Source organism: Marmota monax, unplaced genomic scaffold (genome assembly GCF_021218885.2).
Source record: "Marmota monax isolate L192 unplaced genomic scaffold, Marmota_monax_Labrador192_F-V1.1 WCK01_AAM20220418_F8-fsc00043, whole genome shotgun sequence".
NCBI lineage: Eukaryota > Metazoa > Chordata > Mammalia > Rodentia > Sciuridae > Marmota > Marmota monax.
In genome coordinates, this window is record NW_026691982.1 from 74,516 (window position 1) to 362,873 (window position 288,358).

The following is a 288,358-nucleotide window of genomic DNA, read 5'->3' on the forward strand; positions in this document are numbered from 1 at the left end:
CCTTTCCCCCCGATCCTTGCCAGCACTTGTTGTTTGACTTCATAATGGCTGCCAATCTTACTGGAGTGAAATGGTATCGTAGGGTGGTTTTGATTTGCATTTCTCTGACTGCTAGAGATGGTGAGCATTTTTTCATATACTTGTTGATTGATTGTATGTCCTCCTCTGAGAAGTGTCTGTTCAGGTCCTTGGCCCATTTGTTGATTGGGTTATTTGTTATCTTATTCTTTAATTTTTTGAGTTCTTTGTATACTCTGGATATTAGGGCTCTATCTGAAGTGTGAGGAGTAAAAATGTGTTCCCATGATGTAGGCTCCCTATTTACCTCTCTATTGTTTCTCTTCCTGAGAAAAAACTTTATAGTTTAAGTAAGTCTGATTTGTTAATTCTTGTTATTAACTCTTGTGCTATGGGTGTCCTATTAAGGAATTTGGAGCCCGACCCCACAATATGTAGGTCGGAGTCAACTTTTTCTTCCATCAGACGCAGAGTCTCTGATTTGATATCAAGCTCCTTGATCCATTTTGAGTTAACTTTTGTGCATGGCTAGAGGAGGGGATTCAGTTTCATTTTGTTGCATATGGATTTCCAGTTTTCCCAGCACCATTTGTTGAAGATGCTATCCTTCCTCCATTGCATGCTTTTAGCCCGTTTATCAAATATAAGATAGTTGTAACTTTGTGGATTGGTCTCTGTGTCCTCTATTCTGTACCATTGGTTCGTTCACCCGCCTGTTTTGGTACCAGTACCATGCTGTTTTTGTTACTATTGCTCTGTAGTATAGTTTGAAGTCTGGTATCGCTATGCCGCCTGATTCACACTTCCTGCTTAGAGTTGCTTTTGCTATTCTGGGTCTTTTATTTTTCCATATGAATTTCATGATTGCTTTATCTATTTCTACAAGAAATGCCATTGGGATTTTGATTGGCATTGCATTAAACCTATAGAGAACTTTTGGTAATATCGCCATTTTGATGATGTTAGTTCTGCCTATCCATGAACAGGGTATATTTTTCCATCTTCTAAGATCTTCTTCTATTTCTCTTTTTAGGGTTCTGTAGTTTTCATTGTATAAATCTTTCACCTCTTTTATTAGGTTGATTCCCAAGTATTTTATTTTTTTTGAGGATATTGTGAATGGGGTGTTTTTCCTCATTTCCGTTTCAGAGGATTTGTCGCTGATATACAGAAATGCCTTTGATTTATGCATGTTGATTTTATATCCTGCCACTTTGCTGAATCCATTTATTAGTTCTAGTAGTTTCTTTGTAGACCCTTTTGGGTCTTCTAGGTATAGAATCATGTCTTCCGCAAATAGTGATAATTTAAGTTCTTCTTTTCCTATTTTTATGCCTTTAATTTCTTTCGTCTGTCTAATTGCTCTGGCCAGTGTTTCAAGAACTATATTGAATAGAAGTGGTGACAGAGGGCATCCCTGTCTTGTTCCAGATTTTAGAGGGAATGACTTCAATTTTTCTCCATTCAGAATGATGCTAGCCTGAGGCTTAGCATAGATAGCTTTTTCAATGTTGAGGTAAGTTCCTGTTATCCCTAGTTTTTCTAATGTTTTGAACATAAAGGGATGCTGTACTTTGCCGAATGCTTTTTCTCCATCTATCGAGATGATCATATGGTTCTTATCTTTAAGTCTATTGATGTGGTGAATAACATTTATTGATTTCCGTATATTGAAACATCCTTGCATCCCAGGGATGAATCCTACTTGATCATGGTGCACAATTTTTTTGATGTGTTTTTGTATCCGATTCGCCAGAATTTTATTGAGGATTTTTGCATCTAGGTTCATTAGAGATATTGGTTTGTAGTTTTCTTTCTTTGACGTGTCTTTGTGTGGTTTCGGAATCAGGGTGATGTTGGCCTCATAGAATGAATTTGGAAGAGCTCCCTCTTTTTCTATTTCCTGAAATAACTTGAAAAGTATTGGTATTAATTCTTCTTTAAAGGTTTTGTAAAACTCTGCTGTATATCCATCTGGTCCTGGTCTTTTCTTGGTTGGTAGTCTTTTGAATGCTTCTTCTATTTCATCCATTGATATGAGTCTGTTCTAATTGTGTGTATCCTCCTGACTCAGTCTGGGCAAATCATATGACTTAAGAAATTTATTGATGTCTTCACTATCTTCAATTTTACTGGAATTTAGGTTTTCAAAATAGTTTCTAATTGTCTTCTGTATTTCTGTAGCATCTGTTGTGATATTGCCTTTTTCATCCCATATGTTAGTAATTTGAGTTCTCTCTCTTCTTCTCTTCATTAGCATGGCTAAGGGTCTGTCGATCTTATTTATTTTTTCGAAGAACCAACTTTTAGTTTTGTTAATTTTTTCAATAGTTTCTTTTGTTTCAATTTTGTTGATTTCCGCTCTGATTTTAATTATTTCTTGCCTTCTGCTGCATTTGCTGTTGTTTTGCTCTTCCTTTTCTAGGGCTTTGAGATGAAGTGTGAGCTCATTTATTTGTTGGTTTTTCCTTTTTTTGAGGAATGACCTCCAGGTGATGAATTTCCCTCTTAAAACTGCTTTCATTGTGTCCCATAGATTCCGATATGTTGTGTCTGTATTTTCATTTATCTCTAAGAATTTTTTGATTTCCTCCTTTATGTCTTGTGTAACCCATTGATCATTCAGTAACATATTGTTCATTTTCCATGTGATGTAGGATTTTTCCTTCCTTCTTTTATCATTGATTTCCAGTTTCATTCCATTATGATCAGATAAAATGCATGGTATTATCTCCATCCCTTTATATTTACTGAGGGTTGCCCTATGGCATAATATGTGGTCTATTTTTGAGAAAAAAGTATATCCACTTGATGATGGTTGATATATTCTAAATATGTCAGTTAAGTCAAGGTTATTGATTGTGATATTGAGTTCTATAGTTTCTTTATTCAACTTTTGTTTGGAGGATCTGTCCAATGGTGAGAGAGGTGTGTTGAAGTCACCCATGATTATTGTGTTGTGGTCTATTTGATTCTTGAACTTGAGGAGAATTTGTTTTATGAACGTCACAGCACCATTATTTGGTGCATAAATATTGATAATTGTTATGTCTTGTTGGTGAATGGTTCCTTTTAACAGTATATAATGTCCTTCCTTATCCCTTTTGATTAACTTAATCTTGAAGTCGATTTTATTCGATATTTGGATGGCCTCCCCTGCTTTCTTACGAGGACCGTGTGCGTGGTATATTTTTTCCCAACCTTTCACCTTCAGCCTGTGTATGTCTTTTCCAATCAGATGTGTCTCCTGGAGGCAGCATATTGTTGGATTTGTTTTTTTAATCCATGTTACCAGCCTATGTCGCTTCATTGGAGAGTTTAAGCCATTAACGTTTAGAGTTACTATTGATATATGGTTTGTACTTCCAGCCATGTTTGATTATTTATCGTTTTTTTTTTAATTTAGTTTTTTCTCCATGACTAGCTTTCCCCCTGCCCTCTGTCTTTACTGAGGTACTTTCCACTGTTGGTTTTGGTTATTGTTTTTCATTTCTTCCTCTTGTAGTGTTTTCCTCAAGATGCTTTGCAGTACTGGTTTTCTGGCTGCAAATTCTTTTAACTTTTGTTGATCATGAAAGATTTTTATTTCGTTGTCGTACCTGAAGCTTTATTTTGCTGGATACAAAATTCTTGGTTGGCATCCATTGTCTTTCAGTGGTTGAAATACGTTGTTCCAGGATCTTCTCGCTTTCAGCGTCTGTGATGAAAAATCCGTTGTTAACCTTATTGGTTTACCCCTGAATGTAATCTGCCTCCTTTCTCTTGTAGCTTTTAATATTTTCTCTTTGTTCTGTATATTGGATATCTTCATAACAATGTGTCTTGGCGTTGGTCTACTGTGATTTTGTGTGCTCGGTGTCCTGTATGCATCTACAATTTGTATATCCGTTTCCTTTTTTATTTCTGGAAAGTTTTCTGTAATTATTTCATTCAGCAGGTTACTCATTCCCTTGATTTGAATCTCTGTACCTTCCTCTATCCCGATGACTTGTAAGTTTGGTTTTTTTATATTATCCCATATCTCTTGGATGTTTTTCTCGTGATTTTTTTTACCAGCCTTTCTGTGTTGGCTAGACTCTTTTCAAGATGATATATTTTGTCTTCATTATCTGACGTTCTGGCTTCTACTTGCTCCACTCTATTAGTGATACTCTCATTTGAGTTTTTAATTTGGTTTTTAGTTTCCTTCATTTCTAGAATTATTGTTTGATTTTTTTTAATAATCTCTATCTCCTTATAAAGATGCTTATTTGCTTCTTTTATCTGTTTATGTAATTCATTTTCAATGTGTTCTTTCACTGTTTGAATTTGCTGTCTCATATCCTCTTTAAGATTCCATTCCATCTGTCTAAGGTATTCCTTGACTTCTTTATTTGGCCATTTTTCTGATGCCTCTAGGTCCTCCTGAATATTTAGGCTGTCCTGCATTGTTTGTACTCCTTTTCTTCCTTGCTTTTTCATGCTGCTCATGTTACTTCTTGTTCTGTTTGACTGCTGAGTTACTGTTTACTCCTACAAATTTATTTGATGCTTGGGAGGAAAGATATTAGAAGGGAAGGGAAGAAGTCACTAAAGAGAATGAGAGTAGGCAGGTAGAATTCAAGGAAGGGGGAATAAGGAAATTGAAAATAAATGAAAAGACAAAAGAAAAAAATAGAAAAGAAAAAAAGAAAAAAAATTTAAAAAAATAAAAATTAAAATTAAAAAAATAATTAAAAAATATTAAAAAAAAAAAATGAAAAAAGAAACCCAAATTAAAAAAAAAATTAATAAATGCAGTCTTAGAGTTTGATTAACTTCTCTTCCAGTAGGTGGAGCTGTGCCCACTGGGCCAAGCTTCTCCTCTCATTCCGCGAGAACCAATCACTGTGCAGCAGCTCCTCCTCCCAGACTGGGCGGGTCTCCAATCCTGAGTGCCTAGGGCCTTCTCTTGTGTCTAGTCACTTCCCCACTTTTCCTGAAGCCAGGCCCCGCTCACCAGTGACGCTCACCACAATGTTGGCTACACGCCAGGTCTGCTGCTCCCAGGAGCCCTGTTTTCATGAACACCTGGGCACACTCTCCCCGTTTGCCATTCCCTCAGACCCTAAGTTTGTGGAGCTTGGGGCTGAGAACCCTCAGCAAATTTTGCTTGCCCTCCGATAGCCATGCCCCCGGTAGCTGGTGCAAGAGACCTCAGTTGTCAGCACTGGTGGGAGCGGTAGCCAGGGGTTCCGCGCTGCGGGTCCCGCGCCACTCCTGATTCCCTCGGTCTGACTATCGCGCTGACAGGAGAGATGGGAGGGGCCCTTGAGGTTTCCCCGCTGTGTGGAGAGGAAGGGCTAGGGGGTTACACACCTGTCGCCGCCGGTTTCAATGAAGTTATCTCCTCCGCCGCATTCTGGTGACGTCAGATCTCTGCCATGGTGGTATCCCATGCAAATGGCGACAGTTCGTTCCCTTTGCCGGGTGACCAATGCAACGGGTGGGTCCTGACTGGCTCTCCCAAGCCCCGTCTCAATCCTGTGGCCACTGCCTATGAAGGCTCGGTTGGTATTAACCTCCGCAGGTTCAGAAGGGCCGACCAGTTGTTTCAGTGGGATCGTTTAATGCTGAGTCACAGCAGTTTGTCTGTGAGACGCAGGCGAACGGGAGCTTGAATTCAGCCGATCCGGGCTTGGTGTGTGTTCTGAGGGGCCCAGACTGTTCGCCCCAGATCCACGGCAGCTCAGCATTGCCTAGTGATCCTGAGCAAACAGCATTTAGATGGTTTATGACTCCCTATGCCCGCGCAGCTGAAGAGGTCAGAGACTTGATCTCTCCACACCCGCCGCCATGTTCACCAGCAAATTTCATAATCTCCAAAATTAACTTGGATTTTATAATCAAATTACACTGAGAAGTTGGTTCTTAAGGTCTTTTCATAGTGAAACAGTGCTTGTTACTTGTGTGGAATGTACATTATACTTATCTGTACTATGCAGGTGACTGCCTATCTATTCACCCAATTTCATCAAACTTCATAAACAGTTACTGAGTGACTGGTACTGAGCCAGTATCAGGGAACTCAGAAACAAATACAGATATTTCATGTCCCCAAATTGTATAATTTATGATACTGATATCAAAACAAATAAAGTGTGATATAATAATGGAATAGAACGTCAAATACCACAATGGGAGGTATTCAGAGACTTATAATTGCCTACTCAGTATTAATTCTTCCTCCCTTCCTTATAATAGGAATTTATACCAGGCAAGAAATACCCAGCTCAAGACGCCATATTACTTTTCTGCTAGATGTAACCATGGAACTAAGTTCTGGCTTGTGAAATGCAAGCAGAAGTTTTAGGTTGGATTTGAGGGACATCCCCTTGGTAGAGGGACAAAATGATTGGCACTTGCTGGCTAAGATGTGGAAGTGATGGCTGAGGCTCTGGCAGTGATCCTGGAACAATAGAATCCTGTAACTCTATGACCTTGAGAACAGAAGCCAGGTGCAAAAGATGGAAGAGCACAAAGATAGAAGGATCCAGGACACACTAATGATCCAGTGGAACCCTGGGCTGACTCTCCCTTGGTTTGGGGGTAGAAATGTGTTTCTGTCTTGCATTACTGCTATTTTTATTCTGTTACTTGAGTCTAAGGCAATTTCAGATGACCTGAAAATATAGTTCTTTTTAAGAAGAAAATATCGGGCAAAATATCAGAGAAAGTGATGCCTTGACAGATTATTTTAAAGAATATATTGGGGGGGAAACTGTCCAGGTTATAGAAGATGAAGGATCCATTGAAAGATATTTGTTGTTGCCACATATTTCATTAAGTAATGTTATTTGTTTGTTTGTTTGTTTTTATTTTAAAGAGAGAGAGAGAATTTTTTTAATATTTATTTTTTGGTTTTCGGTGGACACAACATTTTTATTTTACTTTTATGTGGTGCTGAGGATCGAATCCAGCGCCCCGCGCCTGCCAGGCAAGTGCGCTACCACTTGAGCCACATCCCCAGCCCTAGGTAATGTTTTTTAATTTGAACTTTTTGTTTGGCAATAATTTTATACATACACAAAAACTGCAAGAATAAAAATAATGCTAAGAATACTCTTCTGCCTTTTCTTCAGATTCAGATATCATTAATTTGTCCCATTAGGTTTTGTAATTAACTATCTTGACTATGTATTTGTAATTGTGGTGCCATTGTTCAGTTATGTATGTCATAACCCTTTCTTTACCCCTAAATATTTCACTGTGTATTTCCTAAAAACAGAAATATTCTCTTGCACCTTCACAGTTTAGTCATCAATGCCGCAGTCTGGCTGGGCACAAATAACTGAGCCGCCATGAAGCACTTGTAGGTTCAAACAGCAACTCTTTATTCCCGAACTCCACCAGCACACTCCACACACACTCCCCGGGAACACTCTCACCCTCCACCGGCTCAGCGGCGCGCACTATCTTGGAATCCCGTGAGAACTCAAGGGGAACTCCAAAGTAGCGGGCGCCTGAGGCAGCAAGAGCCGCCCTATTGCCGGACAGCAAAGGTTTATATACAACTCAATACACAGCTTAACTTAACCATCATCATCTCAATGGCTGGCTGGCCTCACCTCTCAACCACTCCCTTCTGGCAAAATGCCGTGCATCATTCTGACTGGGCTGTGGCCCTCAACACGTCAACTCTAGTAAATTTAACATTTATTCACTAATTTTATCCATGCTGTTTTCCTTATTCAATTGCCCTGACAAGGACTTGTGTAGTGTCTCCTCCAATTTAAAACACAACCAATGATCATTTATTACATTTATTTATCATGTTTTTTAACCTCCTTTCCTCTGGAGCATTTCCATAGCTTAATTTTTGTATCAATAATATTTGTGAAGGTTATAACCTTTCCCCACCCTTTTATTGGTTTTCTGTTTTCTCATGATTAGGGAGTACATTGTCAACTAGATACTCCAGATGACATGATGACCAAGGTATCCCATCTGGTGGCATACAATGGCCACCTACTCCTGGTCAGTGATGTTAGTTTTAATAACCTGGTAAAAGTGTTGCCTAGGGCTGGGGATATAGCTCAGTTGGTAGAGTGCTTGCCTCACATGCACAAGGGCCTGGATTCAATCCCTAGTATCACACACACACACACACACACACACACACACATGTTGCCTAACTTTCCTCCTATATAACATTTATTATTATTTTTAACTTGAAACTAATTAACAACTGTGGTAAGACACTTTAAGTCCATGCCAAGTTTCTAGTCTTCAACAAAATTACCCCCTTGATTTAGTATCCATTGATGCTCATTTGTCTGATCCAATCTTTACTGTGTGTTGTAAAATGATGGTTTTCCTACCCCAGTACCCCTCCACATTAAGCAAGATATCTTCCTTCTCGCCTATGTATGTACATATGTATGTATCTATCTATCTATGATCTTCTTCATCATCATCATCATTGTTGGTACCACTCCTTAGTTCATATCTTTCAGTAGCTTATAATTCATGACTGTACTTAACATTTTGGTGCTCAAATTATCCCTGATTTTGCCATGGGGTATTCTTTAAGTTGATCCTTGTCCTTGTTACAAGCCCCCCACACTTTTTAAAACTACTTCTTTACTTTCAGAAGTACATTTAAGACTCATCTCTCTCTAGAATAAAATTCATTGGATCCACATTATGTCTTTGAATCTTCACTAATTGATATTGTAAATCTTTGCACAAATATAATTTTAAAATATTTTGGTTATGTTAGCAGTTTAGCATGTCTCTGTAGAGAGGAGCCCTTGTTCTTCTTAGTGAGGAATGTTATTAGAGGACAAACTGGGCTTTAGGTCTGCTTATGGCTACTGAGATGTCATTGCTTCTTGGTCCTTTCAGTGGATAGAACTAGAAAATTTGTGTGTAACACATATACACAGGCACACACACAGAGAGAGATATACACAGACTTATAGTACATATGTATACATATATGCACACATATATATACAAATGCAAATATATATGCTTACACAGGTGCACATACATATCCATGTACACATGCCAAAATATTTTAGAAATTGAGAATCCACATCAATATCTCTAGTTCCAATCCATTCCCTTGGGGCTTTTTCTTTCCATCCTTAATTGTATATGTGTGACCCTTCTTGCATAGTGAGAACTCTGACTCTCAACAATATAAGCACATTAATTTACTGTCAATTCTACAATACAGGATTGAGTGAAGTAATTCAATTACAACTGCAAGAAGAAAACCTGTTAAAAAGACTTTAGCATTTGCTTGCCATTCTACATCACCATCCCCCTTCATACTCCATAGATACTTGTTTAATGGTAAGACAAGTTTGAAAGTCACCAGTGTGGCTTTCAAACTATATCTACTATTGGTCCAGGACTATACCTAGTTTTTACTCTAAACTTCAATGTTTTCTATATTTGGCACATTCACATTGTTGAGTGTAAATCCAAAGGCATGAACATGTGCACGCATGTGTGTGTGAGAGATAGTTTCTGGTGAAACACCAAGAACATGTTATCTACACTTTCCCCCTTTTCATAGCTCAACAAAAAATAGCAAATTGCACCCTAAATGCATATTACTAAGTGAAAGAAGCCAGTCTGAAAGTTTTAAACACTTTGATTGTAACTACATTTCAGAAGAGGCAAAACTATAGAGATAGTTTTAAAAAAATCAGTAGTTGCCAGGGGTTAGGGAGGGAGTGGAGAAGAATGAATAGGTGGAGTAACAGTGGGTGTCTGATGTTATGCGTCTCTCAAAATTCAGTGTTACACAACATGGAGAGTGAATGCCAACATAAACTAAGAACTTCCATTAATAATAATGCATCAATATTGGCTTTCAATTGTAACAAATGCATCCCACCTCAGCAAGATGTTAATAATAAGAAAAACTGAGGGCTAGAGAAAAGTTGGTATTCAAAAACCTCTATGCTTTCTAATTTTTCTATAAACCTAATACTGCTTTAAAAATTAAAGACCATTAATGAAAACAAAATAGGAAGTTGCAATTCCAGAAAAACTCAACAGGAGAAACAGCCTGCATCATACTAGGGATATTTAAATCTAACCCAGTGCATCTAATATACCATCTATGAGCTGATTTGAAGGTTGGGAAAGTTTTTTTTGTGTGTCTCTCTCTATGTGTGATTGTTGTTTAGTTGATAGGTTGATTTTTAGAAGTTATGAAAATTTGGAGATTTTTAAGGACCACAGACAAATATAATTTATTCACCTCTCAATGAACCTTCTTTAAAAACTCTTCTTACCATCCACTTCCATAGGGTAGCTAAGCAGACCCTACTGGAATTACTTCCTGTTTCTGCATCATGCATGCCCTGATAGTTCAGTGCTGATATGATTTTCTGGGCTGTGCTCAGTGGCCCAGCCCAGGGAAGCTGAGTTCAGGGCATACATTCTTAAGTTATGCTTGCACTGAAGTGGCTGCTTTTCCTTGAACCTCCTGGTTCCCCTGCTGCGGAGTAGCAGCTATGCTCCCAGGGCTGATTTTGGCAAGAGTCCTATTAGCTTGCATGACAACAAAACACACCAATCCAGGAACAAACTCATGCATCTGTGACAATTGGGTCATGTTTTCTGACAGGCCCCTTATTAGTAAGGGCAAAGGATTTCTTTCTTTGCATCTTCAGATGGTCCTGAGTTAGGATGATCCAACTTCTAAGATTTTTCTAGTTGATGATGGTAAAAAAGCACTTTGCATTCAATAGAAATCATACTTGGAATTTTGATCATTTCCTGGGTCAGCACTATGCCTTAAGAATATTCTCTTGTAGTGCTGGGCAGCCGCAACAAAGCACAACTCCCAATCAGCCATGCTATGGCAGAGAGAAAAACCTGGTACTCAGTGTACTGTGTTGCTCAGCTATGGTGTTCAGTAGGCTGGGTGTATTAAGTGCATTCTCAACATAATATTTTCAGCTTCCAGTTGGTTTATCAGGATGTAACCCTGTCACGAGTCAAGGAGCAGTTGTACAGTGATTTTCATTCAAGTGAAGTCTGTCGCGACCCCTTGCCCGCAAGGAAGACGCAACTCGGGAATCTTCTTTCAACAGTTTATTCAGGCCCTGGATATTTCTTCTTCTTCCTCTCGGATGCCCCTCCCAGCCTTAATAAAGCATCCCAAGCCCCAATGCAAAGCTGCCGCGTGGAGCTTTCTCACAGGGTGGTGAAAAATCATGTGCCAACTTTCCCAGATAAGGAGTTGTTTGTCACAGACCACAGCGGAGCCAGCGTCATCTTGTAATGGCGACCATAATCTGCAGAAACGGCAGAAGCGGCTCACCACAGTTCCCCCTTTTCTGTTTTCTTAAAACAATACAGGCGAGAGTAGAGGTCCTATCCCACTGTGCAGAAGTGGCTGCATAGTATGACTCAGTCCTAAGGAGGCGCCTTCCCCAGACCTGAGGCCATATCAGCCGACGCCTTTTTTCGTGGGGCGGGGCGTGGACGCGTCTAACCCGCATGCAAAAGGACATGCTCTCCTTGAGGTCCACGTCAAGGATCACTCAAGTGCAGTGCCTTGCCTCGCATCCTGTATCGTGACGATGGTGGACGAAGGGGGATAGCTGAGGCTGAACTGTGGCTGTTTATAACGACAAACAAGTTGACAGCACCCTGAAAGAAAGGCACGAACTTCAAGGCGATAGAAAAGTACTAGTGTGGAAACCCATCTGCGTGCAATGGCAGTAAGACCGGCAGAGTGCAAGGGCTTTCCAACACTAAGAGAATAACAAGGAAAGTCATGTCGATCCCAGTGCAATGTTATAATAACTTGGGGTGTAACGACCATGACAAAGGTTTACTGCTTAAGATGCGCAAGCCAGACTTGAGTTGAGTTGCCATTTTCTAAAGCTGCAAGAGCTTGTATGATCATAGCCTTATCGTGAGCACTGCAGGCCTTAAGGCGACAGAGAAGCCACAAACAGAGTACAACACTGAAGCAACACATTGCACCAAAAATGCCTACTCCCACCCACTCTTTGAAGAAGGAAAAAGCAGAAGATATCCAATCGGTGAATTGACCCAAAGTCACTGGTTCAACACGGGTACTATTCAAAACGGCAATCTGAGTCAGTTGAGACTGGATCAAGTTTTCTGCTTCCATGGACCAGGTTCCGGATAAATATTCCCCGATGATGCGGGAGGCATTTCTGGAATCATAAAATCTGACAGAGGTTATACATAAATGTGCACGTTGATCAATACAACCCAAATGTACTAGGTCAGACAATTCCTCAACTTGAGCTTGAAGCAGATCTATCCTTTGATTAGCAGCCAGAATCCCAGATAAAATATGTTGATTAATTCTACTTTGAGATTCAAGTATGGTGGATGTTTGTTGAATAACCTGATTAATAGTGGCAGCAGTTTGTACCTGGCTGGCCATGGCTACTCCAGCTGTAACTGCTGCAGCAGCAGACACCGCCACAGCTGTCACTATAGCTGCCGTAATTCCAAAATCTCTACGGGCTCTAATCAGTTCAACAATAGGAAAAGATTCTGGATCTGCAGTAACCAGGATCGGGACAAAGGTTGGAAATTTCATAACCATTGCCATAGGCCAGGATCCATTCCAACACTCAGACAAATAACAGGTAATATTAGAGCAATTAAGCATCCCCTGTAATGTAACATTAGCCAAAAGAAACAGGAACGGAGATTGGAGACGGACTGCTGCGGAGGGTAATGTAGCATTAGATAATTGTGAATTATTTGCAGAAATTTTAAGCCTCCTACCTCGCTCCGAGTCTTGGGTACTGCCAGAAACATTAAACAGCCAACTTTGGACTCCTAATATTTCCCTGGGGAAACACAAGCGCGGACTAGACTAGCCCAATCTGAGGGAGTCATGCAAAATCTAGTAAGTCCCTCCACCTGAGTGAGAGTGAAAACGGCATCTATGCCATAAGTGCGGACAGATTCTGCCAAGGTTTTAATTATCTTAAAGTCTAAAGGCTCATGATATCTTCCCCTGTTATTGTCCTGAAATACAGGGTATGCAAGTCCCATATCTGTATTAACTGTCCTCCAAACTTGTGCATGAAAAGATCTCCCGGAACCTTGGCTCCCCCCCACATACGGAGGTGGGGCAATCGGCACCATATCTTCTTCTAGATATTCTACCTCCTCCTCCTCAGAGTTTTGTTGACCAATGTTAACTCCCTTCCCCTTCTTACAGTAGGCCTGGGTGCCCTGTGTCTCCTTTTTCTTCTTTTTCATTTTTATCTTATGTAGTTGTTGTAACAATATATCAAGGTCCTCAGAACTCTCTGAGTCGCTTGTGTTCTCAGGCGTTTTTAATTCGGTCAAGTCTGGGTAGAGCCTTCTCCTATTTTTATCTTCAGGCTCTTTTGCCTTCTCACTACTGTTACTTTTAATACTCTCTGCCACTTCACTACATGATCCTTCAGATTTTTCCTCATGCAGTTGCTCTAAAACCTCCTGTCCTTTAGTAAGTGCTTCCTGACATCTGTCATCTGTAAGGCAACCACGGACCATTTTCCAAAGGGGTATCACCCCACCCTCTAATATGCCCTGCTCAGAAGCAAAGTCAAGATCTTTGCCTAATTTATCCCAACTAGGCACAGTAAGGCTGCCCGAAAATGCAAACCACGGTGCAGCGATATCTATCTTCTGTAAAAATCTCTGTAAAGTACTATGTTTCACTTCCAGTCCCTTGGAACGTAACAGGCCATCTAGGGCCAGGAGAAGCGGACTTGAAGATGCGGCACCCATGACACAACAACAAAGGAAGCACAAAAAAAAGCGAAAGTAGAAGCGAAAGTACACAGTGCAGCTGCAATAAAATGTAAGGCTCTCTCTTTCATTACAGAGGAGCTGTCCCGCTTTGGTCGCGGATCCCACTTACTAGGGATTAATCCCGCTTTGATCGCGGATCCCACTTACCTGGGACTAACCGGTGCACCACCCCTGACTGCTGAAAGTTCTGGTTCCCGGGTTTCGGCACCACTTGTCGCGACCCCTTGCCCGCAAGGAAGACGCAACTCGGGAATCTTCTTTCAACAGTTTATTCAGGCCCTGGATATTTCTTCTTCTTCCTCTCGGATGCCCCTCCCAGCCTTAATAAAGCATCCCAAGCCCCAATGCAAAGCTGCCGCGTGGAGCTTTCTCACAGGGTGGTGAAAAATCATGTGCCAACTTTCCCAGATAAGGAGTTGTTTGTCACAGACCACAGCGGAGCCAGCGTCATCTTGTAATGGCGACCATAATCTGCAGAAACGGCAGAAGCGGCTCACCACAGAAGTCCATTGCTTTCCCATTCCTCAGCAAAATTCTTGCGCCTGAATTGCTACTTGGGGGTTTGCTGTCCTCATCTGCAGTGCAGCTGTGTTCTGTCTGGGTGTCCTTGTTGCTTAGCTGCTTCTATTATCTGCTCTGTTAATTTCCCTTGGCTTCAAGTAGAGGAGAGAATAGCAGGCTGGAGGCTGTTTTTTCCAATCTATTTAATGGGAAGCATGGAGCTCAGGGTGATTTCCCCACCTCATATAGTTGTGTGATTTATGTTCTTCCTTAGTAACCATTTCTGGTAACTGCAGTGTGACCTTATAATACCAGTTATTTTATGGATTTTATAAATGCAAAGAAATATTATTTAGCTTTTATGTGGACTATCCTCAATGTAAAAATGCTAACATGCAATCACCAGAAAGGAGCAAAATTCAGGATTAATATATACATCTTATGCATTTATGAGAAAATTTAATTTTATAATCGTGAGATCAGAAGAGAACTTGGTGAGATAATTTAGAATCTAACGTTTGCCCATTTCCTTTTCCTCTGTAATGATGACAAGGAACTACACAGAAATTCTGTAGAAGGCTTGGTGTGTTTCAACCTCTGCTATATCTTCACATAAACCTGGAAATATGGAGAAGGTGTGTTTTTTTTTCTTTTAGTGGTTTTAAACAACACAGCTTTATTGTCTTATAGTTCTGGAGGTCAAAAGTCAAAAATACATTTCACTAACCTAATATCAAAGTGTCAAGCCTCCTGGAACCTCTAGAGAAGAATCAGTCTCCTTTCCTTTGGCAGCTCTGAGACCCTGCTGGCATTCCTTGGGTTGTGACTTCTTTCCAATGATCACATCATTCTGATTGACCTCTGCCTCTCTCATCACATCCCTTTCTCTGAGTCTGACCCTCCTCTCTCCCTCCTGTAAGTACTCTTCTGATTATATTTGGCAAACTGGATAATCCAGACAACTCTCTCCAAAACACACTCATAGGTTTTGAGAGATCTGGAATCTTTTAGGAGGCCTTTATTCTGCCTGTCTCATGGTCTCTTACTTATTATTCCATATCTGTGTAAACTAAACATTATCATGCTTCAAGAGCTCTATCTTCAGGTTATTTTCTTTTGTTTTTGCATTTATTTCTTGTGTTAATTGATACAGTGACTTACACAACTAAGGGTTGACTTTCCCTTTATCCAAAATCCCTGGGATCAGAAGTATATCAAGTTTCTGACTTTTTGGATTTTGGAATATGTATGTATATATAGCAAGACATCTTGGGATGAGACCCAATTCTAAATATGAAACTCATTTATGTTTCATAATACCTTATTTACATTATCTAAAAGAAATTTTATTTATTTATTATTTTTAGTGTGCCTGCATTTTAACTACAGTTCATCACGTGAGATCAGGTGTGGAATTTTCCACTTGTGGCACTCAAATATTTTGGTGTTCAGGGCATTCTAAAACATTTCAGATTTATGAATTAACGATGTTGATCCTGTATATGATATCATGGTTTATAAATATATGCTGATGATGTTCACATGAATGCATCCAACTTGGACTGCAATGAATTCTAACTGCATTATATGCCAGTCTCACTAGGTACACAGTAGATGTTTATTTTAAGTTCAGTATACAGTGAATTGAACTTTTTATGTATTTTATATCCAAAAACATTCTAAGAAATATTTCTTAATCTCATTAATTTAAAATTCCATATTTATATACTCAGAATGAAACCCATAAACTCTCCTGGACATCTTTTTTTTTCTACAATCTATGTCCACTTTACCATAAAATCTCTTGTATCTTCAAAATATATTCAGAAACAAATCACATTCCTTCATCCTCACCAGCTGGCTAGTACAAGTGACCATGATCTCTTTCTTAGATTGTTGCAATATCCTTTTAATCCATCTCCTTCTTTGCATTTTTTATTCCTATGGTTTATTCTTAGTTTAGCCACTTGAGTGAAAGGATAAGTAAACATTTCACCTCTAGTGAAGTCCTTTCACTCTCAGAGAAAGGAAGCTAAGAACATTTACAGAGGCCTGCAAGGTCCTATATCATCTGCCCCTCCTCCCCGCTTTCTCTCTTTAGGTTCTGTAACTCATCTTTTATTATATTCTCCTTGGCTCCCTCTGTTTCTGCCTACCAACCCCCTTTTCACTCCTTGAACACAATAGTCATGGTTTCCCTATAGCAATTCTATACGTTCTATTTTCTTTTCCTGGCATGTTATTCCCCAGCTATGATCCCTTCCCTCCTCTGAGTCTTTGTTTATATTTGATCTTCTCAGTGAGGCTTCTCTGAAGATGCTGTGATCCCCACCTTCACCCTGGTGCTTTTTATCTTTCTTCACCATTTTATTTATCTCCACAGCACTCTCTTCCATATAATATACTCAGAAGCCCTTGGGCCTGCCCAGGCTTGTAACTATTTTATATTCTTTTATAAAAAATTTAATCTGCTATATATGACAACAGGATGCATTACAATTCATATTACACATATAGAATACAATTTTTCATATCTCTGGTTGTACCCAAAGTAGAGTCACATCCTTCATGTCTTCATACATGTACTTAGGGTAATGATGACCATTGCATTCCACCGTCTTTCTTACCCCTATAACCCCTCTCTTCCACTCCCTCCACTTCTTCCCTCTGCCTTATCCAGAGTTCATTTAATCTTCCCATCCCCCCACCCCCAGCATATTATGGACCAGCATCCTTAAATCAGAGAAATCATTCAGGGTTTTTTTTTTGGGGGGGGGATTAGCTAATTTCACTTAGCATTATATTCTCCAGCTCCATCCATTTACCTGCAAATTCCATGATTTTATTCTCTTTTAATGTTGAATAATATTCCATTGTGTATATATACCACATTTTCTTTATCCATTCATCTACTGAAGGGCATCTATGTTGGTTCCACAGTTTAGCTATTGTGAATTATGCTGCTATAAACATTGATGTGGCTGTGTCCCTGTAGTATGCTGGGGTTTTTTAATATTTATTTTTTAGTTTTGTTGGACACAATATCTTTATTTTATTTTTATGTGGTGCTGAGAATCGAACCCAGTACCTCGCACATGCCAGGCAAGAGAGCTACCACTTGAATCACATCCCCAGCCCCTAGTATGCTGTTTTTAAGTCCTTTGGGTATAGACTGAGGAGTGGGATAGCTGGGTCAAATGGTGGTTCCATTCCCAGTTTTCCAAGAATTCTCCATACTGCCTTCCATATTGGCTGCTACAATTTGCAGTCCCACCAGCAATGTATGAGTGTGCCTTTTTCTCTACATCCTCGACAACACTTACTATTGTTTGTCTTCATAATAGCTGCCATTCTGACTGGAGTGAGATGATATCTTAGAGTAGTTTTGATTTGCATTTCTCTAATTGCTAGAGATGTTAAACATTTTTCATATATTTGTTGACTGATTGTATATCTTCTTCTGAGAAGTGTCTTTTCAGTTCCTTGGCCCATTTATTGACTGGGTTATTTGTATTTTTTTGGTGTTAAGATTGTTGAGTTCTTTATATATGCTACAGATTAGTGCTCTATCTGATGTGTATGTGGTCAAAATTTGTTCTCAATTAGTAAGCTCTCTATTCACCTCAATGATTGTTTCTTTTGCTGAGAAGAAACTTTTTAGTTTGACTCCATCCCATTTATTGATTCTTGATATTAGTTTTTATGCTATAGGAGTCTTATTAAGGAAGTTAATAAGACTAATCCAACATGATAGAGATTTGGGCCAACTTTTTCTTCTAATAGACACAGTGTCTCTGGTTTAATTCCTAGGTCCTTGATCCACTTTGAGTTGAGTTTTGTGCACGGTGAGAGATAGGGGTTTAATTTCGTTTTGTTGCATATGGATTTCCAATTTTCCCAGCACCATTTGTTGAAGAAGCTATCTTTTCTCCAAAGTATGTTTTTGGCGCCTTTGTCAAATATAAGATAACTGTAATTATGTGGGTTAGTCTCTGTGTCCTCTATTCTTTAGTAATAATCTATCTATTTTGGTGCCAATACCATGCTGTTTTTGTTACTGTTCTGTAGTATAGTTTAAGATCTGGTATAGTGATGCCACCTGCTTCACTCTTCTTGCTAAGGATTGCTTTAGCTATTCTGGATTTCTTATTTTTCCAGATGAATTTCATGACTGCTTTTTCTATTTCTATGAGGAATGTCATTGTGATTTTGATTGGAATTGCACTAAATCTGTATAATGTTTTTGGTAGTATGATAATTTTGACAATATTAATTCTGCCTATCCAAGAACAAGGTAGATCTTTCCATCTTCTAAAGTCTTCTTTTTTTTTTCTTTATTGTTCTGTATTTTTCATTGTAGAGGTCTTTCACCTCTTTTATTAAGTTGATTCCCAAGCATTTTTTTAATGCTATTGTAAATGGGATAGTTTTCCTCATTCCCTTTTCAGAGGGTTTGCCACTGATATACAGAAATTTATGGGTGTTAATTTTGTATCCTGCTACTTTGCTGAATTCATTTACTAGAAGTTTTTTGGTGGAATTTTTTTGGTCTTCCAGGTATAGAAGCATATCGTCAGCAAATAGTGCTAATTTGAGTTCTTCTTTACCTTTTTGTATCCCTTTAATTTCTTTTGTCTAATTGTTCTGGTTAGTATTTCAAGAACTATGATGAATAGAAGTGGTGAAAGAGGGCATCCCTGTCTTGTTCCAGTTCTACGAGAAAATGCCTTCAATTTTTCTCCATTTAGAATGATGTTGGCCTGGGGCTTAGCATAGATGGTTTTTACAATGTTGATATATATATATATATATATATATATATATATATATATATATATATATATCTGTTATCCCTAATTTTTCTAGGGTTTTGAACATAAAGGGATTCTATATTTTGTTGAAAGCTTTTTCTGCATCTATTGAGATGATCATATGGTTCTTATCTTTAAGTCTATTGATGTGATGAATTACATTTATTGATTTCTGTATGTTGAACCAACCATGCATCCCTGGAATGAACCCCACTTGATAGTGGTGTACTATCTTTTTGATATGTTTTTGTATTCGATTTGCTAGAATTTTATTGAGAATTTTTGCATCCATGTGCATTGGAGATATTGGTGTGAAGTTTTCTTTTTTTCCTGTGTCTTTGCCTGGTTTTGGAATCGAGGTGATATTGGCCTCATAGAATGAGTTTGGAAGTGCTCCCTCTTTTTCTATTTCCTAAAATAAATTGAAGAGTATTGGTATTAGTTCTTCTTTAAATGTCTTGTAGAACTTGCCTGTGTATCCATCTGGTCCTGGGCTTTTCTTGGATGGTAGGCTTCTGATGGTGTCTTCTATTTTTGTTGCTTGAAATTGATCTGTTTAAATTCTGCATATCATCCTGATTCAATTTGGGCAAATCATATGACTCTAGAAATTTATCGATGCCTTTGATATTTTCTATTTGATTGGAGTACAAGTTTTCAAAATAATTTCTAATTATCTTCTGTATTTCTGTAGTGTTGTTGTGATATTTCCTTTTTCATCATTTATGTTAGTGATTTGTTTTTTTTTCTCCTTCTCTTCATCAGCATGGCTAAGGGTCTGTCAATATTATTTATTTTTTCAAAGAACCAACTTTTTGTTTTGTCAATTTCTTCAATTGTTTCTTTTGTTTCAGTTTCATTGATTTCAACTCGATTTTAATTATTTCCTGTCTCATACTGATTTTGGTGTAGATTTGTTCTTCTTTTTCCAGGGCTTTGAGTTGTAATATTAAGTCATTTATTCTTTAGTAATGTTGTTGACTTTTTCTTCTTTTAAGGAATGAACTCCATGCAATGAGCTTTCCTCTTACAACTGCCTTCATAGTGTCCCAGAGATTCTGATATGTTGTATTTGTGTTCTCATTCACCTCTAAAATTTTTTTAATCTCCTCCTTATGTCTTCTGCAACCCATTGTTCATTCAGTAGCATATTATTTAGTCTCCAGGTGTTGGAGTGGATTTTATTTCTTATTTTACCATTGGTTTCTAATTTCATTCCATTAGGATCTGATAGAATGCAGGGTAGTATCTCTACTTTTTTATATTTGCTAGGAGTTGTTTGTGGCATAATATATGGTCTATTTTAGAGAAGGATCCATGTTCTGCTGAGAAGAAAGTGTATTCACTCATTGAAGGATGAAATAGTCTATACATGTCAGTTAAGTCTAAGTTATTGATTGTATTATTGAGTTCTATAGTTTCTTTGTTCAGCTTTTGTTTGGAAGATCTATCCAGTGGTGAAAGAGGTGTGTTAAAGTCACCCAAAATTATTGTGTTGTGGTGAAAGAGGTGTGTTAAAGTCACCCAAAATTATTGTGTTGTGGTCTATTTGACTCTTGAACTTGAAAAGAGTTTGTTTGATGAACATAGATGCTCCATTGTTTGGGGCATATATATTTATGGTTGTTAAGTCTTGTTGGTGTATGGTTCCCTTGAGCACTATGTAATGTCCTTCTTTATCTTTTTGATTGACTTTAATTTGAAGTCTACTTTATTTGATATGAGGATGGAAACCCCTGCTTGGTTCCACAGTTCATGTGAGTGGTATGATTTTTCCCAACCTTTCACCTTCAGTCTGTGGATGTCTTTTCTTATAAGATGAGTCTCTTGGAGGCAGCATATTGTTGGGTCTTTTTTTTTTATCCAATCTGCCAGTCTATGTCTTTTGATTGGTGAGTTTAGGCCATTAACATTCAGGGTTATTATTGAGACATGATTTTTTTTAAGGATTTAACAAAATGTAGATATTTATTATGTATATACATACATTGAGGTCTATGCTGTGAATCTCATTAATAGATGAAGCGAGGTTCAATTAAGACTTCCAGTATGAAAAAGAATCTAAAATTCCACAGTAGAAGAGATCCTTTTAGAATGCCATTATTGAGAATTAAAGATGGAATAGACAGGGTCCATTTGTTCACTCTGCAACTGTTTATTATACTCTGGGAAAATGAAGATGTGCAAAGTAATGCAGATACCAAAATATACTTTTAAAGTGTTTTTTGCTGAACTTGTCTCTGGAATCTTCAGACCCTAACATATACGCATATATTGGGAAAGTTATGGGTAAAAATAAAATGTATATTAATCATTAACATCTACACAAAACTGAATAGAAAAAAGAAATAACAGAAAGTATGAAAACACAGATCATGAAATGTTTCTTGAATGTGAGGTTTGAAAGACTCTCAGAGGCCCGAAATTCATTTTTAAGGAAAACTTTAGAAAGAGCATAAAGCACTCCTCTATTTGGAACAGAAAAACTACAGTCTGATTATGAAGCAAGGGGACTTTACTGAATGATACATTGAGGTTTCTTCTATGGCACTTTAGATGATAGTAATAAAAAAATATATTAATGAAGAAAACCATTTAATACTGTAAAAGGATAACAAATAGACCCAAACAGAGATTCAACATTAAATATATATAGATGTTAGGCTAAATATTTTAAAATACAATATATTTCTACTAAACTGACAGAACATGATTAGCTCATTCACTTGATAGTCATCTGTAATAAAGGCATTGTTAGATAACTTTAAAATACATTTATGGGCTTAATAATTATTAAGCTTGTTTTCCATGTACAGCAGTTAAAAGTTTTATCAGATATAGAGTGCCATTTCATGGGAAATTAAATGAACATGTTTTAAACAAGATATTTTGCTTGAAGATACACAAAAAACATATAAAATGCCACATAGTACAGCGAAACAAGGTTCATGATCTTCACATTTACAGGAATTTATAAAATCTTTTCTGAAGGAAATGTATTACAATTCAGTCAAACTTCTCATCTTGAAAGTAATCCACAAAATTGAGATATTCTTCAAGTTGACCATATTTCTCTTTAATCCAGCCATTTTCTGTTGACTGACTGAAAATTCTTTCCACACTTTCTTTAACCTGTTCATCCTCAACTTCTTCTGTCTTTGCAAGAGAGCAACATTCCTGGTAGAGTTTGAACTTAAAATGTTTCAGTTTATGATAAATTCTGGTACGATCAGCACATATTCTGCCAACAGTAAACACCCGTTTATCATGTGACATAAAATCATCTGTTTCCATAGTCCTGGTATTATACAACTTTCCTGATAAATGCACTGAATATCTGCAGTGGCGATGCAATCCACAAGCCTGACAGGAACAGTTTTCAGGATTCTTCCAATGGATACTCACATTAGAATAATTTTCTACCTGCTCCTTATATTGATCTTTCCAACGACTTCTAGAAGCTAAACTCTCTAGACTGGGCTGAACAAAGCGATTATCCAAATAATGAAGAGATGTCAACATATCTTGGGCATACAATTTTTGCCTGGTGCCATCATACAATGATCCCAGAAAAGATTCATCTAAAGCATTGATCAGAAGGGCCTTCACAACTCTTTCAAAGTGAGTATAGTGGTCACTAAAAGAATAAAGAGAATTCTGTTTTACTAATTTCAATTGAGAGGTAGTCAATTTTTTTTCTTGTTGATTTTTATTCTCTTCATCACCCTCCTCATCTTGTACTACAAAGTCATCAATAATATAATTATCTCCATCTTCATCATATTCAGAATCCTCCTCCTCCTCTTCATCACTGCTTGGGCAGGATTCCTTTTCAGAGTCCTTTCAGAGCGCCTCCGCCTTTGCTTCCGCCTCCGCCCTGGGCACTCGCTCCAGCAGAGGCGCCCAAGACATGATTTGTATTCCCAGCCATTTTTGTTTATTTTTGGTATTTAACTTGACTTGGTTTCTCCTCTGAATAGATTTTCCTTTAGTGTAATACCTCCACCTGCTGATTTTCATCATTGTTTTTCATTTCTGTAGAGCAGGCTTTCTAGTTTTAAATTCTTTTAACTTTTGTTTATCATGGAAGGCTTTTATTTCATCATCAAATCTAAAGTTTAATTTTGCTGGCTATAAGATTGATTGGCATCTATTTTCTTTCAGAGCTTGGTATATGTTATTCCGTAATCTCCTGTCTTTGAGGGTCTGGGTTGAAAAATCTGCTGAGATACGAATTGGTCTCCCCCTATATGTGATCTGATTCCTCTCTCTTGTGGATTTTAAGATTCTATCCTTATTCTGTATGCTAGGCATTTTCATTATAATGTGCCTTGGTGTACATCTGTTATAATTTTGTACATTTGGTGTCCTCTTGAATTTGGTTTTCCAATTCATTCTTCATGTTTGGGAAATTTTCATTGATATTATCTCATTGAAGAGATTGTATATTCATTCCTTTGGTTTGAAACTCTGTGCCTTAAAAATGGAAGTTCATAACCCACTTGAATCTAATGTATGAAATATGATATGTCAAGAGTTTTGTAATGTTTTGAACAACCAATAAAAAAAAAGAAACTCTGTGCCTTCTTCTATCCCAATAACTGTTAGATTTGGTCTTTTGATGCTCTCCCATAATTCTTGGATGTTCTGTTCATGGTTTCTTACTATCTTCACTATGTAGTCAACTTTATTACCCAGATTGTATACTTTGTCTTCATTATCTGATATTCTTTCTTCCAAGTGATCTAGTCTGTTGGTTATGCATTCTATTGAGTTTTTTATTTGGCTTACTGTTTCCTTCATTTCGAGGATTTCTGACTTTTTTTTTCAGAGTCTCTATCTCTCTCTCTTGAAGTAATTTTTTGCTACCTGTATTTGCTCTCTTATCTCATTGTTAGAGTGATCAATTTTTGCCTGTATTTGCTCATTTAGGTCATTCTTTAATTCACAGATCATTTTAATCATGAACCTTCTGAACTCCTCCTCTGACATTTCATCAACTTTGCTGTCCATGGGATTTGTTATTATAGTGTTCTGGTTTGTTTGGGGCACTTTCCTCCCTTGTTTTTTCACTTTGTCTGTGTGTCTTCCTTTCTTGCAGTGTGGATCTGAGATATTACAGTTTCTACCCTATATAGTACCAGGGCAGATTGTCTGTACCTCACCTTGATTTGGGGCTTCCAGACCCTGCTGGTGTCCTTCAATCTATGCTATTGCAAGTAAAGGTGGAGGTGGCAATAACCGAGGTAACTTGAGATAATATTGGAGGTGCCCCAAGATGGATGCAATGTCTTACTGAGATGGGGCTGAAAGGGTGGGCCTTACACTGTCTTTGGGCTGGCTCCTCTGAAATGCGGCTGCTTCTAGGCCCTGTCTATTGTCAACAAGGCAGGGGCTACTTCGAGGAGAAGGCTATGGTGGTGACTGCAGTGTCCCAAGATGGAAGTGGGTTAGGCTTGTGCTCCCAGGTGTGGGAGGGGGGTGAACTTGGACCTACCCTGGGCCTGGGACCCACATACGTCAGTGTGAGCAGATCTCTGCTGGGCCTGAGCTCCCGTGGTGGTCTTCTGGTTGGAAGAGGAGGTCCTGTACCAGAGCCTGGGCTCTAGCTGGTGGTGGGATGGATCCAGGCCTACTGTGAGCCTGGGTCCCACACAGGTTAGTGCGGGTGGATGTGAAGGTGTGGCTTCTTAGAACTTCTAGCTTGGGACACGCAGATTTATTTACCAAACAAGTGTGTAAAGCAGTCAAAGTTTCTCACCCCAGTCCAGACTCATACTTGCTGGGCTCACTACTTCTTTCAGCTTGTTTATATCAACTTAGAACACCTGGACTCTTTCTTAATAGTTCTGTCTCTCTTATCTCTCTTATCCAACTTTATCACCACCCAATCCACCAGTTCCTGTGGATTTTACCTCCTTTAATATCTTTTCCAGTACTTTCACAGACTATCTCCTCAGCCATCACTCTCCTTCAGGCTAATGCTGTCTCTTGCTTAAAACTCTGCACCACCCTGTTCTTGCCAAACTCAGCCTTCTGCAATCAGGTTACTTGTTTTTTGTAAAAATAAATTGCTTTAATTGAGGTAAAATACAATAAACACAAGAAAATGTTCAGATTTTAATTGTACAGCTCAAATTTTATATGCATATACACTATAATCACCATTTGGATCACATACATCACAGGAGAAAGCCTCCAATAAACCAGAAATTTCCTTTGTGGTCCTGTTGCAGTTCCTTGGCTCCAGTCAATGGAAAGCAGAAAGAGGCTGATAGACTAAGGTGGCATTGTCTCAGTTTACCTCCCATGGGATGAAAGCTAATTACATGGGCACACCCAGCTAAAAGGGCCTGGTAAATGTAGTTCTAGCTGGGCAGTCATGTGCCCAATCACAACTTTATAACAGAAGAAAAGGAAAATAGATCATGGTGGACTCTGGTAGTCTCCACCACAAAATTATATTACAGTATTGATTTTTCTCAATCCATACAACATTTTATGTTATGCCATAGATTTAGTGCTTTTTAAACTTATGAAATAATTTTCTTGACAGTTCTTGAATGTCTTGATGTTTATAGTTTTGATGCATTGCAAGCAATATTTTTATTTCATTTTCTGTTTTGGCTTATATGGAAAGATGCAATTAATTTTTTGGATGTTGCTCTGTGTGTGTGTGTGTGTATGCACTTAAAAACCTTGGTGTCCTTGTTTGATAATGTGCAACCTTGGATGTTTCTGTGGCCCATATGGTGTGCCAGGTGTTGACAGTAGAGAGTCAGCAGCAGAATCCTCACTTTTCACTAACTTTCAGCTTTTAACCCTCCAACTTCTGCTTCCAATATCATTTTCTGTTCTCTCACTATGATCCTTTTCCCTTCCTCTCATAAGAACCACTGGATAACCTCCCCATCTCAAGATCCTTAATTACATTTACAGAATTCATTTTTTTAAAAAATAGGGGGTAATACATTCACAAATTTGGGGAATTTTCTTACATATCACAGTTCAGTAAGCATAGCAAATATTAAGAAAAAATTATTCATAATAAGGAATACTTTATAATAAGGAATACTTTATTCAAGCAGGGACTACCACAATGGAATTTTGTAGTAGGAGAGAGAAAGAGAGATCAGGTTCAACACCAAATAAAAGAAGGAAAAGTGGGAATTTATAGCTAAATAACAAGATGGAGGAGGTCATAGAGGAAAAATTACTAAGATGAAATATCCAGGGTGCAGAGAATTCAGACTTGCCAAAGGTGAGCCATGATCAGATCTGTCTCAGAGGATGGTAAAGAGTAAGTCTTTATCAGATAGGGAGAATTATCAGACATTAAGGGCATTAAAGGTGGATGATTCTGGTAAACTGTCTTAGCAGGATTCTTGTTATAATTGGAAGAAGCAGAAATGAGCACAGAAGCACAAAAGTCTAGCTGAGAAGAAAATTCAGAGCAGCTGTACTAGATTTTGGTCAAGGAACCTGACTAAAGCTTGACTAGAGTTTGATCAAGGAGTGTGTTAGTCAATTTTTTATCACTATTACAAAATGCTTGATGTAATTAAGTAAAAGGAGGAAAGGTTCATTTTGTCTCACAGTTTGAGAGGTTTCAGTCAATAGTCATGTGGCCCTGTTGCTTTGGGCCCTTGGTGGCACAGTACATCATGGCAGGAGCAGGTAGAAGAGACCTATTTACCTCATGGCAGCTGAGAAGCAAAAATAGAGAAGGGCTTGAGTTCCAGTTTACCCTTCGAGGGTTTGCCCCCAGTGACTAACTTTCTGTTGGTGAGTTTACAATAATCTAGTCCCAAAGTTAATGTCCTACAGATGTTTTGTATGACTTCTTTCTTCCATATGACTTGCCCCCATTGACCTAATATCTTAGATACTGCCTAACGTTAATAGACCCCACCTACTGAATGTCCCACCACCTCCCAATAATGCCTAAAGTTGGAGACAGAGCCTTTAACTCAGGGGCTTTGGGGGACACTCCAGATCCAAATTATAACAATAAAAGAATCTTTGTCACTAATGAGGTACATCTTCAGTTGTAATCCATAGTTTTGTGAGATGTCATTTTTAAAGATTTTATAGCTATTAAAATTATTGAAATAAAGTCATTTTAGAACTAGATGCTCAGATTATATGCTGATTAATTTAAAAGAATTAATTGGAAACTAATATTTGGGATAGAAAGTTTTTATACTATTTACAAAGTTAAAAATATTAAAATAATGTCTATATTGTTCTTTTACAATTTCTTTTATGTACGTTATGCTTTATACACAATAGGTGTCATTAAGACCTGTGCCAAGGAAACAGAGAGGCTGGGAGAATACAGGTCATGCAGAGTGGCTGATGACTTTTAGGAAATGAAGAATTTCAGGAATTACAGGAAGTGGATGAAAATGATTCAGCTGCCTGCTCACAACTGAAATGTAATAATTCATAGGAGGACACTGGGAAGCTTCTGGAAACATCTTAGATGCACCATCTGCCAAAATATGTGATTTGCCTGCTGGTGGCTCAGGAGCAATATTAAGGTTTCTGCTTCTCTCCAACCCTCCAACGCTTGGGTGAGTATCTCTCCCAAGCAGATTCTAATCCAAACCCAGATTGGCAGGCATTCTGGGAAATGCATGCAGTTCCTAATCTTTTAGCTCTTTCAAATCAAATTGCTTTGGAAGGTGGATGGTGCTGAGAAAACCTGCACGACACAAATGGGCTCTTAAGACACATCAATTTCCCTATCCCCGATCTTGGACAAGTCCTGTGGTGGGCAGTTGATCTTTGGCTCTGAGCACTTTCCTGAAAATCAACCTGGGGACTAGAGTGATATTGAGAGAGAAAGGTGCGAATGCTGGCTTGTGTTTGAGTGGCCCAGGAAAGAAGGCTGCAACCACTATTCATTCATAATTTTTGTACCCAAACAGGAATGACTACAGATAGTGCAGATTTCTGTTGGTGAGGTTACAATAATCTAGCCCCAAAGAGTTAATGACCTACAGATATTTTATAGGACTTCCTTCTCCTGCACCCTTTTTGTTTTTCAGCTGGTTTTTCTGGCTTCCAGGAAATGGTCTATTATTTCATTTGCCCCTCCCCAGAGGCAAGTCAGAGAGTCTTCCTTATTAAAAACACAAAATAACAACAACCAAAAAAAAAAAAAATATATATATATATATCCTTCAATGCTCCACCTATTTAATTCTGGCTTTCGGGAGGGTCATACCAGGTTCATAAGTGATTCATAGGACCATGACAGTTGACTCCCATTGAGAGTCAACTAGACTCAGCCCTTACTTAACCCAGGGTGGCAGTGCAGCTCACTTCTGGAGTCTCTTGTGATTCACTCACTCAGCATGAGATTCCTCCTCTCCTCTAGTGAAATTAACACAGCAGTAGCACTTTTATCACCTAATACCAGAGGCTACACAAAATAGGCAGACCACATGTCAAAGATAGGAGGGCAGTAACCTCAGATTGGGTATAGTAGGAACTGTATTGTTAAGAATGTGGGGGCTGGAACCAAATTGCTTTCTAGCCTTTGACTCTTTCCAGTATTGACATGACCAGTGGAAGTAAGGTTATGATTACAATGACAATGGTGTGTCTCTGCACACAGTGCCCTGTAGTTCTGAAAAAGGAGGGGCTGTTCAGGTCCAACGCCTGTCATCACTCCAGGTATGTAAGAGATACTTGAGTTGTCCTTCTTGGGGCCCCAGGTGCACTGAGTGTCAGAAGGTGTTTCATTAGTGCTCCATGGAAAGGAGCAAGAAAGAAAAGAGGGAAATAGATAAGATTGTAAGGAAAATAATAAGGAGACAGAGACAAGGTGCAGAGGCAGGAAAGTGACCCCTTGTCCAAGCGGCCACATTTATTTATACCAATAGGTTAAATTAGGTCATTAGTACCATAACTACATTATTGTTTAGAGTATCAGGAAGGTGGCTTATTCTGTAATTACATTCCATAGTTACAATATGCAATGTCAGGAGCTTTATGGAACTCTCAAGAAAGTCCATTGTCTGAAGTTACTGTTAGGCAGGCAGATCCAGGAGCACAGCGCCTTGATGAAACATTGTAGTTATGTAGCAAGAAGTTCCTTTACTCTCAGAAGCAATCAAGGTCAAGGCTGAATGAGGCTCTAGCACAGAGGCTTCTCAAGCAGGGCATTGCCGTATCAGCTAGACATTGCACATATATATTTAGTTATTTTACTAGATCCTAGGAGAGATTGTAGGGCATTCTAAGGTTGGGAAACAGAGTGCCTGTTACCCCCCGGGAGTTTGCTCCCCAGGGGAATGATTACCTGTACATTTCCATGGTCAGAATCCCTACACAAGTTATGTATGCCAAGTCTCCTGTGTTAATTCCATTGTAGGTTCAGTATGGGAAACATTTGCCTGGATAAGTTTGTGTCTATGTTTGTTATTTAATATTAAAGATATTAGTAATAGAGCAAGTCTATGGACATTTTAATGCAAATATGGATTTCTGGATAAATACAATTTAATAGTGATCTCAAGAGACTGCAAATAATCCCATGCCCCTGGCTGAGGCATTTGTTTTTTACGCCACACCTCATGAGGAAGACACTGCTGCCAAATTCCTTTGCACAAATCCCCAAAGAATGTCTTTGAGACATTTGAGAGTGTGTTTGCCAGACCTTGTCAGGTCAGCCCACAGGGCAGGCTGCATACCTTTCTGGGGAGACCCAGGAAGCTGCCAGGTAAAGCAAAGGGCAGTGGGAACTTCAGGTGGAACATTAGAATGCTTACTGTGGTCAGGAATTTGCCCGGAGGTATCTGAAGCTCTTCATGAGCTTCTTCAGATGGTCATTTTTGATTATTTTAAAATGTTTGTTTATCTTCAGGAAATTACTTCTCTGACATGATGTTTTCCATATCCAACTGCCAGTCATGTATCTTTATTGATATTCTAACTGTACTATCTAATCATTATACGTTTTTACAGAGTACAGGGTGGCATTTCAGTACAATGGGTAATGACCAGATCAGGGAAATTGGCATATCTACCATCTCAAATGTTTTTTTCATTTTGTTGTGTTTGGAACATTCAAAATGTTCTCTACTAGCTATTTTGAAATATACAGTTAAATACCATCAATCACAGATACCCTACTGCACTACAGAACATTAGAAATGACCTCCTAACCAAGTACCCTGTGATGTGGGTGAGTCATCCTCTCTCCATCCCCCTCCCTGACCCCAACTCTCCCCAGTCCCTCAGGACCACTATTCTTTTCTACTTTAGTGAGATTAACATTTAGCTTCCATATGTAAGTGAGAACATGTGGTATTTACCTTTCTTTGTCTAACTTATTTAACATAATCAACACAATTTTTAACATTTCTTGATTTGCCTTTGCATCTTGGCAAATCACAGTTATGTGAAGCATGTTGGCACTCTTTCCTTGTAATCTCTGCAGTCCATTCAGGCAGCACCTGAAAGAACCCCCATTCTCTCTCCAGGGCCCTGCTGTGTGATTCAAGGGAAAGGCCATAGGCAAAGCCACTGTTTTGATCACAGGATCTGTTGCTCACTCTCCAGTCTCCTCTGACTTTACTGTGGTCTGTATCATCCAATTTGATTCAAGATTTTTTTTTAAATAAAGATTTGGAAGGGAGAGGAAAGAACAATAAGGACAATAGACCTTATAAAGTGATTTATTAGAACCTGCTATGAATTACTTTTGCTGTAAGAGAGAAATTTCCCCTCAATTTTTTCACTTAATCTATTTTAACAGATGCACAATGGAACTTGGTGGAAAGGAAAAGGCAGAGAGGAGATATGTGGCTGCAGGGATTAGTAATCTGAGGATAACACATTTTATATATGCCCTTTCCTAGAGCCTGAGATGAAAACAAGAGTGTATAGCTTACACATATCCCTTTAAATAAATGAAGTAATGGTGGCTTATGTTCACGTATGGGACACATGAAGAATAATATTTGATTCTGTAACATGAACACATACATTAACTTTCTCAAAGCTTTTCTTTCTTTTTTCTATTTTAAGTGCATAGCTTGCCATTTAGCCTTTTTTTTCTCTTTGCCAGGCTGGGGATCGAACCTCATGCCTTTGCCTGTGTGAGGTAAGTGCTCCACCTCTGAGCTGCACCCCCAGCCACGTTTTTCTGCTTTTAATAGTAGAGGTTTTAGTTGTGGCACTTGTCTAAAGCTCATAAGGAAGTACATTTGTCGAGAACAAAAAATGTGCACTGAATGTCTCTTTATTCCTTCCTACATTTCTATACCTACTTGTTTGGCAGGGTTTGTGGGAAAACAAAATGAAGAGAGGCAGAGGCTAATGTAGTTCAATTCTGGGGGGCCATGAAGGTCCAATTTTCTACAAGAATTGCACATTTTGGTTGTGAGTGAAAGGGAATTCCATTCACTTTGGGGGGACCCTCCCTGGACCCTTAGTAACTGTGGACATTGGAATGAGCCCAAAGCTGCTGCAAGAATCTAACAGAGCAGGCGGGAGCAGGAAGTCAACTGAATCGCCTCATGCCCTGTGGTTGTGGGTCTCTTCAGATTCACGTTGTTGCATAAGCAAAGCTCAAACACTTAGGTTTCCCAGCCTTTGTACGTGGGGCTGGCCCTGGGTGTGTAAAGTCAAGATCCACTCCCTGTTTCTGTGTTGCAGAATTACAGTTAGACTGGCTAGACAGGTCAGGTTATGTGGTGCTCCTGAGGGGGAAAATCCTACGTCTGACAGCTTAGGTCAGATGCAGCAGTGGGAATTCCAGGGTTGACTCCAACCCCAGAGCATGTGTGCACTGCACTGAAAAGTCTTCTCATGAGCATCATGGAATAGCAGTCATTGGAACATGGAATAGCAGCAGCAATAGCAGTATAATCGTCAAGAAACTGGGATAAAAGCATTGGCTCATCCCTGTATCATTTGCTTGTTGTGAAATTCTGGAATATTGCTTAATTTCTCTAAATCTCAGTTTCTTCCTCTGTGAAATAAAGATAATAAGAGTGCTTTAGAAAGTTGTGAGGATGAAATCAAATAAAGTATAATTGTTGAGAAGCTTACCTGATAAAGTAAGTGGTCAAGAAATGTTCCCTAATTTTGAATGGACTATGATCTCACTTCCACACAAACCAAGTAAATCTTTTCCAAGCTCTCTGGACCACTCAGAACCTCATATTCTTGTTTGGAAAAATGAAGCTTTGACCAAATGTTTATGCTTCTTTTCTCATTTAGTGTTACCCTGCACAAAGAGGGAGAGAAAAGGTAAAAGCACTTTTTTTTTTTTTTTTTGGTACCAGGGATGTTTTTTGGTATCCTGGATTGAACCCAAGGGTGCTCAAATACTGAGCCACATCCCCTGCCCTTTGTAAAAATATTTTTTTAGAGACAGGGTCTTGCTGAGTTCCTTAGGGCCTTACTAAGTTGCTGAAGTTGGCTTTGAACTCTCAATCCTCCTGCCTCAGCCTCCTGAACTGCTGGGACTATAGGCAATGTACCCCCACACCCAGTCAAAAGCACATTTTTCTGATAGTGCTGCTTTGCATAGACCAGGGATTGGCCAAGTGCTGCCAGCTTTGGCTGCTGCAGGTCCTTCTGTTCTTACCCACTTCTTTACCACTCACTGTGGCAGAAGTGAGTTGTTTGCATATAGCCAACAAAAGCTAAAATAAAAGATTTACTGTCTGGTTCTTAAGAAAAAAATTGTTGACCTCTGCCACAGACAAAAAATAAAAAGGGTGGATTCTGAGTTGCATCAGTTGTATTTATACTGAAGTGCTCATGATATCTTTATGGTTTAATACTTTCATTTCAATCTTTGCTTCTATCTGCTCAAAGCCAAGGTGTGTCAGATTTTATTTACTAATGTTGGATCTAAATGTCTCTTGGACATTTCTTGAGAATTTCCTGTCTGGAAGAAAATGTTCTATAAGAAGTGTATTTTGGGGTAACTTTCATGTATAAACAGACAATGATGTTGGCGGTCATATTTGTACCTTTAATATTTATAGATTCATTGAATTAGGTCTTTACACATTTTTAAAACTAACTTGGTAATTTGGTTGGTTTATTGGCTTAAATTTTCCTGACCTTCTCTTCAACAGGATACTATTAGTATTAGGATTGTTGAAAGTCAAAGTTTGTTTCTGTAGATGACATCTAAATGTGTAAACACCTATCATTTTTCTTCCTGACTAAAACACATATTAAGTAATGAAGCTGGAAAATAAAAGGTAAACCAACCATAAAAATTAAAAACATAAAAATATTAAAAAAGCATGAGATACATAAAATTAAAAAAAGTATTCTCAGTGATTGCAAGAACTTCTCTTGAGCCTACAGAATGCTAGAAAATTTTTGCCACCTACACCTTGGGTAAAATATTGATCTCCAGGACATATAAAGAACTCAAAATACTTAATGTCAAAAACCCAAATAACCCAATTAATAAATGGGCAAAGAAACTGAACATACACTTCATAGACGAAGTACAATTTTTCCAACAAATATATGAAAAAACATTCAACATCTCTAGCAATTAGAGAAATGCAAATTAAAACTACACTGAGATTTCATCTCAGTCCAATCAGAAAGGCAATTATCAAGAATTAAGTAACAATAAGTGTTAGTGAGGACGTGGGGAAAAAACACTCATACATTTTTGTTGGGATTGCAAATTGATACAACCACTCTAGAAAGCAGTATGGAGAGTCCTCAGAAAACTTGGAATGGAACCACCATTTGACAAAGTTATCCCACTTCTCTATATATACCCAAAGGACTTAAAAACAGCTTATAACAGTGACATAGACACATCAATGTTTATACATCTCAATTCATTATAGCTAAGCTATGAAACCAACATAAGCTATGCTTTACAGCAGATTAATGGATAAAGAATATGTGATATGTATACACAATGGATTATTACTCAGCCATAAAAAAGAATGAGTTGATGATATTTGTCAGAAAAGGGATGGATCTGGAGACTATTAAGTGAAATAAACCAATCCCCCCAAAACCAAAGGTCTAATGTTCTCTTTGATGTATGGATGCTAACACACAAGAAGTTCAGGGAGGGGAAGAATGGAAGTTCAGTAGATTAGACAAAGGAAAATGAAGGAAATGGAGTGGAGGAAAGGAATAGGAAAGACAGTGGAATATTCTGACATAACTTTCCTATGTACATATATGAATATACCACAGTGAATCTCCACATCATGTACAACCACAAGATGAGGATCCTAATTAGAATAAGATGTACTCCATATTTGTACAAGTAAGTCAAATTATACGCTACTATCATATATATCTAAAAAGAACAAAAATAAAAAATAAATTTTTTCTGTTTCTCCTTCTCAAACATACAAATTATTGAAGTCAACTATTTTTAATAACTTGCAGTTAAATTGACATGGTTAAAAGATGAATGGGGGAAGTTGCTGTAAAACTAAAACAATAAGATGTATCAATCCTAAATTATTTAAAAATCACTGTTTTCAGGGACACCATGAAAATCATCACCAATTTAGTTACAGTAAAAGATAATCGATTCATTTACAATAAAATTTGGAAATAAAAACTTTTCTAGAATATTCTGCTTTCTTCTGGTGGATTTATCTTTTAATTGTACAAAGTCAAGGCCTTTGGACACAATTTGAAATGAATTGTGTGGAGGAGCATGAAGGTCATTTTTTCCATGCGTCACATGGTGACACAAAGGAGTTCAATTTCTTAGAACTGGCTAGGTCAGGCCCACTAAGGATTCAAGGATAAATAAGCTTGGAGTTTTGTCTTCTAGTTGCTTATGTCCTGATAGGGGAGATAGACACAGGTAGAGCTCTGTGTGTATGCAAATTTTATATATATATATATATATATATATATTTGTATATGATACATATGATATTAATATAACAAATATACAATATATAGTTATATATGCATAAGTATCTATTATATTTGTGCAACTACAAGTATATATATATGAGTATATATATATATATATATATATATATATGAGTATATATACATGGAGATATGTATGTATGTGAATATATATATAGGTAATATATATGATTTAAATAGTATGTTTCTCCAAGATTCAGCTGCAAACAGATTTTACATGATAATTGAAACCAATACTCAATCCAGTGATCATTAGAAAGCATTCCTATTGGGGCTGGGGTTGTGGCTCAGCGGTAGAGTGCTTGCCTTGTATGCACGAGACCCTGGGTTTGATCCTCAGCATCACATAAAAATAAATAAGTGAAATAAAGGTATTGTGTCCAGCTACAACTAGAAAATAAATATTAAAAAAGAAAAAAATCCTGTTGAATTAATAATACTATTTATATCAATCATGAGGGAAAGTAAAGAATGACTATAAAAACTGCATGTATTTCTAGCATTTGTTTATTTTTATTTTACTTTTGCCATACTAGGGATTGGACCCAGGACTTTGTACATGACAGGCAAATGCTATAATACTGAGCTACACGTCCAGCCCCTTACATGGTTTTAAATCTAAAATTTTAGATGCAGTCCTAAATATGTTGCCTATTTTTAACTTAATGAAGGTGGTAAGACTCTAGAATTATTTGTATTTCTTTAGTAAATCAACATGTTGTATGCATTTGAACTTCAATGAAATACCTAGCTTTTTAAATTGTAAAAATAGATAAAGTGATAAAGAACTAGGAAATATTGTGAAAATATGATACGTGTGGTAGACTAGATAATGCACTTCTCCTACCCACCCCACAAAATATGCCCACAATCCTGATCCCCATAACCTGTGAATATGTTATCTTTCTTGCCAAAGGGATATGCAGATGTGATTAAATTTAGAATATTGAGATGAGGAGATTATTCTGGATTTTCCGTTGGGCCCAATTTAACAATAAGTGTCATCACAGGAGGGAGTCAGCAGGATCAGTCAGCAGAGGGTGGAATGATGCAGGAAGGAGCCATGAACCAAGGGATTCATGTGGCCTCCAGAAGGTGGAAAAGACAAGGAGACACATTCTTACCTCAATGTCTCCAGAGGAATCTTATCCTGCCGAGACCTTGACTTTAACCCACTGCAACTAATTTTAGACTTTTGATCTCTAGAGTTCTAAGATAATAAATTGTGTTTCTGTAAACCCCTAAATTTGTGGTAATTTGTTACAGAAATAATAAGAAACTAATGCAATAGCGAATTATGAGAAGAGATAAAATAGATTTCAAGAAAAAAGTGAACTGCCATTATGGGTGTAGGAACAATGAAGAAAGAGGAGACACACTGGTTCTAAGAAGAAAGAAATAAAAAGCCAATCAAATAGAAGGGCATGTGAATAACAGCAAGTTATCCTCTAAGAGAAATGAATGATGTGATACTACAGTGAACGTTCCACTCCACACCAGCACCTCTCATTATAGGGTTTAAAATCCCTGCTCAGTGGAAAGATCATGATTAGCCTTTTGCAAAACCATCTATAGTCCCAGGGGCTGACTCTGGAGACGCTCTTCATACATCTTTTAAGATCTGCATTTAGACAACTAATGTTGTGCATGAATGATGTTGTAAGAGACTGTTGAACACAGTAAATGTATGTGAAGAATGGGATTAATAATTGTGCTTTATGTTCTTTATCTCAGGTGCACTTTATCTGTGAATAAATAAGATGCATTATAGTTTGCTAAAGACTTTCAGGTGGCTTCTTATAAAGTTGCCAGCTCTATTCTAAGTGCTTTCTCTGTATTAACATTTGACCCTACAATAGTCTTTGTTGGAGACACCTGAGTCTGTTCTTAAGCACTGGATATAACTGCCACTATCATTAAGGTCTTTTACAATTTCTTATGCTGAGTACAACTAGTTTATCATATAATACACTTAACTACTATAGTGGAAGAATATCCTGAGCTCCCTTGGAGCAAAGAGTAAGGGTTAACTACCTGTGTTTGGGAATAGTAGGAGAATCTCTGTGAAGCAGATTATGTGTTTGCTGGCCTGTAAGGGAGAATGAAGATTATCACTTACACAATAATCAAGGGTACATTAGATAATAGGAATGGCATAAGGATAGACATTAAAGGCTTGAAGTATTATAACACATTTGGGCAACAACTAGGACTTGTGGCTACAATGTGGCTACAACTTAAGGTACATTGGGGAATGTGGTGGGAGATGAGCCTGGAACAGTAGGAAGTGACTTTGAAAATGCAAAGACCATATTTCTGCATTTCCTGTCTTCCCTATTCAATATGATGTTTGCCATGTGACTAGTGAAGCTGAGGAGCTGAATTTTAAATTTACTTAATTTTAATCAATTAAAAATTAAAGAGCAACATGTGGTCAGTGGCTGCTTCATTGGAAAATACAGTCATATATGAAATGAAAGTACTGGAAATTTTATGGGGCATGGAGAACTTACAACAGGTTTGATGTTGGGGACTGGCGTGATTTGCATCTTAGGGAATGGTGTTTCTTTACCAGAGGGAAACTTGCAATTGAATCAGCCCACTTCTCACAATTCCAGAGCTCAGGGAAACCATGCATACAAAAACTACGACAAATTTATAGTATGGTATAAGTAAGCAGCTGGTAAAGGATCCCAGTTATGAATTGAGTCATGAGCATGGGAAATTCATTGAGTTGCTCTTGGGTCCCTAGAGTTGTGCTGAATAACTAGTACTATTTTTGCAAAGAAACCATCAGGACTTGTTAATTTACATCCAAGAAAGCCTGGTGACACTATATTCTTTCTCATAGTCTCACAAATGTTTATACTGAACCCTGCATGCTGAGAAGACCTGGAATTAGCCTGAGTCATTCTACTAAAATAAGGAATAAGCCTGCATAGCACTGACCTGAAACATACAGATTGATAGCTTTGTCTCAAAACTGTGTGCCCTAAGAGTTTCAGGGTGTTTTATACAAGCAAATAAACATTGTTTGTTGATAACTGAGCCTGTTTATTTGTATCTGGTGAGAACCCAGAAGGGCTGATTGTATAGCAGCGTATGCTATCGGCCCAGCGTGGTACAAGAAACATTAGCTGAGACCCCAATTGGGTGTTCCTTTCACATTCAATGCTTTCCCACCTGAGAGAAAGTAGATCCTGAGAAGAACTTGGTGAAGATAAGACAGTTGGTGCCTACAGGTAGCCTCTCAGACCCTTTACTGTAAGATGGCTGTTAGTTGCAATACCTAGCTTTACTTTAATGAGATTGTACATTGTATCCTTTCCTGTAATAAACTGTAGGCTTCTAAGTATCATTTTGGGTTCTGTGGGTCTTCCCTCCTAACTGTTGTTAGTATGTTCCCATCTACTGAGGTTTCTAGAGTTCTCTCTCAATCTTACAACCCAAAGGAGCCTAATGGACTCTGCAGGTGATGCATTTGAACTGGAGATCTATTAACAGGTGACTGAAGTAATAGTTCCCTCAACATGATGATTAAAAAAAAAAAAAGAAAGTTCCCTCTCAAGGTAGAAGGGCCTGAATCAGGCAGGTATTGGGAGTCAAGTGGAAGGGGAAGTTGGACTGAGTAAGGAGGTAGAATTAACAATGATGGTTCAGTGACCAACTAATTGGATGTGGTTTGAGCAGAGGGAGTTTGAGGGAGGAGGCAATGACGACGAAGGTGACGAAGGTTTCAACCAAGGGCAATAAATCCAGCTGTGATAATTGTTATTTGAGCAATCTCTATAAAATACAGAGAAATCTCCCCTTGTTCTAAAAGAGCTGTGAGTGTTACAGGTGAGTTGAAGAGCTAATGTTACAGTGTTCCATCCAGGGATATAAAACTTGATAAGGAAATCAGATTTTATAAAAAAGACTTCTGGTGAACACTGAATACCCCTTGTGTATCTCATTTGTTTATGATCGTTATTCTGACATCGAACCAACAAACACCAAGTACTATTTGGATCAAGAACTGCATCATGTAATTAGCACAAAGGCAAATATGAAGATCTCTGATCTCAAGGGGCTCATTAGGTAATGCCACTAAATATTTGACAATGAAGAGACGGGTGTAAAGTGGAAGAGTTTATATTGGGGAAATTCAGAAGTCATGAAATTGTGAAATAAAAATTTGAGTTTTAAAATGAAATTTTAATTATAAAAACGATTTACCATTCTAAGTCTTTCAGTTGAAGAAAAAGCATTTTTTTTCCTTCCAGTCCCCATGGAATTATTTATTTCAGCCTGAAGTTAGGAAAATTCCACTATTTTGCAGTATAGCTCTGACTGTCCTCAGAATCCCATAAGAATAGGAAAATCTATCCACAACACTCTAAGGAACAGGATTTGAGAGTCTGCCAAATTGCTGTTTTTGGTGGACACAGGAATGGAGGGAAGAATGTAGCAAAACTTTCTTTTTTTTTATTAGTTGCTTATGACAATACAATGATCTTGACATATCATACATTTGAATCAAAGGGATTCTCCACTTGAGAGAGTATGGCTGCTGGTCTCCATTACCCACTTGTATCTCTGCTCTTCTTTCTCTCACTAACTGGACCAGTTATGCCTCAGCTGAAACCAGATCTATATTCACTAGGAAGCAGAACTCTGTTAATTGTTTGGAGCTTGAAGAAGAGTCAGAAAGCATCAGGAACTCAGGACTGCATTCTCCTGATTCTTCCTGGTGTTAAAAGACTGACATTGTCATTGTGATCTGTCCAATTGGTGGATGGTTATCATTAATCTCACTGCACTAAAAAGGACATGGGCATATAGCTTAAGTGACTTGCTCACCACGAGTAGTGAGTCTGTAGGGGCCACTGAACCCAGGCTCCCATGGGATAGGTGCTGTGCTTTTCATTGTTCTGTGTTACTCTGGTGCCCTCAAAGTCTACTAGCCAATGCCAGCTTTTGTAGCACAGCAGTGATAGATGAATTCTGGCATCTCTCTACTCCCAAAGAGAAATTGGCTCTGTAATTTACACCCTAATGACATCTCCTTTGTTGTAAAAAGCATATAACCTTTATTTCCTCCATCTGGAAGGAAAATGAGGAACCCTCTACTTTTTAACTCCCCAAAGCCTGGGAATCATAGACTAGAGAGTTTTGAGATTCTGATTTCTTTTGTATGATTTGTACTTTCAATATCAGTTTTAGAATCTTTCTGGGGTAAAGAGGTAACAATCATTTCATAACTATTAAATTATGAAAATTTCCTAGAATAATGCTTGGCACATTAAAAGTGCTATGTCAAAGCTTGTTCTTGACATTACTATTTAGTAATAAGTGCTCATTTTGATTGGTTATTTCAATGGATAAAACACATAAACCAAGCAATGCAGTATTATAATGTCTTAATTTTATAAGAAAGAGTCAGAAAACACTCCCTTAGCTAAGACCTGTAGTGGACAATACTAATTAACCCCGGCACACCGTGGAGTCCAAACAGGCCTTGCAAACTTCACTATATCCCCCTAGGTAGCTACCCACAAATCAACTAGCATTTGTACCTGAGATAAGACCATTTGTCATCGCCCCCCTTGAGCTGGTATTCTAAGGACCCTCCAGAGCTCTGATAGTCACACTGAAAGAGGTGTAGCTGAGTTATTCTAAGCATGCTCAAGCCTTCCCAGCTTAAGGCCACAGTGAAACCAAGGCCAAGCCTATTTGGCCATGTCCACACCCAAACACATTCTTGATTTGACCACTTCATTCTTTGAGATTCTTGACTTTAGACAGCAGTCTTTGGCTGAATATCTATTCAACATGAAGATATCTGAATTTTACTCAAGTGTTTAGAATAAACCCTTTCTGAATCAAAGACTTGGTTCTAAATGAAAAGGCTGGTTTGGCTTGGTGGTATAGGTGTCCTTGAATATAAAGTTAGTAAGAGAAACCCTTAGTTACATGCAAAAATAATTTCTTGGAAACTCAAAAGTCTTAAGTGTACTTTGGACAACTGTACTTTACTTCATTATTAGGTAAAAGAAAAACCCTATATTTCTGGTTCTGTATTTTATGAAGGACAAAAACATGTATTTAAACATTGTATAATATAAGTGACAGCTTGTCCTTACAAGATAGCTCTTAAACTGTTTAGTCCTACAATTCAAACTAAGTTCTAATGCTGAATTTAACTTTTAGTTTATTTTTTAAGTTGAACCAGTGACATCTTTATTTTTCAACTTATTCACTTCAAAATTAATATCCAACCCCAACCCAATAGAAATTTAAAACGTGTCATAGAAATTTAAAAATATATTTTAAAAATATTGCCTATATATAAAATTTCATTAAAGGGCCATAGAGCTATGTATGTATGTATGTATGTATGTATGTGTGTGTTTGTGTGTGTGTGTGTGTTGTGTGTGTGTGTGTGTATATATATATATGTTTTTCCTGGAAAAAACACTTTCCTTTAGATTTTGAAATTCCTCAGCCCAAAATAAGGGAACATGAGGCAACTTCCCAGTTTCTGTTCCTACTGCTGCTGCCTTGCCTTCCCATCTAGATAGACATTTCTACATCTTGTTATGGTTAGTGCTGCAGGCATAGCTCAGATGAGCTGAAGTTGGGAGCAATCTTACAGAGAGGATTTGGTTAATTGTTGGTTTGGCTGATGAATAAGGATGACCCAGGAAACTCTAATGACCAAGCATCTCTGGCAATGTTCCAGATGTACTAAGTTTCTTTAAGGCCTCCTTGGCTATTGTGAAAGGTATATTTCAGAGCCTATTAAAGAAGCCCCCACCCAGGATGGCTTTTCTGTATTATTCCTCCCTCATGCTGCCCCCAGCTGTGAAAGAAGTTTCAACCATCTTTTTGACATTTTCCTTTAACATATGTAAAATAAGGACCAGAATTTTTACATTTCAGTATGTATTTTTCCTCTGATGGTTCTACAGAATGTTCCATGTACAGAATTTGTGCAACTGATTCATTCCATATCTCTGATCCCAGAGTTGCTGGATTTCCGAGGACTTTCCTTTCCTAATCAAGTAGCAAACTCCCTGTGTGGGTCTGTCCCACACTCCAGGCACTAGGGGCAAATAGGGATTCCTTCTACAGAGTCTTTGTTTTGCTTTTTAACATGGAATTGAGAATAGCTGCATGCTTTGCCGCCTTGTTAGTGAAATTGTTGTATTTTTGACATCAGTTAAAAAGGTGATAACAGGAGCATTTTGAGCATAACATGGCCACAAATTATATGAAGAATTCACCACACAAAGACAGTAGTCTGGGAGTGAGACTGTTTTAATTGAACTGGTATTTGTACAAGGCGACACCCTCTTTCATACCACCCACCTCCTCCCTGAGTGACTCAGCGCCAGGAGAGAAGTTTCAGACTGTTCATTAATACAGTCAGGTAGAGGTAGGAACTGCACTGAGAAACTCCAGGTTCTTGTTTGTTTCAGCCAGATCTGCTGGGGAATCACTGCAGGCTGGTTAGATAGAGTCCTGATTTTCTGCTCAAGAGGTAAGTTGAATTATATTTGCAACACAAATACACCTGCTTTACTTTATGCACATAACTTTCTCTGTTTTCTTTCCAAATGATTAAAATTAGCACTGTCTGTATTATCTTTGTATTTTTTTTTCAGTTAAATTTTGATAGCTTCTAATGGGTATTGTGCTTGTCAATAGCTCTGTTCTTCTTGGTTGTGCTTCCAGATCACATAGTTTTGAACTTGGCGATTATATGTATTATGGGCATCATAGAAATGAGAGCTTTTCAAGTTTCCCATGTGTTATCTGTCAGCTGGTGAATCCTCTCACACTCAAGCATCATGAATGCTTAAGTCAAGGGACCAGCACTCTTTGGTCTATTTTCTCAAGTGACTGTAAAAGCATTTTTTTTTTAATCTTCCTGTTTTCATAAATGATTTTTTTTTCATGAAATAGCAAACTATTTCATTAGTTTTCATATTGTTTTGCAGCTCATAAGGCATATTTGTTTTTTTCTTGACTGCTAAAAGCACTGCACATTGCTGAGCTGTGAGAGATGCCAAAACCACATTCCCTCCACCCTATCTTCCCAAGGACTGAAGGCAGGGTGGGTGATTGATGCCAAAACCACAGTCCCTCCACCCTATCTTCCCAAGGACTGAAGGCAAGGTGGGTGTGTGGGGGTGTGATTCTCCATAGGGATTTGTGTGCATTTGGCCAACTTCTCTAAGTTATATTCTGAATTCTAAACTAAAAGCTGATTAAGATATACTTAAGATATACAGGGGCAATTTTTCAACCTCTATTCATATCCTAGTCCTGAAAAACCAGTTTGGAAAGCCTTTTGATAAGAATATAAAAGTTATTTTAACCAAGTTTTCTTTTATAAGTAATAGCTAAGCTGACTTGTTTTACTCGTAGTTTTTTTTTTTTTTTCTCACTATTTCCATTTATAATACAGAGCTGTAGGGATCAGACAGTTTGTGACTAGCAGCCTCATGCCCTGCAGTGAGGCATTCCCCATCGTAAGAACTAGAGTTTTCATTGCTTCCTACTGTTGCCCAAACCACCTGAAGTCTCAAGGGGTTTAGATATATCAGTGCTAAATTCCAATGGTTTACTGGAGAATTTTATTACTTGGTTTTCCAACAGTTATAGTAATTAGAAAGCTAAAGTATAGCATTTGGGGAGTCTAATTTCATTTTTCATAAAATATAATTACATTAAAACTGGCTTTTGTTTCCATAGTTTATAACATAGATATGGCCTTTCTGATATTTCTCTTACTCAGGTGTCTAAAATATTGAAAAAATCAATTTGAGGAAACTAAGGTATGACAGTACTTAAAATTTTACCAAAACTTTTGGATGAGTCTAAATATCAATGCATATAGGTAATACAGAGAAACATATCAGAAATCTTTTTGTTGTTGTTGTTTGTTTTTTGGTACTGGGGATTTAACCTGGGGTGCTTTACTACTGAGCCATATTCCCAGCCCTTTTTATGTTTGATTTTGAGAAAGGGTCTAGCTATGTTGCATAAGGCCTCCCTAAGTTGCTGAGTCTGGCTTTGAACTTGCAATCCTCCTGCCTCAGCTTCCCAAGTGGCTGGGATTGCAGGTGTACCTCACTGCACCTGGCTCAGATCATTATTCCTATTGAAATTTCAGTTGCATATTAATCTTAAGATTTAATGGACATAATCTTTTAAATTGGAACTGGGCAGAGATTCATCCAGTCTAACTCCTAAATTTTCTAGATGAGGGAAGCAAAGCATAAACTTGCCAGTCTCAGAGTATCAGAATCAGAATGTGAAGCTAGATCATCTGTCTTTTGTCTTAATGGGATTTTCTCAATAATTTTTCAAATATCTTCCATATAAAATATGTAGTAGCAATAAATGAGCTATACTCCATCTTTTATAAAAGGACTACAAATGATTTGGAAAAAAGAATTTCCTTACCCAGCACTATGTGAAAATGTTATTACCGTATGTATGGTATGGTCATAGGATACATTTCTCACTTAGCTTGTGGAGTTAGTCTTTTTATTTAGTATGTCCAATAGCCTCTGGGTCAGAAGACAGTCTGGAAGTTGTGTGTAACTTGGGAACATCTTCACCTTAGCTACCATTGTTTACCTGGCTGCCCTCTCTAACTTTCAGGATGTTGACTGAAATACCTGAGGATTCATATTACTGGGGACTTTGTAAACAAAATGAAGAGGGTACGTTTTAAATGACTGAAGTCATACCATGGAATGAACTGCTATAATTCACCAAGCAGTCAACCTGAGAAAACATTAATTACTTCACTGCTAGCATCTGTTATGATTGAGGCATTACCTCTGAGCATTCTTAGGTGTGAGGTGATAGAATCCTTGGTCCAGCAGTCAAAGAGAAATCTCTTTTGGTTCCACAAGCTTCTCTTTTGACATTATCCTGCTTCTAGGCCATTTATTGATCTTTTTTAAAAAATATTTTTATGAGTGGTTGATGAATTTTATTTATTTATTTATTTGTATGTGGTGCTGAGAATCGAACCTAGGGCATCACACATGCTAGGCAAGTGCTCTACCACTGAGCCACAACTCCAGCCCCAGTTATTGATCTTTCTCCATTTCTTCTTCCTGAGAAGTTTGAAATAAAGTTTTCATGAGTTAATTACTGTGCCTCTATACAGGTATTCAGTGTTTCTAGTTTACTGATGCACAAATCCATGTGATTTTAGGATTTGGAAAATGATATTCCTTAGATGCAGGCTTTGCCAAATGAAAGCTTCATTTATTAGACTTGCATTTTATGTAAGTTGCTAAACTTTTTAAGGATTTGAATCATCCTTTCATTATGATCATTAATTGGAAGAGTGAATTTTACAGCTATCTGTTAAACACCAACTGTCTTACTTCTAGACACAAAAACCAATAATACTAAATGTTCATTGTAATTGTACACTTGAGACCTCTAAGAATCTAAATGATTTATTCTTTGTCTCTAGATCCAAATTTCCTCAACTCTAAAATGTTAGTAAGTCTCCTTTATGTGGAACCTCTTGGGGAAGACAGTGAACTCTAGATAGTACTTTTCAACCAGGGGTGCGCATGTTATAGGAGGTTATGGCAGTGATCTAGAAAGTGCACAAAACTCACAGTAAGCAAGGTACTTCTCTGAATGGAGAGCTAATTTTCATCAAAAGGTTCTAGAGAAAACGATCCCTATGGCCCTGCCTTTTCCCTTTTGTCATCAGGGAGCTAATTGTGTATGAGTTTAGAAGGCATCTAGGTATAGAAAGCACAGGGGACTGGACTCCAGATAGACTTGATTTTAAATCTCCTGAAACGGGAAATAGCCCATGATGGAACTCAAGTGATAGGTAATTTATATTGGATTGCATTTTTATTCATGAATAATAGACAGTGTCTTTTGTAAAATTAAATTGATAATTGTCCCAGAGAGTAGGATACTATTCTAACAGAACATTGGGGTTATTCTGTAGAACAGCTAAGGGCCATATATTAAAACCAAGAATCAACGGAGAGAAAAATTTGTGGTGGAAGGGGGTTATAAAGACTCAAGAAAATTTGGAGCATACAGACATTGGGTAGCAAAAAGATTTCATTTGTGCTGTATTCTGTATTATTTCACTATAAACTAAGTAAGATTCCCAAACATAGGCTGTGAGGCTACGTGAGGAAAGAAATAATCCATTTCTAACCATAGCAGCAGGATAAACAAATCTTTGCCTGCCTGGTAGATTTTTGGATTTCCTTCTATTGCTTTGTACTCAGTCTAAACATAATCGTTTGGGTCTGGTGGGCCCATTTAAAATTTAACTTAAGGGGACTTATTAACATTTATATTTTATGAAACACATTTATACTTTATGAAACCTGGTTTGTTTTCACCTTACATAATATTTCATGTCCTTTAGGGGATAACTAGTTGTTGGATGATTTGTTTTGTCTTCTAAATGATAGTGCTTCTGTTTATTGGTCTATAATTATCAGGTCCTCCTTATTCTTCTATTGAAAATGGTTTTGTAGCATATGTCCTTTTCCACTTCCAAGGCATTTCCCCTGTTTCAGTGATTTCTGGGAAATAAGAGCTCAGGATCTTTTCATACATGAAGATGAATTCCACTAGGCCCATTTACCCCTTGTAAAATGAGGGTAATGGACATGTTTGCTCTATTTCTTTCCTCATTCTACTTTGCATTACTGTGGACATTTGCCCTAAGCAACTACTCACATTTCTTTCCATAAAGATAACAATTGCCATAAATGTCTTAAAATCTTGATAAATTGATGGGAAGATTTTGGAGAAGGGAAAGATACAATTGTCAGAAAATTTGGAGCACACAGACATTGGGTATGCTCATTCTATGCTGATCTCATGATGCTTTCATAAGACCATCAAAGAAAATCCTCTCTGGGTCTAGCTTCATCACAGTGCTGTCCTGCAAAGGGGCTGTTCTTCTTTTCACCATTTATTTTAGCCCAGTAACTTTCCACCTGTTGGTGCCCTTTTGTTTCCCAGGCTTCTGAGACAGGTACTTTGGTGTCAGTCTGATTTCAATTTGAATCTCAACTGTGCAATTCAGTAGTTATGTAGCCTCAGGCAAACTACTCAGCCTGAGATTCCTATCTAGAAAAATATTTTAAAAAACTAGTTTTTCCCACTGCCCACTTGACTAACTCCAGTCCTAACTTCCTATAAAATGTCCCTAACTTCGTTGCAATAATTTGTCTTAAGGTTTTATTTAGGTTTGCAACAAGGATAATAATAACAATAACCTGAAAATGTTATATGAAGCTTAAATGAAATTATATATAAATAATAATACACATAAGTGTTTTCTATATATGTATAATGTATATATATATATATATATATATATGCATATATATATCTCCGAATTACCCCAAGACACAAGATATCAGCAGTCGGAGTTGAGTTTCTTTTATCATTTTTTCTCACCTTCCCTTATCCTCTGTTCATCTATTCGTGCTCCAGGTTTTCTCTATTCCTCTTTGCTTTTTCTGTGTTCTCTTCTTTATGGGCCCCTCTCCACCCATTCCAGTTTCTTTGCTCTCAGCAATCTATTTAAAGAGAAAGTTTGCAGGAAGAAGTAAAGATATTTTTAGGTAAGCCAAGTGGCATTTTGTCCTTGGGTATGAAGGGAAGAGTGAGAGCTAAAAAAAAAAAAAAAAAAAAAAAAAAATCTTTCTTTTGAGAGGACCCAAACAATGAAGAGAATGGTAGCTAAGCTGGGACCCTTAGAATTCTTGGTGTTGGAACAGGAGAGGGGCTGGAACTGGTCTTGGGGAGGAATGAGTTACCTGAAGTAACTCACTGGGAAGTGCCTTGATTAAAAATAGAAAACACTAGGCGGCCTGGACCCATGCCTGTAATCCCAGTGGCTCAGGAGGCTGAGGAAGGAGGATTGTGAGTTCAAAGCCAGCCTCAGCAAAAGCAAGGCGCTAAGCAACTCAGTGAGATCCTGTCTCTAAATAAATTACAAAATAGGGCTTGGGATGTGGCTTTGTGGTAGAGTGCCCCTGAGTTCAATCCCAGGTAACAAAAAAAAAAAAAGGAAGAAAATACTGGGCTGGGGGTGGGAGGTGTTGCTCCTCCCTGGTCAAGCATTTCCCAAGCATGTGTGAGGGCTAAGTTTGATCCCCAGCACTGCAAAGAAAAGGAAAGGGAAAAAAGGAAAGAGAGGAAAAACACTAAAGGAAACTGAGAAATGCCATAAAGGAGGTGAGAAAATGAAAAGAAGGCAAATTTTTAAAGTAGTGGACAAATAGCATATAATTATATTTTATTTCTCATTTAGTTTATGTCAAGGAATGGCACAGGTCTGGGAATGAACAGGAAACATTATCTAGCTATTCAGTGGGAGATAGATCCCTCCAGGAAGGAGTGTGGTCACAGTGTCAGACCACCCCTAGCTTTAGAGTGGCAGCAGGGGGTTCAGGCTGAGCCATCAGGGGAAGTAGGAGTCGTCATTACTGCTGCTCCTCCATTATGCCCCATCTTTTAGTACATCAAGACATTTCTTTATGCCTGGTATTAGCCTACCACATGACACTTTAAGTTACATGTAAGATCACTTACTGAACAGAGCCCTGGCATTATAGTCATATAGACTTAATTACAGTTCCTGGGTTTGCCACTTACTGTGTGATTTGTGCAGGTTATTTAAGTTTTGGGCTCCTGTAATTAGAGATAATAGTACTCATTTGGAAGAATTAAATAAGATCATGTGCATGAAGCATGTGGCACTGTGAAGGGTACATGGTAGGGACTCAGTAAGTGATTCTTCTTGTTAGGAACATCTATCTTGTAGGCATTTAGTAATAGATAAGGCTTTACTAATACAAGAAACACAAATATCTTTTGTAGACCTCATCAGCATTTACCTCTTCTCTTTGCTCCACCATGGCTTAGTATCATGTAGGAAAACTTTTAGGTTTGAGTAATAAAAAATGGAAAAGCCATCTATTGAAAACATTAGGAGGTTTACCTTTCTCTTGGAAGGAGAAGTCCAAAGATAGATTATGCAAGGCAAATGTGGCAGTTTTATGAGATTGTCAAGGAACTGGGCTCCTTTTGACTCTCGGCTCTGTCCTTCTTAGTGTGTGACCGTGTATGGTCTTCCGTGATTCATGCGGTCCAAGATAGCCACTTCCGCCTTCAGCTCCACATCTTAGTTCAGACAAGAGGAGTCATGATGTACAAAAGGCCAGGTTCTTCCCAGGGACATGTTCTTCAGCCTTAAGAGCCAGAGCTGTAACACTGTTTACAGCTTCAAGTGAGGCTGAGAAATGCCGTTTCATCTGTGGGTAAAGAAGGGGAGACTGGATATCAGGCGCCTGAAAACTTGCTTGAAAACTTCTCCTTCACCTGTGCCTGGGCCTGTCCTTGCTGTCTACTATTTGAACACGGATCCTCTAATAGTCTCCGAAATTTCAAGGCAATTTTTTTTAAGGTAACATTTGTAATTTAGAAGAAGGAAGCATACATTCTGGAGACGTTCTAAACATAACAATCATGACTTTAAAATCCAGAGTGATGATTATTAACCTTGTTGAGTGGAAAATTTCTTTTAAAAATAAAATAAATTATGAGGTCCCACATATGAGACTAAATATAAGTAACTTACTAGTTGACAAAAAGGTATCCTTGATTTAGTAATTTTCATTCCACTAATAATAATGCTTGTATACCCAGAAGGATTTTCAAGCAGACTTTTTGCACTAACTCAGTGTTTCTGCCCTCCATCCATGCCTCCATCCCCTGCCCATCTAGATGTTTGCAGCCATGATTAGGGTACCATGCTTGGATGGGTAAGACCCTGATGGACTCCCCGATTGTCAGCACTTTTAACAGAGAGATGAATGGAGAACAGCAAGAATTGCCTCTTCATTTTATATTCAGGGCTGGCTTCAGTCAGATCCAACATCCTGCTAGAAGTTCTGATATTCTCATGCCTTTAGTAGCTAGGTAATCTCAAGATGGTCTGGTTAAATGAGAAAAAGAAAAGAGAGAGAGAGAGAGAGAAAACATCTGAACAAGCTTATGCCGTTATCCTATTTCTCTCTGCTAGTGACTATCCACAGGTATTCAATAATCATCGGCTCCACCCCAGAAGTTCTGGGTTGTTCTCCATGAGTAGTGTCCAGCAAGCCCACTTTCTTTCTCCGGGACACTCCAGGGTTTGTCGTGTTGCCTCTTCTATGGTGTGCATCACTCTGCCCAAAACCCCATGTGGATATTGTTCTTGGGATTTTCCTTGGTCCCTTACTCATATCCCACCTCAATCCTCCCCGTAACCCAATCTTCTGCTGCCCCTTAAGCTCTGCTAGGGAAGAAGAAAAGTTAAGATAGTCATAATGGTTTAGATGGTTTTATAGTGATTTATAATCTACAAAACATTATCTCATTTAGCTTCCATAATAATCTTTTTTTTTTCTTTAGTTGTAGGTGGACACAATACCTTTTTTTATTTTTATGTGGTGTTGAGGATTGAACCCACTTCCTCACTCATACTAGGCAATCACTCCACTGCTGAGCCACAACCCCAGCCCCATAACAATCTTTTAAGGTTAACATAACCCCCTACGTTGTAGAGGCAGAAAGGAAGAATGGGTTCACGTAGCTGATGAGTGGCCAGGCTGGAAGCTGTCTGGCTGAAGGTCATCATTCCCCCACCTCCGCCCTCACCACTAACACCTTAACATGTTACCTCCCCAAATGACACGTCATTCCCTGTCCAGGCATATTTTACCTCAGACTGGCTGGAAGTCAGAAGGAATTTCAAGAAAATGAACATTGGATAAATATTAAGGGTGTGAGGGAGATGGAAATTTCTGGGGCATAAAGGGAAGCTAAAGATAGGATCAAAGGGGAAGAAGAGGGTGTTGGCATTGAGATATGTGAAGTCTGTGTAAGATGCAGTCAGCATCTTTACCCCTCTACAAGAAGACAAGGCAACTTCCATCTTCAAAGGGCATTGTTCAGGGAAGTTAGCACAAATAGCATGAACAGAAGAACACAGTGTACTTAAGGTGAGTTTGTGTGTCTCAATGAGTATAATTACCTTTTCAATAAAATGAGTTTTAAGTTTATAGCTCTAGGGGCAGATTTTTATGTTGTATATTCATTTTTATAAATAAAATATTTATACATAATATGCATTTACTAAATGCATATATGCTAACTATTTTAACTAGTACATGTGTGCTATAACTTATACAAATCCATATACAATATCTATTTTTTTCCTTTTTTTTTCAATATCTATTTTTAAGTAACATACACAACTAAAATAATTGAAAATGTACTACCCAATAGTTACATGGTTTTAAGACATGATCCACGCCTGCTGTCAGTTTTTCTTTTTGTTCTTTTTTTATATTATAAAATTCACCATTCAGTGTATAAAATTCAGTGTTATAAAAAATTTATTCACAAGGTTATAGAACCAACATCATTAATTCCAGAAAAAAATTTCATTAATTTTTAATTGTGCATTATAATTAAAGATAATAGTGGGATTCATTATGCCATATTCATACATGCATAAAATATAATTTGATCAGTCTCATTCCTCAGTGCCTCCTCTTTCCCTCCTCTCCTGCATCCCCGAAACTGTTTGCTCTACATTTTTACCCCCCAAGGAAACCTACCGTTAACAGTCATTCTCCATTCTCCCCTTCCACTAACCTCCGACAAACACCAACCTACTTTCTTTGTATGAATGTGACTATTCTGTATACTTCATAAAAATAGAATCATATGACATGCCATCTTCTGTGTCTGGTATCTTTCATTTAGCCTAATGTTTCAAGCTTCATTGAAGTCAGTACTACATTCCTTTTTTATTGCTGAGTAATGTTCTATTGTGTGGTTATACCAAATTTTGTATTCATTCATCACTTGATAGGCATTTGGATTATTTCCACTTTGGGGCCACTGCTAATAATACTGCTGTGATTATTCATGTACAAGTTTTTGTGTGGAAATATTTATAATCAAGGTAAAATACAAAGAAAGTTGTTCGTTGAGAATCTTTCTGCTGCAGTGATTCCTTTAGTGACTACCCTGGGTCTCCTGGTGCCATGCATCAGGGTCAAAGTTTATAGCACTTCCAAGGAGTGAGATATCAAAGGTCAGGCAGGACCCTGATGTTTATCATCCCTCTAATACCTGGGTACCCATTTAGTCTTGAAGTGACTCATGATGAGCACTATTGCTGCTTGCTGAGATAAGGGTTGGCTTTGGTTTAGAAACCTAACTGCCTTTTAGCACCTTGAGCAAGTTACATACTGTCCCTGACCTTCAGATGTTTTGTTTGGGAGTTGGAGGTCATAATAGTGAGGTCACAGAGTTCATGTGAAAATGAGAGCTGATGCCTGTGAGGGGCCTTATTCAAAGCAGGAACTCAACAAACAGATATTTATGCTATTAATAATTGCCTTGTGAATAGGGCAACTGAAGAAACAAAGGAAAGGGACAGTATAGCACAGAGCTCTATGAGCAATTTTGCTACTTCAGAAATGTTTAAATCACATTTCCATAAGGACTGTATCAGTTTGCAAGAGCTGCCGTAACAAAATACCACACATTGACTGGACGACTCAAACAACAGAAATTTGTCTAACAGTTCTGGAGCCTATAAATCCAAGATCAAGTTGCCAGTAGGTTTGGTTCCACCGAGATTTTTTTCCCTGGGGTTTCAGATGGCTGGTTCTTGCTGGGCCCTCACCTGACCTTTTCTCTGATGTCTCTTTCTGTGTCCAAATTATTCTTATAAAGTCATCAGTCAGATTGCATTAGTGTCCACCCCAAGGGCCTCATTCTAACTTACTTCTTTAAAGACACTATTTCCAAATACAATCACATTTTAAGGTTTTAGATTTTGATACATGAATTTTGGAGGATGCTATTCCATTGTCAGACACTGGGAACAAAAGAGACTTAGACCCTGCCCACTGAAAACCTGATCTCTTAGGAGAGACAGACAAATAAGGGGTAATTGTAAAATGCTTTTTCTCCAAATACCCTGGCCCCTGTCCCACGATTAGATTTGCAGTCTCTGCAAATTTATCATCCAATATACAGTTGACATTTTGGTTGCCTCAGAATTCTAGTTCAAACCTCTGAGAATGTTCTAGGTCTTCATCAGCTAAGAGGAATAGAATTTATCAGAGCCCATTAACAGCCAGAAACAGGTGGGTCAAGAAGCAGACTCAGACTGAGGCAAAATTAACCAATAGTTAAGGCATGTTTGTCTTCAGCTGCCTCTTTACTTCCCCTTCCTGCCAAAGTCTAATCAACCTCCAAACCCAGCCAGGGCCACCCCACACCCCTTACATGTCCATATGCCCAAGTTCAAGTCTGTTCCTTGCCTTCCCACTCCCAACCCTCTCTCTCACATTTTTGCTTTCTGCTTTCCAAGGTGAGAGAGGCATGCAGTTAAGAATTATTGAGCACCTACTGTGTACTGGGCAATAACTAGGTACTTTACGTATGTCTCCACTTGGTCCTCATAATAGTTCTATTTCACTTCATTGTTTAGATGAGGGACTGAGCTAATAACATTCCCAAGGTGACACAGTCAGAAAATAGGACCATTTAAATGCAGATCCTTCCAACTCCACTAAGACCATTCAGCTCTCAGAAACTGAAGATGATTCAACCAACTGCTTGTCATACAATATTGGGGACACTAAACATCCCAGGCCTCATTTTCTCTATTTGTAAAATAAATTAATTGGAATAGATGAATTCTCAGGTCCTTACAGGGTACTTTATGTAGTATATGGATTGTACTATATCATATAGCTTTGTCAATGTCATTGAAAAATATGCCTTAGTAATGAAATACTCAGTTACAGATTATTAATGTCATTGCTGTGCTTTCTCACATTCCCATTTTTATTTTAGATCCTTACTGGAAGGCAGCATGTCTGATTTTCCCATGAGAAAAAAGTCACCCACAGGAAATGGTAATTTAGACAATGATTCCTTTGCTCAACAAAACCTCTAAAATCTAGGAAAAACAACTCATAGTTTTAAATATAGGTATTCAATGCTTGTAAGTAGCAGTCGAATCAGCTTTGCTTAATTTAAGCTTAAGAACAAGCAAGAAGGGGCTGAGGCTGTAGCTCAATGATAAGAGCGCTTGCCTAGCACATGTGAGGCACTGGATTCGATCCTCAGTACCACATAAAAATAAATAAATAAAATAAAGGTATTATGTCCATCATAATAAAAATATATACATATAAAAATATAAAAATGTATATTTATATTTGTATATATACAACTAAAAATATATACATATAAAAAAGAACAGGTGCTATAGTTTTTCATCATATAATTGTAATTTAAAGATTCTTAAAAAAAAGTCCTTCTTTGAGGGTGACATTCCTTCTGGTTCCCAGAAGTTCAAATAATCAAATTACATGTAATCAAATGCACCAGGACTTATTGATTTTAATTTACTGGGTCCTATAAAAACAGTCCTGGGTGTACTTCCGAGACGTATTTCTTGTTGGGTCAAAACCCAACCCACTAAGCCCTGGCTTAGTTTATTGCAGGCTGGTGGTTCTACATTCCCAGGCGCTAGATGAGGCCTCGTGAGCCACTCTGGCAGTTTCGCTTGGCACCTGAGCAGATTTATATGTTATCTTTGATGATGGGGTGTGGGATTTGTTCTTTCTTGCTGGTGCGTCCTGCTTTGAAACAGTACTGGCTGATCACATGGACTTCTTGAGATTTTCAGAGTAAATAAACCAATACTCAGCATCACTCTGTCACCTAATTTTTCATGTTTCCACTGATAGATGTGAAGAGCACCACTCGGGGGACCGCACCAAGGCAGCAGGGTTTTCACGAGGTGAACAAAAGAAGGACTTTCTTACAGGACAGCAGCTGGATAAAGAAACGTCTAGAAGAAGAAAAGTAAGTGTAGGGATGTAGGAGTGGGTGGGTGGGTGGATGGATGAGCGGAAAGAGGTGTTCTCTGTTTGGGACTAAGGGGTCATCTGGAAAGCAAGTTTTCTTTAAAACACATGGTTCTAATTTTGGGTGAGATTTAGGAAACATAAATCGGTGGTACCAGATTTTCAAGAATATTTCCTTCATTTTTAATACACTTACACATAAGAGAATGTCAGACACTCCTCAGAGAGAGTATGATTGTCACCTGGAATAGATTTTGGTGTTTCCTTGGTGAACAAAAGAAAACAGGAGTTTCCGGTTTCCAAAAAGCTAACAGTTAATCCATCATCATGAGATTCCTCATGTGTGTTGGTCGTGCCGGTGGAAACAAACACATGGTAGCATTATTCCAAATCCAATAATAATGTATTGCAATTTTCTATGTGTACAATTGAAATTAATTAATAAATCCCCAATTATTTTAGTCCTATCTGCCCCACTTCTAGATATTGGATCCTACTTCTAGATATTGGATGGATGGAAAATGTGGCTTTATTTTATAAGAGAAAACACTTGCCACCTGCAAAGTTTCATCTGCTTTAAGCATTGCTTCTGCCAAAGATCTGGAAACTATGATCATAGGCATACAGCCTCGTTGCCAACACAGATTTATAATAGATATGCATCCATCCCAGATCTTTTTTTATAAATTAGTGGCACATTATAAATTACTCATACACATGTACACATCTTATCATTTCCTTATGTGTTAAGCTTCATACTGGATAATTGACATATTAAGTATCACTGAATCTCACAACAATCTCTCAAGGTAGATATTATATACTCATTTTATAGGAGAGAAATCTCTAGTGAGAGGAAGCCCCATAATTTGTCTGATCGGGCATCATCATTAAGTGGCAGAGTGGAGATCTTAACGTGACCCATTGTCTTTTCATTATACCTGTGTTTCTCAAACAGGGGTGATTTTACCCCCTGGAGACATTGGGCTATGTTAGGAGATACTTTTCATTGTCAAAATTGGGGTGTGTTCTTCACACCCCAATTGGGGTGAGTAGAGGCCAAGAAGGTTGCTAAAGATCCTACAATGCACAGGACAGCTTCCACAATAACATCATTGTCAAACCCCAAATGTCAGTAGCCCTGAATCTGAAAAAAACAGCATTATATGATATGTAATCTAAACCTTCTACAAACTGTCCAAATATGTTTATCTGAGGATCATATTTGTAACTGTTACATTAAAATACCTACTGATTATTGTTACTGAATTTTATTGTTTTGAGGACATATAGGGGCTTGTGGAGACAGATTCACTTTGGAGTTAATACTCTTGGACAACAATTATTCCCTTCCACAAAGCAGCACCTATTGCTTCTGTCAGAGCTTAATATGGCATTTCTATTTTTCTGTAGTGGTAGTGTGATGTCAAGTGTAGATAATAAATTTTGGATTGCAAATATTTACACAGATGGATGAAGACAGAGATGTCTAAGATAAACCACAGTTGGTAGGAATGTTGGTTTTGTGCCAGTCAAACCTCCCTAAAAAGGCCTAAGGAAGCCAGCTGGGAATGGGATGGCAGCTGCTGAGTGAAGGGGAATTTGGCCCTAGTGCCTCCCTGGCTGCTACTGGCCCAGTCCTGGGCTGTGATTCTTTTTCAGGTAAGAACACGCCTGGTGTCTGCTACGCTCTGACTGGTTTTGGAAAGGGATACGAAGAAAGATAGAAATGTCCCCCTTGGGACCTATGAGGGTATATATTTGCTAGGATTGTTTCAGTTTCAATGCTCATCTTTCTTTTTAATTGTCTACTACAGTTCTCTTATAACATTATTAAAAATGGTTCCAGAGTGTTGAGTAATGTCAGTGGAGCCGAATCAGGAAAAATGTAGTGTTTCCTGTTTGGTTGGGTTGACATGAAAGAGGTTCAGGTACTTACTCTCTGCTTTGGCTCCACTCCAAGAGCTCCACTACATGTTTTGACATTTCCTAAAATTGCCCATACATTCAAATGCACTGAGTAAAGTATAATGACATGGCTTTGGGATTTTATGTATAAAGGTTCCTTGCAGAGCTGACCAGAAGAAAAAACAAAGGTTTGGAATGAAAAGATCTGGGTCCTAGACCCACCTTGTCACTTTGCTAATCTTGTGATTTTTAGGAAAGCTACAGTTTACTCTTCAGTGAATTGGAAAGGACAGTGTCTTCCCTGACTAATTCAGAAGGTTATTTTAAGGACCAAAGAGGGCAATATGGGCTCATGGTTCAAGATGGGCTAAATCTCCTATGAATGCTCAGTCTCCTTAGCAACATGTTTTCCTACACTTTGTCAAGGAAATTGTCAAGTCCATCAATTATCCAGACATAAAGGGGTTAATTAAATTTAAACAACATTGGTAGAAATCTTTTGTATTTGCCATCCTATGGAAAAGGACTCTTCTAATATATACAACGTAGGTGGGCTCGTGTTTCCATACTCGGATTAAAAAAATAATAACAACAACAACAACAAAACAGTTGTTCCTTGTTGAATCATGCGGAAGTCTCATGAGATAAATGATCATTTGTACTGACAACTTGTTTCTTTTCACGATGGTCCTGCAAGCAGTGACTGGTTTCATAGTTGTGTTCTTATGCCTAAAGTAAAATGGATTAACCTTGCCAAGATTTGTGAGCTCTCCCCATCTCTCTTGGTTTGTGCTTAGCAAACATGGCAGTAACTTGTGAAGTGACATCATTTTGGTCTTTCTCTGCAGAGATGAAAACTATGGCAGGGTGGTGCTCAACCGACACAACTCCCATGATGCTTTGGACAGGTAGGTGTTTTGATAAGGTATGTTATTAGCAGAAACACAAAGATGGTGGCTCTGAGATGAGACTTGCTCAAGTCAGCCGAATAACTGTGGCTGGCCTCAGGCTGTCCCCAGTGTTCCAGGCATGTGAAGGAGAATCTGGGATATCATCAGGGGTATGGGTGGGGACCTGCTTACCCAGCTCCCAGAACTAAGGCTTAGAGCTGAAACATAATCAGCCACAGCTCATGCCACTAGGATGGTCCTTCTCATGGGCAGGGAAAGGTCTATCATGGAAATAGAAACATAACCAGATGAGCTATCTCTGAGCTTTAGAGAAAGGAATCCTAAAATTCAGAAATAACATTTCCAGAGAGATAGTCCATTTCTTTTTGGAAACTCCTAGGCTTGTGGAAAACACTGATCTATCCTTGATGGCAAGTGAGAAAATTCAGACAAAATTAGTAATTATAATGATTGATGTAAATAGTCTTAGATTGATCAAGAAAGATAATATTCTCATTAAAACACATTTGTACCCACACACATATAAACAACCACACCTATCAGAAGAAGCCAAATATATATCAGAATCAAGTTTCATCTGGTCTAGTAACTTGTGTTTGCTTGTAACTGAGAGGTACTTAGTAAAGAGTGTGGACTGTAGAAAGTGAAGTAGACACCTTGAATCTGTTTTCAAAACTTTTTATCTGTGAATTTCTCTCAACTATTTTTAACCTTTTCATAATTTTGACCTTTCCTAAAGGTGCACAACTTACAACTCTCTATTCAAAGTAGTCATTTTGCTTTCCTGGTGCCATCTGATTTACCCTTCTATGGTCTGGCAGAGTCTCTACCTGTGCCTTCTCATTAGGCTTCCTCATATTGAAGATGTCAGCCTGGTTCTCAGTTGACCCTCATCTCACCAGACACAGGGAGGTTGGCCACCAGTGGAAATTGCTCCCTCCATTTTATTAAGTTTCTCTATAATTATGAAAGAATATGACACTTGGAATGTGACAGTGAAAACTAAGTTTCCTATTCTCAGTATATATACAGTGTGTTTTGGGAGAACAGGAGCCTTGTGCTTTCTGTGTTTACTTTCTATTTTGAATTACATTGATGTGCTAAACCAGTCTTAGTACTTATTCTGACTCCATATCTTTGATCTATCGGCTTCAAATGATGATTTGAAATGTAAATGCAATAAATCACGGCATAATTCCTCAAAGAGCTTGCTTTCCCTGCATCACAGGCTAGATAAGGCAGTAAACAGACTTTCTTTCTGTTTGATCAATTAGATCAAAATATTTTCAGTGCTTTCCTCTGAAAACAATGATTCCTATTGTTAAGGCTGCAGTCCTCTCTGCCTCTATTTTCTTGTCTTCCTTCCCCACTTTTTCCTGCTTGTGTGTCTTTTTCTCTTCTTGCCTCCTCTCCTCCGCATAACTCTTCTCTTCTCTCCTTTCTCTCATCTCTCACTTTCTTCTATCTTTTTTTTCTTTTTGGCCCTGAATGTTTCCTTCTTTTCCTTCTTCCCCATCTCTCCTTTCCAGCTGCCAGTGAGTTATCCTCTTTCAACTCTGTCCACGGTGCTGAATGTTAAATACAGCAATTTAGGAGTTAGCCCATTGTGTGGGCATAGAGCACTGTTAGAACCCTGCAAACAAAACACAGCTGACTATAAAGGAGTTGATTTCCTATTATGCAGAGATTGACAACTTGACAAGAGTTCATATTAGTTATTAACCATTCTGCATGTTTTGTTGTTTGTTGTACATATCCTTGTCCACAACTTGATTATGTTACACTGTAGTTAAAAATAATTGGAGCCACAAGAGAACCTTTTATTATTATTATTCTATCCAAGCCAAAGCCTGGAAGATTTGGGTACTCCAAATCGGCCTTTCCTTTGACAACCTGTACTTTTCCTACCCAAGTAGGTAAAACTATTGCCAAAAGTATGACAGGTTTTATATGCTGTTTTTTTGGTAATTTATCTAATTTATTTGGTAATTATTTCTGTTACAGGAAAATAAATGAGAGAGATGGGCCAAAAGCCACAATTAGTCGGTACAGATCCGATGACACTTTGGACAGGTAAGGTACTTTTGAATCATGTGAGGGGAAAACATTTACACGTGCTTTACATTTAATACTTGTTAACATAATAAATCCCACTTCTTAGAAATCTGTGAGATATTACAATGTTTGCCAAAGTAAGCTTTGAACCTTTGATGTTTTATCTTCAGGGAGACAGGGCTCTAAGGATTAAATTATCTTCTCTAAAACTCACAAAATCTTGCCTAGATATATTGTTTCCTGAGACCCTAGATTTTAGGAAATAGTAGATTCTTCTGAAAGATTCTGAGAGAGTCTGACTTGAGTATAAGTGGGGTGGGCAAGATAAGGCATCTGTTAATTCAATTTAAAATAAAGAACAGTTATTTCTATAAATACAAATAGTCCTTGTTCCTATGTTGGGTTCTTCCATCCTGCTAGAGAGATGTCAGTTTTAAAACTACAGTAGTTTTGATCCACTCTATGACAGACATTAACTCTTTCCAGAGTCACCATATGGCTTATAGAATGAGACCATTACATTGTTCGTTCCCTCTTACATAGAAAAGAAAGGCTGGTCCTATATAGGACATTAAGAAACTTCTAACCAGGTTGAAGTGTAAATTCCACAAGTCATATTTTTCATTTGAAGTTGGTAGAGATGCTTAACAAGCAGAAGTGAAGGCCAACTTTAGCATCTTTAACAGGAGTTAGGCATAATGTACACCTGAGGCTGGTGACAGTTGAGCTCACTCCCTGTAGCTAAAGATGTGCTACCATTGCAGAAAAAAAGACATGTCCAGGGTTTTAAACAGATATACTGAAACTTACAGCATCTAGTACTTGGAATTCAGACTATGCCAGTCCATATTAATACAGCAAATGTATATATTTTTATATTATTCATAGACTTTTAAGTCAGTCCTCCTAATAGAGGACTCCTAATATCATCACTGGTATCCTAAAGAGTTGGCCTCTCTCTTCTTTTAATTATTAGACTCATCAAAAATAACCTCATAAAAGTATATGTTCAAGATTTCATCTGCAAACCAGTTTACAGAGAAGAGGTAGAGAAAATACCTTTGTTTATTCACCCTGGCCTTTTGGATTGTCCTATTGCCCAGTTAATTGAAGCAGGAAACTGTGTTTCTAGGAATGAATTTTTAAAATGTGGTGATTAAGCCTCAGTAAAGGTAGATATGTAGAAGATCCATGCTTTTGTAGTCTTCGTATCAGAAAGTTCAGGTCAAGATCCAGACCTCAACTTTGTGAGTAAAGACAGGGATTTGAGCAATGAATTAGATCTCCCAGGCAAACTAATTGAATCATTCTGGGCCTTGGCAGCAAATTAGCAACACCAAGGGAACTTTTAAACTTTACTTGGTCTTACTGCCCTCATTCCCCCAAATTCTTTTAATTAACCTGATTCATTTCCAACTGATTCTAATGTGCAACCAAGATTCAGAAACACCAGTGTAGTCCAGACTCTTCATTTTATATGCTAGCAAATGGGACTAGAGATTATGTGATAATTTAATTACCCAAAGATTTAGTAACACATTTGGAAGAAGTATCCTGGTTAGCTTATTTCTAAGGCAATAAGTATGGAAATAGGAGGAAGAGAACACAGGGTCAATAAAGAAAGACAAGTTCTGTTAGCAGAAGTGAGACTTACATCATGTAGCCCGCTCCAAAATGCAAGATGTGAAATATTTCAGGAGGAATTTGATCATATATATGCAGTATGTGTGCATGTGCATTTTATTAATGATTATTAATTTTAATGAATACAAAAAGTATTGAGTTTAGACTTCCAAGAATTTCCTTTTAAATTGGCATATATTGCATATATGATACATATTTCTTTAAATATGCATATGTATGGGTACATATATGGAATATGCTAAAGAAACATAAGTATATAATAGTGGATGTAGCACTAAGATATTGTCCAAATCCTGAAGGTGATTTAATGACTAATTTGGAAACCCAAGGTTATGGAGCCCCCTAGTGTTCCTTTGTGGAGGATTTTTTTAAGCTCTTGATCATATTGCTAATTCTATTGTTTATTTTCTGTCTCCCAGACCCATTCCTATTAAAATAACCTATTTCATACCACAAGTTGGCAAAAGATCAATTTCCAGAAGAAATACAAAGTTAATCTCTCTCAGCAATAAGAAATTGACATATGTTAGAATGGTACTTGAGAGGTCTCTTCATTACTCTTTTTTTAAAATTATAGATGGACACAATATCTTTATTTTGTTTAGTTATTTTTATATGATGCTGAGGATCAAATCCAGTGCCTCACGTGTGCGAGGCAAGCGCTCTGCTACTGAGCCACAATCCACCTCCCTCCATTACTCTTGATCACTTCTCCCCCTAGTGGCATGGAAGAGACTGTGATAAATGAAGAATAATGAAGATGTGGTAATCTTATATGAGTTTTAGGGACAGTCATCCTGTCTGAATGAGATGTGCAATACTGGGCTCCAGTGAGAAGAGTTTGGAGACAGACTGCTTCCTGGTCGTATGGCCAAGAAAAAGTCACCCAACTTCTCTGAGACCCTGTTTCTTCATCTATAAAATGAAAATAATCACCCCTACTTTGCAGGGGTAATTCTATTCTCTGAAGAGCAGAAAAAAATTATGAAAAGGTCAGCAGAGAGTAGGTAGTTATTTTTATGATGACATGTAGGATTAACCCACACAGATTTACATGTGGAATTTTCATTAAGTTCATTTAATTTTAACATCAGAATTCACCTTGAGAACATTTAATATTAAGGTTCCATTCACTTTCAGCAGATTATTGTTTTCCGTGTAGCAATTTCCTGAGATTATTTTTTTTAACTTTTATTGGGATCACAGAGACAGCTGCAAAGTCTGAGTAGAGGTTCGTTCCCATGGAACCTCTAAGAATTCTGATCACCTGACCTCTCACTTGTGGTATGCATGGTGATTTACTGCAAAGCACTTGAAATCTAAATCTCTCAGAAGTTCAGAGTCTTCAATTAGTGCAGGGAATGGTCCCTGACTTAGGCTCGAAGATCACCTAAGACATGAGTTTTTGTACCTGATTCTAGGATTCTGTACAAGTTACTGACTGTATTATTAACAGTCTGTGGAGACTGTGGTGCTTTGGAGTGTTACAGCTAGTTATTCATCTTTCCTTTTTGCATTCAAGATTTATCAGCTTGTGGTGTTATGTATCCCAAACAGACACTGTGTTCAGGTGGACTCAGAAGTTTAATATATTAGAGTAATTGCCCCAAAATTTAGTTAGGTATGTCAAAATAAATTGATATTATCTTTAGCTTATGACAATGAAGTTGTATTTTTCCCACATGACCTTTTCTTTCAGAGAGAGGCGAAATCATTATCCATTTTAGCAGGAATATTTTATATAAAGTCTTGTCCTAGAGTGGATAATAAGAACAAAAGATTTTGGAGAGTTATAGTAGGCCCAGAATGTAGGATAAATGGAAGAATCTTGCTGACCTTTCATTTTTCTGAACCTCACTTTGCTATATCCTAGTTTCTGCAGATCTGCAGAATGTTCCAGAACTCAGCCCTGGGTCCTAGAAGGAATGTTCCTATCTGACATGAGGCAGGCAAGGATGGAACAGAGTCTGTAGTCAGAGATTCCAGATTTGTGCTTCCTCACCCAAGGGGTAGACAAATATACCTTTTCCAGATCTAAGAAGGTCTTTAAGGAGACCTAAGATTATAGGAGTTAAAACCTCTGATATATTGGTCAAAGTAATTATCTTGTCAAGATAGAGTAACTATTTTAACAAGCCCCCCATCCCCAAATATAGGTGGTTTAACACAATAGAAGGTATCATTTGACTCACCAGAGTCTTATGGGCTTTGCTGAATCCATGCAGTGACTTCTGGACTTCTTTCATTGAATTCTTTCAATTCCTACAGTGTTTTAATGCTGCCATCTTCAACCTATGGATATCATGGCTTTGGTACCATGGCTTTGAAAGGGAAAGAATTAGCATGAAAAATTATGCAGGAGATTTTATGATGGGTTTGGAGGTGGCAAATAATATTTGTGTCCACACTAGTGGCTCCAACTTAATTGCAATTGAAGTTGGTAAATGTGGTCCTCCTGTGCATTCAGGAGGTAAAGAAAATGAGTCTGGCAAACAGAGTATTTTCTATGCCTCAAAATGATTTCAAAAAATACTTAAGTATTTCATTGATGCCTTTTACTGACATAAGAAGTATTTTTATTATCTAGATATATTATTAAATAGCAAAGAAAATAAAAATAATTAATGAGTTAAATGCTTAATGAGTCCCAAAAGAAAATGTGCAAAAGGCATCATACTTTAAAAATTCTAAATAGCCTCATAAGTAGATTTTGTCATGAGTAGCTTTTTGCTTTTTTACTGTAAAAATTTCTAAAATGTAACAACTGAAAAATTGTTCTTCACAAGAGAAAGATTATGTTGTAAAGTCACTCTAACATCAAAGAGGTCTGAATGGAACTTAATAACCTGAATGTTTATCTAGACTTTTGTGTTGTTTCTTTATAAAGGATTTCAGACAGAGATGATGCTGCTAAAACATATAAGGCCAATACCTTGGATAACCAACTAACCAATAGGTACCAGTGTCCAGTAACTTTGGGAAAGTCTTGAGTGCAACCTTTTTTCTCACTTACCTAAGTTCTTCAATCTTACTTTAATGTCTTTCTGTAAATTCTTATTCTCTGTATTTTTAACACAGAATTTCTGGAGTAAAAAACTTTTCTCCTGTTCTTAACTAGAATAAAATGTTGCCTGGCTTAAAAAATCAAGGCTTATTGCTACAGGCCATCGATCTTACCACATGGATGTTACTGTTTAAGGTGTCTTGGTGACAGGGATGAAATACATGCAAAAGCAAATTTTGCATTCTTATACTAAAGAAAAAAATCACTGAACCCAACATATTAAGAACATTGGATTTAACCAATACTGAATTTTCCAAAGGGGGGGGGGAATTTTCCTTTGAAATCTAGTACAACAGATTTTTTTTAAATGATAAAATCACTTTATCAAATTTATTCCAATGCTGATGCTTTCTTTTAATTTCTATGAAATAATATCTAATTTTTCATTGTAATTACTCTAAATTTGTGGACAATTACCAATAGATGCAAATATTAATTAATTCTTCACTGTGTTTTTTTTTTCTTTTATCAGAAGCTTGTCTACATTTAGATCATCAGGAACAAACACATTGTATGTACTTTTCTCTTTCCTCTTGTGTGTGTGTGTGTGTGTGTGTGTGTGTGTATGTGTGCGCGCGCTAGAGATGGAACCCAGGGCCTCATATATGTTAGGCAAATGCTCTACCACTACACTGTGCTACATTCCCCAACTAGTATGTATTTTTCTAATCAAAGTATTATTTTAGTTCAAGAAAAACCCAGGATATAGCATCCCAGCCCCAGGCCAAAGTGTCATTGGAATACAGCCACAACCCTGTGGCTTTGGCAGAGGTAGTGGTGGAACACAGATACCAAAATGGTCCACATTCATATATTTACTGGCTGGACTTTTACTGAACAAGTTTGTTGACCATCATGCTAACCAAACACCAAAGTTTAGGCTATGTCTTTGTCTTTTTCAAAAGATCTAGACTCCTCCCCCATAGAACTATTTTATCCCCCCATTCCTATGGCACCCAACTCTTTCCTCCCCTGAACCTCCCTGTCATCCCTAAACCCCCTCACATCTACAACTCCTCCTTCAGAGCAAATTGAGCCTGAAATCATGGGCCTGCCTAAAATCCACTTACATAAAATACATTTTCCCTGTCATGTATTACTAGTTGTTATAAGTAATTCAAATTAGGTAGACAGTTAAACTTAGTTTTTAAATGTGTATTTATATACAAACTAATTTTCATGTTGGACAGTATTTCTCAGTACTTGACACAAGCCTGAGTAATTTCCATTTTTTGAGGGTCTGCATATATTAAAATGCTAGCTGAAGATTTAAAATGATATGACTTAAATTTTTTCTTAAACAAACCAAGACTTTTAATGTAAAATTGCAGTATAATTCTGTTAGTCACAATGTAATCATGAGATTTAAAAAAAAAATGAGTCCATAGCATGCTACAGTTGATTGGCCTGAGGGGCTGGGGTTGTAGTTTAGTTGGTAGAGTGCCTGCCTTGAGTGTATAAGGCCCTGGGTTCAATCCCCAGCGCTGCCAAGAAAAAAAAAATCGATTGGCCTGACTTTTAGACAATTAATACCATATGTAAATTACTTCTTCATTCAGAATCTTCAGTTTTTAACTAGTTATATGATATTCTGATAACTGATCATATAGATAAAGTAAGGAAGAACATTTTTTTTTTATTTTTTGGTCAGAGCTGGGGATTGAACCCAGAGCCTTGTGCATGTGAGGCAAGCACTCTACCACCTGAGCCATATCCCCAGCCCCCATAAGGAAGAAAATTTTAAAATTATCCATCTTCAATTGAAGCATTATGTAGAGGATAGAGAGTGAGCTGGAATATGAGTAGATTAACAGACATTTCAAAGGTGGGAAGAAAGAACAGGTTTGAGGAATGTAATGATTTGTCATTCTGGTTGTTCCAAAGGCCACATGGTGGTTTACTGAGTGCAAGCAGGACCTACACCTCATCTTCTACCCCCGCTACTACTCCTGTGAAGAAAAAGAGGTATGAAGGGCTCTGTGTCTGCCTCCTTGCAAAGGACTGTTCTTCATCAATTTTCTTTTTGTTGTTAATCCACTTTATTTTCTAAAGTAGAGCTTTATAGTTATTCATAGTAGTTGGGTTCATCCTGACAAACTCATACATGCATGGGATTCGATTCCAGTTCATGGTTTTCCCCTTTGCCTTCCTGTCCTGCCTCCCCTTCCCCAGTCTCCTTCCTCTACTTGGTTAGACTTCCTTTCATTTATCTATTTATTTATATTTGATTGAATCTTTTTACTTATGCATAAAGGTGAAATTCCCTGAGGTATATTTACATATGCACATAACAAGATTTTTTTAAAAAATCATCCTGCATTGCCTCCTTACCCATCCCTCCACTCTACCTCTCCATCTCTTTTTTCATTAATTTTGGAACCAAATCTACCTCCCGGGTTCCCAACCAGTATTGGGAAGGCTCTTCCGTGTTCTCTCCCCTCCTTCTAGGGTTCTGCATCTACATTCTGCCATTCTCAAACTTTAGTTGCCCTCCCTAATCTCTTCAAATAATACTCCATTCCCTTGGGGCCTTGACCTCAGAAGTCACAGGGTTGGCTGCTTCAGGTACCATATTTTATAAAGTTTGACTACAGGGAGTACCTTAACCTGAAATAATGATTGACATAGAGCCACTCCATGTTGTCCTCCTGAAACCAGCCCGCACCTGTAGCCACCCCCACCTCTCTGTAGACTTGGCTGATTTTCCTTCTAAGTACAGAGTCAAAGACCCTCTTGGGAGACATCTCTTTGTGATTTTTGCCTCCTGCTTGGCTTCCCCTGAGTGGCCTTTAACATGCTGTTTGGGGTGCATTCTGTGTTGTCTGCTAGGCATGGAGAAGAGAGATCTGTGATGACAGAATATTCTACATGAGACAGAGCATGAAGGTGGAAGATATTTTTGCATGTTGAAATGAACAGTGCCAGGGAATCGTGATGCAAATGGAAAATAAGTGTCCTAAGCGTCAGTGCTTTAAAATTTTTCTGTTTTCTTTGCTGTGCCTGCACCCAGGACCCTGCTTGGTGTAGGATAGATGTTCCATGTTTGTTGAAGGACTAGCTGGGTTTGCCATGGTGCCATTGTAGGGAGAGATAACTGTCTTTATCTTCCCTGTAGTCACAGAGTTCTGGTTGTATCTGCAGAATCTCAGAAAATATGATCCATCTTTTACCTGAACCCAAACTTCATACCCACTCCACCCTTGGTCTGTTAAAAAACAGATTTATAAGGTATTAAGAGAAACTTAAGATGGGTTTGTTCAATGTTATATCCAGGGCAAGTATCTTTCCTCCAACAGATTAGACTTTTTTTTTATTTTTTTTATTTTATTTTTTTTATTGTTGGTTGTTCAAAACATTACATAGTTCTTGATATATCATCTTTCACACTTTGCTTCAAGTGGGTTATGAACTCCCATTTTTAGCCCATATACAGATTGCAGAATCACATCAATTACACATCCATTGATTTACATATTGCCATACTAGTGACTGTCATGTTCTGCTACCTTTCCTATCCTCTACTATCCCCCCTCCCCTCCCCTCCCCACCCCTCTTCTCTCTCTACCCCCTCTATTGACCTTCATTTCTCCCCCTTGTATTATTTTTCCCTTTCCCCTCATTTCCTCTTGTATGTTCTTTTGTATAACCCTGAGGGTCTCCTTCCATTTCCATGCAATTTCCCTTTTCTCTCCCTTTCCCTCCCACCTCTCATCTCTGTTTAATGTTAATCTTCTTCTCATGCTCTTCGTCCCTACTCTGTTCTTAGTTACTCTCCTTATATCAAAGAAGACATTTGGCATTTGCTTTTTAGGGATTGGCTAGCTTCACTTAGCATAATCTGCTCTAGTGCCATCCATTTCCCTGCAAATTCTATGATTTTTGTCATTTTTTAATGCGGAGTAATACTCCATTGTGTATAAATGCCACATTTTTTTAATCCATTCGTCTATTGAAGGGCATCTGGGTTGGTTCCAAAGTCTTGCTATTGTGAATTGAGCTGCTATGAACATCGATGTAGCAGTGTCCCTGTAGCATGCTCTTTTTAGGTCTTTAGGGAGATTAGACTTGATTCAGGACCACTGAAGCCAGCAAAGAGACTCCACTGTTTTGTGAAGCACCGCTGACTGCTCTTTAGGGGGCATCGATCCCCTGCATGGAGCTGAAATCTGTCTTGCTTGACTCCCACCTGGTCTTAGTCCTGGACTTACTTAAAGAATAAATCCAGCTCAGTCTGTTCCTTTTATCTTGGGCTTTTCTTCTCTCATCCACATCACTCTCTGTATATCTTCATTTCTGGTCCTTATCTTAGTGTTTTTGACAGAGACCTTAGCTATTGCTACTAATTAAAATTACTTCCTTATAATGTGAGGACATCTTTCTAACTAAGATAATGTTAGCATTGCTCTGGTATTCTTTCATGTTTTCAATATTCTTGCCCAAGTTTTTTTTATCATACTTTTTAAAAGAAATCATAATTTAAGTAGACTATAAGACTGTTATTCTATTATGAAATCGTTCAGCTAGGAAAAAAATAGGGGAATAGCAAAATAAACACCCATGAACCTACTATCTACATTTGATAATTGCTGTTCTTTTCCAGTCTCTTCAGATTTCTTTTGCAAGACACGTCCACATTGTTCAGTGTCAAAGGAAATGGGAAAAGGAGTTTACTTGGGGGAGCAGATAGCCTGGAATATAGACAGCCACTTCTTATTTTATTTATGAAACAGTGTTCATTTTATTTCCAAGGCCTTCTGTAAAAAGTAATTCCATGGCCTTTTTAACCATCGAATTATTTTAAGCTTTTTCTGACAGACACGGGGGTAGGCTCAGCCTTCAAGCACCATGTTTATAACTGATATCATTTTTTCACAGACAGTCCTGGTTTCCGCCACCCCCTCCTGGTTATAGTGCCACCCCAAGCATAGAAGCCAACAAAAGGTAAGGGCACACTGTTAGATGTCACTGCTATGGTGCTGGGTTGAAGAATATGTCAAACACTGATAACATATAATTATGGATGCTTTGGAATAATTTTGAAGGCAATTTTGTGGACTCCGAGCTCTGAATGTGCATGTGCCAAGTGAAGTCAGGACTACAGGTGCCCCAGGGTAGAAAAGCTGACATGTTATTAAGAGTAAATAGGTGGCTGTAGTGGTTGGCTAGGGTCATCATAAAAAAGGGCCACACACTAGGTGGTTTAAACAACAAAAATAGATTTCCTCAGATATCTGGAGGCTAGAAGTCCAAGATCAAGCTGTCAGCAGGGTTGGCTCCTTCAGAGACAGTGAGAGTTTCTTTTATGTTCTCCTGTCAATGCTGGTGGCTTCCTGAACAATCTCTGATATTCTTATCATTGTGTCTGTCTTTCATATAGAATGTAATACATAGAACACTAAATCAAATTACTGAACATGTTAAGCAGTTGCAGTTTGGAATCAGTTAAAATATTTTCTTTTTAAACTGGTCCAACTGAAGTTGACTTCTAGTTATATGAACTACTAAGTATAGATTATATTTTTAGTTTAAAATGTCCCTTCCCCTCAGACTATTATTAGACATTTCTCTATGGGTGACATCTTTCATGGAGCTACCCAAGTGGGAAAATGTGAACTAAGTGTTCTGCTAGTGACAAATTTTTTTTTTAAGTCTTATAAAATCCATCCAATTTTGTCTTGATAGACAATCGCTGGCACTTTTCCTTAGAAATATTTATTACTTATTTCCAAAATAACTTCTTATTTTTGTCCTCTATTCATTCTCCCAATATTAATGTAAATTATCACTATAATAGGCAACTGGTTATATAACTGTAAAAGTATGCAAGGATTATTCATGAGTTAGCCTCTCATGCTTCAATGCCTGTTGAGTTTGTGGATCTCTGTTTGCACAAAAATGTCAGTGCTTAGCTCTAAGCTCTCCCAATTTATGCATTGCTGGATGCGATTTATATGAAAGATGAAATGACTTACAACGCTCCTATTTTTGGTTCCTGGTTTACATCCATAACATTAGAATGAGGAAAAAGAGATTATTGGGCTTTGCTGATCAATTTAGATATTCAATCCTATTTTTAGAGTCACAGATTATTAGTATAATGACTGAATCGAAAGACTTCTTTCTGAGAATCAGAGATAATGTCACGCCAAGCTTTCAGGGGAAGGAGAGAATCCTAACAATTTAGCAATAGCTTTGATTTCTAAAGTGCTTTTCTTTGGAAGAGCTCAACGTGCAGCTTCTGTTTCTCACCTTTACTGCCACTGCATTCCCAGGGCTGATAAGTAGCCCTTTTGGTAAATGCTGAAAAATAGAAGAAATTATTAAAAGATGAAAGTGGGGAAAGGCTTCAGAAAGGGACCTTCGTCCCCAAGGGAACCCAGAGTAAATGAAAATAGGTCAAAAACAGATAAAATGGCTGAGTGCTGTGGCACATGCCTGTAATTCTAGCAGCTCAGGAGGCTGAGGCAGGAGGATCGTGAGTTCAAAGACAGCTAAGCAACTCAGTGAGATCCTGTCTCTAAATAAAATAGAAAAAAGGACAGGGGATGTTGCTCAGTGGTTGAGTGCCACTGAGTTCAATCTCTGGTACCAAATAATAAAAAACAACAACAACAACAACAATCCACCAGATAAAATGGGGGACTATGCTTTTAAATACTACTTACTACTACAGTGCTAAACTTGAATATTTGTCTTTATCTTTCATGAATAGAGTCATATACTTCCACTCTTCCTCTGCCCTACCATCTTCTCCAAAAGAATTTTCCCTTGGGAGAAGCTGGGGTGTGGCTCAGTGGTGGAGCACTTGCCTAGCACATGTGAGGTCCTAGGTTCAGTCCCCAGCACCACAAAACACATCCCACCCACCAAACACAAAAAGTGTCTCTTAATCCTGACACCCTCCCTGTCTTCTGCTCTTCATTTTCCACGTCTTTGCTTTTTGCTTTCTAATGTCCCCCTGAAATTTCCTTCTCTCTCACACACACTCTTCTCTGTGTGTGAAAATTCTGCCAGACTTCTCAGCCATTCCAGGAATGAGTCTTTTCTAGCCTTTTCTTCCCCTGTCCTCTCGGCAGCCTTTAATACCATGGATCATCCCCTCCCTTGCTGGTTCCTTTCTTGACCAATATATCATCGAAGAAATCAAAGTTAGCAGTGTTTGGATTTAAAATGTGTGTGGGAGTTATGTTTGGGTTAAAACTAATTTCAGGCACAATGGAAACTGCACCTTGGGGGTCTCAAACTTGTTTATCAACAGAAGAGCTCATGATTATCTATCTATCTATCTATCGATTGATCTATCTATCTATCTCTATTATCTATGGTCTATCTCTCTATATGTACATTTGTGCAGCATTATTGCTCCCTCATCTCTTATCCACACAAGTTCCTAAAGTGATATATTATAAAAGAAAAATTGAAACATGTCACCTTGCCATATAACAATTATAGCACATTGTCATCGTTTTAGATTACAGATCCACATCCTTAGCATTGATCACTGGTGCTGACCTACCCTCCATCCTTCAGGACTTCCCTTTGCTCTTTTTAAGTTATTTTATCTGTTTTAAATGCTCTCTATATGCCACCTTCTATATAAGATGCTCCTTATATACCTTAGCTTGTAAGATACCTTCTGTCTGAAATATTATCTTCTCCTCATCCAAGGCACCTGAGTTCTTGTGGCCACATTTTCATCTGATTTCTCTTCAAAATTTCACTTCTGAAAAAAATATTTAAAAAATTAAAAACCCCCCAAAACTGAAAAAAGGAGAAAATTTACTTCTAATTTATCTCTGTTCTGTCCTCTCATTTCCACACTAGCCCAATGAGTGTATTAATTCACTCAATACTATCTGCATCAAGCTTTAATAAATATATAAATATAATGGGTGATGGAAATTTATCTCAGAAGCCCAGACCAAACTGTATAAAATGGAATATTAGAAATCCCTGTTGTGAGTTCTTTGGCCACCCCATCATTATTCATTTCTTGCTGGCTGACATTTCTCTTCAACCTTTACCATGTTGCTGTTCTGCTCAGCATCCCCTTATTCCTTTCTTTTGTCTCCATTTTTTCCCCTTCCCCTCAAATTCCCATAAACTGCACATGCCAGGTAGTTTAGGTCTTTCTTTGCTATGCCTCACTATACTCATAACCAAAACATGATATTATTCACTCTTTGAGAGGCACTCTATGCTGCCTTTTACAACAAAATTATTTCCTCGTGTCACAGTGATATCAGCATTTAATTACAGCCACACTCAATACGTCACAACAATCACTGACCCCTCTGTCCTCCTTACTCAGCTTATTCAATCATTCTTGTCGTGAGTTCAAGTTATGATGTTAAAGAAAAAGATATTACCACTAGGTGGCAGTAGCACCCCACAAGCTTCTTTTGGGTGGTGCTTTGACAGGTTTTCTGCGGCAGGTGTCACTCATGGCAGGAGGCTTTCCAAATGCAACTGCATTGGAGCCACCATCTAGAAGGGTAGGAGGGCAGATGGACTCTTGGGGGTGGGAGGATCAGAGAGGGAGTCTAGGAGATGTGACTCAGCAGCATGGAGGGGAAACATAGGTGTCAGAGAAGGCTGAAGGCAACAGCAGCTTGGCCCCTCCGTAACCCCCCACGGTGGACAACATGAGTATACAAATGACCATAGAAGAAGCTCCTCTGTGGATCATGAGAAGAACATCCACTTTCTCTTTTAGATCTGATGTTGTAGGAGAGCTTCTAATGGGACTTGAAAGACAGGTCCTGAGAAAGGGATGGGATTTGGAGGAAAGAGAGTAATTATGCATTGCTAGGTTTTCAAGCCCAGAGTGATTTTAAAGCATAGTGATACACCAGTCAATGCAGGAAGAAATAGCAGCAGAATAGGGAGGAGCAGACGGGGACTATACAGTAGGTCTTAAGAAGCCACCATGGCACTTGTTTTGAGCAGCTAGATCTGGGATACTGGAGGGGTGCACTTGTGGAGGTGATCCCCAAGCAATGAAAAATGCCTGGGGATGAGGGTGAAATGTGCTCAGATAAGAGCTGGTGTCTGAGATCCTGATTTGGGGATAAATCCAGAGACTTAAAATATATTACATTCAGAGCAAAGCTACCTCTGGAGAAAATGTTACATGAGAAAATCATGTGCAATCTTGATGTGTGTCTACATGCCAGGTGGTAGAGGAAGAGCTAAAAAAAAAATGAGACCATAGCTATTGAGTTACCTGGTAAATAGAGGTGTAATGAGAGGCAGGTAGGGTGAAGGTAGAGTAGGAGGTGGATTCTACCATGCAAATCCACTTCAGACCACCCTTCAAAGTCTGGCATGAATCTTAGCCAAAGGGGTTCTTTTGTAAGTGAACTCTGAAAGCTTCTTATGTCTGTTTCACGTTGAACTCCTTTTTTTCTCTCTCTCCAAAACAATTGTAAATCTCTAGCTATGTGATAAGAATATACTTTCTAGATGCCAGGAATGTGGGGAGATATAAGACCCAACCCTATTTTAGGGAATCTATCAGAGAGTCACTGTGAGCCAGGATCACTAAATATGAAGGCTGTTCCTACCTAAAGTGGTCCTTGGGGGTAGAATGCTGACGAGGATGGAGAGAGCCACAGGTAGGAGGGAGCATGGAGAGGAGGCAATAGAGCAAACAGAAGACTCAAAAGACACAGTGCTTGAGGAGCATCTTAAGGAATGAGGTGCAAAGGGGAAGGGATGGGGAAAGGAGAAGGAGCTCTAATGCCAGAGAGTTTGGCTTGAGCATCAGTGTGTGGGGGTGTAGGTGTGTACACGTGTGTCTGCTTATGTTTGAGTGTATCTGCATGAGCAGCACTATAGGCTTTCTATCATCACAGGGTATTATTCTCTGCATCCATTCTTTATCAGTTATTTTTAGTAGTAGCAGGAAATTCAGTAATTCTAAACCCGATTTTCATGCAGAAAAAAATTTGGTTTTTTTTTTAGCATAAAATGTTATAGGAGATGTCCATTCATAACTTGCAGAAGGCTTAAGTACCTCTTCAAGATATCGTGTTTCTATTTTAGGAGTTAATGCTGTGCTGTTATATGTAATTGGAGCTCTGACCCTGTGGTAGAGATTCTGAAGTATCTATCAAAGAAAGCATGAGTGTTGTCAACACAGGAAACTATCAGAAGGTCAGAGCCAGTGATTGGTTTCCCCTTTCCCTCTTCCTTCATTTGAAGAAGTGTCATAAAGCCTGGCACAAAGCAATTTGTCAGAAATCACTAGTGTGTGTCTCAATCTGCCAAGCTCTTCAACTCTTTCTCATCATCTTGGGGCTTGGGGATGATAGACCTGAGGGATGGAAGTCACAGTTTTGGAGAATCCACGTTGAACTCCTTTTCAACATCAGAACCTACCATCAAATCTGGGCACATTCAAATGCCTCTGACTTCACATTAGGTGACTTAAAGATGCAGTGGTAAGATGCCACGTAAGGTGCAGTTAAGAAACTCACCGAAGTCGCTGGGCGCTGAAGCGCAGGCCTGTAATCCTAGCAGGAGGCTGAGACAGGAGGATCATGGGTTCAAAGCCAGCCTCAGCAATTTAGCGAGGTGCTAAGCAAATCAGTGAGATCCTGTCTCTAACTAAAATACAAAACAGAGCTGGGGATGTGGCTCAGTGAATAAGTGCTCCTGAGTTCAATCCCCAGTTCACCGAAGCCAAAAGACCTGGATAACAGTGTGAATGTTCACGAATGTGACCCAGTATACTGATTTTAGAAGAACAATAAAGCCATCACCTCTACCATACCTCCAACAAAACCGATTCCTCTCTTCTTTTTTCCTGTAAACATTTTTGAAGATAGAGAAGAAAAATAATGTCCAGTAAAAATTTAAATAATGGACACATAACCTGGGAGAAGTAGCATATAGTGAGATATTTCCTGTATACCATCACTATTTCTCATCCTTATTTGTTTCCACCTCTTCTTCTTCAGTGGTTTTCACTTCCAAGTAGCTGATTGGTAGAGTCACAGCAGGAAAAAAAAAAAATTCCCCGATTGAGAAGGGAGTTGCCATGGCAACCTTTCACTATAGTTATATTTTTCTGTCTGTAACTATAAATGGTAAAATGTAACCTTTCTAATTTTGCTATAACATTTTTTAACTCTATTGGTACCAAGTCCTCTACGAAGTTTGATATCACAGTACATATAAACATAGGTTTCATTTTTATCCCAACAAAAATCTTTATGTTATTAATTAAAATCTTTTATAAAAATTAAGACTCTCTGACATTCAGTAAAATGTCAAAGCATTTAAGATTCTCTGACATTCATTAAAATGTTAAAGCATACGGTGGTTTAAAAATCATACCTAAATGTCGAAACATTCAAATAATTAAAACATTAAACGGTCGTAAGGTGTATTATTTTTATTATTGATTTATTTATTTTGGTTCTGACGAAGGTGTATTATTTTTTGGAAATTGTTGTTTGAGCAGAACAAAGAAAATTGCTGGAATAGAATGAACATCTTAACCTGTAGCAACAACTCGCTGTCTCCTCAGTCCTACAGGGTCAACTTGCATGTCCCTGGTCTCCTAACACTTGTTTTAAGTAACTCATACATTCAACCAGCAATGAATGAAAACCACCCCTACTTTGCCCAACCCAGATACCCACAGCCCCTGCCTCCCTCAGAGCCTCCTTTGTTCTACCTCTGCCAGGGGAGCTCCTTGGGGTTGGCGAGACAGAGAGGCTCCAGGTTCAAAGCCAGAGGTGAGGAAGAAGCTGTGAGATCAGATACCCAAAGTCAGTGACTCTGATAAAAACATCGCCCTGCCCCAGCCATAAAAACAAAACGGTTGGATTAAGAAAAAAAAAATATTTTTTTTTTCACTATTCAGTAGCAATTGCCTTAAGTTCTATCAACTTTATTTCAGTTAATATCAGGAAAACTTTGGCAGGTGACAAGGGCTGTCTCTGCTTGTTCAAATCTTATTGTCACTGACATAAATCAGATTTCTTTCCTGTGATAACTGGGCAGAAGTGGAACACACTAACTTGGAATGGAGGTTCACATTTTGTGGTGAGCAATGGAAGATGGCTTCAGCAAGGAGCCCCTGGGAGGCAGGAGGTCCTGGGTGGGGTCCTATGGGTGATAGACATGCTGGCCATGTGGTCTGTGGGGCACTAGGAGTGGGATGGGAGATGGAGTATTTAAGGACCAACATTTTTCTTAAGACTCTCCTTATACTCTGGAAAACTAGCAGGGGGCACTTCTTTGTCTTCTAATCTCTCTCTTCTCAGCTATTTGAAGAATGTCACATAAGTGAAATCCCACTCTACAGCCTTTTGAATCTGCATGATGCATGTAAGATTCATCCCCACTGCTGGGTATATCAATAGTTCATCTTTTCATCGCTGAGTAGTGTTCCATTGAATGGATGTACACAATTCATTTATCCATTCACTTATGGAAAGACATTTGGTTGTTTGCAAAGATGTTTTAAATGTTCACATACTTGTCTTCATATGAACATATGTACTCATTTCTTTTGAGCACATGCCTACAAGTGGGATTGCTAGGTCATATGATAGGTGCATGTTTAATTTTATAAAAATCTGCCAATATGTTTTCAAAGTAGCTGTTTCATTTTGTGTTCCCACCAGCAAAGTCTGAAGTTTCTAGTTGCTCCATTTCCTTAACATCACTTAGTATTTGTAGCCTAAAAAATTATTTTAGTCATTCTAATAAGTGTGTAGTTTATCTCATCATGGGTTTTGCTTTGCTTTTTCCGGGAGACAAATGACATTGCAATTTTAAAATACGTTTATTTATTATCTATATGTCTTCTCTCTCATGAAATACCTTTTTAAATATTTTGCTTATATTTTTCTTTCTTTTCTCTTTTTTGGTAGGGGGATACTCTATCACTGAGCCATATCCCCAGCCCTATTTTGTATTTTATTTAGAGACAGGGTCTCCCTGAGTAGCTTAGTGTCTCACTTTTGCTGAGGCTGGCTTTGAACTCGTGATCCTCCTGCCTCAGCCTCCCAAGCCGCTAGGATTATAGGTGTGCACCACCGTGCTCAGCCTTGCCTATATGTTTGCTGTTTATTTTACCTTTCAGTGGTTTTGGGATTTAAACAAAAATTTTTGTTTACAGGTCCTTTGTTGAATAAGTGATTTACAAATTTTCTTCCAGTGTGTGGTTTATATTTTCAGTCTTTTAACAATGTATTCCTTAAAACAAAAGGTTTTTAATTTGATTAAGTTTTGTTCAATGAATTATGTTTTTGATGTGATATCTAATAACTGTTTACCTAACCAATGATCATAAAGATTTTTCTTCCTCAGTTCCTTCTAGAAGTTTTACAGTTTTATGTTTAACCATAGGTCAATGATCTAGTTTGAGTAGATTCTTTTTTAATGCTAAAATGTTTTCAGTTTCATCTTCTAATGTTTGGACTGGTTTTGCTATGTCTTTGAGAAAACATCTAAGAGCCAAAAACATTTATGACTTAAGCAGTATTTTAAAAGTTCCTTGTGTCTATTAACCAAACATCTTAGTGAATTTTCTATTTGCTCTAACAAAATACCTAAAGATGCATATTTATAAGGAGGAGAGGTTTATTTAGCTCACAATTTTGGAGGCTGCAAGTTCAAGATCAGGCCACCCCACTTGTTCACCTCTGGTGAGAGGTCACTGTGGTGAGAGTGCATGCAGTAGGGGAGAGGTGGTTAGCCAAACAGGATACCATCGAGAAATTCAAGCTTGCTCTTTTATGGTAACCCACTCTTGCAGGAACTAACTGAAGTGTCACAAGAATTCTGTCATTAACCCCCTTTAAGGGCAGCAAAACAATGACCTGTTCATTTTCTAGGTCCCATGTCTTAAAGGTTCTACTGCCTCTTAATGTAGCAATACTGAGGACCAAGTCTCTAATATATGAATAACCAAGTCTCTAATATATGACCAACCAAATCTGAACCCTGGGACCAACTAAAGTTGATATATGTTCTTCCAGCTTCAACATAAATTTAAATTTTATTAACCACAACAGCATCTGCATACATTTGAAAAGTATAGTATGTGGATATCCAGGTATTTAGCGTCTAGCTTGCGCTCAGGGCTTTGCAGATCGAGAAGTCTTCGCAATAATTCTGCCCTCCTGTGGTCACGTGGTGGTTTGCCATCCACAGATCTGCATCAATCTCTTTCTTTTAAAGATAAAGAAGCAGAGGTTCAGAGGAATCAGCTTCCCTATCAGGGTCAAACAGAGAGTTGGTGGCAAAGCTAGTCTGGAAGCTAAGTCTCCGGGATTCTGGTCCAGCACATGTTCTGTGACTGTGCTTATGATTGATGGAAATGGCCTCTAGCTGCTAGAAATTGAGTCTTCACTACAATAACCATTCCTCTGAACTAGTCCTTGCATTATATAAGTTCTTTGAAAGGATGGGCCATGTTTTCTAGACTATGAATGCCCAGTTTTGCACATCCATTGCTGTCTGCCCAACATTGTAATTGGGCAGTTGTGGAATCAGTGCTTGTTGACCCAATGGCTCCTTCCTTAGGTGAGGAACTACTTCATAGCAACCTATTTGTAATAGATACGCATTTGAAATACCTGGAAGAGAACTGGTTATAATGTACACAAATAGCATGAGATTTGATATTGGAATGACTAGCTTGAAACTTGGAGTCACTAATTAACTATATGTGCTGGAGCAAATGACCCAAATTTTTGAGTCCCAGTGAAAAAATAATACATACCCCAAAAGTTATATGTATGGATCAAATAAAGTAATGTACACGAGATCCTGGCAAAGCTGATATGTACGGAGGCCCCATCAATATCAGTTCCATCTCCTTTGCCATTGATGGAATAAAAATCCTATTTGTGGAATACAAAAGCTCAGCTCAATGAAAAGTGAAAACAAAACTCACCATTAAATATGAGGGTCAATTGTTCTTGGTGGAGCCTAGACTTGTGTTGCAGTTGTAGAAATGTTTGCAAAGTCAGACTTGGACTAGTCTCAGAGCCAAGCATGTTATCCAAAGAAGACAAAATGGAAAGAAGTGATCTTTGCAGCAGCTTGTGGAAATGAAGTAATATACTCAGCTTTCTTCATGCTGATATTTCTTTTAGCTCTGGTCTTTGTACTACAATCTGCAAGTTGTCATATGTTTCTTGTGAAAACTGCCTTTTTTTTCCTCAAAGCTGTTCTTTACAATTTTAGCCACTACTGTGGTGGCATAGATCCCACAAAGGCCTTGTGGGGGAGGACAGAGGGGAGAGCTGGGGTCACCTCACCCCAGCTTAAGCATCATGTCTTAAAGCAGAATTCAATCAGGATCACTCCAATAAATGTCTTTTGTTTCCTTCTCTTCCAAACACCCCAGGCCACAGCTTCCTGCTTGCTGCTGGCATTTTAATCCCCTGCTTGGCATTGCCTCGTGCTCTTGGCACAGTATGAATGACTCCTCTCATCCCCTACCCCCACCCCAGGCTTGGGCTCTGTCATCTGTGGCTGTCATTGCAGAGAGGCCCATGAAAGGTCCTAGAGGTGAACTGAAGTCAAGTGGCATTGCCTATGCCCTGACCCTGTCCAGTATATGGCACACCTTGGAACTAAGGATCCTCCTCTGCTTTCCTTGGTCTTCACAACCTTACAACCAGTATTTTTTTTTTCCAAGTGCTCGTCAGACCATCCCAGATCTCCTTCTGTTCTATCTATCTCTACCTCCCAGACCCACCCCATCAATATTTACCTACCTCTTTGAGACCTTAGATGTTCTAACATTTAACATTGCTTCAACATGGTCCTGTCCTAAGCAAAGCTTGGCCCCATCCTATTTCTCCTTTCGATAATCTACCTTCCCATCTTGTTACCTCTCTCCCGTCTGTCCTCAGATATCCAGTGCCCTGTGCAGCAGCCTGATTATTACTCAGGATGGACCACCTCCTTCTGCCTTTCCTCTGCTTCTGGCAGGGAAACATTGAATCAGCTAAGCCACACAGATACACTAAAGGTTATCACTTGTCACATATACCCAACACAGGGATTTTATTTTATTTTTTTGAGGGGAAAATAAAAAGATGTTTTCAATACAAACCAAATAGTCTCTAACTATAGAATCTGACACTGAGCCAGTATGGGGAAACTATTTCTAAGCAAATTATACTAGTGTTCTCTGCTCTTCTTTTGGCTTCAGAGCCACCATCAACACAAGAGCCAGGAGACTCACTGTTGCCCCACCGTACATCCCCCCACCAAAAGCCTCACCACTGCACACAGCCAAAGAGTCGTCAGGACAAATTCCATAATGTCTTCCATGCTCATGTCTGTGGATCTCTATAGAAACTCCAGGCAGGACCATTCTCTCAGACTCCGTACCCCTGACCCTAACCCAGTGTGATGTCATCCTGCCTTTCAAAGCCTTCCATTTGAGCCATTATTGTCAGTTAACACCCAGTTAATCCATATCAGAGGATTAATGCACTGATTAGGTTAAGGCTCTCATAGCCTGATGATTTCACCTCTAATTTCCTGCACTGTCTCCCACATGAGCTTTGGAGGGACACTTCATAAATAAATTATAACATACTCCTATTATGTTCTTTTGTCCAGCACAATGTTCTACCCAAACTGCCCATATCAGGGTTATTGATGATGACCATATTGTCAAACCCATGCTGATTTTCCAGTCCTTGTGTTTTTGGTCTATTAGTGACATTGGATAGTGCCAATTATTCCTTCCTTGAAACTCTTTTCTCAGTTGCTTTCACGATACCACACCTTCCTATTTCTCTTCTTTTATTTTTGGTCACTCCTCCTTGGGCTCTTGTGATGTTTCCTACTCTTAGGCTTGACCTCTAAATACTGTAGGAGCTGACAGCCCAAACATTGACCCTCTTTTTGCCTCTGCTTATACTGACTCCCTTGGTGATCTCATTCAGTTTCAAGCATCAAATACCATCTCCAAGACAATGGTGGCCATATTTATAGGGTCTTCTTCTGGATATCTTCAGGGTGCATTCCATCATTCCCTGGAAGTCTCAGCTCACATTTCACCTTACAGAGAAAACAAGTAGTGCTGTATTCTTAATAAAACAGTGTTGTAGCTACCCCTTCTCTCTATCCCCTTACTACATTTATTTTTCTACATAACTCTTTTCTCTCTCTGATACACACTTAGAAGTATATTGAAAACCTTTTGTAGACAGGGACATTGTCCATCTCCTGGAGTGTGTTGCACATAGAAAGCTACCAATAAACGGCTGTTGAATGAAAGCATGGTCTCATTAAGTCCTGACAACACCCCAATAATCCTATTAGAAGGATTATTACAGATGAACAAATAGCATTAGATTAACCCACTGTCCCACAGCTGGCAATTCAGGCAGACTGACTCCAGAGTCTGACTACCTAGCATGCTGGTAGAAGCCAGAGAATCCTTGGAGTCCAGAGACATGGATACTTTTATTGGATACAGAGTTTATCTTGAGGACAACAGAGAACATTGTTATAATGGTGTGGGAGGTAGGGGTAGTGACATGCCCTTGGTAAGGAGTTGACTCCATTGAAAATATACATGTAATTGTGTGTCTCCAGTTCTTAGGTCACTAAATCATGCTAACTCAGAGACTACTTTGGTACTTCATTGGAAAGTTTAGGCCAACAGTATATCTTATACTTTGCAAACATCAAACTGGCTTGTGCTGACAATATTTAAGTTCAATTCAGTTAAAAGCTTCAAAGCAACTTTACCTTGAGGTCTGTGAAGTTGAAAACCTTTCTTGCTGTTTCCATAGCAGTCTGATGGTTGATATAATTCCTAAAGAAGCTTATATGCTAAGGCCCAAGAACCCTTCGTTACATTCATGAGCTACTGACTCAAAATGCCATGACTTGAGCTAAATAGACTAGTGAAGTATTATGCCACTTAAAGAATATATTATAATTCAAACCATAATTAAAGAAGAGAAAGTTTCAAAAAATTTGATTGAATGAACCTTTTAAAAATGCATATTTGAAATATTTGACTTCTTTAAAGTTTGGGCTCCATGGATGCTGACCTTTCAGGGCCCTCACAGGAGGGGATTAGAAGATGTAAGAGATGTTTTCATGCAGGCAGTAGATGTGTTAGGTTAATAGATGCTAAAATCCACCATGTTTCCATAAAAAAAAAGAACTGCCATTTTCTGTTTTAAAGGGACCCAACTGTTCACCCTCCAATACCTCCAAAGCCCAGATCTCCTGTTCCTTCTCCTAACCAGCTGAGACCAGACAATAGGTAAGAACTGGCACTGCAGACTTTATTGCCAAAATGAAGTTCAAGGGAAATGGGAGTAAATGATCTGGGATCCACTTTGTGCCAGAGGTGAGGATGTTTTGCATGCACATTCACAAGTGAAGCACATAGAACTTTTCCTGATTTTATCTGTTAACATGCTTGTGTATTTATGTTTGCTTTTGAATGCTAATTCCTATTACTTGTCTTATGGAGATGCACTTTTGAGATAAAAACGGAACAATATATTCATGTTCATGTATTTGTGCTTAGGCTTCTTATATGTTAGCTTCTAATATTCACATACTGATGTATGTATGTACTTGGCATATATATTATATACATATACAATTATAAACCATATTAAACTATATGTATACATATTTGATTGATATCTACTCCTAGTTAAGTTTCCCATTAGGAGCTCTATATTCTGATGAAAAATGTCCTTGAAACTTTGTGTTACTACTGAAATCCTCAATTATGTTAGAAATACCTTTTGGGGTTTCTTTTTATTTTTTCTTAGCTAAGAAGGATAGTTTAATTCAAAACTCTCAAAAAATTTGAAAAATATTTGTATTAACTTGTCTCTGAAGCAGGAAAAACAGAGACGCTTTTCCATGTGAACCTGTCACTCTGTAATTAATAATTAGAAACATATTCAGAGATTTAAAATCTTCCCAAGTCTTCCTGTTCAATTGCTTAATAATCGTGAACCATTTTGCAAAACCTGCATTCCACATTTCCATTATTATTATGAGATTAAAAATGATATCAGTGAAAACTGAATACATTAGACTTGCCTTTGATTCTTTAGTATTTTTGCTTTTTGATGGTGATTTTTCTGACACCATGTAAGACACAATTGTAGAGCTGTTCTTAAAAAAGTCACAACTGCAGAACTTCAGTAAGAGGGTGACTGGCTGGAAATGCCGACCGTGACGCACCTTAGGTGTTCATCTTGTTGGGATAAAACTCCAGATCTGAACTTCTCTCCAGTGGAACTCCACCGGATCTTTGAAATTTTGCCCTCAGGATGACAGCATGTATATTTTCTAATGAGTTAAGAGAATATCTATTCAACAAACCAGTTAATAATATGGATTAGATGTGTAACTCTTCATTTGTTCAATGGTTATAATTGTCTCATTAAAACAGCTTCTCAAGCTTTTTCTCTTACCCGATTATTTTTCTTTTACTCTTATATAAAAGAAGTATTGAGCAATTAAATCTTAATGTAAATAGGATTTTTTAAAAACCCAAAGAAAATTGCCTTGTACCACCTAAATTCTAATCTAAAAATCAGCAACACATAGTTAACTTTAGATTTTCCAAAAAAGCTAAATTTCACAGGAATTGGTCTAGTCAAATTTTACTACTTGAATCTTTTTCTTCCATAAATGATCTGAAAAATAAAATTGGGACAACTTGCATGTTTTTTTAAAGGCTGATTACTTTAATCACAGCAAGATGATTTTAATGAAAGAATATGAAAGGGAAGTGTTTCCTATGTAATTAACACATGTCCTCAGGAGAACAAAAAATAGTTGAATACAGCTCCTTGAGAGCAAGCAAGCGAGTATAAGTAGGTCAACCAGATACTGAGAAGAGCAGAGAAAAGCCTGATGTCATAAATTGTGACAGACGCTAGCATTGTAAAATTTGATGCTGTCAGCTCAATGGGGCCATTCTCAACATGGTAGTTGCATTTGAAATATAGACTTATTTCCTGTCTTGTCCAAGCAAATGTATTTCTTGACAGTTATCAGATGGGATAAGTCTTCAAGGAAAACATCATCCCTTTGATGCTTAATAACAAAAAATATTCTTAATATTTTAAAATGTTATTTCATTATCTAATGGAGATATGTATGAAAGTGCTTTGACGAACAGAGAACAAAAGAGTGAACATGAACATGTGAGAACAGATATTTCTAAACACACCTTGTTGTACAAAATATATTAAAACAAGGTGAAATTATAAAATTAGTATATTGGAGTCTTTATATTTTTTTCATTTTTCTATTGGTGTTGTATAATTGTACATAATAGTGGATTATTGTTTCATATTCATACATGCACATGATATAACAATATAATTTGGTCAATAATATATGTATTTTTGTACTCTCTAGAAACTTTCAAACAGGAAATAGTTGAGTTGCTGCCAACCCAAAGAACTAGGGTAGAGTTTGCTATGTTAAGTAGCAATATGATTTCAACATATACTGCTCATTTTTAACACAAATATTTCCTTCTGTTAAATTTAAATTTAACATAGAAATGTTTTCTTATCTAACAGACATTATCTTTAAATACAGGCAGATATGTCCACCTAAGCCAGGTGTATATACGGAAACCAGCAGATCTGTTGAAAGAAATATAAGGTACAATGATCTCTGTCTATATAGATCTAATTGTAGCAGTGGTAAAATATGTTTTATTAGTACACTTCAAAAATATGAAACAATAATAAAAGATAAAATTAATTTTTCTGATGGCTTTAATATAGTGGATAATAAATGCTTTTATAGTACTTACAGAATTTTGATCCTTGTATTTCTTTTTTTTTAAGTATTTTTTTAGTTGTAGTTGACACATACCTTTATTTAATTTATTTATTTTTACGTGGTGCTGAGGATCAAACCCAGGGCCTTACATGTGTTAGGCGAGTGCTCTACCACTGAGCCACAACCCCAGCCTTGTATTTCAATCCTAAACTTTACATTGAGCAAACAACCAAAATGTCTTGAGCATAGTAACAGAGTAAGATCAAATCTCTTGAAACTTGTTCACTTTGGTAGTCCCAGCACTTGCCTCCAGGTCTGTGGCATAGTTAGTGCAGGTATATGAATGAATAGGCAGAAAGATATCATTTGGTTGAACTTGTACTACAAGAGCTTTAGTAGTATTTGTGATAGAAAGTCAAGTCCAGCTCGCCCTGCAGCATAAGGAACAGGCTCACAAATTGTGTTGATTCCTTTGGGTAGGGTGGCATTTCCCAAATGCCTGGCTTCTCCAGGACAGTCCTGATTGACACCTATTGTTTTGCACATCCTGTCTAGTTTAACATGTGTTCTAGATTGTATCTTGTCTGTCTGTTTATTTTCTTTTTTTAAGGAAAAAAAATACCAGTTTTAAAAATACTTTTTGAGCAATGCTATTTTTGTAGGTACTTCAACATCGTAAACCAATTTTCAGTAAATAATTTTTGACAGATTTTTAAAGTTCCAATTTATAAACTTTTTTTCAGTATTATCTCTCCTTTGATGCTCAGAAGAGTCAGGTTTGAGACACCCACCACACAGATACCTTACCTCTGGGAGAATCATCTTTTCCTTGCACCTAGAAACTTAAAGTGGAGCTCTCTGCATTTCACTAAACTGTGTTCCCCTTAACACAGATGTCAATGCATGTTCTGGAAAGAAAGGGTTGAATGGTCTAGTACACAAGGAAACAATGACATAGTGTTCTCTTGATTAGAACTTTCCAGAACCTTCAGCATGCCTGTGTGAATTTTGAATCACCTAAAGTAGGTTACATTTCCTAAACTCAGTTGATGACAACATTTTTTTTTCTTCATGCAACCATATTAACCCTCTATGAGACATTTGTGAAAATGCAGGTCTTAATTATAGGTGAAACTATAAGGACTAAATTATTCCTTTCCATGATCTAGGGAGGTCAGCCTGGGTCTAAGCCTTCTGTGTCTCAGGTGCTTCGACCAATAGTTTAAGTGTCTTTTCTTTCCCCTCTGAAACGCTGAGATGACAGATATTTTCACCCTGTTTGAGAGACTCATTAATTGTTCACACCTATCGGTTAATGCTCCTTGGATCTGGAAGAAAGACTTCTGAACTTGGCTTCTGTTTTTCCTTGTGCTGTAACTGCATTTTCTTTTATATGTCCTTTTTAAAGTGTGGAGCTTGAGAACCAATAGAGGGATTTCCAGCACCCAGGTGAAATGACATTGCATAGGCTACAGACGTGCGTGTGTGTGTGTGTGTGTGTGTGTGTGTGTTGTGAGCTGATATGATAGCACCGTTTTGTTATTCTGCTCAAGTCAGTAATTCCTGAACAACGCATGTACTACAAATTTCTGCACTAGAAACAAATGAGAAATGTTAGCTCCTTCAAAGCTCACTCCACTGTCATTGACCTGTGCCTCTTCCCATTGTTTGAAGGAGTCAGGATCGTGATAACATCGTCAAGGTGGCCACATCAATGGGGAAAACTGACAAAGGGTGAGTGGTCTGAGAGCTCACAAGCTGTGTCAAAATGCCTTGTGTCAAAAACGCCTCACCAGTACCTTGAAAATGTCCAAATATGAACAAAATCTCGGTGCTTTTTTATTACGTATAATTTCAAAGACAAATAATTGAATAATGGATGATGGTGACATTTATGGACACTCTTCTGCTTCCTCTTCTGCTGATTTTATCTGTCCTGTGACCTTAGCCACCACATCTCATTCCAAATCTCCAGTCCTTTATTTATGTTGTTGGCCCAGATCTCTACTTATCAGTCTCCCCAACACCCCATTTAGGATGTCCTAGGCTGTATTCAATTTCCTTTCCAAAGGTGCTATTTCCTGACTTCTGTTCTTTAATTTCTGTAGTCTCACCTTTGTGAAATCATTCTTGATTATTTCATCCCTACCCCCCTTCATGTAGTATAGACAGGTATGAATTAAATATCTAAAATGCTTCCTCTGCATTGATGGTTTCTCCCAGTTCAATCCCTCATCGACTGCCTCATAGTGGTTAGAGTGGTTGGTCAGATTTACTTATGCTACTCAGTCTCTCCTGCCTCTGAACCATAACTGCCCATCAGTGCCAGAGATTTTTTTTTTCTATTAAGTTTTTGCTCATACAACTACTGTCCTGGCTCCCCATCACCCATTTAATTACATACAAACTCATTCAATGCTGTTGCTTAACCTGGCTCCAAGTCTGATGCTCCAGAGTTATTTCTGACTTCACCTATGTTGTTAATCCTATATTCAGTACCAGATGAGACCACTACCTTACAGTATCCCCAGATACTCTGCCTTGGTTTAGGGATCCCCTCCATGTGACAGTCTTCTCTAGCCTCAAGGTCACCATTTCAGTCCATCCAAGTCCTACTATTTTTCCAGATCCAGATCAAACACCACCTCCCCTGTGAATTCTTTACTGAGTGATCCAGTGAGATGTGACTTCTGCCTCTCTAAGAGATTGGAGCCCCACTGTTCCTATTTTGCAAAGCTCATAACAGTTGCTCTTGTTCCATGTTATTTGTGTAAGTGGGTCCCCTCCCTCTCATCCCATAATCTTCAGGGCAGATATGCTGTCTTATTTGCCAGATGTGATTTTCAGTATCTGTCACACTGTTTTGTCCAAAGGAGGTGTTTATAGCTGATCATGTTAAAATCATGAAGGGCAGTGAGACAACCTAGAGTTCAAATATTCCATTGTTTAAATTCCAAACCCACAATATTTTTCCTTGTTGGATAGAAGTCAATAATGATAAGAATGTTACTAGAGATTTCTGTCTCAGTCAAAAGAACTGAAGAAACAAAGTGACACTTGGTGTTTCTCTATAAATTCATTAGCCCATAGGCACTCTGCAGCCACATGGAGACTGTCGAAAGAATTTGGATGTTTTATGTCCATTTCTTCTCCCATCTAAGTTGCTAATGCTCTCATTTTATTAATTTACTTTGTGTGGAAGATATTTTGTTTTCAGTAGGGACTGAACAATTTTTGGGTGGGCGATGGGGACATTTGGGAGGAGATAAGTGAGTGATGCTAAGAGGAAATTGTGGTTTGGCATTAATCAAAGAAAAACAATGAGGGCAGCAGACTTTCCTGTCTCCACCTCCAACCCACAATGGACAAATTTCACAGCCACACACGTTCATCTCATAGAGAAGTCGTTGCTTTGATAAGCACCAGGGACAATGTACTACAGGCTGTCCAGAGGGAATAGAAATGGTGTTATTTATTCCAGCTGCTCTTTGTGGACTAAATGTTACTGCTATCTGATTAAGGGCATTTAATTTGTTGCAAATGCAATGGTGAAATTGAATAGCCAAAGCTTTCACTGATTTACAGTCATGTTTAAAGCTCAAGTTTTTTTATGTAGAATATAGTTTCCATTTTATTTAATTTACCACAGAGTATCTTCTCATGGTTTATGCTAATCTTCTTCAGATAAACACAAGCAACCCTGAATCCTGAGAACCTCTTCAGTGTGACTCATGCCAGTCAGAATGGTCTGGAACAAAATTTATAGGACTCTTAGCTTTGCTCTTTTCCTTGGGACATGAGCAGATTCACATCCTCAGAGTTGGCAGGTAAAATTTTGAGCAAGAAAAAATAACAGGACACCATATTAGGGTTGATGTGGTATTTGTCCCACACAAGGATAGAGCACTAATCAATTTTTTTTTTTGGTCAGTGTCAGCAACTTTTGTATTTCGATATTTATTCTCAGCTTTCAGTCCTATCATTAAATACATAAGATTATGTGAAATTCTTCCCCTATATGATGGCTGTTAACATTTTTAGGGTTTCCACAAGATTGCCTTTGGCAGCTATTATGGTAAAAGTGTTATGCTAGGCATCTTTACTGCACAAAGTGACTTAGCCACTGCAAGGCTATGACATTGTCTTGATGTCTTTAAATTCAGTTAATAAATAAATATAGAAAACATTTACTACATGAACCATCTAGAATTGACAGAATGCTGTTTATTATGCTGGCAGAATTAATTGAGAATTTATGACTTGCTGGGCATCATGCTAAGCACTCTATATTCATTAACTTAGCCATTTTTATCTGATATACATACAATTAGCATTCTCATTTTACAGATGGGAAAATTGAGCCAACAAGAGTTGAGGCAACTCAGCTAGGGTCACCAGTGAATGACTGGTGAATCCCAGACTGGAATGTGGGTGTCTCTGAATTGGAAGATTTAATGTGTAACTACAAGTTACAAGTTCTTACGGCCTCCTGGTCATCACCTAACCCTAACCCTAACCCTAACTCCAGAGGTTACTCAGGAAGAAAGCGGGACAATAAGAATGCTTGGGAAACTGTGCAAGCCTAGAGGAGAAAGAAGAGGAACCAAGATTTGTGAATGGAGAATCTAAATGAGGAAGGCAAGAGAAATGGGTAGAAGAGGGAGAGAAAAGTTTGGGAGAAGACACAGTGTGAGGAGAAATGTACCGGAGGAAGCAAGTCAGGGCACTCTTGGGAACAACTCTCCCCAGGCTACCTGCTTGGGGAAGAAAACTGAGTTTTTGTGGTTTCAGGGAAATTCCTGAACCCAGGATTTTGGCTTAAATAGGTTACTCCTAAAACAAACAATCAGAACTTCGCAGTTCTCAGATATGGCTAGTACTTGCTAGCACTTTTAGCTGACTGACCTAGATGGGTAATAGTAGAATTCCAGATAGAAGCCAGACTTACAGATGAGTGAGCATCTTCCATAGCTACTTTATGTGCAGATACTTCATGCAGGGACAGAATCTAGAGTCAGCACCTGTATTTGTTGATTCAATTAAAAATGTGTATTAAGGATCTACTTAAAAGCACAGTATTAAAGACTGAAGAGGATGCCATATAAAATACAGTTCTAAATTTCAAGTGATGTGTGTATGTAGGAGCAGGGACACTAACATAAGACAAGTGTGCAGTTGCTATAATACAAAGTATAATCAACAGAAGCACCTTAAAGGAGATGCCCCAAACTCCAAATACTGTAACTATTCCAAAAACGTAGGGAAGTTCAGTCAGTTGGAGGACTGGGGACTAGGACCTTGGAAGTGGCATTTAAGGAGAGCCTTGAAGATTAAACAGGAGTTTTGCAGGTGATTTAGGTAGGATATGTGTTGTATTTCAGAGAACTGAGTTATTTTAAGGTATATCTACCCATCAACTCTGAGCAGCCTTTTACTAATATGAGTTTTCTTTTTCTTTTCCAAAAAGTGAAGAATTGGATAATATCATCAAAATGAACAAAAGCTTGAACAGGTAAGACTTAAAAATTAAGACTTTATTTATTCTCAGCCTTCAGTCCTATCATTGGATACAAAGTGTCTTTGATTTTCATACTGCATATGCTTCATATAAATAACCACATTTTTAAGTGAAATATTAATACGCTCTATATACACAGAGTTTGGTTTGATTGCCGAATGCTTTTAGCTTAACCATTTCAAAACCCATAATATCCTAGTTACCATTATCTCTTTATCTTGGATCATTTATAATTGTAAAACTTAAATTACGTTGAAAGAAAAATTTACAATGGAGGCAGAAAGGGTGTATTTCATTTTAGTTATCTCTCTGTTACTTTGTATGCTAACAAACTAAGTCAGCAGGGACCAAAGAAAAGGAGAAAATTTTTTAAAAAGTCAAATGAATGAATCAGTCAGAGGATTGTGAGATAAGATTTTCATATCAGGCTCTAGACAGTAATGATCTATCGACAAGTCACTGAAATTTGCCGCTTTTCAGTTTTCTCATTTACAAAGAGAGGAAGTTTCAGACAGGCAGTTGCCAGAGGTGACTGGCTGTATGAAACAGGTAGTGGTGGAACCAAGTCAGAAATGGTGAATGTCTTGCCAGAAGCACCAGTTTGACTTCTCAGTTTCAGCTAAGGGTTACCACAGGCAAATTTGGGTCCACTCTTGCAGGACATTTTCAGGAGACTCTGAATATTTAGGATCATGACCATCCCTGTAAACACTAGCTCACATTAAAAAGAATGACATATATCCAAGCAACGCATTCATGAACCTATTGGCAGACCCCCAGTTTATGTCTTTTAATTCATCTTCTCGAAGCTTTACTACAATTTAATTTTGAGTGAAAATACCTATTTGGAATAAAGCAATTTAAAGAATTGTGGTTCATCTTTTCCAACCAGCTTCTATTTCCTATTTTAGATGTAAACTGATCTATGTTTATATTTTAAAGTTAAACATTCATCATTATTACTGCTGAGACTTTTTTACATCAATATGTTTAAAGGAATCAAGGTCTTGATGGTCTCTTCAAAGCAAACCCAAAGGCTGAGCAAACAGAGAAAAGGTAAGCGCATCTGTCTCTGATCCGAAAATCTTATCTCCCAGACTGCTTGTCTTACTCCTCACATGTTATCTGGAAGGGAGTTGATCCTCTAGCATGGAAATGCATGAGCAGATGGGCTAGTGCTCTCTGCATTGTACATTGAGTTCAGATACAATTGCCCGGAAGGATTTTTACTCTTCTATTCAATGGGAGTAAATGAGCAATTCATGGAGAATGTTTATTGTATTTGACCTTTCAAGATACCACACAATTTAATTTCAGTGTGCAGTTTTTATTTGAGTTTCTCTGTATTTATAGAGCCAAAAGTCTTGAGAGTCTCATCTATGTGAATACTTTGATGGACAAAGGTGGCAAAGGGTAAGATTTGATCAAGACAGGCTGCTTTGGTTGGGTCCTAGTGTGTCTACTATTTTCTGGGGGAGACCTCTTTCTCAGGGCAAGGGTCAGGCCGGCTGGAGGAACAGGCCCTAGATCACAATCAGGAGAGGGTGGGAGTCTCAGTGCTGGCTTTGCCTGCAGCATCAATATGGGTGACCATGGGGACCTCTGTTTCCTCAACCCATAAACTAGGGGCTATGACCTGGCTGATCTCCAAGTTCCCTTTGATTCTAAAAGTGAAAGAAACTCAACTGGCTATTACAAATAGAAAACCATTGCATTGTTTATGCATTTACAGTTACTGTAAGACTGTTTCTGGGGATATAGCTGCTCAATGTTGAAGTCTTTAAAACGTGGATTCCAGCTGTACCAAGTTGGAATCTTAGTAGCCTCTTCATATGTATATGTATACAAATGTATTTATAAATAACTTAAGGCCCAAAGCCATGCTTTTATTTATTTTGTATCACAAAATGAGTTAATGCATGATCAGTAACTAAACTAACAGCATTTGAGAGATTAATATACTGGTCTACTATAAAATTAACTTTAATTATTGACATCCTTTTTCATGTTGAAAGAAACCAAACTCTTGACAGTGTCATTAAAGAAAATCCCAGAGCACTCAAGAATGACAAAGGGTAAGGATTCATGAGATTTCTATTATTTTTCCCCAAAATTGGTTACTTCCTTTGTATTTGGTTAGTCATTTTTATTTGCCTTCCTAACATGATAATCATTTCTATTGTTATTTTTAAAAACCATTTATCTGTGCCAATCTGTGTATAGAATGGTATTCTAACTTTCCAAGTCGATCTTGGCAGCTATGTTCTCAATTCTTTCTGATAAACTGAACTCTGAACAGAGTCCATATGATGGAAAGTGTTGGCAGTAACAATCACACAGACACAGGATGTTTGATAAAAACATTTTTCATGTAAATGTGCCAACTCATCACAGGTGATTTTTAAATGGAGACTAGATGAAGGTGGAAAAAGTCAATTCTCTTTGAGGGGTTTTATGAGTTTTATAGGAAGAGATAAAGTTTAGATATATAAAAGCAGAGTTTGGAAAATTCCACAAAACCGGTGGTAAATGGGAAGAAAAATAGGAAGAACATCTCAGGAGGATCATTTTTGGGGATATGAAAGAGAAAGAAGTGTTTGTAATCTAGAATAACTTGATAGCAACTAAACTTTAATGCAGGAATAAAGATCTTGTCAGCATAGGAAAAAAAGAGTCCAAGAGTCCTAGCTCTTTTTCCTTCTTCCCCACTTCTTTCTTTCTCTGGAGGGGTGCTTAACCACCCAGCCACACCCCCAGCCCCTTTTTAAATTTTTTTTTTTTATTTTTGAGACAGGGTCTTGCTAAATTGCTTTAGGCCTTGATAAGTTGCTGAGGCTGGTCTCAAAGTGATGATTCTCCTGTCTTAGCCTCCTGAGCTGCTGGGATGACAGGCCTTTGTCACTGCACCTTCTTTCTAATAGTAAAAGAACTTACAATGTTAACAGTCTTACCACAGTGAAATCAGACAGAAGGAAATGGCAGTTTAACAACTGGGGAATTTGAAGGATCAGCTTTCATATTCTCTACTGATTTTTAGTTTTTGATGTATGAAAGTTTTATTCCATGTGCCAGTTCACACAAAGTATACCGGAGCCATAATAGTGTTATTTCAACTTTTCAAGGGAACTTCAGACCTTTAAATACATCCTTAAACTTTTTAGAAGAAATTACTTGACTAAATCCTCCAAGTATTTAGATTTAAAATGTTGACCAATTGATTTTCACTCTGTTACGAATGATTTTCATACTTAAATAAGTCAACATCTTGCTGTATAGACTGAAGTTCACCTCCCTCCAAACCTCTCTCCAAGAAGCAAAAACTGAGACCTGGGAGGAACTTTAACTTTGAAGTTGATTCAGTTGTATCTGAGTAATGGTTGGACTCTTATATCAAGATATCTTGAGCATTTTGCATCATGAATAGAGCCATTTGAATTAAATATTTTGGTATCAGGGATTGAACTCAGGGGCATTCGACCACTAAGCCACATCCCCAGCGCTATTTTTATTTAGAGACAAGGTCTCACTAAGTTGCTTAGTACCTCACTGTGGCTGAGGCTGGCTTTGAACTCATGATTTTCCTGTCTCAGTCTCCCGAGCTGCTGGGATTACAGGTGTGTGCCACCACATCTGGCCAAGAACTTCTAATTCTTTAAGCACCAATTATGTCTAAGTCTTGTGCAAAGTCTGCTGCTGTCATATGAGATTCTGAACAGAGCACAGAACTGCCCTCTTTCTGTCTCTTGCTCTGCCTTTTCTTTTCTCCTAGTATTACAAAGAAACCAAGGCTTGGGCAGTATTAATAAAGTTAATCAAAGGACTGACACATATGAGAAAGTGTAAGTAGCATTCCCACCTTGAGGTGGCTCTTTTTTCAGGTCTTTCACCTCATTACACACAGGAGAGTTATGCTGTCCTTTGCCACAGACAAACTATTTAGAGACATCAGGGAGGAGTATGATGAGTGCAGTTTCCACAGACCACGTGTTTGAGTTGCATTGAAGTAGGTGTAGGAAAACCTGCTACATAATCTCTTATTTTGTGTTTTCTTAAATAATTTAAAAATGAACCAATTTTTAAATGTAAATTTAGAAATATAAAGGATAAGTTGTAAAGTGAGAGTCATGTTGGGAAGCTTCTCTAAACTGATTTAAACTGATGTGAATCAAGCACTATTGTGGATATTAATAAAGATAAGCTAAGGATAAGTATCAAAGGTCTTTCTGGTCCTTTGGTCCTAAAAACACCTGACGCTGCATTCAACATTCTTATTTATACAATTTCACAGAAAACTGTATTTCACCTGATTTAAAGTTTTGATTTTTTTTTTCCCAAAGAAGCCGAGATCTTCAATCTATTATCAAATCAAATGCCAAGACAGAGAAAACCAGCAAAGGGTGAGAACTGTGTCTCTGAGTCTTGGTTGTTTATTCCCAGATTCATTGGTGGTCTTCTCAGTGATGTTGAGAGTATCTATTGCATCTCTGTGTTTGTCTTCTCTCTTCCGACTCATCTCTGATGCCCTGATCTTCACTTTGAAAAGTCTATAGGATATTCTATGTAAATTCACATTTACACAGAACTCATAAAATCCTAGGGATCAACTATACTATTGTTAGGCAATTTTTATACCAAAAAATCAATTTAATATCAGTGTAATAATTTTGTCCCCAAACGTGAATAAACCATCAATAATATGGAATTCATATGTGTACCTATACTATGGGAATATTTGAAAGTGACCTAAATGTTTCTTTTTAAAGAGATGAAGATTTCGAGAATATAATCAAAGTCAGTCCCAAAGGAAAGGAAAATGTATCTGGGTAAGACTTATTAATGTATTTAATTTTGATTTCTGTAAGAGATGATCAAAATAATTTGATTTTTTAGCTTCATGATAAAGATGGGTCATGACCATCCCTTCTTGACCTCCCCCCACATAAAACCACTATTTTTGAAGAATGTTCCAGAGTGTTCCACAGTTCGATAGCAAGTTGCCTTTTCTCCCAGTTTTGGGTGTTGATTTATTTTTAGTGATGGAAAACTGAGTTGCATTTCTTTTTCTAAAGAATGCAGTCTTGATGAAATTTTTGAAGTAGGTTTCCAAAATGACAAAGATAACCAAGAGAAAGGCTTAGTTAAAATGCTCATAATTATCTTCTCTCAGAAGAAGTCAGCTAGGGAGAGGCTGGGAGTCCTTACTTTGCACAGGGAGTAAGGGCTCACCACCACTATCTGCTGTTTGGAGCTGTCAATGTGGCAGCCATACCTGTCACAATGCTCTTGTTATCCCCAACATGTTAACAGTCTCACCACAGAGAAATCAGACAGAAAAAATGGCAGTTTAACAACTGGGGAATTTGAAGGATCAGCTTTTATATTCTCTAATAATTTTCAGTCTTTGATGTATGAAAGTTTTATTTCATTGCCAATTTGAACCCCTTTTGGTAGCACTTATTTTTATTTTTTACTTTTTGGTAGCACTTAATACATTGGGGTGTGTGTTCCCTTGAAAGTGAATCATAATTTTGCTTATGAGGTATTTTCTTTTTCTTTTTTTATTACTCACCATAATTTACTTTGAGGCAAATTATATTTTAAAAGGTTTAGACTGGGGCAATGATTAAGTTTATATGAAGGCATGTTTTGTTATGATTATTATTTTTATATTGTTAAAATATTATTTATGTGAACATTTTACTATTATTTAAAAACAGAACAGGCAGTTATATCGAATTTGTTGAGTAAAAATTTAGGTTTGGTATGAATCAGTAAAGGTCCGAATCAGTAAAGAATTTTTAAGCTGGGTGTGGTGGCGCACACCTGTAATCCCAGCTACTCTAGAGGCTGAGACAGAGAATTGTAAGTTCGAGGACAGCCCAGGAAACTTAGCAAGACCCTGCCTCAAAAAATAAAAAGGGATGAGGATGTAGCTCAGTGGTAGAACATCACTGAGTTTAATTGCCCCAATACCACAGTGAAAAAAATAATCTAACTTACATTACTTCAGTGCTGCCTATTTTGAGAGTTCTCAGAAGATATATCTGAGAGCAAAGTTGATTTTGTTCAATTACAAGTTTCATATACTTAGGAATTCTGGAAGCAAATATATATTAACAAATAAATATTGTTTCTTACTAATAAATAACCTTAAATGTTCTTCGGTAAGAGAATTTCCATTTTCTTTTAGAGCTTCAAATGTTTTCATTATCATAGAGAACGTTTATATTTAGCACTTCTTAATTTTTCCAACCATTATTCATTTGATTACTGTTTTATTTTATGTCATTCATTAAAACTCATCTTCTTTTTCAAAGAAAACAAGACTTCAATGGGCTTATTAAAGTGAATCCTGAAACAAATAAAAACATCAAGAGGTAAAACATTTAGAACCCTCTTCCCCCCTTTATGTGGCATTTATAAGCATTATGTTAGAATTCTGAGTGCGTGTATTCAGAACAGTATTTGAAGTTCATTTGTGTGTATAAGTGCATATGTGCATATAAATGTGTGTAAGTAAAAGTGTATGAATGTGTATGTGCAAGTAATGTGTGTACCTGTATGTGTGCATGTGTGTATATATCAGTAGTGTGTGTACATGCACATGTGTTATAAGTTGTGTATATGTATAAATGTATGTGTGTGTATGGGTAAGTAATGTATGTGTGTGAACTATTGTGGTATATTTGTGTATAGTGTGTGTATGTGCATGCAGTGTGGTGTATATGTGAAGATTGCAAGCTTAGAGCATGCTTGATTAAAAGAGTTCTTCTACTTATGAAATATCAAGTAAGTCTACAGAGATGATGTGCTCTTGCTTATTATTCTTTTTAAAGCAGATGGAATATTTTTGAAACTGGGCTTGTTGGCATATTGTTGAAAACAGTGTGCTAAGTAATTCCATGTGGTTTCCCTTGAACTCTTTCCATTCAGTTAACAGTACATGATATTATTTGTTAATTCTAAAATGTGTCATCAATGCCCGTAGGCTCCACTGGCAGAGCAAGGGCTCAGCTAGCTAAAAGCTGGGGTGCACACTGTCAAGCTGTCCTGCTCTTGGCCATGTGGTATAGCCAAAGGCACAATCTCACCATCAACAGGATGAGGACAAAACGTGGATTACCTAGGTGACATGGAAGGTTCAGGGTGATAATATGCAGTGAATTTGAGCAGGGAGCCGGAAAGAACTGGGTTCAAATTCTGATTCTTGCTAACTGTGTTTCTGCACCTCAATTTACTCATCTAACAAAGATGGATCAGATCACAATACTCTCATGCCTGGCACATAAGAGACATAAGTTGTTACAATAATAAAGATCCAGGTGAATTGTACTGTCTTATTGATCTAGATGGTGTTCAAATATTTAGTTTACTTTGACTTTTGAGAAAAATCTTTTTTCCTTTCCAATTTTTTTAATTAATCTTTCAAATGGTGACCTATATTTCTTAATATATTGGAGTATGTATGTATATACATGCCTATGTGTGCACACATGCATATACACATACAAATGTTTGTGGGCATGTGTGCATTCACATACATGTATGTGTATGCTTGTGTGCATATGGAAGCATGCATACACACAAATGTACACGTGTGTAATTGCATACCTGTACATATGCTTGTGTGTTCATGAGTATAAGTAAGTATAAGTGTGCTTTTGTGTATATATGAGTGCATATGTACATGGATGCATGTGTAATTGCATGTGTGAACTTATGTGCAGTGTGTGCATCTATATTTTTATGTATGTGCTTTCCTGGGCTATTAGGATAGTAGTTGTTAATTTCTTTTACTATACATAAAGAAGTTCTGTAGATCTTTAAAAAATAAAGTCAGATCATGTTTCTTTCCCTTAAAAAAAATGTTTCAATGTTCTCCCGTTTCAGATAGAATAGAATTCTAATGCTTAGCAATGGTCTTTTACTTTCTCGGTAAAGCCCTGCCAGATGGATCTCTCCTATTCCAGGCTCATTCCTGCCTTAAGGCTTGGCAGGTGCTGCTCCCGCTTGCTGAAATGCTCTATGCCCACACTGTCACCTTCTCAGGTCATTTCTGACCACTGAATATAATTAAATCACCTCCCTTCGCCCTGTCCCCAGTGCCACAGGCTCCAGGCACTCTTTTTATTTTTTTAATAGCACATATTGTTATCTGAAATTGCAGCATTCATTTATATACTCAATTGTCTATTTCCTGCCTCTCCCCAAGTTGGAACAGAAGCCTGGTGTGAGCCGGTCATGCGTCTGCTGTGCTCACATCCACCCTAACACTTGAGGCAGAGCCTAGCCCTAGTCCACTGGGCTTTCCAACCTGTGTCCTGAAAGAATGCCTAACTACTGAAGATGTGTTCACTGTGAGGCATTGCTTCACAGAGTTAAGTCCTAATATTATGTACACTATTACATCAATTAGGTTGTACATTAATTAGTTCACTTTTTTGATTGATTTTGATTTTATGAACTAAGAAATTTAAACAACCTTATACTGTTATGTGCCTGATTGAGTGTTTAAAGACATCAAAGTCCTGGCAATATAATGAAAACAGATTCCATAAACAACAAAGGAAGGAATTATAATATTTAACTGCTTGCTTGCTTTTTTTTTTTTAATACTCAGATCTGGAAAGAGAAACATGGGGATTGTTTTCTCAGTCCCTGACAATCAAATCCCATATACTTCATTTAGGCAAAGGTCAACAAGGAGTAATCTGGAGTTGAGTGGTTGTTTCTGTGAGGTTAATTGTTTCATTCTCTGCTTGAAAAGGTTCACGTTTTTTGTTCTTGTTTGATCCTCAGACATCTGTATACATGCAAAAAACTTGGATCCACATCTGGTTGCTTCCAAATATCCATATTCACAACTTTTTTCAAATATTCATATCTTTGATGTTGTGTAGACAAAACCTCAGACTGTTTTGGAAGGGATCTTAGTAGGGTCCAAAGTGTAGAGAAACGGTGTGAAATACCCTCCTGCTGATGTTCTTATCCCCACTCGGTTCGGTTCGGTGCCTGCTGGAGATCAGACAGGCATTTGTTGGCACTGTGTATGTGGAAAACACATGCAGATGCAACAAGAAAAGCAGAATTCCATTAAGATCAAAAGTAGACATGTATCAAAGGGTAACCATGAAATACCAAAGTGTTTTTAGTGATTTTGTATAGTCGATATGTCTTACACCTCAGAACTCTATAGATTTTAATCTTCTTACACCTCAGAACTCTATAGATTTTAATCTTCTTATTGTCCGTTGCCAAAATGATAGGTCAAAATGAGTCATTCTAACACAGAGTTCTAAGTATCAGAAACACATACCAGTTCACGTATTGTGAATTTCAGCATATCAGTGTATTTGCTTAATACACTTTTGTGACAGTCAGTCTACCAGTGAATGTCAAATTCACAAAGCATGGACTCTTCACGGCTGGTTTTAAAGTTCTATACATGTTGGAGGTTGATATTAAGGGAGTATGCCTTCTGTGATTTTCCTTAAGATAAGTACATAGACTGACATAAAACATATCATGTGTACATGCCAAAGACTAACAGCGGAGTATTAAATACACTGAAATAGAGTCTGTTATTTTTCTGTTAAGCACTTTTTTTTCCTTGATGCAAAATTTGCTAGGGGCCAAATGTCTCCAAGACGGAAAGACTGTTTTGCTGAGTCCCAGTAAGTTGCAGAGAGGTAGAAACGCTCCATGCATGATAGTCACCTTTAATAGTTTTCAGCTCTGACATGATCTCAGTGCGCACTTATACTGTTTCTGAGATTTAATGAATGACTTCATTCATTTGTGAAAAACTACCATTAACCTCATCATTTCTTCAATGTTTTAAAGGGGCCAGAGTCTTGAAAATCTGATCAAAGTGACCCCCGAAGCAAACAGAAGGAACCAAAGGTGAGGATTATGTTTTATCTCTCTTCCTCTCCCTCCTCATCAATTTGTGTCAGAGGATGAAAAGCCTTTGGATCAGAATCAGAAAGTCCAAACCTCATTACTTACTAGCTGGGTGTCTTTGAGCAAGTCCCTTGAATACTGAATTACAGCTTTTACCTTCTTCTTTCTTTCTTTTCTTTTTCTGGAACTAGAGAACCTAGAGATACTTTACCATTGAGCTTTATCCCCAGCCATTTTTATTTTATTTTGATTTAATTTTATACAGCTCTTACTAAGTTGCTGAAGCTGGTCTCAAACTTGCCATCCTCCTGCCTCAGCCTCCCAAGTCACTGGGATTACAGGCATGCACTACAATGTCCAGTTTGAGTCATAGTTTCTTTTCCAGAATGAGGTCCATAATATTCATTCTGCTTTGGCACCGGATAGTTGTTAAGAATCAAGTGTAATAATGGATATAAAATACCTTTAAAACAAAAAGGTACTACAGATGAATTTTACCAACAAAACAGTTTAGTTATAGTGATAACATTAGGTGAAATGCTTATAGAAACTGGGCAAGAGTTTTAGGCAAATCGTTATATTGTGCTTGAATCAATTACTTTTTAGAAAACTCAATCTTGTCCTAATTTTATAGTTTTATTTTGACGATAAATGCAAAACCAAGCCAGTATATCAATGATTTGTATAAAGCTCAAAATGTTTACTCTTTTAAAGGGAAAAACTAGTATTGATATCTGTTAAAACAGTAGTAAAATTCATCTTGAACACATATATCGCTTTAATCAAAAGAGTCAATCAATTTAAGTCCATTTTTATTTATGGTGTGTGTGTTTGTCTGTTTAAAGTTCCAAAGACCTTAATAACCTCGTCAGAGTAAGTCCATCAACAGGAAGAAGCATGCAAGGGTAAGATTTAATAAGCTCTTCTTTTTCATTTCATCATAACCAAAGCTTAAAAGTACAATTAAATCATCCTTTCAGCTGACTGATGCTGAGCCCATGATTGTCAAGAAAACCCTGTAACACTGACTTCCTCAGATTTGAAAAGTTTAAGATCTTAGCCAATTGATTGCTGATACAACAAAGGTACATTTGATCAACCAGGCCCACAGTTGTTTTCCCAGGATGGAGATGACATTTTTATTTGTTGACTTGATTTCCCCAAGCAGAAGGGAAGGCACAGTAGCTGGGAGAGAGAACTAGGCTGGAGTCGTTAGATGGGGGTCAGTCTTGGCTCTGGCCCTTGAACTTGTGTGGTCTGGAACTAGTCACTTCTGTGTGTGCTTCAGTTTTCTCATCCTCAAAGTAAGGAAATGGGGCTGGCTGCTTTCTAGATACTTCCATCACTCATTCAGGTACTCAGTTCCAATATGGTGGTTGGTGTTGTGATAAAGTCCAAGCATTCTGGAATTAGATCACCTAGCCATGTGAGAAGATGTTTGTGTCTCAATTTTTCTTCTACTGAACTATGATGTTAATACCTCCTGTGTCATAGGATTGGCGTGAGGGTTAAATTTCATAAATCACAGCAATCATATGAAAAGTAAAAAATCCTAAGATATTAGTTATTATCCATTATTCCTATGCAGATTTGATAGATGATTAATAGATATCACTAAAAAACTTCAACCCCTTGAGATGGTCTCTGTTTTAATAACTATTTTATTATAACAAAAAGGATTTCTCAGTTTCTAAAAATATTTGTAACAATTTGATGAAAATCTACCACTGACCTGGTCATTTCTTCCATGTTCTAAAGGGGCCAAAGTCTTGACAACCTCATCAAAGTGGCTCCTGAAACAAACAGGATCAAACCAGGGTAAGGTTTATGAAAGTGTTCTATTTCACCCTATTTTGTTTGTTGGTTTTTGTATCTAACTTTAAAAATAGGATGGAATGCACTGCCTCACCATAGAGACAATCAATGATGGGACCCCAAATAAGCATTTCCTCTGTCACCATCCCAGGGGCTGGTGTTCAAAGCCTTGCTTGGGGGATCCCCTGGCTGTGGGTTTTTGCAGGAAAGATAATTCTTTGAAATACCAGAGTGATCCTTCCAGTGTGGGATTTGTATTCCATCTTGGGGTTTTCTAAAAAGAAATGGGGATTCCCCATGGAAAGAAACATCATCCCCAAACAATTTTATGGGCTGGAATGTAGCTCAGTGGCAGAGCACTTGCCTAGCATGTGTCAGGCACTGGGTTTGATCCTTAGCATCGCATAAAAATAAATAAATAAAATAAAGGTATGCTATCCATCTACAACTACAAAAAATAAAAAAATAAGGACAATTTCCTAAAGCTAAGCAACCTAAAGAAAAGTCGTCAGATGATAAAAGTTTCTCCTTCCTTCTTCGTCCACTGTTTATTCCTTCTTCTTATTGTTTACCACCCAAAACTATCCTGAAGTTGAGAGATCATTTTTTAAAATTATATTCAGTTCATCGAAATAATAAAGAATACAAAGAATGACATTTGGTTTTTATATAAAGAGAATTTTCTCTAAGGCACAGCATGTTAAGAAAATAGACAACAAAACCATGAAGTTATATACATATATTGTTATATAAGTTAGAATATGAGTTAGACATGAAAGATACCGAGATCATACCTTCTTTCTGACAGATTTTCTCTTTTACTTTGCATATAGAAATGTTTTATATTTTTATATTAAGTAGCCATCAAACAGAGCTTATTTTGACTAGATCAGATATCAGAAGCTTTGTGTAAAAAGGTTAGGCAGTAAATAGTTCAGTCTCTCCTTTAACTACATAGTCAGCTCCACCAGTACTGTGAGAGCAGTCATAGAAAATATCTTGCAAATACAAGGACATGGCCATGTTCCAATAAAATGGCTGAGAAAACCAGGCAGAATTTAGCTCGAGGGCCATAGTTTGCTGGCCCTTAAACTAGATATTGTTTTATTTAGAAGGGAGAGGAGGGTCAACTCTGAATGCATTTGAGGCCACGTGTAAAACACAGCTGGCTTTCCTACCCCACTATTGCATATATAGTTTCATTCATTTTATGATTAAACTGATGATCTCTGAATGCTTAGTGCTCAATCATTTTCAGGGTTTGTTCACCCAATAGGAAATCAACTTTATGGTCAGACACTGAATCTGAAGACCAAACAATACTCTACATTACAGATGAAGGGAGTAGCTATTGTCTTTTGTCCTTTTCCCAGGATGACTTAGTTTCTAAAGGTGAAGGTGGTCTTTCCTAGAAGCCACATGCTGACACTTATTGCATGGTTGTGTATTCATTTCTTCCACTTGACAGTGAGTTTTTTGAGTACAGTTGCTAGCTGTGTAGTCATGAACAAATTGCTTAATCTTTCAGCTTCAGTTTCTTTATCAGTAAAACCAAGAGTTAACTATCATGAGTTACTAGAAAGATTAAATGCGATCATGCTTGTAAAGTACTTTTTGTTCAAATACTTATTTATTAAATATTACCTATTAGTATTATTGGTGCTATTATTTTTCTTCATTTTTGAATCCCCATATCACCACTTGATACTTAACTCAAAGAAGATACTGAAGAAATTATTCTGTTAAGTTAAACATTACAAAAATACTGACGTTCAACAATTTTTAACCCACAAATGATAATATGATATAGTTTAGCATAATAGAATATAATAATTTATATCAGAGGATAGATACATAATAAAATGAGTTCATAGGTTAGTCCCAAAGATTATTTAAATGATAAAGTCTTTCTGGTCTCTTTTTTGCTTCATAATATTTAATGCATTGTCTAATAATAAAGTATATCAAATAAGACTTTTTGTTCAGGCTATTTGGTGTTAGGGTTGGTATGAGAGCCCAGTGTTATAACAGTATATCTTTAGAGCTATGATTGCCTCGATATTCAAATAGTTTAAAATAAAAACATAAATTATATAGTCTGAAATCTTGCTTGTTATGCTTTGGCTGCATGAAGTGTGATTCTAAAATGATTTAATATCTTAGAGTAGCACAGAATTATATCATATGTGTATATACACACATATAAATAAAGACATACATATTACTTACATAATTTAGAACCAGGAAATAATGTTTTAAAAGTCTCAGTTGTTATTACTTGTTTGTGTTTTGGAAGGGGGAGGAAGCAAGGACCACTGAGTAATGATATAGTTTCATATTTTTCTGTTTCTCATTATAACCTCCAAAACTATTCTAAATGCTAATTTGACTACACAAATATAATATGGAAAGTAAGAAGTTTAAAAGTAATTCTGCTTTGTGTTAGACTTGACAGAAACATGAGTAAAATTAAATTCTCACATAGTCAAGGTTGCTCATGAAGTAAATTGATAGAAGCTATGGTTTTTTTGTTGTTTTTTTTACTTTTTAAAAATATATTATTATTTTATTTTATTTTTTACACAAATGGAACACAACTTCTCATTTCTCTGGTTGTACATGATGTTGGGTCACGCCATTTGTGCAATCATACTCATACATAGAGCAATACTATTCGTTTCATTCCACCATCTTCTCTCCCAACATCCCCTCTCATTCCCTCCCTCCCCTCTGCCCAGTCCAGAGTTCCTCCACTTTTTTCTTGCCCCACTCCTCCCTTATCAGAGAAAACATTTGGCCTTTGTTTTGGGGGAATTGGCTTGCTTCATTTAGCATCATGTTCTCCAATTTCATCCATTTACCTGTAAATGCCACAATTTCATTCTTCTTTAAGGCTGAGTAATATTCCATTGTATCTATATAGCACAGTTTCTTTATCCTTCCATTCATCTATAGAAGGGCACCTAGGTTGGTTCCATAGTTTAGCTATTGTGAATTGTGATGCTATAAACATTGAGGTGGCTGCATCACTGTAGTATGCTGATTTTAAGTCCTTTGAGTAGACAGAGGAGTGAGATAGCTGGGTCAAATGGTGGTTCCATAAGCTACATTTTTACATGGTGCTAAAAAGGGAATTCAAGAGATGAAGGATTTTTAAATTAACAGTAGTCATTGATTCAATACTAAGTTTAAAAAGTATAGAAATGATTGATTTTAGTTGACCTGAACTTATTTTTAGGAACCAAGATCTGGACAATCTTATCAAAGTGACCCCCTCAGCAAACAAAAGGTAAGCTTGTTAACATTATTAAAGACTCCTGTCTTAATACAATTCTTCAATTTATGTTAAAAAAAAAGGGAGAGAGAAAGAAAGATTATTGACTAAGGGCATTTTGAAAGGGAACATGAAAACGAAGAACACATTGATTTCTTTTCTTTTCTTTTCTTTTCTTTTTGTACTGAGGATTGAACTTAGGGGTGCTTAACCACTGAGCCACATCCCCAGCCCTTTTTGTTTTTTTATTTAGAGACAGGGTCTCATTAAGTTTCTTACTTGCTGAGGCTGCCTTTGAACTCAAAATTCTTTAGCCTCTACCTCCAGAGCCACTGGAATTACAGGTGGCTCCACTATGCCTAGTACATTGATTTTTTGATGTGTAATAATAGTAGAGAAGTTTTTCTTTCATTATTAATCATCTTATTCATTATAATATTGTTTAAAATGATAATACTGAAGCCCATTTAGTATAATTACTACTTGAGCAATTCCTTTTGACACAATAACAACACAAATAGATTATAAGTATAAGTTTAAACTAATAAAAGTTGATAAAGCTGAATAAACCAAAGATTTTTGGCTTTATACTCTCTCATAGACCCAAGGAATTAATTTTTAAATGACTTGGTTGCTAAAAGTGGAAACATAACATTCTTACACTTGAAAAGAATATTTTTTTACATGACATTGTTCTTGAGAAATTAAGACCTGTTACAGTCACTTGCCTGTAATCCTAGCTGCGCTGGAGGCTGAGACAGGAGGATTGAAAGTTCAAAGCCAGCCTCAGCAATTTAGCAAAACTTTGTCTCAAAAAAAAAAAAAAAAAAAAAGCTGATGATTAAATGCCCCTGATTTCAATACCCAGTACAAAAAAAAAAAAAAAGAGAGAGAGAGAAAGAAATTAAGACCTATTACATATTGAAGCAAAAGTTAATAAATGTATAACAAAGAAACTTCAAACCATCTTTTATAAAATTATTTTGAAGATAATGGTGAAAACATTGTGCAAATGGAAGGAATTTCCAGGAATATAAGAAAGGAAGCCTGTTAGGGTGCAGGAGTGTGGAGTCTGAGGTCCATTTGTTACAATTTCAGTTTTGGTCACCCTCAACCACTGCTTAGGTATATAGCCCTAGGAAGTGTCTTTGTGAAACTTAATTTCTTCATAGGGTATGATAGTGTCTACCTCAGTGAGTTGCTCTGAGGATTAGAAAACAGCAACTGTGTATTGAAAGTAGAAACTCAATAAACTTATTACTTTTTAGATTTTAGATTCCATTGAATAATTTATAATTGTAAAAAAATAAAAATAAATTTAAAAAAAAAACCCACCAGTCATTATATTTGCTGATTTCTTATTGGTTCTGAACTTTATTTCATTTTGTTTTTTAGTCAACAAGGTCTTGATGAACTTATTAATGTAAACCCCAAAGCTGTCCAAAGCATCTCTGGGTAAGAGAAGAATATTATTTACTTGTTTGGTTTTCCTTCTTTATAACTAAGCACAGTGTGATTATAAATGGCATAACCATTCTATGGGCAAATTAGATATAGATCTTGAAATATCATCACAGTTTTTATATGTCCTTGGAAACCTAGATGTTAACGACAGAATTTGCTAATTGCAAGAAAGAGGCCGCTGATGACAATAAATGGTGGCCCCATCTCTTTCTTCAGCCTCAAGTAAAGCAGTTGAAGGGAATGATTGGAGAAGGGGGTGCTAGGAACACAGCCAGTCCAAGAGCTGTTTTGTTTTGTTTTTGTGTGGCATTGATATTAATACTTTTGTCTCTAGAATTTAAATTCTTAGTGATAGTTAATTTAAAAAAATAGACCTATAAACTTCATTAGACTCATTAGTAGTATCATTTACATCCTTTTAGAAGTGTTTTCTGGGTAATACCAGAACTTTGAGGTTCATTGATTTTTAGAGGGTTTGGTGGACCCAAAATTTGGTAATTCTGTAAGTAGTTTCTCTAAGATAATGAAATTCTCTTTTTGTTCCTGGTTATATGAACATTTTCTCATCATTACACCTTACTCTTAGAAATCTTAGAAATGTTTTCATGATTTCCTTTTTAAGTTTTGTTGTTACCTTTAAAAAAAAAGAAGAAGAAAGAAACCTCAGAGAATCCTAGCCTAGTTAATTTGAACAATTTTGAAAACCACTGTTCCAGCTGAAATTGCTCATTTTGTCAAAGAGGAAATTAGGACATGGAAAGGTTAAGTGATTTGACCAGGGTCACAGAGAAAATCAGTGTAAGACTGATAGTAGTTCTGTGATCTCTTAAGCAGTGAATAATTACCGAACACCTACTGGGTTCACAATTTAAGACTAGGTATCATTAGTTGCACATTAGGTATAATTATAGGCTGTGGACACCAAAAAGAGAATTCAGTAGTCATACTCAATCTTATTAACAGCAGGCAATTAACATAGATTAAAGCTAATTATGTATCAGCGGTACAGAGATGTTACTCCAAGACAATAATAGGTTGTCAGTTTAATATATTACATTTCAGAGCACTCATGTACTGCTTGCTGAATATAGAATATATTGTCAGTGAATTGCATTTAAAAAGAAAAAAATAAGCATTAAAAGAGGATATAATAAACACTATAGGGAGTAAAATTCATATTCATGGAGTCCTGGAATAGAAGCCAGTGATGAGCAGAGCCTTAGACATTATCCAATCCAAGCTCCTCATATAGAAATGAGAATACTGAGACCAGAGAGCAAAAACCCCATAGTCTCCTAGGAGTTCTTCTAACTCTCAGCCCAACTCTGGTCTTTACAACCACAGCACAGAGTTTGATCCTGAAGTAAATGAAAGTTAATTAAACACCTCAGGAAATAGTGGAGACTAACAGATAGGATTGCTGCTCCTATTGTGGGACAACCAGGATGTGCCCTCTACTGTTTTCACAGTGTCACGTGAAGAATTACTTTATGAATGACAATGGCACAGTATGCAAATGACTGCAAAATGTCTTACAGCATTTAAAACTTCAGAAGTCACAATACCAGTTCTAATGCATTAGAATGCATTATTTGCCACACCCTGAAAGCAAAATTAGTGAAAGCAGTAACTTGAGTAGGAAAGATGTTACATATTCCCTGGATAAAATTTAGATATTAGATTCCTTTTTTATCAGGACTCAGGTCAAGAAAAAAAGTCAATATTTTGTTGTTTTCAATTCATTGAGATAAATTGCCTATGCTGTCAACCAAGACAGTTCAGCACTATTACTAGGATCTTGATCTTATTAACACATGGCATTGCCTTTTATTGAAGTAGTAGTAGGACTTAACATATGTTTTCTAAGCCAGAGTTTCTCAAATCATGGGTCACCATCCATTCAAGGATGTTGTAGTTATTTTAGTGAGTAATAATCAGCCTCACCTCTTCAATTGAATAAGCTTAATCAAATAGAAAATGTGAGAATTCTAATTGAGTAGGGTATTATTTTGTATACTTCATGTTTTCAATTTGTGATTTTGTTCATGTCTGTCTGGAAAAGAGAGAGTATTGGGCTGTAATATAAAATGCATTTTTTATTGGTCTTTACAAAATATTAATCTATAAAATATTAATTGGTAATATTAATGTAAATATTATTCATATAAATATAAATACGATTTACATGCACATAAATATTAATATAAAATATTAATTAAATATTTCTTATCTAGATTGATAGATGATCAAATTTTCTGTGCTCAGCAGAACAAATATAAATGGAAGCCCCCGTGTCTGTTTTTGCATTTTCTATGCTCCCTATTCTTAATTATGCTAACGAGTATTATATGTAGTTATACTAAAATATATTGGGATTAATTTTATATGTATAAAAAGGCTTTTGAACATATTATCCCCTCTACAAAGTTTTATCCCTTGTTAGTTTTTTCTTTTACATTTTGAAGTTAACCGAATTTTAAGCTTTGTTTTTATGGCATAGTTTTTTTTATGGCACAGTTTTGTTTTATGACACTTTTTTTTTTTTTTTTACCTTTACTAGCTCACTTAATCCTCACAGTACTTTTTATAACATATTTTTCTATCAATTTATATGAAGAAATTATGTTTGGGCTAGTTCTCATTTGACAATCATTCTTTTAATGGTGTTTGCAGATACCAATAGATAATCTTTAATTTTGTATATTATATAGAGGCTAATTCAAAAGTGTGAAAGTCCAGATAGGGACTTTCCATCCAGTGTGGAGATGTGAGAACCAGAAGAGGTCCCCAGAATGGAGTCATGAGCTGAGAAGCACATTCCATGGAAAGATTGAGGCTGGGGGAGGGGAACGTAGACCCTAGGCCTTTTTAAGGATTCATCTCTAAATGATTTTTTTTTTTTTAGGATTCATCTCTAAATGATGCACTTTCAGTTTGTAACCTTGCATCAATTTTTTTATAACTTTATTTATTAATTTGTTTGTTTATTTATTTATTTATATTTGGTGCTGAGGATTGAACCCAGTGCTTTGCACGTGCTAGGTGAGCACTGTTCCACTGAGCCACAACCCCAGCGCCGCCCCCCACCCCATCAATCTTTTTGTTGAGTAAAATGCATTTTGTTTTTAGATAAGAAAAAAGGATTGCAGGGATGGGTACAGACTGGTTGCTGTCTCAGTTGGAAGGGGAAATAGGGGTTATCAGCCCTGTGCAATCTCTTGCCAGGCATTTGCCTTGCGTTTCTTTGAATATATGTTAAAATATATATTATATATATTATAAAATATAATATATATATATTACTTTGTAGCCCTTAAAACAAGAGTTATATCAATGCAGTGGCTGAGAACAGACCATAGGGGAGGAAATACTATTCTCTTGCTGAAAAAAGAAATTGGTAGGCTGGGGAGTGGACAACTTTCAGAGGATACACCTAATTTAACTATGAATAATTAAGTTCAATTGAGGTTTTTAGTCATCATAGAGAAAAGAAAAGGGCTGGAAGCATACTACTGTGGTAGAATACTTGCCTAGCATGCTAAAGATCCTCACTTCCATCCTCAGCACTAAATAATAATGATAATAGTAATAATAATAAAATAAAATAGAAGGAAAAAAGTTACGTTAAGAATAAGGAATAAAACCTGTTTTAGACCTTAGTGTTTCAAAGAATTGATACACTTAGTTACAATATAATTTAAGAAATGGCAAAGGCATTAGAATCAGTTCTTATCTTAATATTGTTGAACTCTTCTGGAGTGACAAATTGTCAATCACTGGGTGTTGGCTGTGGAGTACCTCGCCTGCACATTCTTATAGATAGATGTGCTTCTGCAGCAAAGTGTGTGAAGTCAGAGTAAGTTTCCTTCTCTCACAGCATAATTCTTCCTCCTCTGGATGGGTTAGAAAACACATTGCATGGCGGTTCTACCCCAAAAGACCATGTCTCACTCTGTCATCCTCTCCTCCATTCACAATGACCTGAAATCCTATTATCTCTAACCCAAGCTGCTTCATCTTTTTTTTCCCCTTAAAGAAATCAAGATCTTGATAAGCTCATCAAAGTGAATCCTGAAATTCTCACAAACAACCAAAGGTAATAGAATACATTTTTATTTTAAATGTACTTTGGTCAAGAGTATTTTGTTTTATTATAATTTCAAGCTGATTTATAACCTTAACAATTTTACCAAAAAAAAAAAAAACTCTATATCACTTTGATTTGTAACATTTTGTCATGTTTGATTTTAAATAATTTAATCTGAGTTGTTATGTATGATAGCATCTGCTTATGTCCTTCTTGGTCAGTCATTTAATAGCTTAAAATGGTAAAGTAATAATAATAATACACACAAAGTCATAGTAAAAACTAACAATTACTGAATTTCACCTAATATTTAAGTTTCTAATTGCATGTATCATAACTATATTTTAAAGTTCACTTAAATACAAATAAATTTCACACATTGTTATTTTCTAATGTTTCTTTGATTTATTTAAAAATATATTTTAATATGATGAGGCACATTATTTACATTATTCTATGAATTAAAATGCACTAATAGGGGCTGAGGTTGTAGCTCAGTGGTAGAGCTCTTGTCTAGTATGTGTGAGGCACTAGGTTTGATCCTCAGCACCATATAAAAATAAATAAACAACGTAAAGGTATTGTATCCATCTACAAACTAAAAACAATTTTTTAAATGCACTAATAAAATATATTTTAATTGTTGGAAAAAATAACTTTATCACTAAATGCTCTCTTTCCTTTTTTTTCATTTAAAGAAACCAAGATCTGGATAACTTCATCAAAGTGAATCCTGTAGTAATCAGAAACAATCAGAGGTACTCAAATAAAAGCAGTTAATCCCATTTTGATCTCTCTGTTGTCCCTGGATGACATGGATTTGTATCATGGCTTTATTGATTTCAACCTGCAAAACATTTCACTAACCTGAATTTTTCTTTGTCTCTTTTAAATAGCCAAGACCTGGATCATCTTATTAATGTGAAACCTTCAGCTCTGGAGAACTCTAATCGGTAAATGGCCTTGCCTGATTATTTTGACATATTCCCAAGGTTCTATCTAGGGTAGGGATTTTCTTCCTTTTTTGAAGAAGGCTTTTAGTTTTCTTTAGTGTTACAAATAAGGATGCATTTGTAGCCCAAGTGTATCCTGTCTACAAGGAAACACTGCACTCTTCTGGAATCAATTGAACTACTTTAGAATCAGTTCCAGGCTTCTTCTTTACACTAACAACTTAATATTTGTTGTCTACAGGAAGCAGAGTTTCAAGACTGAAATGAAAAGTGAATAAAATTAAATAAAAGAAAAATATTTTTGAAGAAGTTGAACCAATTTGGAAAAGAAATTTAGGGTCTTTAGAAGCTTAGATCTACAATTTGTCTAGGCTTGCCAAACATCATAGCAGATTTTAATCTTGAACTTCCACCTTGAGTTTGCTATTTTTATATCATGTCTTCCACTCAAGGTGCTTTATTAGTATATAATAAAGTGTAGATGATTCACCTGTGTATACTGTATTGGAAGTTCAAATCATTCTGCTGACTTGATATTTTATCATAATAAATAATAGCTGGGAATCATAGCCCAACATTCTGAGATGAAGACCATAAATTATTTATGAAAAAGTACTTTGAATCCAGTCGGAGAAAAGGGCAATGTAACACAGTAATTGGCCTCTTAAGCTTTTCTACGTCAGTGCTTCATTTTTCTCTTTCTGTTTCTGTGTTTTTATCACTGGGGTCTTGGATCTTGGAAGACAGAAGGCAGCTGGAGAGCAATTGCTACTTGGAGTGCTCGCTGAGCCCCTGTGACTTGCGATTTATATACATTTAGTCCTTACAACAACACCCCATGAGAAATATTCTAGTATTTTGTGGAAGAGGATACTAGAACTCAAAGATACTTAGTAGCCCTCTCAAGAAAGAAAACACCTCCATCTAACTGTGTCTGATGTCACTACCTAGAGGGAGAACAGAAGATCTGTGTTTCAATGCCCACCGACACTCTTCTTTCAACCTTTCATATTCTTTATTCCCCTGTTTTCCCTACATATAGTTAAAGGGCTTTTTAAATTTTTTAAATTTTTTAAATTTTTATGGATCTGGGGGGTTGAACCCAGGGCCTGAGCATGCTGGGTGAGCACTCTCTCACTCAGTTACATCCCTAGTCCTTGAATGGAAATGTTTTAATGGTTGAAATAACAAGAAACTTGTGATTTAGATCTTGCCACTGATAATTATATGGAAATAACTTATTTAAGTAGAACCATTTCTTCATAGTGGTATTTGTTAGGGTAGACTTTTCTTTATATTAGAAATAGTCCTAGAAGGTTTCCAATCATGTTGGAATTTCCCTCTCTCTATTTCTCTCTGCCCCCCTCCTGCCCCCCACTCCCCCCCCCACCCCGTTCTCTTTTCTCTGCTGCTCTCCTCTCCCCTGCCTCTGCCTCTCTGGCAAGTGTGCTACGTTGACAATAGCAACATAGCATTTGCTTTTCATTTACTTGCAAGAGACTAATTTTACAAAAAGTTGTATTTCAACAACTCCTAAACAAACATACATGGAAACAGGACATTTTCCTCCCACAAGTATGATTACTACAAAAAGGAAATTTAAAAATTCATTATCATGATCTTTTAAGATGGCATCTTGGTCCACAAGAAGGACTTGTGCCTGATTATTCTTTGGTCGCACACCAGATTTGATGATTATCAGCCAGGAATTCCAAGAATTGTTACAGAGCAGATAAATGGGAAATACTGAACTCTTTGAAAAGAATGACTTCATTCAGTGGATACAGCCACCTGTATCTATCTATATTGCAGCCATGCTGCCCTCTTGATTTTAATGCAGGTAAAGAAAAAAAGGTATTTTAAAGCACCTCCTGGTAGGAAGAACAGCCACAAGGCACTTTTACATCAATTCAGTGAGACACAAGCACTGATTATTTAATAGTATAACAGCAGTGAATCAGAATCCTTTTATGTGACTTTGCTGACATCTCCTGCAGCTGTATATTTAATTCACAGTTAGGGGCTGAATAAACTTCAATCATCTATCAGAATGTAAGCAGGCATCCCTGAACTGCTTCTTGGAACACAACAACCAGAACAAATGCAGATGTGCACAGAATTTTTATTTATTCAGTGAGAAATTGCCTGACTTTTAGCAGCAACATGAACCAACATTTGAGAGATTTTCAGTTATCTGTAGCCTATAAACTGTTAGACTAATTATTAAAACTGAATTTTTGCTCCCGAATGAATATAGAAAAGCACACCTATTCATCTAAGGCTTCCCAGTGAGAAAAGGCATCATTCACGTAAAGCAGAAAATAAAAAATAAGTTCTATTTGTGATTTTATACTTTCATCTTTTTAAGGGCTATTTGTTAACATGTACCTCCAAGTTTTTAGTTTTCCAGCAACAGAAAAGTTCCTTCCTGTCTTCCTACTGGTTATTTCTCCTATTTCTGTTCAAGACATAAACTTGGGGAAATCCTCGACTCTTGCTTCACTTCCCATGATCAATCAATCAATCACTTTGGTGCTTCTCCTCATCCTTTTAGGAAATGACCCCAGTACTGCTGTCATCCAGACTGCTGTCCAGTCTCCTAAGGGTTCCTCTGCTGCCAGTCTTACTGATGTCCTTCAATCACTGTAGCTGATCTTCTTAAAATCCAAATCTGATCCTGTTTTTCTAATTAAAATCCTTCAGCGGCTTCCCGTTGCCAATAGGTCATGACCCTGCCGCTTAACCTGGTTTTCAAAGCCCATCATGATCTGGCCTCTGCAGGCTTTCCCACCCCAACTCCTGTTCCTTCCCACTTACAAGTAAACTCTATCCACCGGCCTCTCACTGGACTGCTCTTCACTCCTCCTTCCGTGTTATTGCCTGGATAACTTCTACTTACCCTTCAGGTACAGTGTAGGTGTCTCTCACTCAGGTCCTGGAAAGCCCTACCCACCATGTGTGCACCATCCTCTAGATGTTCTCATGCTCTGTCCTTCCTGTCCCCTAACATTTGTCCCTTAGAGAGAATTATTATTTAATCCTCTATCTCTCTCTGCCTTTAAGCTCATTAGTGTCAAGGACTGGATCCGTCTTGCTTATTCTTTATACTGCTTAGCACAGTGACACAGTATCTGGCACATATGAGGTTAAATATTCTGTGCATTAATGACTAAACCTCAAATTAATCAGTGCTTTATGATAGTCCAACTAGATAAAACCTTTTGAGACAGGACCTCACTAAATTGCTGAGGTTGGCCTTGAATTTGAAATTCTCCCACCTTGTGCCCCAGGCCCCCCAGGTATCTGGGATTATAGGTGTGCACTGAAACACCCAGTTGTTCACAATAATCTTAGTGAATGTTGGTGAACAAGAGCCATTGAAGTTAGAAATTATATTTTATATTTAAAATACCTAAATTGTCCAACTTCTCTAAAGATCTCTTAATTTCTTTAATAAGACATCTTTGTTGAAAAAAATGTAAAAACATGTAAAACTGGGCTCATTTTATTATGTCAATAAATTGAGAATTATACTAGTTACTTCTTTGTACTCTATATTCCTTTCAGGGAGACAAAAATTCCTTTTAAACTATAGTCCAATGCCTAAGATTTAGTTCCTGGCATACAAGAAATACCATAGTAAAAGTTTTATATGGAGACTCTTAATTTTTTAAGTGTGTATGATACTCTGCAAAAGCAAATTAAGTTAGCTCTATAGAGAGAAGCATATTGCCACCTATTAATAAATACCTCCTATACTCACACAAGAGGAGAAGAACAGTTAGAAGTGAAGTAATAATTTTATCACATCAAAACTTATCCTAGGAAATGTCTATAGCAAGAGACGTAATTTCTTGGTCCCCAGAATCTCCATTTCCCCTGCTCAGTAACTATACTACTTAATGTGGCAGAGGAAAATAAATCACCTGTGGCTTTGCCCCATAGATAACTCCTATTTTCTCCCCAATGCTTGAAATCCACATTTAAAAAATTATTACTGGTTGCAATGATTAATAATTTGCTCTTTAGCAATCTATGAATCTATAAAGAATCAATGATTTCCTTGAAATTAATTTAACTGCTTGTAAGCTATAAGGTCTTCCTTTTGCTACAATTACAATGGGAAGCGTTTGGAATCCCTTTGCTGCTCAAGCCTGCAGCATTTGGCTTGAACTTCTATAAAATCTATTTTTCACGCTTTGACTCACAGTTCTTCATCTTTCACTGTAGTGTAAAAGACGTCATGCAATAGATGTGGTGTTAATTAAAAAAACAAAAATTATTTTCACATCCTTTGACTTGGGAAGTGTATGGGTAGTCTGAACTGTATTAGATCTTCTGATTTAGCTCATGATACCAAGAGAGTGAATAAGCAAGGCAAATATACATTTTGTGCTTTGTGTGTATGTATGGAGAGGACTGGGGATTTACAACTGAGCTACACCTCCAGCCCTTTTTATTTGGAGACAGGGTCTTGCTAAGCCTTAAACATGTGATCCTCCCTCCCCTGCCTCCCAAGTTGCTGGGACTCAGGTGTGTGTTACCAGGCTGGCTCATTTGGTGCTTTCCATAAATGTTTGCTTTAAATATTAGTGTAGCTCATTCAGCTTAAAATTTTATAGCCCACTCAACCAAACTTGATATGTGGTATTTAATGAAAAAAGAAAAATTCTATGAAGCCATTAACAATGTGGTTTGTTGATTCACACCACTTTGGGAGCATGCTTCTTCGAAGGCTTACGTGGGCTTCAGTTTTTGTCTAGTTTAGTTGTTGGATTTGTAAGATTCTGGCTTCCTCTTCTTCCTGAAGTTCAAATTCATTTTTTCTCCCTCTTAAAAGAAGCTATGGCCCGTAAGAGTTGAGTGAGAGGTGTACACAGAGCAAAGGTGCAGTATCTGCAGCAATCTTGAGTGGGAAGTGCCAGAGGAATGGAGAATGTCCACCATCAAGCAGAGAAATTAGAAGTAATCACCTCGTGAGGGAGAAGAAGTCTGAATTCATTTGTTAGGATTGCATTTACAAAGGACCACAGACTGGATGGCTGAAAGATAGAAATTTACTTTGTTTGGCTTTGGGGGCTAGAAGTCTGAGATGAAGCTGTCAGAGGGTTAATTCTGTTTAGGCCAAGAGGGAAGAATCTGTTCCAGGCCTCTCTCTTTGGCTTGTAGATGGCCATCTTTACCTTTCGTCTTCACATATTTATGAAGCAGCTACTCTGTGTAAGATCATGTTAGACCTACCCTCAAGTTGTAATAAAAGTGATCAGCTGCCTTAAATGTAGTGCAAAGTTTTTCCACTGTTGGCAGTAGAGGGAGAATGACTTTCCAGGACAAAATTCTGATTTTCCAAGATTCATGTGTCCTGGTGATCTTTCCCGTGTACTGCTGCCATTCATCCAGTTTGTTGTTATAGGAAACTGGATTATGGATACTCCATTTAATTTTATTCCTTCATTCCTAAGTATTTAGTGAAGTATTATTCGAAACATTAAGGGAAGGATCACTTAATGTCTAAGGCCATTAAGGTGGTACAGCAGCCCCTGATACCAAGAAGGAAGCTCCAGAAATTGATGAAGACTATGGTGGGGGTAGGAAAACCCAAAGCCTTCTGTCTCCATTTCTAAATTTTCAGGAGGTGAGCTGGGAGATTACTTTACACAGGTTTAGCTGTCAAGTTGAGAAATTCAATTTAGAATTTTTTTCATTTTTAAAATTTGTTCTTTTTAGATGACCATAGAATATATTTTGATATATTATGCATACATGAAGTATAACTTCCCATTCTTGTGTTTGTACATGATGTGGAGTTACACGGGTCGTGTATTCACATATGAACATAGGAAAGTTATATCTGATTCATTCTATTATCTTTCAACAGAAATTCAGTTTAGAATTTGATATCATTCAGATCAAAAAACCTAGTGATTTTGATACTTCTGGGCTGCCTCTGAACTATCATACTTTTTACGTACACAAATTGGAATATTTCTACTGTAATTCACATTAAAAAGTAATTTACCCCAAATTTTTGCATTTTCAAAAGCATGCAGCTAGTATTTTAAAAGTAAGGTTTAAGTGTGGCTATTTAATAGTGCCTAATTTCTATCGTCTATCAATTACTGATGTGGGCTGAGGATGTGGCTCAAGCGGTAGCGCGCTCGTCTGGCATGCGTGCGGCCCGGGTTCGATACTCAGCACCACATACAAACAAAGATGTTGTGTCCGCCGAAAAGCTAAAAAATAAATATTAAAAAATTCTCTCTCTCTCTCTCTCTCTCTCTCTCTCTCTCTCCACTCTCTCTTAAAAAAAAAATTACTGATGACTTGGATGTTATATAAAAAGTATTAAATCTCACTCCACATAAAGATGAGAATGTTTATAGTTTCTTTGTCCTTATCAATATTAATTTTGTGAGTACAAGTCTATGTATTTATTTCACATATTGCAACTTTAGTTAAACTCAGGGCATGGCAAGGTCAATTTTAAGAACTGGAATTAATTCCAAATATGTGAAAATTTAGGATACAAATAACAATAAAATGTAGTCCCTCAAAACTGTGAATCAGTAGTGCTCCTGCATCTCTACACTTCCATTAGTTCTAATTTATGTAAGCCTATTCAATTCACCCACAAGTGTGCTCACTGTGCCCTAAGTTTTATTTTTCATCATGACTTGAAAGATTGGATATTAGTAACTTCCTTTACAAAATGAAGCTTAAAAAGTTGACTAATTTGCCCAGGGAAGAAAGGGAAGAGATGACCCTTCTTGATCTGACTCCTTAACAATGCTCCTCCTCAGTAGAGTTCATGACAGACAAAGCCTTTTCCAAACTCATGAAAACACACATATCCCAGGAATTTTCAATGTTATACCCAATATATAAATAGCTGGCATGCAACTAACATATCAGAGGACATCGTATCTTATGAAAACTTGTGAAATCATTAATGGAGCCCAAGGTTTAAGAATCCAATCACTCCATTTATCCTTCTTATCATAAATTATTGACTAACATTTTGGGTTAATGTCTTATGTTTTGATTATTCCAGAAGTCTGAATGAAGACTCCAAGAAAAATTCAAGAGTCGATTTTAGGTGGGCAGGTGATATGGCCTTAAATCTTGACTTTTCCATAAATTAGTTTATTGGTCTTGGAAAATTCAGTCTTTCTGAGTCCTAGATGCTGTCCTGTATGGTTTTGTGAGATCTGAAAGAGATCATGTAAAAATATACAGTTAGAACTTTGTGATTCAAACTTAGTCCTCATTAAATGTTAACTGACTGTGAATATAAATCAATGGTGTCTTTTCAGGCAAGACTTCCCAAACCTTCCAAAAAACATATAATTTTTTTTTTTTTTTTTACTTTTCTCTCACAATGTAATTCACACTTTCTTTTCTTTTTCCTTTCTTGCTTGCTTTCTCTTTCTTTCAGTCCTGGGGTTGAACCCAGATGCTCTGTCTGCAAACAAGCACTCTACCATGGGGTTCCATCCAACCTGTGCTTTCATATTTGATCCACTAGTAGTTGGGCCAAATAGCTCAACATCCAATTTCTGATCTTCCATACACTTTATAGACCACAAATCACTATGTCTAACATTATGTACTAAGGTTTAATTTTTTAACTCTAATATGTGCTTATTTTCCAAAATTGTGTTGTAACCAGAGACCAGGACCAAGAAAATTTAACTGAAGAAAATTCTCATGTGTCTGAAAAAAAGAATGGAAGGTAAGGTTCATTATAATTTACTCTCTTTATTATGAGTTTGCCCCTGTGTGCAGTGTGTAATCTTAGAAGATTTTCTGGGGACTTGACTGTATTATTGTTTTTAAAAATAAAGACTATCTAAATACAAAAAAAATTATGGTACCAGTTGCTTAATAGCTGATACAAAAAAATTAACAAAATTCTAATTCTGTTAGACTTTCTCACTTAAGGCCTGCTGTTCCATTGCTTAGTGTAAAAGGCGTCATGGAAATTCAAAGCTCTTTATGTGGTCTGTGAAGATTTATTTTTACTTACTGTTGCTTGGTAGGTCTTCAGAGATGCAGAGCACACTCTGAAAATCTTTTCCTTGGATACCTTGTGCTAAAAAATGCACAAATTGCTCACAGCCACAAAACAGAACCTAATTTTGAAATTTCTTTACACCACAAAGTATAAGAGCTTTAAAACTGTAATGCCTTATTTGCTAGTATTAAGAAAAAATAGGATAAAAGCAGTATTTCATTGTTATTATCAGTGTTTAAATTGGGAAGGAATTAATAAATTTTCATGTTTAGCAATTTTCCCCCTAAATGTAAAAGAAGCCTAAAAATACAATATATTACTTTTTTAAAAAAATATTTACCTTTCTATGGCATTTTTCACTTTCCTGGTGTGGTGGTGGTGGTGGTGTGTGTGTGTGTGTAAGGAATAATATTTTCTGCAGACAGTAGAAAAGCTTGGGAAAAAGCTGACTCACTTTTTTTCCCCATAATGTCTACAAAAGGCTCTTGAATCTAACAGACAGTTTCTTTCTTTTCCCTTAATTGTCCAAATCATCTTCTGCCATCTTTTATCATGATCCTAAGAAAGCCTTTGATAGAATGAGGCAGGATAATTTTTTCAGTAGGATCTGCTTATTCTGGAAACCCATTCACTATTTTGGGAACAGGAGTGGCTTACAATTAACCAAGCTCATTCAAATATTATTTGAAAGTGATTGAGGTTTGAAATAAAAAAGTAAATAATTCTTAATAGCTGCCATTCTGACTGGAATGAGATGAAATCTTAGTAGTTTTGATTTGCATTTCTCTAATTGCTAGAGATGTTGAACATTTTTTCATATATTTGTTGATTGATTCTATATCTTCTTTGGAGAAATGTCTGTTCAGGTCCTTGGACTATTTATTAGTTGGGTTATTTATTTTTTTGGTGTTAAGATTTTTGAGTTTTTTATTCTAGAAATTAGTGCTCTATCTGATGTGCACGTGGTAAGAATTTGTTTCCAATTAGTAGGCTCTCTATTCACCTCACTGATTGTTTCTTTTGCTGAGAAGAAGCTTTTTAGTTTGAATCCATCCCATTTATTGATTCTTGATATTAATTCTTTTCCTATAGGAGTCTTATTAAAGAAGCTGGGGCCTAATCTGACATGATAGAGATTTGGACCTACTTTTTCTTCTAATAGATGCAGTGTCTCTGGTCTAATTCCTAGGTCCTTGATCCAGTTTGAGTTGAGTTTTGTGTATGGTGAGAGATAGAGGATGTGAGGGGAAAGGCACAGTGGGACTGCAAATTGGTGCAGCCAAACTGGAAAGCAGTATGGAGGATCCTTGGAAAACTGGGAATGGAACCACCATTTGACCCAGCTATCCTACTCCTCAGTCTATACCCAAAGGACTTAAAAACAGCATACTACAGGGACACAGCCACATCAATGTTTATAGCAGCACATACCTAAACTATGGAACCAACCTAGATGCCCTTCAGTAGATGAGTGGATAAAGAAAATGTGGTGTATATACACAATGGAATATCATTCAGCATTAAAAGAGAATAAAAACTTGGCATTTGCAGGTAAATGGATGGAGCTGGAGAATATAATGCAATACCAAAAAACCAAATGCCAAATGATTTATCTGATTTAAGGATGCTGATTCATAATATGCTGTGGGAGTAGGATAGAAGGATTAAATGAACTCTAGATAGGGCAAAGGGGAAAAGGGGAGGGAGGTAAAGTAAGGGAGGATAGGGGTAGGAAAGACAGTGGAATGCGATGGTCATCATGACCCTAAGTACATCTATGAAGATATGAAGGATGTGACTCTACCTTGTGTACAACCAAAGATATGAGAAAAATGTGCTCTATATTTGTAATAGGAATTGTAATGCATAAAAATACCATTTATCAAAATTGTTAACTCTAGAAAACCTGCTTTCATGTGCCTTTAGAACAAAACAAAAAGCCAGCATCTTCTCCATGACTTCCACTTAGAAAAACACTGATGTTATGTAACAAGTATCTTAACAATAAAAAATTCTACTCAGAAAAAAGTAAATAATTAAGTATAATTAAGGAACTTCCTATTTAATATGATTTGAAAGGTGTACCAATTTCATTTGGGCTTGTTTATGAAATGAGGTTTCATTAGAAGAATTAATGAAGAGCTAACACAGTCACATGGAGGGTTAGGGCTTCAATATATGAATTGGAGGGACTACAATAGTCCATAATAGTACTGTTTTCAAAGCCTTTCCCTCTTCTGTTTGTGGATTTTGCAAACTGTTTATTTTTTATTTTATGTTGCTGAGGACAACACATATTTCAATCTCACTGATAATCTTTGTTCTTTGAAGCTATCAATTTTTTGTAACTGGGTTTTTTATTGTGTGTCATATGATTTGAATATTTTTAAACAGTTCCAAGTTAGGTTTACTATTCCTGGAGTGACATATTGTAATAATCATGTTAAAAATCTAATACAATTAATTCTACATTTTCACTACTTAGTATCATTTAAACTTAGTCTTATATGTTCATGAAACAGCTGCCTTAAAACCAGAGGTGATTTTCTGTATGTCAGAGATGATATGTGAACAAATGTTCTCCTCTTCTTTAAGAGCTTTCTGGAAATGGAAAGAACAGCCTGTTTGAGAATGATAAGGCTTGATTAAGATCTGAACTCTCCTGTAGGTTTTCATGTCTCTCCTGTGTCAGAGTTTGCTAACATGGAGGTAGAGAAAGAGCTAAAATGTTCACTATTCTTGCATTAAGAATTTCTTCTGTTCCATAGGAAAAAGCAAATGTGTCTCCACTCTATGGTGACATTTTTAGATTAGCAGATATCTAGGTCAGAGTTCTTCTGCAATCTTCAAAGTGTTGCCTTTCATTAAAAGCAAAATGGAAACTGGAATGTCTCAGAGCAACCCCTGGATCATTTTCATTAAGTTGATAAATTCTCAGATATGTTGTACCATGGGAAGCTTTATAAAATGACACTGCTGGTGTGAAAATGTTGCAGGAATCTATTTCTGATGGTTTCAAGCCTTGATAAAAAGGTATTCTGTCCTAGCAGCAGACAATGTGGCATGTGCTTGTGGATATTCTTAAGTGTTAAAGTCTGGTTTCTGTGAAGGGAGAGAAATAATGAGTGTACTCTATGTATATCTGTGCAGACATCAGATAGTCATAGGTAAAGTAATGTTAATTGTAGGTAAAGTAATATTAATTGAACAGAAGTTTAATAAAGCAAAAAACTTTTAAGTGACTGATTTTAAGTGCCAAGTACACTATGTTTACTCTCTCAGGCTAGGTGGCCAAGTCAATGGATTCACCAAAACTTTGCACAATGAGTCTACGAGAAGCACTTCCTATTCCTATGAAACCAAGGACAGCTTCAGGTATTTAATTGATTGTACAATAAGCAACAGGACTGTTCTTGTTTGTTTGTTTATTCTGGTACTGGAATTGAACCCAGGGGTGATTTGTCATTGAGCTACATCCCCAGCCCTTTTCACTGTTTATTTTGAGATGGGGTCTTGCTAAGTTACTGAGGTTGGCCTCTGACCCTTCCTTTGAAATGAAGACATTTCTAATTTTATCTGGGGTTATATGTATATAACATTACATGGAAGTGTTATTAGCAACTTGGTTTTTTATTGGAACATCTGGATAGGAACTGTAAAATACATTTTTTCCTTAAGAAGTCTATAATTACAAAAAGCATGAAATTGTGATATTAGTGGGTTTTGTTGTTTTGTTTTGTTTTGCAGTACTGGGGATTGAACTCAAGGCTTTGGGGTGCTAAGCAAGCTCTCTGCCACTGAGTTACCTGTCCAGCCTTAATGTTGGCATTCTTTAGATAGATCTAGATGCTTCATTAAATTAGATGCTGTTATGATAGTTAAATTATGATTCATTTTTATTTGAGGTTTATGGGGAGAATTGTGGGTAGGAAATATGAATGGGACATCAGGGAAAGAGACACTAAACACATTACACAGATATTGAAAATAATCTTCACGCTCTGAGCAGATTTACTGAATGACTGATTTTCATGCTAATACTCTGAAAGTAGGTCATCACAGTGGAAGTTAAGAACAAAATAGGAGAAATAATAAAATTTTGCAGAATTTAATTAATAGCACTTTAACATGATTTCCACAATTATAGTCTAGAAGAAAGACACACAACATTACTTTTTGCATTGAATTGGATAATAGCCTTGTTGTTTTTATTATTCTTATACATACACTTTCAACATGAAGTAAAATGGTTTGTATTGCAGTTCCAATGCTGAGACCAGGCACACAAGACCAAAGGACACTGTTGTGTACACAAGGACCTACGTGGAAAACAGGTATTAGAAATATAATTAAAATATATTTTTTTGTTTTATAATTTTGAAATGGTCTATGTTTAACAAAATAAGACCACCTAGAAATGTATTAAGGTCTAGGCATATAGTACTGCATTTTCCTTTTTTTAAATTTATTTATTTATTTTTTTAGTACTGCATTTTCCGATATTAAGTACTTGATAAATAATGATAGTCACTGGATGAGCTAAGTGATGGTTTAATATAATACATGTGTACATAATAGGATTATCATTTGAAAGCTCTCACATAGACATATGTGACCATATGGTTTAACAAGCTTTGTAAACTACACAAATATCCCAATACTAATTTGAAGTCCCACTTTAATTAAATGGTTTTGTCTATTGTTTATCTCTAATCTGAAATAAGGGGTATAACTTTGAGCAGATATATTTTGACCCAAATTACAAAGAATGGATGTCCCATGAAATCTGCTTATTGGCATGATGGATTTTGAGGAAAATGTCAAATAAGGTCACAAATTCACAGCCCATTTGGTTTTCAAGGAGTATGAAAACAAGCATTGCCGTAATTGTTGTGTAATCTAATGGTTGGACACACCCATGCAGATACACGTAACATGTAAGAGGCCTTAGAGCAGAAGTAGCCCCGGTGAATCTTCTAGGTGCAGGGTAACTTCAGGAGCTCCAACAAACTTCATATATGAGGGAAAGTGAGCAATTTTCCAAAAAAGGTTCTTCAAACCCACGCATAATTTATCCTTTAAAATATAAATTCCAATTTGATTTTTGTCTTAATCTACGTTGCACTCTATGGTATGTTGAAGACAATGATTTCTGCCCTCTTTTAAATAACTTACATATAAAATATTTCAAAATAATTTTTTCACATATAATTTTATGTTGACATTTTTAAAGAAAACAGAAAATATTATAAAATAATACAAAACCAAAATTGGCTCCAATTTTATTAAATATGAGGCATGTGCTGCTGCCAGTCTGGAACACAGGAAGTAATGCTACCCCCACATCTGTGGTACCTTTCAACCTGCGTCAGAGTAAATTTTAAAATAACAAGTAGTTGAAAAACATTGGTAAGTAGATAAATAGTATCAAAAAATATTACAATGAAGGCAAGACTCCAAATACTGTAAAATAGAATTAGAAAATAACAGGCATTTCTTCCATATTTATATAATAATCTCTCTCACACATCATCAGCTCTAAGGGATATTACACCAATATGTTTTGATTTCTAAAGAAATGTCTTACAGGAACTCATGCCAATAACTGCAGTATTGATTTTCAAGGAAATGATGATTTTTCTAGAATTATGTATATTCTATAAAACATCTAACTTTAGACATTTTGATATAGTGTGGACTCTGGGCTAGCATCACCTCAGAACTTGCTAGAGATGAAAATTCTTTGGCCTCCCTCTAGACCTGCCAGATCAAAAGCTTTGCAACTGGAACCCAGAAATCTCATTTTAACAAACTTGTCATGTGTTTCTGATACACATTTAGGTTTGAGAAAAATCAAATTTTGGTTTTGTATTATTTTATAATATTTTCTGTTTTCTTTAAAAATGTCAATATAAAATAAAAGATAATAGATTACATTGTTGCATGCCAGGCCAAGTGTTTACAGGGCAGAACATTCTGGAAAGATTGATTTTCCCCTCCTTTAACTTAACAAAGTGGTGATGCAACCCCAAACACCCCTAACTTCCCTAAAATCTCCACTGACAGACAGTGCATTGTAGCATAGAGTCTCTAGAATCAGATTTGGGTTGAGTCTTTGTTTGCCATTTATTAACCATGTAGTCTTGGCAAAGCTATTCTGCAGTTCTCTGTTTCCTCATCAATAAAATAAAAGTAATGATATGTGCATCATGAACAAATATGTGCAAACTCTTATTTGGCATTGAGGGGTAATGTGCTCCAGGAAGTAGATTTTAGTTCTGACAGCAGTCTGCCTATGGACTGTTTGGATGGAGAGAGAGATTTCTCATTGAAAAATCTCATGTGAGGGATGTAGAATTATCACTTGCTTGAAATAGTAGCAACATGTTGAATTGAATCGTAATATATTCCCAGGTAGCCTAAGTTTTTGGGAAGCAATTATGAGGAGCCAACTGGTTAGCTCACAACAGATTCATTTGTCTCCAGAAGAAGTGACGTTTAGAAGCTGGGACAATCTACAAAATGAAAAAGAGAGGACTTTTAAAATTGCACTTAAAATTTTGCTTTCATTCTAAATTACTCCTTCTTGCATGTTTTCAAGTAAAAATAAAAATTTCTAGAGCTTTCTCTAAAAGCTCATGTGTGTCCATTGTTCCCTGGGAATGGTGTATGTGTGTTTGCCTGCCTTGCTTGGGCTTTGTGTGTTACCTTTATTTTATATTAGACTGCAAATAGTTTTAGTGAACAAGTGAGGTGAAAGTATACATTTTATGAAAAAATATTGACTTATTTACCTACTTGTTCCTATATTCCTTACCCTACTCTATATTTACTTTGATGATATATCAACTTGGAGGCATTTTGTGCATCAATACTTCTACAGATTAAAAAAATAAGTGTCAAAGCATTATCCTGACTTGCAGGGTAACAAAAAACAATAATAATAAGGCTGCATGTGTATGTTTTCTTACAATCCATCAGTGTATGCATATGATATTGATACTAGAGAAAACATATAGACTCTCATATCTTCATGTATGTTTGTTTCTAGTAAATCACCAAAAGATGGATATCAGGAGAATACTTCTGGAAAATATATACAAACTGTTTATTCAACTTCAGATCGGTAAGCATGTCTATATTTCCAAACATAAAAGTATACATTAGTGTGCACACACACACACACACACACAAAACCCATATACACATACATATATATTCTCATTATCATTTGTTCTCGAGATGGCTCTCCTAATGATAATTGTTATGTATGTACAAGAAGAGAATACAACTCTGCATCCAAGAATTTGCCTCTTGGTCTCCTGCTGTTGCTGATCTCTAATTTTGATGCACATTATTCCAAAAATCCTTTCCATTCTTTGCAGCAGCCTTCCAGGCCAGCCCTTCTGCTATTGATGATTCCCAGGAGTCCCCAATTCCACATTATTAGCATCTAGGCTTCATTGTACCACTAGACTACCCTCAGCCCTCCCTCCTTGTGGTTTTTCAAAGCCATCTCACTTTACAAGCAGCTGCATGGATATACTTACTGATAAGACCTACTCTGGACCTAAGTGCAGTTCCCAGGGGGAGAGTTATGATGAGTATTGATTTAGTGCTGGTGAACTGACCCCACTCCAGGCTTTTGCTATTAGTGATCTTCTACTGTTTAATGTTCAGTGGGGCCCAATGTTCACTCCTAGATGACACTCAGGAGTGTGTGGCCTGCAGATTTGCAGTGGAGTAAATGAAAATAATTAGCATTTCAACCTGATCACTGGAAACCAACTGTAATGCAAATATTTGATATTCCACCAGTTTCTCTATAGCAAGGGGTAGAAATATGACTCATTGAGAATAAGGGTATATCTTGTTTTTATGTGTAGCTTCCAATGCAGTGTTTGGTGTCTAACAGGTACTCAGTAAATGTTTTCTAAGCACATGAACCTATGTCCCATTCACAAAGGAGAATATGGGTGAACCAAGCATCAAAATTTTATCCTGTTTCTCTGATGGAAGGAAAGTGAATTAGTATGACCATTATGGAAAACAATATGGAGGTTCCACAATAAACTAAAATGGAACTACCATAGACCCAGCAATTCCACTACTGGGTATATATCCAAAGGAAAGGAAATCAGTATGCCAAAGAAACATCTTCACCACCGGTTCATCGCAGCAATATTCATAATAACCAATATATGGAGTCATCTAGAGGTCCAATGATAGATTCATGGAAAAAGAAAAGTTGGGATATATGCACACAATGGAATATTATTCAGTCATAAAAAGAATGAAATCCTGTTATTTGTGGCAATCCAGATGAGCCCAGAGAACATTATGTTAAGTGAAATAAGCCAGGCACAGAAAGACAAATACCACATTTTGTCACTCCTATGTGGAAGCTAAAAAAAGTTGATCTCATAGGAGTCGAGAGTAAAATGGTCCAGGTGGTGGAGGGCAAGATAGAGAGAGGATAGATAACAGGTATCAAAATACAGTCAAACAAGAGAATTACTTCTAGAGTTCTATAGCCCAGTAGGATGAGCATAGCTAACAACAATGTATGGTTTATTTCAAAATAACTAGAAGAAAGGATTTTGAGACAGAAATGCTAATTACTTTGATTTGGTCATTATGTATTGTATGCATATATCAAAATATCACATCATGTCTGATAAAAATGTATAATTATTATATGCCAATCAAAAATAAAAATATAGCCCCTTTATGATAATCTTCCAAGATTGTTCCCATTATCAATGCTCTGCTGGGTGTCCTGCCTTTATGTTACACTTCTCTGAGGAGTAAAGTAATCTATACAAACATTGGAATTATAGACACTATGTAGGTAACAACAACAACAACAACAACAACAAAACAAACCAAAGCTAGATTTTTCATAATCCTTTGTAAATGTCTATGACTAATTGTATAATCCTTAATTTTAAGGACAGCACCAATATCAGAATTCTACCTGCACTCATATTTTTATTGTTAATGTAATGAAGGGAAATATGCTTCATTAGAGTCTTTCTGTTAATATGAAGAATTAGAGAATTAGCCTGAGGCAGTTCATGAACTTTTTCTTAGTTGTAAGTTCTCTGTAAGCCCAGTAGGTCAAGCAACTCTTGCTGTTGGTTAGTGTGTGAAATTGGCTATGTCCCCACAGTTCTTATCCAAGCATATCAATCCCATTAAAAGTGGTTGCATACATTATAAAACAAAGACCAATTTTTTTACACATTCTTTATGGGCTTTTAGAATCTGCTCCTGCTGAACATTGGCAGATGGTCAATCACTGCAAATGCCCTCAGGGAGGAGCAGCTCCATCTATCTTGTTCACTGTGCTTGGTTCCTCTATCATGAACCCCATGAGCCCACCTTGAGAGCTCCTTCATCTTCAAGCCTAACCATATGCACTTTTTGGACAAGCCTTTCCTGACTCCTCCCAGCATTGGTTGCTTCCTCAGTGGACGCTCCTCTTCCCTCATATCCATGTCATGCTGTCATCACTGAGTCACATGTCTGGCTTCCCCAGGGGAAACAGCTTCTCATAGGAGGACACCATCTAGCCATTCTTTGTACTCCCAGTTCCTAGCTCAGTGCCTGTGGAATGGACAGCAGATATAAAGCACATACTTTCTGCTCTTAAAGTGCTTATAGTCACAAATGGGAAATTTGGGTGTGCATGTACATACATCTGTATATAAATGGGTAATTCATAGGGAAATATTTGCCTGGTATCTATAAGTGAGTAGTTAGAGAATGAAGTGAAGGGGAAAATATTTACTTATGCACATAGGCATGAGCAAGAAATTGCTAGAATGACTAAAAGTATAAAACCAGAAAAGGTTTATCTACTTTAATTCCTTTCTTCTCTGGTTTCTCTTCCTCCTATTTTCCCTCTTCTCTGCTTCACTCATGGGCTTGATGACACCATAGTGGCTTCTGGGCATGACTAGCTCTTGTCAACACAGGGAACCCAGTAGGCCTCATGGGTAGACCTAAACTCTCCATTCAAAGCCACTCACTGGCTGCATGACAGCAGCAATATACTGACCTTTCTCTGCCCCAGTTTCCCTTTCTAGAAAGTCATGCTAAAAATAACAATACTGACTTCTCAGTAATGTTGTGAAGGGTAACTGAATTTTTATACGCAGGCTTGGGCAAATACACCGCACATGTTAAGCACTATACAAGTATTGGCTATTTTTATTTCACTATCCATGAAGTATCCTACTCTGGAAATATCAGGTGGGTGTGCTAAAGCCTCAAATCCAATAAATACTACTTGGTGTGATTTAAGACACTCCTGAGACCTTACAAAAGGAAAAGAATCCTTTCCTAATGCTCTGGTATGATCTAAATTTTTCTGTATTCTGTTGATTGCATCTATAATTCATTTACATTAGTTTCACAAAACTAATCAAATTTTATATCTTCCTGTAGAATATAAACTTTGTCATGATAGGTATCCCTAAATCTGACTCTTACCCTGGGTGGTGACTCTAGACCTTGGAGTCCTTGAGCACTATAGACCCATCATTTGTGAGTTTATAAACACACCCTTGAATGGATTTCTATTTGGGGCCTATTGAATATTTCAAGTGTAAAACCTTTACATTAATCTGTAACATACTTTCCCCATGTAATCTGTAAACTGATAGAGGTAAATTAATAATTAAAAAACCCTCTTCCAGCTTCAAGAGGTCCTTATAACCTACTTTAGCAGGGAAACTGAACATCTCTGTCCTGCTCAGATGCATTCTTGATTGCTAATGGTTTAATAATCTGAGACTTTCCCTCATGTTAATTCTTTGACATCATCTTAGGGGTAACTAGAAAATCAATTCGATTACTAGAATAAGTAAACTCTGCACTTTTTTTTATTTTACTGTAGTTTCCTATATGAGGATGTTGACTCATAATGGTGATGGGTGAGGGGAGCATGGGAGGAATGGAGGAACTTTAGATAGGGCAAAGGGGAGGGAGGGACGGGTGGGGGGGCAAAGGGGAATGAATGATGGTGGAATGAGTTAGACATCATTACCCTAAGTACATGTATGAAGACACAAATGGTGTGATAATACTTTGTGTACCATTAGTGTCTTGAAAAATTGTGCTCTCTATGTGTAATGTGAAATGAATTGCACTCTGCCATTGTGTATAACAAATTAGAATAAATAAATAATTTAATTTAAAAAGTAACATACTATTTCTACATGACTTCTGTCTTTTATATGATAGCAAATTTCTTTTTAATTTTTAATTGCTTATATCTCTACAGGTCAGTCATCGAAAGAGATATGTGTACTTATTGTCGCAAACCCTTGGGTTTACAAACGAAAATGATTTTAGATGAATTACAGATTTGCTGCCATTCCACTTGCTTTAAGGTAAACATGTGTTTATTACACTTAACTAAATGTTAAATGGCATAATAACTGGAATTAAAATAATTATTTATTAAAATTCATGGAATGAAGTGAAAGCATTCAGAAACTCTATAATTCACATTAATAATGCACAACTTACATATTTCTCAGAGCTCTGTAGCCTAAACCTCAAAGGCTTAAAATTACTATCTTGGTTTTAGGCTTAGAGTTGATTACTGACACATCTATTCATTCTTACCCAAGAGATTTAAGTCTGTGAAAAAGATAAACACTTGTTCTTTTTATAAAGTTTCTGCAGCATTTTGATAATTCACATATTGCATAAAAATATATAATGAAATCAAAAGAGGAGAATAAACTTAAGAAAGCAAGCAACTCTTTCATCATGAAATCAGGCCTGATGGGTTTAACAATTGTTAAAACTCAATCTGCTTTTGAGCCTATGATCAATTGCAATTAATTGTGGTTTAATAAATAATAGTAGACATTCATTAGCATAGTATTTCAGAGTTTGGTTTCTATCAGCTATTTTTTTTTTCTCAGCAATGACATTGGGTGGGTCAACGTGACAGCTTTGGGTGTAATTGCATGAGTAAACACTGAGCTGAGAATCTGAAGACCTGACTTCTGGTTCTGCCTCTGCCACTAGTTATGACTGAGTGACTTTGGAAACCATCTAGATTGCCTTGGACTATTTCCTTACCTGTTGACTAGACCAGTTGTTCTTAATGCTGCCTGCATCTTATAATCATCTGAAGCGATTAAGGGAAATTATCAGAATGCTTGGGACAAGCCCCAGTTAAACCAAGAATCTCAGAGATAATTTGGGGGCATTAGTACTTTGAAAACTAATATGCAGCCAATTGAGAGCCACTTACCCAAATCTATGGGTAGTTATAGCTCGGGCATTCTATGATTGATACAAATTATCTAATCCAAATAGATGTAATACTTAGTGAATTGAATGTTTCTCCTCCATTTACCTTCAGATAGTAACATAAAGCAATCAGAAATTTGGTGCATTATTTTGAACAAAGAAAAACTCACCCAATAGAGGATTATAAAAATATATTATGAAGATTGAATAATTATTTGATTATAAGAATATGCAATCGCTTCCTATTATTAAATATATTCAATTAAATAAAAGTATATAACTCTTTCTTTCAAATTATTATGAATAAAACTTTATAAATGAGAGAAAATTCTCCTGATTATTGCTTTTGGTAAATAGGAACAATTTTCATTTATTATATTTTAAATGATTTGACACCATTTCCAATGTCATTATAAAACAAAACTGAGAATAAAAAGGTTCCCCACACTTGTAGAAAAAGATAGTTTGTTCTGTAGCCATGGTAATAGAGAGCCATCTGAACTGGTCTAAACATGTCAAAGTAATCAATGACAATTCACTTTAGTGAACCCACTTCTGAGAGCAATTAGTGCCCCTGCCTCATGCTTGGAACTCAGCCAATCAGTAGTGGAAGGGTCTAAAAGAGAGGCCAGATCGTTCCTGCTTCTGTCACCCAACACAACTCAGAATAAATTTTCCTCCTAAACCTTATGTAAGAAAACCATAAATGCTACCTTGTATTTTTGTTTGAGATATTGGGTGAACATCCTGTCCTTGGCATAACCAATATAAAAACTATTGTAGGGCTGGGGATGTGGCTCAAGCGGTAGCGCGCTCGCCTGGCATGCGTGCGGCCTGGGTTCGATCCTCAGCACCACATACAAACAAAGATGTTGTGTCCGCCCAAAACTAAAAAAATAAATATTAAAAAAAAAAAAAAAAAAAAAAACTATTGTATCTGCTCCCTTGGGAGTTAAGTAGATAACTTCAGTGGTAGATAGTCCCTGAAATATACCAGCATGATAGAAAGAGGATATGAGAGTCCATTTGAAAAGTTTTCCACATGGATTATAGGACCAGGATACTCTCAAATTTCCTGTGGTGTTTTTTGAGGCTGCGTTGGAGTGAGGCTATGGAAGGTGGTCTTGAATGAACTGAAAAGGCTTCTCTACTTTGTTCCTCCAAGAATCTAGACTTAATCTATGATGTAAACTTTATATTTATGCTTTTCTCCATTAGTGTGAAATATGCAAACAGCCTTTGGAAAATCTACAAGCAGGTGACAGTATTTGGATTTATAGACAGACAATACACTGTGAACCTTGCTACTCCAAGGTCCTGGGTAAGTGTCAGGATCTGTAAGGAACAATCACTTTTATTACTAATGTACATTGAATATTGTTGAAAATGATTTATTGAAATAAAGTAAGATATTTTATTAATTAATTATATTTAGTTAACAATTTAGCAGCATATAGTTATACTATGATAATATTTTGTTACTGGTATAAAATCAGTCAATATTTATATTATCTTCTGATATTACATAGGACATAGATACAACAAAGAAAGAAATCATTTATTTTTAAAAATTTCCCATTTTTTCAAACAAAAATAGATCTTTGCTGATAAATTGATTTTTTAAACTGAAGTCCATTTCTGTGAGTGACCTTTTACATTTACACTTGAATGTATTTTTTTTAGATAATTTTGTCAGTATTGTAAATGCCTTTTTTTGTTTTGTTTGTTTGTTTTTTGTGCTAGGAATTGAACCCAGGGCCTTTACCACTGAGCTACATTCCCAGCACTTTTTACTTGTTATTTTGAAGACAGGATCTTGCTAAATAGCTTAGGGTCCTTCTAAGTTGCTGAAACTAGCCTTGAACCTGCAATCCTCCTGCCTCAGCCTCTCAAGTAACTGGGATTACAAGTGTGCACCACTGTGCCTGATAATAAATCCTTTTTAAATTTCAAATATTTTTAGTTATAGATGGACACAATACCTTTATTTCATTTATTTATTTATTTTTATGTGGTGCTGATGATTGAACCCAGTGCCTCATGTGCTAGGCAAGCGCTCTACCACTGAGCCACAACCCCAGCCCTTAATGTTACTTTTAAATGAAAAATAAATAGAGTTGATTCTTTATTAAATATAACATTTAAATGTTTTTGACAATATAGATCAAATATTAGTATAATTTAGACTCATAATTAACATTGATAATGTGAGGAGAAACCATTAAGGATATGTATCTTCAATGAACATTTTCTATAAACTAAGTGAGAAAGGTATAAAAGCTGACTGAAAAGATGAACAGAGGACATAAATTAGCAAAATAAAGTCCTTTGACATTTGATCAACTTTTACAAGCCAGTATCTACATTTTATTTTTATGTTTAATAATAAGTAGATAAAATAACCCAAATGAGATTGAAGAGAATGTGAACAACACTTTTTTCCTTGTCTTGTTGACACAGTGAATGAAAAGAGGAACATTTGGGATTCCTACATGGGATCCAAAGTACGGAGCTTGATGACAAATGTGTGAGCTTAATGAGCTATTGGGAGGCTACATCTGGAAAATGCTCTGAAAAATATTCAGAAACCCACGTTCCATCAGGCTGCAGAATCAATTACAAGAATAAACCTAATTATATTCATACTTCTTCTATTTTCTGCTTCTCCAAAACAGCTCTCATATTTGCTTTTATTTCTAATTTAGCAGCCGTAGCCTGATCCAACATTGTATCATAGGTCTTGATATGCATGGTGGTAGCGCTAGAACTTTGTCTCCCGGGAATCCATGACACTTTAGGGGGTGTGGTTACACAAGGACTGAGACTTTGTGCCTTCCCCCCTGCCCATGTACACTTCATAGGCACTGCATTTTTTTATAGTACATATAAGTTGACAAGATGACTCTCAAGCATTTTATGAATATGCATATCTGATATCTGGTACTTCACATGTGGCCCAAAGGGACATCAGTGAATTCAGGAGTGGAAGGAAAAGTGGAATGCCTAATCCACCACTCTCCCCTAGATGAAAGATTGTTTTTTAAAATCTTAATTGTAGACTTATTTTTGTGCTGAATTTGTATATCTAACTTTTTTTTTTACTTTTTTTTCAGCAAAATGGATTCAGTGATGATGGCACATGGAAATCAAGATGAAAAACATTAAGAAATTAAAAGTTACAAGTTTTGAGAGTATGTAATCTAGAAAAGCTTTTACACTGAAGATTAATTCTTGTATAAAATCAACAAGTCTGCTATTGCATAAATAATCTAATTCCCCTCAGTAAGGTCAAATACATAAAACAACCACCTTGTATCTGGTTAGATTTAGTGATTTAAAAAAATTGGGGGGCTGGGGTTGTGACTCAGTGATAGAACACTTGCCTAGCATGTGTGAGACACTGAGTTCGATCCACAGCACCACATAAAAATATATAAATAAAATAAAGGTATTGTGTCCATCTAGAACTTATATATATATATATATATTTAATTCGGGTGGTTATAGTAATCAATGTCAAAAGTCCATCCCTGCTTTATATGTTCGCTGTGCATTATGGTTTTGATTATTACCAAATTTCTCATTTATTCACTTTTATTCCACTGAGAATTTGGATTCACAGTCATTATGGAAATCTTGACAAATATACTACAGAAAGTAACATATGCTTTTTTTATCTGCAAAAGAAATGCCGGTAGAAATTTTCTTATAAAGTTTTGCACAAAGATGTCAACATAAAAGGTTATATGGACCTTAGAAAATCACTTAAACTTTCTAGATCTCTGTGACATTATTTGTAACATGAAGGGCATAGGACAAAATGATTTCTAAGGTCCCTTTTTGCTACTCTGGTTCTCTGATTCTAGAATTTGGGGTTTGCTTGTTAGAAATATGTCAGTATGTGTGTTTGTTAAGTTTATTGAACTACATGGGATATATGAGAAATTTGACCTTAATATCATCCTTCAATTTATCAGAAGAATAGTTTTTATAGACTATTTTTTAAAAGGAAATAGATTTATAGATAATAGGTAAAATCATATAACATATATAATTACATGCTATAATTTGTTAAATTTTCTTTGCATGCATTTCAAAGTCTGGGTGTACAAATAATCTATGAGAAGTAATTGTTATGGATTACAAACACATTCTACATACATACCTATTATGTAGCACTTTGTATTTACAGAAAGCTTATAAAAATAAAATGAACTATCAAGTATGCAGAATTTTTTGTGGTGTGTCTATAAATGTTATTCACTAACATATGTTTTATCAATTATACTTAGCACAATGTCTTACATTCTATGAGGTGCTGTTATTTTTCAATTGTTTAAGCTATAGCTTCTGTTTTTAAAGAACATTTTCTGAAGGAATTGAAAACTCAATAATTATGTGAGAAACTAGTCTTAGTGAGAAATTGAAGTTATAAACTATTTTGCAGACACATACCAACTGTTTCTTGAAGGGAGTTTAATTGAGGTGCAGGTAGAATTCTAGGGAGGTTTTAAGCAGTTTTGAGAAACTGATACAAACTAGGGAAGTTAAAGGATGACCATGTATAATGCAAATGGTGATAAATTCAAAGAATGATTGACTTGTGTTATAATATCATGCATCTGTCCCTCTTAGAGTCTGTTCCACAAAGTGTTAAACACAAAGTGCTTATCAAAATACAGCAATGTATAATTGTCCTATGGAAAAGGAGCCAGAAAAAACAATTAATAATAATTTGATATTCATTAATTCATGCTTGATGAGAAGCGGTGGTAATTGAGCCATATGTTTTATTGTTCTTTTATTACATGCTATCAGAGTGGATCAAAAGAAATAATTTTCTTAGAGTTGAAATTCACTGCAGAAAAGGATGGATGAAATAGCATCCCTGCCTTTTCTACAAAGTGTATTAACATCTCAATGCTTTTGTAGTAATTAAAAATCATCTGAATACCATTTTAAAGTATAAAAACCTAAAGGGAACACATTTCTCACTCTTCCAAAGCTGTTTTATGGATGCTTTCTTCTGCAATAATGTGTTAAATCAAACCCAAAGCTGTTGTAAAAATGAAATAAAAATGAAGTGAAGAGAGAAGGGTTTCCGATTCATCAAGACCACTTCATTATGTCTGAGTTTATTGTCACAGTAGAAATGACGGACTCCTAAAACAACTTGGAAGATCTTTTTTTTTTTGGCAGCCAATTAATTATGTTATGATTTACATACTTGTCCTGGACACAAGTACCTAAATCTAGGGATACCAAGTCCTGAATTCTATTGCTAATTAAAATATGTCTCTGAAAGAGAAATAATAGTTTCATCATGAGAGTATCTTTTTAAGAGAACTAAAGAAAAGAAATACAACAATTTCAGAATTTTGTTCTGAATTTCTTAAAATAGCATGCACTTTTAAAACAAGGCCAAGAAATAAGAATTCACTCAAGAATCTGTACATCTTTACTTGTTTGATTGCGATCACTCAGCTAACTGGTTGGGAGTGACGAGGTGGTCTGGCTGTCATTGCTGGTGGTGACTCGTTTACTATGGAAGACAATCATGACTGTTTGGAACATTTTCCTGCTCAACTTGATTCAGAGCTTTATCAAAACAAGTGACAGATCTATGTCATGGCAAAATAACAATGATAGTGTTTTTCTTTTTTTTTTTTTTTAACTGTGGAATGGTTATTTTGGTACAATGTAAATAAAGTGCTTTTAGAATCCCACCTATTCCACAGCACTTTTCCCTACTAGTTTTATTCCCTTTTGTTTAAAATTTGGGGCTCTCTAATGCGCCCTCAGCTCAAACATCACATGGGTCTATAAATCTATTTCTGGTGCTCACCCAATTTTGTAAAAATTTTTTAGTTTTATTTTTTAGTTGTTGATAGACCTTTATTTATATATGATACTGAGAATCAAACACAGTGCCTCACATATGCCAGGCAAGTGCAGTATTGCTGAGCCCCAGCCAGCCCCAGCTCCATCACCCTATTTTTATATGATCTCTTTTGTTAGATGTCTAAGGGTCTTTGAATGTTTTATGTATACTTGAGAATTTCATTTGAATTTATTATAATACCAAAATTCGACACCATTCTGACCCTTTTTTCCTGGACCTTTTACCTGGCATTTGAGAAGCATGGCTTCTGAGAGATATTATTAAAATATTCAAAATGCATAAATTAGGTAATGATTTTAGCTTTCTTCACTGTAAGAGGAAACTGGACACCATCATTGCTTTATAAATGCCATCTGGGAAAGACCTTTTAGCTTCATTGGCTTCTACATTCCTTTTGATGCATTTTTCTTATTAATGCATTTAAATACCTATTGTTTTAGGTTCTCTGGAGGAAAAGATGCACAGCTTATAATCTATCGTTTTTTCATTCATTCATTCATTCTGTTATATTAACTAACTTCAACTTTTTCTTTGAGAACTTTGTTCATTCCAAGTCCTAGTGGTGGAAAAAAACAGCTTAAGTCCCTGCTCTCATAAACTACATTCTAAAGCAGGAAGGCAAGTAGAAGAGCAGTTTGAAAGACAGAAAGAAAATAAATATTATAATTCTGATATTAATAAGACCCACACAGGAAATGGAATACTGTGACTGTTTGAATGGAGTAATTTTAAAAATGAGGTGGTAAGATGAAGAGGAGATACTTAAATAAGAACCAACCAGCCAGGAGAAGAGTTTTCTAGGAGGTGATGTCTTAGATTTGACAGACATCCGACCATGTTTTCTGGGATAAACCTAACCTTTCTTGCTTCTTTTAAACATAATGAGATGGAAAATTCAAATGCCAAGAGATAGACTAGTCCAAGTATTTTGAAGGCTCCTCTATTCCCCTTGCAAAACAGTATTGACCTGTTACTCAGACTATTTTCAACTCTCTGCCAAGGGTGAGTTACACCAAAGGGCTGCTTAGTCCTGAATGTTGAAGTTGCTCACCTGAGCAAAGGAGCCCACAGACACACTTCAGTGACTGAGGTGGGACCAGTGGGTATGAAGTAAGCCCACACCTGGAGTGGAAGCAAGGGATGGTGGGTAATGTTTCCTCATCTCATTGGGGGCACTAAGTGTCGGATCCCTTTTGATTTTCAGACAGAAACACTGAACAGTAGGGTAGTATTACTTCTGATCTAGAAGAAACATCTCACGGGAATTTTATAAATTTTTCCATGTTCTCTTCCCTTGTTGAAACACGAATAAATGTATCTGGTGGAAAAGAACATCAAGATCTTGGTATACCTTTCTTAACAGTTACAATTTGCTAATTGCACCTCCTTCCCCAAGTGAAAAGGGAAGGCTCTTGAATGTTAGTCCTCCTTGAGGCCCCTAAACACAAATTGGACTGAAAATCGCCCACAGGAAATTGTCTAGGCTCCTCTTTTCTAGGTCCTGTGTGACCTTGGTGTGATTCAGGAATAGAAAGACTGGCTGGAAGCTGGAATTAGTGAACATGAGAAGATGTTGAAGAAGAAGGCAGGTCATGGTAGTTTTATAATTGATTGTTAAATATAATTATCATTAAGTAAAGATTATATGTTTATATATGTTATGTTAAATAAAATTCACAAGAGACAATTGCTTTGGACCTAGCTTTCTGCACTGGACCACACCAAAAAGGAATTGTTCTTGCTGAGGCTCCAAATCAACAAGTTGAAACTAAGTTATTTATTTGAACTTCTGAGAAAACAGAAGAGAGATAATAGCCAAATCCCATAGTAGGCCAATTTTAGGCAGCATCATTAGGAAGTCTTTTCTGATTTAACCTTTACAACCAAAGTAACTTTGAAACAACCAATTCACAAGTTTATTCTGTTTCTTCTCTTAGCCCTTTTCTGTCCAAAAGCTCAACTTCCTCTGCTCAGCTGCTGGGAAACTACTCATTCTATTCTATCTTATAGAATGAGATATTTGGGCTGGGGATGTGGCTCAAGTGGTAGCGTGCTCACCTGGCATGCGTGCGGCCCGGGTTCAATTCTCAGCGCCACATACAAACAAAGATGTTGTGCCCGCCGATAACTAAAAAATAAATATTAAAATTCTCTCAAAAAAAAAAAAATAGAATGAGATATTGTCTGATTCTAGAATCACAAAAGCCAACTGAGATCTTTAAGTCTGTTGTAATTTTGTCTTTTGATAATTTACACTTAGTAGAATTCATTTATATCTTTTATATTTTTGTCATTAAAATATTATTGGATGTTATTTATTTTATGGACAGGTTTTAAAATAATATTGAGACAAATATACTTGATTAATTTTTACTTGACATATTTCATGAAGATTCAAAGATTGACTCAAAATGGAACACAGATCTAAATGTAAAACTGCAAAACTATAAAACTTCTAGAAAAAAGAAGAGAGTTCAACATTTCCTTAAGCTTGACAAAGAGTTTTTAGATATGGCACAAAAATCATGATCTGTAGAAGAAAATTTGATAAGTTAAAATATATTAAAATGAAAAACATAGGCTGTGTTAAAGGCACTGTTAAGAGAATGAAATGATAAGCCACAGACCGGAAGAAAATATTTTGTCAACACTTGTCTTATCAGGAACTTATCCCAGAATGTACAATTAGTTCTTGAAACTCAACAATAAAAAAAAAAAAAACTTAATTAAAAAATGGACAAAAAGATCTGAGTAGACACTTCACCAAAAAAGATATATAGATGGCAAATACGTGCATGAAAGATGCCCAACATTTGTTATTAGGGAAATGCAAATTAAAATAACAATGAAATATCTCTACATGCTTATTAGAAAGGCTGAAGTCTAAAAATTATTATTAATATTCAATATTAATATGGTATATTTGCTATAATTAATGAAACCTTTATAAACCAATGTCCACATTTTATTTAGATTTTCTTAGTACATAATGTCTTTTTCTATTACAGGATCAATCCAGGGTACCACATTACCTTTTAGCTATCCTGTCTCCCCGGGTTCTTCTTACCTGTCACGGTTTCTCAGACTTTGTTTTTACTGGTGACCTTATTACTTGAAGATTTTTCTAACTTTTTTTTATCATGATTAGATTGGGGGTATGGGTTTTGAGGAGGAAACCACAGAGTATAGTGCCATTCTTCTTCTTTTTTTGTTTGTTTGTTTATTTTTTGTTTTTTGGTATTGGGATTAAACCCAGGGATACTTAACCACTGAGCCACATCCACAGCCCTTTTATATTTTAGTTTGAGACAGGGTCTTGCTAAGTTACTTAGGACCCCTTCAAGTTGCTGAGGCTGGCTTTGAACTTGCAATCCTCCTGCCTCAGCCTCCTGAACTGCTGGATTACAGGAGTGTTCTGCTATGCCCTGCAGGACTGTGCCATAGGGAGGGGATAGGCTAGTGATCTGATTTGTTGCTGTTCATGTAGATCTTGACCACCTGGCTGAGGTAGTGTTTGCCAGATGTCTCTATTAGAAAGTCACTATTTCCCCCACCTTTTCCCTACTGTGCTCTTTGGAAGGAAGTTACTATGCACCACCCATACTTGAAGAAAGGAGAGCTTTGCTCCATCTCCTTAAGGATGGAGTAACTACATAATTTTGGGGGGGGGGGGCATTCTTATGAAAGGGGGAGCTATATCTTCTTTCTTTCTTTTCTTCTTTCTTTCTTTATCATTTGTTTACACCAGCCTGAACACATAGATATTTATTTAGTGTTTGGGGTTACAATTCCATAGTACATTATTTATTTTCCTGTTCAAATTGTTCCAGTTTTTCCAATTCCCTTCAGCATAGCCACATTATTTTGTGTGTTTGTGTGTTGCATGCACTGTGCATTTGAGTACTTCCTTATTCTCAACACTAGAAGATGCTTTGGGCTTGTTTTATATATATTTCCCCCCTCAGATAAACCTTTTGTCTTTATAAATTGACTTATCTCAGATATTTGTAACAGTGACAGAAAGCTAACACAATGACCTTTGCTGATGAGGTCATTCCATTGTCTGAGGAAGAGCATTTTATGGAAGGTCCTGATGCAGCTTCTGAGAAACAAACATGTCTCTTGTTTTTTGTCAGAAAGCTGCAGTTAGCTTATCTAATTTGATTACACTCCAAATCACTGGACTCTCAGTCAAGGAGTAGCCAGCATATCTTGGGTTTTTCCATTCTCTTTTCCTAGTATGGGCTCCACAGATGCCAAGGTACATGAGAATATGGCCAAATGTTTTATTATGGCATAAGAGTTACTAGATTTCCAACCTGCAATACTTATTTTTTTATTGCCCACCACATCAGTAACAAGCCAACGATATGTGTTTTAGACTCTTGTTTGACCGCACCTGATTTCTAGTACCATCTTCCATATAAGTTAGAGCACAACCAAGTGTAAAAAAGAGCCTCTAAACTACAGTAGTTCAAACATGAGTTTTTCACAGCAAAGCAAGAAATTGTCCAGAGCATATTGTTGCACTGCCATCCTCCAGTGTCTCAGGTCAAAGCTGGCTCACCAGCTCCACACTAGGCCTCTAAGAGAAAGAGCACAGCTGTGATGAAGCAGCTGCCCCATTCCTTTCATGTCCAACTGGCCATTCATATTAGTCCTACCTATATCCAAGGAAGGTTGTGAAATGTAGCTTCTAGCTGTGCACCAGCTAATATGTGTTGAGGGTTTCATTACTCAAGAAAGACAGATGATGGATAATGGGAGCCCAGGGCCTAACCCTAACACTATGACTGGTTACTTGCTGGTGGGTGGTAATCCATAGATAGCCTCCTAGGACTAATTTCTTTATATACAAAAACACTGTCATTAGATCTTTCTAACTCATTTATTTATTTATTTAGTTAGTTTTAGATGGACACAATACCTTTATTTTATTTATTTATTTTTATGTTGTACTGAGGATTGAACCCAGTGCCTCACATGTGCCAGGCAAGCGCTCTACCACTGAGCCACAACCCCAGGTCCCCCTAACTCATTTTTAATCATGTCTTTCCCTGTTGAATAAAAGAGTTTAAACTTATATGATCATTTGAATAGGATCCTGACTTGATGCCCCCAATTTATAGGATCTGGATATTAGAGAGTTAGGGGCCTATGATCACCATCAGTTCCACGATACAGCCAGTTCGCTAGGGGCAAAACTAAGATCGGAACTTAGCAAACTGAAGTCTCTTTCACTGCATATGGGGTTTAAATGAATACAATAATCTAAAAATTATCTTACTAGAATAGAATGCTGTGACAGTCTAAGTCTTACATGCCGTTCTTTTATTTGGATACTGTAGTATTTTCTTAACTTTTAGAATTAGAATGACACACTGCTAACTCCTACTTAACTTGTGGTTTTCATTTGTCTAGATCAATTTTATGCCATACATTTTAAAAAATATATTTATTTATTTATTTAGTTGTAGTTGGACACAATACCTTTACCTTATTTATTTATTTTTATGTGGTGCTGGGGCTTGAACCCAGGGCCTCGAATGTGCTAGGAGAGCACTCCACTGCTGAGCCACAATCCCAGCCCTTATGCCGTACATTTGCAAACTAAATTCCATCCTAGCTTGGATGTGTATAGATTTCTTCTTTCACAAGTTACTTTTTGTCCTCTGCATGTGTCACTGTTGAATTAGTTAATTTTATAGTACTTCCAGAGCTTTTTGAAGCAGGAAATGCTTTAAAACATCAAATCCCTGGGGCCAAATAAAAACTTTATCAAAGTAACATGTATCTTGCATTTTTGCCTCCCATTTACTAGATTTATCACTATTGTAAAAAAATACTTTAAGTTAGAATTTACTCCTTTAAAGGTCATATTATTTTCCATATTTTGCTATTTTGACCATGATTTCTGATATTTCCTCTGGAAATATGCACTTGTAGACTCATTCCCTCCTAAATGATGGGCTCCCTTTTCCACTTCTAGCCTTTAAAAAAAAATACTTTGACTTTACATTAGTGTGTAAAAATACTTTTTCACAGTACACTTTTGCAAAGCTCCAAGACCCCTTCACTTCTGATACAACCACAAATCGGAGAGATCCCCAAGGCCACTGTCAATTTAGATCCTTCACTAAAAGGACTCACAGTACTTGGAATAGCTGTTTTACTCATACTGCAGCTTATTACAGTAAAAGGATACAGATGAATATCAGCCAAGGGAAGAGGAGCATAAGGGCAGTGTCCAGGAGACACTAAAAGCTGAGCATTGATTGTTCTCCCTCAGGGCAGTTCCATGGACAGCAACCATTTCCCCAGCAAAGATACGTGAAGATACCTATCTCTGAGTAGACTCAACCAGAGAAGTTCCCTTAAGCCTTGGTGTCCAGAGTTTCTATTGTGTTTTAGTCATATAGACATGGCTTGTCAAATTCCATGGCTGCCTTTAATTTCCAGCCCATCCAGAGGTAGAGCTGATTCTGTGTGGCCCCAAGTCCCCTCTGTAAATTACCTTGTTAGCATACAGTATCCGGGATGGTCCAAGGCCCCAGGCAAATGCAGACACACATCCTGGCGGGCAGGACATTCCAAAGGCTCAGAAGTTTCCTCCTAGGAGTCTGTGACAAAAAACCAATCTCTCTTTGTGCCAGGTTAATCCTCTTCTATACAACTTTAAACCAATAAGTAAACCTTGTCAATCCAGAGATGCTCAGGTTGCAGTACCATAATAGTGCTAAATTCAAAAAGGGGAATTCAACCTTTTTGAATTTAAAAAGAATTCCATCTTCTACTAGTGCTTCTCAAAAGACATTGGAGGGGATCCAAATAATATTCCATGTCCACTTTTCCTCTTCTGCTTTCCTCATCCCCAGCCCAACCACCCACACAACACCTCTTATCAGGCCTTCCTCCTCTTTGCTCTTCTCTCGGATCACATTGTTCAGTAGACGGATTCAGGTGGAAACTCAGCACAAAATTATCCTTTCCCTTTAAAAGAGGAAAAGAGGTGTCCATCAGATTTTCTTTCATAGACAGGAAAATGGGATAATAAAGTCCATACCCATGTTGATAACTTTTTGACACAATAATAACTTTTACTCACTGGGTACCAACTGTGCACCAGGTAATTTACATACATGTGTTTCAGGATGTATCTCACCTTTTCAGAGATGTCACATCCTGGGAAATTTTTTAAAAATTCTTAAGTGGATGCAGTATCATTCAAGAATTCTATCATACCATAGAAATAGTCAAACTGTTTAATTCCATTCTACTTTATATGGAAAAGGAAATATGTGCCACAGGAAGGAAAATTATAATGTGTAAGCAAGAAAATATTCAGCCTCATAGATTTCTCTTTTTTTTTCTTTGTTATTTCTTATTCATATGATTGTCTTCCAACTCCAACCTGAATGGTTAATTGATGAAGCAAAAGAAGAAAAAATCCCTAAAGGTTCTACCAAATTTTAACAAATACAAAACTCTAAAATACAGGCAGGCATATGGATATATATTTAACTCTTTCGTAAGGTATTGAGACTTCCGTCAATTCTAACATATGTGAAGATGCTTAAATCCATTGTGAAGTTTCAGTAAACTTTCTTTAGTCAAGAAAAATTAGCTAGAGAAAAGGAACTTTTCCCTCTATCTAGATGCCTTTACAACTCACCTCACCCATTCATTTTTTAAAAAAATGATTTTATGCATGCTTCTTGGATGTATTGAAACAAAATTTGAAATACCCTTTACTTTTCTGGCAAAACGAAGCAACAAATCTTCCTTCCTTACACCATCAACCCTAATCTCTTCTATCCTTAACTCTATTCCCACTTAATCCCATTCTTAGGAGACTAAGGCAATGTTAGTTAATATGGTACACTTGCTACATTTACCATGTTTTGATTTTTAGAACATAATGGTATCATTGATACATCTTCCAAATCAGCTATAATTCCTTAATCTCATATGTCCAGGTAATGCTCACATTTTCCAAATTATGCTACAAATGTTCTCTTTGTATTTAAGTTTGAATTATGATTCAAACAATTACTATATATTGCATTTGGTTAATATGCTCTTATTTCTTTTAGTATACAATGCCATAGTTTGGATCTGAAATGTTCATTAAAGGTCCAAGTGTTAAAGATTTGGTCTCTAGCTTGGTACTATTGGAAATTGATGAAAACTTTAAGAAGTGGGGCCTGGTGGGAGATCTTCTGGTCACCTAGGACAACCATTTGAAGAAGACAGGAGACACTAATCCCTTTCTTTGCCTCTTTTTTTTTTTTTTTTTTTTTTTGCTTCCCAGCCATGGGGTGAGGGGTTTCATTCTGAGGCATTCTCCCACCATGACGGGTCACTGCAGACCCAAAAGCAACAGGGCCAAATGATCATGGACCGAATGGCAACAGCAGCAGCTTCTGGGTCACTTGCAGAGAACTTATGCTGTGTGTACTTTTATTTTGTTTTGTTTTATACATGTTTTTCAGCCCCTGTATTTCTATGTCTTGGGAATATTGCAAGTTCAATCTATATAGTTAATATTTGTATTGATTCTAAAATTGTCCCATCTTTCCACAGGGAGAGCTTATTCAGAATCATCCTGAATCCTTTTGACACAAATTCTACTAAGTTTTTGGGAAGAATATTCAGGGTTATCTCATACATTTCCTACCTTAGGTCTAAGATCAACCTTTTTTTTTTTTTTTTTAGGAATTCTGTATTTTTTAGTGAAACATCATATTTAAAGACTAGCTAGGCAATAGGGTTACTTATTGCTATTGGGTTGGTCAATGTCTCTATGTTTTTTCAGTGGATAGTGCTAAGATTAATTTTTTTCTTTTACAAAGAAAGATGAATGGATTCACGCTGATATTCTAATTCAGTCCAATTCAATTCAGGACCCTAAAGTTAAACTCATCCATCTTAGTGCATATCTTTCTCTTGTCCTGGTAATACCAGCTCTCAATGACACAAACAGAGCCCTCATTTGTTTCATCGAACAGTGCACACATCACAGCCTCAAATAACCATATCAACACTACCATCTACAATGTATTTCTGGTGATTTCTTCAATTCAAAAGTATCTCCAAGGAATAATGAAATCTGAAAATTGGCAGATTGATGTGTGTCATTCTTTCTGAAACAAAGAATAATTGCACATCTTAAACATAATTGCTTAGTGTTATATGGGATTTGTATAAAAATATTAAAATACTATATTATGTGTTGAGGTCTAGCTAGGAGGATGGAAAAATTTTCTTCTCAGAATTAGCACCTTATATAATTCAAATGACTTATGAGAATGTCTATAGCTAATTCTTATCTGTTCTGTGCATTAACCAGAAGGCTAATGTATTTGCAAAGAAACTCTTAATGTGACAAGACTCACAATGAGTATGTCTCCCTCCATGAGAAAGGCACAGTAGGGGTCAAACCATACCGATTATGAGTTGGTTCTGTCTGGCATCCTTGAAAAGTTACCATAGCCACTTTGAAGTACTGAAGTAACAGATGGTAAATTTAAAAGAACAGCTTTTTAAAATTTAAAACAAGTTTAAATGTAAACCTCCCTCATCTTCTCCATTTCATTCTTTGCCAAGAAAGAGAGAAAGAGAAACATCACAAGTATGACTCTGAACTGCTTATTTTAAAATTATCATTTATCCTAGGTTTCAAAATCCATTGCAACTAGTATTAAACAGTGTTTTTTTTTTTTTTTTGGTTTGGTTTGGTTTGGTGTTTTGTAAGCTGGTGCCTCATTTTTATCAGCTTTTCCCAAGTGATGGTGAGATGTGGAGACAAGAGTCCTGACGTAACTTCTAGGAGGTAGTGCAGACAGGAGAGTGGCAACCGTGGCCCAATTCATCTTTCCAGAATGATACAGGACATCAAACCAATGAATGCAAGAAGATCATATTTCTTTTTATGCGAAAATTGTTTTCTGTAATTTATTTTTTGTTTTTATACAAGAGGCAGTCGCTTAAGACCACTGCAGCTTCTTCTCATTCTTTGAGCAGGCAGGTGTGCTGATGTGCCAAGTTAAGGCGCATTGGAGGCTGGTGTTGGGCTGGAGCTGTGACATCCAGAGAGAGCATGGTGTGGGCTGGTGATGCACTGTTCAGGTTTTTAAAGCAGATAATAAAAGAGTGTAGGCTTCTTATCAAAATGGCATTCAAGCTTCATACTTTGAGCCACCCATAGACCCCATGACCAAACAGAAAACCATAAAAAATAAAATGAAATAAATTAAATTAGAGTAGTCCTTTTTATGGACCAGGAACTGAAGGGAAGGGTGGGATTGAAGCCCCAGGCTGTCATTCTTAGTAGCAAAAGCGGAAAAGGCAGTGAGGACACCAGGGCCAGGGAGAAGTAAATGAGTTAGGGAACAAGTCACTCACCTCCCTCCTTTCCTTTCCTTTCACCCCAGGAGGAAAAGAAGGGAAAGGTGCTGCCAGTTGCTGCCCAGAGCTATAGCATATGAGGCTGAGGGTCAAGGAAGACATCAGGACAAGCTGAACCTTCATGACCACGCTTGGCAAACAAATCATCTAATCTTAAACTAGTCTCAATATTCTGATCCAATGAGAGGCCTAAGCCATCCAAGGAGGATTTGGGTTCAGGCTGGGAGTCCTAGGGACTGGGCTAAGGCAATCATAAAACCTCTAAACAGGTAGGAGGAAGAGAGAGAAAGAAAAAGCCACACCAAATCAAACCAAAATTGTAAAACATATGAAAAAAATTAACACTGCGAAGGATCATGAGTAGGATAATTAACAGTGGTTCTCTGCCATCCATGGTTTCACCTGCCAATGTTTCAGTTGCCTGTGGTCAATCATAACCTAAAAATATTGAATGGAAAGTTCTAGAAATAAATGATATGTAAGTTTTAAATTGTGTGTCTTCCTGAATAGTGTGATAAAAACTCATGCCATCCTGCTTTCATATGCCAGGGACACAACCATTCCTTTGTTCAATGTATCCATGCTGTGTATGCTACCTACCCATTAGTGACTTAATTGATGGCTTGGTTATCAGATCGACTGTCCTAGAATTGCAGTGTTTGTGTTCCTTTTTAGCTTAATAATGACCTCTAAACTATAAGAATAGAGATGTTAACAAATCAGATATGACAAAGAAAAGTCATAAAGTGCTTCCTTAAAGTGAAAAGGTGAAAGTTCTCAACTTTATAAAAAAAATGTTTGTTGAGATTGCTAAGCTCTATAGTACCAAAAGACATTTTGTGTGAGAAAGAGCACATTCATATAACTTAAAGTATACTGTTAAATTGCTTTATTTTATTTTTAGTTTTTTGTTACTCTCTTACTGTGCCTAGTTTATAAGTTAAACCTATTCATAGGTCATATGTATAGGAGAAAATATGGTGTGTATAGGAATAATAGCGCTCCATGGTTTCAGACATCCAGTAGGGAACTTGGAACATATTCTCTGTGAATAAAAAGGCATTACTGAATTGAAAGATAAATAATTTTAGACAAGATGAAAATAAAAGGGGCTGGGTTTGTAGCTCAGTAATAGAGCACTCATCTTGCATATGTGAGGAACTGGGTTCAATCCCCAGCACTGCATTAAAAAAACAAAATAAAGGCATTATGTCCATCTACAACTAAAAAAAAATTTAAAAACAATGAAAATAAAAATGATATTTAAAAAGAATTTTAGGGTAAATGTTTCAAGTTATCAAAGAGATATGTAAAAATAGTATCATTACAGAGAAATAAGAAATTATACAAAATAAATTTAAACTCAGTAGGCTAGATAAACTATAAACTGGAATAATCAAAAGACTATGAATGCATTATAGGTGATACTAGGGAATTCACCCAGAATATAGCAGAGTGCTAAAGAGAAAAATATTTGAAATGTCAGGTAGGAGATATGGAGATATTGATATGGAGATGAGTATGAAAGAAAAAGTGAATGAATGCACATATAGAATCCCAGAAGAAGAGAATAGAGGAAAAGTCAGAAGTAATAAGCAGAGAGTGGAAAAAATGAGAATTTTTAGAATTGATGAAAGACATTGACTGTCAGATTGAAAATATACTCCAGATGAATAGAGCTAAAATGCACGGGGCTGTGATTGTGGCTCAGTGATAGAGTGCTCACCTAGCATGTGTGAGGCGGGCACTGGGTTCAATCCTCAGCACCACGTAAAAATGAATCAATAAAATAAAGGTATTGTGTCCAACTACAACTAAAAAAAATTTTTAAAAAGACACTAAAGAAATTTTTTTAAAACACAGCAAAACACATACACTATGGAGAAAAGATAATTTACAAGTGGATTTATTATCATTAGATGCCAGAAGAAATAAAATTGTATCATGAAAATTCTTAGGGAGAAATTGTTACCGCTGTTGGCCAGTGACGAGTCCTTGCTTCCCCAATGTTGAAGAATAACACCAAAGAAGCACGCCGAGGCAAGGTCAGAGTAGAAATTAGAAGTTTATTAAAGGACAGCAGAAAAGACTTCTCCCGGAGGAAGAAGGGGACCCAAGAGATGGAATCCGTGGAAGGGCGGTTGTTTCTCCTTTTTATAGTTTTCGGTGATGGAATGTAGGTAGGAAGGCCCGAGGGGTGGGACACAGGTGGGTCAAAGAAGTAATCTGGGCAGGAAGGACTCTTGAGGTAGCATCTTCAAGTTTGCTGTTCATTAACATTTCTTTGGGACGGGCTATCTTCAAATCTGTTGGGCGCTGTTTCCTGGACTTCATTAACATTTCAAGAGTTGCTCAACTTTTCCGGGAATTCATTCTCATGGCCTTCATTTTAGATTTCACTCGATATTAGACCCGATTTACCTAACTACACTGACTACCTAACTTTAAATATGGCTTCATTATGACATAATTATTATTCTTTTCTGAAAATTAATTATGTGTACAGACCACACACAATCATTGAAAGGTTTGTGTTGAACAAACTTTTGGAAACTTGAGAGTGACTTACAACTTCTAGAATGTGATGATGTGGCAGAGACTGGCATGCTGTCCTCTGGGTATTGCTTTTACTAAGACTCTAGAGTCACTCCCTTGCAGCTGTACCTGGGCTGTGAAGGGACCTAAAAGATCCACTGTATCAGGAAGACCTGTTTCCGTACCATATTACCCTGTCACATAGACTTTCAAAAGATTTCTGGGCTTTGGTTTTTATCACTTCTGTGTATTTGTGATGCTTTGCAAGGAAGTTTCATAAAAGCTCTGTAAATTACCAAAGAAAACTAACTTTTCTGAATTAAAGAAAGCTAGATCTATCACATTACATTTTATGGTGAGAGAAACATTTTGAAGAAGGCAAGAAAATAAATTGTTCTAAATACATATACTTCAAAAGCTCTAGGCATCCAGTGTGATGGTAGTCTAAATGACAAGTTTTTTTTTTTTCCTAGCAAATCTCAAATTCTATCAGATTTATTTTTTCTCTTCTAAAGTTAAAAAAAAACATTAAAGGAGTTTTAAATATGATCTTACTCTTCAAGACTTCAGCAGTGTTAGGTACTCGCTTTCAAAACAAGCAAAACTTGTCCAGAAAGTCTATTTGTTTTAGTTTTTCTTTTTTTTTTAAACTTTGATTTTGTAAAAAGTTTCTGAATTTATTTATTTATTTATTTTATGATTTAAAAAATTAAAGCACTTTCCAAACCAAAATTGGATCTGTTCAGGTCTGACACAGACTGTGGCATTATTTCTTTTCAGTGTTTTTAAGAGTGGCATTGGCATTTGAAGAATCCAAATGGCCAAAAATGCAAAATAGCCCAGTGATAATTGTGCTGTTTTTTGTCATTGGCTGGGAAATAAGCATTGAATGAAGAGGCATTGTACTGTCAAAAATGTTGTACCAGCACTGGCGACTTTGTTGATCTTGGAAGCTTACTATTTTCTGGTCTGTGCCTGGTGACCTTTAAAGTTCCAGTAATATTTTCTTGTTAATGAATTATACTTTATTGAAGGCATTCTGGGGTGCTGCAGTTGTATTTATCAATGGTTTTTATTTATAAGCCAAAATCAAACCAAAACAAAACAAAACGGTACTCTGTTAGGTGCTGCCTGAGTCCTGAAAAGAGATAGTACAGCTTTGGAGGTTGGACTCTCAGGTGGGACTGCCTAGCTTTGAATCCTAACTCTATCACTTACTGGTGGGTAATTAAGGCAGATTGTCCTCTCTATGCCTCAGTTTCCTCGTTTATAAAATAGGAATAATAACTACCTCAAAGGGTTATTTAATGATGAAATATGTTGTTATGGGTAAAGCACTTACAGTAATTCCTGGAACTTAGTAGGTATCAATACTCTTAAGAAAAACTGTAGAAAGTTTCTTTATGATGGCAACAGTAGATGAGTTATTAATAAAAAAGAAAGAAAACTAACTCAGAGGTAATAATATTAAGAATTAAAGCTGGGTGGTTTATCCTATTTCTACTGTTGTTTTGATACATCCCATATCACGATTGATGAATGAATATCACAATACTTACCCTAATGCCTCACAGATGGATGAGGAGATCCAAAGAAATGTTAATTTCAACATGAAGGCCTCTCCAAATATTTAGCCAAAATTGCTCCTTCTATGTTACTCCTTATGTTGCTGATTTGTCATGATTTTATTTTTTATCTGTCATGATTCTTATCACGCTAAGTCTTGTGTTATAGTTAGTTTACATGCTTCTTTCTCTAATTAGATAAGGTCTTGGTGGAGACACTGTCTTACTTTTTAAAAGTCATATAGCAGTCTGACTTGAACATAATAGACATGTAATAAGTATTTATTTAAAAGGGCTCTTATGAGTATAGCTTGCCAAAAAACAGAATTATTATTATTATTATTGCTATTATAACTACTACTGTATGAAACTTGATAGGGTATAATTACCTGAAAATTATACTCTATGAAGCTTGAATACAAGGAACAGTGTTGGGTGAGGTTAAAATGGTACAACCAACACAGGAATTGGTCCTGTGAGTTCTGGCTTCATGTATTCTCTCTACATTATCCCCTTACATTAAAATGCAACACATCAGATATAGCAAATATTTTTCTAGTTTTTTTGGATTAGATATGAAATAGTCGATTATCATGAGATCTGCAAAAAGCCTTCAAATATTTCCATATTGCTACCGCATGCTTACTGAAATTTATGGAAATAACTAATTAGGTTCTTGTCTAAATTTCAACTACACCTTGGGGATATATATATTTATTCCTCTTTTCTTTTAAAGATATTTCATTCATACTTGCAACCATTCATACTTACAACCAATCTGGAAAGCAATATGGAGCTTCCTTAGGAAACTTGTAATGGGATCACCATTTGACCCAGCTATCCCACTCCTTGGTCTATACCCAAAGGACTTAAAATCAGCATACTATAGTAATGCAGCCACATCAATGTTCATAGAAGCTCAATTCACAATAGCTAAACCGTGGAACAAACTTAGATGCCCTTCAATACATGAATGGATAAAGAAACTGTGGTACATATACACAATGGAATATTACTCAGCATTAAAAGAGAATAAAATGATTGCATTTGATGGTAAATGGATGAAGTTTGAGAATATCAAGCTAAGAAACGTAAGCCAATCCCAAAAAACCAAATGCCAAATGTTCTCTCTGATAAGTGGATGCTGATCCATAACGGGAGGAGTGGGGCAAGGGAAGAATGGAGGAACTTGGGAATGGGCAGAGGGGAGGGAAGGTGGGTAGGGTGCATGAGGACAGGAAAGATGGTGGCATGAGATGGACATCATTACCCTAAGTACATGTATGACTGCACATATTGTGTGACTCTGCATCATGTACAACCATAGAAATGTTTACATAGAAATGTAAAGTTATGCTGCAGTTGTGTACAATGAATCAAAATGTATTCTGCAGTCAGATAAACCTAATTAAAATAAATAAATTAATTTTAAAAATATTGCAGTGTTCCTTCGCTATGTGCTAGACACCATGTGGGGCACTGTGGGACCACATGGACCTCAGGATTGAGAGGATTCAACTCTACACTGTATGGATAAACAGGAATCTCTACTAAGAGATGTAAGAGTCAATCAAACACTGTGGTCTGAATTAACTTAAAAACACAGTTGGGGATCCTTGATCTTAGATTTACACATTGATGATTTCTCATTCCTTGGGGTAATTGGCTCTATGATCTTGAATTAATGTGGTGCTCATCGTAGTGACTGTCAGCTGCACTGATTTAAAATCTACATTTAAAATATGTGGGGATTATTTCAGAGAAATTTTACTCAAGGCAAAGGGTAAGGAAGAATATGGTGGAGCCATTAGAAACTGCTGAGAGCTGCTATCATTTTCATGACTAAACTTGGGCAACTAATCCAGCTCATCCATAAAACTAGGAACTGTTCTCAGATTTCCTGGGAGAAGTATATCTATATGTTTAAGAAGAAACTATGTTACTTTTGCCTTTCTGTTGCTAGATCAATGATAAAATTGATAACTAAAATGTGTAGATACTATTAAGAGATAGATGTAAAAATACAAATTAAGTTTATTTTATTTCTTAAAATTACCTACAGTGAACTTAGTGTAATTCTAAAGTGTAATGAATAGGGACTACTTGAACAATATGCATTTCTTTCCCTGGTTTTTTATAGATTGCATATGGGTGTTTCCCATGCCTTGATGGTGTTTCATCTGTATCCTTAAAGCATAAAGTTTCTAAAGAGACATATGTATTCATTTTAATATCTTCTTTATAAATCTCTGAAATCACCTTATTACTTCATTTAAAATAAAAATAAAAATATTTAAATTGAGCAAATATGCATGCAATTCTTTCAAATTACACAGCTTAAAATTTGCATCAAAATAAAAAAATCAAGGCTGCTTAATTAAAACCGTAACACCATCAACCTTTTAAATTATGTGTTGGAGAGACTGCATCCTGGAGATACCGGCTTGAAAACAGGGTGCATTTTAAGTGTCTTTGGTATGTGTATATACACACCTTTTCAGGTGTGGGGGAAGAGGGCTCTGATGGAAAATAATGATTTAAAATTTCTGCGAACATGAATTATTTCACACTTTCAAAGCAGGAATAGGGCAAGTTTGTCTTTTCAGAAGAATAATGCAGAATAGAAATGTAAAACAGAATATTTCCCCTCTTTTCTATGTTTAAATTTCAATGAGTGCTTTCTTTTAAAATAAGGAAAACATTCATGATAATTGTTAATTAGAAAACGCAGTTCCAAAGCTTGACTTCTGGTTGCTTGGATGTGTTCTATAGACCATACTGGGTAAATGGGGGAGGAGAGGGCTGTTTCTTTCCTTCATTAGAGTGCATAAATTTTGCAGTAAAAATGACTGCTTTTCTTTACATCTTAATTCTTGTTGTCCTCACTATGTGCCTATTCCCAATTTCTTTCACTAATGTGGAACCCAACAGCTCTTTGTTCTCATTGTGTCTGTCGTCTCTCTTTCTTTGTGTTGCAGGGATACTGCTACCCACATCTGCCACTGAGCATGCGGAAAAAACCTTCAATAGATTTTTTACTTAGGACTTTCAGTAGTATCATTCCGCTTCTCCAGGTTTTAGAAATAACCAATATATCCAAAAGATAGAAGGAAACTTGGAAAGGTGATGGGAGATACAGGTGGTTGGGTGGTAGACTAGCAAGCTAGGACCCCAGGTAGGGAAGATCCGCGGTAGTTACCACATAAGTTAATCTAATTTATTAAAGCTCTCACCAACCAAGTTAAATGCAGAACAGCCACCCTGCACTGACAAAGAAGCTAGAGGTGTAAGTTGACATCTAAGAAGACAGACACAAATGTTTCTGAGCAGGAAGTCAGGGAGCCAAATCTAAAGCCAATAGATACAATGTGTTAACAGTTCAAGGCGGATTCAGTACATTGTAACAAAGATTGGTATGTTCAGTCCCTGAGCAAGGACATCCACCAGATAGTTGTATATCATCTGAGGATGAGAATCAGCAATGTGAACTTTTCTCATAATAGAATATCAGTCTTTTCTCTGTGTCACTTAAAATGCTAAGTAAACGTTAACTGAATTAAACTTGATTCAAATGCCTTTTGTTGGAAAAAATAAAAAGAGATTTCCCTATGATTTCTGAAAGGTTAAGAGAAGGCTTGCAGGTGAGATTACAAAGTATGAAGTTCTGAGATTTTGTTTTTGACGCAGCAAGTATGACTTTTATAGCTTGTACGTTATTTAACAGATGGAGTGTTAAACAATGTTGCTCATTTCTCCCGGTAACAATTAACTTCAGCCTTTTATGTTCACTGCTTGTATGACCAGTTCTAAGAACGATGTCTGGTTCAAAGGAAGTGCTCAAAGATATTTTGTCTAATAAATGTATGGATAGAATATGAAAAACCAACTATCTTTTTATGGTGACAAATATTGGTGGGAATAGTTAAAATTTGACTATTTAAGAATAAGCTCTCGTGATTTTAGTATTTAGCAGCTCATCATTCTCTTAGTGACAGGGATTTCTTCCTTTTTCTCTTCAGCCTCTTTTTTCTCACCATTTTGTTTCTTCATCACCAAAGGCTACATCTACGGGTCTAGTTTTTGGTTCTGGGACAATGTTCCCCAGTCTTTCGATTTTCTACAGGTTTCACCAGTTCGTGACTAATAAATATTGTTATTAAGCCTAACAGTGCTTTCGGAAGAGAGCAAACCAGAAGCCCAGCATTTTTCTAAGGTATGCACCTGCTTCGGCTTTTTAGCTCCCCACCCCTGGGTCTGCGATCTGCATAGTGCGCTTTCGGCTGCAGGGAGGAAGTGCCGGTGGCGGGAAAGTTCAGGTCAAGTCCAATCAGGCACCTGGGAGTAAGTGGCTTGGGTGGGAGTAGTGGCCTTGGGCTCGGGTCAGCGCTGCAGGTCCCGCCCACCTCCCGTGGGCCTCAGCCCCAGACCGCTCCTCCACCCCCGGTCCCGCCCCCCGGCGCCCGCGCCCCGCCTCGGGGCCGCGGCTAAAACCCGGAGCCGCCACGGCGCCCAAGGGACTGGAAGGACGCACTGAGCATGTGCAGAATAGCTCGGCGGCGGCGGCGGCAGCCTCGGCCCGAGTCAGGGCCCTGGTGCTGATGCGAACTGCCGGGTGGTTCTCAGTCCCAGCGTGCTCGGCTCCCCGGACTGGGGCAGCGGCACAGGAACCCTAGTCTCCTCGCAGCCTCCGGAGTCGGCGCGGCGGCACGCACCCGCAGCGGCCGCGGCGCCCTCCGGGCCCACGATGATGGCGGAGCAGGTGAAATGCGCCTCGGCGGGGGGCGGCTCCGGAGCAGGCTCGGGGCCGGTGGTGAACGCGGAGCTGGAGGTGAAGAAGCTGCAGGAGCTGGTGCGCAAACTGGAGAAGCAGAACGAGCAGCTGCGTAGCCGGGCGGCCACTGCGGCCGCCGCCCCGCACCTGCTGCTGCTACCGCCGCCGCCGCCCTCCGCGCCGCCCCCAGCCGGGGCCTGCAGCCCGTTGGGTCCACGGAGCCCCCCGGCCGCTGCGACCTCCACCACTGCCCCGGGGGGTCTAGGGCTTGGGCTGGCGCTAGGCGCCGGGGGCGCCAGCACTGGCGGCGGCTCCAGCCCTGCGTTCCCGGGAACCTACTGCCTACCCAGCCCTGCGCCCTCCCTGCTCTGCAGCCTGGCACAGCCTTCGGAGGCGCCCTTCGTCTACTTCAAGCCGGCGGCGGGCTTCTTTGGCCCGGGTGGCGGCAGCTCAGAGCCAGGGGGCGCGGGGACACCACCGGGGGAAGCCACCGTGCCGCCCTCGCCGCCCCCCACACTGCTGGACGAGGTGGAGCCGCTAGACCTGGAGAGCATAGCAGCTTGGCGGGACGAGGACGACTACACCTGGTACTGACCACCTCGGCTCTATTCCCCAAGACCCGGGCCTCAGAGGTCCCGGAAACTGAGCGGAAGGGGGCATGGGAGGAGGGGGGGGGAACCTGGCGGATACCAATAACACCTCCTTCCCCTGCAGTCCGCGGGCCGAGTGACCTAGCAGGTGTCAAGCTGGGCTATGAAGCTTTTCACGAAGGCAGAAACCTGTTTTCTGATATCTCAGATTGGTCCATCGGGGGATGAACTGGTCTCCTCCATCTGCCTGTGTTCTGCTTTTTGCTGATTATTGAGTCCCAAGCTCCTCGTTAGGGTTAACGGCAAAATCTCTGTCATCTTGCCACTCCATTCTAGTGTGTGTATAGTGGGGGATGGCTGCTAGACAGGTGGGAGTGGGTAGGGGTTGGCTTGTGTCTGCGACTGTTACTCTTATTTCCTTCCAAAAGAATGCTGGACAGGATTTGCTTACTGTCCCTCATGGCAGCCGAAGCCGCCTAGTGATGGATCTCTTCCTAGAGATTCCTTCTTGCAGTTAAGTTGTGCAGACTGTGCCCTCTTTCTCTGCATTTTCATTGATGATGATTTTTTTTTCTTAGACTGACTTGCTTTTTAAATCTGCTGATGTCACTGGCTTTTCCATCAGGAATGGTGTCAACAATGAAGGCTTTTTGGGGAACAGAGTGAACAGGTTGAAGACACCTAGGAACCAAGGAACTTTAAGAGTTAAAATGTAGATAAAAGAAAATTGCTATTAGAGAAACTTCCTTTTCTTATTTTTGGAAACTTTTATAGTTGGTTATGGAAAACTTGAGACAGGCAACATTTATTCAATTGAAATTTGATTAGTGTGTTAACTTTCCGTGACCTAGTAATTTTTGGAGGAGGAAGTTATCAAATTCCATTATTAGGTGTTTTTCCTGATGCTGGTTCACAAATTGAGTCATTCAATCACTTCATATCTTTTTCTTGGTCTGTATGCTTTCCTTGGCCACTAGACATACAGTGGGATAAGGTGGAGCTTGGGTTCATGCCAGGAAGTTAATAGAGATCTCCTCTGTGTAGCAGTGTCATGAAGAAGAATTGTGGTCCTTTTATCTGACACCATTCATATTTCTCCAAACTGGATTTTCCTTACTTTGTGTTCCTGTTGCATAATTGTACAAAAAGAAAACTGGAGATAGAGAACCTTATGATTTTTCTCTTGGGAACCAGTGTTCCTTTTCATTTACACTTTCATGTGACAAAGCACTGTAAAATACATTAGCTAATGGGTTTGATTCAAGGATTAAAACATCTAGAGCTGTAATCAGCATGTTCATCATTCTCCTTAATACTTTTTGGCAGCTCTGCAGATAGCTTAAGTTGTAAAAATTAAACAACACTTCTTGGAACTTTTAAGCCATTTTTAGACTCTGCACTTTATTTTTGTTGCTACAATGCCCAGACTTTATTTATACTAATTGTCTGATTATGGCACTAGAAAATGGTCTCTTGATGGTTCTTAGGTTTTCAATAATGACTGTAATCCCTTATCCCACTTTTAAATTATTTGAATAATTTAGTCCCTACTTGGCCTTTTTTGATGATGGTATACATAGACAGTGAAAGAAGCTTGTTTGTATTTTTGGTGGTGATATAGGAGAATAATCACATGCTTTAAAAATATTATCATGTTTCCAAACTTACATTTAGCAAGAGTATTTGATTAGTAACTTAAACCATATTTAGTTTAGAATATTATATCTAGGCTTTTATTTTTTGTTCAGATAGCATTGAAGTAACTTTTTAAAAAACAAGTGGTGTTAACATTCATTCTTCAGATGGTTTGAGACAAATATAAATTAAAGTAGGTTCTATGAATTTCAAGTATGTAGGTGAATAAATTCTTTGATGCTTTACAAATGTTTCTATAGTCATGATACACTATTTGTAGATTATCTTCCTCAAAACGAACAGGAATAGATCACAGGTAGAAAAAGAATGGGATAATTAAGGTATTGGGATGGGCTTAAAAAATTTGTTTCATCACAGTATTTTAAACATTAAGTGATTTTTGCATTGCAACATTTTGGTGTATTGACGAAAAAGTAATCAATGGGGTTTAATTTTTAAGGTTTAAGCCGCTGTTAATTCTTGCAGAGCACTGTAAAGTTCTTTTATTATTATAAATTTGTACATATTTCAGTTTATTCTGTGGTCTCACAATAGAGTGCTTTTCAGTTGGATTCCCTGATATGTTTGCAGATGGCAATTAAAAAAAATCCTCTGCATATTAAGAAACAATCAGAGAGGATATATAGCACCCTGTTACTTGAAATCTATTTTAAACTGGAAGTGGGTATCAAGTCACAAGTAAAAGTTCATTTTCTTTTCTCCAGTCTACTATCATGCCTCAGAATTAATCCTGTTAACACTCTGTAGATCCTTCATGGTAAAAAGATAATTATCCAAATCAGTATACAAATATATGCATACCAGATTTTTTACACTTATCTTTTATTTAACATCTGTACATTTTTGTAAAAGTAGCTCCAACTCATAACAATTACATCATTGCTAAAGTAATAGTATTATGGAACAAGTTACTATTAGCTGTATCATCTAGTATTCATGCCTTTTTATGAAATCATTTAATGAAGTTAAACATTGGTATTTGATAATTTGTTTAGAATAGTACTTACTGCTAAAATGTCTTTAGGAAAGGGTTTACAAATGTATTGTCATTGAATAAGTATGTCTTTTCTAGTAAAGCCTTACAATATACTTTCATTGACTACTTGGACAAAATTTGGCTTTAGAATTATGTGTACATAGAATATTGTGAGTAATGGAACCAATTATTTCTCTTAACATTTTTTTTTCTTAACCTTTAAGTAGTTATCTTCCAAAAAATGTTTAAAGGTGGATGCTACATGCTCATAATCCCAGTGACTTGGATGGACTTGAGAGGCTGAGGCAGGAGGATTGCAAGTTGAAGGCTACTGTGGCAACTTATTAAGACCTTATCTTAAAATATAAAGGGCTGGGGATATAGCTCAGTTGTAGAGTACTCCTGGGTTTAATTCTTAGTACTGTACACACACACACACACACACACACACACACACACGTTTAAGGAGAAATGCATGTTCTACTTCCTTTTGAAAAGCTTTTTAACAAAATTTTCATATTTAAATATTTATCTCAATTGAGTTTGAAATGTTTACTTTTGCTTTAATACAACCTGCTTATCTTAGCACAGTGCTGCTTGAGTTAAATGTCACAGAAAAGTAGACAAGAGTTCCAGAACTTTAATTCCTAAGTCCACTTGCTATGACTCTGTAGTAAAAGTTTATGTCTTCCTGTACTGATTTCTCAGTTATTGTACTACTAATTTAAGAGTTCTTCTCTTTAGATGATGGTTGGCTAGAATGTATAAAGGGAAATTCTGAGAGTCAGAAGCAAATAAGAAGCCTTTTTAAAAGGACTAAAATCTTGATGCATACATGGGACCTGGTTTGACTGGATGGATTTTTTAATCTTTATGAAAGATATGTTAAAGATCTGTGTGTCTGCCTCAGTGTCACAGGATGAGAAATATTTGGATACAAGCAAAGGAAATCAGATTGTTAGGAGGTGGCAATGTGAGCCGTCAACTATATGGTAGACCTTACTATGGCCTGTTGCAGCTCCCTTATTTCAATGTTGAGGGACAGAAGCTGCAAGGTTATGTGATTTACATGAGCTCTTCCAGCTGGTTACTGAAAGAGTTCAGACTGAAAATCAGAGTATGGACCCAGATTGACAAGTGTTTAGACCACTGATATCCACCCCTGTCCCCCAAACTAAGTTGTGACCTACTAGTGGGTCATTAGGTCAATTGGGTGTATTTACCAGCATTTTAAAAAAAATGAAGTGGAGTGGAATAAAAAGTTATAATTCATTGCATCACTCAACTTGTGTTGATTAAACATGTTTCAGTTTTACACATGTCCTGAGTTGTGTTATGGTAAAAGTTAAAAACATACCCATTTACACTGTTGAAAAGCACAGTGGATTTGGAGAAATTAGTTAAAAACAAAACAAAACAAAATAAAACAAAAAAAGCCAGCTCTCTGAAGAAAGTGTAGTGCCCTAGTAGAGGTCAAGCCTTTTATACCTCAGTCAAGAAGACATTTTTCTCTATGAGAAAATGCCAAGATGAAAATATGCTAGCCAATATAAAATACTGCCTTGTAAGTAGACTTTAGTGGAGTGACAATTAGCAGAATATTGAGACTTCTGTGAAGGGGATGTGGCAGGAATTTTGCCCAACTGGAAGGGACAGGAGAAAAGTTGTTAATTATACTAGAGAAAATAGTGATATATACAAATTAATGGAAATTTGATGAATGAGATATTCATCTTCCATGTGTAACATTAAGACCCCAAACAGCTGGCTGAAATCATTGCCAGTTCTTCATCAAAGCTGTTAAACACCTTGTACTATACATATGGCACAGCTAAATTAGCCCACCTAAACTGTTTTTTGCATAATTGATTTTTAGTGAAAAGACCAGAGGGTGCTTCACTTTCTGACAATTCTAATTGAAAATGCACAATGTTAGGAGCAAATGGACTTGACGGAAATATGAATATGTGTATTTTAAGTGAGTAACTTTGAAACCCTGTAATGAGACACTGAAATAGAAGTTTAGATCCTTCCCATGGGATGAGACGGGTGGAGGGAAAATTTTCTGTAGAACAATTCAGCAACTAAAATTTGGACATCATGTGTCTCTTAAATAGCTAGTTGTGTTAGGTTTTTGTAGTGTCTGCCTAGTTTGATCCCATTAGGAGCTAGGGAATCAGAATGTGTTTATGTGAACAAGACTGGTTGTGCTCCTCAGTGCTGATATTTCAGCTTTCCTTAAAATGAAAGTTGGGGTGATTGAAGGCTCCTAAAACTGTTTGTTGAAAATTATCACAAATCACCTTTTAGTGTTAGGTCTACAAATACATATTTTGCTTCCTGTACTATTGGTTTTATATTATTTGCAGAAGGATAACTTTAGAGCCAAACATATTTTGGGAGTGGGGGGATAACTGAGGTTTCTGTTTTGTTTTGTTTTTAATGACAGTTGTAATGCTTGATTTGAAACATTCAGCATCATTAAAGTAGGTTTACATTAGTTTTGATCTCCCAGTGTCACCACATATATCAAGTTGGGGGTCCAGAATGTGAAATGTATGTAAAAGAAGGGGATTCTTTGAACAGGATAAACTTTTGACACTTTCTAGGCATGTGCTTTGGAAGTTACTGAAGAAAAGTTAAAGAAAATTACACTAGTATTTCAAGTGATAGTTTTCTAATATGTGAAGAGTTCTGAAGTTTTCAAATATTGCTGGATTTCAACTCACCATCAATACCGTTAAGGAAACTGATGTTGCAAGAGTAGTTTGTAAGTCTCTAGGAGGTCTGTGCACTAGTAATGGCAAAATAGGATCTTATAAATGTTATTGTTGGTAAAGACAACAAGTAATGTGATTTTTGTGATCTTTTAGAAGGTTAGAATTGTTTAGGAAAGATACAGGAGATACAGATGGCAGCTCTAAGTCTCTCATCTTATGAACACTTTTGCTTCTGCTACATTCCCTATTTAAATCTTTTATCTTTACCTAGGTTTTACATTGCTTCTCTAATCTTGGAGATATATTCTACTCAAGGAGTTGGTAGCTACAGGATCTCTAACTTTCTACATTTTTAAAAAATTTATTTAAATCCTGTTCTTAGTCTTGTCATAGAAATAGTAGGCTTTCCTGGACATATTATTTGGAGACTTGACTGTTGGTGATCACTTCTGGCTTCATGCCATACATTTGTGTAATGCTTCTTCAGTTTTATCAAAATGATACATGACATGGTATGTAAGGTCAAACACCTTTTAGCAAGGTTTGTTTCAGAAGGCAGCAGTCCATGTTCCTGCCTACTTCCAAGTCTTTCATACAGGTATCACTTCATCCTATTTTTTTGCTATTTGTTTAGAAATGAACAGAAGTCTTTATCTTTAAAACTTACACATCTGTAGAAATTAATGGAAAATGAAGACTACAGCTTTCTTTCCTTCCCCTCTAACTGCCCTAACCTTTCCCCCTCCTCATAATGGCTTTTATAGATTTTCTTTTAATCATAGAATGAATGTCTGGATTACAATAATACCTGTTACTAGTTGAGTCCTGTTAAACATATGCTGCATTTATTTTCTCGTATTCTTTTGTTTCCTCTCTCTCCCCTTTACTTTTGAAAATTCTTTGTCACAAATTATTTTCTCAAACATTCCAGTGGAACCATAAAATTCATCAGTAAAGTCCTACACGTTTGTTAATCTCTTAAATGTGCTTTCAGAAATTTATTTTGTAGTGGTGTCCCTTCTGAAACTCTTAGTCATGTTTCTTCCGTCTTTAGTGTTTGCTCACTAGGCTGGGTGCCTAGTGCTGTTGTCATGGGAATTTCTTCAGTTTCTCGCATATGTTGAGTTCCCTATTTAAATCCTTTATCTTTACCTAAAATAAGTGAAATATGAAAGCTATTGGAATCTGAATAGCTTTCTGAGAAAGCGGACACACATGACAAGCATATTTTGAGATTCTGCATATTTGAAAATGTCTGCCCTTGCATAAATTTTGTAGTTGGATTGGGTATGAAAATCTAAGCCATTCATTTTACTTTTGAAGGCATTTTTTGGCAGTAATTTTTATTATGTTCTGGCTATTGAAGTCACTGTAATATGAATAACTTTGTAACTTTTTCTTCAGCTTTGTTTATCCCTAGTATTCTAACATCGTGATATACCTTGGTATGGGTCTTTCTGTTTTTTATACTGGACATTTGTAGGTGCTTTTGTTCTGGAATCCCATGACCTGCCTTTAATTCTGGGAATTTTCTCCCTTCTTCAACTTGATATTCCAAACTCATTTATTGACACTTTTGCTTCTGCTACATTAGTTTCATTTTCTAAGAATGAACAATCTGTTTATTTTTAAATATTTATATGTGTGTATGAATGCAATATTTTCTCTTAGATGATATCAGTTATAGTTGTGTTGGTATTTTCATTTGTCCCTTGTGTGTTTTTTTCCTCCTGTGTTCTTTTTCTTGTTATTTTTTAATCTAAGCAATTTATGTGATAGGAGTATTCCATATATTAGGTATCATTGGTTGTCTATTCATAACCAAAGAAGGTATTGAAGTTGATCTAAAGATCCAGGTGGGTGGAGCTCATTGACTGGTACAGTTTATCAGTAATTGAGAGGGTAACTAGAAGAAAATGTTGGAATATTTGAAACACAGAGGCAAGATGGTTGGTAGAAGATTTCCTAGCAACAGAACATATTGACAGGAAATGCTGGAGATCATGGGCAGTGGTGCCTCAGACAGTAGCTTCAGGTGGTAGCAGAGTGAAACTTGAGAATAAGCAGAGGCTCAGAGACATGCATTGTGTGGGTAATAGGGAGCAAAATTGATTAAGTCTAGAGATAAGGAAGTACCACAGTTGATTGATTAGTGGCTCATTTCTGTTAGGACTGTGGCTGCTGCTTCTCTTTCTTTGAACATACGGTAGATGGTAGCTCTGAGTCTCTCATCTTAAGAATACTGAGGGATGGGAATCAGTTCCCAGTCCTTGTGACCATTTTTTAAATGCTTTACTGAAGTATACTTGGTATATCAACTGCACATATTTAAAATGTACAACTTAATAGTAATATGAATATACCCATGAAACCTTCACAGTGATCAAGATAGTGAACATACTTCAACACTTAAATTGACTGTGGCTCTTTGTATTCCTTCCTTCCTAATGCTATTTAATTTTAAGACTAGTTTGTGTTTTCTATCATTTTTATATTGGTGAAATAATACAGCATGTATTCTTCATGGGTTTGTTTTAGTCTGGTTTTAGAAGTTTTATTCCATGAGTCAGTAGTTTTTTTCTTTTTTGTGTGTGGGAGCTATTATATTGCCTGGATAGAAACATGGTTTGTTTATCCACCCATCTTTTTTAAACATATTTTTTAGTTATAGGTGGATGCAATGTCTTTATTTTATTTTTATGTGCTGAGGATTGAACCCAGTGCCTCACGCATGGTAGGCAAGCTCTCTACCTCTGAGCCACAACTCCAGCCCCAATCCACCCCATCTTTTGGTGGGTATTGGGTCGTTTCAATTTTTGGTTGTTAGGAATAAAACTATTGTGCATATTTATGTATAAGTCTAAATTTCTCTTGAGTAAATAAATAATGAGTGGCTGGAACAGAGAGTGAATGTGTGTTAACTTTTTAACATGCTGCCAAACTCTTTTCCAAAGTGGATATACCATTTTGCATTTTCACCAGCAGTAGAAATTTCAATTGTACCATGTGTTCCTCAGAACTTACTATGGCCAGTCTTTTTAATTTTAACCATTCTAATAGGTGTGTAGTAATATCTTATTATGGTTTTAGTTTGCATTTCTCAAATGATTAGCATCTTTTCATATCCTGTTTACTACCAACAGATCTTCTTTGGTGAAACATAGTCAAATCTTTTGCCTTGATAAAATTGATTATTGAATTTGCAGATTTTCTTACATATGCTACATACATGTTCTTCATCAGACACATGATTTGCAGTTTTTTTCTTCCCAGTTTGATTTGTCTTTCATTCTCTTTGTGTGTTTCAGAAAGCAAAGTTTTCATTTTTTTACAAGTCAATTGATAATTTTTTTTTCTTTTATGGATCATGCTTTCAGTGTTAGAATTGTATCTAAAAAATATTGGTTGGCAAAGCCCATCATACATGGTTTGCCCATCTGTGGTTTCTAACAAAAGTGTTTTACAGTTTCAAATTTTACATTTTGACTCATCTATTTTGAGTTAATTTTGGATGTTGCGTGAAGTATGGATCAGAGTTTCCTTTAAACTTTTTTTTTTTTTTTTTTTGTATATGACCATCCATTATTCATTCTGTTCCAGCACCATTTGTTCAAAATGCTGTCCTTTCTTCATTGAATTCTCTTTGTACTGTGTTAAAATTCAGTTTTTTATTTATGTCTATCTCTGAATTTTATTCTTTCCCCATTGATCTCTTTATCTTTGTCGTACTAATCTGTACTTACGTAGTTTGGTCATAAGGCTCAATTACTGACAACTTTCCAACTTTGTTTTTAAACAGTTTGACCATCCTAGGATTTTTTGCCTTTCGTGTAAATTTTACGTTCAGCTTCTACATTAAAAAAAAAAATTAAATCCTGCTTAGATTTTCATTAGGATTTAATTATATAGATCGATTTAAGGGGAAGAGACACTTGAACGATATTTAGACTCTCGCTCTTAAATTTGGTATGTCTGGTTTAACATTTCAAGCATCAGCATAATTTACCATATTAACTAAAATGGAAAAATCATTATAATCTCAGTACTTAGCCAAGAAAAAAAGTTTTTTTAAATAACAATTCCCAATGAATTGTAGAACAGAAGAAGATGTCCTTAGTCAGATTAAAGGCCCCATTTAAAAAAAAAAATCAGCATATTAGATAGTGTGCCCAATAGTAGAACAAAGTAAGGATATCTGCTTTCTTCTACTCGGCACTGAGATTCTATCCAGTGCAGTCAGACAACAGATAAAACATTGAGATTGGAAAGAAAAGCAAACCTGGCTTTATTCACGGATGGCTTAACCATGTTAAAAAAATCCGGAGGAATCTACCAAAAACCTTTTGTAGATTTAATAAGGAAAATTTTGCCCACAAGCATATCAAATGATTTCCCCTCAGGTTTTCTTAGCTGGGATAGTATCCAGGACTGGGCAAGTCACTAGGCAAAGGGCAACAGTGAATTACTGTGATTGGCTTAGCCTGCTTATTAGATATTCAGATTCTTTAACTCTACTCCAGGTTTACTGAATCAGAAACCAGGGGGCAGGGTATAGCCCAGTGATTTGTGTTTGAAGTATCAAAGTAGATTGAGAACAACTAGCCTGCACTGACTTTTGTTCGAACTAAGGTGAGGTACCCAGTACTGGACAAGTTGGGAGTCCATTAGTGAGGAAGGGTAGCAGGAGTTATAACCTACCTATGTTGTAGTAGGACTGTGGTGGAGCGCAGGAATAATTTGTGTACTCTTAATGGAGGTAGGACTGTAGACCACACTATAAGGAAAATAATACATTGCAATTACCCTTTAATAGATTAAAAGAGATATATTTTGGAATCTTCACGTATTAGCAAACTATGACCTTGAAGGAAATCAAGTCTGTTGCCTGTTTTGTATGGCTGGAAATATAGATTTTTGCATTTCAAAATAATGGAGAAAATTTTAAAAATGTAGAATGTGAAAATGATGGGAAGTTTATCTGTAAGTGAAGTTTATAGAGACTCAGCCATGTTTATTAGGATTGCGTCCACAAAGCTGGGCATATGAGCTGGCCTTTACAGAGTAATTTATGTAATTTATGAATTACTCTAAAAGGTAGGAGTTCTGTACAGAGTAGTAAAAGTAAAGTATTAAAGTACATAATTTCAAGAATAAGTGCTCATTAGAATTGTAGTTACTTTGAGGAGTATTACTTTTATGAGATAATTAGGATAAACTTAAGTTTAGCAAGGTCAATTACTAGAGCCAGCAATTGCAGGGAAGTAACTTTCTCCTCTTTTTTTTGAATAACTGCTGGTTATTTAAACTTTTTTATTTAACCTATCACTAAAAATATAAGTTTACCTTAGCATAGTTATGTCAATGAGAGAAAACCTTTACTGTAACTTGTAGTACTTCTGGGTAGTATTAAAAATAATACTACCTGTTACTATGCAATGGTGTAGATGGTGACAGTGAATTTTGCCCCAAACTTTTAAAGGTATTTCTTTGGTTTTAATGAAGTAGTACATATCAAGTTTAGTGTAGATTTGAGATGACAGAAATATTTAGAGTTCAGAGAATTAACTGACTTGTGTTTGGACTTATTTTTTTTTTTTTTTTTAAAAACATAACCAGAGTTGGCCTTGTGGCCCATGTCATGTTTACATCCATTAGCCCAGGTTCACATACAATTCTGCTTCAGGAGAATTAGACAACGTTCATTTCTAAATGTGTAAAATGATACTGTAAGATCCTCATGATGCCTGTTCAGTACCCAAAACCCTGATCTCCTACTCTGTGAAACACAGTTAAGGGGAAAATTGCTAGACCTATTTTTGAAATAGTACTCACCAGGCTTTGGAGAGAATCATTTCTGTTTGGGGATATTTGCCTGTTAAAAATGAGTTTTGGTATTGGAAGTATTCAAATGTGAGTTGTGTTCCTATAGAAACTGTTGAATACCTGTTGTCTTCCCCAGAAGAGAGGCACTCTCTGTATACCTGTATCATACCTATAATGTAGATTTCTTTTTTTAAGGTTATACGTTGGCTCTTCAAAGACATTCACCTCATCAGAGAAATCCCTGAATCCTTTGCAGTGGTGTAGACACGTCCTAGATAACCCGACTCCTGAGATGGAAGCAGCCAGACGTTCCCTGTGCTTTAGACTGGAGCAAGGTATTGTGAACATGTGCATTTGCATTCTCCAACTCTTGCCATTCTGAGCTCTGCTTTTGTTGCTGGTTTTGGAATAGACACTTGAGTTGAAAAAAAACCTCACCCTATGGTGCAGGTATTGCATGCAGTTCCCTTCACCAGGATCACACATCAGGGTTTCTCACTATAGGCTCTAGTTTTGTGCTATTTTTAGCTTGTTTTAGTTTGTATTGTAACATACGAACACATTTTTTTCCCTTCAGTTTTTTTCTTTCTCTTTGCAAATATGCCAATAAGTGAACTGGGTCAGTCTTCATTACATAGTTTTATGGCTGAATTTTAAGATAGAAAACTGGGATTCTGTTGGGGTCTGAGTATGGAACTTACTGAATTACTTCAGTGTTTAGTTGGATGTGTAACTGGAAGTCCTAACCTTCGTAAACTAGGAAAAAATCTTTGTGTATAACATTAGTTACCTTGTGGAGCCCAGAAGAGGTTTAAGTAAAAGAACAATGACAACTGTAAAGGGAAAAAACAGCTTAAGGAATGAGTATTACTTGGCTCCTTATGATTTTGATATAGTCAACCACTTAAAGTTGTGATTGTAAGGTTTTTAGTTTGTCTCTCAACTTCCCCTATGTGTTTCATCATCTAGGAACACTGTTTCTATTCTGTGGAACACTGTTTCTATTCCATGGACCACCTGTATCCAAATCATAGGGAGCTTGAAAATACAGGTTCCATCCCTCCAGATTAAAGAATAAGTATCCTAGGGTACTCTTAGGTACACTGAAGTTTGGAAATACTGTCTCTTCAAGGAAAATGAATGTTTATGAACTATTTGAACATGAAACAAAGTGTAGCTAACATTTCTTGAGCTCTTAATTCTGTGATAGTACATTAATTTCTTGACTTCCTTCATTCAGTCTAACCATGCTCACCTGAAGTGTAGTAGGTACTGTGGTCATTTTTAGAGGTAAGAAGAGTGAAGTTTAGAGACAGAGAATTGCAAGACCAGAGCGACAGTTGGAGTCTGACACCAGAAACTCTGTCCTTAACCATTATGCTCTCCTGCTGGATTGGCACAGTTTTAAGTGAATATCAGTAGATCTCTTAAACATTTGGAGGACATGTTTGAAGATTGAAGAGCATGTTTTATTGAATTTTAACAAAATGAAATAATAACAGATAGTCGAAAGGTGGCGGAGGAACAAAGGTATGCTAGGGTTAAACCTTTGGCCCCAGATGCTTATCTCTTAGAGCAACCATCTCACTGTCAGGAGACCCTAGATTTGATTCTGTTCCCACTTACCTCAAATGCTAAGCAAAATTTTAAATTCCACTGGACTTTTCAAGAGTCCCGTAGACCTGGCTCTAAGGCTCCTTACTCAAGCAGCCCTTGATTCATGAACTTAGCATATTCACACATTTATATATGAATTTGGCTTAATAATTTGAAGCAATAGTCAAATGAAATTCAGAATTATAGTCATTTAGCCTACGGGTCAAGAAGCTTTTCTCTGGAAGGATTCAGACTGTAAATATCATAGGTTTTGCAGACACACAGTCTCTATTATGACTGTTCAACTTGGTTATCACCAGAAAGCAGCCATGGGTGTAAGCATTGATGAGCAAGCCTGTGTTCTAATAAAATCTTTTTTTTTTTTTAAATACCTGAATTTGAAGGCCATTTGATAAATTTCATTTTATTTATATATATATATATATATATATGAAGATACCTTCTCCCCATAAGTGTAAAACTCTTCTTGGCTGGTAAGTATTAGAAAAACAGCATCAGGCTGGATTTGGGCTACCCCAGGCCAGTTTGGCAACCCCTAATTTAGTTTATTTGCATACATGGTTGATTTTGAAAAAGTAGAGGAGAGGCTTTTGTTAAGTTTAATGTAAATAATAGTACATGATAAGTGCTTTTGATATTTTAGACTATATGCTGATTATCTAATTTTCCTTTTGTCAGCAAGGAGCTGACAAAATGTGGTTTTATGCATGATTTATTTAAACTTCAGATTAAAGAGTTTTGAGAGCTAGTTTTTTGAAACCAAAATTAGCCCTTTACTAAATTTGTATAAATATAGAACCTCTTTTGCTATCAGACTAAATGCTTTTCTTCAAATATTCAGAATCCTATGATTAGCCAAGAAATAATAGGCTAACATAGGTTTACTGTATGAAAAGTCTTTTTTTAAAAAAACAAACTTAGATTTTATAAAATAATGACTGCAGTTTATGAAATATTAGTCTTATGAGTATGTAAGAAAAGTAGAAGCCTCCTGCCCCCATCCCCCCATACCTGTTTTATTTCCCAGCTATTGGTTTTGATTTTCTGTTTACCTCTTCTAAATTAATTCTAATGTTGGATGGCTATTAGTGGAAATTCTCAATTTTTAAACATCAACCACTGGTTTTTGACTTGTGAAGGTTTAATCCTTTTAACATCATCCTTATACATTATCTCTGCACATCCTCCTGATGTAGCTGTTTACTATTTTTAGAATACATGAGTATTTATGATAGAGGCATTCATGCCTTTCAATATTTTTTGATACTTTGTTTTTCCTCTTTTTTTTTTTTTTTTTTTAGGTAATAAAAGACACTTTTTTTCCCCTTGGATCTCTTCTCATTAATTTATTGCCAGTCTCTCCAGACAGACCATGTAGCTCCAAGGGCTCAGTTTTGTTGCTGCTCCTTCTGAGTCCTCTGTTGTCTTTTTCTCTTGGGAATGGTCTCTTGCTTCCCAACAGCCGTTGTGGGGTGGAATGTCCTTTTGCTTTTTCCTGGAATTCACCTGACCCCTTCATAGTGTGGTGTCCCCTGATTCTTAGACACAAAGATGTCCTTTTCTTTATATTCCCTTCTCCTAGTGGAATGCATTCTTTATATGCTCTTTGTGGGAAGTAGGAAGGGAAAGAAAATATGTGGGAGGTGAGCTTTGAGCACCTTGTCTGTCTGAAAATGTTTTTATTTCCTCCTCACCCTTACACCTGATTGTTCTTTGGGATAGGCTTCGATTTCTTCGTTAAAAGCCACTTTCTACAGAATTTACAAAGTAATATTCAATTTTTTTTTTTTTTTTTTAGTTTCAGGATTGTCATTGGAGTCAGTCCAGTGCCATTCTTGTTTGTGATTCTTTGTAATCTTTCTACCTAAATCAAGATGAGTGTTTTAGAATCTTGTCTTTATTCCTGGTATTTTGAAATGATAAATTTCTTTCACTTTCTCTTTTTGTTAGGCATTTAGTGTTACTTTCAACTTGGAAACATTATTACCTTGTTTCTTTATAAGACCCCTGTGCTACCCTGTTTTCTCTATTCTTTCTAGATATTTCTATTGGTCAGATATTAAATTTCCTGGATCGATCTCCATGTTTTTTTATAGTTTTCTCTCTTGCTTTCTGTTGTTGATTTTCTTTGATGTCCTACTTTCTTGGACATTATAATAACTCATCATCTGAGCTTTTGCTGCATGTTTATTAGCTACCTTCTTTGTGCCGGGTGCCATTGTAGGTAATGGGGATATAACAGTGAACAGCACAGATGTTAGGTCCTGCCCTCACTGGGCTCACTTCTAGTATGCAGGTTTTCATTTAGTCTTCCTGTTATTTTATTAGGTTTTTTTTTTTTTTTTTTTGAAAGGTATGCTTATTTGTGTTTTATAGCCTTAAAATCTAATGGCTTTCTGTTTCAGTTCATTCAGGTACATAAACCTGTCTTTGTTATAAGAAAGGACGGTTGCTTGGGCAGGGGATGGAGCTGGAGGATTTAAGTATTTTCCTATAGATTATTCAGTCTTCCTGATTTTTTTTGCTTCACCATAGAACTCATTACCTTCTGTGGTACCTTGCATCTGTATTGGTTTCCCTCACTGTTGGCCCTTAGAGAATGCTAAAGCCCACATCTCTAACTTAATGTTTATTTTTTCCTCTAAGGTATTGTGACCCTCCTTAATCTGATATTGTCTTCTCTCCTATTCAGTTTTCCTTGTGGATATAAGACTTGGCATTAAGTGTCACTATAGTGTGGTTTCAGAAGAGAACAGGGAGAAATTTGTATTTAGTCTTTCATATTGAAGAATTATTAGCTTCCAATTAAGAGAGTTCTTTGTCAATGATAGTTAATCAATAGAAATAACACTTAGGCTCAGTGATGAATTCCTGTAATCCTCGCTACTTGCGGGGCTGAGGCAGGAGTATTGCAAGTTTGAGACCAGCCCAGGAAACATGGTGAAACTGTTTTTTTTGTTTGTTTGTTTAAAGTTGTACTACATAAATAAGAAATTATGATTTTAACTTTATTCATAATATAGTATAAATACTTAGTTGGAATAATGTGAGTATTCCATATTTTAGAAGTTTCAATAATTCTCTAACAAGCATTTTCTTCTTTTAGACTTGCAGTAATCTCTGGGACAATCAGCAATTTCAAATAAGAGGTATTACTGATCATTTTTTTTGAGACTAGGGTGGTTTTTCTTCATTTGAATACAGTTTGCCCAAGGGCAGGGACACTTTGTGGATCACCAGCTCCATAACACCTAGAAGGGATCCTGACCCACAGACACTGTTGCTGAAGTAAATGAATGTGTAGTTCTTTTACAATTAACCACTGTTTTAATTTCAGTTTCGATTTTGAGTATTGTAAGATGGTGGTGGTGGGGGGTGGTTCTTGCAGCATTTCCTTACTTGCCATCTCTTAGCTTTAGAGGAAAGCCTAGACTGTTCACTAAGAAATCCACTGCCACAACTAGGAGCCATTAGATGGGGAAGAAGGGACACTTATCCTGTTTCATACTCTTTCCCCAGTCCTCTGCCTGTCTCTTAGGCTTTTTACTCTCATCAGCATATAGGAGTGAAAAGCATAAAGTTCTATCTTTTTTAATTTTTAAATTTTTATTGGTACATTATAATTATACATAATAGCAGATGATGCCATATTTGTACATGCACAAAACATAATTTGATCAGTCTAATTCCCCAGTACTTTCCCTTCTCTTCTTCCTAACCTTTTCCAATTTTCTTTTTATTATTTTAATTAGTTGACAATAATTATATATTCAGGGTTGATTGTGGTGTATTCTTACATGGACACAGCATGATTTGGTAGTTTTTATTCCCTATTATTTCCCCATGCCTTCCTTCCTCTCGATCCCCTTCCTCAACCCTATTGATCTTCCTAGAAGAGAGTATTTAAAAAGGTTCTTACCACAAAGAAATGGTAAAGGTTTGAGGTGATGGATATGCTAAATCTCAATTTGATCTTTTTACAGTGTATATATGTGTGTCAAAACATCACTCTCTACCCTTAAGTATGTACAATTATTGGCCCAATTAAAAAACAAACTTTTCTCTTTTTTTGCTCTTTAATGTTAGTAGGAATCTTCAGATAAGATGACGATTATTAGAAAGCAAAGATTTTAGATATTTGGTTCTTACTTTGGACCCTTATGTTTTTGAAAAGAAAATTACTCAAAAATTCAAAGATTAATTCTATCAGAACATGTTGGGGGATCCAGATATCTCTGGTGGGTATATCTGGTTATACATCCCTCCCTCCCTCCCTCCCTCTCTCCCTCCCTCCCTCCCTCCCTCCCTCCCTCTCTCCCTCTCTCCCTCCCTCCCTCTCTCCCTAGGCTGTGCTGATTTCTTGGCTGCAAATTAGGTGTAGGGGTAAGTTAGCTGTCTACTTTAGTCAGCTTTTTTTCATCATTGTGACCAAAAGACCTGACAAGAACAATGTAGAGAAAAAAGAGTTTATTTGGGACTCATGGTTTCGGAGATCCTGGTCCAGGGTTGGCTGACTCTATAGCTCAGGGTATGGCAGTCAGGGCCTGAGCATGCTAGGCAAATGCTTTAACACTGGGCCCCACACCAGCCTCCCAAACCTGACCTTCTGGAGAAGTCTTTTTTTTTTTTTTTTTTTGCCTCCTGGAAAAAAATTGAGAAAAGAAGGATGTTTTGTAAGATTTATTATATTTTTTTTTAGGGAGATAGCACCCACATTATGACTGTTTTAAGAAATATTTTGTCTTCGTAGCTATAGATAGTTTTGCAGATTGGTTAAATAAGTGAGTTTTTTTTTTTTTTTTTTTTTTTTTTTAAGGTACAATAGGATAATTATTTTTGGTGTAAAATATATTCTTAGAGAAAACTAATTGTACCTTATACTCTTAAATTCTTCTGTGGAATATTAATTGACTTGAATCTAAAAGACTTTTTATAAAATTATATATCCCAAAACTTTTTTCCAAACTGACTTTTATTTAAATTTTATAATTAATAAATTCTTATGTATCAAGTAATCAGCATAGGCAAGTTACTTAAGTGTTCTCAGCCTCTTCTCCATTCATACTTATTTGTAGATTTGTTGTAAGGGATTAAATAAATACTAATAAAACAAATTTGTTGACATTAAAGACTTAAATATTGGTTTCATCGTATTATATTTGAATGGCATAAGTGGCTTTTTTTTGGATAATATCCAGAAAGCAATGTTGAAAGTAAATCACTGGAATCTCCAAACCTACAATCTGATTGTATAAAATTAACAACAGCCAGCACAGAATAATATTTTCTTTTTTTTCTGAGCACTGATTGGAGTACGCCGTCTTAACCAAAACTCAGAATCTTGGTTGGTTTTCATCTTCATAGATGGTCCTAACAATGTTAGTTTTCTACTTGAAGGCACTCTGTTCTGTTAACTTCTCTTATTTAATTTTTGACATTTATTGTCTTTTCCCCAGTAAAGACAGGTAGAGGCCTATACCTCAATTTTCTTTTGAATTGCAATGCTTAATACAATTTTTAAACATGTTTCAAGCACTGAATGTTTGGTTTTTGTAATTGACTGATTTGAGTTCATTTAAATTTCCTAGATGTATAAAGGAACCAATTCTCATCGGAACATTTGGTATTGTAAATGGTATCCTACTAATCAAACAACAACAAAAAATCATGTTCTTTAAAATGTTAGTTCTGAGGGTGGGGACTTAAGTTTGTTTTTTTACCTGCTGTAACCCTTTCCTGTATTGGAATAGTTCCTGTTACATTGTAGATGTTAAATGCTAGTCATTTGAATGTATATGGTGCAAAGAGTTTTAATCAAGTAGTTAGATTTAGTGTCTCTAGGGTCTCAGCACTACTTAACTCCGTGATTGGAAACAAGAGGCCTGCTCTCAATGTCTTACCATTTATCTATTAAATGTAAGGAGGGACATTTAATAGATTCCACAGGGCTCTTGGCATTTTTTTTGTGGGGGGGGGGTGGGATGGGGAAGAGGGTAAGTTTGTTTTTGTTACCTATAGATAAAAAATACTTGTTAGAGTTAGGGATCTTAAACTGAACAGTTTAGAAAGGTAGTTTACTGAACAATAGTAGAAAATTGGAAAGAACTTTCTTAGTTTGCTCCCTTTCTTCCGATTGTGCTTAGACCTACATGTATAAGTTGAGCATCCCTAATCTGAATCTGAAATGCTCCAAAATCTGCAACTTTCTAAGCACCAACATGAAACCACAAGTGGAAAATTTCGTACCATGAAGTTTTATTTCATGAATAAAATTATTTAAAACCCTGTATAAAGTTACCTTCAGGCTATATGTATAAGGTGTATATGAAATACATGGATTTTGTATTTTGAGTTGGATCACATCCCCAAGATATCTCATTATGTTTATGAAACTATTCCAAAATTTGAGAAGGTTCAGAATCTGAAACACTTAGGTCCCAAGCATTTCAGATAAGGGCAGCTTGACCCATGTTTCATTCATCACATGCCCATCTTCAGTTTCCCCTGCTGTCACCTTTTACACAGGAAAATATCCACCCCATAGGGCTTAACTCACATGATATCCTAAATCGGAATAAGGCTAAGCTAGAGTTTTTGGTAAATCCAAGTCATGAGGATGGGACATTCACCAAATAATGATCAAGAAGCTTATCTAAGTAATTTGAAACACCCAATATATGGCTCAGTTAATTTGGGGTCAGTTAATAAAAGCTTATCTTGACTTAAGATACCTGAATGTCCATAACAGTTGAATCAGGACAGGTCACATTTGAGGATTGTGGGTGTAGTTTTCACAAAGAGCATGGTCTTGCACAGTTATTATGTTGGGTCATATTTCACATTGACCATCTCTCATTTCCTCTAGGGTTATTTGCTCAAGAAATGTGAACAGATACCACGCCTTCATTGAGTTTTTCTTTTATCTTCATGTGATACCTGTTCCCATTCTTGTTTCAGTTGTTATGATGGGGTGTTTATTTCTAAATTTAGTCAATGAAAAAGAAAGCTGTGGACTCAACTAGTTTTCTAAAGGTAGGCTTTGCCTTTGTAAAAGCCACACAGATTGAACTGAGACATTAGAAAGCTTATCAAGTGCCTGTCTCCTGGAACCTGTCCAGTCTCTCCTTGTATGGTCCAAGATGGTATCCCTACCAGCTCATGTTTCCAGTCTTGAGGTGCTCCCTCACTTCTGAAACACAAAATTAAAACTTAGCCCATAGGGTTCATTTTAGGTAAGCTCTGCAAAGATTCCATTTTTCATTGGAAAAACAATTTGGAATCGTGTTAATTTTTTTTGTGCTGAGACAGAGTCTCCTAACATTGGACGTTATTCTTGTGTGCTGGAAATTGAAGATATGTTGTCATAGCTGTGAGTTCTATCACATCTTTGCTATTATTTTCTGAATAACCTCAATGCATTAGTTTCGGTATTGGCAGTGATTTAGTGCAGTTAGTTAGAAATGATTATGAATTGTGCCTCTATGAAATTTGCAGTTTCCATCTATTACATCCAGAGATCTGAATATGTTTGTCAGTTATTCTTAAACAATCCTTTGTCACTTGTGCATGTATTTCAATGTGGGTTTTTTTTTTTTTTTTGTCTTTTCAACCATAATTAGAAAGGTGTTTATTAAAGTAACCAATAACTTATGACAGTCTGTAATGGTTGTTGCAGTAAGTTTACAATTGACATGCTATTTTGTTACTATCACAAAGGAAAGTAAATAATAGAGGTGGGTGTGGTGGTATACCCTTGCTGACCCAAGGAGGATTGCAAGTTCCAGGCCAGTTTTGAAAACTTAGTGAGAACCTATCTCAAAATAAAAAGGGCTAGACATAAGTACTGTGAAAAAAGAAAAAGAAAAAAAAAAAGTAAAATACTATAGAGTTTCTACTAAAGGAGTTTTTCTTGGGTGTGTGTGCTGGGTACTGAGCCCAGGGCTTCACAGATGCAAGTGTGTGCTGTACCATGGAACTATACCTCTGTTTGCCCCCAGAGTAGTTTTTACTGCTTTTAAACTACTATAATGGTTGATTTAATTTGACTATATGACAGTGGAATTGGTTTTATTTTGATAGATGTTTATGCTTGTTTCTTAGGACCTCTAAAAAGTACAGTCAAGTTTAAGTAAGAATTCTAGACTTTTTCTGAAACACTGGGGCTTAATCAGAAATGATTAGAAACCTAAGTTGTGAAGAATTGAGTACTTGCTAGCTGCAGGCCCAGTGCTAAGTATGGAGGCGAGCAGGACAAGCCTAGCGCCTGGCCTTGGAGTGGACTGTCTGATGTAAGAAACAGATGACACATGTAGTAACTCTTGTCCTGTTTCTTCCTCAGCCTTAAAATAGGTGTGATGATTCTAACAGGCGACCTAGCAGAATCTGAGGGTTGTGCTGGAGAAATAACTTCCCTGAGGATGTGATGTGTCAGCAAAGATTTGAGAATCAGTGGGAGAAGATATTTAGCCCGTAACTCTGGTGGGTGGGACAGGGAGGAAGAGTGTCTTAGGTCATAGGAACAGTGCTTGGAAAGGCCTTGCAGTAAGAGGAGGTGAGTGACCTGAGAGGGACTGGCAGGCCATAGTGGTGAGGCTGGAATGGCAGGAAATAGAAATCTTGAGGCCAGTGGCACTAAATGGAACTAGAGATTGATGTAGAGTTTTCAGGGCTGTTAAGGATTCTGGACTTTATCCTTAGAGGTCTGGGAAACCTTTAATAGTTTTAAGCAAAGGAACAATGTAACCCTGAACAGGAAAGTTACAAAGTATTGTCTGAATTGTCTTAGAAAACAGGGTTTCTTTTGAAATCTGACAAGTTGTGTTGAATAAAGTAGTGATCTTAGAAACTCTTTGGAATGTGGGTAAGGTTAGGCTTTAGAATTTTGAAAGGGTGATTTTTTTTTTTAACTTAAATAAGTAGAAGAAAGCATTTCCAAGTTTTTCTCATTAATGTTGAATTTCTTATGACTTCATGTGAGAAGTAGTAGCTGAAAATGTGGTCAAACTCTACACAACGATTTACTTTGAAAAGATAAGTCTTTGATTTGTTGATATCCTAAATTATTTATAATGTGTGAGAACTTTAAAATTTGTATAGTAATGCTGTATGTATTTAAACTTTTTTTGGTACTGGGGATTGAACTCAGGGGCACTCCACCACTAAGCCACATCTCCAGCCCTTTTTTGTATTTTATTTAGAGACGGGGTCTCAATGAGTTGTTTAGTGCCTCATTGTTGCTGAGGCTGGCTTTGAACTTGTGATCCTCCTGCCTCAGCCTCCCAAACTGCTGGTATTTCAGGTGTGCACCACCGCGCCCAACTGTATATTTGAGTTTTGATGCACTTGCCAGTTTTTGTGAGTTTAATTTTTCGCCACTGTCGTAGTTATATTCTCCATTGTTGCAGTTATAAGACTGCATTTCGAGGAGTGGTGTGTGTGTGTGTGTGTGTGTTTATTTATGTGTGTGTATGTATGTGTGTTCAGTTTTATCTTCCATTTTTGTAGTGGTTTCAGATGAGTAGGGTTGGATGAATGGATGAATAAAAGGATATTATAGCACTGGGAATTGCTAGGACATGAGTAGTGCTAAAGATGATGACTAATTGTGGGCAGTCTTCAGGAAAGACCCAGGAAATCAGGATATATATTCTTAGGGAAGGTAGCGTGATCTAAGCATGGGATCTCTGCCTGATTTAGAAGAACAACTGGGGGTAATTTCAGATGCCCATGTTGGACTGAGCAGAGGGTAGGAGGCAGATTAAATGAAATTCTAAAGCATTCTTCCCCCTTCCATTGCTCTGTTGGGGTCTGCAGCCACCCTGATGCTGCCTGTCCAGGGGTCCATGGGAAACCTGCTTGTGGAATAATCCACCCATAGATGTAGTGCCTGTTGTTGGTTTTTTCAAGGTAGAGGTAATACCTGCACCAATGTAGAACCTTACACTAATTACCTGTTCAGCTTAACTTTATTGTTATTCATAAAAGCAAACCAATAACCAAGTCTTACTTGATTTCTTTTTTAAAATCAGTAGCATGAACAAAATAGAAAACTCAATTAGATTTGCAGGAAAAGAGTATCTGAGGGAATAAAGAATTTTGTGGACTGAGATTTGATAGTAATGTACCTTTAAAAGAAAGATAAACTGTAAAAAAAAAAATGCAGTCAAATTGTCATTACTTTAAAAATGGATTCTACTGTCATATATAACTAAAAAGAACAAATAAAAAGAAAAAAAAAGATTAAGTTGGGCTTTGTGACACATGCCTGTAATCCCAGCATCTGGTGAGGCTGAGGCAGAAGGATTGTGAGTTCAAAGCCAGCTTCAGCAACTCAGCAAGATCCTGTCTCTAAATAAAATGCCAAAAGAAAAAAAAAAAAAGAGCTGGGGATGTAGCTCAGTAGTTAAGCGCCCCTGGGTTCCATCCCTGGTACCTAAATAAATAAGCTTCATAGTTATTTTTAACTTTTTGGAAATGAAATTAAAATGGCCAGGGCCAAGAACCAAACTACTTACGTGAATCAAGTCAAAGTTATCTCCCAGAAAGAGAGATGGCAGTATGAGAAGAGTTAGGGGCTCAGAGCTTCTAATGTTTAGTGAGGGCTCTTTTAGAGAATAGACAGTTGAGAAGAGGAAATACCAATAAATAATAGAAGAAAATTTCCTGGAGCTGAAGAAAGAGAAGTCCTCAGGATGAACTAGGACCTGAAAAACCTCCACCTAGATCTAGTTGATTTTCAAACATTAAAGAGACAGTCCTAAAAATGTTTAAAGAAGTAGGTGGTTGACAGTGCAACAGACGTCAGAGATCTCACAAGTAATATTGATGCTAGGTGGAAAATGAATATGTAAAGTTTTGAGTGAAAGTTATTTTCAAACTATAATTTTGTACCCAAGAATCTAAACCAAATTTTTGGGGATAAAAGGGAAAGACTTTAGGTTTTGTAAGAATTTAGAAGGTTTTACTCCCTTAATGATGGAAATGTTACAAGGATAAAGATGTGACATCTGGAAAATAGTGGCCAAGGAGATGACTGGGAAAGCTGAGAGAGATGAACTAAGAGTGGGAGCTACTCCCAGTTCTACGACGTTCTTGCCCTGGTGGTTAGGGTCTAGTGTCAACACTTTTTTTCCTTTGGTCCTTTCACATATAATGATCACCTTATAGCTGTATTAACCACAACTATAAAAGAGTTGAAAATAAGTCTTGGCAGTATAAACAGAGTATCCACCAGACATAGAGATGGACAGTAAGGGAGGGCAAGTGTACTAAAGGTCTGCCAGAAGTCAGATACCAACAAGGTGGTACTTGGTCTGCCTACTTAATGTTGCATGCTAATTGTGTAATTTTCTTCAGATTTCAAAAGTGGTTCTAGGCAGGGAAAGGAAAGAAACTCTCCTGTTTTAGACTCTTTTGTAAATTTTAATGTTCTTCTGTGTGAGTAATATCACGAATGGCTTCACTTAGGTCTAAGAAATATTTTTTCCCTTGACCAAAACTCTGTTTATATATTTGCTTTCTACCACCTTTCAAGGTGAGTGGGTCAGAGGCCCCTGGAATATAAGCCATGTGTTTTGTGCCCCTAACTGGAAGAGTATTTTAGCCCAGGAGACCTTGGAATTTTGACCTCATCACTTTTCTATGGGGGAACTCAGAGGTGCTGTCTAATGGTGGGCTGAACTTGGCTTTCCCACTACATTGAACACTGATAGGCAGGAAGACTTGATTAGTGATCACTAGACTTACTTTCTGCTGTTTTCAGATAGGAGATTATTTTTCCTATTTCTTCAGAGAACTAAGTTCTGTGACATCTCAATGATTTCATTTAGGATGTAGAAGCTACTCTAGCTGGTGGTCATGGCTTGCATTGTGGCTGTAGTCTCAATCAAAAGAGGCTGTCTATAATCTGTATGCCAGAATCACGTCAGGGACAGATTATAAGGCCATTCTTTTCCCTGGGTTCTGGATTAAGTTATTTTCACGGAGGCCCTCACTTATGTTCTGTGGGCACTTTCACTGTCCTGAAGTTTGACGTAAGCTGTAGCAGGCAGGCCTCAGGGGAAAATTGCTTCCATAAAAGGGAATTTTAAACATGTCTTTGAAGTGTAGTTTCTATTAAAATTAGATTTTCATTTCCCTTATTAACAGCAGCTGAGAAGTCTGATGATGACTTATGAAATGAGAGACCACCCTATAAGGATAACACTGATTTGATCTGGGTGGGATTAAAGATGCCAAATTATCTTCAATTTTGACAAGTTATTAAGTGCAACAAGTTGACATTCCAAGTTGACCTTCCCCTTCCAGAACCTCATTTTTTTAGCTCTCTCTTTAGATCATTTTGGTTAGAGAAGTCCTACAAAAGGATCCACTAATCAGAAATGGCAGGGAGGGAAGGATGAAGTGTGTGGTCGAAGCAGAAAAGGTCTGATTTTTTAAAATTCTGATGAATAGATACTATAACCATTAACATCATAATAACTATTAAGAAACCCTTAATACCTAGGATGCATTTGAACTACCAAAATCCAGTATCAAAAGTGAAATTCTGATCCATATGGAATAAATATTATCTATAATATACTAAGTAGAATGGAATTTTGAAACTTTCATTAAACAAATATTTATTAAACATTCACCTGTCGATCATCAGGGATATATATTACCCCTTAATTGCTTTCAAACCAACTATATTTTAAAATCTTAAAAATATAGTGTTGAGGTGACTTCCTTGATTAGCTCTAGATATTAGTTATGTAGATAAATGAACTTTTGTTAGCTGTTTCTTAAAGGTCATATGTAAGTCATGCTTTTGTGGATTTTTACATTTTTAATTTAACTAGAAATTTAAATATTAAACATTTACAGTGACCTGGAATCATAGGGTGTGTGTGTGTGTGTGTGTGTGTGTGTGTGTGTATGTATGTATGTATGTATGTATCTTAGCTACTGATTTTAAATTGTTGCATTTGTCCCCATGGGTGAATGAATGGAAGCTATAGGAAAAGATTCAAATTAACCTAGTAGATTTGTCTAGTTGTAATTTGAAGATTGAGAAGTTTGGGCACAATGACTGACTTAACCTTTTAAAATGGTTCCCAAGATGCCAGTTAGGGACATGTTCTGGCTTTTTAGCCCTTCTCTTTACCTGAAATTGATATATACATTATAGCTAAATTTTCTTTATTTTGTGTATGTCAAGCAAATTGCACTATAAACATCTGTTTCAAAGTAGGAGTACTATTTTCTAGCCCCCATATGCTTATTTATTAGGTCCTGGAGCATTTTGGAGAAATTAATGCTACTCAAGTTTCTGCAGTAGAAAACAGTGGATCAGTAAGCTGCACACCATATGTTCCTGATCTCGGGGCTTGCTCCGCTTGGCACCAAGTCAGCAGTGCTTACTTACATACTGTGGCTAATTTTTGTCTCAGTCTAGGCAGATTATAGCATGAAATAGTAGTGTACCATCTTTATCTTGGTTTTCAAAGTCTCCTGTTGAATCTGTCCAGATATTTGAGTGCATCTCTGTGCCGGGCATTTCTGTAGGCTCACGGTACGTAAAGGTCTGGCATGATGGACCTGGGGAGTTTGCACTGAGAGAATGGTTTATGGAACCAAAAGCCTTTCTGCCTTGGAGTTTTCTGGCATAAATCAAAATGCTGTTGTCCAGATAAAACTTCCTGCTGATTTATTGGAGAATAAAAAAATATTAAAGTTTTCTTGTAACTTCACTGATTTTAGACCACTCTGTAACTGGTATTAGTAAAGGGCTATGCATTTGAATTCCTCTGTGTGGCTTGGAATTGAGGCCTGCATACCTATTGCATAAAGAAGGAATACAGCAGATGATTTAAAGTCTGGTAACCCGGCCTGCCTTCCTTTCCCTTCCTTTCCAGGAATCTGGTAATTTATAGGACTTTTGGAACATGTGGTTTGGGAAGAAACCATATTTCTTATAAGTATGACACCTGGGATGTTTATTTCCATTGAGGTGGTCTTTGGAACAAATAAGAGAACTGTCAGATGTTCTGATCAAACTGTTGAAGGTTCATGCTGCAGTACTTAGCTTCTGAGTTGGTAACATTTGAGGAACCATGAAGTCTATGAAATTGTCTAAATAAGATAAAGAGCATGTCCATCATTCAAGAAGACTAGGTTAAACTTCCTAAAAATTAGGAAAGGTGAAAAGTGGAAAATTTCTTGAGATGCTCTTTTCTACTCCCTAACTTTAAGAGCATTTCCCCCCTCATATTGTGTTTTTGCTACAATGTGGTAGAAATGTTCATTTTAAAAACACTGTATGGTTTGCAAATGCATGTTGCAAACTTTCATCTTGTACTCACTTGTAGTCCTGCCTATTGCCCTCCCACAAACTACCTTTTTTTTTTTTTCCATCTGAGAACAGTGTAACATTAAGATGTTGTATGATTTATTCCAAATATCAAAACTACCCATGGCAGGATGGAGACAGGGGCTCAGGTAAGTAGATTCTTACTCCAGTGTCCTTTTAGTCTTTGGTTGGGTTTTATGACAACATAATGTGGGAAATTACAGTAAAGAAGTGTTCCATCAGCCTTCACTCTTATGTCTGAATACCTGACATACCCCTGCAGTATAGTTCTAGCGATGTGCATTTTTCCAAGTGAATTATCACAAAACTGGTATGTATGTTAGCTCAGGTTAACGAACTATGGCCTATTGGGCTTTTTGCCTGTTGTCATAGTGCTCATCAGCTGGGAATGCCTTTCATGTTTTTAAAAGTTGAAAAAAACGAAAAGAATGATTTCATGGCCCCATGGAAATTTTATTAAATTCATCTCAGTGTGTATAAAGTTTTATTTGACACACAATTATGTTCAAGCATTTGCATGTCTTCTGTGACATTCAAGCTATGATGTCAGAGTTGAGTAGTTATGAGTGCAATCCCTGTGGCCAACAAAGCCTAAAATATCTGTTAGCCAACTCTTTACAGAAAACATTTACTAACCACTGTGCTAGCCTACTGTTGTCATCTCTGACATGGAATGCATGTCTTGTAGATCCCATCTAGACTCCTCTTACCAAGATCTTTTACCCAATCATCTCTAGATTTCACAGTGACTGGTTACCTTCACTCCCTAGGGTTTGTTGGTTTGTTCTAATTATGATTTTAAGTCCTTGGACATCACCACACATGACTATCCTTGTCAGCTCTTCTGCATAAGACAAGGATCCTTTACAGAATCATAAAGCAGACACTTAACAATGTTTCCAAATGTTTTATTGATGTTTACATGTTGAGATTAGTTTTGTTCCAGAGATATGCTATCCAGACTCATCTGGCAATGACTTGCTTCTCCATGGTTAGCTTTTCTTGTCTCCAGTGGTGGCCATTCCTACGTGAGGCTGTGTTTTCCAGCATCTGCCTTCTCATCATAATTATTGCTTTCTAGTTTATGCAAAAAAGGGGGCCTTAAAACCCATCTTCATTCTCTGTGTTCTCTGTTCTGTCTTTTCTGAGGAAGAGAGGAGACCCCCACCCCCCTTCCAAGGCTGCTCCCTGCAGGTCATCTCTGTCCCATTCCTCTGGTCTCCAGGGTCTTCCTTCAGTGCCTGCCCTTTTCTTTTTTCTACTGTGTTTTTCCTCCTCTTCTGTGAATATGCAGGTCTCCTTGATCCTAAAAACCATCTCATTCTCCTTGAGCCTATGTTCCTCAAGCTACAGTTTCATTTTTCTTTGGTTTGGTGGCCAGTTCTCTCTCCAGAGATTTCTACTTCCTCATCTTCTGCCTGCTTGATTCTTAACACTCCTCTGTTGACTTCTCTCATTAGGGACCTAGTTGTCCTAGCCAGAAGCCTTTTTCTTTGTCCTCCTACAGGACTTCTCTGCAGTGGTTGCCGCTGTTGGCCATAGCTCCCTTGTCAGCTCTTCTGCATTAGTCATTTTTGTTTTTTGAGTTCCATCCATCCTTCAGCTTTCTGAGTTCTCAGTTTCCTTTACTGATCTCTCTTATTAATTATTCCTTCCTTAACTCTTCTCTTTTCCCTCTGAGCATTCCCCATATGTGATTTCCTTCCTGCCTGTGGCCCCACCTTCATCCAACACCTATGTGTTGATGTTCCCTGAATCTCTTTAGCCCTGTTTCCTGAGCTCCAACTCTGGACCAGACTCTAGCCCATTAGGCATGTCTCGTAACCATCTTAGTTCAACTCATTTTTTTTTTCTCCTTGTGTTTCATGTTCTTTATCTTAGTGGGTGACATCAGTGTCTTGGGGACCATGTCATTGATTATGGTTCTCTCCTTTTCTCCACTGTGTTCATTGGGTTCCTGGATATTTCCACTTTTTCTCAGATGTGGCTTATTTGAACTTGTTCTCACCAGGTGTTGTACTCACGCTTTAGTTGAAGACCTTGTCTTGTCTCACCAGGTCTGCTAGAGAAGCCTCCTAATAGGTCTCCCAGTCATTAGTCTCTGACCATTTACTTAATCATTTATGACTATTTATGTCATCATAAAACTCATATCTAATCATGTCTTTTTCCTTCTCAAAGTCAAAATAGTAATTGTATATTAGTGTGTACTGCTGAGTATAAGACAGGGCAGAAACCAATCCTGCCAACCTGTCCAGGCCTAGCTCTTCTTTCATATGCCCTGTGCCTGAATATTAACCATTCCTTGACTGTACAGTACCCTTTCATGCCTCTGTCAGTTCACATGTGCTATTTCTAGCCAAAACAGCACTGTATTCCCATAAATGCTTCAATCTTCAAGGGTCAATTTAAACTTAATGTCTTCTAGTGGAGACTTGAATTATTGTCATCACTTTGTTCTGAGTGCTTTTACTGCTCTTCCTATAGCAAGGTATAGAATTCTCCATCTCACTTGCTTGTCTTCTGCAATAGCTCTTCTTTAGAAGTTGGAGTGGGAAGGAGTGGAGAGCAGTCAACATGTTTTATTCAACTCAGTATCTCTGGCATATGGTATTGTACAGCCAAGATAGTGAGTGCCTACTCAAGTGAAGAGAGAAACCAGTTTGTAAAAGCAGGTGAGAGCATGGACGCCAGGCAGATTTCCCAGAATGACTGTGGACAGGGAACTGCAATGTAGTGTTTTCTATGAAAGCCATTTAGGTAACCTCTGGAGACTCACCTTTAATGTTTTTTTGGTATTTCTTGGTAAATGTTGATGACTCTGGATGTGGCCTCTAACATTGCATGTCAGAATCAACTTGTGGTACTTTTTCCCCCGCTCTTTTGCTCAGGGCTACATAGGACTTAAATGATGGTGGTCAGCTCCTTAAGGCAAATACATGGATGATTAGTCAATGGTAAAAGAGAATATAAATTTGGCTAGCTGAGAAGAGAGGTGTGAACAAGGAGATAGAAAATCATGACTTAATTAGAGAATGGCCTATAAATTTTAATAAAACAGATGTAAGTTTTGCTGTTAATGAGTTTTTATCAGAACCGTTAAAAGCTAGGAAAGAAAACACAGGGCTGCTTTAGAGCTATTTTTCTTTTTTTAAAAATATTTTTATTTTTTATTTGTAGTTGGACACAACATCTTTCTTTCTTTTTTATGTGGTGTTAGGGATTGATCCCAGGGCTTTGCCCATGCTAGGTGAGTGCTCTACCGCTGAGCCACAACCCCAGCCCTAGACCTATTTTTCTACACTGCCAAGATGGTCCATCCTTGGGGAGGGATGGTGGTTTTAGACCCCCTGCTGTGATTCAAGAGACAGCTAATAGAACATGGCACATTAGAGTTTTGCCTTTTAGGATCTTATTCTTTGATAAGAAATAGGGAAAAAAGAGAGAATATCAGGTTTGTTTTTCTAGAATAACTAATGGAGCCTACTGTGAGAAGCCACTAGAAGAAGTAAGAGTACTGCCCTCCAGGGCTTTCCACTGAACCAGGCAGCTGAGATGCGTATGTTATTGATGGTAGAGTGTGTAGAACTTCTGCTAACCATGATCATCATTGGGAACTATTTCTTCGATTAAAAAAAAACCAAACAAACAGTGGCATTTCAAGATTTTAAGGAAGCTTCATTGCTTTCTTTGTTACCCTCTTGCATGATTAATTGTCAGCTGATGGGTTTGGCATAATCCTTCATTTTATTTGTGCAGTGCAGCATCGTGGGAACCAGCTTATCCTAGACACTGACTCCTGTTTAATTTTGATGGGTCGGTTACCCTAGTCTCAGGTACTTGCCATTAGTGATGCAGAATCATTTAGTGTTGGAGGTCATAAGACTGAGATTGATAAAGTTCAACAATTTAGTAGTTACTTAGAAGTTTTAAGGAACTGTTCTCATAGGTTGATATCTCCACTAAGCTTCTCAGCTGGATTGAAATGTCCAGACTAACGTCTGTGTTCAGATATTATACTAAATTATGGTTACTTTAAGCAGGTGGATTCAGGGTAGGAGTGGTAGGATGGTTTGAAGTAAGGAGTTAACTTGCCAAAGTTTTGAGAATGCACTGTGTCAAGATATGTTAGATACTGAATTGTCTTTGTAGTGAGGAAAAAGTGTGAAAATGGTTTGTCTACAGAACATATTAAAATGTTGCTTTATTTTTTAACTTTTTTCAGTTTAATATAGTACTGATCTTTTGCGGGTTATTGTGAAATTTTAATTAGATCAATTAATGTTTTTTATATGAATTAAGTCAAATCACTTCAATTTGATTTTGATTATGTGCATATATATATATATTCAACAAAATTTGAATAGTTTCTTTCTTTGCAGGGGATAGGTAGTGAGGGGTTGGGCACTTTTCCACTTAATTACATCTGTAGTTCTAGTTCTTTTATTTTTATGTTTTAGATTTTGAGACAGGATCTTGCTATGTTGCTGAGGTTAGCCTCAAACTTGTAATCCTCCTGCCTCAGCCTTGCCGGGATTGCAGGTGTGTGCCACTCCACCTGCTATTTCTTGTATTTACTATTAATTTAGGCTCAAAGATGATCAAGGATTGGTAGAAATGTATAGTTCCTGGGAACTTTTTTGTTGTCACAGAATAATTTTTGGTGGGGGTAATTAAAGAACTGTAGGTTCTTAAACCTGTCCTGTCCCCTCTGTTCTTATTACTTTCTTCATGTTATCATTTGTCAAATCTGTGAGATTTTTCATAGTTTAGTGATATACAATGATGAATAAAAATATACAGGTGTCGTAATTTAAGTTAGGAAACTCTGAAGATATATAGAAAGTTAATAAGTTAGATCATTAAGCACGTTGAATCTCTCTCTCTCTCTCTTTTTTTTTTTTTTTGCATAAAGATGATTTATCAGTCTGCAACTTAGTCCCGTACTACATTCATTGTAGTGGAAAATGCTTATCAGGCAAGGAGACAGTAGAAAGTCTAACCAGTAAGAGTAGTGGTTTTTGTTTCTGTTGTTTTGCAGTATGGTGGCACCAGAGCCTCATGCATGCTAGGCAAGTGCTCTATCACTTAGTGGGCAAGCAACATCCCCAGCCCAAGAGAGTATTTTTAATACAGTAGTTTCAGAAAAACTGTAAAGGTGGACACGAAGTGCATAGCAGTGGATAAGGGCAATAGTGAGATGATGTGAAGTACTGTTAAGATCTTAGGAGAAATGAGAAGCCACTGCCTAATTGAACGGGTGAGAGCAACACAGTTAAAGTGATGACTGACAACTTTGGTGGTGGGCTCACTCAGGCTGGCTGAGGATAGCTTTGCTGCCTGTGTTGGTGCAGTTTGTTGAAGAGCAGGCAGTGGTAATATGGAGAGAGGTGGTGAGTGGCTTAAGGAAATTGCAGTAGAACTTGGACATGCAGTTGCTCAGTGTGCTGGGAGGCAGTTTAAGTTTGGGAAAGAAAACCTTGCCAAGTATGATACCTTTACTCAGTGCATTATTACTTTAGAGCCCAACTGTGTACAATTCTGGGGACTGGAAAATTAAATGAAAAAAAAATCCATGCCATTTTCAGTTTTTCTTATAAATAGATCTTTGGAGGAATGTAGAAAAATTTCATTGCTATTGTTCAGTAGTTTATTTCCTCCTTTGGCAAAATTGTCTCTTTGTATGGTCATTTTGATCATCTTTGTGTCTCTCAAATAATTTAACATCTTTATATGAAAAAAATAGTTAAATTAATTGAATGTAAAAGATAAAACTAACCTTTTTAAGAGTTCTTTCATATTTTTCTTTATAAAAGCAATTTCTGTTATGATTCTTTACCTCATATTGAAGAGTGAGGAGGATGTGCATGCTTCCGCTCCTCTCCCCCTCTCCTCCTCCACTACAAGCTTGGGGGCACTAATAGAGCATAGTTGTTTTGTGAGCTTGCCTCTACAATAACTCTCCTCCCTCTTCTTTAAACCTCAATGCTGAAGAACAATGTAGAACATTCTTTCTTGCAATAGATGCTAATTGTGTTCTTAGCCGGGATCTTGCTGTCACAGCCACAATAACTGTGTCATTGTGCAGGGAAGCCGGGTCACAGTAGTTATTGTGCAGAATAATGAATGCTGTTTATTTGTGATGTGTCGTTCACTGCATCTGTGGGTGAGAACACACAGTCACTGTAATTTGCCTGGCCAGCAATCAAACTGATGTAAAATAACATCATCTGTTAAGCAAGTTAGCAGCCACAAAGAACTATTGACCTTTTTTTAATATAGAATATTTAATGAGAGACTTTGAATAATGGAAATGGAGGATGCAAGAACAGCTACCTAGTGTGTGTTGCACGTTAACCCCTATTTTGCAGTATATTTCCCGGTCAAGTTGACCTATACAGAAGCAAGGGACTGGGATTGCATGTCTGCTGTGGCTCAGAGTGGGAAGAGTTGCTTAAGCACAATAAATTATGGATGGATATGTGACATAAATGTCTGGAGTCAATTGAGAACCAGGCTTCGTGGCTATATCTCTTTAATGAAATGTGGATTCTGAAAGCATCCCTGCCGGCTTTTTTCACCTACATAAGGAAAAGATAATTTGAATGTGATGGTGCTTACCTTAAGAGTTCTTGCTAAAGTAAAAGGAAATATTCTGCTGTTTTAAATAACATTGATGGGATTTTACAAGGATCTCAAGAGTGAGAGTTTGGCAGCTGATTATTTTCTTGACTCTCCACATCCTACAATTTCTCCCCATCCCACTGCCTATTTTCAAGTACTTCTCAGCTGTAGGACTGTTCCTTAATGTTGCTCATTAGAAGGGACTTGGGAAATGATTTTCAAGGCAGTTAATTTTATGCTTGTTTCTTCCAAGTTTTGTCAAATTTCTAATAAATATAAACCAAGTTATTGCTTAAAGCGAAGTTTAACCTGATTTATATGTACCTTTATTGTATTCCCTGCTGTCCTGCATAGTAGATGTCTAAATGATTCCTTTTCAGAAAACATTCTAACACAGTGATTTATACCATGTGAAGAAGAGACAGTAAATGATGTCCAGTGTCATAAGATTTTACAATTTCAGATCTTTTTCATGGTCCTGGAATTTAGAGATTATAAGGGGATGCTATCTTGGGAGGGAGAAATAACCTAGGACAGATGAGATAACTTAACAATTATCTTACCTGTCCATTATAAGTATAATTCTTTTTTAAAATTTTAATTCAATATCAAAATAGTCTTAAAGTAATACCATAGATAATCCCACTTTTTTTTGTTAAGTTTATATATTTTTATGTGGTACAGAGGATTGAACCCAGTGCCTCACTCATGCAAAGCAAGCACTCAACCGCTGAGCCACAACCTCAGCCCTGAGAATCCCACTTTTAAATTTAAATAATATATATTCCGTGCAGAAAACTTGGAAAATATATATATATATTTAACTTTAAGCAATCACCAATCATCTCTGCATTGCCATGTAAAACACCTGTCATAATGTTTTGGTGTAGAGGCCCTTCTGCTAGTGTGTTTGTCATTTTTCCATTAACCTTATTTTCAGGTCAAGGTCATTTGGATGTACTAGTCATTTTAAATTTCTCCCAAGTACAAATTGGCATAAAAGATTTTTAATTCAACATGTTGTGGTGTTTATTGAAAATTAACCTAAAAAATATAGGACTGTGAATGGTTAATATTAGAACATTTTTGCACAGTTTCTTAAGTCTTCAAGTTTTTTTATTTAGTTTTTCTTTTGACACTGAACTTTTTTATTTTATAGTACTTAAACCTTTATTCAGAAATGGGAAATGTTTCTAATTTAGAAATTCAAATACATTTTATTTCATGAAGGCATTGACTTTAATCCAAGTAAGAATAATTTGCTTTCTCTTAATGGATGTTTAAATGGGACCCTAATTCTCAAATTGGTTATTTTTACATATTTTTCCCTTAGATAAATGAAAACCAATTAAGATATTCTTATGAAAAGTTGATTTGTTTTTCTTTCTTTTAAAAAATCTCTTCCCTTTTTCCTTTTGACAAATGGACATCTGCTTGCATATAGCTAACTGCTGCTATTTTTTGCTTCTGTGACAGCTAGCCGATGGCGGAGTCTCTTCTCTTCAACGGCCTCACTGGCTTTTCCTTATAGTCCTGTTGCAAGACTCAGCCCTTATAGCAATGGCATTAATACTCCCAGCTTCTCTAAAACCTCAAATAAAGCAATACTAACACCTGAAAGAACAGGTAATATTTCAACTTCTTGACTAGTTGCTTGCTTTGCAATTCAGTCACTAAACTCAAACGTTCATCTGTCATTGAAAAGTTTGAGGGTAATCTTGATATAATGAAGAGTTTTGCTGCATCCTTATTTCAATATCGAAAGGCCTAGCATTAACATGTACTCTAACAGCACTGATCTCAATTGTGTGTAGGAGACTGTCTTCCCCTTTTACAAAAGCACACATATTGTTGTGTGTTTCCAAATGCCTGATGTGCTTATATAGTCAGTGGGTCAAACAACTAACTAGTTTTTATAATGATTCAATTTTCCAAGATTGCAGGTCTTTATATCTTGTTTTTTTTTTTTTTTTTTTTTTTGTTGTTGTTGTTTTGTTTTTAATTTTTTTGGGGGGAGTTTTTTTTTTAATTAAACTGGGGCTAGGTGGAAAAAATAGCCATAGTGCTATTTTTATAAGGTGAGGTCTCACCATTTCCTTGTTTATCTCAGCACTGGTGTGTTCTATTCCTACAGCTTTCTTCTATTTGGGTCCTTTCTTCTTTGGTTCTTGTATCTGAAGCCATTGCTTTTTTCACTTTTGTGCGTGGCTCCAAGTCTCCTGTGACTACTCACTGGTGTATATTATGAGGGTTTTGTATGTTTCTTTTTATGAATGTGTGCCTTTAACATGTGATAGTTTCCATTTTTGATACTACTGTATGTACCCACTAAAGAATGGGCTGGATTAAATTATAATTAAAAATTATATAAACCCTTATAGCAATACAGAAACATGTATGTATGATTAATTGAAAGTGTCCATAAATATGGATTTTCATACAATACCTTTAGATATTTGTGTCAGTGGGTTTTTTTATTGTGATTAAAAAACACGTGACAGTCTGGTTGTGTGGCTCGGTGGTAGAGCACTTGCCAGCATGTGCAAGCCCCTGGGCTTGCTCCCCAGTGCCACACACACAAAAAAATGACATGAAATTTTCCATTTAAAAAAAAATTTTTTTAGTAGGCAGTGCTGAGTGATTTTGTGTTTTAATTTTAAAACATGAATTTAAGGAACAGTATTCACATGGTTTTATTAGATATGAGTATGTGAAGATGTATTTACTGTCTTCCAAATCGTGATGTGTTGGTCATTTTTTGTGATGTTATGGAAACAGGAAAATAGTGCTACTCTATATGAACTGTAAAGCATATGGATATCAGTTCTTTAGATAACAAGCATGTTTCCTTTGTTTTAGGTTACAACTCCAGGGGCTCCCCTCTCAGTCCCCAGTCATCTATTGATAGTGAGCTGAGTACTTCGGAATTGGAAGATGATTCTATCTCCATGGGATATAAATTACAGGACCTCACTGATGTTCAGATCATGGCTCGTCTGCAAGAAGAAAGTATGTTCTTTTTAAATTAGGAAAGTGAGGTTTCCACTTGAAATACAAGTGGTGGGGGAAGATCAGGCACTTCTCCCAGGTAATGGGCAAGAAATTTGGATCTTTCTCATGTATCTTCCTTCATTATAGGTGAAGCTGTTTTGTGCTTCTTCCATTCATAAGAGCACCATGGGAGTTAGGCACACTTGTACTAAAAATACACTAATATATGATGTTGTTGGTATGGCCTCTATGGAAACAGGTTGGCAGTTACCTAAAGAAACAAAACATGCAGCTTTCTTGGCTCAGTAGCCTGTTCTCTTGAGCATTTATCCCAGAGCATTGGAAATTTATGTTTATACAAAATCCTGCAAATAAGTATTCTTATCAGTTTTATTTGCAATAGCTGCAAACTCTGAAATTCATATAGATGCTCTTGAGTAAGTGAATGCTTAAACAAATTGTGGTATATCCATAACATGGAGTACTACTTGGCCATACAAAGTTACCATTGATACTACATCTTAGATGAGCTTCAGGGAATCATGCTGAGCGAAGAAAGATGATTTTTCAAGAGATGGAATATTGTATAATTCCATTTATATGACATTCTGAAATGGCAGAATTTTAGAAATAAGGACAGATTAGTTACTGAGGATGAATATGGGGTGTGGGATCTCAGAAAGGGGGAGAAAATGTAATTATAATAAGATAAAACAAGGGATTTTTGTGATATTGGAACTGTTCATTATTTTGACTGGTAGTAGATATACAAAGCTATAGGTAATAAAACTGTAAGAACCTAATGCATGCATACATACATGAATAAACTGGGAAAATATTGAATAAGATGGGCAGAGTATAATCACTGTTGATACCCTGGTTATCATGCTCTTCAGTAATTTTGCAAAATGTTACCATTGGGGAAATTTGCCACCATTATTTCCTACCAGTATGTGTGATTCTAAAGTTATCTTTTTTTTTAATTTCAAAGTTTTTTTATTCTTAACGAGAATTCATTTTGACATAAGTATGAAAGCATTTGCTCTAATTCAGTCCCCAATACTTGTCCTTCTCCTCTCCTCATCACTTTCCCCTCTTCTCTATTCTATTGGTCTTTTTCTACATTATCTTAAACATACAATTAAAAATGCATTGATACACCTCAGGGTAAATAATTGTCAAAGAATAATAGATCATTGGACATGGGACCATTTATCACTAGTTCTGCAATAAAATTATAACAATTGGTGTAAACCACTTCAAAGGCATTAGCCCTGTCAAAGGGCACAGTAAGATCTAGATCACACAAATGGGCTAAACTTGTTTTGGGATTGTGTTTTCAGGTTAACAGAAACTTGGCTAAGTGTCATTTAAGCATATCAGTTTCCTGCTTTCAGAATTGGTCATGGCTATTATGGGAAACATGGTAATGCTTTTGCAGGATTTAATAAGATACATTTTGAGGGGAAAAGTAGTTATTTTATATGATTATTAGCAATAAATTTAAATTCTCATTTTAAAAAATTAAGGCTAAAAGATTGGATGTCAGTTTCAGAAGTTAAGTAGTTGGGGATAGACTGCTTTAAAAAAATGGTTCAAGTTAAATCATGAACAACTCACAGTTTGAGAATTTCTAGATCATTATCATGCAGGATGACCTAAAACTGAAGTATTGAAGCATCAGTGGGCTTTGAAAGAGATAATATTAGTAACTAAAAAGAATAAAAGAGAGATGACCTTGTTAGAAAATATTTGTGCCTTGGGTTTTAAACTTTTCCTTCAACTTTGAAAGTTGACTATAGAGATTTCTTTCTTTTTTTTTTTTTTTTTTTTTTTGTTGATAATGATTAAATTTATTTTTTCCCATTTAATTTTCATTTCCAACAGAGATAGCCCTCTTACATTAAAAACAGTATTGATGAAACCCTTAAATGATTATAAATACATGGAAAATGGTGTGAACCTTTTCAGTCAGAGAACAAAAAATTAGCCAGTAGTAAGAGAGAATTGAAAGGAAGAAACAACAAACTAGGGATTGGGTTATAAGCCTGTGATCCCAGCAACTCCAGGAGGTCGAGGCAGGAGGATCACAAATTAGAGGCCAGCCTCCAAAATTTAGGAAGTCCCCATGTCAAAACAAAAAACTAACAGGCTAGGATTTGCATGGTGGTAGAGTGTCCCTGGTTCCAATCACCAGTAGTAGAAATAAAATGAAAATGTTTATTGAACAACTGCGGTGTTTCCTGAACTGCACAATTATTTTTAAACATAACTTGTTCTTAGATGAACATGTAATGACTGTTTTTTTTTTTTTTTAAATTTTTTAATTTTTTATTGTGGGTTGTTCAAAACATTACAAATTTCTTGACATATCATATTCCACACTTTGATTCTAGTGGGTTATGAACTCCCACCTTCACCCCATACACAGATTGCAGATTCACATCAGTTACACATCCATTGATTTACAAATTGCCATACTAGTGTCTGTTGTGCTCCGCTGCCTTTCCCATCATCCACCCTCCCCCCTCCCCACCTCTCCCCTCCCCTCCCCTCCTCTCTCTCTACCCCCTCCACTGTATAACCCTGAGGGTCTCCTTCCATTACCGTGCAATTTCCCTTCTCTCTCCCTTTCCCTCCCACCTCTCATCCCTGTTAAATGTTAATCTTCTTCTCCTGTTCTTCGTCCCTACTCTGTTCTTAGTTACTTTCCTTATATCAAAGAAGACATTTGGCATTTGTTTTTTAGGGATTGGCTAGCTTCACTTAGCATAATCTGCTCTAATGCCATCCATTTCCCTGTAAATTCTATGATTTTGTCATTTTTTAATGCAGAGTAATACTCCATTGTGTATAAATGCCACATTTTTTTTTATCCATTCGTCTATTGAAGGGCATCTAGGTTGGTTCCACAGTCTTGCTATTGTGAACTGTGCTGCTATGAACATCGATGTAGCAGTGTCCCTGTAGCATGCTCTTTTTAGGTCTTTAGGGAATAGACCAAGAAGGGGAATAGCTGGGTCAAATGGTGGCTCCATTCCCAGCTTTCCAAGAAATCTCCATACTGCTTTCCAAATTGGCTGCACCAATCTGCAGTCCCACCAGCAATGTACAAGTGTACCCTTTTCCCCACATCCTCGCCAGCACTTGTTGTTGTTTGACTTCCTAATGGCTGCCAATCTTACTGGAGTGAGATGGTATCTTAGGGTGGTTTTGATTTGCATTTCTCTGACAGCTAGAGATGTTGAGCATTTTTTCATGTACTTGTTGATTGACTGTATGTCCTCCTCTGTGAAGTGTCTGTTCAGGTCCTTGGCCCATTTGTTGATTGGGTTGTTTGTTCTCTTATTGTCTAATTTTTTGAGTTCTTTGTATACTCTGGATATTAGGGCTCTATCTGAAGTGTGAGGAGTAAAGATTTGTTCCCAGGATGTAGGCTCTCTATCATGAAATTCATATGGAAAAATAAAAGACCCAGAATAGCAAAAACAATGCTAAGCAAGAAGTGTGAATCAGGCGGTATAGCGATACCAGACTTCAAACTATACTACAGAGCAATAGTAACAAAAACAGCATGGTACTGGTACCAAAACAGGCGTGTGGACCAATGGTACAGAATAGAGGACACAGAAACCAATCCACAAAACTACAACTATCTTATATTTGATAAAGGGGCTAAAAGCATGCAATGGAGGAAGGATAGCATCTTCAACAAATGGTGCTGGGAAAACTGGAAATCCATATGCAACAAAATGAAACTGAATCCCTTTCTCTCGCCATGCACAAAAGTGAATTCAAAATGGATCAAGGAACTTGATATCAAATCAGAGACGCGCCGTCTGATAGAAGAAAAAGTTGGCTACGATCTACAGTCGGTGGGGTCGGGTTCCAAATTCCTCAATAGGACACCCATAGCACAAAAGTTAATAACTAGAATCAACAAATGGGACTTACTCAAACTAAGAAGTTTTTTCTCAGCAAAAGAAACAATAAGAGAGGTAAATAGGGAGCCTACATCCTGGGAACAAATCTTTACTCCTCACACTTCAGATAGAGATTTCTTTCTTGAGCAGAGTTTTGACTATTTCAGTTCTTCTAACTTATAGAAAACTAAGGATGAATATTTTTTTCCTGAATTTTATTACTTAAATATCTCCAGATTTGAAAGGGAGTCATTTAGGGAAATTGATAGATATGTATTGATAGAGCCATAGCAGGTACATTTAATCTTCACTGGAATTGGGGCAGTCTTTTTTGCAACACTGAATTACCTAATATTAGGTATCTGCTTGGTAAGTAAGTGTATTTGTGTTTGGGGGTATTTTGTTAACTAAGAAAAAGATAAGGAGTCTGTATTTGAATAATTTTTTTGCACAAATTTTCATCATATATTTCATTAATTGTAATTAGCGAGATTGAAATTATAAGATAACAGCATTTGTTGTTGTGTTATAGGTCTCAGGCAAGATTATGCTTCCACTTCAGCATCTGTGTCGAGACATAGTTCCAGTGTGTCGCTGAGTTCAGGAAAAAAAGGGACATGTAGCGATCAAGAGTATGATCGATACAGTGTGGAGGATGAAGAAGAATTTGATCATTTGCCACCACCTCAGCCCCGTCTTCCAAGATGTTCACCTTTCCAAAGAGGCATTCCCCACTCACAGACTTTCTCCAGCATTCGGGATTGTAGGAAGAGCCCCAGTTCCCAGTATTTTCCTTCAAATAATTACCAGCAACAACAGTATTATTCACCTCAAGCCCAAACTCCAGATCAGCAACCAAATAGGACCAATGGAGGTAGGTTGTGCTTTATGGGTCAAATGAATAAGTGGCCAGTGTTTCACAGATTTAATTTCATCTTCAAGACCTTATCAGTTTGGTGTAAATTTGCATTTCCAGTTGACCAGCTTTTCTGATTGTGTTTCCCAGATTCATAGATTGATGGCTTCATAAAAACCACCCTGATGTTGCTGGCCTTGGATGAGTTATAAACGTGGAGGATCTTTATGTTGTTGCTCCTCTACCTGTAGGAGAGGCAGGGCGTGTGGTGTGAGATCCTGCTTTGTTCTTCACCCTTCACCCATCCTCCAGTGCCTACTCCTAGCACTGAGTAATGGGAAAAGTGTGGATGGTGATCTCAGAGTGGACTCAGTTTTTGCATCCAGATTTAGGGGAAGTTTGGGATGTGTTTTGATTTCCTAACATCTGGAATTAAGATGTATATAGCAGTAGGATTATGGAAGTTGAGATTTTAGTGGTATTTGGAAGTTAACCTGTCCTAATGTCAAATATGGTGGGTTGGAGTATGTGTTATTCTTTTATATATATTTTTTCTGTCTTCTTTATCCTTCATCTTCACTCCCATGCTCAGGAGTTAGACTTCTTGACTTCCAAGAACTATAGGGAGAGTAGTCATGTAACATTTTTAAGCCTGGTGTGTTTTTGTACTAATGATCAACCAGACCCTCACGTGCAAATGCCATGCAATATGGAGAAACTAACCACTTAAAATTTTGTATTAAACATTTATAGCCCTTAATTATTATGTTGTACCATTTCTCAGCGTGATCCAATGGTATTTAACAATCTTGCTAGGGCAAATACACATTATATTAGTGATCACCTGTTGCACATTTTTAGTTTTTAAAACCTTTTCTTCCTCTCTACTTGTATCATTTTGCTAATCAAGAGATCATTTAAAAGTTGGGTCATAATTTGCTGTATTTTCCAATTTCAAATTTAAAAGTATGTTAGCTAAGGAATGTCATAGTGACTAAAATGTAAAAGGTCATAATACCAGCAAAAGGGTATACGTCAGAAGTGAGAGACGGTGCACTTGGAGTTGCAGCTTGTTAGTCAGATGTTGCAGAACAATGTGGTAGAGTCAGGCAGGTACAAGCCCTGCTTCTTGATTAGTATTGTCAGTGGGGACGTTTTCTTCTATGCCGCTGTTTGTTGCACATTAGAAAAGTGGTATCTGCTTTCATGAAACACCATTTTGGAAAGGATTAGGTTACTTTGAAGTAACTCCTCATAGCAAGGTGGAGATGAGTTATAGTTCAGGGTCTGTAATAGTTTTACATTTCTTGTCTGGTTTCTGCATACAAAGGAGAATGGAATGCAAGGGTAGTTTTCTAGAGACCACTTCTGACTAATGAGTTCAGTGGTTGGGAGCAGAGGCTTTGCAGTCCAGTAGGCCCTGAGTCCCAGTCCTGTCCTTACCATTTGGCCCTTCTACATCCGGGTTTTTCAAGCCTCTGAGCTTTGGTTTCCTTAGCCATAAAATGTGGACAAGATAATATCTATATCTCAGAAAACATCTATGATTTTGCATCAAACCATCTGGTATGTATTCTCCCAACCTGAATATGCTACAAGGAATAAATTAAATAGTGAATGTTATGTTGCCTTGAGTGGATGTGCTGAATAAAATTGGCCTCCCATTCCACCCAACCTTTTTAAATTTTTAAAAACATATGGCTTCAACCGATGTGATTCTGCAGTCTGTATATGGGGTAAAAATGGGAGTTCATAACCCACTTGAATCAAATGTATGAAATATGATATGTCAAGAACTATGTAATGTTTTGAACAACCAATAATAAAAATTAAAAAAAAAACATATGGCTTAGATATGAGCCTTCATTTATTATCAGATATCATTTCAACCAAATTATAAGGATAGTAACTTTAAAACTGATATATCCAATGGTTTTCTAAATTACTAAAATAATATTGATAGAAGATAATTATTAGCATTTCAATAAATTGAAAATAAGGTAGAAATATATCTTTATATTTACTGCTTCTATAGCTTCTATAGCTCCAATATAGTTCTTGGTATGTTTCTCTAAGTCATAGAATTAAAATTAAAAGTAGCATATTTGGAATGGTTTGTCGGTTATCAAAAATAACTAACACTTGCAGGTTCATTGACAACGTTCTGTACTTTGAGGTATAGCAGGGGTCATTAGTGGTGTGATGTGGTCATTGGTGGTGTAGCCACCTCCCCTGTCCCTTGTGTTGACTAGAAGGCTGGGGCTGGCTGCTTGGTGGGTAACTAAGTCTCTCCTCAATTACTGAAGATTCCCGAGTCTTTGTTCCATGGAGTGGTGAGTCTATTACCCCTTGGCTCTGAGCAAACTTATTTGCATTCTTTCTTTGGTCTGTTCCTCCAATTTTCTGTTGCGTCTCAGTCCTTGAAGATTAAATTCTTGATTTCTTGGGAAGATAAAAACCAGAGCATTGCTTTTGATTCCTTGAACTTTAAAGTATGTGTAGTTATTAATACGGTCTAAGTTGTTTGACAGGGAAGTGAACCTCATTTTCAAATGCTCAGGCAAAGCCTGGATCTCACATCTTCGCTCCAAGAGGCATGGTATCCTAATCTTTATATTTGGAAGGCTTTATTTGTAAGGGCATATTTCAGGATTATAGATTTGAAAAACTGAGTTGGTATTTAAGTGTGTGTAAAGATTGGTTTTGAAGACTCCATCTGGATTAAGATTGGAGATATAACAAAGAATAATGCGTGAACCTTATTGACTAGATAGTGGTTTTGGGGGAAATTTTAAGGGAAGACTTTCTTGAGATGTTTGGAAATTTTTGTGTATGGGTTTTGATGTTATTTTGCTTGTATGTGATGAAAATATTGTGGTTCTATAGAATTATTCTTAGGATATTCATATGCATTCAAAGCGTCAAGATGCCTGCAGCTTTTATAATGTTTAACTAAAAAAGCAAACAAATGTTTTCGCTTTGCCATATTTAATTCATCTTCACATATACAATCAGTAGATCTAGCTAGAAAATATTCAACTGTTTGTTATCATACTATTTCAATATTTCTAAATATTTGAAAACTTTTATGGTAGATGGAGAGAAATTTTAAAAGAATTATAAATTTAAGAATTAGAATCTCAGTTTTCTAATTAATAGCATATAATTATTTCCCTCTTTGTCCTTGCTGTTTAAAAATATGGAGTGAAAGTAACTTAGTCTCATTTGAAGCTTACTTCATGGCTGCATTTGAGAATGGGAGTCAGAGGGATTTGAATCTAGGTATTTTCAAAATACCTAGATGTAGATGATAAGAATTTATCCCTTTTAAGTCCTCATTTCCACCACATACCTTCTACTTGCACATGCATGCATAATACTTGCTGAATGTATTAAATGTCTGCTGAATGGGGCTAGGAGCTTTAATAGGAATATGAGGGTATTAGATATACGATTAGTAAAAATTGACCTTAGGGATGGCTGGGGATGTAGCTCAGTGGTAGAACACTTGCCTTGCATGCACCAGGCCCTGGGTTTGATCTCCAGCATCACAAAAACACTTTTTTTTTTTTAATGACAAATCAAGCCTCAAGGAGTTATAGGAGGTCCTGTTCCCCCCAACCCCCATTAAGGCTTAGCTTTTTGAGTTTGATTTACTCACAGTTAACTGTGGTCAGAAAATATCAAATAGAAACTCTCAGAATTAAATAATTTATAAACTTTAAATGATGTTCTTATAGTATATTCTTATGTATAGTAAGGATTAACAACAACTTAATTTTTATTAAACTTTATCATAGGTGTGTGTGTACAGGAGAAAGAAGTTTGGTATTTGTGTGTTTTCGTACTGTGGACCCCTAGTTGGGAGGGATCCCTGAGGATAAGAAAAAAATACTATAATGAGGAAAATTGCCAAGAAATTAGCAGTCAACAGCAGTATCTGAGTGTTATTTAGAAGTGAGCATGGAGAGTGAGGGAATATGTAAGTCATGGATACCTCAGCTAGGTGGTGTCTGAGCTCCTGTGAGGGGGGATAAATATGCTAATTATTTAAGTATTTGTGAGAGTTAGCAAATTGAGTAAAACATTTTTATGGTTTTCTGTCATAGCACTAAATTTTCTTATTATACTTTATTATACTTACTGTATGAGAATGCTTATAATACTTGTCTGTTCCCTACACTACCCCATGGGGTGAAAGTTACTGGACAAAGTCAGAGTTGATGAGTCTAAGTAATTTAGAGGGAGCAGGGTGTGCAGCAGGAGGAAGAGGAGATGAGTCTGGCTTGTCCTTGAATGCATTTGGTTTAGAATTCAAGCTTATCATTGGTTTTCCGATTTAGCGTGAAAGAAAATGACCCTAAGCTTGGATGCCCTGGTATTTTGGGATATTTATTAATAAAGATATCTTGTAGAATTTAAGTAAGGAAAAAAAAAGGTATTACAATGGTTTGTGATCTTCCAAAAGTTTAACTGTACCTTTTAAAATGCTATCCATTTAATATTTAATTTATTTCAATTGGAAGAAACTAAGGTTAATTTTAAATTTCAATTTATTTTAGGTTTTGTTTTTTCCCCCCTTAGCATCAATAGTGGAAAAAACGCTGAGGAAAATCCAGTTTAGACCACAAACTCAATGAGAATTGGGGCCTATGTCTGTTTTATGTATTGTGGTATCCCAAACATCTTAGAATGCCTTGCATTTAGTATGTGCACAATAAATATTCCTTCCCTTGTTTGTTCCTTCTTTCCACAGAATGGGGAAGGATGGAATGGAGGGACCATCGTGCTCACACTATCAGAGTGCCCTCCTGTGGTTGGGAGCTGGCTGAGTGGTTGGTTGGGGTCACTGGCATTGGAAGAGTTCACTAAATGTTAGGCATAATTAACAGGACTTGGAGTCTAGGGTGGAGAGAAAAGATGCATTTTGGGAAACTTTTAGTAATGTAGAAGAAAATGTGTGAACGGAAGAAAGAAATGAATCTAGTTTTGTACTTGAACAGGGTTTGGCTTAAGAGTTCATATATACTGTTTGTTTTGTGAGCTTGAGTGACCTGATACAGGCACTGTAGTCTTGGGCAGTGGGGGTTGTATATTAATAAAGAAAAAACTGCCTTCTAAATTTGTGCTACCAGGGCTGGGGATGTGGCTCAAGCAGTAGCGCGCTCGCCTGGCATGCGTGCGGCCTGGGTTCGATCCTCAGCATCACATACAAACAAAGATGTTGTGTCCGCCGAAAACTGAAAAATAAATATTAAAAATTTAAATAAATAAATAAAATAAATGTATTGACTAATAATTTAAAAAAAAAAATAAATTTGTGCTACTGAACCAGGTTGAGATTTGTGTGTGACTCTGCTGCCTCCTAGTGGCCACAGACACACATGGCAAGGAGAAAGAGATCCAAGCTTTCTCTTGGTCTTTGCAATCTCTTTGTTGGTGCACTAAAGAGAGTTAGCATTCTCAAAAGTTCACATGGTCCTGTTTGTGCGATGAGTGGATATCTAAAGACATCTCACATTGAACTTTCACTAATTTGTTCCATTTTGATATGTTGGCAAAAAATTTGGCAAGTGTTAGTTTTGACTCTCCTAGGTTTTATTTATTTTTTATTTTTTTTTTTAAATATTTTTTAGTTGTTTTTTTTTCTTTTTTTCTTTTATAATTTTAATTTGTTATATATGACAGCAGAATGCATTACAATTTATATTACACATAGAGAGCACAATTTTTCATATTTTTGGTTGTATATAAAGTATATTCACACCATTCCTGTCTTCATACATGTATTTAGGGAAATGATATCCATCTGATTCCACCATTTTTTTTACACCCCTGCCCCCTCCCTTCCCCTCCTACTCCTTTGCCCTATCTGGAGTCCGTCTACTCTCCCCCATGCTCTTCTCCCAACCCCACTATGAATTAGCCTCCTTATATCAGAGAAAACATCCAGCATTTGATTTTTTGGGGGGACTGGCTAACTTCACTTAGCATTATATTCTCCAACTCCATACATTTACCTGCAAATGCCATGATTTTTTTCGATTTTATTGCTGAGTAATATTTTATTATGTATATACCACATTTTCTTTAACCATTCATTTACTGAAGGGCATCTAGGTTGGTTCCACAATTTAGCTATTGTGAATTGTGCTGCTATAAACATTGATGTGGCTGTGTCCCTGTAGTATGCTGTTTTTAAGTCCTTTGGGTATAGACCCAGGAGAGGGATAGCTCCCTCAGGTCAAATGGTGGTTCCATTCCCAATTTTCCAAGAAATCTCCATACATTTTTCCATATTGGCTGCACCAGTTTGCAGTCCCACCAGCAGTGTATGAGCGTACCTTTTCCCCCACATCCTCACCAACATTTATTGTTGTTTGTGTTCTTTATAGCTGCCATTCTGACTGGAGTGAGATGAAATCTTAGAGTAGTTTTGATTTGCATTTCTCTAATTGCTAGTCTCCTAGGTTTTAAAATAAGTTTGTAATGTCTACTTTTTTTTTTTAATTAAATAGCTGTAAGATTGTTTTCAACCTTAGTTGACATAATTTCATCCACTTATTGAGTAGGAACAAACAGGTAGTATCTGATTAGATAGGTGCCATCTCTTTTTATAGGACACATACTTTCTTTTAATAACAAGCGATTAGGTGAAACTCTTCTGGTTGGAGAGTATGTTTTCCGATAGAAGAGGTTAATTCTCTGTTACCTTGTTCATTATGCACATGATGCTTTTTGTTATTGAGCAAATATGTTTTTATTTACTTTTGAAAACAAGTGTTTTAGTTGGCATGGAATTTGTTACTTTTAAAAAAATTTGCTTTGTAGTTGTAGATGAACAGAATGACTTTATTTTTTTTTATATGGTGCTAAGGATCAAATCCAGTGCCTTACACATGCTAGGCAAGTGCTCTGCCACTGAGCTACAGCTACAGCCCTGAAATTTAGTTATTTTAAAATTAGTAAAATTCTTTTCTCTTCCAGATAAGCTCCGAAGAAGTATGCCTAATCTAGCCCGGATGCCAAGTACTACTGCTATTAGTAGCAATGCTAGTTCTCCAGTCACCGTGCGGAACAGTCAGAGTTTTGACTCAAGCTTGCATGGAGCTGGAAATGGAATTTCAAGAATACAATCTTGTAGTAAGTTTAATAAATTTTAATTTTATTACAATTTTTAACTAGTTGTAACACCATTAAGGAAAACAACTTACTATTCCAATTCTTCTTTTTAGAACTTTTTCTCCTTGTCTTGTAACTTTTCTGTATTTTGCCACTACAGTTGAGTTATATTTTCACCAGTGCCTATGTTCCCAAGTAATAACACTCAATTACATACAGGCCTTTAATATCCAATGCTAGCAGACATATTAAATGGTCATTAATTTATCCATACTGTATAAAAATAACCTCTTTTTTCTTTGTAGAGTCTCCTTTTTCTAGCTGTCAGCCTGATACTTTTACTTTGAATAAACACATTAATTTTGTCTAGCTATTGCTTTGGTCTTGTTGTTCACCATTCTGTAGCATTTCTACAGAAGTGTGTGGACAATAGTTTTTATTTGCTACATTTCAGTACATCTCTATCTGTTCTACCCATCAGTAAGCATTAAACATGGTGCTCCAGTTTGTGTGAGGATTTGGTGGTTCTAGGGTTTTTTCCCTGTTCCTACACATGCTCTTCCTATAGGTTGTTGGGGTTAAATTTTAGACAGGTGAAATGACAATTTGCCTGAGGCCAGGCAGATGGAAGAACATAGATTTCAAACAGGTCTGATTACTCTGGGAGTTTATGTTTTTAACTACTATGATGTTCTGACTCCAAATTCTGTTCTTCACTACCTGACATTGTTCTCCCTCCCTTTTCATTCACTTTACTTCTATTTACTTTCAAAATACAACCCAAATGCCAGCCCTTCAGAAAATCTTCATTTCTTCCTTGATGACCCTAACACATTCTCCTAAATATCACCCAAATAAGTGTAGAATAGGTAGATTTTTGGTGCTTATTTCTATTATTCATTATACAGGTTGAGCATCCCTAATCCAGAAGTCCAAAATCTGAAATGCTTCAGAATCTGAAAAACTTAAATTCTGACATGATGCCACAAGTGCATTATATACCCTGGGACTTTGTTTCTTACACAAAATTATTCCCAGATATATATTCCCAAACCTGGAAAAATACAAAATCCAAAACGCTTTGAGTAAAGGCTACTCAACCTGCATCATGCTTTGTCAGTATGTTTGTCTTCCTTACCAGATAAGCTTCCTCTGGGCCCGAGAGGTAGTGTATTTGACTTTCTTTTCCCAGCGACTGGAATATTGCTTTAACATAATGAACTCAGTGAATGCTTGCATGAATGCTTGCCATGGAGTTATATCTTAGGGCTTGACCTGTTGAATATTTGAATTAGTGATTTATATAAAGACACAGAGACAATCTGTGACTTTAATAGTGTCTTGAAACTGAAATGACTGTGAAATTTATGTCATGAGCTTAATCAGTGGACCAAATGTATCATGAAGAAATTTAAAAGGAATGTACAGTTCTGTATTCGAGTTACAGAAATCAACAATACAAACATAGGACAGGAGGAATGTGACTTTGACAATAAAAAATATGATGCCAATTAGGAATTTTTATTGAGTCCAACTCAGTGTGGTTAATAGCATATTTGAGTGCCAGGAAAACCTGTAACCCAAAATAGAATAGAATGTATAAGAAGAAGAGTGTCCAGCTTTGGGCTGGGCTTGTGGCTCAGTGGTCGAGCACTTGCCTGGCACATGTGAGGCACTGGGTTTGATCCTCAGTACCACATAAAAATAAACAAATAGAAATAAAGGTATTGTGTCCATCTACAACTAAAAATATAAAAAAGAAACAAAAAGAGTGTCTAGCTTTGAGTAAAGTGCTCAAAAAATAAAACATATCAAAAGAACATAGGAACCGGTTTGAAGAAATTCTCAGTGACCAAATCTAGGACAATTTGAGCCACAGAATAAATGATTATATAATAATGGATCATAATTGAAAGAATGAAATATAAATCCATGAGTTCATACTGAAGTAAATAAATAAATGGAAAAGAGGGGAAGTTCTTTACAGTAAAATTCCAATTAGCATATCTAAAAGAAATGAAGAAAACAGAAAAATTATTATTTGTAAGTCAAGCATAATGCTTAGGAAATCCCCAAGAAGTTGTGTCATTGTGTAACAGAAGGTCAGTCATAACTTTTGGTTTCCAGACTTGGGTTGCTGCTCTAGCATCCCTGCCCACTCCAAGCCTTGCTCTTTATCCATGCTTTCTCAGTTTCTGTCATGAAGACTTCTGGTTGTGGGCCATTTTGCTTTCAGAAAGGAGCCGAGGTTAGGTAGAGAAAGTTGGAAAGGTAGTATGGTATGGAAAGACATAGTTGTAGTTGAGACCTGAGTTTGGGTCTTTTCGTAATCATAAACTGTGGGCAAGTTATATTCTGTTTAATTCTTGATTTCTCATTTGTAAATAGGATTATGCCTATTAATTTTAACCAGTTTTTCTTATCAGTTCTTTTTTTTTTTTTTTATCAATGGCAGTTATCTGTCTTGTATGTATGAGAAACAACACTGCTGAGAATCTATTTCTGAAGTGTTCTATAGTTTTATTTCAGATGAAATTGATTGGAATTTCACTGAATTTTGTGAGAATAACAATAGCAGGTGTAACCTGGAATGGCCAGTCCTTTGTTGATTTAGGTCTTCTTTAATGTGTCTTAACAATGTTTTGAAGCTTGTTATGTAGAGATTCTATATATGAACCTAAAATTATTTCTAAATATTTGGGTTTTTTCTAAATTTTTTTTTTTTTTTTTAGTTGTAGAGGAACACAATATCGCCCATTTATTTATTTATTTATTTATTTATTTATTCATTCATTCATTTTTATGTGGTGCTAAGAATTGAACCCAGTGCCTCACACATGCTAGGCAAGTGCTCTACCACTGAGCTATAACCCCAACCTCTTTTTTTTTATGTTTTTATAAATATTATTTTTTAAATTTTAGTTTTTCCTTATTTGCCAATATTTAGAATACAATTAACATTTATGTTTTGATATTGTATCCAATAGGCTTGGTAATTAAATTCATTTTTCCTAAGGTGATGGAATTTGATATTTTCCCAACATAATATGCATATGATCACTAAAACATGTTCAGAGGGTTTTAATAAAACCTTATATGAAAGAACCCAACCGTCCATCATCAGGAGAGATTGTGACATTTATACAGTGGAATACTACATAGCCATGCATCAGCATAAATGACTGAGACACAAGAGAGAGCATATCATGTGATTCCATTCATGATGAAGTTCAGGGCAGGGATAGCCAGTCTGTGATGATCAAAGTAGGAACAAGTTACCTCTGGGGAGTATTGCCTCTAGGACTCCTGACAGAACCCCTGAGGCTCTGGTGATACTGTGTATCTCGGGATGGGGAGTGGCTACAAAAATGTCTTTGCTTTGAAGATTCACTGAGCCATAGACTTAATATTTACATAATTTTTCTTTTTTTATGCGTCAAAAGAAACTGAACCAAATTCATATACAGACTTTATTTTAATTAAGACTTTATTTTTTGAATATAGTAACATTTTCTACAAGGTTTGATTCATTTTATTCTTTGGAGAAAAATATCACAACATCTTAAAATTTTCTGTCTAACAGTTTATTGCTTTTTAATGTGAAACAATTGTATAATGTTGGGAGAGTGAAGACATGAAGTTTTTATGAATAGCTGTCCAGAGAGGTCTCTTCATGTGAGATTTTGCTGCTGATATAAAGATAATATAATAGCTTATACTCGTTAATTGAGTGCTTACTAAGTGCCAGGCACTCTTCTAAGACTTTAAGTATATTAATTTATTTAATCTTTAAAATGACCTTATGAGACAAGAAAATGTCATAATAAATATTCTTTAAAGAATATGTTTGTAGGGCTGGGGTTGTGGCTCAGCGGTAGAGCGCTCACCTTGTACGTGTAAGACCCTGGGTTCGATCCTCAGCACAACATACAAATAAATGAATAAAATAAAGGTATATAAAAAGACAAAAAAAGCTTTTTTTTTTTTTTTTTAAAGAATTTGTTTGTAGTAAGCTATTTGTACCTACAGATATCATTTCTGTCTTCCTTTCTCTAATTGTAACTCTTAGATTGTCTCCTTGTTTTATTTCCATTAAACCATCCCCAGGGCAACCCTCAAGAAATCCTAATGTCTTCCAGGCAACCAAGGAAACATTTTTCTAGTAAGAACTCAGATTATAAAATTCATTGAAGGAAAGAAGGCTGTGCTTAGAACTGGCTTTATATATACAGTTGACCTTTGAATGATACCAGTTTGAACCATATGGGTCCACTTATGCATGAAATTTCTTTTTTCTTTTCTTTTTTCTTTTTTTTTTTTTTTTTTTGAGATTTGTGGAAAGTATGAAAGAAATTTGCAGAATAATCATATAGTTTAGAAATATAAAAAAATTAAGCAAAAGGTATGTGAGTGCATAAAATGATGTAGATAAGTCCATTTTTATCACTACCATAAAATATAAATGTCTCTTATAAAAAGTTAAAATTTACCTTTTTCCTCACATCCTCATCAATATTTATTGTTATTTGTATTCAATAGCTGCCATTCTGACTGGAGTGAGGTGAAATCTCAGTGTAGTTTTGATTTGCATTTCTCTGATTACTAGCAATGATGAACATTTTTTTCATATATTTGTTGATTGATTGTATATCATCTTCTGAGAAGTATCCATGTTCTTGGCCCATTTATTGATTGGGTTGTTTGTTGTTTTGGTGATTAGTTTTTTGAGTTCTCTATATTCCCTAGAGATTAGTGCTCTATCTGATTTGTGAGGGGTAAAGATTTGCTCCCAAGATGTAAGCTCTCTGTTCACCTCACAGATTGTTTCTTTTGCAGAGAAGAACTTTCAGTTTGAGTCCATCCCGTTTATTGAGTCTTGATTTATTTTTTATTTTATTTTATTTTAATTCTTGCACCAAAGGAAGAAGTTAAGGAAGTTGGGGCCTAATCCTACATGATGGAGATTGGGGCTTACTTTTTCTTCTACTAGATGCAGGGTCTCTAGTTTTATTTCTAGGTCCTTGATCCATTTGAGTTTGGTGAGAGGGGTTTAATTTCATTTTGTTGCATATGGATTTCTAGTTTTCCCAGCACCATTTGTTGAAGAGGTTTTTGGTGCCTTTGTCTAATATAAGATAGTTATAATTTTGTGGGTTAGTCTCTGTGTCCTCTATTCTGTACCATCGGTCTACCAGTCTGTTTTGGTGCCAATACCATGATGAAGCCAATATAGAAAGCAGTATAGAGATTTCTTGAAAAATTGGGAATGGAACCATCATTTGACCCAGCTATCCCTCTCCTCAGTCTATACCCAAAGGACTTAAAAATAGCATACTACAGGGACACAGCCACATCAATGTTTATAGCAGCACAATTCAATAGATGAATGCATAAAAAAACTGTGGCATATATACACAATGGAATATTACTCAGCAATAAAAGAAAATAAAATCATGGCATTTGCAGGTAAATGGATGGGATTATAGAAGATAATGCTAAGTGAAGTTAGCCAATCTCAAAAAACCAAATGCTGAATGTTTTCTCTGATATAAGGAGGCTGATTCATAGTGGGTTAGGGACGGGGCGCATGGGAGGAATAGATGAACTCTAGATAGGGCAGAGGCGTTGGAGGGGAAGGGAGGGGGCAGGGGGTTAGAAATGATGGTGGAATGTGATGCACATTATTATCCAAAGTACATGTATAAAGACACAAATTGGTGTGAATGTACTTTGTATACAACCAGAGATATGAAAAATTGTGCTCTATATGTGTAATAAGAATTGTAATGCATTCTGCTGTCAAATATAAGTAAAAAAAATTAATTAAAAAAAGTTAAAATTTATCAAAATTTACCAACATCAACACTTATAGACCACACCCAGTCTCATTCAGTAGAAAGAAGTGTAAATGAACATAAAGATGTAGTATTAAATCATAGCCTCATAAAAATATCTGTTGTGCATCACTGTATTACTGTGATCATTTACTGACCTCCTCCTGTGGCTGTAGTGGTGAGCTCAGGTTGTTAGTAGTATTCTTGAAAAATGCCCTGGGACACTGATCGTCTCCACTTGAGCAGTTCCTCTCTCCAGTAAATTTTGCATCTTGTAAAAAGTAACCCCTTGTGGGTTTCAAATAGTTTTTACTGTGTATATAATACATATCACATACAAAGTAGTTATGAATGACTGTTATTGGTAAGATTTCACATAGGTCAAGAGCAGCTACTAGTTAAATTTGGGGGAGATCAGAAGTCATACTTGGATTTTCAACTGCATGGGGATTGGTTTGTGTACATGCACACACTGTCCACATGTTGGCTCTAATTAGGCATTTCACAGTGTTGGCTATTGATAGGAGGCTCTTGTCAAGGGTTAGGATTTCCTAATGCTGAATGTTATCTGGAACCTGTATGTCATTTACCTCCTTTTAGACAATATAGGCTCCTCTGAATATAGTACATGTTTCCTGAGTTGGATGGCAGCAGAGGTTTCCTTATATGAGTAATGTTTTCTCTTCTAGTTCCATCACCAGGACAGATTCAACATAGAGTCCACAGCGTGGGACATTTCCCAGTGTCTGTCCGGCAGCCTCTTAAAGCCACAGCCTACGTGAGTCCAACTGTTCAAGGCAGCAGTAACATGCCTTTATCCAACGGCTTACAGTTGTATTCCAGCACAGGAATCCCTACCCCAAACAAAGCTGCAGCTTCTGGGATCATGGGCCGCAGCGCACTTCCAAGACCTTCATTGGCAATAAATGGGAGTAACCTGCCTCGGAGCAAAATTGCACAGCCTGTTAGAAGGTAGGCCTGTTGGTTTATATAACTTCATTTGCAGTTAAGTTTGAAACTGCTCCAGGAACCACCTGACTTGCTTTGACTCAGTTTAACTCAGCAGGTCACTGCCCTGGAGGACATGCCTTGTGTGGCCAGGTCCTCTTCTCTGATCTCATCTTCTTCTGTAACTCCATACTCTTTTCACTTTTAAGACACTACTTGCTTTAGCTTGAATTTACCAGGTAAGGCCTATTTCCTGAGCTTTGGTAGTTTCTTCCCACTCTGAGTTACCTGCATGGCTTGCTTCCTGTCTCCTTCAGGTCCTTGCTCACATGACACCACTGTCCAAAATTGTAAGCTCCATGAAGGTGGAGGGTAATTGATTCTTTGGTTCACTGTCACATACTCCCAGTGCCCAGCACAGGGTAGGATCTTAAGTATGTATTAATCGAATCAATCATTTTTATATCGAAATGTGGAAACGTTTTGTATGCATATGCATATTCTCTCCCCACACTTACGATTTAAAAATCATCTTAGTGATACTCAGTATGGGCTTTATCAGCTTATATTGGTAAGTTTGATATGTTCTAGGTAGAGTGGTCTTTTTTCCCTTCAGAATTCCAGATTACCTGCAGAAGTCATGTTAGACAAGCTCATGGTCATGTTGTACCCTTCTTGAACTGGACATTCCAGAATGTCCAGTTGAGGAGAGATTGATGATGAGAAAATAAATACAAACAACTCTTACGAGAAATGAAGATACGAAAGAAGAGAGGGAGGGAACCATAGTGAAAGTTTGAAAGGGATGTTGGAACAGTAAATTTTTCTTCTTTATGCATTTTTATAAGCTTTTTATTTTCTGATTAGAAGTCATCATTACTCAGAACATAAACAATTCAGAAACTATTGCAAAACAGAAGAGAAAATAAAGACTGACCCATAATCTTACTACTCAGACAGAAATCATCTGGGTATATGTTTGTTCAATAAATTCTGGCTTATTTCCCTTAGTAAATGCAGAGCTGTGTCTTGTTCATCCTTGAAAAGAATTACATAATTTGACCTATATAGGTTATTGTGGACCATCCATTTATCCTTGTATATGTCTCCAAACTGAAGCCCTGGAAAAGTTGCCAGATTATAAGAGAGAGTCTGTTTTTCCAAACTAAGGAAATACCACATATTATCATTCTTTTAACATTCTTTGCAATGTGATAGGCAAATCTTTGATTATTAATAAGGTTGAAATTTTCTTTATGTTCGTGTGCTATTTATATTCAGTGAAATTGTCATTTATGTTTTTTAGGCCATTTTTCTATTAAAGAGTTTATCTGTTTCTTTCTGATTGAAAAAAAAAAAAAAACAAAAACAACTTATACATTGCATAGCAGATTTACTTGTATACATATGACACATGCTGTGAAGGCCCAGAAATGTGAAAGGTACATTTGGGACTGCTCTGCCAGTAGCTTGTCATTACTGAAGGAAGAGCATTGATGGGAGAGATGATCAAAGCAAGTGATGTCACTCGTGGGATTATTAACAGTCTGTTTCCTCTTTTCAACCCTTTATAGTTTCCTGCAGCCTCCAAAGCCTCTGTCTTCACTCAGCACACTGAGGGATGGAAACTGGAGAGATGGTTGCTACTGATGCAGTTTTACGTACCCTTGAAGAATGGGAAAGAAGTGAAAAATGAGGGTTGTGTTACCTAGCTGGCTGGGTAACGGCGGACGTTGGGATATTCTTTCCCTTTTGCATTTTAACATATGTCCTGCGTTGTTTTTCAATGGACCAATCACCAGAGACTAATTATTGCACTTAAATATTTGCCTGAGATACTGCAACATTCTCAAACCCGTGGTTGCAGTATTGTGACACTTAGATCTAGGAAGTTTTTGTAGAACTGCTCTGTACCTGAATACTTTTTGAGAGAATTGAAATGTATCAATAATGCTTTGCCATATGAGGTTTTTTTTTTTTTTTTAAAGTAACTTGTTCAATTTACTTAAGTGTTCTAAACATCTTTCCATTACATGTTCTGTATTTTAATACATTGCATATTTACAACTAGGTTCTATAACATATGCTTTGAATTTTACTTTTTTATAGTTTACAGGAATTTTATTTTTTGTGCCTCTTTCTTTTTACACCTATGTGAACCACTATGGAACAACTTAAATTTTGTGCCATAAAAATATTTTTGTGGTAAGGTACTATTTTTTTAGCTCTAGGAATATATCAGCAAAAATACATCATACAATTTGGGACATAATTTTATGTTGAATGAGCACAACATGATCTGAAGTGTTGCAAAGAGATAGCCAGACAGCAGAGTTAAACCGTCTTGTCTTTTTCATTGTTAATTTATTGTCGTCCATGGATTTCATATTTATAATGGCATCACAAGCTCATTGCACTTAATACCTGCAATGTTTGCTACTATACCACAATTGATTTTTCAATACTTTATTACAAAAGATGAAACTGTAATGTTTTATTAACAATGCTTCTGGAAATGAATGCATTTTAAAGCAAATAAACCCTTTTGATAGACCTTTTACAAAACCCATTTGCACTAATGAATGCTTTCTTATGGTATATGACTTAATATTTGTTACTGTGTACACTGCTGTTTTGGAATGTTCAGAAATAAAGACTCTATTTCAGCAAATCAGGTCATGCATGAATGTGCATCACGAACACGAAGAATACCATGCTTATTATGTTTCATTACAGTTGTGAAAATGATTATTATGGCCATATAGGTTATCTTGGACCAGGACATTTATATTTTAAGTAGGTAGATTTAAAATAATGACATTTTGTAAAATTTATTTTTATCTAAAATACTTCTGATAAGAAATGTGAAGTTTTAGAAAGGCCCAAAAATGCATTTATGAATGAACACTGTCAGCGGAGATTTAATATTTTATGCGAGTTCAATTTGGAATGCTTTCTCAGAAAATTGCAAAGTGGTGGCATTATTCTGCATTATATTTTATATGAGTTGGGAAACATCACCTGAAAGCATTATGGAAAGTTTAGGCAAAGGTGTTTTTGTTTTTTCCCAAAGGCATAGACAGAGGTTTATTTAGGAACATAGATACTTATTCAAGTGAGAATGGGAGCAATCTAGAGAGTTGTCTTTGAGGTAAAACAAAGAACATTCATTTAAGGGAGAATGTGGGCCACTTTGGGAAGAGAGATAGGCAAATGTTTTTGTTAGGTTTTAAGATGTAATTCCACCAACAGTCATTAGAGGTTTTCATTAAAATATATATATATATATGCCTTTGCATATAATTCTATCTAGAACTGAAAAGACCATTAACAAAATGTGAGCAAGAGAAGGTGAGATATGAAAGAGGAGATAGTAGTTGCTGAACATTTCTGTAGTGGCGAGAACTGGGCAAGGTATTTTGTATACATTTGTCTAATTCTGTTCTGTCACCTGTTATCAGCCTTTTTTTTATTGGTTGTTCAAAACATTACAAAGCTTATGATATATCATCTTTCATACATTTGACTCAATTGGGTTATGAACTCCCATTTTTACCCCAAATACAAATTGCAGAATCACATCGGTTACACACTCACATTTTTACATAATGGCATATTAGTGACTGTTGTATTCTGCTACCTTTCCTTTCCCCTACTATCCCCCCTCCCCTCCCCTCCCATCATCCCTCTCTACCTCATCTGCTGTTGTTCAATTCTCTCCCTTGTTTCCCCCAGCCTTTTTAAAGGTGATGAATTCCACAAAAGTGCCATCAGCTTTTGGAAGACATTTAGCTGGCAAATAGTCAAGCTGATTTTGGAATCATAGTTCTTCTGTATCAAAAGGGTTTTAATGCCTACTACTAAACTGTCTTCCTGTAATCGCATGTAATTATTACCATTATTTTTTGTAGTACTTGAGATTGAACCCAAGACCTCACGTATGCTTGGCAAGTGCTATACCACGGAGCTGCAAACACAGCCCCAACTTATATTTTTAAAAATAAGTTCACATTTGAGGAAATGAAAGGATTCAATTCATTTTCAGTTCAAATATTTTATATATATATTTTAAAGTCTACTTATTTCTTGGGATTAAAAAAAAAATCTTGGATTTGATATTTTTCATGGGCAGAGAGAGTAAAGCCAAGAACGAGTAAGTTGATGACATCATGTTAGGTGGAGAATGCTATGGAGGAAAAAAAATCCAGGAAGGAGAGCTGGGGAAATTGGGGCGGGGAGGGATCACACTGAAAAGGATCATCTGAGTAGGTATCATTAAGATCTGACATTGAGCAAAGACCTTGAAGGTGGTGAGAATTAGTCCTGGAGATATTTCATAATATTTTTTACCTGGAGTTCTTCAGAACACAAAATAGGGATGATTTTCACTGTGCATGCTAGGAGAGTGCGTGACCATTGTCATTCCAGCTGTGCAGGAGAGAATTCAAGACATGGTGCACCATGGATACTGGAGGACTGTGCACAGCTTTCAAATTGGGGTCCCCACATCAGCAGCCACAGTCTTTTGGGGACTTGTCAGGAATGCATATTCTTAGGCCTCACACCCATCTATTAGATTAGTCCTCTAGTTGAATTGCAGAGTGCTCTTGAGAGAGGCCACTGGAAAGGAAGGAATGCCTGTGTGGAGGCTGTGGCCGGAGCATTCCTGTGTGCTGAGGAAGAGCAAGGAGGAAAGTAGTAGGGAGGTCAGAAAGGTGACAGGTAAGGCCAGGTGGGTATGGCGAACCTCAATAACTTTAATTTTCTCTGTAATGGGAAGCTTTTGCATGACTTTGAGCAGTAGAGTATCATTTGACATTTTTACTTCAGGTTTCTTTTTTTTTTTTCTTTTTACAATTTCGGGGATTGAACTTGGGACCTTGTACTTGCTGTGCAAGCACTCCACTGTTAAGCTGCATACCCAGCCTGATTTGGCACTTTTAAAAATGTTTCTCTGGAATTTGATGAAAATGGACTGTTGGAGGGCAAGTGTGGATGCTGGCAAAATGATAATCAAGGTCTTTTAAACCTCATCTCTGAAGTGACATCTGAATGTAAACACAAGGAGGCAAGAATCCTTGAGGCCACCTTAGAAGCTGCTCTTAGAGTATTGTCTTTAGCCTTACTAGATAGGTGCCAATCTATTTCCAAATTGGTTGTGCCACTTTACATTTTTCTAGCAAAGTATGAAAATTCCAGTTGTTGCAACGTCTTTGGTGGTGTTAGCTTTTAACCTTAATTTAATCTGTAGGTGTGTGGGTTGTGTCTCAATGTGGTTTTAGTTTGCATTTCCCTGGTTGCTAGTGAGACTGAATACCTTTTCCTTTTCATTTATTGAACATTTTTATATCCTCTTTTATAGATTCCTGTCCAGTACTTTTGGCCTATTTTTCTGTTGGGGTTTTCTTACTGATTTGTAGTTGGTTCTTTATACCTTCTGCTGTGAAACCTCTTGTCAGTTATATGCATCACAAACCTAGCTGCACACTCTGTAGCTTGCCTTTTAATTCTTTCAATGGGGCATGATGATGAATAGAATTATTCACTTTAACATCGAACCAATTTGTCATGATTTTTAAAGGTTAGTCCTTTCATACCTTGCTTAAGGAATACGTATGTCCTTAACCACTTGGATCATGAATATTTATTGTGTTCCAGAAGTTTTATTATTTTGCTTTTCACCTAGCTTTATAATCCATCTTGATTTGGCTTTTGTGGACTATGCAAGGTAGGGTTACAGTTGTATTTTCTGGTGTCTAGTATCCTGTTAACACTTACTAAAACACAGCAGGTGTCTGTGTGTGTGCACGTGTTTCCAACCTATCTCCTCTTACACCAGAACCATGCTGTTTGAATCACTGCAGCCCTATGATAAGTTTTCCTAAGTAGCAGAGAAGTCCTGTTACCTTACTTTCCCTTCAGTAGTGTCTTGGCTATGCTGTCCCTTTCCTCTCCATATATGTATTTTAACAAGCTGCTGTTGGAATTTGGTCAGGAGTGCGTTCAGTTAGGAGAAAATTGAAGCTGAACCATTTTGAGTCTCACACTCTGTGAACCTGGTCTGTCCCTTCTCTTATTGATTCAGGTATTCTTTAATTTCTCACTAAAATGAGGTCTAATGGGCATGGTGGCACATACCTGTAATCCCAGTGGCTCAGGAGGCTGAGCCAGGAGGATTGCGAGTTCAAAGCAAGCCTCAGCGACAGCAGGTACTAAGTAACTCAGTGAGACCTGTCTTTAAATAAAATACAAAATAGGGCTGAGAATGTGTCTCTGTGGTTGAGTGCCCCAATATTTTTAAAAATTTCATTTTAACTGGCTTGACATATTTCACACATTTGATTCAAGTGGGTTATGAACTCCCATTTTTTTTGAACAACCAATAATAAAAATTTTAAAAAGTACTATTTTGTTTAATCAATCAACAGATTAAGATTGTATTTTACTTAAATGAATTTTTCTAATGTTGAATCAAGCTTGAAGTATTCAGATTAATCCAACTCAGTTATGCTGGGTTAGTCTCTTAAAAAATATGGATTTGATTTACTAATATTTCTATTTTTATTCAGGGTTATAAAGTCACAATGTTACACAGACTGTTCTAGATAAGCAAAGACAACAGGTCTCTAACTGATTTTCTGAGGTGAACACTATCTGGAAACACTTGTGTTATACTAAAGTTATTTCTCCCTTAAATATGTGATAAGCCCTGGCAGTACAGCCATCAGGGCTGAGAGTCCAGGTCAAGTCATGCTTTTAAAAATGTGATGCTATGTCCACTTACTCTAAGTAAGAGCATGATGATTTAAACTTTCCTATAATGATGGATGTTTCTATTTTTCCCCATAGTTGTGTCAAATTTTGCTTTCTGTCTTTTTAAGCCATATGACTTTGGTATGTATATTTTTAACAAATTTTATCTTTCTGTGATTTTGCAATTCAGATTTCAGCCAGGAAATGGGAAGGAGAGACCCCACGTAGATTCTGGGGTTCTTTGAAATTCAGAGAAAACAGCCATGCAAACAAACCATGCAACATTTATGGAGAGAAAGGAAGGATTGTAGTGAGGGCACCAAGGTTGTGACCAGCTTTCAGGGTAGCCTGAGTGTAATTGTTCTATCCTAGAAGAGGCCCGGAGTTCGTTAACAGATATTTACTGAGAGAACACTACCTGCTGTTTTTTTTTTATGGAGGACAAATGTTTAGCATGGGAGTTACATTCTTAATTCTGGTGGGAAAGATTCAAAGCAAGTAAATAAAATAAATTTTTTCCATCCAGAAAGGTGCAAACAGGGGCTAAGAGACAGAATGATAGTGGGTGGAGGGAAGGGGACAAGGATGATTTGCCTAGAGCCCTCCAGGAAGGCCTGAGCAGAAGATGTAGGAGTTTGAGAAGGGGCAGAGATGGGAAAGAATTTGGAGTGTTTGAAAGACCAGGAGAAGGCTGCTCTGACTGGACCTTAGTGTGCTAATGGCAAGACCAGTGATGTGATTTGTGGGGCCCAATAGAAAATGAAAGTGTGGAACCCTTTGCTGAAAGCATATTAAGAATTTGAGGATGTTTATAGTAGAGCATCAAACCAAGCATGAGGTCCTCTGAGCACGGGACCCTGTGCCACTGTACATGACCGTGAAGCCAACCCTGAGTGGTGGGGACGAGGCAGATCCATAGAGCTGCTAGTCTATATTAAGGACTTTGGATTTTATTCCAAGTTTAATGGGGAACATAATAATACTAACATTCCTATATATGCGCCACACAATAATGTAATCTCTACACAGCCTTATGAAGTTAAATACCATTATTACTCCCATTTTAAATATGAAGAAACCAGGGTACAGAAAGGTTAAGAAACTTGCCCAAGGTCACAGAGTGAATAAGTAGCAGAGCCTGGATTCAAAGCCAGACTTTTCAGCAAAATTCGTCTTCTAGAATGAGAAGGGATTAAAGCGCTCAGATGGGAACAGGCACAAAGTAGGCAGGCATTCCTTGCTGAGAGACCCATACATACAAGAGAACAGTATACAAGGAACTACAGTTTAATTGCTGGGTGAAGCTGGTGCTTTAATTTAGCTTCATCATAGTGGGTGGTGAAGTGCTGTAAGAAACTAAGCTGAAGGGATGGGCAGGAGCTCTTAGGGAGAGCTTGCAAGGTAGGAATGGGACCTGCGTGTCTCTGAGGGAAAATGTAAGGGCAAGAGGGGGCTCTAATCCTGGGAGCCAGGGCTCAGTACAAGTATCACAAACTAGCTATTTTAAAACAGAACTCCCCCCACCCCCCACCATTATTTCTTTATTGGTAAAACAGTTAAGAACATCTCTTTTAGCTACTTTGAAATATAGATTATTAATAACAAAAGTCATCATGTGTGCTATTTATCAGAGCTGATTCCTCCTGGGTAACTGATTTTGTCCCTGTGGACAAACATCTCCCTTCTCCTTAGCCCCACTCTATCCCACCTCTGGTTACCACATTCTCTCTCCTATGAGTTTGACTTCGAGATTCCACCAATAAATGAGATCATCTTTGTGTCTCTGTGCCAGCAATCCACCTCTTTGGGTATATACCCCAAGGGATTGAAATTAGTATTGCAAATGAACTCCCATATTCATTGCAACATTATTTATAATATTCAACAAAGGGAAACAACCCAAACATCCATCCGTAGTAGAAAGGATTTAAAAAAGCATCATGTCCACCATGGGATGGTCATTTGTCTCGTAGAGATGGATAGATTAGAAGGAAAAATTAGGAAGAGATGTGGAGATGGTAGCAGAGGGCTTGATGAAAGACTTTGGTTTCAGTAGAGCTACTGGTTTGCACTTGGCAGATTTTTGGTGAACATCATATCCAGGGATTAGAGGTAAGTGAGGGTGTGGTCTGTTCTCCCACAACCTTGCAGGCCAAGAGGTAGTGCTTTACCAAATGGCTTGCCATGGCATAAGGTGGTCGTCCTTCTTTCAGCTCCAATACCGTTTTCCTAATCGCACCCTGCTTGAGGGCTAAGCCTGTGATAGGCCTTTTACATTTCACCAGAGCAGCACTTCAGGTCCCGCGCTTCAGTTGTGTTAACTGAAGACTGATGTATTAGCTGGGTTTTCTCCCAGAGCGGATCCTGAGACAGGTGGTTAAGTTGGAGGTGCAGGAAATGTACAGGTGAGGGGGGAATTGAGAGACGACTGGGAAGGAAGCAAAGGGTTATTATATAGTTTACCCCAGTGGGCAACTGCCAATAACGCCCACAAGGAACTTCTGAGAAATGGTATGCACACCTCAGAACTGTCCCATTCAGGAGTGGAGGTATTTGTACACCAACTCCCATCAGGGGATGGTCGAGAGATGCCCCTGATCGGGAGTTCCCCAGAGTTCCTGTTGGATGGCAAAGCTGCCTTCCCCAGCTTGGGAGAAAGCTCTCAGCTGGCTGACAGAATCTTCCACAGCTATCTAGGTCAGGGTGGGAAAACTATGGCCCATTGTTCAAAACCCACCCACCTCTGGGTACAAGCTAAGAATGGTTCTAATTTTTATAGTTGTTTAAAACAAAATCATGTGGAGGAGGGGCAAGATGGCAGATTGGCATGAGGCAGCATTTCTCCTAGCTTGGCTACCCAGAACTCAAACAGCAGGAATGCCACATCTCCCCAAGGATTACAGTGATAAATCCTGAGACTGGAGAGGCAGTCTGCCCTAGCCAAACCAGACACAGTTTTGACTCATTAGTCAGGTATTAAAACAAACAAACAAACAAACCTCTCCCAGAGTTTATCCATCATCTGCCTATAGCCAATCTGGGAGCCATCTTGGGACAGCAGCATGGCAGAGCCATGGAAACTGGAAACCCAGATCTATGAGTTTGCAGCTAGGTCTGTGTGTGCCTGTCTGAGCCTAGCAAACCTGTGGAAAATCAGAAACTGGGAGCATTTCCCCCCGGGGAATACAAGTTCGAGAGGCTGGAGAGAGCTGGGTTCTGCACAGCTCCCTAAGTCCTGTGGCACTCTGGGACTGCCAGGTGAGCTATACCAGGTCAGAGGTTGGAAGAGAGGGTGTGATGGTAATTTGCTGTCAGCCCACCCAGCCGCTGGTCCAGCACCCACTGGGTTCCCAGGGCCCCCAGGTTGGCACTCACTGCGTTCTAGCACCAGTGTGGTCCTGGACTCCCTCCCCACTCCAGCTTCCACCAGTCCCCAGGACATGCCAGGTCTGGCACCTAATAGGGCCCTCCAGTTCCCTGGTCTCCAATCTCCCAACCCTTCCCTGGCCCCCAACCCAGCCCATTGCTCCAAGACTAGACCCGCAGATAGCACCGGCCCATAGCCCTGCATGCCAGGCCACTGTTTCCCCGCCATACCCACCTAGTCCAGCATATAGCTTCACCGGCTGGCCTACCAGACCTGGTGCCCAGGCTTGAGCCACCTGGCACAGAAGACCTGGACCCCCAACATGTCCAGGCTCCAACTTGCCCCACCAGACGTGCCCAGCCCAGCACATAGCCTTGCTGTTGGTCCCCAGGATCCAGTGCCAGGCCCTGAATCACCTGCCCCCTGAACGGTTTTGCTGCCCACTGGCAACCCAGCTTCTCATGCACGTCACTTCACCTCCAGGCCTGTAGCCTGGCCTGCCCACATTACTCTTCCAAGAAGTGAAATTAGGAAGTTGTAAACCCCAACCTTCAACACAGTGAGCAACACAATAAAAGGAAAGACGTACAACCCCCTGTCCATACTCCCAAGCTTAGATCTTACCTCAACAAAAAACCCAGATGGGCAGTCGGTGAACACATATACTCACTATTTTGTCCACCATAGTGGATACGACTCCTTAATTTCTTAACATTTAACCAAGATTTTTCTTTCTTTTCTATTTTTTGTTGTTGTTGTTGTTGCTTGTTTGTTGTGGTAGTAGTTCTGTTTTGCTTTTTGATTTTAGGTTTCCATATTGGATTTTTGTTTTATTGGAATGTGTACTGACTGATTCAAGGACTCCTACATGTATTCATATTTGTCTCTCTCTTCATTTCTAGCCTTGTTTTTCTTTTTTCTATTTTCCTTCTTTCTTTTGTTTCTTTTTTTTTTTAATTTTTGTAGTTCATTTGTTTTTTTTCAAAGGTGTTATTTTCTCATGCTCTGTATTTTGGAGGGTTAGGGCTTATGGTTACCTTATTTGGATTTTCTTTTGTATCATCTTTATCGCTACTATATCTCCATTATCTCCCTCTCTCTCATTTCTCTTTTCCTGAAATCCAAATTCCATTTTCTCTCTCCTCTTTTATATTCTTCTGTTTTTTCAGCCCCTTTCAAACTAACAACAGATCCTAAGTTACCACTGCATCTGCCCTATTCACTCTTTGAAATTGCAAACACTTTTCTATCCTCCTATCTTTTCTTCTTTACACATACTCAACTCTGTCCTTAACACTTCTTAATACTAACTGAGGTATAAAATGTCTACCCCTACCACCAATGTCACAGCGACAATTAATACAGCAGAAAGCATAAACACCTCTTGATTGATTTTAATCCAGATATAATAAATGATTATGTACTATTTTTACTGACAGAAATTGCTTATCCCACTATCCCTACATATCATACAAATTAACTCTAGATATCAAAATAGGAACTAAGGACCTAGTCTACTGCTACACATTGTTTGCATACATTGTTGCTATCATGGGCTCCCCACCATCCACGAGGTACTAGTAACAGAGGGACACTATAAACCCATAAAGTAGAAACTCTACAGCATTAGGTCCATCCAGATAGATGGATAGACACACAAACAATATGAAAAATCAAGGAAACAGGCCATCCCAAATAACCAAGACTACCTCAATAGTAGACTCCTTTGACATCACAGTGGAGGAAATGTCTGAGACAGAATTCAGAAAGTTCATGGTTAAACTGATCTAGGAGGTAAGAGATGACATAAGAGAAAATATTTTCAGAGAGAAAATACAAGAAGTGAAAGATCATTTAAACAAAGAGATGGAGATCCTGAAGAAGAATCAGTCAGAAATTCTCTGAATGAAGGAATTAATAAACCAAATTAAAAATTCAATTGAAAGCATCACCAATAGACTAGACCATTTGGAAGACAGTTTTAGACAATGAAGATAAAACATATAATTATTAGAAAGTAAAGTTGACCATGGGGAAGAGATATTAAGAGACCATGAACAGAATGTGCAAGAAATATGGGATAACATGAAAAGACCAAACTTAAGATTTATCAGAATAGATGAAATCTCAGAGATATAAACCAAAGGAATGCACAAATTTTTCAATGAAATGATATCAAAAAATTTCCCAAACCTTAAGACCAAAATGGAAAATCCAATACAGGATTGCCGGGTGAGGTGTCACACGCCTGTAATCCCAGCAGCTCAGGAGGCTGAAGCAGGAAGATCATGAGTTCAAAGCCAGCCTCAGCAATGGTAAGGAACTATGCAACTCAGTGAGATCCTGCTTATAAATAAAATACAAAATAGGGCTGAGGATGTGTCTAAGTGGTCGAGTGCCCCTGAGTTCAATCCCCAGTACCACACACACACACACACAAAAGAAAATACAGTAGGCCTGCAGAACCCCATGTATACAAAATTACAACAGACCCACACCAAGTAACATTATTATGAAAAGGCCTAACATACAGGATAAGGATAGAATTTTAAAGCCTTCTAGGGAGGTAACATTGAGAGGGAAACCAACCTGATCTCAGCTAATTTCTCAACCCAGACCCTCAAAGCTAGAAGGTCTTGGAATATGCCAATCTCTAAAAGAAAATGGATGGCAACCAACAATACTATACCCATCAAAATTAAGCTTCAGAGTTAAGATGAAATAAAATCCTTCCATGATAAACAAAAGTTAAAAGAATTCACAACTAGAAACACTGCATTACAAAACAAACTCAATAAAATAATTCATGAAGGCCAGGAGCTTGGATTGGAAACCCACATACCCCGCCTCACCCGGAGCCAGGAATCCCTGCACCCACATGGAGAGGAATCCCCACGCCCACACAGAGAGGAACACTGCACTGTGGTTCCCTATCCACCAACATGTGGCTGCACCCAAACCACCACCGTCTTGAGACACTGTAGCCACTACCATAGCCCTTCCCACATGGTAATCTCTACCATGGGACAAAAGATAGGGCCAGGTGGCAGCTGCCTATTGCAGCACTGCATGCCACAGTGTGCCATCACTGAACAGGCTGCCAACACAATCACACAGCCCATCCTTCTAGCCCATCTCTGAAAGCAGTTGGGACACCTCCACCACCATCTTGGGTGACCTTTGCTGCCACCTCCACCACTTTTAGTTGGGGCAGATTCCATCTTGGGACACTGACTGAGGCCTGGAAGCCCAACAGCAAGGTACCTGCAGGCTTGATACTACTGCTGCCACCAACTAGGGATATGGCTTCCATCTAGAGACAACAACCAGGACTTGAAAGACCATCACCAAGGTCCCTGTGGACCCAGTTGCACCAGAGGTATCCCTACTAGGTGTGCTAACAGCCATCATCCTATTGCAGAGGCAACAGGGAGCCTTACATGGGGTCTCTGCTCTCACTTTTTTTTTCTCCTGCTAACAGCCAGCTTCTTTTGATTCCCCCTTCGCTCGTCCTATAATGCAATACCTCTATATTCTCACATCCTACCCACCTCGTCTCTCTCTGTCCACCACTAGAAACTGTAAACCCTTATGCAAACCTACTGGCTATATGGTAGAAGACAGCTGTACCCATAATTTCTATTTATAGCAGAAAAATTGTGTCTAAATAGAAGCGAATTGATTTATGGCTGCATATTAGTTGCATTGGGTACTGCAAACATTGACCTCCCCCTTAAAGGTGAGGTATTTCTAATCTGCAGGGACACCCTGAGATTTTAGGGTAGAAACTGAAATACCTCAGAACTGTACTGCAAGAGAGAAGAGACATAGACAACAGGGGAAAAAAAAAAGCAAGGGAAGAAAATGCCCCAAACAAACCAAGATACTATAATAATAGAACCCATTGACAGTGTGGTAGATGAAATGTCAGAGAAGGAGTTCAGAATGTACATAATTAAAATGATCTGCAAATTAAAGAATGACCTAAAAGAGCAAATACAGGCAAAAATTAATCACTCCAGCAAAGAGATAAGAGAACAAATACAGGTAGCAAGAGATTATTTCAAGAAAGAGATAGAGATTTTGAAAAAACAAACAAACAAACAGAAATCCTTGAAATGAATGAAATAATAAACCAAATAAAAACTCAATAGAAAGCATCATCAACAGACTAGATCACTTGGAAGACAGAACCTCAGACAATGAAGACAAAATATAAAATCTGGAAAATAGAGTTGACTACACAGAAGATGGTAAGAAACCATGAACAACAACAACAACAACAACAACAACAAAAAATCCAAGAATTATGGGATAAAGTCAAAAGACCAAATTTAAGATTTATCAGGATAGAAGAAGGCACAGAGTTTCAAACCAAAGGAATGCACAATCTCTTCAATGAAATAATATCACAAAATTTCCCAAACATGACGAATGAATTGGAAAATCAAATACAAGAGGCTTACAGGACACCAAATGTACAAACTACAACAGATCTACACCAAGGCACATTATAATGAAAATGACTAGCATAAAGGAAGAACTTTAAATACCACAAGAGGGAAGAATCAGATTACATACATGGAAAGACCAATTCAGATCTCAGCAGATTTCTCAACCCAGACCCTCAAGGCCCAGGAGATCCTGGAACAACATATACCAAGCCATGAAAGAAAATGGATGCCAACCAAGAATTTCGTATCAAGCAAAACTAAGCTTCAGGTTTGATGACAAAATGAAAACCTTCCATGATATACCAAAATTAAAAGAATTTACAGCAAGAAAGCCTGCACTACAGGACATTCTTGACAAAATATTCCATGAGGAGGAAATAAAAAACAACAATGAAAAGCTGCAAATGGAGGAACTACACTAAAGGGAAGGCCAATCAAAGGAGAAATCAAGTCAAGTTAAAAACCAGAAATAAACTAAAATGACCAGGAATACAAAACATATTTCAACAATAACCCTGAATGTGAATGGCCAAAACTCATCAATTAAAAGACATAGACTGGCAGATTGGATTAAAAAATATAAAGACCCAAAAATATACTGCCTTCAAGAGACTCATCTCACAGGAAAAGACATCCACAGACTGAATGTGAAAGGATGGGACAAACATATCACTCACATGGACTGCATAAACAAGCAGGGGATTCCATTCTCATATCAGATAAAGTGGACTTCAAACCAAAGTTAGTGAAAAGAGATAAAGAAGGACATTTCATACTACTCAAGGGAATCATACATCAACAGGACATAACAATCATAAATATCTATGCGCCAAACAATGGGGCATCTATGTATATCAAACAAACCCTTCTCAATTTCAAGAGTCAAACAGACCACAACATAATAATACTGGGTGACTTAATATACCTCTCTCAGCACTGGATAGATCTTCGAAAAAAAAAACTAAACAAAGAAACTATAGACTTAATAAAACAATCAATAATTTAGACTTAACAGACATATATAAAATATTCCATCCATCAATGAGCAAATACACTTTTTTCTCAGCAACACATGGATCCTTCTCCAAAATAGATCATATGTTATGCCACAAAGCAAGTCTAAGCAAATACAAAAACATAGAGATACTACCCTGCATTCTATCTGACCATAGCAGAATGAAATTTGATATCCATGATAAGATAAAAAAATAGAAGATACAACATCAGGAGACTATATAATATACTACACATGGATAACAGAAGACATCAGGGAAGAAACAAAAAAATTCTTAGAGGTAAATGAGAACTCCAATACAATTTATCAAAATCTCTGGGACACTATGAAGGCAGTGCTAAGAGGAAAGTTCATTGCATGGAGTTCATCCATTAAAAGAAGAAAAAGTCAACAAAAAATGACCTGACATTGTAGCTCAAAGCCCTAGAAAAAAGAAGAACAAACTAACACCAAAAGTAGTAGAAGATAGGAAATAATTAAAATCAGGGCTGAATCAATGAAATTGAAACATAAGAAACAATTCAAAAAATTGACAAGACAAAAAGCTGGTTCTTTGAAAAAAAAATAAATAAAATTGACAAATTCTTAGCCATCTTAAGGAAAAAGTGAGAGAAATCTCAAATTATTAAAATTTGTGATGAAAAAGGAAATATCACAACAGACACTATTGAAATACAGAAGACAATTAGAAACTATTTTGAAAATTTATACTCCAGTAAAGTAGAAAACCTCAAAGACACCAAAAAGTTTCTAGAGGCATATATGATCTACCCAAACTGAACCAGTAGGACATGCACAATTTCAAGCAAGGAAGTAGAAGATACTATCAAAAGCCTACCAACCAAGAAAAGCCAGGGACCAGACAGATTCTCAGCCAAGTTCTACAAGACCTACAAAGAAGAATTAATACCAACACTCCTCAAATTATTCCATGAAAGAGAAAAGGAGGGAACCCTTCCAAACTCATTCTATGAGGCTAGTATCATCCTAATACCAAAACCAGACAGATATATATATATATATATATATATATATATCAAGGAAAGAAAATTTCAGACGAATATCACTGATGAACATTGATGCAAAAATTCTCAATAAAAATTTGACTACTTGCATACAAAAATATATTTTTAAAATTGTGTACTATGATCTAGTGGGGTTAATTCCAGGGATGCAACGTTGGTTCAACATATGGAAATCAATAAATGTAATTCATCAGAATCAATAGACTTAAAGGTAAGAATCATATGATTATATCAATCGATTCAGAAAAAAACATTTGACAAAATACAGCACCACTTCATGTTCAAAACACTAGAAAAATTAGGGATAGTAGGAACACATCTCAACATTGTAAAAGTTATCTATGCTAAACCCAAGGCCAACATTATTCTAAATGGAGAAAAACTGAAAGCATTCACTCTAAAAACTGGAACAAGACAGGGATGCCCTCTTTCACCATTTCTATTCAACATAGTTCTTGAAACTCTAGCCAGAGCAATTAGACAGATGAAAGAAATTAAAGGGATATGACTAGGAAAAGAAGAACTCAAACTATCACTATTTGCCAATAACATGATTCTACACTTTAGAGGATCCAAAAAATTCCACCAGAAAACTTCTAGAATTAATAAATAAATTCAGCAAAGTATCAGGATATAAAATCAATACCCATAAATCGAATGCATTTCTATACATCAGTGATGAATGCTCTGAAAGAGAAATTAGAAAAACTACCCCATCACAGTAGCCCCCCCCCCAAAAAAAAAAACCCAAAAACCCTTGGGAATCAATTTAATGGAAGAGGTAAAAGATCTCTACAATGAAAACTACAGAACACTAAAGAAAGAAACTGAAGAAGAACTTAGAAGATGGAGAGATCTCCCATGCTCCTATATAGGCAAAATTAATATTGTCAAAATGAACATACTACCCAAAGTGCTATACAGATTCAATGCAATTCCAATTAAAATCCCAATGTTGTTCCTTATAGATATAGAAAAAGCAATCATGAAATTCGTTTGGAAAAACAAGAGACCCAGAATAGCTAAATCCTTAGGAAGGAGAGTGAAGCAGGAGCCATCACAGTACCAGACTTTAAATTATACTACAAAGCTATAGTAACAAAAATGGCATGGTATTGACACCAAAGTAGACATGTAGACCAATGGTACAGAATAGAAGACACAGAGACAAACCCATATAAATACCATTATCTCATATTAGACAAAGGTGCCAAAAACACACATTGGAGAAAAGATAACCTCTTCAACAAATGGTGCTGGGAAAACTAGAAATCCATATGCAGCAAAATGAAACCAAACCCCTATCTCTCACCATGCACAAAACTCAACTCAAAGTTGATCAAGGACCTAGAAATTAGACCAGAGACCCTATACCTAATAGAAACAAAAGTAGGCCCAAATCTTCATCATGTCAGATTAGGCTCTGACTTCCTTAACAAGACTCCTAAAGCATAAGAAATGAAATAAAAAATCAATAAATGAGATGGATTCAAACTAAAATCTTCTCAGCAAAAAAAAAAATAATTAAAAAAATCAATGAGATGAAGAGAGAGACTACATTTTGGGAGCACATTTTTGCCACATGCATGTCAGATAGAGCGCTAATTTCAAGGATATATAAAGAACTGAAAAAAAAAATAAAAAAAAAAACAAAACAAAAAACAAAACAAAAACAAAACAAAACAAAACAAAAACAATCAATAAATGAGCTAAGGAGCTGAACAGACTCTTCTCAGGAGAAGATATACAATAGATTAACAAATATATGAAACAAAGTATTCAACATCTCTAATAATTAGTGAAATGCAAATCACAACTGCTCTAAGATTTCATCTCACTCCAGTCAGAATGACAGTTATCAAGAATACAAACAACAATAAGTGCTGACGAGGATGTAGGGGAAAGGCACACTCTTACACTGCTGGTGGGACTGCAAATTGGTGCAGCCAAACTGGAAAGCAGTATGGAGATTCCTTAGAAAACTTGAAATCGTCCACCATTTGACCCAGCTATCCCACTCTTTGGTCCATATCCAAAAGACTTAAAAACAGCATACTACAGTGATGCAGCCATATTAATGTTCATAGCAGCATAATTCAGAATAACCAAACTGTAGAACCAACCTAGATGCCCTTCAATTGATGAATGGATAAAGAAACTGTGGTATATATACACAATGGAGTATTACTCAGCAATAAAATAGAATAAAATATGGCATTTGCAGGTAAATGGATGGAGTTAGAGAATATCATGCTCAGCAACATAATCCAATCTTCAAAAACCAAAGGCTGAATATTTTCTCTGATAAGTAGATGCTAATCCACAATGGGGGTGGGGGCATGGGATGAGTGAAAGAACTTTTGATGGGGTAAAGGGGAGGGGAGAAGGGGAGTGGCGGTAGGAAAGATGGTGGAACAAGATGGTCATCGTTACCCTAGGTACATGTCTGATGCACTAATGGTGTGACCCTATTTTGGGTACAACCAGAGAAATGAATAGTTCAGCTTCAATTTGTGTACAATGAATTAAAGAGCATTCTGCTGTCATGTATAAGTGATTAGAATAAATAAATAAATAAAATATTTTATGAAGAAGAAATAAAAAATAAAAGTGAAAAGCAGCAAAGGGAGAAGCTACGCTAGAAGAATAAGAAACCAAAGGAGAAACTAATTCAAATTAAAAACAAGAAATAAATCAACCTGACAGGGAATAAAACTCATATTTCAATAATAGCATTGAGTGTAAATGACCTAAACTCATTAATCAAAAGACAGAGACTGGAAAATTGGGTTAAAAACACCAAGACCTGCAATATGCTATCTCCAAGAGACTCACCTCATAGGCAAAGATATCCACAGACTGAAGCTAAAAGGATGGGAAAAACATAGCATTCACATGGATCTCATAAACAAGCAGGGGTGTCTATCCTCATATCAGATAAAGTGGACTTCTAGCCAAAGTCAATCAGAAGGGACCAAGGAGGTCATTTCATACTGCTTAAGGGAATTATACATCAACAAGATAGAACAATCAATGATATTTTTGCCACAACAGTGGAGTACCTATGTACATCAAATGAATCCTCCTCAATTTCAAGAATCAAATAGACCACACACAATAATATTTGGTGACTTTAACATGCCTCTCTTGTCACTAGATAGAGCCTCTGAACAAAAACTAAATAAAGAAATTATAGAACTAATGCATATAATTAATAATTTAGACTCAGCAGACATATATAGAATATTTCATTCATCAAAGACTGAATACACTTTCTTCTCAGCAGCATACAGATCCTTCTCTAAAATAAACTATATCTTAGGCCACAAAGTAACTCTTAGCAAATACAAAAAAAGAGATAATACTTTGCCTTCTATCAGATCATAATGGAATGAAATTAGAAATCAATGATAAAATAAAAAATAGAATATAATACCTGGAGACTAAATAGTACACTATTGAATGGTCAATGGATAGTAGGAGAAATCTGGGGTGAAATAAAAAAGTACTTAGAGGTAAATAAGAATTGTAACACAACTTATCAAAATCTCTGGGACACTATGAAGGCAGTTCTAAGAGGAAGGTTCATTACACTGAGTGCCTTCTTTAAAAGAATAGAAAGTCACTAAGTAAATAACCTAACATTACATCTTAAAGCCCAGAAAAAATAAGAATAAATCAACACTAAAAGCAGTGGAAGACAGGAAATAAAGTCAGAGCTGATATCAATGAAATTGAAACAAACAACAACAATAAAAAATTCAAAAAATAGATGAAACAAAAAGTTGATTTTAAAAAAATAAGTGAAATTGATACACCCTTAGCCAGGCTGATGAAGAAAAAGATAGAGAAAACTCAAATTGCTAAAATTCATGATGAAAAAGGAAATATCATCAAGGACACTATTGAAATACAGACAATAATCAGAAACTATTTTGAAAATCTATACTCCAATAAAATAGAGAATCATGATGACATCGACAAATTTCTAGAGACATATGACCTACCGAAATTGAAACAGGACGACATAGAAAATTTAAACAGATCCATTTCAAGCAATGAAATTGAAGATGCCATCAAAGACCTGCCAACAAAGAAAAGCCTAGGACCAGGTAGATGGATTATCAGTCAAGTTCTACCAGACTTCAAAGAAGAATTCTCATCAATACTCCTCAAATTATTCTATGAAATAGTAAAGGAGGGAACCTTTCCAAATCCATTCTATGAAACTAGTATCACTCTGATACCAAAACCCAACAAAGACACATCAAGGAAAGAAAACTTCAGACCAATATCCCTCATGAACATAGATGCAAAAATTCTTAATAAAATCCTGAAAAATCATGTACAAAAACATATTTAAAATATAGTGCACCATTATCAAGTGGGGTCCATTCCAGGGATGGAAGGTTAGTTCAATATAGGGAAATAAATCAATGTAATTCATCACATCAACAGACTCAAAGACAAGAACTACATGATTATCTCAATAGATGCTAAAAAAGTATTTATCAAAATTCAGCATCCATTCATGTCAAAAACACTAGAAAAACCAGGGATAGTAGGAACATACCTCAACATTGTAAAAGCTATCTATGCTAAGCCCAAGGGTAACAACATTCTAAATGGAGATAAATTGGAAGCACCCCACTAAATACTGGAACAAGACAAGAATGCCTTCTTTCACCACTTCTATTCAACATAGTCCTTGAAACCCTAGCCAGAACAATTAGACAGATGAAAGAAATTAAAGGGATAGGAAAAGAAGAACTCAAACTATTCCTATTTACCCATGACATGAATCTATATTTAGAAGACCCAAAAACTCCATCAAAAAGCTTCTTGAACTCATAGCCGAATTCAGCCAAGTAGCAGGATATAAAATTAACACCCATAAATCATTTGCATTCTGATACACCAATGATGAATTAGCTGAAAAGAAATCAGGAAAACTATTCCATTCACAATAGCCTCAAAAAGAATATAAAATACTTGAGAATCAACCTAACAAAAGAGGTGAAATGAAATGAAATGCAATGAAAACTACAGAGCACTAAAGAAAGAATTAGAAGATCTACGTTAGAAAATGGAAAGACCTCCCATGTTCTTGGATAGGCAGAATTAACATCATCAAAATGGCCATACTACCAAAAATGCTAAACATGTTTAATGCAATTCACTTAAAAATTCCAATGACCTTCTTAACAGAAATAGAAAAAGCAGTCATGGAATTCATTTGGAAAAATAAGAGGCCCAGAATAGCCAAAGCAATCCTTAGTGAGAAAATAATGCAAGAAGCATTATAATACCAGACCTTAAATTATACTATAGTAATAAAACCAGCATCGTATTGGCATAAAATAGAATTGAAGATCAATGGAACAGAAAAAAAGACACAGAGACATACCCACACAAATACATTTATCTCATACTAGACAAATGTGCCATAAACATACATTGGAAAAAAGATAGCCTCTTCAACAAATGGTTCAGGGAAAACTGGAAATCTGTATGTAGTAGATTGAAATATATCTTACCCTGAACAAAACTCCACTGAAAGTGGATGAAAGACCTGAGCATTAGACCAGAGATCCTGTGCATACTAGAAGAAAAACGTAAGACCAACTCTCCAACATATCTGCTCACAAACAGACTTCCTCAATACAATTCCTAAAGCACAAGAAGTCAAATCAAGAATAAATAAATGGTATGGCATCAAACTGAAAAGCTTCTTCACAGCAAAGAAAACAATTAAGAACATGAACGGAAAGCCTACAGAAAGGGAGAAAGAGCATTAATCTCCGGGATATACAAAGAACTCAAAGAACTTAACACTAAAACAAACAAACAAACAAAACCCAACAAATAACCCAATCAATAAATGGGCAAAGGAACTGAACAGAAACTTTACCAAAGAAGAAATACAAATGGTCACAAAATATATGAAAAAATGTTCAACATCTCTAGTAACTAGAGAAATGCAAATTAAAACTACACTGAGATTTCATCTCACTCCACTCAGAATGGCAATTATCAATAACACAAGTAACTATGAATATTGGTGAGGACGTGGGGGAAAAGATTCTCTCACGCATTTCTGGTGGGACTGCATATAGGTACAATCACTCTGGAAAGCAGTATGGAGATTCCTTGGAAAACTTGGAATGGAACCACCATTTGACCCAGTTATCCCACTCCTCAGTTTATACCCAAAGGACTTAAAAACAGCATATACAATGATGCAGCCACATCAATGTTTATAGCAGCTCAAATCACAATAGCTAAGCTATGGAATCAACCTATCCATTCATTCGTGCCCTTCAACAGGTGAATGAATAAAGAAAATGTGGTATATATACACAATGGAATATAACTTGGCCATAAAGAAGAATGAAATAATGGCATTTGCTGGTAAATGGATGGAACTGGAGAATATTATGCTAAGTGAAAGAAGTCAGTCCCCAAAAAACAGGAGTTGAATGTCCTCTCTGATATGTGGATGCTAACCCATAACAAGGAAGGACAGGGAGGGGAAGTATTAGACGTTCACTGTATTAGACAAAGGGGAATAAAGGGAAGGGAGTGGGGGTGGGAATAGGAAAGAGAGTAGAATGAATTGTACATAATTTTCCTGTGCTCATATATGAATAGATGACCAGTGTGACAGCACATATGTTCAACCACAAGAATGGGATCAAAATTGTAACGGGTTATACCCCATGTATATAATATGTCAAAATATGCCCTACTGTCATGTATATCTAAAACAACATATAAAAACAAATCGTCTGACAGACTATGTGACTACAAAGCCTGAAGTACTTATGTGACCGTTTACAGGAAAGGTTTTCTAATCCCCGGTGTAATTGCAATAACAACCCCCAAATCTCATGTTAAAAACAACCATTTGTCACTCATACTGCGTTCAACAGAAGAGGGTTTTACTCCATGGAGTCATTCCTCCCCTTATGATGCTGCTCTGTGACAGTGCTTAAAACTCACGAGGGCAGCAGGTAGAGACACAGACTTGTGCTTTAGACTGAAGAGGACATGCGTTACCTCCTGTCATGCCTATTGCCAAGCCGGTCACACAGGCAGTCTCTGCTGCAGAGGTAGAAGGAGCATTATGTTCTGTGCCCAGGAAGGGGGACACTGGGGAACCCTGGGGAGCACTACTCAGCTCTACACCTCCCCTCCCTCTGCTTCCCCTGGAGCATGAAACAAGCTATGGCTCCAAACAATGGTCACTGACTTAAGATATTTTCCTATATTATATAGCATGTGAATATAAATATATATTGTCATGTACTGCAGTGTTAGGAAGTGTCCTGGATTTCTCAGAACCTGCAGCTGTTTTCTACATTCTCCACAGCACTGTAAAACTCTTCTCTTCCCCATAGTCCAACTTACCAGAAAATCTCCCAGTTCCATTATCATATGAGGCTTTCTTCCAGTTGTAGAATGGCTAAGATATAATTACAATAGCTCCATTGTTTTTATTTTTAGACAATATTCAAGGGACTTATAACTCAACATTGTGTATTCCCAGGTGTCTCATTTATTTTGAAGTGCAGAACCTTTCAGTTTTAAGAATAGTTCAAAAACCATACACCCAGCTCTGTTCTTCGTTCTGGGTCATCAATAAAACAAATATTAGAAGATATTCTCTTCTTTTTTTATTAGTTGTTCAAAACGTTACATAGCTCTTGACATATCATATTTCATACATTTGATTCAAGTGGGTTATGAACTCCCATTTTTACCCCGTATACAGATTGCAGAATCACATCGGTTACACATCTATGTTTTTACATAGTGCCATACTAGTGTCTGTTGTATTCTGCTGCCTTTCCTATCCTCTACTATCCCCCCTCCCCTCCCCTCCCCTCCCATCTTCTCTCTCTACCCCATCTACTGTACTTCATTTATCTCCCTTGTTTCCCCCCCTCTCCCTTCACCTCCTCTTATATGTAATTTGTATAATGATGAGGGTCTCCTTCCATTTCCATGCAATTTCCCTTCTCTCTCCCTTTCCCTCCCATCTCTCGTCCCTGTTTAATGTTAATCTTCTTCTCATGCTCTTCCTCCCTGCTCTGTTCTTAGTTTCTCTCCTCATATCAAAGATGACATTTGTTTTTAGAGATTGGCTAGCTTCACTTAGCATAATCTGCTCTAGTGCCATCCATTTCCCTGCAAATGCCATGATTTTGTCATTTTTTAGTGCTGAGTAGTACTCCATTGTGTATAAATGTCACATTTTTTTTTATCCATTCATCTATTGAAGGGCACCTAGCATCATCAAAATGGCAATATTACCAAAAGTTCTCTATAGGTTTAATGCAATGCCAATCAAAATCCCAACGGCATTTCTTGTAGAAATAGATAAAGCAATCATGAAATTCATATGGAAAAATAAAAGACCCAGAATAGCAAAAGCAATTCTAAGCAGGAAAGGTGAATCAGGCAGTATAGCGATACCAGATTTCAAACTATACTACAGAGCAATAGTAACAAAAACAGCATGGTACTGGTACCAAAACAGGTGGGTGGACCAATGGTACAGAATAGAGGACACAGAGACCAATCCACAAAATTACAACTATCTTATATTTGATAAAGGGGCTAAAAGCATGCAATGGAGGAAGGATAGCATCTTCAACAAATGGTTCTGGGAAAGCTGGAAATCCATATGCAACAAAATGAAACTGAATCCCTTTCTCTCGCCATGCACAAAAGTTAACTCAAAATGGATCAAAGAGCTTGATATCAAATCAGAGACTCTGCATCTGATAGAAGAAAAAGTTGGCTCTGATCTACATATTGTGGGGTTGGGCTCCAAATTCCTTAATAGGACACCCATAGCACAAGAGTTAAAAACAAGAATCAACAAATGGGACTTACTCAAACTAAAAAGTTTTTTCTCAGCAAGAGAAACAATAAGAGAGGTAAATAGGGAGCCTACATCCTGGGAACAAATTTTTACTCCTCACACTTCACATAGAGCCCTAATATCCAGAGTATATAAAGAACTCAAAAAATTAAACAATAAGAAAACAAATAACCCAATCAACGAATGGGCCAAGGACCTGAACAGACACTTCTCAGAGGAGGACATATAATCAATCAACAAGTACATGAAAAAGTGCTCACCATCTCTATCAGTCAGAGAAATGCAAATCACAACCACCCTGAGATACCATCTCACTCCAGTAAGATTGGCAGCCATTATGAAGTCAAACAACAACAAGTGCTGGCGAGGATGTGGGGAAAAGGGTACACTTGTACATTGCTGGTGGGACTGCAAATTGGTGCGGCCAATTTGGAAAGCAATATGGAGATTCCTGGGAAAGCTGGGAATGGAACCACCATTTGACCCAGCTATTCCCCTTCTCAGACTATTCCCTAAAGACCTTAAAAGAGCATACTACAGGGATACTGCTACAACGATGTTCATAGCAGCACAATTCACAATAGCTAGACTGTGGAACCAACCTAGATGCCCTTCAATAGATGAATGGATACTCTCTTCTTTTTACAACGAGTCCTCAATGAGATCAGTTTGATGATGAGAGTCGGCATTTTTCTTATTCTACACTATTTACACTTTGAGATCCAGCAGTTGAACTTGATCATGCCTCTGCATTTTGCATGTCATTGTAATATCGATCCAGAGGATAACTGGACTATGGTAATGAGAAAGTAACAGCTTTTTCCCTCGCATTGGAGATAAGCGCTCGGAAGTAATAACCCAAGTCCATAACCCAAACTAGCTGAAGTTCCCAACATTTTTGCGGGCAGAGGATAAAGTTACACTACATTTTGCTTTACACTGAATTGTAAAACACAGAATTAAGTTGTGGAACATTAACTCTATTATTATTTCCCATTGCAGCATAACAAATGGACAAACTTAGAACCTAGTTTTTATGAGTCGAAAGGCCAGGCTGGGCTGAACTGGATTCTCGGTATCTCACAAGGCTGACATCAAGGTGTTTGAGGTGCTGCTTTCCTTTTGGAAGCTTGGGGTCTTCCAAATTCATTTTTCTTGTTGGCTGAATTCAGTACCTTGAGCTGTAGGACTGAGGCTGTTCTGCTGGCTGTCAGCCTGGGTCCCTGCTCGGCTCCTCACTGTCCCCAGCAGTACCTTGTCTTTTGGCCCTCTCTTTGGGCCCTTTAATGCTTCAAACTATCTTTCCAGAGAGACTCAGACCCTTTTAATTGTCTGACTTGTTTAGATTTAACCCATCTGAATAATCTCCCTTTAACTCAACATTCACCGATTAGTAACCTGATCCCAGGATGGTTGTATTTTATCAGGTGCACACACTTAGCCTGAACTGTAGAGGAGGGAATCACACAAAGCGTATACACAGAGGACAGCAATTCCTGGTTTCATTATGTCGATGGTCAGATTAACCATCATATGCCAGCAAATCAGATGAATGAAGAGAAAAGCCAAATGACATTTCCTGGCTAAGACACGTATTCACATCGACCCACCAGTCAAATCTTACACCACTTGCAGTTCACAATGACCAGGTCTTGATACACACAGGTCTTGCTAAAGATCCCTTCTAATATTTTCTACTAATACTTTTCTATTTTATATCATTTCTTTGAAAGCTGGTCATTACACATGAAATGGATTTTATATCTGGGCAAGGTGGTGCATGCCTGAAACCTCAGCAACCCCAGAGGCCGAGGCAGGAGGATCGTGAATTCAAAGCCAGACTCTGCAATTTAGTGGGGCCCTCAGCAACTTAGTGAGACCCTGACTCAAAAAATAAAAGGACTGGGAATGTGGCTCAGTGATTAATCTCGCATGCCCCCTCCCCCCCCCCCGCAAAAAAAAAAAAAAAAAGAAAATGAAATGGATTTCATGAGCCATGATTTGTAAAGCACAGTCTTAATAGGAAAATTTTGTCTTAATAATGTGGAAACATTATTCTTTATAGAAAAAAACACCAAAATATATTTATGAAAATATAGTTATTTCTGAATAAATTAATATGGACTAAGCTATAGGTAAAAATGGACTAACCTACTAGTATAAACTACATGGGTCAACAACTGTGTTAACTTCAAAGTTGAAAAAAAAATCATTAAAAAATGACAAAATCATAGAATTTGCAGGGAAATGGATGGCATTAGAGCAGATTATGCTAAGTGAAGCTAGCCAATCCCTAAAAAACAAATGCCAAATGTCTTCTTTGATATAAGGAGAGTAACTAAGAACAGAGTAGGGATGAAGAGCATGAGAAGAAGATTAACATTAAACAGGGATGAGAGGTGGGAGGGAAAGGGAGAGAGAAGGGAAATTGCATGGAAATGGAAGGAGACCCTCAGGGTTATACAAAATTACATACAAGAGGAAGTGAGGGGAAAGGGAAAAAAAAACAAGGGGTAGAGAGAAGAGGGGAGGGGAGGGGAGGGGGGATAGTAGAGGATAGGAAAGGCAACAGAATACAACAGACACTAGTATGGCAATATGTAAATCAGTGGATGTGTAACCGATGTGATTCTGCAATCTGTATACGGGGTAAAAATGGGAGTTCATAACCCACTTGAATCAAAGTGTGAAATATGATATGTCAAGAACTATGTAATGTTTTGAACAACCAACAATAAAAAAAAAAAAATCATTACAAGATAATCAGCAATACCACTACTGTCCTCATGAGGGCAGCACCTGTCCGAGGTATATTTGAGGCTTAACTTGAATATGCTGTTTTCTAGTGGGTAGGAATTCTGGTAAGTTAATTACTTCACAGCATACTAGTATAGGCAGAAAGTGGTTTATGTCCCTCAATTAAGAATCGGTCTTGTCAAAACAAAAAGAACTGTATTTTGTTTTTTTCTGATCCAAGAGAATTTGTTTGTTCCTAGCTTCTTTCTTTCTCTTACATTTTTCCCCCCTCTTGTCCTCTCTCTTCATCTCTGGACTATATTCTCAACTAGGTGGTCCAGGGAGGGTCCAATGACCATGGGCCCTGAGGACATGTGATCATCAACGTTTTATGTTGGCTCAGATTCATTGTGAAGTTTCTTTGAATTTCCACACTGACGCACTCAGGCCTCTTGCCACACATGCTCACTGGTGGCCCTTGCAGCTTGAGCCCCTGTGACTCTTGATCAGTGTGCAAGAGGAAGTCCTGCCTGCAGAGGAGTCAGCATGTTCTCTTCAAACTTCCAGGTGCTGGGGAGAGGCTTTTCCTACCCACAAACAACAAAATCAAGCTGACCAATCAAATGTTCTTAGACTGTGGACTTTTTCTGGCTTAAATCTGTGACTATGGGAAGGAAATATGCTATTTTGAATCCCTTCTCCCTTATATTCTGAACAACAGAGGCATAATAACAAGGCACAATCTCAGCTTAAAATTGTGCTCTGAGTTGACACCACCGGCTGGCTCGATCAACAGGAAATAGGCAGCAGGGCCCAGGCAAGCCAGTTAGATATGGAGCAAAGACGGACCTGCCCTTTGATTTACTTGGGTCTCTCTTGTCATATTATAGCATTGGCCTACATGTGAATTGGTTTCAAATAATTCTGTCTGGGGAGGTGTTGTGTTGATGGGATCATATTGCTGCATTTTTAAAGGGACTGAGGTACATGGAGATGAGATTGTTTGATGGGAAGAGTGTTCAATATGAGTGAGGTGAGGTCTGATAAATGGGGAATAGAAGCTGGTGATGGACCCACGTAGAATCTGAAGAGATCTGAAGAGGTCTGGAAAGGTGTGGCTTGCAAGTATAGCTGAATGCTTGGGCTCTGGTAGGAATGGGTGCAGGCCTTCATCTTGTTTTGTTTTTTTTATTTTTCCTGGTTGCCCTCATGGAGGGGAAGGCACAGTCAGCCTGAGTGCTGCCTGGGTGTGGGAGGAAGTGCAGACTCAGGAGGGCAGCCCTCAAGAGCCCAGAGCACTCCTTCTGTGCCATGTGCCATGTGCTGGGCTGGACCCCGAGTAGAATGTGAGAAGGAAATAGCTCAAATTCTGGAAGAGAGAAGGAGTACCACCCTGACGGTGGAAAAACCCAAACAACACGTTTGTTGGTACTATGCATTCCTGGTTCTGGTTTTATTCCAAAATACATGCTCTGTTTTCTCTTTTTTTTAAAAAAAAACAAACAAAAAATTTATTTTTAAGAACTCCAAATCTCTCATTAAGCAAAAATTATGATAACTATTCAGCATCACATCCCTTTCTTCACATACATGCTTCCAGATCCCTTTGCCTTAAAAGGCAACCTCAAACCATCATCTCTGAAGCTGCTTGAGGTCTGGCTTCTGGAACAACCCAGTGGGACCCAACCTCAGTATCACGTCTTTCCTAGAAGTGACTAGAGCCACAAGGGTGGCTGTGGCCTGGAGTGTCTGAGCAAGCCAGGGGCCAGACTGTTACCTCAGAGCTTGAAAAGAAAGTGGTCCTGTGTTTGTTTAGGGGGAAGTAGCTCAGGTCCTCCAAGGCTGTAAACAGCAAGTTGCCTATGTGTTGATATTTAGAATCCCAGTATCAAGCATCATTTGAAGACAACTTAGAAAAATCTCTTATTTCTAAATCCCAGACTTAAGCCACATTCTAAAACTTGGCTAATTTCTTTGCCTTGAATGCAGCTACTCTCCCATTTGGTTATGGAATGGCAAACCCTTGGGAAATACAACTCAGTCAGTGAGTCAATGAAATCTGGGTTGCTTTGCTGCTATCGTGGAGGATACTACAGTTAATGAAAACACACCATTTTTTTTTTCTCATTCAGAACAAATGTTTGGTAAGGCAGAGAAGGTTCCATTATGGCCACACAGTGGGCCTAGAATGAGGAGCTAGTTGAATATTTCTCCTCTAGATTTCTTTTTATTAGGTTTTTCATAATCATACCTAAAAGAGACAAATGATAGCTAAAAAAGCAAAGTGAACATACAATGTATGAAAAGATCCAAGTATAAGGTCACTTACGGAAGTATTAATATAACAGTGGAAAATAGGAAGTAATTTGAGAGAGCTTCCAGTAGTAGCCTGGGGAAAGAACCACAGTACACAGTTAAACTGAATAACAGTCATATGGAACAATATGGGAAAGACTTTTTTATTTTATGGTGGGGTACTAGGTATTAAACTCAGGCACTCGACCACTGAGCCACACCCCCAGCCCGATTTTGTATTTTCTTTAGAGACAGGGTCTCACTGAGTTGCTTAGTGCCTCACCATTGCTGAGGCTGGCTTTGAATTCATGATCTTCCTGCCTCAGCCTCCTGAGCTGCTGGGATTAGAGGTGTGCACCACTGCGCCCAGCACAATATGGGAAAATCTTTAAAACATAATTTTAAATGAAGAAAGCAAGTGGCAAAGGTATGTGCATAGTTAGAGCATCTAGGAAAATGTCAATATTGAAACAAATTTATAAACAATATATAATTATAATAGCACTTAAAAACACAAAAGGATAAATCTCAAACTCAGGGTATTGATTTTCTAGCATATGAGAGGGGCTGAAAATAGATGATTGACATTGTAACTGCAACTATAAGTTCATTTTTTAAATATAAAATTCTGAAGCCAATATGGCAAAGTTTTAAAAATTATTAATTTTTTTCAGATCTGTCTTATTTTTTTTCCTTTTGGTGGTCTTGAAATATAAAAATAAAATTAAAGCAATACAAGAGTGTAAGCATCCAAGAAATACACTCTCCACAAGAATAGTTGTTGCAGGGCACAGTGGTGCATCCCTGTGATCCCAGCTGTGGAGGAGATTGAGGCAGGAGGATTGCAAGTTCAAGGCCAGCCTGGGCAATTTAGCAAGACCCTGTCCCTAAATAAAATAAAAGAAGGAATGAGACTGTAGCTTAGTGTTAGGCCTAGCATGTGTTCAGTCTTGGGTTTGATCTGCAATGTTACCAAAAATAAATAAATAAATAAACAAATAAATAAATAAATAAAAAGAAAAAAATCAAAAGACTAAAAGGTTCAGCTCAATTCATCAGTTCTTAACCTTTAAAAACAAAAACCCTGTTTCCTAAATTTGTGCCTAACCACTGCAATACTTCTGTGAAGAGACTGCAAGTAAAAGAAATACAAGTCTTTGGCTACCAGGAGGCTTGTATTTTCTCCCAAATTGTGGCTCTTTGAAGGAAAGGAGCCTTTGATCTTCCTCTGACAGTCTAGTGTATCCAGCCCACAACTAGGAACACAAAGACAGCTAAAATGTACTAATAACAGAACTCAGTTGTTATGAGGAGCTCAAAGCAGGTTCACATGGATTCCCTCCTGTTGCCTCACCGGGGTCCTGGGAATCCCATTCAGGTCACATCACCAACGCCACTGCCTAATCGTGCTGGTCTTGTCCTTTTCAATATGGAACTGGAAGGGCTTTGTTCTATGAAAGATGACCTGGGGACTCTTGCTGAGATAGGTTAGTCCAGATTGTGTTTGCTTCATTACTGGATTGGTAAATGTGGAGAACAATGACAGTGTGTTTCTCTGTTGGATTTTATTGAAAAAAACTTGCATTCAATACTTCCGACTGACAGAGCCTTAGTGTCTTTTCTCTCAGAGCTTGCCATAAGATCTCTGAATGTTTTCATGGTTTTCTATCCATAAAGCAGGGTTTCGCAGATTTTCTGTATGAAAGAAACAGTGAGTTATGTCTAAGTGATGAAGGAAAACTGGAAGTTTTTCTTTTATTCTTCTGTATTGATGCTCGTGGGTCCAAGTTAGTCGTTTTCTCTAGGCAAAAGAACATAAGTGCATATGTGTGGCACTGTCCATTGGGGCTGGTTATTTATATCACTGGTTAGCTATTGAAGCAGGAGCCAGAGAACACAGCACACACTGTTTACTCTGCAGAGGTCTGTAGCCGCTTACATCTTAATTTCTGATAGTTGCCTTTGATTCATAGGAAATGGCTTGGATTGTTTCCAAAGGATGAAGAAAAAGCCCTAGATATGATAATGCAGGTTTCATAACTTCCTGACACTGGTAAGTGGCAGTCAAGTAAATATGGTTTCCACCCTAGGCCTCACTACCTCACCAAGAAAACAATTCTAAGAATACAAAGAAATTAAAGACATCACTTTGTTGATTATAGATAGCAAATTTTTGACAAACTGTAAGCCCATGAACCAAGTCTGGCCCATCATCTGATTCTGTAAATAAAATTTTAATGCAACATAACATGCTCTTTTGTTTATCTTGTGTCTAGAGCTGAGCTGAGTAGTTGGGAAGGAAACCACATGGCCCACAAAATCTAAGGTGTTTGCCACGTGACCTTTTGCAAAAAAAAACTTGCCCATGAAATAGAAGTGGATGATTAAAGTTTTGAAACAAAAGCTTTGGCCTTAAATATAAATTCATTTTTAATCACTGGTCTGCCTAGAAGCTAAATAAAGCCAAATTAGAAATGGATAGAACCCAATGTCTCATCTCAATGATCATAAGTCAACTTTTTAATTAGTACTGTGTATCTCATTACCTCAAATCTTTTATCTTATCAATCTTTTCTATGTCAAATAGGAGGTGATGAGCAGGCCAAAGAATCAACATGGAAAATAAATGAACCAAATGTCAATGAACCAAAAAGTCAATATTATCTCCCTGCCTGAGATATGACTCCTAGACATTTCTCTTTTCCTCTACCTCATCTTCAGGAACTGCAGAGTTTCAGCTGTCTGAAAGCCTTGCCTGGATCCTTAGTCAATCCTGACCAATTTGGCCTCATTTCCCCCCCCCCCCCCACAAAAAGTGTTGGTCTTTGGAGTGATTTTAGGATTTGGTCTGTTTGAAGTTCAGATTTGTTCTCCATTGTCCCAATGAGAAGAAAGCCACAACCCTAGTCTACAAGGCTAGGATTGTGACCACTTTTTAAACTCTTACCTATTCTTATATCTGCTGATACTCCATTTCAACAGATGGTTTATCTCCTTTCAATTAAAATTCTCTAGGACAATGATTCCATGATCTGAAACAGTTCAGACCTCTTAACATTTGAAGTATTAACATTTCTGCTTGTCCTCAAACTCATCTACTCAGACCTCTGAGCAGTTCAATAGCTTGGGGGACAACTGCACTTCTACATGTTCTCAGACATTGTGCTACTGGTCCACCAGGCAAGACCCTTTCCACCAGGTGAACCTCTCCACCCCATTCTCTGCAGATCTATACTCACTTCCACTTTTTCTGACAGCGCATTCTGGATGCCCCAGTATGTCTAGTAACTAAACATATTGCCGCAGTCTGGCTGGGCACAAAATCACGAGCCACTCAAGTAGGAACAAACTTTATTTTTGAAACTGCCGCCAATGCCCTGTACACTCCCGGCAGCCTACCGACCCACGCGCCGTTCTCCCGGACCCCAACAGGCAGTCCCTCCTCCGGAATTCCCTCCTACCGCACTTCCCCAACCAATGGGAACTCTCCAGGAGTCCCGTAGCAGGCCCGAGGTGGACAGCAGGGGTCTAATATCCATTTGAATGCAGATCTTAACATAATCATATCATCTCAATGGCTTGCTGGCGTCACCTTTCAACCAAAAATGCCATGCATCATATTACTTGGCTGTGGCTCTTAGCAACATATAAGGGTTTTGAATGTGGTCTTTCTAACTATAAAGTCCAAGTTTCAAATATTTGTAATAAGCAGGGTAACATTTAGCCTGTTATGAGATAAATCAGTCACAACTAAGATATTTATCTAACGATTAAGCATTTTGCCTAAGAACATAGTTCCTCATATAAGCTTTTGACAGATTTCTTAACCCCCTCTAAGATAGAGGAGTTGGTAAGAAGTCTGAATCTTCCATCAGAGAATGATCAGAGATGAATGGTTCCCTCCAACAGTGACTCATGAACCCACTGGAGATGGCCTTGCGATGCCACTTCAGGCCTCATGTGTTCCCACCAGGATCCCTGACCCCACAGTCACTGTTTAGTCATGTGGTTTTTGTTTGGACTTCCTCAAGAGAAAACTAAGGTTTTAGTCAGCTTTTCCACTGCTGTCACTGAAAGATCTGACCAGAACAACTTTAAAGGAGGAAAAGTTTATTTGAGGGCTCGTGGTTTCAGAGGTCTTAATCCATAGACAGCAGGCTCCATTCCTCAGGGCTCAAGGTGAGGCAGAACATAATGGTGAAACAGTGTAGCAGGGGGGAATCAGCTCCCATCATGTTCAGGAAGCAGAGAGAGAGTCCACTCTCCAGGTACAAATATATACCCAAAGCCATGCCCCCAATTCCCACCTCCTCCAGCCACATCCTACCACTTCAGTTACCACTCAGTTAATTCCTATCCGGGGATTAAATCACTGATTGGGTTAAGACTCTCATAACTCAATCATTTCTCCTCTGAACCTTCTTGCGTTGTCTCATATGTGAGCTTTTGGGGGATACCTCACATCCAAACCACAACAACTAACCATCCCCAAACTCCTCTGGGATATAGACTTTGTAATTCTTATAAGGACTCACCACATGGTGGGGGATGCCTTCAAGAAGATGGCTGGTCTTGGATCTGTTCTCCCTCCTTCCACTCTGGTTCCTCTAGTCAGATAGATAAGTCAACACAGAGGTCAGATTATACTCCTTCTCTGGTCGAAAGCCCTTGTAGTAACCTTAGTGCTATAGTGTGACTGTTGGATATCCCTGAAGGTTCACATGTTAAGGCTTGTCCTCAGGATAGCAGTATTGAGAGGGCTTGTGAATCTTTAAGAGGTGGGGGCCTCATGGGAGGTCCTAAGGTCACTGAGGGTGTGTCCTGGAAGGGGATTGTGGGACCCTGGTCTCCTCCTCTTTGCTTCTTGGCTGATGAGGAGTGGTGTTGTTCTGCCAAGTGTTTCCACCACAAAGTGCTACCTCATCAGAGGTCCAAAGCATTAGGGACCACTGGATTTGAATCTTCAAAACTGTGAGCTGAATAAACCTTTATGTAAGTTAATTATCTGAGTTATTTTTCTATAATGACGGAAAGCTGGTACACCTAGCAAATACTAGAGTTCATAGGCTCTGCACAGTGTGGCGCCTGGCTGACTCTCGACACTCCCCACCTATGCTCTAGCCACATGGGATTGCCAAGATGAACTCATTTCCACCTACGATCTTTGCAGTTCCTGATGCCTCTGTATGGAATGATCTTCCCCAGGATTTTTGTGTGACTATCTCAATCTTACCGCCATGTCTTAGTGAAAGTTTCACCTCCTCAGAGAAGATTTCCTGACCACTCTAGCTAAAATAGACACATCCAAGACCCATTCAGTTTCTACTCCATGACCCCACTTTACTGTCTTCATAGCCCTTATGACTATGGATTTATGTTTATTTATATTATTTACTTCATATTATTTGTTCACTCACTCATCCATCCACTTATTCATGTCCTCATCACCAATATGTAAATTCCATGGATTTCTAAGTTCATTTGTCTTGTTCACTACCTATGTTCTGAGACTAGTAGAATACACCCTATATATATATATATATATATATATATACATCTACACACACACACACACACACACACATACACATACACACACACACATATTTATATGGGTGTGCGCCACCTTGCCCAACATCAATAAATATTTTTGAACAAAAGAAATGAAGAGATGAAGTATTAACCAGTTTTCTACACTATTTCATCTCCATTAGAGCTTTATGCACATCCTCTCAGCCAGGGCCCACATTTCATGTAAGCTTTCTTTAAAACCCCTAAATTGACTCTAAAGTCAAGAATCTGCCAGTTATCTATAGACAAATAGGACATTCAGCAAGATAGCCCTACTGTTTATTACAAAGTGCTAACAAAATAGTTTCTCTTTAATACCATTAAGCATGCCCCCAATTTTTTATGTGTCCCTGCCTATCAGACTTACTCTATTAAATGCTTGCCTATTCTTACAAATTGATCAAATTAAATAATGGGGGTGAGCAAGTTCTGAAAAGTTCATACTATTATACAAATTGAGGCTATATGTGCATTTCAGAGACATCTTTTATTGATTTTAGAGAAATATGCAAACTTGAAAAAAACTATCTAGATATACAATGGTAGCCAAGAATCTTCCAATTTGTCTGAACTGTACATTTTTAATTGATTTCAGCACAATTGGCCATGCAGGTATATCAGCAAAGGTTCAATCAGAGAAGCAGAACCACATTAAGTAATAAGGTGAGTTCGCTATAGGGATCTGACTTCATGCAGTTGTGTTTTCTGGTCTCTGCTAAGTCAGCTGTAACTTTTCTCCTCTAAAATGCTATTAACATATATTGCTTCTTATCATCTCATCTATTATTCTTTTTGTTCTTATTGATTAATAATATTTTATGAAGACATGAATTGGTGTGAATATACCTTATATACAACCAGAGATATGAAAAAATGTGCTCTATATGCGTAATATGAATTGTAATGCATTCTGCTGTCATATATTTAAAAAATCAATAAAAAACAAACAAAATAAAGAAACAAAAATAGATTTACTGGAAAGAACCTAGAAACTCACAATTTTATCTGGGGATTTTCATTTATACTTCTTAATAATAATGATAATAATAATAATAACTATTATTATTATTATTATAGAGAGCTTACACATACAGAGAAGCATATTCTTTCAACCACATGTGAAACATCTACAAAAATGTTCAATGGACTGAGCTACTAAATCTCAAAAAGCATCTTCAGCATAAAGAATCTGTTCTCTGACCAAAGTGCAATAAAAATTAGAATTTAAAAACCAAAAAAAGAAAAAAAAACAGTTTTGGGGTTTGAGAGGGTATTGGAGATAAATTGATTTATTTAATCCAAACCTGTTAGCTGGAAATCCCTGCTTGCATGTGCCAGCTCAGATCCCTGTATTCCTGTTTTCATAGGTCACATTCAGGAATCCTACGTGGATCCACAATTCTTCCTTTTTTCCTCTACGTTAACTGACTGTTAATCTCATATCTCATATCATGCCCGCCTGGACTTGCAGCATCTGTCAGGCCCTTCTGCTGAGCCAGATTCCTATTTTTAGAATCTTTTGATCAGTCTTGTCTCTCATGACATGGGTAATGCTCCATTGGATAGAATTATTTTTGTAGCTTATTCGAATCACTCTGAGTGATTGTTACCATCAAAAGCATCTAGATTCACGGTGGAAGAGTGTACTTACCTGTGTTTAAAAGCAGTACCTTGACTAATTCTACCTTCTGGAAGGTTAAAATGCCCAAATCCTCTTTAAACAATATGAACAACTACAGTGATTTTAGTTGTGTTTATTTGGAGGTCCAGAAAAAAAAGGATTTCCTTTTTGTTACAGGGGCCAATAGTTCCTTCTTGTCATCTCCTAAGTAGTGTTTAAAGCATACTTGGAGGAGGGAAAGTCTTCTGGAGGTGATAGCCATAGTTGTGCATCCCCCAAGAGCTTTGGTGGATGATGAAAGCCAGGAAAAGGAGGATCCAGGTCATTGGTAGGGACCTTGGTAAGTTTTTCAGTGTCCAACAGACTGGGGCTCCTGCCTCTTTACTGTATCATTACCTATATTTGCAAGCTCTGACCACAATCTGTTGCAATCCACTAGGAATTGTGACCAAGTGTCAATTTGCAAAGTTGCACATAAATGTGTACTTTAAAATCTCTGTTGGATTTGGACAGTGTCTTAATTATAAGGAGACTCGTTTTGACTTAGGAATTAAGACCAAATACTGAAATAAAGAAAACTCTCAAATTCTGTGGACCTGTTTTTGCCTGTTTACTTCTCATTGCAAGATCAGAAGTAAGGCCTCTGACAATAGCACTGACTTGCCTTTCTTTGTTTCTGCCCCTTCTCTGCTTCTCCTGCTCAATTACTGTTATCTAACATTCAATCACATTTTGGTATTAGTGTTCTTTTTAAAGTGGTAAGACATAGTTCCTGTCTTCAAGGCCCTTACTGTCAGTGCCATTATTTTTAACATTGAGATTATTGTTTAGTTCAGAAGGGGAGAAAAATATTTCAAATACAACCAGATATTCATTTTCCATTTTCTTCTTCATTTAAAACTGCATTCTTCTATTCCCTCCTCTGCTCTACTTTGTGTCTGAGCAGAAACGAGGTCATCATCAAATTCCTCATTTTTTTTATAACTCACATGCCACCCACATTTGCTCAATTTCCCTAAATTTTTTTTTCAAAGATGTGTCATCTTTAAATGGGTGTGTTAGACCTTAATAGCAAGTCTGCCCCAAACCCACCCATCCTTTCCCCCAAAATACAACGGACAGCAAATAAACTCATCTGTTTCGTATTTCCATGTGCACAACTCATGGGGTTAGAGTTGGTTTCTCCCATTATCTTAATTGAATCCATCCTCTACATGTAAACGTTTTTAAAGGAAATGTCAGTTGTGCCAGCATGGGCCAGGCTATTGAGTTTGAAGCCTCTTTCTATTACTAATTGTTTGGGTATCCCACAATATTCATCATGTTTTTCCCTCAGTTTCCCAATCCTAGGAAATAAACAGAACCAACAGAGGCAATTCCTAGGCATGGAATGTTGCTATTGCTGCTTAAAATATTTTAATTCCACTTTAAGAGTGTGCATTATCACAAATTATGGCTCCTTGTGGCCATAATCCTGAGCAAAAACATGCAGTGTTTTATATTTCTTCAATGTCTGTTTTGAATTTATGAATCAGTCACATGCCTTCATTCTTACTCTGAAAAGGGGGAAGTTATATTATTCGGCTGAGATAAAATAAGTCTAAGTGAATCCAGCTTGGGAAGACAACTTCCTTTGGGATCTACTTCCCTCTCTTGACCTTTCTACACCATGACTTGCTTCAATATCCATATATTATTTTCCACCTGTTTACCAGGAAAAGTAGTTTTAAGAAGTTTGAAAGTGAGTTAAATTTTTCTGCTTGCTTAAGCAAACCATTAAAAAAACTAGATTTCTAAGTTTACATGGGGGATACAAAGAATAAATCACTTTCTTATATTAAGATTTTTTTTTCCTTTTAAATCTGCTTCATAACTGGAATTACTTTAGCTACTATTCCATCTTAAAAGGACAGTGTGTTTCCAAAAAAAAAGGGCAGCAGTTCCATTGCTCATGGATTATTTTATAAAACTGAGGATAACTGTCATGCCTTAAAAGCAAGGTTTGACTTATCGAAGTCTCACATGCACACAGGCCTTTAAGTCATTACCTGAAGTCATATGTATCTCCCCACAAAGCAGGCAGCCATCTTTTAAAACACAGGTCAAATGATGTCTTGTCTCTCTTAAGGTCCCGCATAGATGTCTTATTGTGTTTAGAGTAGAATCCAAGCCACTTACGGTTAACTATAAGCCTGCCGTCATTTGTCTTACCACCTCATCAAAGTTATCACTTGATAAATATTGGGGGGGGGTACCTAATACCTATTACACATTGTTCTAGAAATACCACTGAGAATGAAGGCAGTGAAGTTCTTGCCTATATGGAGCTTACATCCTGGATAATAAAGAAACAACATGTATTTGTGATAAATCTAGTGAAACCAACTGTAGAACTTAATGCGGGCCAAGATGGAGAAAGATATCTGTGAAAGGCATGAGTGAAATGAGAGGATGAATTGTGAGATTAGTGGAGCAGCAGTCTATGTAGAGAGAACAGTCAGTGAAAGGGCCCTGAGGTAGGAAGGAGTTTGGGAATTTGAGAGACAACAGGAAGAGATTGTAACTGGAAAGGTATGAGGAAAGATAAAAGGGAATACCATGAGATTGTGGAGACAGGCAGGGAAAATCAGGTAAGAAACTGCAGGCCTTAGCAAGGAGTTGGATTTTATTTTGAGTGTGCTGGGTGTAGACTTTAAAATTGGGAGAAAAGAAGTTGAGGATGGGCATGGGGGTTGTTGCAGTTGGTACCTGAGATTAAGAAAAAGGGATCTGGAGAAGTATTTAGATTCTAGACACATTTTTTTCAGGTTGAGTCAACATTATTACAAATGGATTTAATATGAAATAAAGAGCAGGCAACTGAATTAATGGACGTCCCATTTACTAACTTTGGAAAGATTGGGGGGGATGATGTTATGCATGGGTTTTGTTTTGGGATGTGGAATTTTGAGCTACCTGAGTGACATCTATTGTGTGTAGGATGTTTAAAATGTTTCTCTGAAGCTTGTGGGAGAACTTGAGATGGGGCAGAGATAGATGGTATTCCAAGTTGGATAGTGATTAATTCAATTAGGGATTTGATGGGGATAAAGTTAAGAGGGCAGCAGCCTGAGCCCTGGGGAGCTACAGGAATCACAGTTTAGGAAGAAGAGCAATTCCCTACACAGACACTGTAACGAATCATTGGCTGAAGCAGGAGAAACACTGGCCGATGAAGTATTCTGGAAACCAAGTGAATAAAGGTTCAAAATGGTGGAAACAATCCACAGAGTCAACTTCTGTCAAGTGTGTTGAGACGCGGATAGCTGTCACAACTGGATTTGCCAAGATGAGACCACTGGCCACCTGGACAGGAGTGGCTGAAGTGTGGTAGGGGGGATGAATGGAGCAATCTAACATTACTGAACAACTTTGCAGTTGGCTAAGAAATGCATTGAATATAAGATTCCAATATTCTTATGTTTAACAATGAATTTAGGTTAAGAATAGAACAGCTGAGGTCACCGGAGTTCAAGGTTAGGTTTTATGAAGCTTGAGTTCATAAAATAAATGAAGGTGGAGATGAGACGGGTTCTTGAGATAAAGCACTTAGACCCACAGCTGGGTGGGATAAGGAAATAATATACAATGTCCAGGGCCATGTGGTTGCAGTTCACATCCTTGTTTTTTTTAGCTATTCACTAAATCAACCTCTTGAATTTGTCTGTGTACAAAGCAGGAATATTAATGTCCATGTCAAGAAATTGCTGCTAGAATTTACTGTAATAGTATATGCAAAGGGACTAATAAGTGGCACAGTTGTTTAGTTTTTCTTCTCTAAGTTGTTACCAAAAAGTTGAGTGACCTTTATGTCTATATTATTGAACATTGATGCTTATGCTAGAGAGGGAATTCTATCTCATTGCATTTCTTTTTTTTTTAAGAGAGAGAGAGAGAGAGAGAGAGAGAGAGAGAGAGAGAGAGAATTTTTTAATATTTATTTTTCAGTTTTCGGCGGACACAACATCTTTGTTTGTATGTGGTGCTGGGGATTGAACCCGGGCCTCATGCATGCCAGGCGAGCGCGCTACCGCTTGAGCCACATCCCCAGTCCTCATTGCATTTCTTTTATCCTGGAGAATTATCCTGGAGGGATCATAGCAACTTAAAAATTTCAGTGTGGTCATCAATGTGGTAACAAATATCTGAGATACCAGTTTACAGAGAGGAAAGGTTTACTTTGCCTCACAGTTTTGGAGGTTTCGGTCCATGGTTGGTTGGCCCTATTACTTTTGGGTTTGGGGTGAAGCAGACGAGTGGGGAATACACAGTAGCAAAAAGAAACATCTCAGCTCATGCCCAGACACAAAGGAGAGGGTAGAGACCAGGGCCCCACAGGCCTCTTTGAGGACACACATCCAATGACCTAAAACCTCCTATAATAGTACCTCAGGCTGGGAATCAAGCTTTAACAGATGATCTTTTGTGGGTCCTTCCAGAGCCAATTACAGCAATCAGCTTCCACTTGATCCAAGTGGAAAAGTTGATAATAACCATGCTCAGAACCCTTCCTTGAAAAGAGCTTTTTTTTTTTTTTTTTTTAATATCTCCATCTCTGTCTTTTATTTTTCTCTTAATATTCTGTAGATCCCCCATTTCTTCTTCCTGATTTTTATTACATGTATATTCTGACTTTACAAATACTAGTTGTTCATTTTAGGGGGAAAGGGATTTTTTTTTTTTTAATTCTCAAAAAGAATGTTTAAACCAAAGATGGCAGTTCCAGGTTACTTTTTGCTACAAATTTCCTACTAGGTAACTTCCTGACTCCTTTCTGATGCTCCAGCTTCCATTTGGTTGAGTGCAGGGAGAACTCATCCAGTTCTCTTTCAGCAGACAGTGAGTAAACATAATAAAAGACCCCTTGGGAAACTTTGTGATCTCATTCAAATCCTCCCCTTTTCCCACCACTATCTTCTTTCTGCATTACCATCTTGGTAGCTAGGGAATTTAAATCCTCAACAACTATGGGATGACTGAGTGCCTACGCTTCTTGCCCAACTGACCAGATGTGGTTTAGCTCTGATGGTCCTTCATATCTGCCTTTGCGATGCCTTCCAACAGCTGGTCCTGTTACATAGCATGATTACTCCACAGTCATTGCTCAGAAGGGAAGAGACTTCCATGCTCAGTGACAAATGATGACATTCAGGAAGCTGATTCCCAGAGCGCTTGTGGAAGCAATTACTCTCCTGGAGGAGTTGGTGGGTCAGACTGCCTCTTTCATTTATTGTTTCATGGAGGAACATGAATCTGTAGAGACAGGATGTGCTCCAAGGCGTCCCTTGAACAAGGTTACAACCCCTGTTTTAGCCTCCATGTGTTTGTGACACTCAGTTGCTGCTCTGTGAAGAAAAAGGAGACAGATTTTCCTAAGGACTGGTTGAATGGTGCAGAAGGAAGTAGGAAGTCCCCATAGCCCAGAGCGGGGCTCTTTTTCTGTTCTTGGAACCAGGTGGGTCTTCTGTGCATGTGTTCCTGGGGAGCCTTCAAGTGCTTACTGAACTCGACAGGCACCTGTGATTTATGTTTTGAATGTTGCCCAAGTTTGTGCAACAAACTTTTGGTTTAGTCTGTGGAGGAGCTTTTGAACTTACTGTGAAGAGGCTATTGGAAAACCCAATGATGTAAATTGGTGTGCAATTGCTTTGAGTTGTTTTTAAATGAAATAACTATGATGTTCTAGAAACACATACTCAGCGCTGGAATTGACGTTCTTGGCTAGGGAACAGAGTGGAAGGATAGCAGAAACTTGTGAACTCTGAAAAACCTTGTCTATCCACCTTCCATTTTTCAACTGTGCCTTAAAGTATCTGTCATATAAACCATAAAAGTCCATTAATGTTATTGAATTCGGTAGCTCCTATCAGTCTCAGCTGCAGGGGTGAATCCAAGTGGAAATGCTGGGTTTTAATTTCATAAAAATCCTATTAGACTCATCTAGGCAAAGTATATTGTGTTTGGGAAAAAATAACTTTTGTTTTATTCCCACAACAAAATTAACTAAAGAAAATATTTTGAATTTTTAAAAGAGTTTCAGCCTTTTACCAACAAGAACTTGATGGTATTAACTTCTCTTCATTTTATTAAAGAATCAACCAAAGGTATTCATTGTTCTAGGTGAATCATTGGATCATGTAAAGTGTATTTTTAAAAAATGATTTTAGGTAGTATTAGTAACTTTAAATAAGCAAAGAAAATTCACTCAACTCTGTTTAGAATGCTAGAGTTTTTGTTCTTTTCATAACCCCATGATGAATCAGTTTTCTCTGTCCTGTGTGAAAGTTCTAAAGTTTTAGAGGAGAATGTTTAAAGCAATATTTCAAGGGTAACTCTGATATTTTTCTACATGAAATGAACAACAATAACAGCATCAGAAAAACAAAACCAAAATCCCAAACCCAACTATCCAGCAACTGCCAGATGGTTCTTATCTCACAAAAACTCATGTAGCTATCAAGAAATCACACCAGCTGAGAACCCTGTTTTTTTTCTTTTTGTCCTTTCTCCACTATTTGTTATCTTATCATAAATTTTTCCTGTGTGGAAAGCAAATAATACCCTTCCCTTCACATTTGTATCTACTCTAGCAATTGAGGGAAATACTGTCATTTTTCTCATGAGATGGTAGAGCCTGATGGTTGGTAAAAAGAACTCAGCTGTAGATCATCGGTTCTACTAAACACCAGAAGCAGATGTTTTGGGGTCCTTGAACCACTTCTGATGGAAGTGTTGGGCATATACTGGTCTAGGAAGTTCTTGGAACTGTCAGGAAGATAAAACCTTCTGGTGCCAGAAGATTAATCATCTGTGAAAAGTGACACTGTTGCTTTGTCTATTCACAATAAGCCAAGACATAGAATCAACCTAAGTGTCCATCAGTGGATGAATGGAAAAAGAAAATGTGGTATATATGCACAATAGAGGACTTATTCAGCTTTTAAAAAAGAATGAAATTCAGTCATTTTCAGCAACATGAATGAATCTGGAGGGCGTTATGTTTAGTTAAATAAGCCAGGCAAAGAAAGCCCAATACCACATAATCTCAGCCATATTTGGAATCTAAAGAAGTGGATATTTTAAGTACAGAGTGCAATAGTGGTTACTAGAAGCAGGGAAGGTGGTGGGGAGGTGGGGTAAGGAGAAGTTGGTCACTGGGTACAATATCATGGTAGATAGAAGGAATAAATTCTTGTGTTTTCTTGCACAGTAGGGTGAACTATAGGTAAACAACATTGCATTGAATATTTAAAATAGCTAAATAGCTAGGAGAAAGGACTTTGAATGTTGTCATCGCAAAGGAATGATGAATGTGTAAGGTGATGAGGATGCTAGATAACCTAAAGTGGTAACTGCAATGTAGACATGTATCAAGACATCACATGATACCTAATAGGTATGTGCAACAATTATGTGTCAATCAAAAACAAGATAAATACAATTGTTGCTTCATTTTCCTTGGTTGAGATAAAAAAAGTTTTCTAACACAAATAAGCTTCACCATTGGGAAAGGCCATTCTAAATGGCAGCAAGAAAAAAAAATCTAACCTAATTCTAGGTGTTTCTAACAGTTCAGTTACAGGAATTTGGTCACTAGAGTTTTCTCACTTAACAAAAACCAGCCATTTGAGTATTTGAAGCTATTAAGGATGGTAGTTGTAGTAAGTGCCTAAAAATGATCAAAAGGCTACATATTCTTCCCAAACTCCCCTAGGATTATGTTAATTATTATGATAAATAGCTATTGCCATTCTAAAGGATTAATATGTGCAGAGTTTTCCAGACTTTCCCCCCATCTACGCTCCAAAGTTAGACTGGTAGCTGAAAATGGTATACGCAGCATGTAGCTATTTGGCCTTCAGAGTGAGTAGTGATTGTTTCCATTGGACTGTGGCAGTTTTCACTTTTTCTTGTGCATATGTGTTATCACCTTGGTAGTTATCAAGTACCTAAAAAGGGGAGGCAATATTATAGTTGTCTTTAAGTATTTTTTCCAAAAAGGCCAGTGGGGCTCAGCTGACTCCAGGAAGGTGAATCAGCTCCCACTGAATGAGGACTGAGGATGAACCCTCTCCAGCTCTCAGAACTGGTTTTGTATCCTGATCAAGAGTCTGGCTCTTCACAATGTCAGGATTTTGTAATGAACTCTGGAGGGTTCAAGCAATTTCTGCTTCCCAGTCATTGTTCAAAAATGGTGCAACATAACAATTGACGTCTATCACACACAGAGACTGACCATATGCCAAGTACAGAGCAAGCGTCAAATATATCTTCTCTCCTCTACCCTTCTATCCTCACTCACCACAGTCAGCCTCAGTGGCCGTTTTTCCCTTCTACGATGGCAGCAATTACGTGTCCATCTCACAGCCCCTGAATTTGCTGATGCCTTTGCCTGCACTCTGAAGAGTTCTTTGGCTTCCTATAACCGATGCTATCCATCATTCAGGTCTCAACCTAGTGTCACCTTCTAAATAAGACTCACAGGATCAACTTTTCAATCACAGCATTGATAGCATTTACTACTATGTGAAATTATTTTTTTATTGGCTTACTTATTTATTTTTTGTCTCCCCCATGACAGCGCACACTTGCAAGGAACAGGGACCTTTCCTACATTGCTTTCTGCTCTATCCTCAGCACACAGAGCAATTTGTTATACATAGTATAGTAGCTACTCTACTGGATGAGTGAATGATGGTTTATATCATTTAATATTCAAAAAATGTGTGAGATATTATCTTTTCATTTAAAAAATGTGGCTCTATGACACACTTGATGTCACAGAGCCAGAAAATGGAGGGATTTTTCTCATCACTGACTTCCTCTTCTCTTCAGGTTTGCCAAAATTTGTATCCTCATTCTTACCTTCACCCTGTTCTACCATCACAAGAATCACCTTGGAGTGTGAACCATGAATGAGCTCAACCTCAGGACATTTAATTGTCTATTTGTTTACCCCCTTACATGCTCTAGAGAAATTTCATGTTGTTCAAAAATGCACACCTTGAAGCTCAATACTATTCCTGGTTAAATAAGTGGCAGCGGGGAAGCATCCCCAGAGCAGATGAGATTAAAAATGTAAGATGAAGCCTGGAGTGAGACTAGTTCACAAATGCTTATCAGAAGCACTCATATTCTACATGTGAGCTGCAAGTTTGACTTTATGTTATCTAGAAGAGAAAGACCAATTGCTTCTTCACAGTGTGCCCACGACAAAAAATAGCCAGCAAAGTATTCTTGGCTTTACTCACAAAAAATATTGAATGATGTGAGAAACTATATTTTCTCTATAATGTCTGCATAAAAAATACAATCAATATTTTCATTTCCCCCAGTAATATTGTAGTACTTCAAAGCTCAAGTTAGTAAAAAAAATATATCAATGAGGACTCCAAAAATAATTCTATGAAAGTACTCAAAAAACAATTTTATGGGGTCTTTGAAATGATGCTGCTTGGTTTAAACAGTTGAAACTGAGGTGGCTTATCTCAAAGGGTATGTACATCTTACATCATTTTGGAAGGATCACATTTATATCAGATCATAACTATTGTTTTCTTTAACCAGGCTGACCAGCATTTTGGGTAAGGAGAATGAAACACACATACACCATTTGCTACCCCAATCTCTGATACTTGTAACCTCTGACAACTACCTGGAGTGCAGAGAGTCTAATACTGATTAATAGGCACCCCCACGCTTTGATGGTGAAACTCAGAGCAAACTGGAAGATCTGGCATAGATGGGTGGAACTGAGGTAAGAAATCTTAGGGATTGTCCCTAAATGTATTAATTTATTAATTTTTATGATTTATTAATGTTAAATTACGCTGCACAGTGGGGAGTATTTTTAGATACTGTAATTTTTTTTATTGGACTCTTTTCTATCACTTCGTGACATAAACGCTGGGGCCATCTGCTTGGCGTTCCAGTTTTGAATGGTTGCTTAGTCCTGCTATAGTTTATAGAAAGTGGAACGTTTAATCGTGAGCCTAAACTGACAGTTCATCTAATCTTAGGTGAATAATGATTTAATTTTGTCCAAATTTATTGAATCACCTGGATGACTCAAAGTATTAAATAGCTCTAATAATATTTCCATACTCCAGTAAGTCATTTTCAACAGTGGATTGATTACACAAGATGGAAAATCTTTGGCGTGTCAAGCCTAAGTACAGTTGCTGGGAAATAAGTCAACGAAACACTAATCAGTTCATTTAGGAACTAATAACATCAGCCCCAAGGCTACAAGAACCATTCTGAAGAGGCTTCCTCTGTGAGGGGCACATGGTCTCTCTGAACTAGTAGTAGAGTGGATTTCATCAGATAAGCTGTCAAATGCTTCATAGAACATGCCTTCGAGAATTAGGCTTCCACTGTTCATACAATTTTATCAGACACTGGCAAAGTAGATTTTCCAGTAAAACAGGAAATTGCCCTAAGGCCAGGCTTTTGAACATTTATTCAAGATGTACTTTAAATGCTGTTTCAGCTGTCACTTTTTGCTATTGGCAGAAATGTTTTGCTTTTGTTGCAGATGAACAGTTCTCTTTAATCACCAAAATCAACTAAAGTGCAGAGAAAATAAGAGCTATAAAATGAGAGTATTTGCAAGAAGGGGTGAGGATAGGTAGGTTTTGATGCAGAAGCAATTTGAGCTGATTTGGAACCAAGATTAAGATTTCAATTGTCAACAAAGAAGCTGATTTTTTAAAAAAAGTAAAGTTAGTAAGATATACTAAATTATGATATACAAGGAGGCTGTATGCAGTGGTTAAAAGTATAGACTTTGGGATCAGACTGCCTAATTTGCATTGCCAGTTTCAACAATTCTAATTTTGTGGCTTTGGACAAATTAACTACTTCATTCTTTAGTTTCCTCAGGAATAATTACATAACACACAGGGAAGAGAAGGATATTGAGAAAAATAGGTAGGACATTTAGAAAGCATTTTATAATTACTTGCTATCATTATTAGCTCTTTATGAAATTAGTAAAAGGTATTGACTATATGGTAGTTGAAGTATCTGAGTCAATAACTTCTGAAAGGTATAAGATTTTAAGAACAAATTTAAAATTTCCAGTTTTAAGAAGTACGTATCTCAAAAATAGGGAATGCCTGGTTACAGCAAGTGAAATGCTCTGTGTCTGTGAGCAGAATGCAGGTCTGTGTTTCAGCAGGAAATGACCTGCAAGTAGGTAGTAGACATACTTGATTATACAAATATCCTTATCATAGCCAATAAATGAAAAAGACTCTGCTATTTCCCATTTTTTAAAATTCGTGAATCCAAACCAGAGTCTCAGGAAATGACTGGTTGATCTCATGTGGTATTCATGTGGTTCTCTACTTTCTTCTGTCTGAGAATAGAAGAGCCATTAAAGTCTTTTCCCTCAAGTCATTTTTGAGGAGCATCAGTTCATTTCCTCAGTAGAGTAAAAGAAATGAAGCTGCCTCCTTGACACTTGTCTTAAAAGGCAAACTTAATATCAAATTCTGGTCCAGCTTCATATATATCTATATTTTATTACTGAAGAAGAAAATTGCTTCAGGACACATCATTGACCAGCATGGAAAACACAAGTAATGCTGACCTTTAAATGACCAGCTATTCGCATGAATAGTTGGTGTTATAAAACTACATTAAGAAGAAATGTATGAGACCCTTTCTTTTTATAACATTAAATTTTTTTTTATAGTTGCAGATGGACACAATGCCTTTATTTTGTTTGTTTATTTGTAAATAAACCACTGCTGAGGATCAAACCCAGTGCCTCATGCATGCTAGGCAAGCACTCTGCCACTGAGCTACAGCCCCAGCCCATAAAAGACCCTTTCTGAATATGTACATATACATAATTTGAAATGTGACTCTTTTAGAAATGCTTTGTGTTCTGTTATTTATACATAATTTGAATGTACCCATCAAAGAAATAAATAAAAGGTAATTATAAATACAGTACAATTGTGATTTTAAAATTTTAGATACTTTTGTATCTTACTAATGTGTTCTAGTGATTTTAGTACTTCATAACAATTGTCATGGAGTTGAATCAGGAATAAGGAGATAATCAAGAAGTAACTGATTTCTGTTGAGCTTGAGCTTTTGGTCATTTTAGTCTTAGTGGTTCCATGAACTTCACACACAGTTGTTTCCCAGCCTTATTCATTTCCTCTTCCTGGGCCCTCAGAAAGACTATTTCCTGTTAGAGTCTATAAACAAGTCAAGATGGCGCCTGGCATTTTGCAGAGGGAGTAGTTTGTGAAGTAACGCCAGCGAGCCATTAAGTGTGGAGATTCCTTAAGATAAGCTGTGTGGAATGTATATATGCCCCTCTGGTCCTACAATAAAGGGCTCCCACTCCTGCTGTATCAATGTACACAAGTTGCTCGTCACCCCCCGGTTATTTTGCTGCAGCCGGACTGCTGCAATTTCCCAGCCTCTGTTGCAGTCAGATGGGACCATGTGACTGTTATGATGACATGTGACCGTATGATGCCTATTCCCTCTGGGTCTTTTAATAAACCTCTCTGCACAATCCTCCATGTTCTCATTTCCTCTTCCTGTGATTATGGGGACCATGTACTAGAAATGCAAGAATCCCCAAGTCATGGGCTGACCTGTATAGGGATAAATATTAACTCGTGAAATTTCAAGATCTGTTTGTTACTTCAGTATATTGTAGCTTATCCTGAAAAACATACCATGATAACTTGATAAAAATTCAAAGCAAATATGCTTATAGATAACAGTGAGCAGGACCAGGATCTTCTTCCTACATGTTGTGAGAAAATTCCCTAAGAAGGTGAACAATGGTTTTGGTGCATGCTGAGACTTTCATTTTTAAGAAAGTTTTAAAAAGCACTGGATTGTAACTTATCAAGTAGGTTATAAGGTGATATTTATTTTAGAATCATAGAATATTTTATCAGCAGTACCTCAGAAGTTATCTGGTCAGTGAGAACTTCAACCCAGTACCTGAATCTCACCCACATCTGTCTTATACTAACTGCTTCTGTAATTCAGATTGCTGTGGTATGTTTTACTTAGGGAAATTTGAGTGATTTTTGTAATTTCTTCTTTTTGCTTTGTATTTGCTTGAACAGAAACAAGTATAATATTTTTTAAAAATTGGAAAAAACCAGTATGATAAAGAACCAAGAGAAACCTATGTACTATGTAATTCTGCCTGGGATCCAGAAATGGGTACATGTGTGTTTGTTTATGTTACGCTGTTTTCTATATAAATCCTTGTCAGATGAAAAGAAGGTAGAGAACATTCCAGTCAGCATGGGTAAAGGCAAAGAGGACTGGAAAGAGCATGGTAAATTTAGAGATCCTTAAGAGGGCGAGTCTGGATGAATTGTAGAAGGTGTCACAGCAGAACAATACCAGGAAGTGAATAGAGGGAGCATTTTTACCTGCACTATAAAAAGAAGAGAGAGGGAAGGACTTGAGATGTGAAGGTAATAAACCTTGCATCTGTCTAATATGTGAATCAGTGAAAGAGCCATGTGAAGTGAATTTTGAATTCAGGCATGGAAATTGGGATGAGTGGTTGACTGTAACAGTTACGGAAATAGAATATTAAGAAGCAGGATCGGATTTGCAGGTGTCTGTGTATACATGTCAGGTTGTGTGCAGGGGACAAGTGTGTATCTTCAGGCAAAGAGGAGGACAAATTGAGTTGGGGACAAACTGATTTTGATATGCTTGTGGAAAGTCTGCGTGGAACCGTTCACAAGAGAGTTGTATATAAAGATGAGGAATCTTGGAAGGAGATCTAAGGTGAAAACAGAGATTTGGACTTGAGAGTCACTAGATTGGCTAGATAAGATCTCCCAATTATAGCAAGAAGAATAAAGGTGTCATTCAAACTTTGGTATAACACACACATTTAAGGAAGGGAAGAAAAGAAGACAATGGAGAATTCGCAGAGTGACCACAGAGCCAGAAAGAAAAGCAGTTAATAGTGATGCCAAAGAAAGAAGTTTTCAAGAACAAAGTAGTTAATAATATAGTGTGCTACAAACAAATTGATTACAAAATGACTAAAATGGGATTGAGAAGTGTGGTGAACTTGAGAAAGAGGAAGCTCAAACATAGATACAGAGACATTATTGAGTGGTGAGGGGAAGGGCAAGATGTTGAGGGGATTTTTCTTTTTTTTAGTGCTGGGAATGGAACCAGGGTCTCAGGTATGGTAGGCAAGTCTATATGTACAACTGAACTATGTCCCTACCCCAAGAGATTTTTTTTAAACTGGTTCCCTTCAAAGATTTCAGAGAAATATTTAGATTTCAGTTGAAGATAAGACATTAATATAATAATCATGAGCCTACCATGTTAGATGCTTTTTCTACGGAAAGTGGAATGAAATTGACTCCCCCTAGGGTTGGAATTGCACTGGATGGATGAACTGAGGAAATGAAATAAGAGAGCTGAGCCTATTTATGAAGTGAAATAAGGAGGGTGAAATGGATTCTGCATAAATAAGAAAGACTAAATAAAGGGAATGATGGAGAATAAGAAAATAGAATGTATTAGTGATGGTGGCAGGACTCTAAGAAAGTTTGGGCAATAGAAGGTGGTGGTTAGAATCTAGGATATTAGAACTTGTGATATTCAGTTTGTAATCTGAAATGTGGTCCCTCAGAGATTCCCACATCATAATCCCTGGAACCTGTGAACACTATTTTATATAGGGTCTTTGTAGATGTGAATAAATTCAGAATCTTGAAGATTATCCTGAATTATCTGGGTAGCTCTAATCACAAGTGACCTTATAGGAAGGAAGCAGAGGGACACTTGACACAGACAGAAGAGAGAAGATGATATAATGATGTCAGCAGAAAGAGAATTTTGAAGATGGAGCCATAATCCAAGGAAATAGGCTAACTAGAACTCTCAGGAAGAAGATTATACACACACCCACACCCACACATGTATATATAAATATATATGTGTACATGTGTACATATAAATATGTGTGTGCGTGTGTATGTGTGTATGTGCATGTGTGTGTGTGTGTGTGTGTGTGTGTGTATAATCACTAGCTGCTGAAAAAAAGAATGAAATTGATTTTGGACTTCTGGCCTCCAGAGCTGTAAAGTGAGATAAGAAAGTTTTACTGTTTGAAGCCACCAATTCAATTTGTGATAATTTACTACAGTAGCTATAGGAGACTAATTAACTAAGTATTTTAGAGTTTAATGTTGTAGAAGTGGTCTGGGTTGGTGTTATAGAAGCTGAGGGAGAAAATGCAGTGAGTTGGTTGTGTGAATGGATGGTCCTCACTCAGGCTTGTTTGAATGCCCTTGGACAGTGGAAAAACTGAAAAACTGGAGAATATTTGGGGCCTGAGCACTGACGTCTTGAATTCAATGTGGAATTAGTGTCAAGAGTTTTGGGGGAAGACAAGGATAAGGTGTGAAAGAGGCTGTTACTCCTAAGTTTTATTAGCCTCGAAGGAGCAGGAGAGTCAAGAATACCACCCGGGTGGCTAGTGGGGCTGCCTCTGCAGTATGGGGCACTGGGAGGAAGATCAGTCTCAAGGCCCGGGACCGAGGGAGAAGTTAAGCTGCAGATACTGAGCCAGGTGTCATTTCCGAGCAGCAGGTGGAGAGCAGAAGTCTTCCCTGATGTGCATTTCAGATCATTTGCTTATTAGCGTTCCCAGATATTGATATTTTCAGTATTAGAGTTTATGTCTCTCTTCACATTGCCTTTTTTATATCTTCCTTTTAAAACACCTTTATTATGTCTATTTTTCTGTCAAGCATGTTAATTTTTAATATCCTTATAAAAATGAAGTTAAAAGCCATAGAAACTCAAGACAGGAGAAGCTGTTACATAAACATGTTGCTGACACCATGTAAAGCCACTTTCTCTCTTGTTTTCTTTGTTAAGGCCACAGAAGCAAGTTGGTGATTATGTTGTGTGAACAAGCTGGCCATTGTTGGACATGAACAAGTGAATGAGGAGTGAATTGTCTTTAAACATGCACAACTGGACCTGTATACTTTATACAGAAATGTTGACTTTCACTTAACAATTAAGCCTTTTACCGACATTACAAACAGATATGTTGACATAGCTCAGTCTTTGATATGCAAAGAATATAACTTTGTTATGAAGTTTATAAAAAGCTCATTCTTTAGAGCTTATCAGGATGGCTTTCATCTTCAATGGTCTGTGGAAATATTATCTAGTCTTCACATTGCACCTGTCTGGTAAGAAGACAACATGTTATCCCCATTTTAGAGACTGTAAAAGATAAATGGAGTAAACCCAAGGGATTTGCCCACATTAATTACATCCTAAAAGGAGATCATAGCCCTTATTTTTGACTTGTAACCTCGTACTATCATTTTATTTTTTCCTTGAAAGCATTGAAGGATGTATTTTGATGTAAAGTTTGCTGCTTGTTTTCAAATCTAAATCAAGAATATTTCACACTGTTTAGACAGTGTGGTAAATCAGCTCTGCTATAACACTTTGAAAATGTAAATTTGCTCCACCCTAATTAATGGAGAACAATTTGAGCTTAGGAGGGGGATAGTATGGAAGAGTCTAGGCAGAGGGGAAAATAAGTTGGCTTTTTGCCTATGTTGAGTTTGAAAGTTTGACAGTTCATTCCATGCTGATGTTTTGAACTCAGGAAAAGATACAAAATTGTTGTTCTGGTTTACATCAGATCACCAAATTACATTGGCAGACACCTCCATCCAGGTCGGGTCAGTGTTCAAAAAGACTGAGTTCCATGTTCAACCATCAATGGACCAGATTTGTCAGCTGTTTCTGTTTTCCTGGGTCCTGATTTTTATCAGATTTTTTTTTCTAGAAAGTTAAAGCGGATATATAATTTTCTTAGAAATTTCTAGGAGTTTGAAGATAGCCTGGGGCCTCTACAATTTTTGCCTTTTTATTGGTTTTGCTGGTTCTCCTAGATTATGTGGTTATGCTGTTTCTTTCCTGTTTCCCTCCTTGTCAATCTGTCTTCTTCTCTGCCCATCTTTGTATTTTGTCATATTTCTTTCTTTTTTTTTAAACCTGTAGTGCTGTGGATAAAACCGGGATCTTGCTACATCATCAGCACCTTCTGCTCTGCTTTGTGCCCCGGAAGGTGGACACCTGAAATCAGATTCCCTTTCTGAATTCTATTGCCAATAAAATAGGGTTAGCCAATGAGAAACACTGGTGGGAGATCAAAGGGCAGGAGGACACACAATCAGGGATTCCATCTCCACTCCCTGGCTGCTTTGGTTCCACATTTTTGGCAGTAGCTGGAACACAACACTTGCCCTTCCAAGGAAGACTCTCCAGAGTGGCTACAGTTTTTTTTTTTTTTTTTTTTGCATTCTGATTAGCACTATTTTCTCCCTTCTCTTCTTTAGCCAGAGTAGTAGTGTTAACTCCATTTTGTTTGCTGTCAGTGCCTTGTTGGTTCCTTTAACCTTGTCCTTTGCTCTGTGAACAATCCCTTATTTTAAATTAAATTATTTATTTATTCTAAATTGTTATACATGATGCAATTCACTTTAAACATTCTCTTTATTAAACTTTCTTCATTTAAACAATCTGGGAGGGCTGATGACTTGTATTTCTTGCAGGAACCCTGACTCTTACAGTTGTCCTAAGAATGAACGAGTCTCAGTCCTCTCTTAACTCCAAGTGAGATCTTAGAGCCTATAAGAAGCTAGAATTTGAACATGAGATCACTCCTTCTACCGGTGGTTCTAAAACTTAATAATTTAGATCATTTAGCTTGCTCAGATCTATTATTTTCTTTCTTTCCTTTTTTTGGTACCAGAGATTGAACCCAGCATATATCCTCAGCTGCCCCCTTCCCACCCCATACCACCTGTTTTAAAGTTTAAGACAGTTTCTAGCTAAGTTGCTTAGGGCCTCACTAAGTTGCTGAGGCTGGCTTTGAACTTTTGATCCTCCTACCTCAACCTCCTGAGTCACCGAGGATTACAGGCATGTGCTACCATGCCTGGCTATTATTATATTTCTTACTTGCAGGTTAAGAGCATCCTTGAGTATTCTTGATGTTCAAATATAAATTATATTACTTACAGTCATAATAGGATAGTGAAATATCTGAAAGCTCTTTTCTCTGACATGTTTTACAATGATTTGAACATGGGAAAATGATTAATACACTTACTTTTAATGATATGCTAACATGCTTGAACTAAAGTTTTAGGTTTCCAACCAAGTATAGACTTACTCAATATTTTTCCGTAATGGTTATTGGAAACAAGATATTTATCTTATTTTATCTAATAAAACAATAATCTCCCACCCTGTACGGTTATAGAGAACAGCCTGATTGATTAATGTGTTATTATTTATAGGTAGGTAACTTGTTCTTGGGCTTTACCAAAAAATGATGTAACTCAATGAATCAATCAATCAATTATTTTTATGGTGCACAAAAGCTAGGGCTCTATTTCTTTTCTTTCTTTCTTTTTTTAACCTTTATTTTTATTTATTTATTTATTTTTATATGGTGTTGAGGATCAAACCCAGTGCCTCCAACATGTGAGGCAAGCACTCTATGGCTAAGCCACAACACCAGCCCCTCTGTTTCTATACTATTAAAACGTGTTGTTCCTCATTTGGAGTTGCAGACCAGATGTTTAAAAGTTGTAAGAAATTTATAAAAAGGACTAAAACAGCAGAAGAACTTGCTGGACTTCTTAAACGAGTTAGCATTGTGTTAAATGAAAACTGAAGGATGAAGAGTCAATTAACAAACATGTTATCCGGTGACAGGTAAGGTTTATTCATCTCCACTGAGGAAGTAACATGAGGGGGAGAATGTTTGCTCTCTCAGCCCCTCTCTGATCCCCTGCTGGAATTTCTCTATCTAAAGCATCTTTTTTTTTTTCTCTCTGAACAACTCTTCAGGGCTAGGATGGTGACAGGTGGTGGGGCAGAGCTCATCCTGAGGAACAAACAAGACAGATAATCCACCTGAGGCATCAATCTGTGACTGCCATCTACCAATCTAACCACAGGCGAGGCCCTGGGCTACCTCAGAAAGCAAGAGAGCTCAGCGCTCAGGGGCAAGTTCTTTCCACAACTGGTCATACCTAACTTTCTATTTGCTCTGCTTGTGTCACCCCAGAGTAGATTTCTTGAGGCCAGGATTTAGGTCTTCATTTAATTCCCTAAAGCATCTCCTAGGGCGCTTGATGCTTATATTATTCATAACTAACTTATAATCAAGTCAAGGTTAAACTGTAGACACTAATGCTGACATAAATTAATGGAATCTTTTTTTGTGTGTGTGTGAGCCTAAGTCATCTTTAGTTTTATGTGATGGAGGACTAAACTTTCTTTGGAATGATGTTTGAATGAGATTATTCAATAAGGTCTTTTCTAGTTCTAAGATTCCAGAACTAAGAGAAGCCCACAATATTGATTGCAAGAAAAATTAATGTCTTTGATTTAAGATGTATATGTGGAGTAGAATGCATGTAAGATATTGCATTCCAGTCTAGACAGGCATTCCTTTTCTAGAAGTCTCCTGAGTAAGTTTGCACATGGGTTGGGTGGGATTGGGCTTCCTAATGGGCACAAGAGGCAAAAAGTAAAGTCTTCCTTCCCAGGATTCATGTAATTGTTACCAATCTTCAGGGCTCACAGCAATAAGCCGGCTGTAGAGTTGATGAGGGGGCTGGTTGAAAGGCCCTATTAGAGGTGAACAGGGTCCTCTCCCTCTTACTCATTTGCACCGCTGGTAGAGTTAATGTTTTGAGTCTGAAGGACACTATGACTGTTATCAGTTTTATTGGACAAGTGACTATAAACGTAATTAAAGAGACCATGCCTAATAACCCAACTCTTACAATTTAAAAGTAAGAAAGAGGCCTGATAGGGTACCAGGGATATACCTATCATCCTAATTAAGTGCTAACAAGACAGTTGTCCTCAGTTTGGTAACTTTAGTGTATTCCCTGTGTTAACTGTGTCCATCCGGTGGATTCATCTACAATTCTTAATTCTTCTCTACAGTCACCCTTCTTCATTCCCCACACGAGCAACGTTTCTATTGGTTTCAGTGTTTAGCAGGTGGTGTCCCCAAAGCACTCACCCCAAATTGTTCATCCAGTTTATTCATTCGTCCACCTTTTCACACTTTCCCCCTGCAGTTCAGATTTGGTCAAATTGCCACACAGTTTGAACTTGTCATCTCTCCTAGCTTTTCTACTTTATTAAGCAAGCACATCTCATAAATGAAAACAAGAGGAGTTGCATGGCAAGCCCTTTGTCTTTTTGCTTAAATTAAAAAATCACCTAGCCAACTTGGATTGCTTCAGGGAAGTAGGTAATAATAAATCAAATATTTAAATGAATCAGATGAGGATAGACAAATGAACATGCATAATCAAGTGGCACTTTTCTAAATCAGGAAAGCCTCTGGCTCTAGCTATATTCCAATACCTCAATATTTTGATTAAATGCGCCAAAAGTCAATAAATTTTGTTTTTTAGAAATGTAGAACAAAGGTTTGTAATGTACAAGTCAAAAAGAAATGCATGTCACCTAATTACCTACGACATACCAATTTTATTTGAAAATTTGTATAGCTTCATTTTTTCCTCCCTCTTTTTAATTATTTGAATTCTGGGACAGATGTGCATCAACATTTTCTGTGAGGCAAATTAAAAAAGTGAAACCCAGGGAGCCCAATCAACCAATATTTGTTAAATGTTAGATTCAAGAAAAAATGGACTGTCATTTTTACACAACCATGGACCCAGGTATAGTTACATGGACATGGTATTGACCTCAATAGAGGGATCAGTGGTGAAAGTATGACATTCAGTAGTCACACTTGTAGTTTGCAAAGTATAATTTCCTTTAAGTCTAATGAACTGTCATTGTATATAACAATGTAAATGGAGATTATGTTTTTAAACACAGGAAATGATTCCTGTCTTCAGATAAGTCTCACTGAAGCTACTCTTTTATTTTCATTGTCCACCTATATTTTCCTGTGACTTCTATATTTTAATTTCTTTATAAGAGCTTTAAAATAATTATTCTATAATTTTCTGACTTTTAATATGTATAAGTAGAAATCTGTTTTAAAACCTTTCTAATATTTCACTGAGATCTTTAAAAGATACTATCTGAATAGGTCTGATATATTTCTTGGAAAACCAGTCTGCATCAAAGAGAAGAGGTATTTGATTCCATATGTGATAATTGCTTATGGATACAAAAATAATCAGTCAAGATCAGCTAGGCAGAGTACAGTAACAAGAGGTAGCTGGCTTGGAACTGTTGTTGATCAGTTAAAGATGATTATGGGATTTTCTGAATAAAGAAATGACATTTTACATTAATCTTTTCATGCAGTGTAATATACAAGGAAGAAACTTTTTAGTTTTTTGTACTCAAAATTAACTAAGCATGCACAAAAGGCAAACCAAGGACATTTCTATAAGAAAGTTGAAATAGACAATTTAAGATACCAGTGATTGCAAACAAATTGCCAGGTTTGGCAAAATTTGTATTTGTTTTGAAAATACTTACTAAAATAGGAATAAATAGCTATTCCCTTAAAATGATAAAACATGCTTTGGATAAAAAGCCAGTATGTTACTTAATGGCCAAACACAAGACTTTCCCACTAAAATTGGAAGTAGTACCATGCCCACTATTTCTACTACTATTTATATTATTTTGTGGCATTTGTCAAAAAATTAGAAAAGCAAAAGCTACTAGAAGTTAAAGGAAATGACACAACCACTTCTACTTGTAGGTGACAAGATATGGAGGAAAAAGTATTAGGCTGTAACAGCCATCATAGATAGAAACAAAGTCCATGCTAAAAGTATGCAAAAGCCAACTTCAGTAAGTACTTATCTGCCAAAGACAGAACGATTTGAATATCAGTAATAATGAGTCTAGATGACTGAACCAAATCAAATATACTTAAATTTATGAATTCATTATAATGCTAAAATTTAAAACCCCTTATTGGTCATCACTGAAGAATACGTGGAAAACAACTACTGGCAAACTAGCTAATGAAGGAAAGCATTTATTCTGCATTTCTTATATAAATTACAATCAAAAAGTATAAAAGAGGACGTTTGTTCATAGAAGTATTCCAACCAACAACTAAAGAGAGAATAATAGAAGAATACCATGTGTAACAACTAAGGAACTAACAGATTTAGGCATTAATCATCAATACCTTTTCTTTAAAATATATTTTTTTAGTTGTTAATGCACCTTTATTTTTTTTTAATTTATATGTGGTGCTGAGAATCAAACATCAATATCTTTTAACCCCAAAATGTATGCAATCAGAAATTATAGGCCTCCTGATAGAAAAAATACAATGCCATTTATAAAGCAGTTTTGCCATTAAAAAATAAGCATGAAACTAATTAATTCTCAAAGCACTTGCTTATTCGTAGCAGCTGGAGAAGACAGAAGAACCTATTAAATTACACCACAGGGATGCCATCAGCAAAATTCAGGCTCAGAACTTCTACAGGACAAGGTGGGATTTAGCTCAGTGGTAAAGCACTTGTAAAGCATCTCATATATGTTCAATATCCATTTTCAATAAAGAAAAAAAAAGACAAAGGAATTGTACATAACAAATAGTTTTTTTCCAACTGAACTGGGGGATAATCTTATGGATTAAATGAGCTTTATAGCCGGGTGCAGTGGTACATGCCTGTAATACCAGTGGCTTGGGAGGCTGAGACAGGAAGATCGCAAATTCAAAGCCGGCCTCAACAAAAGCAAGACACTAAGCAACTCAGTAAGACTCTGTCTCTAAATAAAATACAAAATAGGGCTGGGGATGTGGATCAGTGGTGGAATGCCCCTAAGTTCAATTCCTGGTACTCTCCCCCACCAAAGAGTTTTATATATGTATCAATCAATTGCAATAAGGGTATACATTTTGATCCTATTTTAAAAAGATAATAAAACCAATAATCCTATAAACATCATTTTCAATTTGAACATTAACTGGGTATGTTAGTGTTTTAAAATTTATATTAGTTTTTTAAAGGTGTGTCGATAGTTTTGTGCTTATGTCAAAAAGTGAATCCTCTCCTATTACGGACATATATAAAACATTTATGTATGATACTTGATATGCTAATGTGGGAAAATGGATGGAAATGTAGACAGGGCAGCATTGGTCCTGAACTGATTTTGGCAACTGACAAGAGAGGCTTATGAAAACATGGTAATCTGTATGTTTTTCTATGTTAAAATTCCCCAAATAAAGAAAAACTGCAAATAAAGTCTTTATGAGTCAAAGTTGTTAATTTAAAGCAGTTGATTCATCCTGACTGGTTTAAGTGGATCAGAAATTTATTAAAGGATATTGAGATCACAGATTCTTCAGAAGGATAAGATCTTAGAGGATATATGAGCAGTGGCATTATCCAAGTATACATAAACTGTGATTTCTCCAAGACTTTATTGTCCTGCCACTGGGTACAGCTCACAAATGATGCCTGGTCCTGAGACTAGATGCCACAGACCTTACCTCCCTCATCTGTCCAGAAACACATGGCAGTGCAGGGTCTGTACCCTCACAGTGCCTCTTCCTGAATCTCTCTAGGAGAGGGCAGGCCCAGATCATGTGCGTAGACCTCATTTATAGGAAGGCAAGAGAAGAATCTGTCTCTTCTTAGGGAGAGAATCCTCATAATGTGGGCAATTTTCCCACAGAGTAAGGCATTCAAAAGACTAGACAACCACAAAGTGTGACAAATGTCCATTACTAAGTCCTTATTTTAAGAGAAGCTCATAAGAAAGGCATAATCACTGAAAACAAGCTCAGTTTTTGGCTCAGTGTTTGGTTATTGAAGCTGGATTTCTGTCAGTTACCCAGAATTCTGATTAAATTCAGAAAACTGCAATGGATGAAGGGTCAATGAATGAAATACGAATTCTACCTTATATGTTCTTTCTAGTCCTCTTGATCTATACTGATATATTTTCAAATATGATAAATAGATGTTATGATTTTAAGTGTCTCAATAATTTTAAATCTTTTAAAGTATAAACTAGTTTTTAGTTTTTTCAAAATGAAGCATACTGATTAGTAGTACTAAAATATAATACAAAAGAGTTGCCTGCTATCTATTGCTCTGCTGGACTTTCAGTAATTTTTTCTAGTATTTATATCTATGTTTAGAATCATGAACACATGCTGATTTCACTCTTTAATTTTAGATGATAATTTATTGACCTTAATTATGATGAATTGGGATTTTAGTCTCCCAGTCTCTTTTTCCTCATTCTCATCTAATTCTCACAATATGACCATATTACAGTCTTGGGTTAAATTTTTATTTAGTGGTTTAAAAAACATGATCATGTTCATTTTTAAAAGTCATATAATATATAAGAATTACATTTCCATAATTCCCCTCTTTTTGTTTTTCTTAGAGATTAGATTTGCCTTTTAAAACCTTTTTCTTAGTCTTTTGAATGTAAGCCTAAGTTTCCCAGACTCTAACCGCTCTGTAAAATGACTCTGAATTTTGCTCATGGTCAAAACCACCAAATAGTCTGTTTACTTCTCTTCTTAATATATCCCACCTAGAGCATTCTGAAGCAGCCCGAATTGGTTGCTTTCCAGCATGCTGCTTAGTACTATCTCATACTTGCTAATATCTCATACTTGCTAATAATAAGCACATCAAAACATTGATGAGAGATGTTCATATGCTGCACCCTATATAAAGGATTTGGCATACGTTACTTCACACAGTTCCATTTATTCAATTCATATTTGTTAGAATCTACTAAATGCCCCATGCTGACTAAGAGGATGGAATGTATGATGAGTAAAACAGATGTAATCCAGGGTCAAATGGAATGTAAGGTGTAGGAGGGAAAGCAGGCATAAGTCATACCCTGGGATAAGTGCTGAGAGTGACGGACACATGTCAAGAAGGGATCGGGCCTGACGGGGTATGGGGGGTCCAGGAAAATCTTTTTGAGAAACTCACACTAGAGTTGGTATCTGAAGGACTTGTTGAGATTGATGATGCAAAGTGAATAATAAGAGAAAAGAAAGTGGAAAAGAATCTTCCAGAAATAATGACAGTCCCTGAACAGGCCTCTGGCAGGTTAGAGTTCCTCATTTAAAGCCCTGGAGGCTTAAGGGACTCAAAGGCATGGGGTATAGCTGGACAGGTGGGAGATCACTCAAGGTCTTCGGTACTATGTTTAGGATTTAGTTTGATATCTACATCTTGTTCCTGTAAATTAACCTCTTTAGGTTTACTGGACATTGGTCACCTTCTTTTCTCTTGCTTTGGACTTTGCTTTCTCTGCTTTTTGTACATCTGATGTTCTTGGGAAAGTAACTCCATGCTCCAACCTTGATCGTTACATACCAACTTGCTGATCACCAGGCTGTGTACCCAGTTGTCTTAGAAACAGGGTGAATATCTGAGATCTAGAACATCTAAATCTAAAACACCTGAGATCTGGCTGGTGCTCTCCACTCGTGAGGTTAGTGCCTGCTGCCAGGATTCCAACATAAATCCCTTGGGTTTTATGGCAGAATTTATATTTATTCCAACTAGTAAAGCTCTCTGGTGAGGACTGGGGAAATGTAACAGAGGCAGAAGAGATGATATTGAGCTGCTAATCATTGTGTGCTTTTCCAGAGATGAATTTAAGTGACCCCAAGTGGCCTGGGCCATTGACATCTTCTTACTCAAAATACTTGGTTAACAAATTGTCAGGAAGAAAAATCAAGCAGATCTAACTTCTTCTAAAAGAAGAAGAGATCAGAAGATCTTGACTTTTGTATATTCATGACAACAAGAAAATATCTGACTATCAAAAATTCTTCTTGGTAAAGCAGTATTGAATCACAGTGCTATTTCTAAAGGCTTAGATCCTAAAAATCTTTTTACCCCTATATTTTTTTTAACAAAGCCATCTGTGATTATTCCACTACAGAGAGAGTCCATTTGAAGAAAAATGCAAACTCAATAAACATTTTAACTGTCGGAGTAGCTGGACTCATGCTAAAAATCAATTTCACTTTGAAATTAAGCTCTCCTTTGTGTAAGTAATTGGGGTTCTCATGGTCAATTGTTTGTAGGTGAGGTTTTCCCCTCACTTTCTTACCAATGATGGTCAGTTTGTACGAAGCTTCTGCCATCCAGGTTGCAAGCCAAGTATGTGGTTTGTGGTTTCAATCAAAATATATGCTGTTTAAATCTGAATGACGTTTGGTAAAACGTTCTTTAGCTCAAGGAAAAATAGTTTGTGCTCTGTCACACTTAATAATAACTCCCATATGTCTGAGTCACGTTGATCACCTTCAAAGATTTGCTGAAGAGTTTGTTTTTCTGTGACCATGGTCAATAATAGGATGCAGGAGGACAGCTAGACTCTCAGCCTGAATTCTGACTTTCTAAGAGAAAATAAGACTCTCACGAGAGAAGAAGAACTTACATCATGTTATAGCCTGGCTTCTTGCATCTTGGTTTTATTTCACTGTGTCCATGTGTCTTGTGGCTGTCTATATTGACTATCTCAAAGGACAGTCTGTTAGAAAGCAGGGACCTGGTTGATGTCATGCAGACCCCAAGAACAAGAACAATGAAGTACTTATTAAAGCTATTAGATTTGGTGTCCAGAATTTTCAGTCTGGAAGTGCCATTGGAAATGCTTATGGCTGTTTCAGCAGAGAATCTAGGGGCAGTTTATTTTTTGAGGCATTGGAGCTTAAAGTTAGCCTTTAGATCCTACATCAAAATTTCCCTGATTTTAGAGGTAGGTTTTGATGGATTTACCCTAACTAATCTGATGATACCTATATAAAAGTCAGAATATCAATTTAATGGTAGAAATTATACATTTCCTTTTCTCTCCCTCCCTCCTTCCCTTTGTCCTGAAACCATTTAGTAAATTCCTCCTATTTGTCCAGAGCTTTTGATACTTTTATTTATGAATGTCCCCATTTTATGTGATAAAGAAATTTTTTTTTAATTTTTTATTGTGGGTTGTTCAAAACATTACAAATTTCTTGACATATCATATTCCACACTTTGATTCAAGTGAGTTATGAACTCCCACCTTCACCCCATACACAGATTGCAGAATCACATCAGTTACACATCCATTGATTTACATATTGCCATACTAGTGTCTGTTGTGCTCCGCTGCCTTTCCCATCCTCCACCCTCCCCCCTCCCCACCTCTCCCCTCCCCTCCCCTCCTCTCTCTCTACCCCCTCCACTGTATAACCCTGAGGGTCTCCTTCCATTACCATGCAATTTCCCTTCTCTCTCCCTTTCCCTCCCACCTCTCATCCCTGTTAAATGTTAATCTTCTTCTCCTGCTCTTCGTCCCTACTCTGATCTTAGTTACTCTCCTTATATCAAAGAAGACATTTGGCATTTGTGTTTTAGGGATTGGCTAGCTTCACTTAGCATAATCTGCTCTAATGCCATCCATTTCCCTGTAAATTCTATGATTTTGTCATTTTTTAATGCAGAGTAATACTCCATTGTGTATAAATGCCACATTTTTTTTATCCATTCGTCTATTGAAGGGCATCTAGGTTGGTTCCACAGTCTTGCTATTGTGAACTGTGCTGCTATGAACATAGATGTAGCAGTGTCCCTGTAGCATGCTCTTTTTAGGTCTTTAGGGAATAGACCGAGAAGGGGAATAGCTGGGTCAAATGGTGGCTCCATTCCCAGCTTTCCAAGAAATCTCCATACTACTTTCCAAATTGGCTGCACCAATCTGCAGTCCCACCAGCAATGTACTAGTGTACCCTTTTCCCCACATCCTCGCCAGCACTTGTTGTTGTTTGACTTCATAATGGCTGCCAATCTAACTGGAGTGAGATGGTATCTTAGGGTGGTTTTGATTTGCATTTCTCTGACTGCTAGAGATGGTGAGCATTTTTTCATGTACTTGTTGATTGACTGTATGTCTTCCTCTGAGAAGTGTCTGTTCAGGTCCTTGGCCCATTTGTTGATTGGGTTGTTTGTTCTCTTATTGTCTAATTTTTTGAGTTCTTTGTATACTCTGGATATTAGGGCTCTATCTGAAGTGTGAGGAGTAAAGATTTGTTCCCAGGGTGTAGGCTCCCTGTTTACCTCTCTTATTGTTTCTTTTGCTGAGAAAAAACTTTTTAGTTTGAGTAAGTCCCATTTGTTGATTCTAGTTATTAACTTTTGTGCTATGGGTGTCCTATTGAGGAATTTGGAGCCTGACCCCACCGACTGTAGATCGTAGCCAACTTTTTCTTCTATCAGACGGCGCGTCTCTGATTTGATATCAAGCTCCTTGATCCATTTTGAATTCACTTTTGTGCATGGCGAGAGAAAGGGATTCAGTTTCATTTTGTTGCATATGGATTTCCAGTTTTCCCAGCACCATTTGTTGAAGATGCTATCCTTCCTCCATTGCATGCTTTTAGCCCCTTTATCAAATATAAGATAGTTGTAGTTTTGTGGATTGGTTTCTGTGTCCTCTATTCTGTACCATTGGTCCACCCGCCTGTTTTGGTACCAGTACCATGCTGTTTTTGTTACTATTGCTCTGTAGTATAGTTTGAAGTCTGGTATCGCTATACCGCCTGATTCACACTTCCTGCTTAGCATTGTTTTTGCTATTCTGGGTCTTTTATTTTTCCATATGAATTTCATGATTGCTTTCTCTATTTCTACAAGAAATGCCGTTGGGATTTTGATTGGCATTGCATTAAACCTATAGAGAACTTTTGGTAATATCGCCATTTTGATGATGTTAGTTCTGCCTATCCATGAACAGGGTATATTTTTCCATCTTCTAAGATCTTCTTCTATTTCTCTCTTTAGGGTTCTGTAGTTTTCATTGTATAAGTATTTCACCTCTTTTGTTAGGTTGATTCCCAAGTATTTTATTTTTTTGAAGATATTGTGAATGGAGTGGTTGTCCTCATTTCCATTTCAGAGGATTTGTCGCTGATATACAGGAATGCCTTTGATTTATGCGTGTTGATTTTATATCCTGCCACTTTGCTGAATTCATTTATTAGCTCTAATAGTTTCTTTGTAGACCCTTTTGGGTCTGCTAGGTATAGAATCATATCATCTGCAAATAGTGATAATTTAAGTTCTTCTTTTCCTATTTTGATGCCTTTAATTTCTTTCGTCTGTCTAATTGCTCTGGCCAGTGTTTCGAGAACTATGTTGAACAGAAGTGGTGAGAGAGGGCATCCCTGTCTTGTTCCAGATTTTAGAGGGAATGCCTTCAATTTTTCTCCATTCAGAATGATGCTAGCCTGAGGCTTAGCATAGATTGCTTTTACAATATTGAGGTATGTTCCTGTTATCCCTAGTTTTTCTAGAGTTTTGAACATAAAGGGATGCTGTACTTTGTCGAATGCTTTTTCCGCATCTATCGAGATGATCATATGGTTCTTATTTTTAAGTCTATTGATGTGGTGAATAACATTTATTGATTTCCGTATATTGAACCAGCCTTGCATCCCAGGGATGAATCCTACTTGATCATGGTGTACAATTTTTTTGATATGTTTTTGTATCCGATTCGCCAGAATTTTATTGAGGATTTTTGCATCTAGGTTCATTAGAGATATTGGTCTGTAGTTTTCTTTCTTTGAAGTGTCTTTGTCTGGTTTAGGTATCAGGGTGATGTTGGCCTCATAGAATGAATTTGGAAGTTCTCCCTCTTTTTCTATTTCCTGAAGTAGCTTGAAGAGTATTGGTATTAGTTCTTCTTTAAAGGTTTTGTAAAATTCTGCTGTATACCCATCCGGTCCTGGGCTTTTCTTAGTTGGTAGTCTTTTGATGGTTTCTTCTATTTCCTCAATTGATATTGGTCTGTTTAGGTTTTCTATATCCTCCTGACTCAATCTGGGCAGATCATATGACTTAAGAAATTTATCTATGCCTTCACTATCTTCTAATTTATTGGAGTATAAGGATTCAAAATAGTTTTTGATTATCTTCTGTATTTCTGAAGTGTCTGTTGTGATATTGCCTTTTTCATCCCGTATGCTAGTAATTTGAGTTCTCTCTCTTCTTCTCTTCGCTAGCATCGCTAAGGGTCTGTCGATTTTGTTTATTTTTTCAAAGAACCAACTTTTAGTTTTGTCAATTTTTTCAATTGTTTCTTTTGTTTGGATTTCATTAATTTCAGCTCTGATTTTAATTATTTCTTGCCTTCTACTTCTTTTGCTGTTGTTTTGCTCTTCTTTTTCAAGGATTTTGAGATGAAGTATGAGATCATTTATTTGTTGGTTTTTTCTTTTTTTAAGGAATGAACTCCAAGCAATGAATTTTCCTCTTAGAACTGCTTTCAATGTATCCCATAGATTCCGATATGTTGTGTCTGTGTTTTCATTTATCTCTAAGAATTTTTTAATTTCCTCCTTGATGTCTTCTATAACCCATTGATCATTCAGTAACCTATTGTTCATTCTCCAAGTGATGTATGCTTTTTCCTTCCTTCTTTTATCGTTGATTTTCAGTTCCATTCCATTATGATCAGATAAGATGCATGGTATTATCTCTACTCCTTTATATTGTCTAAGAGTTGCCCTGTGACATAATATATGATCTATTTTTGAGAAGGATCCATGTGCTGTTGAGAAAAAAGTGTAACTGCTTGATGTTGGGTGGTATACTCTATATATGTCAATTAAGTCTAGGTTATTAATAGTGTTATTGAGTTCTATAGTTTCCTTATTCAACTTTTGTTTGGAAGATCTGTCCAGTGGCGAGAGAGGTGTGTTGAAGTCTCCCATGATTATGGTATGGTGGTCTATTAGACTCTTGAACTTGAGAAGAGTTTGTTTGACGAACATAGCTGCACCATTGTTTGGGGCATAAATATTTATGATTGTTATGTCTTGTTGGTGTATGGTTCCCTTGAGCAGTATGTAGTGTCCCTCTTTATCCCTTTTGATTAACTTTGGCTTGAAATCTATTTTATTTGATATGATTATGGACACTCCTGCTTGTTTCCGAAGTCCATATGAGTGATATGATTTTTCCCAACCTTTCACCTTCAGCCTATGTATGTCTTTTCCTATCAAATGCGTCTCCTGTAGGCAGCATATTGTTGGGTCTTGTTTTGTGATCCATTCTACTAGCCTGTGTCTCTTAATTGGTGAGTTTAAGCCATTAAGATTTAGGGTTATTATTGAGATATGGGTTGTTCTTCCAGCCATATTTGTTTATTTCTGTTACTAAACATGGTTTGTTTTCCTCTTTGATTATTTTCCCCCCCTTTACTGTCCTACCTCCCACTGTTGGTTTTCATTGTTATTTTCCATTTCCTCTTCCTGTAATGCTTTGGCAGGATGTTTTGAAGAGATGGTTTTCTAGCTGCGAATTCTTTAAACTTTTGTTTATCGTGGAAGGTTTTAATTTCATCTTCCATCCTGAAGCTTAATTTCGCTGGATACACAATTCTTGGTTGGAACCCATTTTCTTTCAGTGTTTGAAATATGTTATTCCAGGATCTTCTAGCTTTCAGAGTCTGTGTTGAAAGATCAGCTGTTATCCTGATTGGCTTACCCCTAAATGTAATCTGCTTCCTTTCTCTTGTAGCTTTTAAAATTCTCTCCTTATTCTGTATGTTGGGCATCTTCATTATAATGTGTCTAGGTGTGGATCTCTTATGATTTTGCACATTCGGCGTCCTGTAGGCTTCTAGGATTTGGGATTCTGTCTCATTCTTCAAGTCTGGGAAGTTTTCTCGTATTATTTCATTGAATAGACTGCTCATTCCTTTGGTTTGGAGCTCTGTACCTTCCTGTATCCCAATGACTCTTAAGTTTGGTCTCTTAATGTTATCCCATATTTCTTGGATGTTCTGCTCATGGTTTCTTAACAGTCTTGCTGAGCTGTCTATGTTCTTTTCCAGTTGAAATACTTTGTCTTCATTGTCTGACGTTCTATCTTCTAAGTGTTCTACTCTGCTGGTAGTATTCTCCATTGAGTTTTTAAGTTGGTTTATTGCTTCCTGCATTTCTAGGATTTCTGTTTGTTTGTTTTTTATAACCTCTATCTCCCTGTATAGTTGATCCTTTGCTTCCTGGATTTGTTTGCGTAATTCATTGTCGAAGTGATCTTTCATTGTCTGATTTTGCTGTTTAATGTCTTCCTTGATACTCCAGATCATCTGAAGCATGTATATCCTGAATTCTTTATCTGACATTCCATCTGCTGCAGCTGTTACCTCTTCTAAAGTTGCGTTGACCTGCATTGCTTTTGGTCCTTTCTTTCCTTGTCTTTTCATACTGCTTGCGTATCTTTCCTGCAGGCGCGGGCGGCGGCTCTGCTCTCTCCTTATTCCAATTGGGGTGTTGTGGCTACCACGCCGGCAGGTCACTGGGCCTGTTCTGGGTGCTGGCGGCGGCTCTGTTCTGCCCCTACTCCAATTGGGGTGACGAGTGTACCACGCTGGCAGGCCACCGGGCCTGATCCGCCGGTCGGTTGCAGGTTTGCCTACCCTGCAGGCGCGGGCGGCGGCTCTACTCTGCCCCTACTCCAAATGGGGTGACGTGTCTGTCGTACCGGCAGGCCACTGGGCCTGTCCCGCTGGTCGGTCGCAGATCTGCCCACCTTTCGAGCACGGGTGGAGGCTCTGCTCTGCCCCTACTCCAATTGGGGTGTCGTGACTACCCCGCCTGCAGGATGCTGGGCCTGTTCCTGGCACGGGCGGCGACTCTGCTCTGCCCCTACTCCAATTAGGGTGGTGTGTGTACCACGCCGGCAGGCTCCTGGGCCTGATCCGCCGGTCTGTTGCAGGTCTGCCTACCTTGGAGGTGCGGGCGGCGGATCTGCCCTGCCCCTCCTACCATGCCTGCGGACTCCTGGGCCTGATCTGCAGGTTGGTCACAGGTCTGCTCACCCTGCGGGCACGGGTGGCGGTTCCACTCTGCCCCTACTCCAATTTGGGTCACGTGACCACCACACCGGCAGGGCCTGATCCGGGCATGGGAGAAGGATCTGCTCTGCCCCTACTCCAGTTGGGGTGACATGTGTACCACACTGGCAGGCCACTGGGCCTGACCCGAGAGGCTGTCACAGGTCTGTTTACCTTGCACGCGCGAACGGCGGCTCTGCCCTGCCCCTCCTACCACGCCCATGTACCACTGGGTCGTGGGTCTGCCCACCTTGCGGGTGCGGGTGGCGGCTCCGCTCTGCCCCCTCTCCAATTGGGGTCACGCGGTCACCACGCTGGCGAGCCGCTGGGCCTGCTCCTGGCGCTGGCGGCGGCCCGGCTCCTCCCCTCTGGCTCGACGACAAATTGAGGAGACTCGGGTGTCTGTGCCTCACCCCCCCTACCAGGAGACCAACTGTTTCTGTCGCCGCTGGTATTGATGAAGTTCTCTCCTCCGCCGCTTTCTGATGACATCAGATCTCTGCCATGTTGGTATCCTATGCGAATGGCAGCATTTCGTTCCCCTTTCCTGGCAACCAAAGCAACGGGTGAGTCCTGACCGGCCCTCAGCAGGACCCGGACCGAGACACAGTTTCCGCGGGCTCCTAGCCCCGGGCCAGGGAAGTTCCGGGAGCCGGAACTCGGCGGCTCCGTGCTCGGTGTAAGCTCCTATAAGTGTAGGCTCCAAGAGGCAGTCCCCGCGGGCTCAGTTCCGGGAGCCGGAATTCGGCCGCTTAGTGCTTGGTGTATGCTCTGATAGGAGCAGGGTCCAAGAAGCAGCCTCCGCAGGCTCCGCAGCCCTGGGCCAGGGCGGTTCCGGGACGGTTCCGGGAGCCGGAACTCGGCCGCCCCGCGCTCGGTGTTCGCTCCGATAAGATCAGGTTCTAAGAAGCACCCAGGCACTGAACCCTAGCAATCTGTCTGCAAGCCGCAGGCGAATTGCAGCCTGAAATTACCTGTTCTATGGCTGAATGAGCTGCGGTCAGTCGAAAACAGGGATGGTGACGTCAGCTTTCCAACATGGTGGCTGCTGGCCTCCTCTGTGGTCTGACCGGTGTGGAGAACCGAGATGGACCGCTTCCTTCCCCCGTCTCGAACCCAGAATTCAGCCCTGAGTACGGTGCTTGCATGGCTGGCAGAAACTGCAGCGCTGTATCCCTGCGTCGCTATCTCCTCGTTTCCCAGCGCGCGCTGCAGACTCTAGCCACGGGGCGATTTGCTGAATAAGCAGTGTTACCCTCCGTGCGACAAACCTCTCGCGTTTGAGTCCCCGTAGCCGATCCTCGTGCGATGGAAATCCTTCCTCCAGGTTCCGGAGCACCCCACTATTGCTGGAAATTCCTAACAAGATATCCTTTAGCCGTCCTGACTTGTCATACTCCCACACAGTGAAGCAGCACACAGGGGCAATGCACTCCCCTCACCGCCATCTTCCTTTTCCTAAAGAAATTTTTGATACTAAAAAATATGTGAAACACTCATGTTCAGGTATTTCATATAGAGCAGAGCATAGTTACGAATTGAGGTCTGTATGGCTTCAAAACTACTGCTGTTTTATTCATTTGTTTTTACTACATTGGAATACCTAGTCTTTTGGTTCGCTAACTGCCTTATTTCCCTGTGGGAAAATTTTCATGGAAAACCATATTTTAGCAAGAAGTTTTCAAAATCAGATTAAGAAATAAGTGGAATGATCCACTACAGGACTACTGTAATTGAGCAGTTTCACTAGATTATTTTATTTCTTCTAAAGGATATATCTGTCAATGGAAACCAGAGTATAATTTTGTAAGTCCAAATGCCTTTTCAAAAAGTATTTGAGTATCTCAAAAAGCATTTGAGATACTGAGAAAAATTCTTCTTCTCTGGATTCTTTTTGTAAACCTGTTGTCCTTCAGATAAGACACAATATTAGTACCTAGATGAGAAGAGATATTAAAGACAGCCAGAAAATGGCAGAGCAAAGGAGCAAAAGGACCTGGGTTTGGAGGGCTTCCTTCAGCCGCTGATACCATGTTGGTCCTGCCTGTCTCCCAACTGCTCATTACAAGAATTAGATCAAACAAACAAAACAACAACAAAACTATATTTACGGCTATGTCACTATTGAATTTTCTGAAACTAGAAGCTAAAAGTGTTCTGGAGACATTGCATTTTATAGAGGTGCAGAAGACTCTACCTAAATGAGTCAAATGCAAACTCTGGAAAACCACATTTGTGATAATTTTGCATTGTTTGCTTTTTCCTTAGTCCCAAAATATGGGGTTTCAGGCTGAAGAATAAAAGTTTTTTTTTTTCCAATACCTGGATTAGAGATATTCCCAATCCAGAAAAACTTGCTGCTTCTAGAAGAACATGAGGAACCAACCTTCCTGTCTCTGGATTCTCAAGAGGAGGCAGAAAGACCAGCTGCCTAAGCTTCTGCTCAGAGCAAGTCTATGTTGGCTGGCAGCTTGGAGAAAATGTACTTCTTAATGATTGTGATTTTCTAAGTCTTAATGTCTTTAAATGGATGTAGCCTCTTTAACATACAGAATTTTCATTGGAAAAAACTCAGGCGTTATGGTTTGAATGTGACATGTTCCCCAGAAGCTCACGTGTGAGACAATGCAAAAAAGTTTGGAGAAATGATTGGGTTATAGCCTTCAACTAATCAGTGAATTAATCTCTGATGGAATTAACTGAGTGATAACTGGAGGCAGGTGGAGTGTGGCTGGAGGAAGTGGTTCATCGGGAGCATAATTATGGGATATATATTTTCTATCTGGAGAGTGGAGTCTTTCTCTCTCTGCTTTCTGATCATCATGTGAGCTGCTTTGCTTTACCACCCTCTTCTGCCATGATATTCTGTCTCACTTCAAACCCCAAAGAATGGGGCTGGCCTTCTATGGACTAAGACCTCTTAGTGAGTCCTTAAATAAACATTTTCTTCTTTACAGTTGTGCTGGTTGGGTCCTTTAGTCACAGCAGTGAAAAAGCTGACTAAAATATTGGGCAAAGGACCAAAGTTCAGATTTGTTTCTGCCTCCATCTAACTTTGTGACTTTGAGAAAGTAGCCCCCCAATCTCTTTTTTTTTTCCTGTAAAAAATTAAAGAATTTTCAGTGTTTTAGAAAAATTAGTTAAACACCCCCTTCTTATTTTCTCTTTAATGGTTTATTACATGGATCCTAGCATTTAGACACATAAAAGTAGAGACGCTCTGGTCTTGCTGAGGCCAGGATGAAGTGTACTCTCTGGCTTTACCCACTTTACCTGTGTCCAGCCCCGTGGAGTTGCGAAAATCTGTAGATATAGCTTTAAAACCACCCATCTAAATGTTCCCTAGTTTTTTCTAATTAAAACTCTCAATGACTCTACTGCAGGGGGGGTACAGAATAATAGCAGTAATAAACTGAATTCTGCCCATCAGGAGGAAGCACACTGGCCTCTTGCTTTCCCCACCTCTATTGTTAATGCTGACTGAAGCCATTTTATTCATTGGCCCATGAAAGTAAAGAAGTTTTATCAAAGAATTAAATACATGGAGTCATATTCTTCAGCCTTATGCAAATTTGAATATGTAGCTCCTTTGAATGCAAGTTTTCAGACCATTCTCCCAAACTGCCAATCTCTCTTTACAAATGTTCACACACAAAAGTGTTTGCCTACTTTTCACATAATGAGGCTTTTTAGGCCTCATACAAATGATGCTATTCTTACATTGGGAAAAAATAACCTGCTCACATCTCTTCTTTTGTCTGACCTAGCCCTTGCCCTCTTCCTGAATGTGTGCCTT

The 288,358-nt window shown here is 37.3% G+C and overlaps 3 protein-coding genes across 7 annotated transcripts; 2 read left to right on the top strand and 1 right to left on the bottom strand.

Annotated features, from left to right (window-relative positions):
• Positions 1–21,750: 21,750 nt before the first annotated feature.
• LOC124095132 (coiled-coil domain-containing protein 82-like) lies at positions 21,751–25,079 on the bottom strand. Its single transcript, XM_046448249.2, has 3 exons — positions 25,031–25,079; positions 24,635–24,750; positions 21,751–22,955 (listed from the first exon to the last, which is right to left on the bottom strand). Exons 1-3 carry the CDS (start codon positions 25,077–25,079, stop codon positions 22,122–22,124), a joined length of 999 nt encoding a protein of 332 aa, XP_046304205.1. The 3' UTR covers positions 21,751–22,121.
• Positions 25,080–42,413: 17,334 nt separating this feature from the next.
• On the top strand, positions 42,414–136,887 carry Scel (sciellin). 4 transcript variants are annotated; one of them, XM_046447124.2, is made up of 34 exons: positions 42,414–42,552; positions 53,970–54,031; positions 54,872–54,989; positions 57,748–57,807; positions 59,815–59,883; positions 64,397–64,465; positions 65,046–65,084; positions 66,458–66,538; positions 69,449–69,514; positions 82,764–82,844; positions 85,163–85,228; positions 87,026–87,085; positions 90,819–90,863; positions 91,866–91,925; positions 92,223–92,282; positions 92,885–92,944; positions 95,207–95,266; positions 95,633–95,692; positions 97,187–97,246; positions 100,713–100,772; positions 101,618–101,677; positions 102,531–102,590; positions 105,826–105,876; positions 107,257–107,316; positions 111,362–111,421; positions 112,111–112,170; positions 112,309–112,365; positions 120,035–120,097; positions 123,662–123,754; positions 124,642–124,713; positions 127,431–127,505; positions 131,670–131,778; positions 133,874–133,976; positions 135,769–136,887. In XM_046447124.2, exons 2-34 carry the CDS (start codon positions 53,989–53,991, stop codon positions 135,783–135,785), a joined length of 2,157 nt encoding a protein of 718 aa, XP_046303080.1. In that variant the 5' UTR covers positions 42,414–42,552; positions 53,970–53,988; the 3' UTR covers positions 135,786–136,887. The 4 variants fall into 4 exon arrangements, with proteins under 4 accessions (XP_046303080.1, XP_046303096.1, XP_046303099.1 ...); XM_058580462.1 differs by lacking the exon at positions 42,414–42,552 and adding an exon at positions 42,645–43,190; XM_046447140.2 differs by lacking the exon at positions 85,163–85,228.
• Positions 136,888–157,579: 20,692 nt separating this feature from the next.
• Positions 157,580–216,539, top strand: Slain1 (SLAIN motif family member 1). Of its 2 annotated transcripts, XM_046447149.2 has the most exons (8): positions 157,580–158,422; positions 169,796–169,935; positions 193,671–193,820; positions 195,054–195,203; positions 199,641–199,982; positions 206,952–207,107; positions 213,610–213,892; positions 215,443–216,539. In XM_046447149.2, the coding sequence occupies exons 1-8, from the start codon at positions 157,809–157,811 to the stop codon at positions 215,516–215,518; spliced, it is 1,911 nt and encodes a 636-aa protein (XP_046303105.1). In that variant the 5' UTR covers positions 157,580–157,808; the 3' UTR covers positions 215,519–216,539. The 2 variants fall into 2 exon arrangements, with proteins under 2 accessions (XP_046303105.1, XP_046303113.1); XM_046447157.2 differs by lacking the exon at positions 193,671–193,820 and having other exon boundaries at positions 157,581–158,422.
• Positions 216,540–288,358: the final 71,819 nt, after the last annotated feature.

What these genes read in the sequence shown, in the direction of transcription:
- Slain1 (XM_046447149.2), top strand. Translation starts at nt 157,809, where the DNA reads ATGATGGCGGAGCAGGTGAAATGCGCCTCGGCGGGGGGCGGCTCCGGA. An exon ending in GACGAGGACGACTACACCTG is followed by an intron (nt 158,423 to 169,795) that starts GTACTGACCACC and finishes TCTTTTTTTAAG; the next exon opens with GTTATACGTTGGCTCTTCAA. An exon ending in GGCTCGTCTGCAAGAAGAAA is followed by an intron (nt 195,204 to 199,640) that starts GTATGTTCTTTT and finishes GTTGTGTTATAG; the next exon opens with GTCTCAGGCAAGATTATGCT.
- LOC124095132 (XM_046448249.2), bottom strand. Translation starts at nt 25,079, where the DNA reads ATGGCTGAGGAGATAGTCTGTGAAAGTACTGGAAAAGATATTAAAGGA. An exon ending in TGGAAAAGATATTAAAGGAG is followed by an intron (nt 24,751 to 25,030) that starts GTAAAATCCACA and finishes CCAGGCTCACAG; the next exon opens with TAGGCCTGGATCCATCCCAC. An exon ending in AGAGATCTGCTCACACTGAC is followed by an intron (nt 22,956 to 24,634) that starts GTATGTGGGTCC and finishes GCGCTCTGAAAG; the next exon opens with GACTCTGAAAAGGAATCCTG.
- Scel (XM_046447124.2), top strand. Translation starts at nt 53,989, where the DNA reads ATGTCTGATTTTCCCATGAGAAAAAAGTCACCCACAGGAAATG. An exon ending in GATAACCAACTAACCAATAG is followed by an intron (nt 64,466 to 65,045) that starts GTACCAGTGTCC and finishes TTCTTTTATCAG; the next exon opens with AAGCTTGTCTACATTTAGAT. An exon ending in GCTGAGCAAACAGAGAAAAG is followed by an intron (nt 91,926 to 92,222) that starts GTAAGCGCATCT and finishes CTGTATTTATAG; the next exon opens with AGCCAAAAGTCTTGAGAGTC.